Source organism: Podarcis tiliguerta, assembly GCF_965153285.1.
Source record: "Podarcis tiliguerta genome assembly, chromosome: 4".
In the NCBI taxonomy this organism is placed as follows: Eukaryota; Metazoa; Chordata; class Lepidosauria; order Squamata; family Lacertidae; genus Podarcis; species Podarcis tiliguerta.
Window position 1 is genome coordinate 62,625,288 of NC_139537.1, and position 228,968 is coordinate 62,854,255.

At 41.7% G+C, this 228,968-nt stretch overlaps 4 protein-coding genes and 1 long non-coding RNA gene across 12 annotated transcripts; 4 read left to right on the forward strand and 1 right to left on the reverse strand.

The window, feature by feature from the left end:
* Positions 1-45,070: 45,070 nt before the first annotated feature.
* Positions 45,071-89,038, forward strand: ADGRG2 (adhesion G protein-coupled receptor G2). 2 transcript variants are annotated; one of them, XM_083439379.1, is made up of 27 exons: positions 45,071-45,207; positions 59,097-59,215; positions 60,833-61,450; positions 67,700-67,753; positions 69,505-69,536; positions 69,852-69,906; positions 70,159-70,200; positions 71,220-71,290; positions 72,307-72,374; positions 73,327-73,366; positions 73,470-73,502; positions 74,107-74,203; positions 75,590-75,662; positions 76,108-76,571; positions 76,963-77,143; positions 77,922-78,078; positions 80,042-80,185; positions 80,283-80,405; positions 80,734-80,776; positions 80,998-81,101; positions 81,851-81,978; positions 83,354-83,622; positions 85,078-85,177; positions 85,800-86,083; positions 86,628-86,729; positions 87,769-87,921; positions 88,015-89,038. In XM_083439379.1, exons 2-27 carry the CDS (start codon positions 59,098-59,100, stop codon positions 88,197-88,199), a joined length of 3,738 nt encoding a protein of 1,245 aa, XP_083295505.1. In that variant the 5' UTR covers positions 45,071-45,207; position 59,097; the 3' UTR covers positions 88,200-89,038. The 2 variants fall into 2 exon arrangements, with proteins under 2 accessions (XP_083295505.1, XP_083295506.1); XM_083439380.1 differs by lacking the exon at positions 69,852-69,906 and having other exon boundaries at positions 69,505-69,537; positions 73,470-73,510; positions 74,106-74,203.
* LOC310676562 lies at positions 49,791-51,014 on the forward strand. Its single transcript, XR_014510618.1, has 3 exons — positions 49,791-49,938; positions 50,271-50,519; positions 50,744-51,014. It is a non-coding gene; the product is annotated as an uncharacterized lncRNA (long non-coding RNA).
* A 3,083-nt stretch (positions 89,039-92,121) lies between the features above and the next one.
* On the forward strand, positions 92,122-143,655 carry PHKA2 (phosphorylase kinase regulatory subunit alpha 2). Of its 3 annotated transcripts, XM_083439381.1 has the most exons (34): positions 92,177-92,685; positions 95,552-95,746; positions 102,973-103,131; positions 104,242-104,289; positions 105,492-105,660; positions 106,687-106,769; positions 107,423-107,503; positions 108,566-108,664; positions 109,099-109,245; positions 109,423-109,476; positions 110,123-110,245; positions 111,015-111,110; positions 111,332-111,439; positions 111,821-111,899; positions 113,818-113,952; positions 115,903-116,012; positions 116,425-116,569; positions 117,611-117,689; positions 118,945-119,108; positions 120,407-120,580; positions 121,719-121,807; positions 123,437-123,570; positions 124,932-125,088; positions 126,348-126,427; positions 126,996-127,074; positions 127,205-127,334; positions 129,034-129,135; positions 129,248-129,366; positions 130,030-130,059; positions 133,095-133,148; positions 135,854-136,027; positions 137,473-137,526; positions 142,218-142,418; positions 143,466-143,655. In XM_083439381.1, exons 2-34 carry the CDS (start codon positions 95,669-95,671, stop codon positions 143,637-143,639), a joined length of 3,708 nt encoding a protein of 1,235 aa, XP_083295507.1. In that variant the 5' UTR covers positions 92,177-92,685; positions 95,552-95,668; the 3' UTR covers positions 143,640-143,655. The 3 variants fall into 3 exon arrangements, with proteins under 3 accessions (XP_083295508.1, XP_083295507.1, XP_083295509.1); XM_083439382.1 differs by lacking the exon at positions 130,030-130,059 and having other exon boundaries at positions 92,122-92,685; XM_083439383.1 differs by lacking the exons at positions 130,030-130,059; positions 133,095-133,148.
* A 636-nt stretch (positions 143,656-144,291) lies between these two features.
* Positions 144,292-184,704, reverse strand: PPEF1 (protein phosphatase with EF-hand domain 1). 3 transcript variants are annotated; one of them, XM_083439430.1, is made up of 19 exons: positions 184,246-184,704; positions 180,452-180,674; positions 177,328-177,455; positions 176,740-176,800; positions 172,088-172,245; positions 169,526-169,640; positions 166,364-166,410; positions 163,819-163,985; positions 162,922-162,958; positions 161,936-162,085; positions 160,668-160,997; positions 159,172-159,357; positions 157,525-157,667; positions 156,953-157,059; positions 153,907-154,070; positions 153,629-153,713; positions 151,868-152,634; positions 148,038-151,500; positions 144,292-147,573 (listed from the first exon to the last, which is right to left on the reverse strand). In XM_083439430.1, exons 2-17 carry the CDS (start codon positions 180,501-180,503, stop codon positions 152,441-152,443), a joined length of 2,124 nt encoding a protein of 707 aa, XP_083295556.1. In that variant the 5' UTR covers positions 180,504-180,674; positions 184,246-184,704; the 3' UTR covers positions 144,292-147,573; positions 148,038-151,500; positions 151,868-152,440. The 3 variants fall into 3 exon arrangements, with proteins under 3 accessions (XP_083295556.1, XP_083295555.1, XP_083295557.1); XM_083439429.1 differs by having other exon boundaries at positions 144,292-151,500; XM_083439431.1 differs by lacking the exons at positions 180,452-180,674; positions 184,246-184,704 and adding an exon at positions 177,797-178,318 and having other exon boundaries at positions 144,292-151,500.
* RS1 (retinoschisin 1) lies at positions 182,479-222,163 on the forward strand. Of its 3 annotated transcripts, none has more exons than XM_083439482.1 (7): positions 182,479-182,618; positions 200,301-200,410; positions 213,264-213,289; positions 215,286-215,391; positions 217,414-217,555; positions 218,835-219,030; positions 220,558-222,163. In XM_083439482.1, exons 2-7 carry the CDS (start codon positions 200,359-200,361, stop codon positions 220,708-220,710), a joined length of 675 nt encoding a protein of 224 aa, XP_083295608.1. In that variant the 5' UTR covers positions 182,479-182,618; positions 200,301-200,358; the 3' UTR covers positions 220,711-222,163. The 3 variants fall into 3 exon arrangements, with proteins under 3 accessions (XP_083295608.1, XP_083295607.1, XP_083295609.1); XM_083439481.1 differs by lacking the exon at positions 182,479-182,618 and adding an exon at positions 183,276-183,385; XM_083439483.1 differs by lacking the exons at positions 182,479-182,618; positions 200,301-200,410 and adding an exon at positions 211,622-211,734.
* Positions 222,164-228,968: the final 6,805 nt, after the last annotated feature.

A 228,968-nucleotide genomic window follows, 5' to 3' on the forward strand; every position in this document is an offset into this window, starting at 1 on the left:
CTGTGTGAAGGGTGGCTCAGCTGGCTAAAATGAGCTAGACATAGGGCAAAGGTCTGCATTGATACAGCAGTGCAAGTGCTCAGACGCTACACCGCCTTGTTGACTTGGCATTCCAGACCCTGGCTGACGGTGTATTCCAGACACTGAGCATGCATACTGCACATGAACACGATGCGTTTTAGAAGCCCCCAACCTTTTCCCTATGTCAGTATAGGGTAAATATTAAAACGTTTCTTAAGTCAATATTGTGCAAATATTAAAACTGGTGCAGGGTGAAGACAGGGTGGGCCAAGGGAGGAGGAAAGTGTAGAAGCAGGGACTAATCAGTCAGCAATGTGCCAAACTGTCCAGCTGCCTGGAGTACTGGAAAACCCCAAAGGCTGGGGTGTGGCATCTCTAACTGTCATAAACACCTATTGTCTCTTCATTCAGCATCTTGACCTACCCCCCCCCCCATTACACTGTCAAAAATGGACAAAGGGATCTGGGGTTCTGGTCCCTTTCAATTTCACTGCAAAACAGAATTCCTAAAGCAGTCCCAGCTATTTGTCTGGTAGGAGCTTGATGCCAGAACTTTTGCTTCTTTAGAAATTGACATGAGTATATAGAGAAAAATTGATTGTTCAGACATGACAGAAAGCAGCACAGGAGAAAAGGGGGAAAAGGGAAAGACGAGTATGTAACTTGAAGTTATTTCAAATGCCTACACTTCGAAATTATTCATTAAAGGGTTTGCAAAAGCTTAAGAAAAAGGGGGCACAAAATCAAGCTTATATAACCGAATAAGAAAGCATCAATCTTGCAAACATCTAACAATCTTGTTTTATTTGTAAATAGGAGGAGCTGACCATAATAAATTGCTCCAGATGCAGCCTCTCCTGGGCAATGAGTCATTAGTGGTAATAAATTGAATTATACAATTGCTTGCCTCTACTCATCTCACCATTGTGGTCCCTGATACACAACAGTATATTTACAAATATTTACTGTGCATATGTAGGACATGTTTTTTATACCTATGAAGTGGCACTCATTTAACAAAATGTTCAGAATTCCATTAAAAATACATGACAATGACTTAGAACAGGCCTGTCACAATCAAAGGAGTTAAGTTTCAAGATAATTATACCAATGTGGGGCTGAGGGGAGAGACTTTTAACAACTTCTAACAATAAACTTCCTACATTACAATAAATGAATTAAGGGCGGCGCAAAAGGCAGCAAATTCTTCTCCAAGAACCCACACATTCATGCAGGCCTAGTAAGCCATAGTTTGGCTTACCGTGAGGTGAGAGCCAGGTCAGTGATGGGCCCAGAGGTCAACCTGTGAGCATTGTGGCTGAGTGGAGATTTGAATCTGGGTCTCTCCAGACCTCGTTCAGTTCTCTAACCACTGCATCACACCAGCTTTCAATGTACTTCAGTGGGCTGAAGCATGCCTAACTGTGTGAATTATAGTATCAGGTTATTAGTTAACAGAATGAATTGTGTTAAACTGCAAAAAAGTGTAATGTTAATGCCAATTCACATGAACAGTTAGATGTATGGTAGGTACTTGATAATCCACCCTGTGTCAGATTCCTGTGCTGTCTGTGTTGCTAAACAACTGTGTACAACTGCCACCATGTGGAGAATTAAGGTTTTTAGGCACACAGTTGCAAAGATCTTTTGGTAATATTGGTGGTGGCATGCAAAAGATGACTGCAACCCTGTGTATTTCTGTACTTCCACACAAGTTGCTGACAGTCACTCTGTGTCTGAACAATATGTCTATCCATAATTTTCTGAGATTCTCTAGGAGGTGTTTATGTTTTTTAAACTGTGGGATATCACCACTTGACTTCATTTTCTCCTCAGTTATCGGTAGCTACTTCCCTTTTCAATTGGTTCTTCACTGCATTCTACCAGCCAAGCCGTCAGCTCAGCATACCAGAGCAACCAATTCTAACTGCTTATTCTAACTGCTTATTATAGTCCCAGCAGTGCTGGATTTAGGGCAGTGTAGGTGCTGAGCTGAGGGGGTACATAACAACAAACAACAACAACACAACAAAACAAAACAACTATCTTTATACAGATACCTAATCAGTTATTGTGAAAATAAGAAATACATGGGGGGGGGGGTTGTTCTCGCTCAGGGTGCCATATTACCAAAGTCCACCCCTGGTCCCTGGTTGTACCTCTTGGATAAGGCATCTGGAAAGTTCCCACAGGGAATGTGGCCCCTAAGAGGGAAAATATTGCCCCACCACTGTTTAAAAGTGAGGACTACAAAATTAAAATCTATGTGAGGACTGGGGAGGGGTTACACACTCACAGCAACAGAAGTGGAAAGTAACTTTATAGCAAAGGCATTTGGAACATATTGGAGAGATATGTGAGGAAGGAAGTTCATAGTACCAATTATTTTTTCAACTGTTGCATATATAACAAGGACAGACAAACATATTGTATGTTTGGGTGAGTGTGTTTCCATGATATTTGTGCATAACTAGAAGAAAGGAGCTTATTAAATGTTGAGGGGATGGAAAGAGTGGCGTGTGCCAGACCTTAAATCATAAATAAATTACATCTTGCAAATATGGATTTTGCATTATTAGTTGCAGAATACATTCCTTTTTCAGTTTCAGTTAAACCAGTCTAGATATCTTTGAGGGGAATAACCCTACTTTCCTGGAAAGTATTTTCCATGCTATATTCCATCTGCCTTCACTGACTCTTAAAGGTAGTTTGTGACAAATGGATAGTAATTGCAAACTATTTCAATGTTGGTTTCCTTGCAGGAAATCAAAAGGAAAGAGATAGCTGAGTGGGAAGCTTTTATGTTCCAGGCTGACTCTTCACATCTGCGGTAAACTCCCTTGATTGGGGGCTGGGGTGGGAAGGGAGGAAAATGAATATGGAAAGAGAAAGAGAGAAGACTTAAAAGCATTTCCAAATGGTTGAAACAGATGACCAGAGGCAGAATTCACTGGAAACTCCTCATTAAGTATAATGAGGATTGCACATGAACCATTCCTGGTGTTTTGTGGCCAGAGTCATCTGCTTAAAGTGTTACTATACATCCCTGTGATCGCTCCATAAGCCTGGCCAATTAAGTTAATGCTAGAAGTTAAAATCAATCTATGTTGGATTGGGTGTATATTTCAAATATGTAAGGATTCATGTAAAATATGTTCTGTTTCATTATAGTCACTATATGTAAAGAAGGCATAGTAGGTAACAGTAAGCTCAACTTCAGTACCAATACAAAAACAAGGGTTAAATATTCCCTGGCAGTGACGTGAAAAAGAGCCTGTTCTGAAGATCTTAAGACATAGGCAGATTGGCAGAGAGAGAGAGAAGTGCCCTTTCAGGTACAGTGGAAGGTGATGGACTCTCCTTCATAGAAGGCTTTTAAACTGAGATTGGATGACCATCTGTCAGGGACTATTTAGTTGTGATTCCTGCATTGCAGAGGTTTGGACTAGATTACTATTGGGGTCCCTTTCCAACCCTGTAGTTTGATGATGAAGAGGTATCTGTGTTCCAAGCCATTTAAGGCTTTAGAGGTAAGGACCAGTTCCTTAAACTGGCCTCAGAAACAAACAAGCAGCCAGTATAATTCTTTCAGAATTGATGAAGTATGGTTCCACCTGACTCTACTGGTTAAAACGCTGGCAGCTACATTCTGCACCAATTGAAGATTTTGAGTCATCTTCAAGGGCAGCCCCATAGGCAACATATTACAGCACTCTAAGTGAGAGGTTACCATAGCACTGTGGCAAGACATCCCTGTCCAGGAATGGTCATAGCCAGTGCTTTTTTTCTGGGGGGTACGTAGGTATGCATACCTCTAAACATTTTGTGAATTTTTGTACTTTTGTTCATTTACTGTATTTAAAATGGTGATTTTCCTGAGTCAAATGAGAGGACCCCTAAACATTTTTTAAGAAAAGAAGCACTGGTCACAGCTCAAAAACTTAGCAAAGTTGTTTTAAGGCACTATAAATAACTGAGGTACAGTGGTACCTCAGGTTAAGAACTTAATTCGTTCCGGAGGTCCGTTCTTAAACTGAAACTGTTCTTAACCTGAAGCACCACTTTAGCTAATGGGGTCTCCTGCTGCCACTGCACCACTGGAGCACGATTTCTGTTCTCATCCTGAAGCAAAGTTCTTAACCCGAAGTACTATTTCTGGGTTAGCGGAGTCTGTAACCTGAAGTGTCTGTAACCTGAAGCATATGTAACCCGAAGTACTACTGTATATGATTGTCACACTGATAGATAATACAGTTTTGCCTAGAGTGCTTTTGATACAGTATATGACTAGAAAGATACTCAGTTTAAGATTTTTAAATACACAATAATTCCAAAACAAGAGAAGCATAGTATCATCATGTACAACATTGTATTATCATGTACAACATGAAGAATGGAAGGGGGAACAACATAGTGTTTTAGGAATTATAACAGATGTGACAAGCCTAGGACAAATTTTGAGTAATATGAGAATAGTGGGTATAAGTTTTATTATGATCACAGAATTAGTTAGCTGTCAAGGTCAACAGTTGTTTTCATATCCTTAGATTTAGTAATGTTTTTTCCATTTCTGCCTTGATTTATATCATGACTCCTACTAATTTGCTCCTAGGTGCCAAGACTTTCAAGGATTATCTGGATAATACCCCTGTTCTTACTATTTGGCTTCTACCACAGTTGAAAGAATATTTATAAATATGCACATAGCCAGACAGCTTCCAGTTGGATATACAACTGAGAAAATCAAGAGCATAATTTCCTCCTGCAAAGGTCTGGAATATATTAACCAGCCAATTACCTTCTGGTCCACCATTTTTCCCAGACATTAAATTGGGAATAAATTACTCATTTGGTTAATAAAAGAAGAAGAAGGACCAGTTTGTGTCCAAGCCCTGCCCCTTTTGCAACTTGGCCAACAGCCTCAAATACATACAGATGGGAAAACCCTGCAGTAGACCACGGAAGTGATTATTCACTGCTGAGAGCATGACTGTGTTATTTCAGCAGATTTTCATACCAGGGTTGCTAATAAACATTATGCTACACTGGGTTGCCTGGTCCAGACTCTGAGGGCTTTTTCTGCTTTTTGAGGGCTGTATAAAACAGAGGATTTTGTCAGATGTGACTTTTCCCATCATTTGCCACGTTTTCTAATGGGGAACAACTCTAAAAGAATTGCACCTTTGATGCAGCTGTATGAGCATATCCACTGGCTTAAAGGTATTGCCTAGTCTCAGGTAACCTTGGGAAGTGTAGCTCTGCGATTGGGACAAAAGTTCACAGAGAAAGAGAATTGCAAGCATCTTAAACAAATTACAATTATGAGGATTCTTTCAAGGAAACAATTGGGAAGTTGGCTGCCTTTTTAAAGGGAGATGGTCTCTGTCAGAGGTATCTACTATGGCATACTCCAACTTCCACCAGACCTTACCATTGGCCAGGCCAGTTGGGTTTGATGGGAAATGTAGTCCAACAGCCACTGGAGAGGTTGGCTACTCCTGGTCTACAGTATAACAATATAGACTTGGTTTTCAGCCAGTCTGAGTTGTTCATTCTCAAATCCAAACATCTGACACATCTCCACTATCCTTAAATATGTTGATCTTGCATCAAGTCCTCTTAGAAGTAATTCCTTTAACATCCTTTTTGGTCCAAGTGTAGATTTGTGTGCATAAAGCACAGTGAGCCAGAACTTTGAGACAGGATCTACATGTCGGAAAAGGCCACTTAGTTCTCGACACATTTCATTGCTTTCTTCAGCATCATGTAAGACACTTTCATCACACATGTATTTTCTCATATATGGAAGCCAAACTATTGTAACTGAAAACCACAGAAATTGTTTAACAACAGTCCAATACACTGCTGAAAGCTGACCCTCTTCCTCTGGAAGCCTATCTGCATAATCAATTCAAGCCAGAAGTAGGAGCCTGCTGGCGATTCCTCCCCCCCCCCCCCAATAAATATTTCTGATTCAGAATTTTTACCAGCTAATTTTCATTCACTGACAAGCCAACTGCTGCATAAAGCTGAAAGTTATTTGAGAACTGGCTTAGTGAGCAAACAGATGGTAAAACTGTCTTGCTAAGCAAGAAAACATCGCTGTGCCTTTGGGCTTCATCTTCAGCCAGTCCTGGGAAAGAAGCCTACGAAAAGCCACTGGCTGCTAAGGACAGACTGGAGCTTCTAGTCAGTCAGGTTCCTTGGGAACTGAACAGGAACTGAAGAAGAGCACTGCTGGGTCACAAGAAAGGCCATTCAAGTCCAGTATCCCACTTATCACAATGGCCAGTTAGATGCCTCTGGAAGTCCTCTGTGCATTTGCCTCCCACTGATAGTTATTCAGTGGTAAGCTGAACCAATATTTTTGCCTGAGTTTCCCCTTCCAATCATATGTAGGGAGAGAAGTAAAAATGCTCCTCACAATTGGGAGAAATTCAGATTGAGTACTTGATACAATTAAGGGTTGTAGGGGTTTGACTCTTGACATTTTCCTTAATAACTTTAGGAGGTGGCTAAGCGCTGCTCTTCCTTTAAACTCAAGAGAAACAAACCCAGTTGTTGGAGTGAAGTTTGGTGCTGGGTGTTTGTATCTGGAGTTCTCAGATGAAGAAGAAGAGAAGAAGAGTTTGGATTTGATATCCCGCCTTTCACTCCCCTTCAGGAGTCTCAAAGTGGCTAACATTCTCCTTTCCCTTCCTCCCCCACAACAAACACTCTGTGAGGTGAGTGGGGCTGAGAGACTTCAAGGAAGTGTGACTGGCCCAAGGTCACCCAGCAGCTGCATGTGGAGGAGCGGAGACGCGAACCCAGTTCCCCAGGTTACAAGACTACCGCTCTTAACCACTACACCACACTGGCACTTGTTAGGCTCCTAGGCAGAGAAGTGTTAGCAATGGCTTCATGTGGTCCTTTTTTGTGCAAACTTTCTCCCTGTTTTCCATCACCCAAGTTCCCCCATGTAAACCCTAAACACCCACAACATGAGGCCAGAGAGATATAGCCCTATGCGATGCACTCTGTCATTTTAGTTATGGTCTCTTTGAGTTGGGTTTATATATTGGTGGTGGTGTGCTGGGATTAGGTGCACAGTTTGTTTGTTTGTTTGTTTGTTTGTTTGTTTAATAAATTCATATGCCACTCTTCATCTGAAAATCACAGGGAAGTTTACAACGTAAAAACAAAAATACATAACGTACTACTATTACTACTACTACTATACCCCCCACATACATTTAAAAGGCTATATAGATTGTTTAACAGCCAAAGGCCTGGTCAAAGAGGAATGTTTCTGCCTGGCACCTAAAGATATGTAATGAAGGAACCAGGTGAGCTTCCCTGGGGAGAGCATTCCACAAATGGGGAGCCACCACAAAAAAGGGCCAGTCTCATGTTACCACAATCTGAGCCTCTCACGGAGTGGGCACATGAAGTAGGGCCTCAGATGACTGCAGGGTCTGGGACAGTTCAGGTTGCTCCATATTCTGTGGTTTGTTGTGACAACAAGGGTGGGGTGGTTGTCAACATGTGAGCAGCTATTCTGGTGGTTTGGTTCCCTGCTGATGTAAATGGTGCTTCCTGTGTTAGATCTCGGTTGGTATTAAGTAATGCAGTTGATGGGGTGTGTGGCCAAGTACTGAAGAGGTATGGGACATGGTTTGTGTTCCTCTCCTGTGCCACCAACAACCCTATTTCATTTCAGCTGTTCCACTGACTTCTGCCAAATCCTATGGCCCCCCCGAGCTACTGGATCTTGATATGAATGATGCCATATCATGCCCCAACATAATGTTCCCCTGCTGAGTTGTCTTGGTACAGAAATGATTGAGTCACATTATTTTTTTAAAAAAGTTAATTAGCTGGCTAATTGATTATTGCACCCTCAAATGTCAACAAAGTCACAGGGTCCACGAGAAATTCTCTTCAGAGCACTTGTAAAAATAAATTAAATATGTATCCATCCCATTAGTAATGGAAATAAAACTAGTACCAGACTGGCCAACGTTCGGAGAGTTATATTTGGAAATCTAAGTGTTTTTAACAGTGAGACAGACCTGCCAGGGCCTTAAAAGCTCAGTCAGAAATAGTACTGTTGCTGTGTAATTTATGTCTGACTATTAGAGCTCTCATTTAACACTAATTAAGTCTTCCTTGCCTTTGACTGGCAAAGGAGCAAGTGCAGCTTGCCATCTGGTTTTATTTTTGAAGAGTTTTAGCTTCGTTTTATAAAGGAAAATGTGAGGTAAAGTAACATTTAATATTTCACACAGCAACAATTTAGCACAAAATTCTAGTTTAAATAGCATACAGTAATACAAGGAATCCGAGAACCTATCTGATGACTAATTTGTAGAAGGCACTGCAAAATTCCAGCTATAAATACCAAGAAGCCTACTTCTGCTTGTAGATTGCTCTCTCACACACATACACACTTTGTAGCTTTGAAAAATACAGGCACCTTCCCACTCGCATGTGACCAGCAGGCATGCAACTGCTGACACATGCACCATTTTCGGTGCCAAAAGGGGGCGGGGCGGAACAGAGTTGCGTGCATCTTCCTGATGTGCACAGTGGCCGAGAACGGAACCCCCACGTAAGTGGGGATTCCCCTGTACAGAAAAGAAAACTGAGCAGGTCTTCCCTATCCATTGTAGTCCTCATCTTCTGGACCCTCTGTCTTCTGTGCAGACTCAGCCCTCCCATGAGGTGGGGTGAAGCAGCTGCCTTGAGTGGAGGAAGCTCCTGTGGGGGCACCCTTGCAGGTACCCCACCACTGCTGGTGGATAAGTGGCGTTTGCACTGATTTCTGGTGAGATCTTGCAAGATTTCACAGAGTGCATGACATCTCATGAGATTGTGATGAGATCTCACCAGAAATCAATGCTGATCTTGGCGCCACTGGCAGTGGTGACACAGCGGGGGGCAGCAGGGCAGCACTTCCTGTTTTGCCTAAAGTGGCAAAATCTGACAAGCCGCCCCTGCTTCTGTGTGACATATAATGAAAGTAAAAAATATAAACCAGTGTTTTTCCTTAAATAAAGAAATAAAAGAATGGTTATTCTTAATCCCATGGTTTAGGGCTAAACTGTAGTATTTACAGGATAACTGACTTTATTCTGCTCTGTTTGGTTAGGCATTTCCCGCATGACCTATTTTCAAGATTTTAAATATGATCCATTTAGCAGCTTGGATTTAGCCAAACTTTTTTTTCTAGTCAGTCTCCAAAAAGGTGTCTAGTTCCAAGTGCTGAGCTTACTAGATAAAAAAGTAGCACTGCGGAGCTGAGCTGTTGGAAACAAAGCCAATTTGCTTTGCAAAAGTGTACAGTTGTTGTGCAAAATGCCCCTCTTTCCTCTAGCTAGGTATGGAAGAATATTTTGTTTGGTCCACATTTTTAAGCAAACTGACCAAATCTGAACCTCTTGGACTAATACATGGATTGGAATGTAATCACTTATCCTTCATGCTTTTCTGAATTTGGTGCTATAGCTTTTGGCTCAAAAAAACTACTAATGTGTTAAGATACGTTGTGTTTAGAAATGGTACAAAATAATATATACAATTTTATTTAAACACATGTCTTCCTATAGATTCTTTTCAAAATATTGATGTGTAAACAGGACACAATGGACTATGAACGAACACATACAAAATTGGCATGGACTGGGATTAGACTGATGAGCTGTAGCACTGTTACTGAAAATTCTGTGAAGATAATCAAAATGAAACAAAAAGAGCCATGCTCAGAATTCAGGTTTCAAAGCGCTCTGTCCATAAACAGTCTTGGCCATTGCAACTCATTGAATTCAGTATGGTAGTCACTGAGAAACAGACCCAGCCATTTCTGTCTACATAGTCTTCCCACCTTTATCTCCAGAGTCTTGACTCTGGCTTCTGTTTCTTGGTTGCATTAGAGCATTTGATAGACATGAAACTCAGTAACTAGTCCTTATGCATAAACTAACTTATCATTTTGAAACATTTTGGGGAAATTGGGTCATAAAGGCAGCATGAATAGCTTTCATAATTTTCAAACGAGACAAAAATAGAGGATCAACCTTACATTTAGCCATTTTTAATTCCCACCCAAATTAGCACTACCTAATAATTTGTTTCTACAGGAGTGCTTCAGTTTCAGCGAAAGTATTGTCTCATCCGAAGGAATGTATTCCATTACAGTTCTGCTGGCTTGCACCATAGCTGTATGTAGAACCAGTTGGTTACCATGGTGACTGTGACCAATACATGCACACACTCAAATCGGGAACCCTTTCAAGACAAGTCTGAGCACTTTCAATTACCATGCCCAGCATAAGAGCCTTGTTTGTTTTGATCCCACTCCCCCAGAATGGAATGAAGCTCTCTAGTAAAAATAAGCACACCCATCTTCTCTCATCCCTACTCTCCTTCCCCCTGAGGCTATCTCTGTATTTTATTTTAGATGTAGAGATCAGTGTGCACGACAACTATTACTCAAGTTCCCATCCAATTGCTGTTAGTATGTGTAAAATCACAAATACGCCAGGCTCACCGCTGATGTAACAAAGCTGGTCTTAATCTATGTGGGATAGAACATGAAGCGCACACTTTGGGCAGGGATGTGCTCCCCCAAGTGTTCAAGGCCATTTCATTTATTTATTTATCTAGAGCATTTGTACCCTGCTCTTCAGCCAAAAAGACTCCCAGAGTGGTTTACGAGCAATTAATTAAAACAAGACAGTCCCTGCCTGCAAGTTTACAATCTAACATGATTTTTATTCCTAGGAACATAGGAAGCTGCTTATACTGAGTCAGACCATTGGTCCATCTATCTCACAATTGTCTACACTGACTGGCAGCTGCACTCCAGAATCCAAGACAGGAAGTCTCTCCCAGCCTTACCTGGAAACTTGAACCTGGGGCCTTTACACAAAAGGCGAGATGCTCTACTACTGAGCTACATTCCTTCCTTTCCTCTTTAATTTCTGTAAACTAGTGCAAATTTATTACAGAAAGAAAGAAAAACAAGATTGTTAAAAAAATATATACCAAAGAAGAATCAGTTACATATTTAGTCAACTCACTGGTTTTGCACACTAACATTAAAAACAGCTAAATCTACAACCCTATTCACAGTTACCTGGGAACTAGTAATATAGACCATAAGAGGACAGACTTCCTAGTAAATGTTGAAAAGATTGCACTGCACACAGGCTATGCATTTAATAAATAATGCTTCAAAAAAAAAACAAATACTATTTGACCTATATTCCCAACATACCTATACGGTAGTCATTATGAAGTAATTAAAAAACGAGATACACACAGATGATGGTAAAACTCATTTGTGTGTGTCCAAGGGTGTGTTCACTTTGCCACCTTAAAATGCAGTGAAGTTGTGGGGTGGGGGGCATTTCACAGCTCTTTCCCCCCATAGCTTCATTTGTGTCAGATTCATTTCGGTTTGTGTATACACCAGGAGGTATTGATAGGCCTGTACCCTGTGCAAAGGTGTTAAGCCTTTTCTGATTAGTCCAGACAAAGGTTTTAAGGACTCCAGTCAGTGTGAAGCTGGTTTGAGAAACAACACATCAAACAGTAGTATTTTATAGCAAAGTGCAGGACACATTTTGGATAACATGGTGCAAAAACAGATTAAAAACCCAGCACTGGAAACACAATGAGTGTGCATTAAATAGGATTGTGAATACAGCCTAATGCAATCTTGAATATATCTAAGTAACAGCCTTTGAAGTTTTTTGCTTCCTTAATAAAAGATTGTTCCATCCTAAATTGGTATCTAAAATAACTGGGGTATTGAACAATGCAGTAAATTGCAAGTAATTTTAAAATATGACAGTACATGAGCAGTAAGCATGGACACCCCTAAGTGCTTTAAACTCATCCAACTCAGAAATGCCTGTTACTATAGCTCTTAATCTCACACTCGGTGCATATCCTGATCACTTTCATTTCAGAAATTAGGTAGGAACAGTGCTTTTTTCTGGGGGGACGCATGGGGACGCATACCCCTAAACATTTTGTGAATCTAAGTTTGGCCTCATTGAGGGGCAGTATTTCAATATGAGTAGGAAAGTGAGTGTACCCCTAAACATTTTTTTTAGAAAAAAAAGCACTGAGTAGGAAAATCATTGTTTTGACTATCATGCTAGCTACTTTTCCTGAACAATTCAAAAGGTTTCACATACATTACTTCCGTAATCTGCTCAACAACCTGTAACTGAGGACAGTTTGCATATGGAGGACTGCAGCATGAAAAGAGGTTCATGAAAGAGGTTTTTAAAAAGGTAAAGGACCCCTGGACAGTTAAGTCCAGTCAGAGGCGACTATGGGGTTGCGGCACTCATCTCGTTTTTCAGGCTGAGGGAACTGAAGTTTGTCCACAGACAGCTTTCTGGGTCATGTGGCCAGCAGGACTAAACCGCTTCTGGCACAACGGAACACCATGGCAGAAGCCAGAGAGCACAGAAATGCCATTTACATTCCCACTGTAGCCTCTTGGGCTTGCCGATTAGAAGGTTGGCGGTTCAAATCCAAGCAATGGCTTGAGCTCCCGTTGCTCTGTCCCAGCTTCTGCCAACCTAGCAGTTCGAAAGCATACCACTGCAAGTAAATAAATAGGTTCATGAAATAAGTGACATTTGAAATAGGCACTTCTGGTAGGGTTGCCATATTTCAAAAAGTAAAATTCTTGACATCGGCAAAATTCCCCATTTTTACACCCGAAAACCTGATGTATGGCAAGTGTAGCTTCTGGGCTCATAGCTCAATCTCTTACATGCTAACTCTTCAATTTTGTCAAGTCAGTTCTAAATGTATGCACAGCTATAGCTGTCAATGGCATGTCCCAGTGTCATCATAGTGAGCAGACAGGTCTTTCTGAATTCTAGTCTATCAGTGTTGAAACTTGTTTGCATCTGTCTCCAGAGACAATGAAAGAGTGCACTAGCAGGGGTGAAGTCAAACTGCTGGAGAGTAATAGCACCTGCTGTGGCTATAGAAACCAATATGGAAGAGACATGTTTTATTGCAGCTGGGGCAGATGAGGCTGTCTGGTTTCCCTGTTACAGATGCACCATGGTGTTAAAATACTCATCACCATAAAGCAGGTGTATAGTTGTGAAAAGGCGGAACAGGTTGCTCCTCAGAATGCCTTTGGGTAGTTTCTAGATGAATCATCTATGATTCTACTGCAGCCCCCCAAAATCTCTCTTTTCCCCCCTTTGCATAGTGCCACTATCATTTAGCTAGGGATGAAGACTTTTTCTGGCAGAATGATGGCCATTCACACTGCAGCATTCATGATTTCCAACACACCAACAACTGGTTATGACAATATATAATGAGCATCTTTGCAACCCACCAAATTTCAGCTTAGCTGATGTGTTAACCATAGTGAATTTTCTGTAGTGTGTATTTGGCATATTTGAAGCACTGGTTTGTATCAACCATAATTTGTGCTTCCTCATCATCAGTGGACATGACCTAGTTTGGCCTTCTCCAACCCCACCAGGCTGGTGATAGCTGACTAGCTGAAACTTTCCAGAATACGCTACTGATTTAGAAGCTTTAGGAAGCAGGTGAATAACCATGCTTTTTTGCTATTTTAAAGATCTGGTGTTGTTTCTTGCTATTGTTTTGCTTTAATGCTGGTATGCGTCTTGCTGGCCTACTGTTTCAGTTGTTATATTGTTTGGCATATTTGTTTTGGAGTTTTTAATATTTGTAAACTGCCTTGGAAATCTTGACTAAAGAGCAGTATCCAGCATGACTCATCCTGTACAGGCATGATTGTCATCCCATTGTTCTCCTGAAAATGCCTCTGCTAAATAGCATGGGCCTCAAATACGACTAAATGTTTTATAAAATAGAATTAAAATGAGTAGTTGAAGCTAAAACTTTGTTGGCCTTTTATTCTTCAGCACAAGGAATCAAATGTGAATTTGCACTGAATGTGAATGTTCTGTATTTTGCCTTCTAACTTAGGTCTGCTAAACAAATTATTCATTCTTTGCCCTTAGTTTAAGTTCCAGATAGAAGTCCAAAATGTTCCTGGATGGTTTGAGCCTGAAATAACTTGTTTAACATAATACGTAGTTGGGTGATGAAGATGGTGTTGCTCAACTAGTAGGATCAGCAAAGCTGTCTTTCTATAGGCTACTGATGACCTTTGAAAACATCCCGCAAATGCTGTATTTTAAGATGACAGAGCCTCTCCTCCTTACAGAGGGTAGGAGTTGTGAGCAGGAGCCGTTTCCAGCGTTGGCAGGGGGCGTTCCAGCCCCTGCCCAGCTGGCCTGGCTGCCACGCCACGCCCCCAGGTAGCCAAGCAATCAGGTGGAGGCTTGGGGGCAGGGTTTAGCTGCTCAAATGCGGCCGCGGCAGCACTTCCCTTTCATTCCGCTGCTGGTTTTTATTCAGCTGCGGTTAGGCATTGGAATACATTTGTGCATCGGAGGGCAGGGTTTGGCCATTGCCTACCCCTCCACTTCATGGGTATTCCGGTAAAGGAATCCGGCGGTCGTGGATCCTGTCCGATGCCCTTGCTGGTGGCTAGGGCCATGGCACAACCCCCGTGACATCAGGGGGAGCTTTCAGTTGTATTTGCATCATCAGGCTCCTCCCACTGGTGTTTAACCCTTGACAGACTCACCCCTCCCGAGGGGGTGGAGTCACACTCTGTTATTTTATCCAGTGCCTAAGCCAATACCTCTCACATGATGATTGTGGGACAAGAAGCTACAGTTAGAACTGGATATGGAACAACTGATTGGTTCAAAATTGGGAAAGGAGTACGACAAGGCTGTATATTGTCTCCCTGCTTATTTAACTTATATGCAGAGTTCATCATCCATGTGTCTTTCTTATCCCCAAGTGGGTGGCGGGTCCTTGAATCACAAGCAGTTTTTACTCCTACTCTTCAGAACAGGCAGCTAGTTTTGGGGTATATTTAAATATACCATAGATAATGACAGTAAGAAACATTCATACTAATTTATATAATTGATGGGATTGTAGCCAGGAGGGCTTCCCATCTGAGAACTACAACCTATTTGATAAAACACTCATTATTATTTTGACATAGCCTAGCATCTTTGAAGAACATCCTTATTTCTGACCTGGCCTGCTATCAGGACTGTGTGCTATCAGGACTTACCACCAGGTACACCAAGGTTCAGAGCAGGTTGTACAAATGTCTTGATTTCAAGGGTATATACTTGGTGCTAGATATGTGAGACTGAATGCAGTTTCTGGTGGTTTACAGCTTCTCTGTGGTCTAATAGGTTGTTTGACGGAGGCAGGGATGGTTTGGGACTGTTGTTGAGGATCCACAGGTCCGTTGATATGCTGAGGCCTTCCCATTATGTGTGATTTGGGATTTAGTGGCTTTCCATGACAACCAGGGGTCTGTTTCTAATCATATTGGGTCTCACACTCTTGGCAGGTCATATGCGTGACTTGGCAGGTCATATGCGTGATTTGGTTTTTGTGTTTGGCAGAAAGATGCTAATATAAAGGAAAGAAGCTTACTTTAATGCCTTTGTCATTGACATACAATTTCTATTAGGATTTAGGCTTACTGAGTGACCTGTTAAAATGGCAAATCCTAGGGTCTTATACCTTTGGTGAACTTTCTTATTGAATTGCTGGTGGCCTTAGGAAACATAGGGAATCATGGATAATTGACACAATCATTTAGAGACCCCTTGAGTGATGAAAATGCTAAGCTGTTATATTCTGAAATCTCATATTTTATATATGCTTAAAATTCTACAAGGCAGGCTTACGCAGTATGTGGACCGAGAACTCCCAGAAGTGCAAGCTGGATTTAGAAGAGGCAGAGGAACCAGAGACCAAACTGCAAACATGCGCTGGATTATGGAGAAAGCTAGAGAGTTCCAGAAAGACATCTACTTCTGTTTCATTGACTATGCAAAAGCCTTTGACTGTGTCGACCACAGCAAACTATGGCAAGTTCTTAAAGAAATGGGAGTGTCTGATCACCTCATCTGTCTCCTGAGAAATCTCTATGTGGGACAAGAAGCTACAGTTAGAACTGGATATGGAACAACTGATTGGTTCAAAATTGGGAAAGGAGTATGGCAAGGCTGTATATTGTCTCCCTGCTTATTTAACTTATATGCAGAATTCATCATGTGAAAGGCTGGGCTGGATGAATCCCAAACCGGAATTAAGATTGCCGGAAGAAATATCAACAACCTCAGATATGCAGATGACACAACCTTGATGGCAGAAAGTGAGGAGGAATTAAAGAACCTTTTAATGAGGGTGAAAGAGGAGAGCGCAAAATATGGTCTGAAGCTCAACATCAAAAAAACGAAGATCATGGCCACTGGGCCCATCACCTCCTGGCAAATAGAAGGGGAAGAAATGGAGGCAGTGAGAGATTTTACTTTCTTGGGCTCCATGATCACTGCAGATGGTGACAGCAGTCACGAAATTAAAAGATGCCTGCTCCTTGGGAGAAAGGCGATGGCAAACCTAGACAACATCTTAAAAAGCAGAGACATTACCTTGCCAACAAAGGTCCGTATAGTAAAAGCCATGGTTTTCCCAGTAGTGATGTATGGAAGTGAGAGCTGGACCATAAAGAAGGCTGATCGCCGAAGAATTGATGCTTTTGAACTGTGGTGCTGGAGGAGACTCTTGAGAGTCCCGTGGACTGCAAGAAGATCAAACGTATCCATTCTTAAGGAAATCAGCCCTGAGTGCTCACTGGAAGGACAGATCGTGAAGCTGAGGCTCCAATACTTTGGCCACCTCATGAGAAGAGAAGACTCCCTGGAAAAGACCCTGATGTTGAGAAAGATTGAGGGCACAAGAAGAAGGGGACGACAGAGGACAAGATGGTTGGACAGTGTTCTCGAAGCTACAAACATGAGTCTGAACAAACTGCGGGAGGCAGTGGAAGATAGGAGTGCCTGGCGTGCTCTGGTCCATGGGGTCATGAAGAGTCGGACACGACTAAACGACTAAACAACAACAACAAAATTAAAATGTTAATTTAATGAATGAAACATTTGGACCTTAAATCAGGTAAATGTAGAGTTGTTATAATCCCATAAGGAACTGTGGCTAAATATTTATCTAAATCATTTTTATTTTTAAAAATATTCAAGAACTCCATAATACTAGCAATCCAAGACTGATTGATTGAAGGTGAGAGACTTAATCAGCAGATAATGGAACAAAGTCATCACAGCAAGCAATTAATAATTTTCTATAGAAGAGGTTGGAACCTGGGCTTAACACTCAACTGGAATTAATTTGCACTATGGTCACTGAGAAAATATATTTTTCTGCTGCAATAACTGTTACCAAAGAGGACTGCAAATGAAGTCTATGGATTGTTCAGTCAGATTAATCACAAGTCTTTTGCCATTATTTCTTATTTATTCAATTCCTTTATTTAATTTGCTTTCTGCAGTATCTAGATCAGGCATAGGCAAACTCGGCCCTCCAGATGTTTTGGGACTACAGCTTCCATCATCCCTAGCTAACAGAACCAGTTGTCAGGGATGATGGGAACTGTAGTCCCAAAACATCTGGAGGGCCGAGTTTGCCTATGCCTGACCTAGATAACCCATAGAGCTAAGTTCCTAAGAATCTGGAAGGAATGTCCTCTCAATATCCACTGAAAAGCTGATTCAATTCATTCACAAGTACTGCAACACAGGCATAACTTGGACACTATATTTGTTTGCTTACATTCTAAGCAGTGGAGTAGCGTGGGGGGGCACTGCCCTGGGCACATTTTTGAGGGGGCGCCTCCACCACAGTTCCCTCATCGAGGGAAGTTGTACTTTGGGGGCTGGGGCGATGGTGGCAGCATCTCCTTCTCCTTAGGGAGGGAAGGGTGTATCTGCCACTTGGCCACAGGCAGTGGAGAGGTGGCAGCACTCCAATGCTGAGATCACTTGCAGCTTTACCCCCTCCCCCAGTCAAGCCTGATCTGGGGGTGGAATTGGAGAGGTGGCAGTGCCCCTCTCCAATGCTGCAATCTGAGACGCCCCCAGCACGCCAGGCCCACACTTGCCACGGCACCAGCCACCCACCCCGGGCAGTAATTGGGGAGCCAATGTCCCTGATTCTGAGCCTATTGTGGGTGAATCTTTGCTCGCTGTATAGCAAGTTTTGGGATCTCTACCTTTGCTATAACAGTATAATTTTCCTAAGGAAGCATTTATGATGATAGAAGGTCTTATATTTACCATGTAGCAATGGACACTGAGGAAAATTGAGAAGGTGCTAAATGCTGGAAAGGAGTTACATTTTTCTCTCTGGGCTGCCTTTTCCCCCAGTTCCATTTTCTTTCCTCTCTCCTTTTGTTAGGGAAGCCAGAATTTTCCAAGCTAGAGTTGTAACTAATCCAAGACATGTTTTCAGCCACACACACTTCTGTACTCAGTTCCAAAAGTGGTCTTCTGAGCCAGCATTTGTCTCATGAGAGCATGATGAACACTTTCCTCCTTTCTTGTTGCAATGTACTTTCACTAAGAGTCCATAATTTCTTAAATCTACCCATTTAGATTCTTCGTTGGAACTGTCAAAACATGTTTCTGAAATCAAAAGGTACAGATTTTGAAAATAAGGCTTGATGAGTCCATTGACAGTCAACAAATAAAACGAAGTCATGGGGGTCACCAAACCTTTTGGGTATGTGGGCACATCTGGAATTTGGAGAAAGTGCTCTGGATGCCAGTCACAAAACATCTGGTGAGGGTGTGTGGCATAACACAAAATTGCTGATATATGGCACAGAATAACAAAAAATGGCTGCCATTTCTAAAAGTGCAGAAAGAGACAGCTCCCACGTTGCTTCCTGCAACTATCTCTGTGATGGCTCCATCTAGAATTTTGTTGGGTCGAAGACTAATGAGGACAAAGAAGAAAATGACTATTACTCATACTTAACTAAGCACAACTACAAGGGTAAGTGATTAGGTGTTTAGCTATGCGATGCTGAATGTTATGAGTTAATTCTGTTCTATCCTGTTTCCCCTTTGTTTTTGTTTAAATTAATCCACAAACCAAGAACCAAGAATATGTTGTAGATATTTCTGCAAATTTGCTGTTTTTTTGTGATAAGCTGTTGACATGAGAAGACTTGGTCTACCTATATGTATCATTTCTATGATCCTTATTTATGCAAATTTTATGTGTGTGTGTGCGCGCGCACATGCATGCACGCATGCACACACACACACACACACACACACACTGTGTTAATATTCCAGAAAACATGAGAGTGTGAAATAAGCTTTTGAAAAGCATAAAAGCCTCAACCCTGACTTGTTGCAATCGAGGAGATGAAAACATGGACCATTTCCCTAAACTTCCTCAGAGAAAATCAGAATGAGAAGAAATAATAAGAGGGGAACACATGTTTGTGCCATGTCATCTCATTAAATAATGTGCAGCCCTTGGTTTCTTTCTTCCCTGCAGTAATGGTGAAACAAAGTGTCTCTGATCATGTGCCATTGGCTGTTTACATATGACAAGAATAGGATTGTGAAGAGCCCCATAACCCAGGCTTTCTATACCTTATCCTGGGAACAGTAAAGCTGCCTTTCAGCAAAACAATGCACTGTACACACCTGAAAGCATTAGACTGGAAGAGGGTTGTCAAATCACTGGAAAGGGATTTCTGTGCTTGAAACACGAGCTTTGCTCAAAAACCAGGGAAGGGAAGAGAGACAGAAAAAATGTCAAGGTCATAGTCAATTGCTTTGATAAGCAATAAAAAGGGGACATGAGAATGAGCTAATGGCAGGGGGACATTAAAAATTAAAAAGGATGTATTGATTTAAGAGGTGCTATCTCAAAGGCTAAGTAGCACCAACTATTGACAAAAAGGGGGATTGTGCGTTTCAGACAATGCATGCAGTAGCCCGCTGGTGTTTATCAGGCTTTCCCAGTTGTCTTGTAAATGTTGCCAATTCTATATTTTAGCAGGGCAGTTTGCATCTAGTTTTTAAAAACATCATAAATAAATGATAAAATGGACATGTCAGCATTTTCAGAAGTCACTGCAAATGCTAACTAAGCATCTTCTTTCAAAAACAAAAAAGTCAAGAAAGTGGAAGGGAAATGAAGAAATTATTTTGGAAATATCCCTTCTTTAAATAACCCATGCCAAAAAGAAAGGCTTTTTAAAAAATCAAATATTTATTGGCATTTCAATAAATTGGGTGACCTCCTGCCTCTTTAACAGTTGTGTAGGAAACAGGATTCTGGCAGGCCCAGCTCACTATGTTGCAGGGAGAAAAAATGTGTTTGCTGAATTTACTACCTTTTCACATAAGGTTTAGGAATCTCATTCGCCGTTGCATCAGAATCCATTCAGCATAGAATGGCAGTCAGAAGAATGGCGGTCAGGTACACAAGAGGGAGTGAGATTTGCTTCCAAGGGTCTGATTATGTGTGGAACAGCACAAAAAACCTGGTATATGTTTCTTTCCCTTATGTTGTGGACAAGTATTAACTTCCTAAAACAGATACGCCTGGATTAAGAAGTCTGCACATGGGGAACGTGTGTACGTGTGTGTTTCCCCCTCAAGTTAAACTGAAGTACTTGCAGCCTTCTTAGTGACATGTTTTATTATCAAACCTTAGTTGAAGCAATTTAAAAATGCTGGTTTCTTAAAGCTTTAGCAAAAACTGGCAAACATAATAGTTTGGGACTCGGAGATTATTCCTTTGCCTTTAAATTCATGGTTGAATCATGAGATGAGGATAATGGTAGCATCTTTTGTCTGTTGTTTTTTCTGATGTTCCATCTACAGTACCACCACTCTATTTATGACTCTACTTTGTGGTATATCTCATGTTCTGTTCTTTAGCATAGGCAGAGGTGTAGGGTTACAGGAGAGAAACAGTGCTTGCATCGTCTCCCAGTTCAACTGTAACTGTAAATGTAACTCAAGGGCAGCAGTTCTAAGGCAAATACATAAAGCCCAATAGTAAATGTGCTTCAGGCCCAAGCGAATCTTGATCTCCTGAAACTGTACAAACAGTGGAGCAAGCATATTTCATATCTGTCAGCTGTCTTAGAGAAAATCTGATATCCCTATAATAAACTATTTTTATAGTAAGTTTTGAGTGTTTATTGCAAAGTTCCCCGCTGAGGACATGAAATGCTTGCATAAATCAAACAGAACTTTAGTAGTAGAATGTTGATGCATTTCAGTGAAAATTAAATGCATGAGTCATGAGAAAATGTATCTGATTTCCAGAGGGGTGTGTCTTTGTGTGCATTTAAATAGGGATGGGGTGAAATCAGATTATTTGCATGTAAATGCACAGCTCCCTAACAGGTACTTTCCAAATGTATATGAACCAAAACACAGCCACCCCTTGAAATGTGTATGTGCAGTGCCTTTTTTTCCTTTAAAAAATGTTTAGGAGTACTCTCATTTTCCTACTCATATTGAAATACTGCCCCTCAATGAGGCCAAACTCAGAGTCACAAAATGTTTAGGAGTATGCGTACCCCTGCGTACCACCAGGGGGAAAAGCACTGGTAATGTGTATGAACAATGCATATATTACAGTACAGTGTGTGTGTGTGTGTGTGTGTGTGTTTCATATGTATACTTCATGTATGAAAATTCAGTTGCAGTTATGTACGGTACATCAGGCAAAACTGTATACAAAAATGTGTATATTAACTGTTGACATTTGTTATAGTAATATACTATATCTTTCCCCCTTTTTTCCTTTTCCTTTTTTCCTCTTCACTTAAAAACACAACAATTTCTAAGTGTTGTATTTAAATGTAAACATGCCCACCCCCACCCCCAAATGTGTATGTTAGGAGAAATTTGCTAATGGATTTTCATAAGGACTTTTAAAAAATTGTAAAGTGATATGAAAAGGTGGAGGGTGGTAAAACATACTACTTTCCAGTGGTGTGGAAAAGAACTTGGGTTGTGGTGCCCATGGAATTTCCCATCAATTGGAGAAGTTGGGAGCATATAACACAGGTTGGTCCAACTTTTCATACCAAGTGGACTGCAAGAGTACTTTGACATGGAACTTGCAGGCCGCACACTGCCTTGTTGCTGCTGGTGGTGGTAAGCAAGCTCAAAATTTGACAACAACACGCCCTCCAGCCTTCGCGCTATGGGAGGTGGTGCATATCTTTTATCCTTAAAATGGCCTTAATAAATGGCCTTTATTATGGCTTTCCTTCCTGCCTACCACCAACTCCCTGGTGGTGGTGGTGGGGAATAGAAAGTACAACAGAAATTTACTCAGGATTAGTATATGTATGTAACACTTTGTAAGGACTAATTCCAGAAAGAACTCCCTTGCCTATATTTCTTTAGCTGTGCTTGCCCTAAGCTGCACAGCAATAGAAATACTTCCACTGATCTGAATGAATGTGGAAGCTCTGTGCCTGCCCTAAAGCACAATCCTTTCTACCATCTTTTAGTTTCTTTTTCCGGGTTTGTTCAAGTTAATGACTGACAACTCCTTAAGCAGTTCCCAATAACATGACCATAGACAGATTAATGCAAGGCAGGAATATATTAATGCCATTTTTAAAAGTGTAAACAGTAGGTAGCAAACACCCATTGACAAGCAAATTCAGATAGCATTGACAAATTCAGATTTTATTAAGCAACTTATTTTTATGCAAAAGGGAACTGACATTGAAAGGAGAACTGTAAGCTGTGAGAAGCTGTGGTTAGAAAAAGTGGAAGCAATAGCTATGGTTACAAAAAACGGAGGCAAACATTTCTTTGTGGCTGTTCTGGAAGAGGAAAAGTGTGTGTGTGTGTGTGTGCATGCAAGCCCAATGATTGGTGCAACTAGTTCTTATCAAATTAAACTCTGATTTGGAGCAATGCCTGAACCAGACCAGAGTATGAATACATGTGATTTAGCCACCCTTGATCTAAAGATACATGATCTCCCCCAGTGGTTTTTTTTCTAAAACAATGTTAAGGGTACTCTAAGTTTCCTACTCATATCGAAATACTGCCACTCAATGAGGCCAAACTTAGAATCACGAAATGTTTAGGGGTATGTGTACCCCTGCGTCATCCCCCCCCCCCAGAAAAAAGCACTGATCTTCCCAAAGCTGAAGCAATTGTGGATAAGTGCAACGTGGCAGACTTTTGGTGGATAGATATGATGTAGTTGCAGCACCATGATTATATATGTCAAGTTAGACCATTGGTCCATCTAGATCAGTATTCCCTACACTGACTGGCAGCAGCTCTTCTGGCTTTCAGACAAAGATCTCTCCCATCCCTATCCGGAGATGCTGAGTATGGAACCTGGGACCTTCTCAATCTTATTTTCCCCTCTTCATAATATTGTATTCTTCAGAATAGAGTCTTGTATACTCATCCCTTCTCGGCTGTTTAATAGTTTCTTCCAAGAAGGGTTCTTTGTTTTTTTGTTTAGGTTTCCTTTGTGGAAACAGACAGCTTGCTGAGCTATAATACATAGCTGCTGATAGGATTAAAGTTAAGCACAAAAGAGATCTTAGTGAATTCTGGTAAATTTACTAATCTTGGTAGCAGATGGTTCAGATCATCTCTTTGTTCTGTGGTTACATGATTATAGTAAGCAAAGGAAACTTTCAAATACTGAGATTTGTTTTGAGTTTATTTTTTTGTGTGTGTGTACAGTGTCAGCATCTCATACTTTAAAACTGGAAAACACTAAACTGAAAGAACACAGAAAGTTTTTATTTCATCAGTAAACCAAGCTAAAGGAAGTGAAATAAATGCTAGAACATTGATTCATCAAGTATTTCATTGTCCTTTAGACAAAAATTAAAAATGTTTGTATTGGAATGTGTTTTTAAACTGGGTTGCATTGATTTTTTAAAATTGTATTCCCTTCTTAGTTATTATGTTTTGTGATTATTGTATTGTACTTTCATTGATATAAACTCTTCTGAGTGCTCTATGAAAAGAGTGGTATTAAATATACTGCAGATAAATAACTTTTCTAGTCCAATCCTATGCATGTCTACTCAATTAAAACCTATTTAGTTCAAAGGACTTTATGAGAGTGTGTACAGTATAGGATTGGATAAGCTGTCACCTATTTTACTTCCTTATTTTTCCCTTGAATTAGCTTTCCCCAGGTCCCTGCCAGCAGATCTATGCAAGGCCTTCAGGCTTCAAGCCCTGTAGAAAGCCCTGAAGATATACATCTTCCAACTGGCTAAATCATGACTGATGTTTTACGGCCAGAATTGTGACTTGTTATTGTTCTGGAAAGGGTTTTCACTGGCAGACTGACAAGGGGTGGGATATAGTTGCCATATAATTATTTTGTAATTCTCATTGTTGCAAGCCCGTTTGTATATTTTTGTGTTGATTCCAGTACAGTGGTACCTCGGGTTAAGTACTTAATTCGTTCCGGAGGTCTGTTCTTAACCTGAAACTGTTCTTAACCTGAAGCACCACTTTAGCTAATGGGGCCTTCTGCTGCCGCTGCGCCGCCAGAGACCGATTTCTGTTCTCAACCTGAAGCAAAGTTCTTAACCTGAAGCACTATATCTGGGTTAGTGGAGTCTGTAACCTGAAGCGTATGTAACCTGAAGTGTATGTAACCTGAGGTACCCAGCTTTGCTATGCTGTTTGCATACTGAAATAGGGGTCATTTTGACAACTGGAGCGAAAGGTCAAAAGAGCAGCAATATGAAATGGATTTCCTTTTTCTTCCCATTTTAAATGAGTTTTGCAATATGTTACAAAATATAAACATTGTTATACATGCTGTATAATACCACTCAATACACATAGGCTTTCAAAGAGAGGGAGAGATAGAAGCTGAAACTACGGTTGGAGGTTATTTATTTAAATTACCCTGATTAATATATAATCATATTAAGCTTATAATTAGTAGCTATGTAATGAATCAAACTATATTCCAGCGGAGTTGCCTACCTATAGTAATAACTCTGCCTTGTACAAAGATGTCCCTACTATCAAAAATTTGTAAACCATAAACTCAAAACCCATTAGGGTTTACTGCTGAATGTATTGTCGTGAGTTTGGGAGATTCCACTATTGAAGAAGACAGGGAAGTTTCTTGGTGAGTTAAAGGCCCTAAATACAGGTCATTAGTATAAGAACGGAAGAATAGGTGGGACCTCTTAGTCACCTGGCTGGTATTGAGAAAGACAAAAGCCAGAAATGTGTGTGTGTGTGTGTGTGTGTGTGTGTGTGTGTGTGTAGGCTCAGGTTGCATTTTTGTGTAAATAAACCATATATCATAAAGACATCGGTCTCTACTGTTCCTCATTCTAAGGAAACCAAACCCTGGGTAAGGTAAAGGTAAAGGGTCCCCTGACCATTAGGTCCAGTCGTGGCCGACTCTGGGGTTGCAGCGCTCATCTCACATTATTGGCCAAGGGAGCCGGCGTACAGCTTCCGGGTCATGTGGCCAACGTGACTAAGCCGCTTCTGGCGAACCAGAGCACTGCACGGAAACGCCGTTTACCTTCCTGCTGCAGCAGTACCTATTTATCTACTTGCACTTTGACGTGCTTTTGAACTGCTAGGTGGGCAGGAGCTGGGACTGAGCAATGGGAGCTCACCCCATCACCGGGATTCGAACCGCCGACCTTCTGATCAGCAAGTCCTAGGCTCAGCAGCCACCCGTGTCTCCTAAACCCTGGGTAAGTGCGAGGAAACCCTGGAATCTCACACTGCTTGAAGATTGGATGGCATGCAGCAGTATTTTTTTACTTTATTTAATAAAATCAATCCAATTTGCCATAAAGTTACGTTATCATTGTTTTTCTTCCCTGAATCTATCTGTTAACTTGGCCATGAAGCCAAACTCCAATACTTTTTTAAGCCATTCTGTTTGCAGATGGTACAGCCAAAACTCTCCATTTCTCCCTACATAACCTTCTAGCTGCTGACAGTCTGTAAGATCTCAAACCTTTATGCTGCTACTTCACCAGACCTTCCATGTAGTTAACGAGAAAGCAAACACAGGATCCATCATTAAAGTAAACTCTCTATGGGCACTGGTGGGTGCTATTATTCTTGGCACAAGATCAGAGCTAAGGCAGCAAGCATTGTTTTCATTCTGGTTTTGGTCCAGGGCAATTGTCCCCATTCACCCCACCCTCTGTAAAAGCATCCCTGCCAGCCACACACCACTGGTACAGCCCAGATATAACTTTACTGTTTTATTCTATTGGTGGATTCAGTTTCCAAGCATAACAATGTCCCTCTCTCCAGTCCCTCCCCACCTGTACTCTGAACTGAGATTATTCAAGGGGATGGTTTTTTTAAAGGGACAACCCACCCATGAGGCTTCAGGTGGCAGGATTCACAGGGGCAGCAAATCCTGATGTAGATCTTTATTCCTCTCTTGTTCCTGATGTAGATCATCACTCAACCCTTCTTCCCTGGAAGGAGTGTGGCACCATTTGGAGGTTTGCCTCAGGTGCCAAAATGTCTTAGGCCACCCCTGCTCTGCTGACTGAAGTGTGGCAGGTATCTATAAAACCTAGAATCTTCTTTGTCATGGCCCCTCAGCTATGCAAGTGCCAAGTATGGTTTGTTTTGTGGATTTTTTGGCTCTGGGAAATGTTATTAACATTTTAGTCACATTCAAATCAATACAAAAAGCTAACTTTTGTGCCATTACCTTAATTTAAAATGCAGCCCATTATACTGTGTGGTTAGAGAGCTTTGCTGTGTGCAATATAAATTTAGAAATGATTTACAAAATATACATAATCCAAGATCACTTGCATTTCTGTTGAGGGTGACTTATGTAGTTAGACTGGGAATAAAACATGGAAGCATAGTCAATTAGTAATGGAGATCAGTTGAAATGAGGGAAATTATTTTGACTGGAGAACGATGAAATTGTACACTGACTAATGCATAATTACCAGAAAGTAATAAGCAATGCACAAAGAAATGTTTAAAATATCACTGAACATATTTTGTGTTCAAGCAGATGTTGTAAATGGGAAATACTTTTTAGTAATCAAGCAAATATAGTTTAAAAAACAAAGTAGTCTTGCCTGCTGCAGTTAAATGCAGCTCTTCAAGTCTTCAAGCAGATCCTGTCCAGTCATGTTTGGGTGTTCCTTGTTCTGTCTGAACATCTTGCTAATGTCAGTTACATAATTAGAATTTGTGGCATTGATGGATGCAGGTGTTGAAGCTACGTCACTGCACATGAAGAATGTCGAAAAATATGCAATCTGTGGCTAAGATTAAACTATAAATTATACTTAAGAAAATCTTGATGAAGTGTTGCTTTATCACACTTGGTAACAAAAGAGCACAGGGCTTGCAATTGTCCATGTACATAATTGCAAACTAAATAAAAACTTGCTAGAATCTTTGGTTCGTTGTATATCTGGGCTTTAAGGGTGAGGCCTATACATACCACTTTTCCCTACTTCTGATTCCTCCCTCCTTACAAGGGTAAGTTTGTTTGAGAAAGTAGTAAACAAGCAAGAAGGGCCTGCAGAATGCTCCCCTGGATAAACCAATTTGGTGGCTTCTTTCCTGCTTTTTGAAATTCCATATGTCATTGGCAGTATTTCACACAGAAATAGCTGAAATTGTTGTTCTATTATATCTATATATTGCTCACGGCTTTGTGGGGTCAGTATAGGAATAAATTTAGCTGGAAAATGGTACAGAAAAATGAAAACTGCACAATCCTATACATGTTTACCCAGAAGCAAGTTTTGCTGAGTTCTGTGCCGTGTCCCTCAACTGTCCTGATTCAATCAGGACACCCCATTTTGGGGTGGGTATGGGATTTCGGTCTTTCACATACTAAACTCTTATTTACAATTTCACTAATGCAAATCTCAACTGTCTCTTCTATAAATCATGCTGTTAAAAATCTAGCTGCCCAAATATGATGCAACAAACCATTGCAGATTGAGGGCTTGAGGGATGGACACATCCTATATTTCGGTACTTACTCAGGTAGACCCACCTTCCTAGTCAAGGTTTACAGTACCTTAAGGCCAGAAGATCACACATGCACCTTGCCTCCGTCCCGGGCAATAGAATTATAATAAAAGTAAATTAAACAACTAACAACTTGCTGCCATTTCATCACACCCAAACCAGCTGCCTGACGTGATTGCCTAATAAAAACCTGTACTCAGCCATGAGTGACTATTGATTTTTTTTAACAAAATGTATACTTCCCATCCATCCTCTAAAAATACTTTTTAAAACCATGCCACAAATACTGCACAGGAGCTTTGACAATTAAATGGATCGTTTCCAATAATATATACATTATGCTATTTTTTCACTTTATCATGTTTATCTGGATCACAGGCAAAATGTACTGTTTCAATAAAACAAAATGTTTTGTCACAACACTACAGCTACTATAAGAATTCCTAAGTGTTTCATATTGTCACTGCTACTTTAAAGCTAACTTGTGTACATTGAAGAGCTGGTGATCATATACACTGTGCAATGCCAGCTCAGCTGACAGGTGATGATACTGAAAACCAGTGTTTTTCCCCTTAAAAAAATGTTTAGGGGTACTCTCATTTTCCTGCTCATATTGAAATACTGCCCCTCAATGAGGCCAAACTTAGATTCACAAAATTTTTAGGGGTATGCGTACCCCTGCGTGCCCCCCCCCCGAAAAAAAGCACTGCTGAAAACAAACAAATAAGTCCTTGACATATTGAAAGCAGTGAGATTATTAAAATATTGTCTTCTAGGCCCACTTACGTAGGCCTGCCTGCCCACAACCAGCCAAACTGGCCTTGGCTGATATTTATAAAAGTGAAATAAGAAAATAAAAAAGAGGACATTTATATTGGGGACTTTCATAATTGTTCGCTTGTATTCTTTTAAAAAAGTGCGCTTTCCAGATAGGATGTGCATTAGTTCTGACTTCTTCTTTAACTGTATGTTTTAAAATTATTCTAGGAGAAATGGTGTTAAGAAGGCAGGCATTAATTTTATGGTTCTTGTTGTGCCTGTAATTGCACAGCTGAATATATTGTGCCTGTATTTTACACTTCTGTATTTTTTTCAGGGCTGTTTAGAAGATACAGCTTAGATTGTCAGTCTTTCATGCTAAGCCTTTCCCAAAAAATGTACAGTGCCTGTGTCAGGGAAGAGTGCAGGAGTTGCCACCCCAGCACCTATGGGTGCCATGATGCCCACAAAGGCCTTCACTGGTACCCCTAGCAGGAGCCCCAGACTCTGAGCTTTCATTTTAAAAAAAGTCTTTAATCCTCCTAGATAGAAAGAAACATTTGGAGGGCATCAGGTTGGGCAAGACATTATTAGATGGTCTAAACCCCTCACCCAACTCAATGATTTTAACTCTGGATGGGGGGGGGCGTGGTGTTGTATGATTACTCAGAAAGGCACTTGTCATGAGTAAGTGTGGCAGAATTGGTGTTCAGAAATACTGCAACACAAAATAAGAACAGTGTGGTATATTGACTGGTGTAGCAAAACAGTGTGTTGTATTTTCAGATAAGGATGGGCATGATATATGTGTAAAAGATTATGCACCATACTAGATCTTGGCATCATGCAATGAAGCGGAATGTTGGAAGATTCAGGGCAGAGAGAGAGAAAGCACTTTTTTTGTACAACACCATAGTTAAACTATGGAATTTTCTCTCACTAGATGTAGTGATGGCCACCAGCTTAGATGACCTTAGAAGAGGTTTAGGCATGGAGAATAGCTATTGATGGCTACTAGTCATGTTGGCCATGTTATTCTTCCATTGTTGGAAGCAGATTTCCGGGAATCACACATGAAGGGAGTGCTGTTGCATTCAGGCCCTGCTTGGGGGCTTCCCATGGGCATTTGGCTGGTTGGCCACAGTGAAAACAGGATTCTGGACTCGATGCATATTTCGCTTAATTCACCAGGGCTGTTTTTATGAGTAGCAAAGGAAGGAAGAAAAAACCCACTAGTTCATGTTTGTACCTAAATGTAAATAAACTGTGTGATATCCTTTGGTCAAACTTGGGTCCTTGTCCAACTATGACAAACTATAAATGTCTTCATCAGTTGTCTCTTGGCATGAATTTACACTTAATACCAAATCTTGTTGTTCTCCCTGGAATTATTACTGGCAAAACAAAATCTGCTTTAGATTTGCAGACAATGGATCCCCTGACTTAATCAGAACAAAATCTCAGCAGGAAGCCCATCGTGATAAAAAAAAAACAACTCTTCCAAGTACATAGAGACAAGTTGCTTCCACAGACTAGCAACAACCAGATTTCTGTGGCTGTAGCAGCACCATATTGCCTGAAGTGGTAGCACCTTAAAACACCATTAGTAATTAGTTTTAGTGTTATAAAGAGCAACAGTCTGGAACAGAACAGGCTAGGAGGCAATGTTCAAAAGGACACAGCTCATAAACCATATTTCTAATATCTGAGTGGTTGTATCATTTTTGCACTACACAGCATCTTTTTCCACACATAGTAATTACCAAGTTTTGATAGCAAAATATTACAGTTAAATGGTTGATCCAAGTACCCAAACTTCAGTAGCAAACTTGGCCATGTTAAATGTTGCACAAGTTATGAAGAGCTACAGGTTGAAGTTGTTAGTAAGAGCATGGGAACTCTTTTTTAAAGTACACACACAAACACACACACACACACACACACACACACACACACACACTGCGTTCTCTCCCACTCAGTGACCTTGCACACAATGCGGTGTAAGCTTAGAAGTACACATAAAATAGCAGGAGCTAGTAAATATGGAAGAGACAAATGGGCTTGTAAACAGAATGACAAATAAATATCTATAGTGACGGTGCTACCAACAGAAACTAGGGCTTTTCAGAGTATTGAGGAACAGCAGCATAATGTGACATGTCAGTGCAATACCATCATGTGAGAACTGGCACCTTGTAACACCACCACTTCCCTAAACTGTTGAAAGGATAAAATCCTTGCCCTTTTTGATATATGCATCTGGTTCTATCATCTGGCATAGAAAGTTAGAAACGGCTTTGAGTGTGCTGAAGACAGGCTTGAGTCTCAGTGACTCAAGGCCAAAAGTGAACACACACATGAACACACCACAAAGAGAAGAAAAATGTTAAACTCTGAGAAATTTGGAATCTAGTCCTGATCATTTCATTTTATCCAAAAAACTGTAGTCTCTCTACTGTTTATAGCTCTCACTGGCATAATTTATCATGTCTTCAATTATAAAAAAAAAAACCAGGTTTCCTTACACTGAGTCATTTATACTGAGGAAAACATTCAATGGTTTTTAAATAAAGAGTTTTAATAAAAGAATAATAATTTTATTAATGTTTAATTTTTAATATAAAACTTATTTTATAAATTAATGATATCCATTTCACAGATGAATATTGCTACTGACAAGCTGTGGCATACATGAAGTTAGGCATTTCTTAAGTTGTTCATAGCGTATCAGACTCTGACAAACCTTATAATAAGAGCCTAACCTGGGTTTGAGGTTGCTAGAACTGATAGCTGCACACCAATTCAAACTAGAATTGAGGGTTAAAGGTAAAGGTACCCCTGCCCGTACGGGCCAGTCTTGACAGACTCTAGGGTTGTGCGCCCATCTCACTCAAGAGGCCGGGGGCCAGCGCTGTCCGGAGACACTTCCAGGTCACGTGGCCAGCATGACATCACTGCTCTGGCGAGTCAGAGCCGCACACGGAAACGCCGTTTACCTTCCCACTAGTAAGCGGTCCCTATTTATCTACTTGCACCCGGGAGTGCTTTCGAACTGCTAGGTTGGCAGGCACTGGGACCGAAAAACGGGAGCGCACCCCGCCGCGGGGATTCGAACCGCCGACCTTACGATCGGCAAGCCCTAGGCGCTGAGGCTTTTACCCACAGCGCCACCCGCAATAAATTAATATAAAGCATGTGATTTTACATCACTATGGATTGCAGTGAATCTTTTCCCCACCGCTGCTGGTTGCCCCCAAAGTAGAAGACTCTAGCTGCTTTTTCCCCTAGTGAGAATTAAGTCTACTTGGGAAGAGGGAACAGCCAGATGCAGTGCTTTGCAGGCAAAACGTGTGACTTTAGGTCCTATTGATTTGTGCCAAAATATGAAGAGTGACAATAACTTAGGCATGACTCAATTTTGCCATGTCTAATTTGACCTTCTGTATTAATTCACAGCACCATTTCTAATGTATAGAAGCCAATACATGTGAAGTTTTGTTTGTACAGACTTGGCTGGCTGAGCTGTTTAATGGATGTACACAATGTCACTCAGCATAGCTTGGCACAACCCACACTGTTCCATAAGTTTTCAGCACTCCCAATTTGAACTTGTGCCTCCTCCCTCATGTTAATTCCAGTTTTAAGACGTGAAGCCAACACATGATCTAATACAAGAAATTCAGCATATAGCTTTTTTAAAAAAAAAAATCACAAATTGTTTCCAGATTAATAAGAGCATTTTTTGTTGTATTCTTTGGCTTACTGTCTTTTGACCCAAATCTTCAAGAGTCTTCTGTGTCTCCAAATTTCTTGCTAATACCAGTTTAGCAATAGCCGACTAATTGCTCGCTATACATTGTCATTTTAAAATCTGAATATTAGTTTGAAATTATCTCAGTTGAATTGCCCTTAGTCTAGCTTATCTCCTGCATGCAAATGGTTCCAGTCTGTTATATTTTGGTTTACAAGATCACCAAAGATCTCTATCTGCTACAGTCCAAATCCACATTCCATTTGCATTGGAAGGAAAGTACCTCCTTGCACCAAATGGGTGCTTTTCTCCCAATGCAAATAGCAGCAAGTTATGTGTGATCGGGACTGGGCCATAGGAGGGGCTTTCAGTAAAGCTTCTATTTAGTTTGGCCCTCAGTGCCAGAGTTTTCACTGCAAAATGATTTTTTAAAACCCTTGCAATTATTATGAGTGATATCAAATTAAGTCATGCCCAGGTCTCCTCTGAGTATGACTAATGTTGGATACCCTCTATGTTAATGTCATATGTAGTTGGGACCTGACTGCTGAAGAAGCGTGGTGCCATGAAAAGTTCAGCTGGCCTGGCCAATGAAGAGCTTTCAGTCCAAATTTTGTGAAGGATATTGTCAGCTGTGTGAGAAAAAAAATTGGAACACACAACAAGGATAAAGACTGGGAAGAGGTCGTGGGGCATCGGGAAGGACATACAGAGCCAAAGGAGCTAAAGGAAGGATGCAGAAAAGATAACAGACCAAGAAAGGAGAACCTAAAGCCTAAAGATGGATCATGTACTACAACTTGCAGGAGCCCCAGCCAGCGTGGCCAATGATTTGGGATGATTCAAGCTGTGGTCCAATATCTGGAGAGCCACATGGAGGTAGAGATGATGTTTAAGAAAAAAGGGGGAAATTTAATGAAGGCTGGTTCCCTTTGAACAATCTCACAGCACTTCATGTCAGAGGAGCAGTATTTTTGGGGGCAGCGGGGAAAGCTAGGATGTGCTAGGCAGGTCCACTGAAAATTGAGGTCATGGCAATGCCATGTGTTTAAAGTGCATTTAACACATTTAAAGCACACGGCTTCCACCAAACAACAGTTCCTAGAGTTCTTTGGGTAGGGTAAGCTACGTGCATTAAATGTGAGTGAAATGTTTTAAATGTATGGTGTGGATGTGCCCTATGTGGTGAAAGGAAATGGTTTGAAAAGGAATAGACAATGGGGAATAAATGTGCAAGTGAATGGAGGAGTTAAGGTAAAAAACAGATCAGGGCTCTGACTACTGGAAAGGAGTGAGCAGGCAAGAAAGGTTGGCAGGATATTTTTTTTTAGCAGGGGTTGGGAGTGAACTGGAGTAACTGTCACACATGGAGAGAGAAGGCCAGATAAAAAAAATGACAAAACAGAACTCTAGCTGTGTTCACAGTCCCATTTACTCTGCACCCAGGTGCTCCCACTGTTGGTTTGGAAAGCAGCATACGTAGCCAAAATCTGTATCCATCCTGTTATTTCTTATAATAATAATAATAATAATTTATTATTTATACCCCGCCCATCTGGCTGGGTTTCCCCAGCCACTCTGGGCGGCTTCCAAAAGAATATTAAAATATTGTGATACATCAAACATTAAAAGCTTCCCTAAACAGGGCTGCCTTCAGATGTCTTCTAAAAGTCTGGTAGTTGTTGTTCTCTTTGACATCTGGTGGGAGGGCGTTCCACAGGGAGGGCGCCACTACCGAGAAGGCCCTCTGCCTGGTTCCCTGTAACTTGGCTTCTCGCAGTGAGGGAACCGCCAGAAGGCCCTCGGTGCTGGACCTCAGTGTCCGGGTAGAGCGATGGGGGTGGAGACGCTCCTTCAGGTATACTGGACCGAGGCCGTTTAGGGCTTTAAAGGTCAGCACCAACACTTTGAATTGTGCTCGGAAACGTACTGGGAGCCAATGTAGGTCTTTCAAGACCGGTGTTATATGGTCTCGGCGGCTGCTCCCAGTCACCAGTCTGGCCGCTGCATTCTGGATTAGTTGTAGTTTCCGGGTCACCTTCAAAGGTAGCCCCACGTAGAGCGCATTGCAGTAGTCCAAGCGGGAGATAGCCAGAGCATGCACCACTCTGGCAAGGCAGTTCTTGACAATGTAGTATTGATGCATTTCCCCCCAGCCACCTTTGATCTGAATTGAGACAAAGGACCACCTAGCTGTGTTTTAAGCTGGTAATGTGTACACATTCTCTGCTTCAAACTATGTTGGAAAATGTTATTTTTCTTTCCAAAGCAGTGATACTGTCCACTGAAAATGAAATCACAGGACCAGAAGTAATTACAGTACAGTACAGGTTTTAGCTTCATCCTGTGCATTTACTGGGCTACTGACTTCACACTGGAGGGATCTACTCTAAAACTCACTCAAAGAGGCTTTGGGGTTGTTGTCATGCCAAGTGGATAATCTCTTCTGTGACTGAGTGAAGATTCAAAGGCAGTTTGTGATGTGGCATGGGGTGGCTTCTGCTGTTCAAAGGAAAACAGTTTTAAAAATCCCTTTGACATGTTTAAGTTCTTGGATACACTCTTGGATCCTGGCTATTATCTCTATGAAGCATTGTGTTAGAATTTGCCATTAACAGATAAATGACAGATACTATGCACAGATGTAAAATATTTTTTCCCTTTAAAATTTCAGAAGGAAAACCATATTAGTTGGGTTTTTGCGTGTGCCTGAAATGATCTTCCAGAGCCTTCCCTAACCTGGTGCCCACCTGGTGTTGTTTGACTACAACTTCCATTAGCCTCAGCCAACATGATCATTAGTCAGTGATGGTGATGGCAGTTGTGGTCTAAAACACCTGCAGGGCACCAGTTGAGGCAGTTGGTCCAGCACAGTGGTTCTCAAAGTAGGTGGTGGGATTACCTAGGGGTTTGCTAAGAGACAAGAGGATGCTGAACGTGTCAATGACTATCAGATTTTGAAAAGCTAGTATCACTTGATGAAGTTCACCCATTTAGCTGTATTAGTTAATGTAACAACATCATAGCAAGTGTATCGCCTGCCTCAAAGCTCTTTTGGACCATTGTGGCAACAAAATGATGGATATTATTTGGGCTTTGGACATACACATACACATCAAGAAGAGGTCCACCACTGAAATTGCTGTCCATCTACAGGCAGAGACAGTTCTGTCTGTTTGTGGATTTTGTAGATGTGCTACAGAAGTGACAGCATTACTTGTGGGGTGGTCACCATGGGTCTTGCAACATGCTGTGGATCTGGCTTCTAATATTAAGATAAAAGCCCCCGTTAGAGCAAAACAGCTTTTTTGAGTTATTATAGCTGGATTGCTTGCAACTTGGATCTTAAAAAATTGAATTTGCAGAATGCTAAGTGTTCCAGGATGAAAACACATTGCCAAGTTCCACCCAGAACAAACTTTTATGGCCAAGCTACAACTCCTTGAAAATATGTTTGCAAAATGCTGACAATTTTTTATAAAGGACTATTACTATAACTAGGAGCTTTACTCAGGTACTATCTTCAGAGCTCCTAGGCTTTGGCAACTTTCTTTCCCACCCCTTTCAATCTTGTTTGTACCATCCACTGGAATCTGGATGATGTCAGCCTTTCAGCACCTTGGCGTCTGTGTTAGAAACGTTGCAGTCTGTTTGGCCCTGGCCTGATAGAAGCTCCTTTATTTTTAGGGCTGTCACCTCTCTTGGATACCAAACAAAAGGGAGGCTGTCAATTTGCATAGTTAATTTAAAACATGGGACTTGCAAATTGCCTGTTGCTTGGCATTAAGGATACGCTTTAAAAGCCAGAGGTAATAAACTTGTAAAGAATGAGAGGTTGTTTTGACATTCACCACGGGTTCATCTCTACTTACTTTACAAGAAAAGTGGGAATTATGGGGACAATTCTCAACCTATTGGGTTATTACCCAAAACGTTGTACCCCTTGAAGAAACTGCACAGTGCTACTTCATTTGAGTACCAACTGCTGTTGCCACAAACTGCAGACTTATCATGATGTTGAAAGGAAATTCACAGCAGAAGTGAGCCAGAGCCAGACTGAATTCCAGTTTGCTGGAGAATAAAACTGAGAACTGCAAGTCCCCTAGCCTATATTAGGTTCCCAAGGAATATTCATCAAATGCCAATCTGTTCCAATGAATTGTTCCTCCTGTCCAATAGAAATGTAACAAGAGACAGGCAAGTCATATTATTGATACATATGAAAGTGGAGAACCCAGATAAGTTAACTCAGTGTTCCCCAACTTTGTAGTCCAAAAACAGCTAGAGACCCAACTCCCATCACCCTAGCAGGCAAGACTAGTGGTCAGGGATGATGGGAATTGTAGCCCAAAAACAGCTGGAAACCCAAGGCTGGGAAACACTGAGTTAACTGAATCTCAGGTGTCTGGGTGTTGGTTTTACATCTGTTTCAGCTATCTGGTCAGCAAATGTCATTCATTTAAAAGGGGAGGTGCCTGGTTTTAGGATCATGGAAGTTTCTTTTTTTTTCTTTTCTTAGTAGAAGCTGCTCCTCAATCATGATACTGTAGCTACCAGTCTGATGAAGAAAGATACCACAAACGTACTTAGATCTATTTATGACTTCAGGTATTAAGCATAAGAAGAACCCTGCTGGATTGGGCAAAGACCCACCTATTTCAGTATCCTGTGCTCACAGTGACCAACCAGATGTGCAACGGAGGGCTGCAAGCTGGACATGAGCACAATGGTATTCTCCCCACCTGCGATTCCAAGCAACTGATATTCAGAGGCATACTGCCTCCAACAGTGGAGTCAGAAAATAGCCATCATGGCTAGCATAAATTGATTACAAGGCAGCAGAAATTCCCTCCTCTGATGAACCTCTCTTGCTCAGATGAAGTCCTGAGTACATTGTCAACCACAGATTTTCTTTTTTCATGCAACAACCTTCCAGTTGCTAGAAGAATGTATCTATCAATAAAGTAAAGCTAAAGGGACTCCTGACCATTAGGTCCAGTCATGGCCGACTCTGGGGTTGCGGCACTCATCTCGCTTTATAGGCCGAGGGAGCCGGCGTACAGCTTCTGGATCATGTGGCCAGCATGACTAAGCCGCTTCTGGCGAACCACAGCAGCACGGAAATGCCGTATACCTTCCCGCCGGACAGGTACCTATTTATCTACTTTCACTTGGACGTGCTTTCGAACTGCTAGGTTGGCAGGAGCAGGGACTGAGCAATGGGAGCTCACCCCGTCATGGGGATTCAAATCGCCAACCTTCTGATCAGCAAGTCCTAGGCTCCGTGGTTTATCCCACAGCGCCACCCGTGTCCCAATAGTTGCCTTAAATTTCATTATTTGTTCATTACCATCACTGAATCATTAGGGAAGGGATGTCTGTCTGACTCTAAATTCTATAACTATGAGGAAAGAGACCAAAGCAGTTTCCTACCTCCATATTAAATTCAGATATAAATATGGGGCCTGCAAAAAGAAACGGGAATTGGAGGGTGATGACAACAAAAGCTGAAGAAATAAAAAGGCAGATTAAAGTCCTGCCAATATAGGGTGTGATGCAAAGCCCCTAAGCTTTCAGCATGCCTTCCAAAACAAGCAAATAGTTCAGACAATTTTTTTTTGTTTTTAAAAATCACATATAATTCATTTCCCCTTCTCTTTTAGGAAAGTGGATATATTTTTGAGTTGGTAAACTTCAAGAACACTTAGCTGTGTCAGCATTATATAACAATTTGTCCTACAAAGGCTACAAGCTGTTGAAATTATACGCAATTATTTATAATATTAGCTATTAACCTGTTACAGCCTATTTGTCAAAACTTTCTCACTTTGTCATGAATTGCACGGTTAACTAGGCAGTCCCAAGTGTTTCTCCACTGGTTACAGTTTGTTCCCAGTCTATAATATTTGATTTGAAGCTGAATCAATAGGGCTCTCCTGTTTTGCACCAGCGGCAGAATGTTCCTGGGTGGAGCCAGATTCTTTTCAGGAGTCATATCAGATAATTACTCAACAGTCAGACACAAATGAGGGATGTGATAAGCCTATGATGTGGTAAGTTAAGTTATCACTAATATGATGACCTACTTAAACTGAAGTTGTGAACTTACTCAAAATCCCTCACTCCTGTGAGATCTTAGGGTGGGGTGGGTGACCAAGCTTGCTGGCAATCATATAATCTCAAACGGGAACAGTTTCCTCAAAAATCACATTATAGTGACATGTTGCTGGCTGCCCATTGATGAAGGGAAAGTGAACTCTACATATTCAGAAGTACTTGGGGGTGGTAGCCAGTTCTTCTCTCCTTCCCTTGCAAGTCTATTCCCTACCCCCTACCCTAGTCCAAGGGTTGGGTCTTGTCTTCCCACCTTAGAATCTCTGCAATCTTGGCCCACCCCATTTTCATTCTTGCTGGAATCCGCTTTCCTACTGCTTCCCTCGTGCATAACACTGGTGAACCAGACCTCCACAGTCAACAGGATTTCAGCGGAGGGTTCAGTCCTGTTCAGATTGATTACATGTGTGTGCTCCTCTGCGGGGAACAGGCACATGCAGCCAAAGCACAGTGTAGGGCTGTGCCACTCCTCCTTCCTGTGCAATGCTCTGCCCCCAGCAGCTGTCTCAACGTGATTTGGATGAAACATAGATCTGCCCAGTTTGGCCTGATCTGGTTCGGGCTTTGAACTTTGGCTGTATCCTATGCACAGTCCTATTTCTTTCTTTTCAAATTTCATTAAAAGCACTGCAGTTTGGAACAGTTTTGTGCACCATCTTGATTCAAAATATCATCTGATAGCATCCAACCACAGGCCAAAAGCCCACTTTTCCGTCATGCCCAAGTGTCTAAATCAGCACATTTTGAAACCGTAATGCCAAACTGGGTGAAGATATCTTCAGTGACTTCCAGTTTTGAACATTTTGGTCTGCCAACATGATTCAAAATGGCACCCATATTAAAAAAATAGATAAAAACTGCCTCCTCTGTTTTGAGAACCACCATGCTAAGTTTGGTGACAATATCTCAAGAGGCGTCTGAATGCATAGAGAACAGGTTGATATTTTCCCAAACACACACACATGAAGGAAGACTTAGCGATTTTCATAGCACAGAAATATCAGTTCATTCTACTTGTGCCGGTTCAGTCTTTGCAGCAGTCACTGCAGCAACCCCTCCGAAACATTAATTTGCTATTTAACGTAAGAACTGAAACAGAGTGCTTCTTTGCAGTACTAATTACACATCAGACTGCATATATCATCTACTTTAAAATGCAAACAATTATAAATTTGACTATTAATCAATAGGTTTGGGACTGTAATTTTACTGTGCTTTACTGTATAGATTATAGAGAGAAAATATTTAGATGGTTGTAAACCACACTGTGCTTTCCATGGCCAATGTTCTGATAATTTTTTGGATGTTTTCTAGAAAATGTTAGAAACCTAATATGATGTCATTTCTTATTTACACAGTCTGTTTCAGACAAAATGCACACACTATATTTTTAGATAAAAGTTAAATGGCATTCAGTTTCAGGTTCTGATTTAGATATGAACTACTGTTTCTAGATCTGCTTCACTTGCGGAGAGATCATGTACTGAAGTACTGTCATTCCAAAACCTGGAATCTGATGACAAACCATGCCTGGTTTCACTCCAATAATTCCACTGGACACCGCCCAGTTCTAAAGATTTACTCTACTGCAGCCAAGAGAAATTACTAGACTTTTGTCTTGGAAAGTGTGGATTTCTCCCACATTTGACAACTAGCTTTAATGCAGGATATTTTGTTAGTCTGAAGGTTAGTTGCTTAAAGTTTTCCTCCTTTTTATGACTCATCAAGACTCCACTGGACACTAGTTTCTCTCTTTGTGGATTTTTACATGACATCAATAAAGTTTATGCTATGAGAGGGACTGTATTATAAGAATTCTGTTCTGTGACATGGGCAGCCAGCTTGTGCCACAGGCAACAGGGATTTATGGTACAGGTGGACAGGTCAAAGAGATGGTGGTGGTGATGATGATGATAATTAACAAATTTATACCCCCGCCCATCTGGGTTTCCCATTATATTAGCTATGCTAGGGTCAGGCCTCTTACCTACTTCTCCTGATGCTCTCCTGATGCCTTCTTTCCTAGCTCAGTAGACTAGAGACAAAACTACAGCTATGAAACTAGTGGATTCATATCTACACACGTGGTACATATATACATAGAACATGGCAATTGAAGCAAAACCTTCTCTTGATCATGTGTTGGCCAGGAGATGTGGCTGGCATTTGTGTCAGCATCTAGGGGAAGGAACTAGCCTGCACATTCTCAATAACCCCTTTTTGTGTTTGGCATCCATGGGGACTGAAAGGCTGAAGAGGACTTCAAAATCAATCAAAAGAGAATGATGGGCTGCTGTTGTTTTGTATCTTGGGGCTGATTCAGTTCAAGTTAGTTGCCTCAGTTTTTTAAAACCCAACCAGTTTTCATCACAGCACCCTGAAATGTCCACAGCAACTCACAACTTTACCAAACTTTTCTTAATCATTCTACAAAATGATAGGCTATGGATAACTCCTATTTTACATTTTTAAGTTCTTTACATAGGACATACACTTGGCTAAGTTTTCTGGTGCTCAATGTCTCAAGAGGGGTATGTGTGTGAGGTTTGGAGACTTTGGAGACTTTCTTGGGCATGACTAGTTGTGACATTGGTGGCCTTTTCTCATACTTTGGACTTGTGCCATGCTTACAACAATTCTACTTGATTAATCCTTCTTGTTTAACACACAGTGCTGCTTGTCAGAGAATAACAGTTGCCCTTCTACATAGTTCAGGTGTTGCTTTCACTTCTGCCCATTCAGAACTTGGGGTTGTGTGGGGACCCCATGGAATATTCATCTAAGCCTTGAGCAGCAGGATGGTTGAAAAAGCATGAAAGGATCCTGTCTCTATAACTGCAATCTGAATACAGTATAAACATATAGTGTATCAGCAAAAATAAGTATTTTTGAATTTGCAGGAACCAGAATTTAAACTTCTGTCCAGAAGGACAAGATTTAGCTTCACACTTTGTAAGAAAGAACAAGAATGGAAAGAAATTTTCCTGGAAGAAACAATGCTGTGTCACTTTAACCCTAATTAAAATAGTCCCTCACATGGTGCTCTTAGTCTACTGACCTGCTGAATCCATAGCATCACAGCTCCTGAATGTTTCACAAAATACTAAGTGTGGTACACCAAGAAACCCCGACCATCCTTAGCTAAATAGCAAGTAGCACTGTGGATGTGTTGTGACACAATTAGTGATTATGTAGAAGTTTTTTTTTCTTTAGAACTGCTATAACTTTCAGGTTATCAGGAACACTTCCTAAGAAAGCAGAACAGCTCAATTGCTCTGTGAATTACATATTTCTTTTTCTTTTGCAAAACAAAAGGTTAAATATTACACCCAAACTGGACCAATGGGTTTATTATAATGTCTTTGAAAATCTATGAAACACAGGTTGAACAACAAAGAGGTCACAGTATGCATAAAAGTGTTTTTTTTTTTAAGGAACTTAAGTGATTTTTAAAAGCAACAACACAAAAACCACATTGTGACCAATATGCAAAAAGTAGTGATGTGAATTGCCTTTGATCTTGAGGTTTGTGTACATCTGTACACAGGAAACATGCAAAGCATTATGTTTATATGCCATTGTGACTTGAAATGCACTTAATGTAGAATGTCTGCATATAAACTGCTTATTGGGTGATACTTAATTATGTTTTACACCGAGTGGACCCATTGGCATTAAGGAACATGACTAATTCAATAGGTCTACACTGAGTAAAACTTACTTGGATTGTTGAATTGTGTTGTTAATCTGCTTTATATACAAATTTTCTGGTTTATGTGAATTGCAGCTCACACTAATAATGTTCTTTGCCTCTAGTCATCAGTGTAAGATATTACTCTTACCATACACATCCCCAGATAGGTTTACAATATCACCTTATTATCTTTGGGTTAGTCACTGCAGCACTAGCACATTGGTTCCAGGGCAGTTTTAGGATCACCAGGACTAAACTGGTCATTTGAAGATGATCATTAGGCCATTCTCCTTGAAGTGCCTACTCTGCAGAGTACTCTACTCTGAAGTGACTACTCTGCAGAGTACTCTACGGAGCTCTCTTGGGCAAACTTGTTTGATTATTGTTGCTTCATATTTGAGAGGGAGCAGGGTTTACAGTGAGTACTAAAATGATCCTTTTCTCCTCACTTTGAAACAGGGGTGCCAACTTGAATAAATATGGGGGGCAGGTAAGCTCTTCCCCACAATCACAAGACGTGGTGTGTGCACACTATTTGAATGGCAATGCCTATCAACTTTTGGGGGTGCTTTGCCCCCTCAAATATTTTATTGGTGGGGCCGAAGGGACCTCAGACTCTAGGAGTTGGCTTCTATGTTTTGAAATGTATTATTATTTAACAAACTTTCTTTGCTTGTATCTTCATAACATACCAAAATGAGTTTTCACAGTTGAAATGTGTGAAACAGTACAATCCAATATATATAGCAGATCCCACTGTGTTCAACTGGACTTACTCCCAGGTAAATATGCATGCGATTGCAACTTGGTTCCACTATTCTTTGACTGAACTCTCACAACAATAAATTACATATATCAGAGAAACCAATGGCACAGATTACAAAACTAAAATGAGTGGTGTAGATTCCCACCACACATGACAACACACATGCATGTGATTGCACAGAGCTGTCTTTAAGAAAATTTTAAGGCACTTTGCACTTTGACGTGCTTTCGAACTGCTAGGTTGGCAGGAACTGGGACCAGGAGCTCACCCCATGGTCAGGATCTGAACCGCCGACCTTCTGATCAGCAAGCCCTAGGCTCTGTGGTTTATCCCACAGTGCCCCCCGCGTCCCTGTGTGTGTAACAGGACAGGCCTAATGTGATAATCTAAAATAAGAGCAGCAAGTGTGTGTCTATAAAACAAAGGGGGCAGTTGAATAGGACATAGCATGCTGTAGGGGAGGGATATATTGTTCAACTGAAGGGCAACAGTCCCTCTGGCACAACCTTTGGGGCCAGGGGGCATGTGGCAGTGATGGGTGGGGCCAGAGGCAAAAGTTGGTGGAGTGATGAATGCAAATTTTACCTTTGTAGGACACTGCTCTCTATCCTCCATCCAGGGAAGCATCATCAGGATTGAAGGATGCATTCCAGGCAGACAAAAATGCTCAGGGAGAGCTTGAAGCATGGCTAGTAGTGGCTGTGTAGCTGGAGAAGAGTTCTGAGAGAGCTAGGGAGATTGGCCCGGAGGGCTGCATTTGGCCCCTGGGGCTGAACTTTCCCGACACTGCTGTATGTCAGAAGATTGTGATGTGAAATAAGTGGGTTACTTACTTTTTTCATTGCAAAACTGCTGCCACCTGGAATGAAGCAAAAGTCACCTAAAAGGAAAAGAAAATAATTAAGGTTAATCAGAAAAGGCTCTCTGAGTAGCTTCCAGATCACAAAACTTAACAGTCCCTGCCCTCAGGCCTACACTCTTAAAAAGACATGACACAAAGAAAATTAATTGGGAGGAGGAAATACAAAAAAAGATTCAAACTGGAGAGGAGGAGACGGATGTGGCAAGTGACAGAGAGATATAGCTCCTCCACTCCACATTAATTCTCCTTTGCTTGCTCAAAGCTTATGCAGTGGCTAGACTATGTCTGCTTTTTATTGAACATTCGTTCTGATTTGTTTACGAGCATTCATTCTGCACTTACCCTGATCTCCTTATTGTCAGGGTATTTGCATGTTTTCCCATTCATCATCTGTCCTTCCCAAACTTTTCAATGCATTTCCTCCTCATGGTCCAAACGGCGAGAAGCCCATACATTTTTAAGAAGTGGATTTGCTGCACTAGGCCCACAGAGCGCTTTAATCCACCTTAATACTGCAAAACCTAAAGTTCCAGCACGCACGTGAATCCTTTATTTAAAACACTGATGGTCAAGGGGCTCCCATAGTTCTCCATGGAAGCACTTATAGGCACCCCCAGCTCTTTCCCTGTACAAGTGGCCGTATAACAGCCATTCCCTAGTGGCACCATGCAGTTGACATCATTTCCACTGTGTTCCTCCGCAGTTTAGTATGGGAAGCTGTGGTGCACCTAAATCAAGCCACTAAGAGGCCTGTGGTATGTAAAACTATGTGCTGAAGTTTTCAGCTTAGTGGTGCAGTCTCCTCGACTTGTACCTCCACTTGGCAAAGGTAGCAGCAGCAGGTGGCTTGGAAGGAAGACTTCTCTCTGGCTGGGACCCCGAAGAGCTGCTGCCAGTCAGAGTGGGCAACACGGGGTGGGGGGCAGATGGTCAAGCCGGGCAGCATCCTCCTCTCTGCTTCATTCTGACTAGTTTTGTCGGTTTAGAAGTTCGAGGAGGGAAAGACGTGCGCCCACCACCACCAGCACCCCGACACGAACACCCACCCCGTCCTGACGGCTAGGACTGCCCCGCGTCGTCTCCGGCTCTCCAGTTTCCTCCTCCCGCCCGCGCCTCCCCTCCTTCCCCTCCCCTCCTCCCCGCGCTGCCGCTTCCACTGCTGCGCCGCGCCTTTTCGCCTCCACTTCAAAGCGCCCGGGTGCCTCCACACCACAGAGCGGCGAGGGGCGAAGAAGGAGAGAGAAGGACCAAGTTTCTGCTCAGGGCGCTGGAGCCGGGCAGACGCAGGTGCGTGTCTGCGTCTTGAAAGGGGTCGCGCGCAGGGCGGGGTGGCGGTGGGGAGAGACTGCTAGGCGCCCAAACAGAGGGGAGAGGCGGCGAGGGAAGCTCCCGCCTCAAGCAGACGCCTCGTTGGGACCCCGAGGCGAGCGACGGTCAGGGCAAGTTGCTGGAGCGACTGAGGTGAGAGAAGGGGCACTCGCTGCTTTGTCGTCCTCCAGACGTCGCCAGCTGCCGTCGGGGCAAGGAGGTGGGTCAGGGAGGCACCGTAGGCAAAAAGAGCGAGTTGCTCATACAAGTTTGCCATCTGTGCGGGGGGAGGAGTCTTGTCTTTTTTCTTTTTTTAAAAAAGAGCGTATTATTTGGGCTGCGTAATTAGACAAAGGATGAATGGAGCGGGGGAAGCTCCCCCAGAGGAGTAGCAATGGTTTCAACCGCTGAAGGGTTCAAGGACTGGCTCATATGAGGAAGATGCTTGTGTTGGGGAGGCAGAGGGAAATTCTCTATTCAGTTTTTCCGTCAGTCAAGCTCCAGAGAAAGACGAAGGGAAGTCAAGCCAGGAATCAAAGAGCCAAAGACACATGACACGTTTTCTTTTTTTTTAAAGAAAAGGCAAAGTAGTTTCAAGATTCCTCACAAGTTTAGTTTATTGGATTAGAAGCGAAATGTGCTTTTTGCTGTGGTCATGGAATGATCAACAGGTGTAAGGTTTGTCTACACAATGCTAAATCTGTAACGATGTTTCATGAACTTAATATGAACTGAACATTCTAGGCAGAAACAAAACATCCCATCAGGAATTGGCAGGCAAGAAGTCGGAAGCAAAGAAGTGGATACCCAAGTGGAAAGGATAGCTATTCCATCTCCTAACACCCACTTAATTCTTGTCACACCTGCTCCTAAGAGGTGTTTGAAAGTTTTTTGGAGAGAGGAGGTAAAAGTACCGGCTTTCCCACTCTTCCGGAATTGTTGAATGGATCTGGGAATTCAATCTGTGTTATTGATTTTTTTTATTTGAGATAAAATAACAAAGGAAAAAGAACCCGGTAGCATAGATTGTAACAACAGCCCCACAGTATGCCTTGTAAGAACAAGAAGAGATGTGTCTTTTACCTCTGTTCAATTAATCTAATCTTGCAAATATAAAGTGTGTTATGGTGTAACTAATTTACCTGAGGTAACTGTGGAGGTGTCTTTTACTGTGGACTGTAATAGGTCACCTTGTACCCATTAGTCATATGCATTAGCACAATGCAAAGTTAAAGCATTTTTCAGGCCCATTAATTTCAGTGGGACAGAATTAAACATGTTAAGGCGGCATTTCTAAACTTCCCCTGCTAGGAAATGAGTCCACTGAATTAATCAATAGGACTTTTTTCTGGGTCAGTATATATAAAACAATCCTTGCTTGAAGTGCTTAACTTCAGCTACTAGATGCTATCTAGAACAAACTTAGTTGGTCTCTAAGGGGCTACTGAACAATTTTTTTATTTTTAAAATATATTTCTAACCAAACTTGGACACTTTTAAGCCCTGTTCATTTCTTTGGGAGAGTTGAGACAAGCGTAACTCTCCAATTTAAATCAGCGGAACCAATCCTTTGTATGTTTATTCAAGAGTTAATCCCACCTTATCCAAGGCTTCTTGCTTGCAGATACCTGTGGTTACTCAGTGGCAGTGTGTTCCCATGTTCAACCCTTGTCGTCTCCATGTCAGTCAGGATGAGTGCATTGTGTCAAACCTTGGAGAACTACTGCAGTCAGTGTAAACCAGGGGTTGCTAACCTTTTTAGTCTGTGGGCAAATTGAGATTTTTGAGGTTGTCCCGTGGGTAATACTCTGCTGGTTGCTTCTTTCCCACCTCCCCTGAATCAGCCCCCTCCTTGACATACAGAAAGAATGAGTGTATGCACACACCCATACTTTCCAAAGGGATATTGGGGGAAAGTCAAGTTCGGTAGAGTTAATGTGAGCCTTGAAAAGCACATAGAGCTGGAAGAGTGGTGCTCTTTTCCAATCTGAAAGAAGAGCTGAAAGAAGTGGGGAACAGTACCACTCTTCCAGCTTCCTCCCTTAGCTCTATACAGTGGTACCTCGGGTTAAGTACTTAATTCGTTCTGGAGGTCCGTTCTTAACCTGAAGCACCACTTTAGCTAATGGGGCCTCCTGCTGCCGCCGCGCCGCCGGAGCACAATTTCTGTTCTCATCCTGAAGCAAAGTTCTTAACCTGAAGCACTATTTCTAGGTTAATGGAGTCTGTAACCTGAAGCGTATGTAACCCGAGGTACTTGACAAGAAAAAGGTATCATCCTCACCACCTCCAGACAAAGAAGACAGTGAGGGGCTTGGAGGCTTTGTGTGTCCACAGGAACCACATTCATGACTTCCTGTGTAGAAAATACTGGGCTGGGTGGACCAATATTCTAACTAAGACATCTTTATTCCTGTAGAATTGCAAACTTCAGCACTTTTACCATCGCATGGCACATATTTTTTTATTCTTTGTAATACCAAACTGGAGCAAGAAAAAGAAGGAAATGTATTGCTAAGTGCATGTAAAGAGCATTTCATGTTTGCTTTTTTATTTTTTTAAAAAAAGTCAAGTTATGCCCTGTTTTTCTTTACAAAGAAGAACACCCAGAGCTGTTTAAATGTAATTTCTATGGGATGTCTGATGAACAGCACTTAAAAGGGCCTGTAATGCTTGTCTTTTACATTTCTGACAGCACATTGCCCAATCTCAATACATTTGTTTTAAAATAATGAAGATTAGGTTGCAAATAATATAGAAGGCATGGCTGGCTGAACAGGTTTTTCAGTATGTTTAGGGATAAGGTGAAAGAGTTCCTCAGTTTAATGAAATGTAATACAAGTTCAATCCTTTATGAAAGAAAAAAAACCGAATGATTTACTAGCAGAATCAATCTGGGTGAAATGCACCCAGCGAACACTTCAAAATCAGGTATTTTTAAGCACATGCTTAACTTTCCCATTGAAACCAGTGACATATTGAAATTAACTTTGGCTGGGACATGACTTTCATCCTGTCACCTTTCACCCTTTTATGATTTTGGGGAGGAATTAATGTTACTTTTCACTCTTAAATATTTTTTATTGAAAAGTGCTCAGCACCATGCTCTAATTTGCCAGGTTGTGTCAGATGTTGTACACTGCATTGTTCTAATGGCAGGTGTGTTTCACACTGGTATTAAAATGGTCTCTTCTGTGGTTTTGGGTTTCATTATTTACTCTCAGTGCACTTACCTTAAATCATCCTCCCTTTCCATTTTTTTCCTCCTGTCTAATGCAGATTTTTTTGTTCGCTGGGCATGTGTTCAGTTCTGTTGTTGTACATCTGGGACTAGGGTCACTGGATGCAGGTGAAGACTTCACTATTGGGCATACTCACAGTTTTGGATCTTTGTGATGGTAGTTTATCAAACAAGCAAGAGTGGGGATAGTATATGGCAGTGCTGCAAACCAGGAAAAAGAAATGGACCTGATATATCATATTACTATTTTTATGGCAGGTTTTAGGAATTGTGAGATTTCTCTTGCTCATATTTGTGGAATATTTTGATGTTTAAAACAAACAAAAAAGGCTACGTGTCCTATTGCTTGGTTTGCTTGGCTGTATGTTGCTTTGTGTTGCCCTGGGCTAGATAAAACAACTAACAAATTTAAATAATCATAATCATAATCATAATATTGCTTGCGGATCTTCTTGGTGCCTTCATGCTCATGGACAAGAACACTGGAAGTTTATTTGTTTATTTAATAATAAACAAATAAATTGTTTATTTAATGAGCAATTAGGTAGAATCTGCTTGCATACTTTATATTTTTGCAGAGTAAAATGTTACAGGCTTTTAAATACCCAGAGCTTCAAATTAAGGGAGTTTTATTCAGTTTCCCCCTTTCCACCATTGCTACAGCCCTGGCTCCTTAACTATTATTAATTATTTGAGAAGCAGGTTAAACTTGTGTAAAGTTTGCTTATATACCCTGCACTTTTTCTGCAAATAAGTGCCTATTATTATACTTAGGCTTAGTTACATTGGGGTATGTGAGCTAAAGGGTTCTGCCAAACTCAGTGGAAAAAGTGTGTAAGGGAGAAGAGAGAGTTGATGGAAGGAGTGGCACCATGCAACTTGCAAGGAGGCAATTCCAAGCATAAGAGTCAGCAAGAGAGAAGAGGTGGAGTTGTCTGAAGAAGCAGGAAACCTTTGAATGGTTGATGGCGATGGAGCTGGAGGAGTGAAAGTCACGATCATGAATGCAGTGGAGGCTGGTCCATTAAGGCTAATGGGACACTGCCCACTAATTTCAGTCTGCCCTCAGCCCGGCCCCCACCTGTCTGCCTTCTTACTGCCATCAGTCCAGGCTATAGCACTGCATGTCAGCTCCCTCAGCAATCTTAGTGTTACCCTTGTAGAACTCAACAGGGAGGAGCATGGGGACAAGATTAGAATTTGTTGGCTGTGCCTGTTGTTGGCTCTGGTTCCACCTACTGCTGGCCTCCCTGCCTTCCACCCTTCCAGTCCCAATGGTCACCAGCAACTAATGCATTGCAGTATGAGAGTAGAAAAAGAAGTGGCATGGGGGAGTTTGAAAGTAAGGATGAAGGGTCTGATTATCACACAGTCAAGCTGTGTGATAGAGTTCTGGATAGAAGTAAAGGATGTTTTGCTGAGCAATGGCAACCAAAGACCAGAGAGCAAAGGTTATAGTAGTAGCTAAGGTGTGAGCATGGACGCGGGTGGCGCTGTGGTTAAAAGCCTCAGTGCTTAGGGCTTGCTGATCGAAAGGTCAGTGGTTCGAATCCCCGCGGCGGGGTGCGCTCCTGTTGTTCGGTCCAGCGCCTGCCAACCTAGCAGTTCGAAAGCACCCCCGGGTGCAAGTAGATAAATAGGGACCGCTTACTAGCGGGAAGGTAAACAGCGTTTCCGTGTGCGGCTCTGGCTCGCCAGAGCAGCGCTGGCCCCTGGCCTCTTCAGTGAGATGGGCGCACAACCCTAGAGTCTGTCAAGACTGGCCTGTACGGGCAGGGGTACCTTTACCTTTACCTTTAAGGTGAGAGCATGAACCTCAGTTTTTGCCAATAGGAAAGCCTGCCTTTTCTCAGTGTTGTAAAGAGAGAAGCATCAGGCTTTGCTGGCTGACTGGATATAGGAAGAAAATAAAATAAAATTCCTTCCTGTAGCACCTTAGAGACCAACTAAGTTAGTTATTGGTACGAGCTTTCATGTGCATGCACACTTCTTCAGATACACTGAAACAGAAGTCACCAGACCCTTATATATAGTGAGAGGGTGGGAAGGGGTATTACCGGTACTCAGAAGGGTGGTGGGAATGGGTGATTGGCTGATAGGTGTGGTAAACCTGTTGACGACTGTTAACGACTGCAGTTGGTCTTACAGGAAAAAGCAAGGGCTGAGATAGCTAAAAATAGCTTGGATTCTTATCTCATTATACATGATAAAGCTATTTTTAGCTATCTCAGCCCTTGCTTTTTCCTGTAAGACCAATTGCAGTCGTTAGAGTAGTCAACAGGTTTACCACACCTATCAGCCAATCACCCATTCCCACCACCCTACTGAGTAATACCCCTCCCCACCCACTCACTATATATAAGGGTCTGGTGACCCTTTTGTTTCGACTACGGCAGACTAACATAGCTACCTACCTGTAACTGGATATAGGAAGTGAAGAAAAGGGAGAGCTATCAAAGCTTTATCCCTGCAAGGATGGCGACATCATGGAGTGTGAAAAAGGAAAGAAGGGCTTTGGAGGAAAGATAAGCAAGTCTTAATACAAGGATGATGATGATGAAGAAGAGTTTGGATTTGATATCCCGCTTTATCACTACCCAAAGGAGTCTCAAAGGCTAACATTCTCCTTTCCCTTCCTCCCCCACAACAAACACTCTGTGAGGTGAGTGGGGCTGAGAGACTTCAGAGAAGTGTGACTAGCCCAAGGTCACCCAGCAGCTGCACGTGGAGGAGCGGAGACGCGAACCCGGTTCACCAGATTATGAGTCCACCACTCTTAACCACTACACCACACTGGATGAAACATAAAAGTGGAAATATCAGACACGGGGACATTTAAAAACTGCCATATACTGAGTCAGAGCATTGGTTTAACTTGCTCAGTAATGTCTACACTGACTGGCTGTGGTTTCAGACAGGTGTCTCTTTCAGCCCTACCTGGAGATGCCAAGGATTGAACCTGGAGGAGGGAGAAAGTTCTATAGTGGAGCTAAGTGTCATCTGCATAAAGGTGCAAGAGCAGTTCCTCGATGAACCCCATTGAGGAGACAGAAAGAGAAGGAAAGCTTCTCCTTGTGGAAACACAGGAAGACTGTTTATGCAAATATGGTGGAACAAGCTGAGGACAAAATCACAGAAACATAGAGCATAGAGCAAGAAAGAGTGATCAACTGTATTTAAGGAAGACACTGGAGACATGGATAGTAGACAGGTCAAAACGGATAAGGCACAGACTTTTTGAGAGAAGAGGAGCAAGCAGAGAGGAGATTTTACATAACTTGACTGTAGGTTAGGGTCTGCCCTGGCTTGCATCAGCAGCAAGACGCAGGCAAGATGGGTCAACTTGGAGGAATTGTTTTGTCTTAGCTGTGTCTACCTGGTTTCTCAATGTATCTGTATTATTTCAAGTATTGCACTTGGGCAAAAAAAATGAGAGGCACAAATACAAGATGGATGACACCTGGCTTGAGAGCAGCACGTGTGAAAAGGATCTAGGAGTCTTGGTTGACCACAAACTTGACATGAGCCAATAGTGTGACGCGGCAGCTAAAAAAGCCAATGCAATTCTGGGCTGTATCAATAGGAGTATAGCATCTAGATCAAGGGAAGTAATAGTGCCACTGTATTCTGCTCTGGTCAGACCTCACCTGGAGTACTGTGTCCAGTTCTGGGCACCGCAGTTCAAGAAGGACACTGACAAACTGGAACGTGTCCAGAGGAGGACAACCAAAATGGTCAAAGGCCTGGAAATGATGCCTTATGAGGAACGGCTAAGGGAGCTGGGCATGTTTAGCCTGGAGAAGAGGAGGTTAAGAGGTGATATGATAGCCATGTTCAAATATATAAAAGGATGTCACATAGAGGAAGGAGAAAGGTTGTTTTCTGCTGCTCCAGGGAAGCGGACATGGAGCAATGGATCCAAACTACAAGAAAGAAGATTCCACCTAAACATTAGGAAGAACTTCCTGACAGTAAGAGCTGTTCGACAGTGGAATTTGCTGCCAAGGAGTGTGGTGGAGTCTCCTTCTTTGGAGGTCTTTAAGCAGAGGCTTGACAATCATATGTCAGGAGTGCTCTGATGGTGTTTCCTTCTTGGCAGGGGGTTGGACTCGATGACCCTTGTGGTCTCTTCCAACTCTATGATTCTATGATTCTAGGATTCTATGACCTGGTATTTTTATCTGGATGGGAAGCTGGTGATTTCATTGTGGGGAATATTCTTGCCACAGTTAGATTCTGCAGAAGTTTAATAAGAATTAAAACTAGAATAGGATGGCAGTCATAGTCACAAATCACTATTACCATGGATAAGGGCTTCCAACTCTTTTAAGCAATATATGAGTGAGGCTTCTTGCATTGATTTCAGTGGGATTTCTGCATATACATATTTGGGACTGCAGTTCACAGCAACCTGTATTCTAGATACCTAGCATATATGTTGTACCTACAGAGCAAAGCATCATAATTGCTTTATCTGATTGCACTGGGATTTCCATCCCTGTTTTTGGTGTTTGTTCCCAACACCTTCCTCCAATTGTACGTCTCTGCATGGGCTGGTTTGCATGAAACAGCAAGCCAAAATATGGCTTACTGGGGCAACACAACACAAATGTGCAGACTCCTAGAGAGAAGCTTGCAGCAGCTTTGCTCCCCTCTGGTCTCTTTCGCTGTTGTGATGGCTTGGCAAAGGGTCTGAACTGGGATTTGTGGTTAAGCTTTCTCCTTACTAGCCATGAGCTGTAAGAGTTACAGAGTACTGATTTAAGCTAAGATTTCACTACCCATGTCATGTGAACCATATGTCAACCTTCCCTCTACCTCTCTGACAACACATCTTCCTCTTAAATTTCGAATTCATTTGAATACAAGTAAAAACAAGAAAGCTAGTGTACTGCCTGCACTGCTTCCATGTGCAAGGTGCCTGCTTGTGTGGTGAATGGTTGCTTGCTGGCTCCTTCATCTTAAATTACCCGTGCTAGAGTAAAGAGGTAAGATGCTAAATGCGGCTGCACACAAATATGCCTTTAAAGCACATTTGAGGCACAACACAGGGGCCTGGTTCGCATGACATGGTAAGCCAAACTATGGTTTACAGAGACTGTGTGGCTTCCCGGTGAGTAACTTTCAGCTGCTTTGCTCCTCTATGCTTTTTGATACTGTGCTTAGTTAAGCCAAAGTTTATTTTAACTATCCCTGTAGCATCAACTAACTAGATGAAGGTGTTTCATAGCTGCTTGTAAAGTGCAGGATTTAGTAGACAGGGAGATTTAGAATGCAGTTTACCAGTGTTCCAGATACAGCATAACTCCCATAAAAAACAACAGCAAATAAACAAAAATCCTTTCAGTGATCCCTCTTTAAAGTCACCTACCTCCACCAGCGGGTGGCGCTGTGGGTTAAACCACAGAGCCTAGGACTTGCCGATCAGAAGGTCGGCAGTTCGAATCCCCGCATCGGGGTGAGCTCCCATTGCTCAGTCCCTGCTCCTGCCAACCTAGCAGTTCAAAAGCACGTCAAAGTGCAAGTAGATAAATAGGTACCGCTCCGGCAGGAAGGTAAACGGCATTTCCATGCGCTGCTCTGGTTCACCAGAAGCGGCTTAGTCATGCTGGCCACATGACCTGGAAGCTGTACGCCGGCTCCCTCGGCCAATAAAGCGAGATGAGCTCCGCAACCCCAGAGTCAGCCACGACTGGACCTAATGGTCAGGGGGTCCCTTTACCTTTACCTACCTCCACCAGCAAATTTTACATGATGGAATCTTAACACTCTTTTTTTTATTTATTATTTTTTAAGGTGCCAGAAAGTTTCTGTGCAATACCATGAAACTTCAAAAAAGGAACACCATATTTTTTCTTCCATTTGCTACAAATATATTTGATATATTGCCAGTAAGCCAGTAAAGGACTTCAAGAAAGCCACTTCATTAGTGCATGGGAACAGCTCTCTTGACTTCAGTGTGATGTGGCTTGCTTCCTTAGTGCCTCCTGGAAAAACCTACAGAAAAAAAGGATATTTTATAAAGAAGTTGCTTCTATTAAACCAGTTGCTAGTTTTCACAGTGACATAAAACTTTCCAGTGTTTATACCTTCCCCATTACATATACTTTCTTGTGCCAAGCTTTTTTTTAAAAAAATATTTTTACTATTTTTGTATGCCAATCTGGACACACACAAGCAGATTCACATTCTAATAACCACAGCAAGTAATGGGAGGAACAGGCAGGGAGCCATGTAATGGAGTACTAATTGTTGGATGAGTCCTTGTGGTTTTTGTCCATGTATTGACTTAGATTTGAACAGAGAACGACTGCTACAACACAGTGTGGGCAAACAGACATCACTGTGCTAATACTGCTATCTTCATGGGAGAAAATTAATGTTAACAATGCTGTTAAAATACTCAAGAGATATAAAGAGAACCTTTCTACAACAGAACATTTGCAGATTGTGCTGGAATTATTTTTAATTAACTGCTATCAAAAGATTCTGCTTTGTTTAAAATCATATAACTCTATCATATTGCATTTTCACTCAGACTTGACATTAAAATTACAAGAATTGCCTGAATTCCTGATGCTTTGGTACCAACAACATAGGGAGGCTATTGCCTTATAGCAGGTATAAAAAATCTTTGGGCCGCTAGTTGTTGCTGAACTACAACTCCTGTCATTTATTTATTTTTTGTCTTTGGCCATGCTTGCTGGGGCTGATGGGAGTTGTAGTTCAGTAACATCTGGAGGGCTGAAGGTTCCCCAGACCTGGTTAGTTCTGCTTATGGGTTTCCCACTTGGCATCAGCTGGACAGTACTCTTGGAAATGGAATTTTGGAATTGGTGGACCTTGATAGGATCCAATTGGGTGCTTCTTAAACATAAATTAATTTTAAAAAAGCAAACTAGCAGAATAACCAAAACGATAGAACTATGAGCACCTTGCATACATTAAACCTTACTGTTACACAATTAAACCAAGTACAAATATTCAGACTTTGTGAAGGTGCCAGCTCTCAACCTTAGGGCTTGACCTTTCTTTAGTTGCTCTGAAGAAGGAAGACAGTCAATGACATTATGGTGCTGCTGTCACAACAAGACCCTTCTCTCTGCCTTACTGATGTGGTCTAAAGGAAAGCAGAGCAATACATTTGGCACCAGCTTGGCTGCAGGAGTTGCTGGAAGGAGACATACATATAACAATTTTAAGGACTCCATTTGGGATCTGTGTAGGGTTTACTTTTTAGCCTTTTCTTCTCCCAAAGATGACCTGCAAGGCAAGTGTGTACAGATGTTTCCTCGGTTTACTCCTGAAGTCTTTCTCTTGAATGAGTATCTGGAAGGCAGCAGAGGTTTAGGAATTGAGTTTTCCTTCTCCTAGATGGACTATCTTCCTAGGTTGACGAGTCCCATCTGTCACTCACCAAGCAAGACAGAAAAAGCATTTGGAAGTAAGCTTTCAATGCTCTTGTTTTTGGGTTATTCCAAGTGTGCAGAATCACAAATTTTCACATTCCACAATGGTTGCTTGGTTTACATACCTACTAATCCATTTGTAGCATAAAAATATAGTTTTCCTCCTTCTGTAATTGTTCATGATCATCCTCAACCTACTTTCAATCTAGATTGATTCTAGATCCTGTCATCCACCAGGGTTGGTGTGGTTACTTGGTACGTGTTTGAAAACTCTCATCTTGGTTCAGTCATCCACACCTTTTCCTCCCTGCATGTGCCCCAGGGGTATTTAGAATATAGTGATGATTATGATCTTGGTATGCATCCAAGCACAATCTCATTTGGCAGGTGTATAATCCTCACCCCCATTGCCTACATCTGTTTTCATTTGTTTTCAAATGGACACACTGTGGTGTAATGCAGAATCAAGCTGCAATCAGCTTTTGTTTTCAGATGAAACCTGGTTCTCAAAAAGTGCTTTTCAGGGGCAATAAAATATTCAATAACTCTAGATTGTTTGTGGACTAGAAAAAACTAGCACTCAGTGTCCATTGACTCTAGAATGAAATGTTGTATGTATCCAACTTAAACAACGAAGAACATGACTGGGGTTTCATTATTGGTAGGATAACTTAGACACAGCAATGTTGGAAGCTGCCTGTCATCAGACTGTTTGTTCATCTTGGATGTTATTGGGGAGGGGTTTGCTGGTATTTATTTTTTAACATTGATATGGATGCTCTCCAATGATCTTGGATGCTTTTATGAGCTTCTGAATGGGGTCCTGAATGGGGTAACTGTGCCCCTGAAGGACCAGGTGCGCAGCCTGGGAGTCATTCTGGACTCACAGCTGTCCATGGAGGCACAGGTCATTTCTGTGTCCAGGGCAGCTGTTTATCAGCTCCATCTGGTACACAGGCTAAGACCCTACCTGCCCGCGGACTGTCTCGCCAGAGTGGTGCATGCTCTGGCTATCTCTCACTTGGACAACTGGAATGCGCTCTATTTGGGCTACCTTTGAAGGTGACCCAGAAACTACAATTAATCCAGAATGCTGCAGCTAGACTGGTGACTGGGAGCAGCTGCTGAGACCATATAACACCGGTCTTGAAAGACCTACACTGGCTCCCAGTACGTTTCCGAGCACAATTCAAAGTGTTGGTGCTGACCTTTAAAGCCCTAAACGGCCTTGGTCCAGTATACCTGAAGGAGCGTCTCCACCTCCATTGTTCTGCCCGGGCACTGAGGTCCAGCGCCGAGGGCCTTCTGGTGGTTCCCTCGCTGCGAGAAGCCAAGTTACAGGGAACTAGGCAGAGGGCCTTCTCGGTAGTGGCACCCGCCCTGTGGAGCGCCCTCCCACCAGATGTCAAAGAGAAAAATAACTACTAAACTTTTAGAAGACATCTAAAGGCAGCCCTGCTTATGGAAGCTTTTAATGTTTAATAGGTTATTGTATTTTAGTGTTTTGTTGGAAGCCACCCAGAGTGGCTGGGGAGACCCAGCCAGATGGGCGGGATATAAATAATAAATTATTATTATTATTATTATTATTATTATTATTATTACTTATTTGCAGGCTCAATATTTTCTTATTAAATGATCTATTAAGAGTACTATACTACATTAAACTTAAGGGAGGGGCTATTGCTTAGGGGGCAGGTTGTTTTGTATGTGAGAAGTACAATCCCTGGCGTATGATGTGAAAGACCTCTGCCTCAAACCACAGAGAACTGCTGCTGGTCAGAACTGACACACTTGGCTAGATGGCCCTCCAAAGGTTGTTAGACTACAACTCCCATTATCCTTGACCATTTGCTGATGGGAACTAGAGTCCAACAACATCTGCAAGGACACAGGCTGATGTTAGTCTAGTGTATGCTACCATTTATTATTAATATTAACAAATCATAATAAATTATTAAGCTTTGTGTTAATTCTGGGCTCTACAGCTTATGCAAAGAATTTGCTTAACTGGTTTTGATTTCCAGGAAGCTCTGGAATGCTCTGTGCTATAAAGTGATTTTGTATCAGATATATGTGGTTTTTAAGTGGAAACATGACCTACCTTTAAATATCATATACTGTAAATCAGTCTGTACTAGAACTGCAATCTCATAGGAAGAAAAATTCATAGTGCACAAATTAGCATTGCTTATATAGCAGTAACTGTGAGCTAAAATTGAAACCTAATGGGTGCAAAAAATATCAATTTCTTATCAAACGGATGAGGCATTTTCTTGATATTCCTGTCTCCTAGTCTGGTGAATAAAACTGATCCCCATTTTCCATCCTTGCCATATACAGCAAACTTCCAATAATTTTTAAGACAAACTGTGTGCAAGTTCTTTTACAGTCATCTAAATAAAATAGTTGTAGGAGAAAAAATATTGCTTCTTGGTAATCTTGGTAATGAAATGTATCTGTGAATACACAAATTGTGTTCTGCTATTTTCAGTTGTGATGTAGTTAGTTTAACCGCCTTCTAGACAAATACTTTGCTTTCATACTTTTATCTTCGGAAACTCTTTCCACAGCTGTTGAGAATCCCCATGTTCCGTCATGGAAACCCAGCACACTGCAGAAATTGTGGGCATTAACATTAGTTAGAGTGGGTTGGCAAACTCAGGTAGCTGATCTTGGGCAGGAAATTATTAGTCATTTACTGTATTATTATATTTTGCTGCCAGGGAAGGGAATAGGCACAGGAGAGAGTTTTTTTTGTACCAGGTGTTAAAATAAGTTGGCCAGCTTTGAGTACTGTTACCATGCCCCTTTAGTGGTTGCTTCTCTGCCTCAGTCATCAATGTGTCTTGGGTTGGTACAGATTAAGACAGACCTGTTGTGCTTCACTGGTGCCCTCTATGAACTGAGACCATGAGCTATAATGTTGCAAGTGAAAATAACGACAGCCTATTTATCGAGGAAGCGGGCCCAGTGTTACAGAGATGCTTTGAAGAAACTCATGGGAACCCCAAAACAAAGTTTGAGAAACACAGACATAAGTGAAGGGGGCAAATCTTTCTCATGTAGGATAATTAATATTTAGAGCCATACCTGACTAAACCATACTCAGAGCATATGTAAGTTCCGTGGTCCTACTCTGAGTATGACTTAGTTAGGTACTAAGTATTTGGCACCAAGTATTTAGTAATTTTCAGATGTTTTCTTCTGCATTCTAGGATGATTGTCCATGGAGTATATCGTAACTGCGCTACAGGATTTCATGAAATCTTACTAAAATGTAAGGTTTCTCTCTCTCTCTTTTTCCTGCATTTGTTTCTGGCTTATTCTGGCAAAGGTAAGATTTTATTTTCCATTATTTTTCCCTGGAAAAAATGTCAGTTATATTTTCTTTTACAATAGTCTTGAATGAATTGTATCTTGACAGAAGTCAACCAGTGAAATGGATATACAGTGGTACCTCAGGTTAAGTACTTAATTCGTTCCGGAGGTCCGTACTTAACCTGAAACTGTTCTTAACCTGAAGCACCACTTTAGCTAATGGGGCCTCCCATTGCCGCCGTGCCGCCGGAGCACAATTTCTGTTCTCATCCTGAAGCAAAGTTCTTAACCTGAAGCACTATTTCTGGGTTAGCGGAGTCTGTAACCTGAAGCATATGTAACCTAAAGCATATGTAACCTGAGGTACCACTGTATGTAATAATTCAATCCAAACATTTCTATAGCGCTTTTCAAAGTATGCTGTCTGTCATACCATGACCATATGCAGTAAGATAAATCAGGATCGTGGCTTGCCCAAGATTATGAAGTGAACTTCATTTGCACCAATAATAAAGGAACTGAACAAAAATTATTTTAGATGTTTAAATTCAGTTTAATTAAACTACTTACGGTTTCAATATACAACGTGAAACTATTCTTTTCTCGTTGGCTAGAACACTGTGCCTGATCTATCCTAAATACCAGGTATATTTGTATCCATAACTGGAGAGGCAGCTAGATCAGGGAAATATGATAACAGATAACTCCAACATTTTGCCAAGTGGGTCATATGTTGCTTTCTGTCTGGCAGAAATGGGGTGAAGTGAAGAGGACAGGCTATGACTGAGGCTTGCTAGTTCTCATTCCAGATACACAAAGTAATGTCTGTCCAGTCTCTTAAACACATTTGAATTGTGTTCTTATATAAGCAGTGTAACTCAGTCACAAAATGGTTCTAATTATGCTTCAGCCATGAGTGTTGCACTTGGATGTAATTTACATGCACTTAATCATGCTTGAAAACATGACAGTTAATCTGTCTAATCCATTTCTTTGCTTCAGTAGATCACTATTTAGCATATTTCAAATTATTAAAAATATATGCATATTGGGAATGCAGATAGGGGTTAGTGGCAGGGTTTATGTTTGCCTCTAGGGTGTCCTGGGCTTTGTACATGAGAGAGCCCAAAATCCCTGGGAGAAGTCTACACTGTAACTCCTTCCCATGCCAGTGTGAATGTAATTTTCTAAGGGTTAATGATGATGTGCAAAGGAAATGCAGCTGAGGTTCTATCCATGTGGTATCTGCAATGCTTTTTTTCTATTAAAAAATGTTTAGGGGTATTCTCATTTTCCTACTCATGTTGAAATACTGCTCCTCAATGAGGCCAAACTTAGATTCACGACATGTTTACGGGTATGTGTATCCCTGCGTCCTCCCAGAAAAAAGCACTGCCTATCTGTATGGAAAGGGATGGTGCTATGCTCCCATGTCAGCCAGATAGCATAAGAAATCAGAAGGTGATGTGTATGCTAGGAATGCCCAGATGATATGAGGAAATCTGTGAATTTGAACCATAGTGCTACTTTGTCATAAGATTTCAGAAAGTCAGATACAGGAAGTCATAAAAGTGCTGCAGAAACTAATCATTTTTGTACAAAATGATTTTAAAAGTTTGTTTTCTTCTTGCAGCTGAGAATAATTTCTTAGGAAATTACAGAGCTGTGTTTAATACCTCATGTGAAGAAGTATGGACTTTGTCACCTGCAACGTCTGTGCCTGCTCTTATGAACTTCACATTCTGCATTCATCTTAAACTATATGACCCAAAAAACGATTGGACGGCATTCGTCTACAAAAAGGAACCAGACTGCGATCTGCCAGCATCAGATTGTTATGAAATTGGGCTTACAGGAGGACAAGGCAAATTGACTGTTTGGCTATTTGGTGAAAATATAACCTGGGAAGAGAAACTGGATGAGGACACCTGGTACCAGGTATGCACAGGATGGCGAAGTGAACCGCAGCAAGTGAATATATATGTAAATGGTACAGAAAAAATAAATGAAAAAATTAATATAACTCGGCCACTTGCTGCAGGTGGGCAGCTTTTACTTGGTTGCTCACAGAACCCTGGCACACTCTCAAATTCTTCAAGTGGAATGGTTGGTGAACTGTATTTGTTCAGAATGTGGCCTAAAGGAGAAGTATTCCGTACTCAAAATTGCCAAGATGGCGCCACTGTTCGCTGGAGGAAGGATCACTGGGTCTATAATAAGACAGCACTGTACAGCAACTCTTTGCCATGTGGTAAGTAATACTGTGCTCTTTTTTCTGTTTACGGGGATGCCTTGTCTTACTGTAAGGGGCAGCTCATCCACTTGAGGCAAAATGGGAAGCACTGCCTGTCCCTGCCCTGTTGTTCCCAAACTGTTGCCGCTGCTTGTCCGCTTGCCCTGCTGCATCCGCCTCTGGTGGAGGAGCAGCACCAGCATCAGTGCCAATTTCAGGCAATATCTTGCCCGATTTGGACAAGTTGTTGCCAAAAGATCTTGCATGATTTCGGACATGATTTCAGCTGAAATCAGCACCAAAACTGGCGGTGAAGGCAGCAGGGCAGGTGGCACACCCATAGGGCTGCTTGACTCAGTATATAACAATGGGTAACTGGGTAGACTATGGGCAGGGAGAAGGAGGGAACGGTCTTAAATTGTTTGGCGCTGAATTATCTCAGTACCATCTCACTGTGTTTTCATGTGCTGTTGTGTATTGGAAAGAATACACCTTTTCTCTGAAAGGCAGCTGTAGATGGGATAAGGGGTATGGCAGATGCTCAACAAGGCATGCACACTTTGCAAGCTGATTCACTAATTGGGAGGGAATGTGTATTCTCTCTTTGCAAGTGATATTCAGAGTCTAGAGGTGCTGCAGAGGCTCAGAAGGATGTAGGTGCTTTGGAAAACACACAATGGAAGGAGATACATGTGCAGGATAATGTAATGGATTGGACCTAAATAAAACATGCTGTCTCTGCACAATACAGCCTTGCTATCAAATCTCTTCAGATGTTTACTACATTTTTGTAGTTCTGTTCACCTGTGCAGTATCAACAGAGATACTGTACAAAGTACAAAGGTACTTATTTTTTTCAGTTGAGATTGCTAAAATGACAAGAGAAGAGGTACGGATAAATGATAGGCATCAGGGCTGTATATTTCGGGAAGAGTGCCAGGAAGTTATGAAGGCATGGTATGTAACCACGTGAGACTCAGACATACCTCTCCCTATGAGCCCTATACCCGTTTATAGACCCAGACTTCCTGTTTCCAAAAATATCTTTCTGCAGCTAAATACTTTGATAAAAGAAACAATGCTGAGATTATCAGAATTCTGTGCTGCCCTTATAGCCTGCCAGTGCCTTTCCTCATATTATGCTTACAGTTAAATGTGCATGATGCAATTGCAGCTGTAAATCAAAAAATGGAAGCTTTAAACTAATGCACAAAATGCGGTGGTATTCTATCATATTGTTACACGCCACCCCAATTTCCAAGTGGTGTGAGATTCTAGGGGTTCCAGGCACCTACTCAGGGTTCACGTTTCCTTTGGAATGAGGTACAGCAGAGATTGTGGTGTCTTTATGATCTATGGTTTCTTTATACATATATACAACCTGATCCTACAATGGAGGGGTTCACAGCATTAACACCTTGCTTCTCCCTTAGCTGCAGCCTTGGATTCGAACAAAGATCAAACATCTCTTGCTTCCCAGCCTGCAGCTTTTCTTCCAGCTTCTAGCTTCTAGCTAACACCACTCAATTCTCAACTTTGTCTTTCTAACTGCCAGTCTGGTACAGATCCTCTTTCTTTGTTCCCTTAATGACCCATCACCAAGAAGCTAGCCTGGCCATTCTGGGAATTTGAATCATTGATTAGATTTTAACACTTAGGGGCATCCCCTTCCCCCAAACTCAAAACAATGTTATAGAATCATAGAATCGTAGAGTTAGAAGGGACCCCTGGGATCAACTAGTCCAACCTGCTGCAATGCAGAAATCTCAACTGAAGCATCCGTGGCAGATGGTAATAGGAGATGCAACAGGTAAGGTAAAGGTAAAGGATGGTTAAGTCCAGTCAAAGGCCACTATGGGGTACGGTGCTCATCTTTCTTTAGGCTGAGGGAGCCAGTGTTTGTCCACAGACAGCTTTCCAGGTCATGTGGTCAGCATGACTAAACCGCTACTGGCACCCAGAGGACCATGACGAGTGCCAGAGTGCACAGAAATGCTGTTTACCTTCCTGCCGCAGCCGTACCTATTTATCTACTTGCACTGGTGTGCCTTCGAGCTGCTAGGTTGGTGGAAGCTGGGATAGAACAACGGGAGCTCGTTGTGGGGATTCAAACTGCCGACCTACCAATCAGCAAGCCCAAGAGGCTCAGTGGTTTAGACCACAGTGCCACCTGCTCCCCTGATGCAGCAGGTATAGTACCACTGAGTGGGTAAGATTGAGGATGAAGGTCTGAGACACCAGAGTAATAAGTAATGACACCTTTGGGCACCAGGGACAAAAGACAGTGAAACCCCAAAGCTCTGAACCCACTTATTGAGTAAGGCTAGACTGAAGGGTGTTAAATTGCATTGTTGGTTGCTTTGTGTCCCATTTGATGCTGCATGCAGAGTTGTAAAATGATTCTGCCCAGAATATGACAAAAGGGGAGAAATGAAAGTAAGAGTCGTGACTGTCATCTGTCTATGGTAAATTATTCCTTTTTTTATCTAGTACAAGCAGCTGTGTAGCAAGTGCACCACAATGAAAGTGCTCTGTACTGTTTTCCTGTCCCTTCGCCTGGATTTAGAAATTAAGAAATATATATATATATATATATATCTCAGAAGAATGACTAATCACAGGAAGAATGCTGCAGCTCTAGAAACCGTACCTGCTGATTCACATACCTACTTCTATCTGCATGTTATCATAAGAAAGAGCTCTGATCATTTAACCTTTTTCTTTTTCCTTGTTTGTATTTTTCATACTGAAGTTACTGCCTAGAAATCACTCTGCTGGAGAGCACAATGTAATTTCAAGCACCTCACCCTCTTGTCTTTGTGGAACATGTAAATGGGTCTTGTGCAGTGTTTACCTCATCCATGCATAGTCAATACCTTTATGCTACAAAAAGGTGTATGGATGTCTTGTTTAAGTAAGTAAGAGCTGTTCGACAGTGGAATTTGCTGCCAAGGAGTGTGGTGGAGTCTCCTTCTTTGGAGGTCTTTAAGCAGAGGCTTGACAACCATATGTCAGGAGTGCTCTGATGGTGTTTCCTGCTTGGCAGGGGGTTGGACTCGATGGCCCTTGTGGTCTCTTCCAACTCTATGATTCTATGATTCTATGATTCTAAGTATTCAAACCAGATTTTTCACTCAAGTTACCTTTGACTAATTTCTGTCCAAACTAATACAAGAAAGTGAGAAACTTTGATTCTGTTCCTGTTGAGTTTTAACTACAAGTTGAACAACATATGGCAGACTCTGACTGCATTAGCTTCATGAGGATGTTCTTGTGTGACCCTCAAGTTTGCATGCCCCCTCCCCTCAAGTGTGGAAGTAATAAGCAGTTTGGAAGTGTTTTAGATTAGCTGCAGTTTGCCGTGTCATATGAACAGACAAACCATGGTTCATCTTAACTATGCTTAATGGAAACAAGCCAACTTCTAACCATAGTTTATAAAGCTTGCTTATCTTCATTAATCATGGTTAAATCAGCTACAGTTTTGGTTTGAAATGACACCCTAAACTACAGTTAATTTTTAAAAGGAGCAGTCTGTTCCTCACAGCCATGTTGGAGGGAAAATATTAGAGAGAGGTTAGGCTCTTTCTGTCGAAAATGTCATGTTCCTTGCTAGTATAACAGATCTGAACAAATTTTTTTGCCCCTTAATTAATTTGTATTGCATTATTTATTTATTATATATGTTATTATATATAATAATAACATATAATAATAACTAATAATAATAATAATAATAATAATAACAACAACAACAACATATTACTTTGGCCACCTCATGAGAAGAGAAGACTCACTGGAAAAGACCCTGATGTTGGGAAAGATGGAGGGCACAAGGAGAAGGGGACGACAGGATGAGATGGTTAGACAGTGTACTCGAAGCTACAAACTTGAATCTGACCAAACTGCGGGTGGCAGTGGAAGACAGGAGTGCCTGGCGTGCTCTGGTCCATGGGGTCACGAAGAGTCGGACACGACTGAACGACTAAACAACAACAACATGTTATTAATTTAGTGAATTTATATCCCACCCTCCCAAAGGAGCCTAGGGTGGCAAACAACAAGTGATAAAACAATGAAAGCATCTTAAAAACAATTCCAAAACAGAAAGTCTTGCTGGAAGAGGAAGGTCGTCAGAAGGTGCTGAAAAGACAATAGAGGTGGTATCTGTCTAATATTTAAGGGGAGAAAATTCCAATGGGCATGTCTCACAGCACCTTACGTTGTGCAGTACAGACTTTCTGAAAAGATGGCATCTGCAGGAAGCCCTCATATATAGAACACATTGATTGGCTGGATATTTAAGGCGTGAGATGAATATTTCAAGTTTCCTGGTCCCAAGCTGTATAGGGCTTTATTATACACCAAAACAAGCACCTTGAACTTACCTCTGTAGCTAATTGGCAGTCAGTGCAATTTTTGCAATGATTAAGTTGTGGAATGCTCCCCCCAGGGAGGCCTGCATAGCACAAATGTTAATGTCTTCTTGGAGCCAGGTTAAGACCTTTTTATTTGCCTGGCCTTTTAAGGTTAATTTTAGACCAGTTTTAAATGCTGGTGTTTTAGGTTTTTTAAATGTGCTGATGTTGTTGTTTTTAAATGATTAATGAGGTTGTTTTTTTTTTTAAACTTTAAGCCACACTGAATGCCCTTGGACTACAGATGATGATAATAAATATATATGAGCGCACAACTAATATGCTGAAATATGGTCATACTTTGGTTGCCAAATGCCTTGGAACTCATACATTTAGGCTCCCAAAAGATCAAAAATTGGAAGTGAGTGTTCCGGTTTTTGAACGATTTTCAGAAGCCAAACATCCGGCACGACTTCGGCAGCTTCCGATTGGCTGCAGGACACTCCTGCAGCCAATTGGAAGCCACATCTAGGTTTTTGAATGGTTCCGGGAGTCAAACGGACTCCCAGAACGCGTTCTGTTCGAGAACCAAGGTACGACTGTGCTGAGATTGTGCAGGCATCACCATAGGGGACGTAGGGAAGGATTTTTTAAAAAATTCCATCCCTGTGTTTGATGGACCCATGTGGTTACTTGACAAGGGGAAGCCTTTATTATACTTATACCCAGATCCTGAATTGCACTTTGTGTTTTCGCCAAACTTTTCTTTTTTCCTCCCTCTTGCATTGAATTATCAGGAACATCTAATTACCAAGAGATGATTGTGGGGGGGGGGGGTTAGAACCGTAGGCATAAAAGTGTGCCTGTCTTCAGGTTTGAGAGAAGTATGGAGGTTTTGCATTCCTCTCTTTCTTTGGGTTTTAAAAAAAGACTCTGCATGTTTGGCTGGCAGCAGTGAGAATAGGTTGCTGGACTAGGTGGGTCATTGGCCTGATTCATCAGGACTTTTTTTTTTTTACTGTAGTGATTAAGTATATAGCAAAAGTGCTATTTTTGTAACATCCATGTATGCAAAGTAGTCAGTGGCCTCGTTCAGAGGTAAGACTAAACCATATTTTAGCACTACAGTGAGATTTGGTCCTATGCATTCTTTTATCCCTTCTCTTCCCCTGGTAATGGCTGAAAGTAGAATGGAAACATTTGATTACTAATTAAAACTAATTATGGTCTATTGTTATGTCCAAACTGGGAACTATACTTAAGTTTTAATAGGTTTATTCAAACAAGTTAGAATTATAAACCATGGTTTGAAGGTGGATGAGTCCGACAAATCAGAGTTGGCTGAAATATGTGAGCCCAAGGCTTATTCAGGCCTAGTCGTCTAGCACTAAACTATCCTGTAAAGTTACGTCCAAACAAGACCAGAATGTTTTAGGTTTTGGTAGGTGATTTTTATTTTTATTTTGAAATCAACTCCTTTGTTTGGAGCGAACAAATGATACATATGTCACTCCATTTTATGAATTTCTGCATATGAAAGAATAATTGTTTGGAAATGTTTTATATTTAATGTATAAAAGTTAAACAATTTTTGTGTGTTTCTTCAATATCACCTTGCCTTTAAACACACAACCTAATTTTGGGTTGCTATGTATTAGTCCATGATATGTACCTGAACTGTTCTCTCTGTGTGAGGGTTGGGGTGGTTTTTTTTGGGGGGGGGGGAGTGTTTGTTGTACCTGTCAAACTTGAACAGAAATTCATTAGTTACAATATGGTTAAATAGTTTCATATTGCCATCTTGTGGTCAATAGTGGTAGCTGAACAATAATGGTATTCTGTTTTGTTTTAAAGGGCAAACAAAACTTTTATTTAGCCTAACGAATGTATTAAACTGTCTCCCACTCAGGCAATGCTGGCCGTATCTCACCAAAATTTGGAAACGCTCCAGGAAGTACACCAGGTATGTCTATTTTTGTTTTTAAAACTTTACTTCAAGAAAAGTATTATAAAATATAACACACCATAATGAAGATGAAAGATGCAACTGACGTCCCATTGGTTTACAACAGATTACAAACAGTATCTGGTGTCAGCCTTTTAAAAAATCTGCTCCTATACATGGACATGGACATTCCTCATTTTATTATACAACTAGATAAATTATTTCCATACTTAGGTGCTAAATGTGTGCTGCTTTTACTCAAGGATTTACAAAGAGGAAGGATCTATGGTTATGAAAGAAGTTAGTATATCATAATTAGGTTTAGCAAGAATTTCTCCTTCAGATGATTTAATTTCTAAGGCATTTCATGAATATTGGTGAATATAAATCATTTTTAGTCATGTTACCTATCTTGCATGTTATTTTGTCTTGTTCTGTTAAAAGCAATAACTTTGGAAAGAAAAACACCTCCAAGCTACACACAATAATCACAGCTTCTCAGCGTTATAATCAGTATGAATATTTTATGTAGATTACAAGGGCATCTTTGCAAGTGATAAAGAAACACTGACAGCCGACACAAGAGTAAGGCTCCATCTCTAGAGGCATGACCCCTAGCACTGTTGCCTTTTCAGTGGTATCTTGTTTTAAGAACAGCTTAGTTTATGAACAATTTGGATTAAGAACGCTGCAAACCCAGAAGTAGATGTTTTGGGTTTGGTGTAGTTGTGAACTTTGCCTTGGAAGCAGAACATGTTCCATTTCCTGTTGAGTGTGTTCCATTTGTAAATTAAGTCCCCCGCTGCTATGGAAAAGCACGGCTTAGTTTAAGAATGCTTTGGTTTGAAAACGGACTTCCGGAACGGATTAAGTTTGTAAACCAAGGTACCACTGTATATTGCAACTGGCTTTCCACACTAATGAGTATTTTGTTTCTTTGTGTATATATCCCACTAAGCTCTGTCCGCACCTGTGGGCATGACATAACTGTTGTGAGTAGGGCCATGTGCAACTCAGCACACATTTACTATAATAACCCTAGTGGTGGGTGTCATTTTATTTCCCTGTTTTTGTTGCTAAAACACTTTTCCATTAATATTTTTTTTTAAATAAAGGTGTAGGGCAATCAAAACGTGAGATTGCATTTCAGGGTGAGATGAAACCAAAAGAGTGTTAATAAATTTTTTACTAATTGTTGTGCTAGCCCAACAAGGCTTCTACTGCTAGAAGATCCAAAGAACTGTTTAAGCTTATACAAGACACTGCAATTGCTTGTCAGAAGTTTTGACATCTTTGAAAAGCAGACCCCTGTGTCTTACTACAGACTGCTCTGAAACTCCCCCCACAGCTGCAAAAGCAGCTTGTCATACTGCTAGGCATTTTTAGGAAAGCAAGTCTAAAATTCCCTCCTGCTCACAGAACTGCTTTCACATTTCTTTCGATCTTGGTCATAGGGAACAAACTTCCGTCTTATAGCATACACATAGTAGACAAAGTTATACCCAAAGCATAATTTAATCCATTCATTTCTAGGTTTATAAATGAAAGGTAAACTATTTAAAAAATATTTGTGCTTCTCTATATTTTCAATTTTAATTCAAAAAATTCTTTATTTGCAGCAGACTCATCCATTGTCACTTTTGTCACCTACCCTAACAGTGCCACAGGCAAGATTTCATTCATATTTTTGACATAGAGTAGGCTTGCCTTCTTTAACTTTTCCTCTTTAATTTTGCAGTTTGTATTGATTTTGTGTTTTATATTCTTAGATGTATCTTCAGAGGAAGCTCTGAATACTGAAGGTAAGAATTGCTTGCACAGAGAATGTACGTAAACTGTAGCTAACTTTTTATAGTGCTTTTAGTTTGACTAGAAATAGGCCTTGCCTCTTGCTAAAAGCTAAAATACTGTCACAGTGATATTTTGATGTAGAATGAGCATCTTTCTCTTTGTTAAAGCCAGCAATGGGATTTGGGAGTGTGTGGGGTACAATTCCCTTACAATTATTATTTTATACTAAATTGCTAAAATCAAAATAATAATGATGTGTGGAGTGTGTGCAGAGGAAGGATCTGCATATAGCTGTCTATTAAGAACACGAATTTCCCTAGATGTGGACAGAACAATATACACTGGAAACACAGCTATGTCAACTTCTACAACTGTGGTTGGTAAGGTATCAAAATTAGAACCTATTACATATTAGTGTCACATTGTTCTGTCTTCGCTATGTGTTCTGTCCCCACATTTATTCTACTAAATGTAGGCCTCGTTCAGTTTCTAAAGACAGAAATATAACACTCCCATTTTGATTCCATGCTAGGAGCTGCATTAGAAATAGGTAGGATAATGAGTGAAAGTTATTGTAAACTTATTTTATAATGTTCAAATTAAACTTTTTATTCCCTTTTTAAAAATTCTAGACAATCATGCATGCAACTTATCATCTATCTGCCAAGACTCAGGTTAGTGACCTTCTCTTACCTCCATTTTAGATTAGCTTTTTTCAGCTGAAATTGTAGAGTTTAACTGTGTTTAGTTCTGAAGTTGAAACAGAAGCTTTTCGTGTTGTCCTCTCACATGTGGAAGAAATGGAAAGGAGCGTTTTGTCACCCCCAAGGCTGACGCAGGCTCATTTTCATAATTTATTCATAGATAGATAGATAGATAGATAGATATAGATATAGATATATAGATATATCCTACCATTCTAATGCAAATACATTACTCTGGATGGCATACGGCAATTAAAAATATTGCTGCTTTTTGAAGCAATAGTAAAACGAGACAGGGCAAGAAGACAGATAAAACAAGATCATAAAAGCATGGTGATTATTCCCAAACACTTGCCAGAATTAGCAACAACCTTCAACAACCAGCAAAAAACAGTGAAAGCTAGAGCCAGGTGTTCCCTAATCTGGGTGTGGTCATAACTAGGTATCTCTAGTCCTACCTATTAAGTAGTGGGTTGACATAGCAGACAACACAGAGATTTCTCCAAGTAGTTATTTATAAGTAAGCTGGAACTGAACTGAACTGAACAGAACTGAACAGAACAGAACAACTCAGCTGGCCTGCTTTTAGAGGCAGCCGGCTGTCAACACTGTAACAACAACACCCCAGGGTTTCCCGCCTAAATTAACTGATGTGGACCTGAGTGAAAACTATATACACAATACCCCTGGTGGCCAGGGTGAGAATTTCAATACATAACAGTACCCAATTCTGCTTCAGCAAGGTGGGGCATGGAGAAGGGCCACTCACTCAGCTCTTATATAGCAGGCAGATTCATATAGGATGGCTTGAGGTGTAGCCAAAGACTGGGTGGAATAGACATCCAAATTTTGCATCTGTGCAAAAGAACAGAGGGTCAAATGATTTTTGCACAAGGAAGCTTAAAAGTACAAGCAGAGGTAGTATGTGTTTTCACTTGTCAAAATTATTCTAAACCAAGCTATTAATGATGACAACATTTACTTTTCAGTCTTCTACATGGGCACTATGAAATTTCAGTCCAGTGGAAACAGCTCTAATGCTTTCTATAACTTAACACTCGTAAGTCTCTTCATTTTGATGAATTGCCATTCCGTGATCCAATTTTGGTTGCAATCTTGATATTATAATTATATCCTGTGATGGTATTAAGAAAATTATATGCTTGTATCAGGAAAGAGCCACCAGGAGGGTCCCCTAGAAAAAGCTTGTGTGATTGATGCGGTAACTTTTGATATTAAGTGGGCAGGTACAGGGTCGGATTTAGGTTTCATGAGGCCCTAAGCTACTGAAGGTAATGGGGCCCTTTGTCAACAACAAATTGACACTGTTTTTTGTATTGAATATATGCTATATAGTAATTTATGGACCTAATAGGTCCATACACAACACACAACACTGTTGCTTATGTAGGTTTTATTTTATTTGTTTTTTATCTTATATTTTGGAAATGTATATCCAGTTTCTTTCCTTTAATTTTTTAGGGGGCCCCCAAGAGAGTGGGGTTCTAAACTATAGCTTGTTTAGCTTATACATAAATCCGGCACTGGGCAGGTATGACGTAGGCAGTGAATGGGAAGGAACATTAACCTAGGCTGCAGGAAATTCTTGCTTGCTACCAATAAAGTTGATCATTAAGAGATGGACATAATGAAAAACCTTTTTATGATTGATATTAATTGACTTATTTGGCAGGGAGTCATCCAATCAGATAGAATCTTGGAACTTGCCAGGTCCAACACATTATTCATCGATGTGAATACTTAGGCCCCTTGCTTTGTCAGTGGAAGTAGCTTTAGAAGGTGAAAACCTGAGGAAATGTACCCGCTCCCCCAGCAGCTTTTGTCAGATACTCCCAGTGTGTTGTGGTAAAAGCTTCAGTGTCAACTTGTTTCGCTCTCTTCAAGATAATGAAAGTAGGGTTTCTGGGTAGGGATAGGGGTTTTTTAAGCAACATACCTCCTGGGTGAAGGGCCACGTCCCCTACATTGTTATTATATCTGTCCTGTGCTCTTTAATGAGACCCTAGCCATGTACACAAGGCTGTGCTTTGTTAATGTTTTCTTTTTCTTCTCTAGCAATATCCTGGGGACAGCACCAGTCAGTACCAATTGCAAGATACTTCACCAGTACTAAAAGTACCAAAGTAAGCATTCCATAGTTCTTTATTAGGTTTTTGTCCCTTACATCATACTGAATGTTTGGTCATTTTCATTTTGAGTATTCTCACATAGCAGTGGCTGCATTCGCCCATCATTCTAAACCATGGTTTAATGCAACATCAGAGTACTTAGTCTCCCAGGTTTGCATTTTTTACAGATCTATCTTCTCTTCCCACACTACTTGTAGGATGGCAGAAGCTCTTACACTTAGTTTCCCCTTAAGCTTGGTCTGTTATGTGTGAAACAGGGGACATGATACATCTCTATGAGCCATTTCGAAACAAGCCAACTTCAAACCATGGCTTGTTGAAACTAACCATAGTTAGTGAAACTATGGTACCAGGTTTGGAGGCAAATACAATTTGAGTTAAGGAAAGATGTGGGGAACCTTTGGCTCTCCAGATGTTGCTGAACTACAACTTCCATAATTTCTGACCATTGGCCATGCTTGCTGGCGCTGATGGGAGCTGTAGTTCAGCAACAAAGGCTTCCAAAGGCTTGCACAGCTGTTTGTTGTAGCAGCCCTGGCTATAAGTTCCGCAGGCAAATGGTGCCTCTGGGAGACACCTCTCTGTGGGGTGAGGGGGATCTCAGAGACCAGGGATGGCGGCAGCAGTTGCCTGGAGGCCCCCCAGGGAGAGGGGAGAGGAGAGGAAGCTGAAGGAACACTCCACAAAGGATATTGTTTGAAAAAGGGTGAGAGGCTAGCAACTCTGCAGGAAAGTGGTGACATAACTGGGCTCCTGAGCCCCACAGGGGTGCCATAGAAAGAATGTAGTTGGTCTAGGGAACCGTAGATTCAGAAAGGTTGAAAGCCTCTGTTGTAGGCATAGGATATGATGGGAGCTGCTGGAAACTAAAGTGGCTCAGGGATAATTTACTAGTAAAAATCAAATATAGCATTTCTGACTAAGCTGGTAAAAACTTTCCTTTTAGCATTTCAGATTTCAACCAAACCCTTCAGAGCATAAGTGAGGTAAGTACGCATTCAGTTATTCCTATAGATATCTATTTGTGGACGCTTGTGTAATTTTGAACTTGATGATCAAGTAATTTATTTTAAATTTGTTCTTTTATAGTCATCCATCATACAGTGTCATGAAGTAATCCAAATCCAAAGGTTTGTCATATTCCTAGTGATTCTTTTATTGGCCACACATATATTAAAAAGTGGAAAGACTGGCACTTCAATGCTTTACTAGACATTTTATAGTGCTATCCAACTCAGAAGTAAGTGCTATTGGCTTCAGCAAGACTTGCTCCCAGAAAAGTGCCTAAAGGGGTGCAACTTAAGGGTCTATACCCAGAATAACTTTTCTAAACAGCAAAGCCACTTCTGACGAAATGTTTGAGGAAGGGAGTGCCATCTCCGTCTTCTAACCTCTCAAGTGGAAAGCCTTGAATTATTATTTTTTAAACCCACCTTCAAATCCCCATAGATACTGAAAATATTGGAAAAATTAAACTCTTATTGATGTTTGTTGTTCCTACAAATAGGGTTTTGCTTTGTTTTCAAATTAGTTTAATTAGCTCCAATAAGTAATAACAGACGTTTGGTCCTCATTTGTCTAACAGGACAAGCCAAATAATGGTGCACACTTGTATAGTTTAGAATAACGTGATTTAACTAATTAAGCAGGAACACTGCTTTAAATAATTCATATGCTGGCATTCAATCTAGTAGCATTTACTAGATTTTTTTCTCCACATTGTAGCAGATCAGAGTGCAGTTTCACAATAAAGGTGAAGAAAAACATGGATATAAGCAGCATATTGTCAAAATTGGAAGGAAAAGCAGAACTTAGCCTAATAGGTAAGTAGCCAATAGTCTCTTGTTCTAGAGGTCTGAGATGACCAATGGCACAGGTCTCATCTAAATTCCAGAATTTAAGCCTTTTGCAAGGAGGGGGTTTAAAAAAGTATCTGAGAACTGTTAGTAAAACTGGGCTAAGGAGAAACAGTGTTTGACAACCCAAAAATCAAAAAGTCTACTTCTGGTTTGTATGTTAACCACTTTCTCACCTCAATCCTTTTATCTATGGATGATAATAGGATGAGATCATAAATGGATGAGAATGTGCAAGCTGTCTCTGTTTTATATCAGTACCAATATTCAGTGTGGAATGATATCTGATTTGAAGGGCCTTCAACACAAGAAGTGGTGCATTTGGGATGGGTGGGGTCTGTACTCCCTGGTCACTTATGGATTCAATGAAAGGAGCTCATGTTCCTACTAGGATGCACAGCTAAGTAAGGGAAATTGTTTGGGTCTGCATATAATGTAGATACCACAACAGAATTTCCAGTGGCTAGTAGATTATACCCAATGCAGGCCATTCATGACATCAGTTTGCAGTATTATTATTATTATTATTAAATTTACATCCCACCTATGTTGCTGGGTTTCCCCAACCACTCTGGGCAGCTTACAACATATACACAAACACAACAAAGCATGAAACATTAAAAAACAGTAGGCAATATTGAACACTCTCTTGACTCTTCTTTTGTACTCACACAACTTCTCTACTGATCATCGTTTAGGTATAGCCAGCAAGAAGTGTTTTGCATTTCCCCCAAGCCTCTTCACACAACTAAATAATTAATCTATTTTTTCATTTATTAATATGTATTAATCAATTTCCACTCAACCCTTCAAGCAAGTTCTCAGAACAGCTAATTTTTTAACTTCTTTGGAAAGTGGAATGACAGAGTGATTGTATTGCATTTTTTATGTTCAAAATACTCTTATGTTGGGGTTGGGCAAAAGGTTGATTTGATAGTAGACCATTGGATGATCGGTAGTTGACCTGTAAGGATTTCTGATCCCCAATTTTTTAAAAAGACCAACAGAGTCTCCTGCAAGTGAAAAATTAATTGAAAGTTTAGGGGAAAGCAAATATTTGTGCAGATGAGTGTAAACACAGTTCTGTTTCTGAAAACAAGTTCTTGAGCTGAACACAGAGGCATGTTATGTCTTTTGTTCTATGTGTGTTGCTGCCCCCAGTCACTATTTTGCCTCTGGTTGCTGTACCTTGGAGTTCTTTTAATAAACACGATAGGTATCATAAGCCTGAAATCTGCCCACCTGCTCTGTCTGACAAAAGTAGTTGAAGTTATAGAAGATTTAGTTGCTTTCATAATAATATCTAACTGGCAAATTAAAATGCTAATTGTTCTTAATTTTTTGTTATTCTAGAGTTGTGCTGTTGTTCAGCTTTTTGGCCTGACTCTTGTCCCTCAACTGTTGAAGAGCTAAAACAACTGCAATGGTAAATGTGCTATAAAACAAGGCTTAGTCCAGGTTCTGCCTGTATTTGCAACCATGTGCATGCTCCATGGAAGTGAAAGAGCATTGTTCTGTTGTTCACCTTTCTGTTTACTTTGCCTATGAACCACTGTGTCCGTGTTAGGAAGGACTGTCTGCTAAATGGCTGTGGAATAAGCTTGATATCACATTTAGCACCTTTTTTAGTGCAGAATACGAAAACCCTTAACAAACCTGAGTTATGATTGTGGCTGATAAAGAAATCCTCTGGACTCATGAAACACCTTAAGAATATTAGCAAAACCAAATCTGTTCTTATGTGTTTTTAAATCCATCCATATAATAATTACTGCGTTTCTTTGGAACCTTGCATATCTCTGTCCGAGTGCAAGTTGCTGTTAAACTGATATCAATACCTGTGCATAATTTTATCTGTGTTCTTCCTGTAGTGGTATTTATGGAGCACTTCCTTGCACAAGCCCTAGATCTCCTGACACATCCGTTTTACCTGTTACTCCTTCCACTATGCCTTCTGATGTTGTGACTCTGCATGGGTATCCTTCCACTGAATCAACCACTGCTTCACCTCCACCTTTGACTAAGCCAACCATTGTTTCACCTCCACCTTTGACTGAGTTTACAACAAATGACCTTGCTACAAATACGGTTCTTCCTCTCACTGAACAAAACAGCGTTGTGCTTCCTTCTACAACTCCTACCAGTGCAGTTCTTCCTCCTTTTGAAACAACTAATCCAGTCTTTACATCAGTGCATTCCACAATGGATGCAGTACCTCAGACTACTTCCAAACCAACAGTAGCAGTTTCCCAAGCCACCTCAACTGCCATGACCACTACTTTGGATATTCTTTCCACTACTGAAACAGAGGGAAGTCCGAGAACAGTCAGCAAAGGTAAGCCTTATTTTTAAACGCATAATGAAGTTCTGTTGTTACTAGACATGGGTTACTGTTATGTACTGAGTTGAGCAGGATCCAAACTGCAGCAGTCTGATTGGTCCTAGAACAATAGGATTCAGAATGCAGCAGTCTGATTGGTCCTAGAACAATGCAGCACTATGATTGGTTGGCAGGAACCATCCAATCATGCTCCAGATATAAGTGAATCCACAACCTGATTGGCTTACAGTAGAATTCCAGAATTAGCCAATCAGGTGCAGCCCATTGTGTAAATAATGTATATAAAGCAGATAATGCTGAAACCTGGAAAATGTTTGCAAATGTAAGCTTTAAAGAACTGGATGCACTTGTTCAGCCATTCTAATTCTTTTTCCATCTCTTGCAGAACCAGTGTCCCACAACAAGACCAACATTGCTAACAGTAGCAATTTCGAGAACATAGTTTCTGAACTGGAGCACAATTTGACTGCACAAACAATATCACCGGTGCTTGCAAAAGCAATGCTAAACACTGTTGATTTTCTTCTAAACATTTCCGCAAAACATATATCTCCATTGTCTAAAAGGTAAGTGTCCTGTACATTTTTCTTATTTTGATAAGGCTTGTCTGTTGTGTGTGATTCTAATATAATCAGCCGTGTGTGTGTGTGTATCTCACATACAAGGGGCTGTTGCCCCTGTTTGCTTCTCTCACCCACCACACCCACAGAAATCACCCCCTTCCCCTTAGAGTTTGCCCAGGCTACCCATCCTTCCCCTGCTTTTACATCTCGCTGCTGCTGATGGGGAGAGAAGGGTCACATACCAAGTGAGATCATTTGTCCATCTTGCTCAAAAGTGTCTACACTGATTGACACTGGCTCTTCAGGATGTGAGACTAGAGATACACTCCGCCCTACTTTGAGTTGCTAGAGATTGAACCTCAGACCTTCTGCATACAAAGCCAATGGTCTACCACTGAGTTACAGCCCTTCCATGCACAAACACATGTGGCCACTATGTGGCCATGGATGTCTCTTTAGATGCCTAAAATTCCCCAAAAGCTCAGTTATCTGATTATAGGATTCGAGAGGTTGATACTTACCTGGGCCTTCTGAGATGAGATGGATAGATAGATAGATAGATAGATAGATAGATAGATAGATAGATAGATAGATACTACTACTTTTTCACTCAAAAATTGAACTTGTCCATGACTTCTCAGTTTTAGTGATACCTTTTCAAAGCATTTCTATATTTTCAAGTTATTCAAGTGAAGTTACTTTTCATTAAATGCTTATAATATTTTTCAAACCTATTACATAAGGAACATCATCATGTCATCTCCTGTTTTTACTTTAATAGAATAATAAAAATAGTGGATGGAATTGGCTTAAAATTGAGCTTCCCGGCAGAATCCATTAATTTAAGCTTCCCTTCTCTGGCTCTGGCTGTGCAGAAAGTCAACAGCACCTCATTTAATGGAGTCTCTTTCGCTGTTGAAGATTCCCCACACCTTCAGGTAAGCTACCCCTCCCCTTTTTGCTTCGGTAAACCTGAAAGGGAAAGAGAACCTGGGCATATAGCTTGAGTTTGGGAGTTTTGTTAAGGGTTGTTAGAGTTGTTCGGAGACCCCTATTGCTCCGACAAACCTACAGTTCCCAGAGTGGTTATCAATCAATCTCTCTTCCCAGGGAATTCTGAAAACTGTAGCTCTGTGAAGAGAATAAGGATCTTCTAACAAGGACATGTTAAAAACAGCCACGACTGTGACACAATACTCCTTTAAATGTATAATGCAGTTGGAGCCATTGTTTGATGGAACTTACCGGTACATGCAGAAATTCAGATTGCAGCCAGGGCATTGAACGCCAGATGGGCAGGATATAAATAATAAATTGTTGTTGTTGTTATTATTATTATTATTATTATTATATTTTATTTATCGCTTACTTCTAAGAAGGCATGTATAGGATTGCAGTGTAGTCTTCAGCATTTAAATGAAAAAACAGGCTGTATTGGCCAGTAGATTTCAGGGTTCAATGGGCTGTATCCAGTGCTTTTTTTCTGGGGGGACGCATACCCCTAAACATTTTGAGATTCTAAATTTGGCCTCATTGAGGGGCATAATTTCAATATGAGTAGGAAAATGAGAGTGCCCCTAAACATTTTTTAGGGGGGGGGGGGGAAGCACTGGTTTTATCCAATAGTAGCTTTGTTTTAGTATAGAGTGCTTCTGCTTGCACAAGCTGGAGCAGCTAATTTTTACTGAACAACCCCCCCCCCCCGGCTTCCACCACCCTTAAGTCCTTCTGCCCCATACAAAAGCTGCTTCTAAGAGTTGGCAGACCCTTTAGAATGGATTTTGACATGGAGGACTGCAGGAGCTTATTTTTAAAATATGATTTTAAACAATGTGACATGAGTCCTGTAGTGATTTCATGCTCTTTATTGCAGCTTGTAAAACAGTGATTGAATTTCCCCCCAAACCTCAAGCTTTTATATACATTACTTACACAATGAGTCCCGTCAGATTGGCTGATTCTGCTTCCCTCCTGGAGCCTGATTGGTCTTCTCCTGCAGGCCAATCAGCGGTTGCATTCTACGATCCTACCAGCCTAATAGGCTGATTAACTTCCTCCTGGAGCCTGATTGGTCTTTTCCTGCAAGCCAATCAGTTGTTGCATTCTAGGATCCTACTTGCCTATTGTTATGGGATCCAAGCTTAGTACATAACACCATGATTACAAAGAGTTCCTGATCTGATGAAGGCTGACAGAATTGCTTCTTTTCTCTTGCAGTTGGCTCTGGTGTTTCTTTCTGCCATGTGTTTGCCTTGTCACAAGCATTCTAGAGGAGATCGTAGAATATATTTGATGCTTATGCCCTCTGTGAACACTAGAAATAAGATGAAATAATAATGAAACCTAAAAATCCTTCGTAATTGTTTTAAACTAGGAAAAACAAATATATAGGAAGCTGCCTTATATTGAGTGAGACAAATTTATATTGTCTACAGTGGCTGGCAGCAGCTTCCCAGAGATTCAGGCAAGGAGCATCTCCCAGCCTTACCAGGAGATGCTGAAACCTTTTGAATGCAAAGCCGCTGTTCTGCACTTTGTGCACAATTTTAGCTAGCCATTCTTAATAATGTAATTTTATGTTACCTATATGTGAGTCATTAGGAGCTGAAAGAAGAGGACTTGCAGCACACACAAATCCATCTGTTCACCAATTAGACTGAATGGGCTTGAAGAGGGAAATGCTTCCCCTGCCCCACAGCTGATGCTTCTCTTTGTTGGTTGAAGTTCATAATTAGGGGAGTCAGATTGGGGTAGATAGATCAATTTGATATAGTCAATGCCAGTAATGCTCTTCACTAAGCACAGCTCCAGACTAGGCTAAATCTAACACAAAGCACAGGGTCCAATTGCCTCTCTATTTTGTATGCATAATAATATATTTTCTCTCTCTCTCTTTTTAAGGTTGCTCTTGGATCTGAAGTGCCTACAAAAAGTGCTGGATCCATTACACTTCCATCATCAGTCATGACAAATTTGTCACCAGAAGCTCAGCATCAGGCTTCTAGAATTACCTTCAACTTTTTTGAGAAGACAACTCTTTTCCAGGTATGCCAAACATCTTCAGACTTTAGCTTTAGTGTATTGTGGCTATAAATACATTTTAATACAAATAATATGAGGGTGTTTTTTTCTCTCTCCCCAGGATCCCTCGCTGGACAATTTGTCCCTGATCAGTCATGTTATATCATCAAGCGTTGCTAACCTCACAATTAGCGACTTGAAGACAAATGTTACTGTCACACTACAAAATGCCAGCCCTACTCAGGTACAAATGCAATTTGACCCGTTAACAAGCTTCTATTGCTACAGAACACAGAAATGAAATGGTCTCGTCACAAAAAGGGTCTAATTTACATTAGGCAGACAAGAAAAAATAGCCACATGGGACAGCTAAGATATGATTTGATGGTGGTAAAGGAGCAAGAAAGGAAAAAATCTTGGGTGTGTGTGTGCACATTTATCTATAAATGAGAAATATTTGTAAACAGAAAGATGATTTTCTCTTTTCTTTTTTTTGTATTGTTCATTGTACATGGTTTAATTTCAAGGTGTCTTGGAGATAAATAATCTTTTGTCCCCCTCTCTCCAAACAGGGGAATTTTGTCAGATGTGCCTTCTGGGACTTCAGTAAAAATGGTATGCCTGTGTGGTTCTGTCTTTTCAATTTTATTAATTCAATCAGTTTATATACTACAACAACAACAACATAACTCTTACATCTGTCCAGTATATGGAAGACTACTACAAAACAAAACAATCCAACAGTAGCAACTACTAGTTTAACTTGCATTAACTTTGCAGTAGTTTAAAACTCTACCAGTTATATATTAACAATGGAACCTTTTAATTCCTGGCAGGTGGCAAAGGAGGCTGGGCCTATGATGGCTGTGTAGTTAAAGAGAGAAGAACAAATGCAACCGTCTGCAGCTGCAACCATCTCACAAGCTTTGGAGTGTTACTGGTAATTCCTGTAGTATATAACCAAAAGCTGCAAAGCGGTTCCTTATGCCACTAGGTCTTAAAAGTGGCTTGCCTTGTGGTATAGAAAGGTGGGGAAAATATACGGGAATATACCTGATTGCAAAGTCCTTTGGATTGTTGGTTAAAGTACCTGGATTGTGGTAATAAAATAAACTAATATGTGCTTAAAAACTAGTATGTGCTAAAGCACACGATCCTAGGTTCATGCATGGCAGAAAGAAAGACAGAGGTTCAGTTCAGGTGTACATATATCAGTTTATTAAGCTGAGACATGAACAAGCTTTGTCCCCATATACTCCACCCGTTTGCTGCTACTTACTTTCTTTTCCAAGTGTTCTATGGAAGACTTCTTTCCCAATTAGGATTTGACTGGAAATTATGGTTAATTTACTTAGGAAGTCTTCAGATTCTGGTACGCTGAGAAGATGAAGGTGTGGCCTAAGGACAGAGCATACGGGCGCATGGCTTGTGTAATCTCAGTTTGGTAAAACCAGATATTTATGCCTGAATTGAGCAAGAGAGATTAAGGTAGATTTAAGTTGGATTTTATAATCTCTTTGTAAAAATATGGATAGCACGTAGCATTTTTAAAAGAAAAGATTTATCTAGAGACGCCTTACCGTAGAAATCCAGGCACTGGTTGTTCCGGCAGTGAATAACCAGAACGTGGCTTGTAAATGAAATTTGTTCTCATGCTTCAAAAGAAAACATTTATTATTTCCTTTGCAGGATTTATCAAGAAACACCACTACTATATCTCCCACACAAAGGCTGATTCTAACATTCATCACGTACATAGGCTGTGGCCTTTCAGCCATTTTTCTTTCTGTTACCCTTGTTACATACATTGCATTTGAGTAAGTACCTGCTCAATTCTAATCATATCATAATGACGGTTATTATTTGCTGCATCTATTATTTATTTATTCAAGGTATTTATATATCAGTTTTCAGGTAGACCTCACAGAATACCTTTCATAAGTGATAAGTGCTGATTTAAAAAAAAAAAAAGTTACAGGAAAAGACAACTTGTTTGTTTGGAAGAAGCTGTTGCGGCTCCTTCTCATTCCCCTCAGGGCAAGATGGCGCTGCAGAAGCCCCTGTGTGGCAGGCAGACGAGGGAAGAGCCTCTTTAATGTGGCTTAAATATAGATGTAATCACACTGAAGGATATCATACTATATTGAAGGACATTGATATTTTGCTATAGCTGAGAGCAAATTTCAGAAAAGAAACAGCTAAAATTTAAAACAACCTTGGATTATAATAAAGTTTTGTTTATGTGAAGTCAGGGATAGAAATTGCCTTATACTGAATAAAACAATATACATATTTTTTAAAGCATCGTCTTGTCTTTGCAATTGACATTGATACAAAGAAATTCATTGAACAAATTTTGCAGCACGTGGCATGCCTTAGTGGACTGGTTAGACTCCAAAAATATTGCTCTCGAGAAGAATTGATATGACCTGGAAGTGTCATGCAAAAACATAACTAACCCTACAACCCACCTTTTGTGTTCTAACCTGTGTTGTTGTTGTTTCTTCCCACACCTGTTTGAAAAAAGAAGAGTGTATATTCAGTAATTTCACAATTTCACTGTAAGAACAGGGACATAAATGATTCAATTATTAGATGCCACTTTTCTTTGGAATAGTGATGTATCAGCCCAAAAGACAGTGTATCTGTTTTTCAAAACATTTTTGTTCTAATTTAGTTATAACAAAAATTATAAACTATTCCATTTGCGTTACTATCTATCTATCTGTTATAGATAATTAGCTTTATCCAGACTTGTTCTTTTGCAAATGAAAATAATCATTCTGTTTCCAGAAGAGGTAAGAGTCACATGAGGGTTTTGCTGAAAGAAGCAGAATTGGTGAATATTGCCTGCCCGCTTCCTCCAGGAAAAATTAGGGACCATGCTAATTTTAAAAAAATTATAATAAAAATAAAATCACATCTTAATAAATTACTGATCAAACATGTTTTTAAACTGCACTTTTTACACTTGTCTTTCACATGATTTTAGAATTTCAAGATACCTTGGAATGTATTAATTTCTGTTGCAGCTAAAAATTAGTAAAATTTCATCTGCACATATGGTCTTTGAACTGCAGTTGGAAAAGGTTATTTGTGTCTCAGATGGCATTAAGACCATTAAGACTGTCACTTTTCTTGAATATTGTGATTGATATTGATGCAGGCGATGTTCATTACTTGTTTTTATAGGAAAATCCGAAGAGATTATCCTTCTAAAATCCTCATTCAGTTGTGTGTTGCTTTGCTTCTTCTGAACCTGGTTTTTCTCCTGAACTCCTGGATTGCTTTGTATAAGAACGAAGGCCTGTGCATCTCAGTTGCTGTATTTCTTCATTATTTCCTTTTGGTTTCTTTCACTTGGATGGGCCTCGAAGCCTTTCACATGTATCTGGCCCTTGTCAAAGTGTTCAATACTTACGTTAGGAAATACATCCTAAAGTTCTGCATTGTTGGCTGGGGTAAGTATTTCTTTCTGGATTTATATTTGAAATGAGAATATATATGTCCTTCTAACTTGTTTAGAAGGATGGAATCCCATACTCACCTGAGAGTACAGCAATTGAACGCAGTGGGCTTTTACCTCTCAATAGCCATATATAGGATTGCACTGTTAGTTGCTAAAGGGAGATCTATACACAGAGCCAATGTGCTGCAGTAGACAGTGTGATAGAATTATACTAGGATTTAGATTTCCATGAGACGTTAAACTCAGCTACATTAGTCAAATTACATTATAAATGCATTATAACACTGTGACACCAGATGGTGCTGTAGAGCTGAAATTGCAATTCGGTGATATTTTCCATTGTGAGCTTTACAAAGGTTTTTCCCCCAGAGCATTTTCAGAGCGTTTTTTTATAGCTGTGTAGATCTAGCCATAGATTCAAACCACCTTCAGCTGTGAGATGCATCTACTCTTAGGCAAATCACTATCTCTCTACTTAGCTTACTACACAGTAGCTTTTTTTATTAAGAATTTAATTGATTCAGTTTAACTGAAATGAAACAACAATAGAAGTCAGTGTTGTTGCAAGGATAAAGTAATATATCATGTATGCTTAGTGAATTTTAAAATAATAGGATCATTATACAATTTTTTGCAGCTCATAATACTTGTCTTTTTTTTTATAAAAAAAAGTCAGGCACAATTTCTTGGAAACTTATTCAGCAATTAATATTCAGAGGGAACCAGGATGTTATGGCTTGTAATAGTGAACAAGAGCATTGCATAGGTACAAATGCAATGTGTTGCTTCCTAGCATCGCTTCCTTCAGTTTCCAAGCAGCATTGCAATAGCATACCTGCCCCTGGCTGAAATGATAGCAATGGGGGCTCTAGGCCTACCTGAAGAGGGCATTCCAAAGACAAGGAGTGCTGCTGAAACAGATCAGTCTGAGCTCTCAGAAAAAAAGATTTGTTTATACATATACGTAGTCATGTGTTTTTCTTCTGACAGTGATGTCAGCAGACTGCTTTCGAGTATGCTAGTCTGTGGGATTTCAACTCCTTCTAGGAAACCTGCTATACTACATAGTGCGGTTGTAAAGATTATAAATGTATAAGTATTGCTCTGAATATCTGTAATATCAAGTAGTGCCCATCCACCAGCACGATGTGTCTGGCCCCCTGGATCCCTGCATCCCTCACTGCACGTCCCCAAAATCTGCTCTGGTAGGTCAGAGCATCATCTAGAGTAGATTTGAGGAGCGGCATGCAGGGCTGTGCAGGGGAAGAGAGGAAGAAACCATTCCGGTCCTTTGTGCAAGCAGAGTCTGCTCCCACGACATTGTATTTCATCCTAAATACATGTTTTGCTGTTGTTTCTATACAGTGGTTCTCATTGCCAGCTCTCCAACAACCTAAGTATGTTTTTGCTATATTTTCCATATACCTCATGCCTTTTTATCTTTCAGGGGTACCAGCAATTGTAGTCGCCATTGTACTGATAATATCTCGAGATAACTATGGACTTGGCTTTTATGGAAAGTTTCCCAACAACTCAAATGATGAATTGTAAGTCAGCAACAACCACCATATGCTGAAAGTATGAAGTTGCTTAAGTAAAAATCATACAGGGATGATTTTTGCCCCTCTTAATAATCATTCTCAAGGTCCTATGTCATATGTGTGACTGAGTTAGTACCATACTTATCTCTGGAATGATGGAAGAAAAAGAAATGATATAAAATACGGATGTAAAATTAAAAACATAAATTTAAAACATGCCCTGAATATAAAGAAACAAGATATACCATTGTGTTACTTTAGGTATGATACATCCTTTTGAATGTACTTGATTGCAGTGATGAAAAAAGTTAAAAATTTAAACCAAGTGAAAATCTGATTAAATAGATATATATTTAATCTGTAAAGACAGTTTGTGGCCTAGTTACTAACTTCAATTGCAAGTAAGGTAGATGTGTAGCGGTCTCATCAAAACAGCAGACTACAAGGCCAATTTTTTTTATTGTGTTGCATGATGGGATGCTGTTCTGCCGGGGGGGGCGGGGCGGGGAGAAAGGGCTTTACTGTACATGGAACTAGTCACGTGACTTTCTGAGTTTAGAGCTTTTCATTTTCAAAATGTTTATGGAACTGACTGTCACTTTTCATGTCCCGTTTTGTATTTTTTTAGTTGCTGGATTAAAAATGATATTGTGTTTTACATCACGGTTGTGGGATACTTCTGCACAATATTCTTGTTGAATATCAGCATGTTCATAGTAGTGCTGATTCAGCTTTGCAGAATCAAAAAGAAGAAGCAACTTGGTGCCCAGCGAAAAACCAGCATCCAAGATCTCAGGAGTGTTGCTGGCCTCACGTTCCTACTGGGAATTACTTGGGGATTTGCCTTTTTTGCATGGGGTCCTGTAAATCTTGCATTTATGTATCTCTTTGCCATCTTTAACACCTTGCAAGGTATGTTCTTGGTTGTTTTTTTAAAAGTAGATCGTATTAAGACATAATTAACAGAATACTTATAGCACTCAGTACAATGCACACAAAGCACTATCTGGATGCAATCCTTTGGTCCCACCGAGGGCCTTCTGGCGGTTCCCTCATTGCGAGAAGTGAGGCTACAGGGAACCAGACAGAGGGCCTTCTTGGTAGTGGCGCCCGCCCTGTGGAACGCCCTCCCATCAGAGGTCAAAGAGATAAACAACTACCTGACCTTCGGAAGACATCTTAAGGCAGCCCTGTTCAGGGAAGTTTTTAATATGTAATGCTGTACTGTTTTTAACACTTGATTGGGAGCCGCCCAGAGTGGCTGGGGAAACTCAGCCAGATGGGCGGGGTATAAATAAATTATTATTATTATTATTATTATTATTATTATTATTATTGCAATCGGATCAGTTGAATCCTGCTCTTTGATGATCTAGCAGTTTTAAAAATAATTAAAAAAAACAGGTAAATCCAGTGCATCCCTTAAACTTTAACACATTCTTTTTTTTTTTTGCAGGGTTTTTCATTTTTATTTTCTACTGTGTAGCGAAGGAGAATGTCCGCAAGCAGTGGAGAAGGTATCTGTGTTGTGGAAAGTACAGACTGGCTGAAAATTCTGGTAAATATGTTTTTTTTAAAAAATGTTAAAATTAAAATGTGTGTAGTCGCAGTGAGCTGAATCCAAAGGTGCTGGGGTAGCTCAGTTGGTAGAGCATGAGGCCCTTAATCTCAGGGTCCTGGGTTCACATGGGGCGAAAGATTCCTGCACTACCAGGGGTTGGACTAGATGACCCCCAACTCTACCGTTCTCCGATTCTATAATTCTATGTATCTTTGTAAGCAGAAAATGCTTACAAAGCAGATCCCGCACTGTTACAAATGGTCCCCCTGGGACGGTGCTGTGCAGAGGAGGGACTGGGAAGGACACACTTGCATGAACTCTGAGCTTGGGTAAGGCTTCTTTGACTGCATCTAGAATTTACATTTTTCACTGTGGCCAAATAAATTTACCAATGTCAAACAAACCATTTTCAGACCATATACAGTGGTAACTCAGGTTAAGTACTTAATTCGTTCCGGAGGTCTGTTTTAACCTGAAACTGTTCTTAACCTGAAGCACCACTTTAGCTAATGGGGCCTCCTCCTCCTGCTGCGCTGCTGCCGCACGATTTCTGTTCTCATCCTGAAGCAAAGTTCTTAACCCGAGGTACTATTTCTGGGTTAACGGAGTCTGTAACCTGAAGCATATGTAACCCGAGGTACCACTGTATTGGTTTGTTAGTGTAATTAATCTACTGTTTCTAACTCTGTAATTACGCAATCAGCAGAAACTGTTCTGCAGTGTTTATCAAAGCGCAAGCTGGCATGCTATGTGAAGCAGATTAAAAATCAATTTTATGAAACTGAGTTTTTGTTATTAGTGAAATTAGAGAACTTTGGTATTAAGAGAATTTGGATAGTAAACATTTTCTAAATTTCCAAGGATAAAACAACAATTTAAAAAATGTAAAGTATTGGCGAAATCTATAGTTATAAAATGATTGGGGGGGGGAATAGGGGCTTTATAGATATGAGGTTTAAATTACCTTATTAATAGTACTTTTGAATGGGGCTTTAACATACATAATCATTCTTTTGTAATCCTTATTTTGCTGTAGATTGGAGTAGAACTGCTACAAATGGATTAAAGAAGCAGAACGTTAACCAGGCAGTATCCACTTCCTCCCATTCTTTGCAATCAAACAGTAACTCCACTAATTCCACCTCAATGCTCATGAATAATGATTACTCAGCTCAAGCAAATGGGAATGGTATGTATACAGTACTAAGATACTCAGCTTCTATACTGAACCAGTCAACTGGCTCGAGTTCTAACAATTAATTTTTTTTAATAAACATTTCAGGCAATGTCTCCAGTGAGAGGAACGGCGTTTCTTTCAACGTGCAGAATGGCGATGTCCGACTTCCTGACTTTTCAGGGAAACAGCTCATATTTCAAGAGAACCATGACACAGGCCCTAAGAAATCTTGCATTTCACTTCGAAGGACTTCAAAGAGAGGGAGCCTGCACTTTATTGAACCGATGTGACATTATTAAAAGTTGCTATTGTTTCACACAGTGACATATAGGTTTATTTTAACCGTTTTACATAATGTGAGAAGACTACCCCCCCCGCCCCAGAAAAGGACATTATTTAATATATAATAGCAAAGCTTCAAGGCAGCCTCCGATGATCAAAAGCGTTTGTATTGTTTTTTTCTTTTAACGTCAGTGAAATTAATTGACAAGGTACGTTAGACATAGCATCGTGACTGGAAAACACGGCCGGCTAAATTGTGTGGGGGGGGGGTTAACAGTGGATGTTACAAGTTCCTTTTACAAGTTCAACTTTCAGTTATGAATAACTCGAAACATTGTACAGTAATGTTGTATTACTATAGATAATTAGATGCGAAACTGAAAAAGATGCTTAACAGCGAGATCCTTTACATGTCTGTTCAGAAATAAGTTCCAAGGAACTTACTCCTAGATGTGTGTGTAGGTTTGCCTACATAGTAATATGTGATGTCTACATCTTTTAATAGGATGTAGTCACAGATATAGTATTGTATATAGACAAAACAACAACTACCTTTGATTATCCTTTATATTTATTTCTTGTAAATTAAGTTTAATATTCCTTTGTATAGAAAAAAAAATAGTTGTGCAGAGTTTGAAGCCTTATTGTAATTATAAATTTATATGAAGTGAATTATTTCGGTTTTCCTTGAATACTTGTGTAAGTATGTACAAAAATGTGTCTGTGAAATAATTTAAAATGGTCATATACAAGTTGGTAAGACATTAGATTGCAAGTATGACTTCTGTTGGTGAGCTTGCTCATCACAGTTTAAGAACACATGAAAGCCTATTGGGATTTTTATTTTTTAATCTACAATTTAAAGATGGTTAGAGGACAATCTACCACTTTTTCTCCCCAGAATGGTGGTGTCATGTTAAAAGAAAACTACTCACAGGTGTTTGGGCTTCAAATAAATTATTCAAGCATTGGTGAAGCCATGTCATTTACCAGGGTAGTAGTAATAATAATAATAATAATAATAAATAAATAAATAATAATAATTTATTATTTATACCCCGCCCATCTGGGTGGGTTTCCCCAGCCACTCTGGGTGGCTTCCAACAAAGATTAAATAATCTATTAAACATTGAAAGCTTCCCTAAACAGGGCTGCCTTCATATGTCTTCTAAAAGTCTGGTAATTGTTTTTCTCTTTGACATCTGGTGGGAGAGCGTTCCACAGGGTGGGTGCCACTACCAAGAAGGCCCTCTGCCCGGTTCCCTGTAACTTGGCTTCTCGCAGCAAGGGAACCGCCAGAAGGCGCTCGGCATTGGAGACGCTCCTTCAGGTATACTGGGCTGAGGCCGTTTAGGGCTTTAAAGGTCAGCATCATATATATATATATATATATATATATATATATATATATATACATACATATATATATATATGTTTGTAATATATATATATATATTACATACATACATATATATATATATATATATATATATATATATATATTACAGTGGTACCTCGCAAGACGAATGCCTCGGAAGATGAAAAACTCGCAAGACGAAAGAGTTTTTCGTTTTCTGAGCTGCTTCGCAAGACGGATTTCCCTATGGGATTGCTTCGCATGATGGAAATGTCTTGCGCCTTTTTTTTAAAACCGCCAATGCATTCCTATGGAAAACTGTCAATGCACTGTGGTGCTTCGCAAGACGAAAAAATTCACAAGACGAAAAAACTCGCAGAACGAATTAATTTCGTCTTGCGAAGCACCACTAGCGGAAATCCTTCTCCTGAAGGACTGCTTGAGAGGGGAAGGGAAGGGATAATCTTCCTGTTACCCCTAAAGCATCGGGGAGGAATTTGTAGTTCCTTTATATCATCGCAAGTCCTTTAGCAAACACTATTTACTCTTCATCCCTGCTTAGGGCTAACAGTTATGCATATCCACTTCTGCCAGGGATGTTTTCCAGCAGCAGATATATGTGTACACAAACCATTAATGATTGGAATCAGTTTGGGGAATCAAGGGACACGGGGGGTCATTTTGACGAGCAGTCTTTCACAAGTGGGCTATACGAGTCCTGAATGCTCTTAATACATCTCTGTAAAGTGCAGTTTAGCACACACATAGCTTTCGTCAAAGTCAAAAGTGACCAAGTGCCTTGGAGATCTGATGATCAAAAAGGCAGTTCTCTTTTGCAACCTCCTCAGATATGTTAACTGGCAGGTGATGGTCATGGAGCTTGGAGCCAGTGGTCAGGGATGCTCCAAAAGGTGCATCCTCATTTTACTGCGCTAACAATATCACTCATGAACAATTAGCATAGCGTCACAGGCCTCTCCTTTAACCTTCTAAACTGAATGCTGATTTTATGCTTAGAACACTTTCATTAGGAGTAACAGAACTGTTTATCCTTAGTTGAAAATTCTTGACAGATGCATTCTTGACACGTAACCTGTACAAAGCTAATGAAACCAGCAAATGTCTTGTAATTTCATCTTTTTAGTAAATAATTCTGTTAGCTGGCTAGTAGATTTTGCTGGGTTGTTTTTTTTAAAATGAAATTTTGCTTACACTTTTAATTTTTAATCTTCAGTGGCAGGAGAGAAATAAACAAATACGTATTTCTGCCAGTTATGTCTAGCCTAAGAAACATTATGCCATAATCATAATTATAGCATTATAAGGCTGTTAGTCTTTAAGGCGCCACATGGCTATTTCTTTTTGCAACAACTAACACATTATCCCCAATAAGCAAGTGACATTCACCCACCCCATGCTTTCCTTTTGGACTTATTTAAATGTGTGTAAATACTGGCATACTAGGTGATGCAGGTTCCACAAAATGCCGCAGTACAGTGTCTGGAAGACCCTTCCAAAAATCAGTTTTATACCTTTTACGTGTATTTAAATTGTACAATTTGGAAGTAACATTGAGAATTGCTCTGGAAGTAAACTACTTGTTGCACAGGTGGTCTCATCAGGAAAGGTTCTGCTGAAGACAACTGGGATTCCAGATGACATTAACAGATTGGAGAACCGAGCCCCAACCAACAAAATGAATTTCAGTAGGGGCAATGTAAGGTTCTATATTTAGGAAGGAAGAACCAGATGTGCAAATCTAAGATGGGGGGACGGGGACGGATGACACCTGTGAAAAGGATCCAGGAGTCTTGGTGGACTACGAGCTTAACATGAGTACAAGGCAATGCAGCAGCAAAAAAGGCTAATGCTATTCTAGGCTGCATCAGCAGAAGCATAGTGTCGTGATCAAGGGAAGTCATAGCATCACTCTATTCTGCCCTGTGCAGAAGGATATTAGCAAGCAGGAATATGCAGAGGAGGGGGACCAAGATGATAAAGGGTCTTGAAAATAAGCCTTACGAGGAACAGTTTGGGTGTGTTTAGCCTGTGAAATAGGAGGCTGAGAGATATGATAGCCATCTTCAAATATCTAGGGGCTGCCATATGGAAGATGGGAGCAAACTTGTTTTCTGGAGGGTAGAATCCGAACCAATGGATTCAAGTTACAAGAAAGGAGATTGACGGAACATCAGTAAGAGCTTCGACGGTAGAACGGTCTCCCTTCGGAGGTTGTGGAGCTTTTTAAGCAGAGGTTGGATGGCTTCCGCTGAGATTCCTGCATTGCAGGGTACTGGACTAGATGACCCTCCGAGGGGGTCACCCTCGCTGTCACTTCCAACTGTACCATTATACAATTTATTAGCAGTCCAGGAACTTCTAATGCAGCAAGGCTGAACATCTTAGCTGAGCGCGTGCAGAAAAGCTCAGCCCAGCTCTGCCCCGCGTCAGGCTCCCCTGCGCAACAGCAAAACAGCTTGCGAGAAAGTCCTGACAGGCTTACAAAGAGGCTTCATTTAAAAGCCAAACAGAACGGGCAGAATCCGCCCACTGTGTTACATAACACGCAGGCGCAAAATGAAACCCTCCTCCTCCCTCTCGTATCCCCCCCCCCACCCCCTTTACCGGAAGAGCAATGTAAATTTTTTTTTTTGTGGTTCACGTCTTTGCTGTCACATATATCTATCTATCTTCGCAGACCTGCTTGCAACAAGAGGCGGGTTGTCTTCGGGATTTCGCCGGCCCCGTAACCAGTCTAATAAAGAGGAGGAACTATTTCTCGGGCCCGGGCGGCGCGTGCCTGGCTGCAACCTGACCCCGGGAGCTGACCGCTGCGGGAGCTGCAGGAGCCTCAGCCTCGCCGAGGGAGGCGCTCCCGGGGGACTGACGAGGCTCCCGGAAGAAGAGCCGCGTCCCGAAAGCGACCCTGAGCTTCCATTCCGGGGCGGTGGGGTGCCTGGGGGGGCGAGGGCGACAACTCTGCCAGGTCGGGCAAGCGAGCTTGGGCAGCTGGGCAAGGAATGGGGCTTCCCTGCTGAGGGGCGAGAGCTGCCCGCCCGCTCCTTTTTGGAGAGCTCGCAGGAAGAAATAGCACCGCGCCATCCCGGAGAATGGGAATCGGGGGAGATCCTTGGCAGGTAAGGGCATCTCCGTTTGTGGCGCACTTGTATGATGCGAGTTAAGTGGAAGGGGGGTGGGGGCTGCCCGATGCTTTAGAATCGGAGGACCTTGTAGCCCTCCCCCCAAGACTTTCGGTTGTATAGGACGCTTCATCTTAGGAAAACGCACCTTTTGTTTTGTCAGTTGTTTTATTTATTTATATACCGCTCGCTTGCAGTAGTTAAACCTCAGTTAAAAGTATTCAAAGAAGCAATAGGAGCCGTTAAACAGGGTCAAAAGCATCTGTATATATTTAAGATTAACAGTAAAAAGAGATTTTAAAAATATCAGCCTCTGTGCGTCTGGATAGTCTTGTCCAAAGAGAAATGTTTTAAGCAAAGTGCCAAAAAGTGAAGGCGCCTGCCTGGTATCAATAAGCGGGGAGTTTCAAAATGTAGGTGCCATTGCACTAAAACTGCAGAAGGACGTGCTGCTTGCAGTACCCACAGATTGAAAAAGTCAGGGGGGCACGTATTGGGTAAGGTGGTCTTGCAAGTAAACCTGTGAGGGCTTTATATACAGTACCAGTACTAACCCCTAGAACTTGGCTGATCTAGGAACAGCCATAACTGTTGTAACAGGTGCAGCTGGTTAAAGGCACGTCTAGTCACTAAGTCTACCTGGGCCTCCAGCAATGTGCTCCTTTAGAGGAAGTTCAACCCTGTCCAGGGCAGGCAATTGAGCAATTTCCCCGACATGGGAACCACTCACCCACAGTGTCTCCGTTATGTCAGGATTCAAGTTCAGCTTATCTTCCCTCATCCACCCACCGTTTGGGCCCTGGTCCAGGACCCACATGGCCTCCTGATTCAGATGTTATGGAGAAACATAGCTGAGTGTCATTAGGGTACTGAAGGCATCTTGCCCTGAAACTCCTAATAACTGCTCCCAGCGGCTTCATAACTGCCAGGGGCTGAGAAGCATTCTTCCAATGCCTCTCTCTGGACTCTCTCCCATAGGTAGGACCAGAACCTCTGTGGTATAATGCCCTCAATTCCTATTCCATGGAGCTTGTCCAGGAGGGTACTATGGTGGGTGGTATCAAAAGCCATGGAGAGATCAAGAAGCAGGAGCAAGGTTGCACTCCCCTTGTCCGGCTTGCTGTGAAGGTCATCCAAGGACAGTTGTTCAAGGACAGAGCACATTGTTTATGTTCTAAAGAAGACAATTCCAAAGAGTAGCCCTCATTTATAATAAAAAGCATCTAGCAACTTTCAGATATAAGCAGTTGAGGAGGACACCTGCTTTTAAAAAAGTAAAATAGTTATGCTAAAGTAATACCACAAATAGCAAATCACTGTAATACTCCAGGGCCTTTTTTTTTTTTTTTTGCTAGCATAGTCAAATTATCATTTTGTCCCCTCCCTTCTGTTTGTTTTCTGTCCTCAGTGGTGTAACACTGTCATGTTACATCAATAGTACATCAAATGATAAAAGTTGACCTGGTTACCATGGGTGTACACGGGTGGCGGCGGGGGCAGATGCCCCCCTAAATCAAGTAAATAAAAATACTTAACTGTCCAATTGCATCACAAATAACTGAGTTCTGCCCCCCCCCCCTTGTTACATAAAGCTTGCCCCATAAAATAAATCCTGGCTATGCCCATGCTGGTTACTATTTTTATTTTCATTTTTAATTTCCCTAGCACTACTATTGTGCTTCACATTACTTAACCAGAACTAAATGCTACCCCGCCCCCTGCAAATTATTGGCCACTATTGCTAATTACAGTACTGGCCACTATTGCTAATTTAGGGTAAATATGCTTACTTACCTTTGAACTCAATGTAAGCCCCTTTGAACTCAGTGTAAATGCATTGAGCAAAATGGGCAGACAGTAGCTCCCTCCAGGGCATTTCCTTCTCTGAGGTAGACAACTCTGGGATTCGGACACCTCAGACTTAGCTTGCATGTATGGCAAGGTCCTTCCTGAAGCCACATTTTGCTGTGCTGATTTCAAGATCCATTTATTTGGGTTGAGAAATAGAGATGGTGGTGGTTGCAGGGGAGACTTCCATAGTTTTAAATGCTTTGGTAACTGTTAATTTGAAAGAACGCAGCAGCATTTCTGCACATTTGGTTGCATGCTTGATTCGGCAAGTTTGTTCCTACTTTGGGACGCGGGTGGCGCTGTGGTCGAAACCACTGAGCCTCTTGGGCTTGCTGATTGGAAGGTTGGCGGTTCGAATCCCCGCGACGGGGTGAGCTCCCGTTGCTCTGCCCCAGCTCCTGCCAACCTGGCAGTTCAAAAGCATGCCAGTGCAATTGGATAAATAGGAACCGCTGCGGCGGGAAGGTAAACGACATTTCTGTGCGCTCTGGCAGTCGTCACGGTCCTCCGTGCGCCGGAAGCGGTTTAGTCATGCTGGCCACATGACCCAGAAAACTGTCTGTGGGCAAACGCCGGCTCCCTCGGCCTGAAAGCGAGATGAGCGCCGCAACCCCATAGTCGCCTTTACCTTTACCTTACCTTTTACCTTTTATGTTTCTCAGGGTTTTATGAGGGCAATTGTTATCCATGTACAATGGTTCTTGGTTTTGTTATATACACAGCTAGATGTCTAACGTGGACATAAGATATTGTTGATGACCTTTAGCACAGAAAATGGAATTGGAATGAGGGTGGAATCTGGATTGTACGTGCCTATGGAGTATGGATATCATTTCAAGGGTACAGTAATATACTGAACAGCTAATATGAGAAGTAGTGAGTTTGCTTCCATGTAACTGTGCATAGGGTTGCTGCTTCAAGAGTATAGTTGAGACGGTGAATTATATGTAGGCAAAAGGGGAAACTCCCTGGCTATTTTGTTGACAACTACTCTGTTTATTTTGGAACAAAGATGCCTGCTACCATCAAGACCTACAATTCAGCCTGCTGATGGATGAGTGAGCTATTAGTGCTAAAAGCTGCTAGAAAGACATTGGCGCCTCCAGCCACCCAGCCTTTCTCTTGAAAAATGAGGAGCAGAAGCAACTCTGGAGTCCGTTTAGATGGCTACGCCCGGCTTGTTCAACAGACCATTTTGAGTTATCAGGTCAGTGCCACTACTTACAGGTGAAAGGGTTGTTTCTGTTTTTAACAAACCTCTGTTTTCATATTTATTTTTAGCAATCATTGTTTGCTTGCATATCAAAGCATTTGCTCTGACCTGTAAGATGTTTGCTTTAGCTAGATGTGAAGAGAATATTTTGGATCATAGATTCATGGAATTGCGGAGTTTGAAGGGATCCCGAGGGTCATTCAATCCTGCACCCTGCAATGCAGGAATCTCAAGCAGATCATACATGTTGGATGGCCAACCCCTGCTTAAAAACCTCCAAAAAAGGAGAGTCCACCACCACTTGTGGGAGTCTGTGCCACTGTTGAACAGCTCTTACCAGCAGAAAGTTTTTTTTTCTGATGTTTAGTTGGAATCTCCTTTCTTGTAACTTGAATACATTGGTTTCCTATCCTCCAGAGCAGAAGAAAATAAGGTTGCTCCATCTTCCACGTGAGAGCCCTTTTGATATTTGAAGATGGCTGTCATTCTCCCCTCAGTGTCCTCTTTTCCAGACTGAACATACCTAAGTCCCTCAATCATAAGGCATGGTTTCCAGACCGTTTATCATCTTGGTCATCCTCCTCTGCAATCATTCAAGCATGTCAATATCCTTCTCAAATTGTGGTGCCCAGAATTGGAGACAGTACTTGGGTGTGGTCTGCCCAAGGCAGAGTGGGACTAAAGTCTAGATGTTTGATTTCCATGAGTACATTATTTCTGGGTGAGTGGTAACAAATAACCAAGAAACGTTGGTGAGGCAGTCTGCAATAACTCACTTTTATGTGAGTTACCTTCGATAAAGTCCCAAGCATAGACATCATAATGGGCATCTTATTAGATGCCTATGTAATTCTACCGCTCCCTTCCAAAGTTCTTTGAGCAGGCTGAGAAGGCTTTAAATAGTTTTAAATGACTGGCAGATTCCAGTGATCAGAAGGACATATTGCCCCCTTTTTAAGGAAATGCAGAATGTGGGCAGGGGTCTCTCTCATTCTCAGGCCTCCACATGTCTATCTCTGGTGACAAAGTCATTGGCTTCTGCTGCTTTGGGATTTTGCTTACCAGCCGAGCTTGTATCCCCCATGCTCCTTCCTATCAAATTTTAGCTGAGTTGAGCAGCTGATAATAAAATGTATGGAGTGTTTTTACCCTTGACAGATGCTTCAAGGGAATTTCCTAGCTCACAGGCTTCCCCCAGAGCCTACTTTCTCCGTCCCAGCTTGTCTGCCACATCTCTGCCTACTCCTCACCTTAGAAGTCTGATACATGGTTAAGATGTGACATTTATCAGCCCAGAGTAGGGAACGTTTGGCCTTTTGCAGACTGTGTGGAGTGATGCTTTGCTGTAGTTGCTGCTGCTGTTTTTTCAGCACATGTAAAGTTTTCTTTAAGATCATCTGTGCATCTCTCTGAAGTTTCTGAGTCCTGACATGTTAATCCTCCTCTCCATTTCCAACATTCATGCTGTGAGTGCCAATTCATACATAACACCCACCCATAAGAAGGCTTGGGGGAACCCCAAGGTTTGCAAGCGTGTAAAGAAATCTTATGGGGGGGAACTGAAGGGAATCCCCTAAATAGCCCAATAAGGGTTGAGCTTGCATGAAATATGGAGGTAACATCCATTTAAAGGATTCTTTAACTGTCATGGCTTCCTCCCAAGAATTCTGGGAACAAATTTGTTAAGGTGGCTGTGAGTTGTAGCTCTGCGAGAAATAAACTACAGTTCCCAGGATTCTTTGGGGGAATCCATCTTTGTTTAAAGTGGCATAAGACCACTATAAATGCATGATGTGGATGCGCATAACTGTTGGGAGGAAAACCAGGAAGAGGACTGGAATAGAATCCTGAACAGTAGCACTTGATCCAGTGAAACATTTTGCTGCAGGTCCCATGTGCATTATTCCATTTCCCCCACTTCATATCACTTACATATTGTGCTGTTAGAGCTGCTTGTACATTTATTCTTATTTTAACAAAATTTATATGCCGCTTACTCAGACAAAGAACCTCAAAGTGGTTTACAAAAGACAATAAAATATTCATTAAAAATACCAATAAAAGCAAACATTAAAAACCAGGTAGTTTATATATAGATATAGTCAGTTATTTTAAAACAATTATTCCTAAATCACTGATTCTTAAATCACTGTTTAAATTCTTAATATTGCATGCTAAAATTACATGCCTTGTTAGGCTTGCTGAAGCAAATAAAGTTTTTAGCAATATAGCACAAAATTGGCACCATCGGTTTCCATGTGTAGGTGCCATTATCAGTAATACTAATTTGGCTAACAAGTACCTGTGTCTTTTAACCACACATATATTTGTTAAATGGATAATGGTACATTTGTCATGTTTGGATACATTCTGCTGCATGGAAATGATACAGGTACAGGAGAATAGTCTCTGTGACTCTCAGGATAGATGTGCCTATAATTGTAGGCACGTGGTTGGCTGCTAGTATTTATTATGTTGTGGCTAAGAAATAAACCATGAGCATTGCAAAAATCTTAGGTAAAGAATAACTAGAGCCATTGGATACATTTGGGCCCCTGGATAAGAATAACAAAATGCTCAAATTCTCCAGTTTGTTGAGCTGAAGGCACCCTACGAGAGAAAGCAGCAGTGTCTTTTGAGGGAGCCTTCAGTTAAAATACTTTAATCTGCAGTGATGAAAGCAGGATTTTTTCCATGAGTCACTTTCCAAATATACTTCTCACATAGAAGTGTATGCTGGAATAAAGGGCATGATGCAAATTGCAGACCCTAAAGGTCATTGACAACTTTGACACCAGACTATGTCAGGAGCAGACTCTACAGATAACAGATGACAATTAGTATTGTATTTAATATTGTCTGCTGGAATAAGACATCACAATACCAGGCAAACCTCAATAGAAAACTGAGGAAGATGTGCCACAACAAGTCCAGTGCAACTCGAAAAAACTGAGTCACGTTTTACTTAACTTGAGGGAAACCTTGAAATACAGAATTAGGAAGGCTCCACGCTGTACGTGCCAGAGATCCACTGTGGTGTGTGTATGTGCGTTTATGAAATTCTTCTGAAGTCAATAGAACCTCTTTAAGATGAGACATGGTGGGTACAAATCTATTTTTGAGAGTGGCATCTTTCTTTTCTTCCTCCCTCCATCCCACTCTTCTTAAAACTCTTTTCACACAGTAAATGCCTTGTTTTCCTACTTTCATCTCTTTAGCCTGTGCATGCATCCAGCGCAACAGGATTCTGGGATGGAATGGGCCATCTGTGGGCTCCTCTCTGGTCCCCATCTAAGTCCCATTATGCTGCCTTCATGTATACATAGGTAGTGCGGGAGAGGGAGATAGGGCTCCAATTAGTTTTTTTAGCTAAACCAAACCATGGTGTAGTGTGAAAGACCAAACTTTCCCAGAGCAAAGTTCGTGGCTGCAGTCTCTTTCCCCAGTTCTGCTGTTGTTCTGCCACCTGTGGATAAGCTGTTATTTGGCTTAATGTTGCACCCGAACCTGGACTTGTAGCTTTTGTGGCTCCATACCAAAAGCTATAATCAAGCTTTGTTATTGGTTTACTGCTTTTGGTTTGCTTGGGGGGGGACATACTATGACCCTGGGTTTGGGTGTAACACAAAGCCAAATCGTGCGGAAGCGGCAGGAGGGCTGGATGAGGAGTCCTGTTGCCACAGCCTTTGCTCTGGGAACCCACATGTATGCTCATTTGCACTAAGACATGGTTTGTGTGTGACCTGGGTTGTGCAAGCAATGTGCCTGCAACACAAGTGGATCAAACTCTGCTTGTGTGTGCGTTTTAACCAAACATTCACTGTTTGTCTGTTTGTTTTTAACAAGGCATGCTATCTGCATTCTGATTCTTATGAGAAAACCACACAGTTTTATTTCACCACTGAGATGGCTCTAGCATCACTGCACAGCTACAGCGAATCTGATGTTATGTAAGCTGTCGTGTTTACCAGAACTGCACTGTGGGCTAGACTCTGATTCCTGCTTAAATGGGTTTCTTAAATTGTTAATTGTTCTAACAAAGACATTAGAGCTGCAGAATGGTTACCCCAGTGTAGCTGAGGATCAAATTTCTTCTTCTTCTTCTTTGGTATTATGCACATAGTTTGAATATCATCATACAGAAAAAAGATAACATATTTGCAGGTTTGTACAACCTTACGATTCTGCATGTTATCTGCAAGTATGATGGTAGATACACAGCTTTGGTAAACTGTGTTAGTACAGTCTCAGCCAAATCCTCGTCTCAGGTGAATCCCTAGTGATTTCACTAAGATTCCCTTGCAACAAAATCCGTTCATGCAGAGTTATTTTCAGTGCCAGAACCATGGCACATTAGTTTTGTAATCACAGTCTGATCATGTAATGGCTGCATTCATTCATAAGCCAAGAACCTTGGCTTAATAAACTATTCTGTGCATGCATTCTGGTGCTTGACTCTTGCTTTGCTCATCACCTCAGCCTTCCCCTGGCATGAAGGGGCAAGTGAGCCAGTGTAGCATGAAATCGAAACCCAGAATCTTGGTTTGTTTCTGTCCCACCTGCCAAGTCACTGGCCAGGGTTCAGTTAAGGTTTGCTGTTGGCTTATAAATCCTGACTTGTTAGGGACGAACAAACCACAGACCAGCATTTGGATGTCACCCCAAGCTGTTTTGTGTACCTGCCCATGCCAGGTGGAGAGTGAGGTGGAAGGAATCAGTATTGTGCACAGTATAATTTGTTAAGCCAAGGTTTCTTGGCTTATCGTTACATGTGAACGTGGCACTGGGTCAGTAAGGCATATCAGTAAGTGGAGATTTCTGAGCCAGAGAGCAGCTTTGCACCCACCTGCTCCACGCTTACCACAGTAATAGTGCCTTCTGCCTGCTCTCCGTCATTCCCGTTTGCTGCAATATTTCAGACTCCAGTTCCTTATCATAGCTACTGAGGGTTGGCACTCACCCAGCAAACAGCATTAACACGATGGCACATAAGGAACTTTCCATCCATCAGTAAGATACTAATGGGACCAGAGACTTACCTTCTTTTGGACTTGCCAACTTCACTTAGCAGCTGTCCAAAATAGAAAATGATTGAACGATAGGATTCTGAACAGTTTGAGCTCTACAAACCTTGAGAACAACCAGTTGGGTGTTTGTTTTTGGAGTCCTGAGACAGAGTACCGAAAAAGCATCCTGAAAAGATGCACTATGTCCTTCCAACTTTGCTTTGATCTGTGCCTTTTGCACAGGAGTGTGGCAGCACCGATCCTTTGGGACTCCCTGCCTATTGATATCAGGCAGGCACCTCCACTGTATACCTTTTGGTGCCTGCTGAAGGCATTCTTATATAGACAAGTCTATATATTAAAACTTCGTATGAGTTTTAATTTGTTTTAGTCTATTGTATTGTGGTTTTACCTTTCTGTATGGTTGTAAATTTTTAGTGATAATTTCATTGCTTTATCTTTTCTGTTGAGTTTTCCCCAACAATCAAGCGGTATATACATTTTATGAAATAAACAAATAGAATACAATGATATTTCACCAATGTACTTACCATGAAGGTTCCTATCTATGTGCTTTAAGCAGGCCGGTGCAGAGATTGTATGAGGCCTGTGCAGGAATCTTATTCTTTGCTTGATAGTGTAAAGCTGTCAGGCTCCTGGCAGAGGCCCCAGGCCAGCTCAGCCCCCAGAGGCCTGGGGCAAGGCTACCCATCCCCCCTGCATGTGCCTGGCTCTAAGTACCATGGATGGGAGTTGTAGAATACTTTTCTTTGCATGCACAACATCATGCTATTGCAGCCAGTGGAAACCAGCAGTGCAAAAGCACAGAGTGACTTCTGAGCTCAGTTCCTTTCTCACCACACCCTTCTCACTTGTTACCCCTTGTCCCTCTGGCACCAAGACATAATTTGGGTAGTATGATTAGTTATGAGTCGGTGTCTTCCACAAGCACATGGGCAGTCTTTATGTTCACATGCTGTTTATTTATTTTTGTATCTTACAGCACAGCCCTAACAATGTCTTACTCAGATGTAAACCCTACGGAATTCTGTGGGGCTTACTCCCAGATGTGTGGGGGGGCTGGGATTAAAGCCTTAGATAATTAATTACCACGCAAGAGCAAATTCCAATTCCAAATCCAATTCAAAAATAAGCTGTGCGAACTCCTGTATATCTTCATTTAAAATGTAAGAAATGTTTTTAAATGCCATGGTTTTGCCCCAGGTAAGCAAACCCCCCTAACCCCTTAATTTATACTGTATTTTGCTAAGACTTTATTCCCTCAAAAGTTTAATAATTAATAGGTTTAGGGATAAAAATAGTCCACACACAACCCGGCTCTCCCTGTGACCTTGAAGCATAAGGACAGTTGATAACAGCCGTTGTGGCTCTGTAATATTTCACAACGTTTCAAAACCTAAAGATCATTCTCTGTTCCTGTGCACAGTCGGTTCCCCAGAAACCTCCTCCTTAGAATGTTCCATTACTCCTCTGGCTCTGAGCCCAGAATCAAGCTGCTAAAACACACGCCCTCCTTCTTTTTCTTCCCATAGCACAGAAATGAGTGCTGTAATTGACCTACGTCTAACATGCAATATTAGACAAAACTACAGGTTCCATACAGACATGTGAACCCGTGTGTGTGTTTGCCCCCCTTTAAAAAAACCCTGAATGTAGCTTCCAATACTGCAAATTTCAGTGTAGAAGCGGCAGGAATGAAAAGCCTGCTCAGCCAATATTTCTCTGACTATTTCTCTTCTCAAAAAGCCACACACACCCCAGCTGATTTTTAGCTTACAGGAAAAAAAGATAAGGCTGTGTTTCCTTACGAGGTGAAAAGCAATGGAGTTGTTTTGAGGGGGGCGAGGGGAACATCCCAGATGGAAAAGTTTAAAAGAGCTCCTTTTGCTCTGGCCTGGCATATGGCTTCTTCAGGCAGCTGTAGGGGCCTCATTGTTTTGCAATCCAGGCCCAACCATAGTTTTCATTGGACCGCTGGCGATGTAGCGGCCAAATGCAGGAAGAACACCCATGAGAAATGGGTGAATCTACCTCATTCATACTTTCTGAAACAGTACCTGAACCTATGATTCTATGGTTTCCCCAGTGAAATTCGCACTTCTACCAAGTAATGTGTACAAAAATGCACACGCTAGGGTAAGGTGTGCTTAGAAGTGCTCAGGCTGTTTAACCTTAAAAAAAAACTTCTTTCAGAACCCTGTTACAGGACTGCTCTCCGCCAGTACTGAGCAAAAGGATGCTTGGGTACGAGATAATATTTATAGCATTTTGGCTGTGTGGGGCCTGGGGATGGCCTACAGGAAGAATGCAGATCGGGATGAAGATAAAGCCAAAGCATATGAATTGGAGCAGGTATGTCTTTGGATCACTATTTACTCTCTGTTATGATATGTAAAGATGAATTTATTTATTACTTACTCTACAAGTGAATAAACATACTGTCATTTTCAGTGCATAGTGAATCCTGCTTAATTTATGGGTGGTGTTAAAAAATTGGAAAGTGGTAAGATCAAAGCAATGGATGAGATTTGGGGGAAGCAGCCGTTTGATGATTGACTTCATAAATCCATTACCCACGTTTGAAGGACAATTAAGGGTCCCCCTTTGTAGAGTTATGATATGTGAGCTTCTATAGCTCCATTCACAGGCTCACCTGAAACAAGCTCAGTTCCTAGCAGGCTCAAATTTTGACATTTTGGGTGCATTTCAAGCTTCATGGAAGCCAGATTCCCTCACAAGGGAATGCCCGCTTCTCAAATCTCATCTGACTTTTATAGCAGCAGTGGCAATCTTTCTTTCTTTCTTTCTTTCTTTCTTTCTTTCTTGTCTTATTCTTTGCTATGGCCTCAGAAACTCAGGAAATCTTTATGTCTTAGGAGGTGCTGCGAAGCATAATGAATGCTGTTGCTGTTGTTTTTATTGTTACTGCCACCACCACCAGCTGGTAAGCTTCAGTGGCAAAAAGGAAGAGGGTGACTGAAATGGCAGAGGGAGCTAATGCTAGGCCTGGTGCAGAGCTAATCATGATCTGAATCCAAACCAGAAATATTTGGGATTTGCCTTTTAATTGAATGAGGAAAGCTCATGCTTCAAATTCCCCAACTTTGAACTACAGCAGCACAACTCCATGCACCAACATTTGCCTGCTGTGTGTCAGGGAGTCCTGACACTGTGTCCCTGAGGAAAACTCTGAGCTTCTATTTATAGCATAGGAATGATTATTTTAAAAAGTTCTTTTGGTTCTGTGACCATCCAATCACTTTAGCCGTGACATAAAGCAATTGCTTACTGTTCTAGCTTGTAACTTTGTAATAAAATCAGGTTACGCAGCTGAGCAAATTGTTTTCTTAAATGTATAGGATGGTTTTGTAAATGTTCTCTTTTTTTTTACATGAGCATTAATCATTAGTTATTAAGACCCAAAATAATGTTTGCATGCTTTCTTTAATTATATTCCTGCAGAACGTTGTGAAACTGATGCGGGGACTTCTGCAATGTATGATGAGACAGGTAATGATAAACTGAACGACTTGTGTTCTGTTATTTTCAGTGGCATGACCAGATTTAATGATACCAATGCAATTTTAGGTGTGACGAATGGGATACACTGCGGAAGGCAGGTTCAAACAAAGTAGTACTTTCGGCGTACTGAAAGTAGTACCTAGCTGTTCCTCTGAAACCATTTCCACTCGTGGGAGGGAAAATGCATTTTGGACTTTGCAAGCTAAAATGAGTCCAATTAAAATGAATTTAAGGGCAGCCTGCCATGAAATGGATATTACATATAAAACTATTTTAAGTGCATGTTCTATTTATACAGCATACCTCTCTAGTATAAATGAAACAATCCTCCTTCTTGGAATTGCAATACGCTAGTGGCCTGAAGGAACAGTGGGAGTTATTGTCCCATGCAAATTGCAGGTGTGAGAAGACCCTCACTCTGTTTATTGCACGAGAGTGCAAATGACTGAAGACCTTCAAGCACCCCCCATGCCTAGGTTCTGGCAAATATCACCCTCTTCCCACACTGGCTGTTTCTGCAAGAAATATTTTGCACTTGAGAGCAAATGGTGTGATTAACATTTTGCATAGTTGGGCACTTCAAGTGGTTAAAATAAAAAACGCATAGTCTCCCTGTTTCCGTCTCCCTAGCAATTTCACTATAGGTACACATGTGAACTTACTGTACACGATCAGCGACTGAGAGATTGTGTTCAATGTTTTTACTTTGACATTTTTATCCTTGGGCTAGAATCCATAACATTTTAGCCCCAGTGCAATGTTCTTGAAATACTTTCATATTCTTGTGTGGTTGCTGAGAACTGAAAACACTACCTAATTCTGCCAGGTCCAAATATTGGCTAGGATGATGTCCATTTGGATATTTCCTTCCTTTATATAAGTCCAGTGTTGTATAATGTTGTGTAAAAGATGCCTGATTTCTTTTTAGCGGCTCTGTTTCCCAGTTAGAAGCTTTTATCTGTGTGTCAGTCTTCGAAACAATCTAAGAGGCAGACCAATGTGACTGGCTGTTTACAGTAAATTTCCTCAGCTCTATTCAAGATACTTCATTGCTTTGTTGAAGCAATTTGTTTTAAGAACCTCCCCCCTTTAAATTATACTGTACCAAAATCTAGGCTGAGGCAGAATTATTATTTTGAAAATGTTTATGACTAAAGAACTACTTTCAGAATATTGCTTGTTTTTCTTAGGTAGATAAGGTTGAGAAGTTCAAGCACACACAGAGTACCAAGGACTGCCTGCATGCCAAATATAATACAGCCACTTGTGGTACAGTAGTTGGAGACAATGAGTGGGGACATCTACAAGTAGATGCAACTTCCCTTTACCTTCTCTTCTTGGCTCAGATGACAGCATCAGGTAAGCTACGTTGGAACTCATAGTTATTTTCTAACCAAGGACAGTTATAACCAGCAAGGAACATTTCACCCCTCAAAAAAAAAAACCAACACATTTAGTATCAGACTTGCCTTTTAATATAGTCCATATGTCTGCTTAGTTACAGATTAGAGTGGACAAGTTGCCTTCCAGATCTCCTGTAGTTGTTTGAATGGCTTGACCTTCTGTGGAATGACAATGACTAGCTATTGTGTTCCATTTTTATTTGGTTTGGAATCTGAACACTGTAAAATGGTTTTGTCAAGTTGTTCTTGGTTGATTGTTTTGCAAGGGACATTTTTCAACAGGGATGAGGAATCAGTAGCCCTCAAAATGCTGTTGGACTTCAGTTCCCATCAGCCCAATCTAGCGTGGCCAATAATTAGGCATGAAGGGGAGTTGTGGTCCAACAACTTCTGGGTGACTACCTCTGCCTTCAACGAAAGCATCTACTCATTCATGAATCCTTTTCATTTTTGTGCATGGGTACATGGCAATGCATATTTGCAATGTGTTACCAAGGTCACTCATCCTATAGATGACTGACAGACAGCCCACCAACAGATGGTTGTTTCAGTACTTAACAATCTGTACTTTAAATGCTACTTATTGCCGAAGAATTATTTTGCTTTAGTTAAGCGTTTAAATCACAGGCATGATGTATGGCACTTATGGGAGTCTGAGATTATGGAATAAGGTTATCACTGGAAAAGCCCATCTCCATTTAAGAACTGAGCATGCATTTTATTTTGGACGATATCCTTCACAGAATTAAAAGCTACTTTAAACATTGTCTTGTGTAGTTTGTTACACCTTTCATTGTTTAGGCCATTGTTCTATGGGGTGGAGCAAATGGGTCCTCAATGAGCAGTTGTCTATAGTGTAACACACAATTTACATGCAGAAGGTTTTCTCAGTGCTCTACCAGGATCATAAGAACCCCCAAATGGAACTATTGACTGGAGTTAAGGTAATATGTATCCCTAATGGTGGTTCTTTCTTCTTTAGGATTGCGTATTATATTTACCCTTGATGAAGTTGCCTTTGTACAGAATCTTGTGTTTTACATAGAGGCTGCCTACAAAGTTGCTGTAAGTATGCTCAAGGTCATTTTATTTATTTATTTCAAATAAAATTGAAATAATGTATTGGAACAAACCAGGATCTTAAACCAACTTCCAACCATTGTTTAAGAATGAATGAATGAATCTTTATTTGCGTCAGCGATCGGCCATAGCAATAAAACAACAATACAGTATACAAAGAATAGAGAGAAAAAGTCAATTATATAAAATACATTTTAGGGTTTTGAATCAATAGTCAAATAGTGCATCTTATTCTGATTGCCCCAGCTAAAAACCTTGCAACCTTTGCTGTCACCTGCTTATCTTGATCTGCCAAGAGAAAGCACACTGTGGCAGTGGTTTAAGATTCTGACTTTTTATTTTAGTGGTAACCATAGTTTCCTGGTTTGGCTATAACAGGAAACTGTGATTAAGTAATCCAGCAAGTATTAAATTGTGGTGTGCCAAGATGAAGGATGGAAGAAGGGGTAGAAGGAGCATGCAGGCACAAGCCTTGTGCATATGTCAGCTTAATAATGTGTGATCCAAACCTACTGAGTAGTGTTGCTGTAGTTCTCTCTTAGTCACAATAGTGTATGCACAGTCCACATCTACATACGTGTATCTCTGGATCTGAGAAGTTGCTTTTTAATTCTGCTTTCCTCTTTCTTTCGTTTCAGGATTATGGCATGTGGGAACGTGGTGATAAGACGAACCAGGGCATTCCTGAACTGAATGCAAGCTCTGTAGGAATGGCCAAGGTGAGATGGTTGTTGCTTTTGTTGTTGTTTTTTACTGTAAACTAACAACGGTATGCTATAATGATAAATACAATACTTCTACTCGTTGATTTTTGTGAAACTTACTTCCAGATCAGTGTTGCAATCCAGGACTATTGCAATAAATAGAAGGTTTGCTATTGATTTCTGATGGGTCTTGATTGTACTTTTCCCAACAGTAAAGAGCCACTTTGCTGTTGTTCAATGGATAGAATATTTTGAATTTGAACTAAGAGATGGTAATTCACATTCCTGATTTAAACCACACACAGTGGCCAGTGTGGTGTAGTGGTTAGAGCTCACCCCATTGTGCGGATTTGAACCGCCGACCTTCTCATTGGCAAGCCCAAGAGGCTCAGTGGTTTAGACCACAGTGCCACTTGTGGACTTTACCTTAAGTGGTTAGAGTGTTGGACTAGGACCTGGGTGGCCAGGCTTCAAGTCTCTTCTCAGCCATGAAGCTCACTATATGACCTTTGGCCAGTCACTACCTTTCAGCCCAGCCAGCCTCACAGGGTTCTTGTGGGGAGAACCATGTCTGCCACTTTGAGCTCGTTAGAGAAGAGGTGAGCTACACATTCAAAAGTAAATAGTGCCACAATTTCCTGGAAGTTGCTGGTGCTGGTATGGCGGTTTGCTGTGTGATATTCTGCTATATGTACTGAGCTCCTTCCATTCAGCGCAGCTGCTTTGGCAAACTTCTATAAGGTGGGAGTGATTTTCAGCCTACACCACCCAAGTAAAGTTAAAAGCAGGCTTAATTCAGTGATCTTGAGAAATATGCAGCACTTTGAAGCCATTCTTAACTGTTTCTTCTTCCAAGTGAATTTGGTTGGAGCAGGCTATTAAAGTCCACTGTCAATCTGCAATAGGGAAATATTGCAATCTCTCTTAAGGGATTCTTATTCTTTTGTGCCATTTTGCTATATGTACATACACACGTGCGTGTGGTTGTGTGATTGTTTTAATAGTTATTCAATTGCCATCTCATTCATTACCAATAATACTTGAAAACTTACTGAGCACACACATATGTTTCTGAAGGCCGCACTGGAAGCAATTGATGAATTGGACCTTTTTGGAGCTGGAGGAGGACACAAGTCAGTTATTCATGTCCTTCCAGATGAAGTTGAGCATTGTCAGGTAAATCCAATTCTCCTTTCTATCTCAAATAAAGTACAGCAAAACACCCACCCCCTTATAAGCTCTGACTAGCCCCCTCCCCTAGAAATAGAAATCAAATTATGGTTGTACCACCAAATTCAACTTGGTACTATTTTCAGCTATGGAAGCTGAAGATCTGGGAATACCAGCATTTCATAACTGATGGGAAATTTCTACTGGTTCTCACAGTTTTGCATGATAGCAGCCTAATTCTGTTGCCAGATGGGCCAGCCAGCGCAGCAAATTCCCCTCCCGTGTGAATTAGTTTATTAGAAAATAGCTTGTAACATTTTATTTCACAAGTGACCAGGGTGCTCTTTGTACGTCTGATAAAACACTTTGGCATGAAACTAAATGTTTTTATTTTGTCTTTGTCTTGTCTTTCGCTGGTGCTCTGTGTATATTCCACTCAGTCTATCCTGTACTCCATGCTGCCAAGGGCCTCCACCTCAAAAGAGATTGATGCTGGACTTTTGTCCATTATTTCTTACCCAGCCTTTGCTGTAGAGGATATGAATGTTGTGAATGCAACGAAAAACGAAATTATCACCAAGCTGCAGGTAAGAGTTTCATTTTGGCTTCTGAACAAATCTTCCATTCATTTATCTATAGATGATAAACTTGGCCACATTTGTTATTAACAGAAGAAGAAAGCATGTTCTGTTTGACTAAGAACAAAAGATGCTTATATAAAATAAAGCAATGCTTTTATACTACAACTAATTTGTTTTTTACAGGGACGGTATGGCTGCTGCCGTTTTATTCGAGATGGCTACAAAACACCGAGAGAAGTACTGTTTCTGAAACTGTCACTCGTTTTTATTTGCATGCCACTTTTCCATGGTGAACGTCCAATATCAGAATTGTTTTAAAAATAGCAACCCTGTGGGGGGGGGGACCTCATTAGGACTGGAATGTGCAAGGAGATAAGCATAACCCTTTCCATCCCTGCTGTGGTCCCAAGAAAAGTTGCTTTACCTTCCTATTCACACACACAGCAAGGTTGATGTTGGCCCTGGAAGTTATGCTTCCATTGGCATCAGTGAGAGCTTTCCACTTGGGGTTAACTTCAGCTGGCGGAAGATTTTTGTCAGAACTGTAGCATGGGGAGAAAGAGTAAACTGACCACCCTGAGACATCTGTTCTCATTCTGATTTAATTTTTTAAAGTTTCACATTAATTGTGATCATTCAATTGATATGACATCTAGATTGGCCCTCAGTGCCAATCTGGTATATCTGTACTTCTAAGCTAATTTCAGGTTGTGAAACTGGCACAGTCCTTTAGAAAGCTAAGTGCTGTGTGTAACAAAATGGAACAGAGAGGGGAATGCTTCTGCTAGATGAAACTCCTTGGAGATTTGGCAGAATACAAGCATAATACATTGTGAAATAGCACTGTAATAATAAAGCATGACATGAGCAATTACATTTCTAGGATCCGAATAGATTACACTACGATCCTGCTGAGCTCAAGTTATTTGAGAACATAGAATGTGAGTGGCCTGTATTCTGGACCTATTTCCTAATTGATGGAGTGTTTAATGGAGACAGAATTCAGGTAAGGCACATGATAAGTTGAAACTGTAATAATTATTGTAGCAGGTATTTTATGAATCAGCTAAGCTCCAGTAGTTGGGTAGAAGAGGATAGGCAATCTGATCATTCTCCCTACCTGCAGCTTTTGCACTTACCGTGAGGCATCCTAGACATCTCTGTTTAAAGGAATTAATGTCCTTGTGCTGAGGGGACGAGTAATCTCTGCTTAAAATTTTAGAGAGCTGCCACCAAACTGGACTAAATGATGACCTCACTCAGTATAATACAGCTTCATAGGTTCCCTTTCAGCAGGCTTATATCATGGCACCAACTGTGATATCTGTGTGGCCAGAAAGGGAGAGAAAGACTAGAATGCTTTCCCCCCATTTGCTCCAGTTACCAGCATTATAAGCTATGGGGATGTGCTGCTCTCCTCACACAGTGCTGCCTCGCCTCTCACCTGCAAGGTCTCCTGCACAGCAGCACTTCACATTAACTCAGTAGCAGTGCGTGTGGCACCAGAGATGGGAGCTCTAAACTCAACCCTGTGGCCTTAAAATTGTAGCATCAGGTGCTTCACTCATTGAAGGGGACGAGAGAAGGCCTGGTCTTTGTATACAAGGGATGTTGGGCTCTTCTTATGTTCTTTTGTCCATGGGGTCTCTGACACAGACACTTTTCACAAAGAGGATGTTTCCAGGGTTCCCAGCACCGCATAGGTACTCTTCCAGTTGTTAAAAAACCAAAACCCATGAACTTCAGTTCCTTGGTCCTTGTCTTGCACTTTGTAGGTACAAGAGTACAGAGATGCTTTGGAGGGGATACTCATTAGGAAAAAGAATGGGATTCTTCTGATGCCAGAATTATATGCTGTTCCTCCAGATAAGGTAAGACAATTTGGAACATGCCTGGTTTTGTAAATTATCGACCTCTGACATACTGTGTGTTTCGCCCAATTATGTATGAATGTTGTGTCGTCCATTTTCTGTGATATATTTTAACTGTTGGGATTGTATTCAGCTTTAGATTTTAACAGGTGCTACACCCTCGTAAATCCTCGGTACGTGTGATGTGTGAACCTGTTCGCATTCTTTGTTTCATTTGCCAGGTGAATGAAGAGTATGAGAATCCTCACACAGTGGACCGTGTCCCAGCTGGAAAGCTTCCTCATCTGTGGGGCCAGTCATTGTACATTCTCAGCGCCCTCCTAGCAGAGGTAACTAGGTTTGACACAGCTTTGACAATTATGACAGGTTCCTTTGACCTTGTCGTCCCCTTTTCTAGTTGCATTAGAGATCAGATTTCTTTCAGCAGTGGCTGGAAATAATATTCAAACTGGAAAATTATCGGAGCCAACTCTGCCCACTTGGACCAGCCTTCTTCTTAACTTTGGGACTCCAGCTGTTGTTGGATGCCAACTCCCACCAGCCCTAAGCGGTGCAACCAATTGTGAGGGATGTGTGGTCCAACAACATCTTGGCACACAAGGCTGTCCAAGACCTCAATGGTTTTGCACTATCATGAAGCCTCCCTCTTCTGTGCCATTGTCCAGGAATGCGCTCGCTTAAATATGTTATTATTTTCCTCACCTTTGCAGGGATTTCTGGCTACTGGTGAAATTGATCCATTAAACAGAAGGTTTTCAACCGCTTTTAAGCCCGATGTTGTTGTTCAAGGTTGGTGGTTATTGTTACACATTTTTTACTTAACCCCAGCACAAATTAAAGGAAATAAAAATGATGTGCCGACCTCTCCATCGAGCAGATTTCACACTTGTCAGTGTTCTAATACAGCGAGAAAGTTTGCTAGGAAAAACTACTGGAGGTCACTGCATGGGGGAAATCGCTGTCCTTACTTTTCAGCGCTGGTAAGCAGTAGTGGAATTGCTGAGTGTTGCAGCTAGCACTGTGCAAAGCATATGCTGTTGTGTGGATACTTTCTCAGGCTGATGTCATGCAGTTACCTGTTTTTGTTGGAAGGTCAGCAGTTTCACATTTGAGTTGCATCAAGAGCTATCAGGAGGGTACTATCGAAGCGCAGCAATTTCTTGATTTCTTTAATTTGTCAGGAAGCCATCTTCGTTGTGTGCCTTACTTCTTTAGGTTCCCTTCTTCAGAATGTCAGTTCAGACATGGCTACCTGCCCTGTGTCTTTTGCAGTGGAAATAGATCTTTGGCTTAATTAAGCAATCTATGGCCTTTTAAACTTGACTGCAAATGAAATGTTTTAAGTGCAATATACAATGTGACACTACATGACGATGGTGAGCCTTATGGAAAATTCAATGTATTTTTAAAAATGCTTTTAAAAAAACATTTTCTGAATATTTTTTACATGTGTGTAGATTCCACCTCTCTCTCTCTCTCTCTCTCTGTGTGTGTGTGTGTGTGTGTGTGTGTTTGTTACTATGATGTGTATTTTTTGTGTTTTATATTGTAAACCACCCTGTGGTCTTTGGATGAAGGGCAGTAAAAATTCTCAATAACTAATAAAAATAATAAAACTAAAAGCTGCAGGGAATTCATCTCTGCAATCTCCTTGGCACACCTTTTAACTTTCCTGTTGTCTAATGCTCCAACCACTTCCCTAACTGGTTCCCTGCTTCTGAAGTAGTCAAATGGTATTATTGTCGCTATCATTATTATTGTTGTTTCTTTTAGTGATATGCTTCTGAACTCCTTTACTTTCTTTTCAGTTTTTTCTTGTCCCCTTGCATTTTAGTTTCCAAGTTTATTTCCCTTTTTGTTCTTTTCACTTGGGCAAGTCTTCCATTTTCTGAAGGAAACCTTCATTGATTCTGCTTGTTAACTACCGTACTTTTCTGTCTATAAGACGCCCCCTTGTATAAGACCCCCCCCCCCATTTTGGGGGACTAAATTTTAAGAAAATGAGGGGAGATGGCCCAACATTGTTGAGCCTCCCCTCCCCACAGCTGCGGGCAGGAAACACTCCCTAGATCGTTTCCCGTGCGCAGTGGCATCGGGGGAATTTGCTCCTGCCAAAGAGCTGGCTGGTGGGACGCAGCTTCTCCTCCCAGCCCCCACGCAGCTGTGGGCAGGAAACACCCCCCAGATCGCTGCCCTCTCACTGTGACATCTGGGGAAGCCGCGCTTCCGCCAACCGAATGGCTGGTGGCACTGCGCTTCTTTCCCCACGCCATGCTACTATCTGTGTATTGGACGACCCCAGTTTTTGGACGTGATTTTTGAGTCAAAAAAACCTCGTCCAATACACGGAAAAATACAGTAAGTTGCTGTCGTCTTAGACTCAATGGTAGCTTTCTTGGTCAGTTTGGCATCCATTCTAAGCTGAGCTTCTATTATTGTAGTTTTAGATAAACTCCAGTATGTCCAAACGTGTCTTTTTTATGTTCCCAAGTCTCAGGAAAGGAAACACCCATGTACGATAGCTATATAACAACTTTCATCCTTCCTTGATTATCTTAGGCAGTTAGGTACAATGGAAAAAAAATGTCGCTTATATCGTTCCTGAAGATTTGTGTATCTATAGTATAGTATTTCCTGAAGACTTTCTTTTTTTTGGCTTCAGATATTGAAGTGTTGCTCTTTATTATAATTTTTTTCTCTTGTGCAGTAAATGTCATAGCAGAGACAAATGAAATTAAGAAGCTGTTGAGACACCATGGAATCCATGTTCAGAGCATTGCTGACATTAACCCGACCAGAGTTCAGCCAGCACGGATTCTGAGCAATCTGTATGCCAAGCTTGGTAGGTGATGTAACACAGGGATTGTGAAACCTTATCATTTGCTTACCCATCTTTGCTGCTCAATTCCCATGTCATTTTCTTGTTTGGAATGCAAGTTTAAAATCACATGTCATTCTGAACTGAAATTGTGGGGAAGTACAGTGGTACCTTGGGTTACATACGCTTCAGGTTACATACACTTACGGTTACATATGCTTCAGGTTACATACACTTCAGGTTACATATGCTTCAGGTTACAGACTCTGCTAACCCAGAAATAGTACCTCGGGTTAAGAACTTTGCTTCAGGATGAGAGCAGAAATCGTGCTCTGGCGGCACAGCAGCAGCGGGAGGCTCCATTAGCTAAAGTGGTGCTTCAGGTTAAGAAAAGTTTCAGGTTAAGAACGGACCTCTGGAACAAATTAAGTACTTAACCTGAGGTACCACTGTATATGTATATGCCCATTTTAATTCTGAAATGTTAGCACAGTCCGAAGTTCTGTAGCTCACCAAATCACCATTGCCACATTCTCTGTGACGCATAATGTGCCCCTTATATGCTTTGTTGGAAACTCAGTTTCATTGCCTCCTGAATTTCCTTTTGTAAGGCACACCATATGATTTAAAGGGGAATGGAAGCATGCCTCTGGCTTCTCCACCAATGTTGGCTCCTTTTCCTCCAGCCTCTGTATGTTGAACAAGACTTGAAGAGGGAGCTGATGTAATTTTTTTTATTAAAAAAATGCTCCTTCATGCAGTTAAGCAATTCCATTCTGCGGGAACCTGATGCCATAGGAGCCTCCACGAGCACAGCCACTTCTCCTTTCAGACTTTCATTCACTGTGTGGAAGTCAGGTTGGAGCCGGGAAAATGGGCACAAACGCTGGCAGTGAGACATCTGTGTGGTCCCACCCCCTGTCAATCTCATCAAGCCCCTTCCTGTGCACACAGGAAGCTCCCCCTGTAGTTCTGAGCCCAGGCCTGAACACCAGTGTGCTGGATTATAGCAATTGCTTTAAAAAAAAAAAAAAACCAACACAAATCTTTGCAACAGTAAAGACTTCTATAGTAGATATGCTTTCATAAGCTTTTCTGTTACCATTTAATGATAAGCAGATAACAAAGCAGTTCAGTGTTGGCCAAGAAAACTCTAGCCATAGAGATTTTAACCATTCTTCTTAAACTTATCTAAATAAAGCCAGAAGAAAATATCAAAACACTATTTATGTAAAATGTTTTTGGCCACGAAATAAGCAGAGCACAGCTTTCATTGATCTGACAAGAAATTGTAACGGAATTGGGCAAAAATGTTCTAGTTGGGACTGTGTTGTGTGTGCAAAGTGTTAGAAAAATAATTGGTATTAGAAGAACCAGGGAGAGGCTTGCAAATTTTATACACCTCTTCTCTATGCCTACATATAGGCTCGTGTTACAATATTTTTATTTAAACGTAGGATCGATACAATGCTTTTCTAATGTTAGTAACATTGGCCTACTTGCTAATTCCACTCAAAAGGGTACAACAGTGGTACCTCGAGTTACAAACGCCTCAGGTTACAAACTCCGCTAACCTGGAACAGTTACCTCAAGATGAGAACGTTGCCCCAGGATGAGAACGGAAATTGTATGCCGGCGGCGCAGCGGCAGCAAGAGGCCCCATTAGCAAAAGCACGCCTCTAGTTAAGAACAGTTTCAGGTTAAGAACGGACCTCCGGAATGAATTAAGTACGTAACTAGAGGTACCACTGTACTGATTTCATGAATTAGGCAGTGCCTTTCCATGAAATTTCATGCTGAAGCAGTGCACTATTTGCTTTGCAAAAGAACAAGCCTTAAAGCCTTTTGGAATATAAGGAAAATGTTCATGATTTTTATATCTTGCTTCTGGCAGCAAACTGTTTAAGACTAATTTGTGTTGTATACGGTATAAGAGCAGAAGTAAATGTTAGCTGTATTCTTTTGTTCTTCCAGGCCGCAACAAGAGCATGAAGCTGAGTGGAAGGCCTTACCGCCATATCGGTGTCCTGGGAACATCTAAGCTCTATGTTATAAGAAATCAAATATTTACTTTTACCCCACAGGTGAGCTTGGAAAGCTTCCTGTTTCCCAATTGCTGGTGAAACACTTTGCTTATTGGCATATCCCTTCTTGACGTTATGTAGGCTGAACTGATGAAACTTGTACCAAATTCATTCCAGCCATTTACGCACGGAAATGAAATAAAATAGGAATACTGATAAGCTCATCAGCTTTCCAAAAAGAGAAAACTAGTCTTGCTAATTACACATGCCAGAAGTGAGCACATAGGGATGGGGATCTTCCTGAGGTAGCTAGAGAACATCTCCCCATCAAGGATGGGGGAGAGCTGCAGGTGAAGTCATGGGCTCCCTTATCCCTGGGTTGTGATGAGCTTCCATAGAACTAATGCTAACAAAGCTTTTTGCCGAGAAAGAAATCTATAAGCACTTGTCTTCAATTTGTTTTTCCTTCCAGTTTATAGATCAGCATCACTTCTATTTGGCTTTAGACAATCGGATGATTGTGGAGATGCTACGAACAGAGTTGGCTTATCTCACTTCGTGTTGGAGGATTACAGGAAGACCAACCCTCACTTTCCCAATAACCAATACAATGCTCAGTCAGTAACATGTGACCTTTATCATATGACCTTGCATATTATGGTTGGACCCAGCTTTTTCTGAATGTTCATGCCATTTGCAATAGAAGCTTTTTTGTTATTTGTTTATTTTACATTCCATACTGGATGATAAATAAGAGGCAGGAATAGATTCTGTCCAATAGAGAAACAAATGACTTTCAGAATATGCAAGACCACTTTTCAGGATAAAATTTTACATTAATCTGGCTTTTTTAAAAAATAAAACATGGGGGCAATTTGAAGCTGTGGAGTGTGTATTTAAGTTCCAAAATTAGAATTATTATTATTATTTTGTTTCACTCTAAAGTGCTTTCCTCTCATCCATGACCTTAGATTTGACGCTGCAAACAGCAGCAGCCTCTTTGAGCTGGAGTTCCCTAGCAACCGTGTTCCCCACTTATGGAAATAGATACTGAGACATCTTTGTGTATCCTTACCCTGCTCTTCATAGGGGTACACCAGATTAGAGTGAAGATAAAAATATACAGTTCATGTAGTGAACAAGTACTCTGTGAGCATAGCACCAAAATGGGAGACCATCTCCTTTATAGAACCAAAATGGGAGACCACCTCCTTTATATGCAAGAGGTTCTAGGTTCAACCCTCACATTGCCAGGTGGGTCTGGAAAAATACGGCTTTCTGAAACCCACTACTTGTCTGTGTAGAATGATGCCTGGCTAGATGGTCCACTGGTCTGGTATAAGTCAGCTTCCTTTGTTCCCAAACAGATTTAATAAGTGAAGTGATAGTAAAACAGAATGCCAGTATATGGTCACACTGGAACTCAGTAGGACTGAGTTAAAATGCCTATAGTCGAAATTTCTCCCCCTCTCCATCTTACGAAAGGGAAACTCAAACCAGTCAGCAATACACTTTAGGAATTGCTAGGTTTTTTCCATTTTTTCCCGGTTATTTTATTTTTTAAAAGTATTCCACATTGGATATGCTAACTTATTTTGAAAATGAGTTGATAAAGGAACCTATTGCCAAGATGCATGTTTTGTTTTCCTCCTTTTTAGCCAATGATGGGTCTGACATTGATCCAGCAATTCTTGCCACAGTAAGAAAACTTGGGGATGGCTACTTTGGAGGGGCCAGGTAGGTGCCACAATCCCGTTGACGCCTGAGGATATTCCTCTTTCTCTGGCTTTGATGAAAACATGTCATCAGACTATTGTGTTCTCTGTCTAGTGTTTCATAGGTTTGCCCCCCCCCCCCCAGTCTCTTTTGAGCTGGAGGTAGTCGCCGTACTTCTTGAGTCATTTGTCATTGTAGAGTTGTGTGTTAATCATGTTTGTTTTGTATGCTTTTCTGAGGGCAGGAAAAGTAGCAGGCACATTAAAGGTAAAGGGACCCCTGACCATTAGGTCCAGTCATGACCGACTCTGGGGTTGCAGTGCTCATCTCGCTTTATTGGCCGAGGGAGCCGGCATACAGCTTCCAGGTCATGTGGCCAGCACGACTAGGCCGCTTCTGGCAAACCAGAGCAGCGCATGGAAACGCCGTTTACCTTCCCGCTGGAGTGGTACTTATTTATCTACTTGCACTTTGACGTGCTTTCGAACTGCTAGGTTGGCAGGAGCAGGGACTGAGCAACGAGAGCTCACCCCGTCGTGGGGATTCGAACTGCTGACCTTCTGATCGGCAAGTCCTAGGCTCAGTGGTTTAGACCACAGCACCACCCGCGTCCCAGGCATGCATTACCAGAGAGCAAATTGCATTAATGGAATTTAATTTTGTATAAATGCATATAAGTTTGTGGCATGGGAGTTACTAAAAAAAGAACAAAAAACTTGGCAGGTTGCACATCTATTCAATGGAAGTTGCTCTCAATTAAGCGTGTACAGGCAAATGCTGTATTGCATACATTCAAAGAACACACAACTGTGCACACGTGGGCCTTTCTTCAGAACTGGAAGAGGTTGCAACAGGGGAAAGGTGGGCTTATGCATACTCTACTGACATGCACAATGACCTGGAATGCAAGTCCCATGCAAATTGGGGGGTTGCCTGTATGGGATTGCAGGCTTAGCCCAGTGTGTTGTCTCTAAGTGGGCAGTTAGATACCTTGGAGTAGCTCTCAAGCAGGGTGTGGTCTTGATGGCTATTCCTGTTGTTTCCCATAGCATCTAGTAATAGCATCTAGTAATCAAAGAAAGAGTGTCTGCCAGTATGGAGACCATTTAGCTATGATTGTATAGAGCTGTGCTTCCCTCTTCTGCACAGTGCCAACAATAGTCAAAAATATAGCAAATGCTGATTATAGTGGGAAAACGTTTATATCTAGTGCAATAAGCATTCATATAAAATGATGTTCTTTTCTCCTTTGGCTGCTTTGATGTTTGTTCTTCAGGGTGAAGCTGGGCAAGTTTTCAGACTTCCTGACCACTTCATTCTATACAAACCTCAGCTTTCTGGACCCTGATTCTGATGGGAAGCTCTTTGATGATGACAATGAAGGTTATTCCAGCCCTGAAAGTGGATATGAACTAGATTATGCAGACTTCGGCAGCAAAGGTAATACTGGTTTTGGTTTTTTAATGTTTCAAATTATACACACACTTGCCAAAGTAAACACATCTCAAAGCCAATGCCAGAGGAATATATTTTAAATTGGATCATAAAGGAATCGTTGGCTTTCTGGAGAGGTTGTTTTGCCCATGCTGTTCTTGAAATTTGTATTTGGGGGATATCTAACAGCATGTTTAAAATGAAATGTACAGATAGCTGAACGTAACTATGAGTCATTCTTCATGGTCTCAGACAGAACTCTATCCCAGTTCTCTGGGCTCTGTGTTTGAGGACCCTCTTCAAATACAGCCTGACAAAAGCTGGCTGAGTATTTTTGGTGGCATTTTTCTTGACTGAGGACAGTACCGTTCATGTTTCATCTAACTAACAGTGGACATTTTAAAAAAATATCAAACACTGTTATTTAAATGTTTGCATATTTTCAAGCTGCCTGGGATAAGTTTTGCATATAGAATATGTCTTCTATATTCATGTATTGTTGAATTGTATTTATTACTGAATTTGCTATAAATGTTGTTCTGTACTGTTGCGGGGGAAACTGTTACCTTGCAGCCTTCTGATGAGGCTCATGGTATGCTGCTATTTCCTTATATCCTAGTCTCATTGTAGGATCTCTCTTGTCTCTGAGGACCTTCCCCCCCCCCCGCCCCTTCCTCTGTGTGTGATTAGAGAGAGGTGTAGCAACACAGTAGGGCCAGAGTGATGGAGGAATCACCCTGATAGAAGTGGAAGAGAAGAGACCAGGAGTTGCAGAAGGCCACAGGGAGGAAGAAATGAGACTGAGCAGAGATGGGGATCCGAGGGAGAAAAGGAGAAGCCTGGGATTTGTGTTGGATTCATTGCCCTGGCCCTAATTCCTTCACAGAGGAAGGGCTGGGAAGTTAACCTCTTCCTGAACAATAGAAGATGATACTGTGAGCATCTGTAGCAGCTACAGATGAGCAGGGTGCATGTGAATGGTGTGTGAGATTGGTGCACAACTACCAACAGGAGGGCCATTTTCGGCCCGGGGGGGGGGGTGAGTGGATTTACATGCGCTCACCGACATGCATGAAGATCCAGAATGCAACCCCTGTGCAAATGGGGAGTTCCTTGCATTGCCTTGCCATGGCCTGAAACATTTAATCATTGTATCTTTTTCTTTAACAAATGACTTAGTGACTATTTACTATTATTGTTTTACCTGTATTGTTTTTCCGATGCCAAAAGGTGATGTCAGTCAGAAGGAAGTAAAGTTCCAGTGTCTCTTTCAAACTTATTTCCTTTTGAACCTGTTTTGACAGAATCCCAGGACGAACTGGACCAGTATATAAACACAATGTTACAGAGCACTACTCTTAAATCACACTTGCCTCCGATATCAAAAACATCTGGTTCAAGCTATGTGTTTAGTGCTGCTCATTCTACCAGAGAAATACTGTCAATCATGGCCAAGACGAAGGGTCTGGATGTTCCCAGTAAGTTTTTACAGCATTTTGAGTTTTATAACCTTTCACAGAAGAAATGCCTGTAAATGCTAAATTGATGCTAAAGCTAAGAATAGTGTTAAAACGGTTAGTCCACGCTAATTTTAGTTACCAATAAATATTCCTTATAGCACAATTCCTTTGAAATAATGTTTCATTTTCTGTGTAACGGACAATTAGCTTGTCATCACTGAAGCTCCAAAGTTGAAGTGGGCATTATGATGGCATGTACAAATGGGACAATTTGCAGCCAATTTCTGTTGTCAAAAGTTCTCAGTAATAAGCATCACATTGTGACCACATGTGTAAAGTCAGGAATAAAAATTGAAAGCTACAGAGAACTCTGTAGTCCACTGAGCTGATGAATAAATGAGACAAGTGCATAATCAGATTGTAAATGATGAAAAAACACACTTACAAATCTGAAGGAGGGAATATGTCGTGAAATATTTGTTAAAATCATCATTACTGTTGCCAAGGGACATCATGGGTCAATAGGTGCTGTACGTCATTTGCGAGGTGCTAAAACCTAGAAATACAGTGAAAATTGGGACAGAACTTGATAATTAACTGCAAATTGCACAGAGTATTAGTTGGATATACTATGGAGAAAAAGTGTAATTTTCTGCAATGTGAACATGCCTTTAAAGGGTATACACACTTAATGCTTAGCATTCTGTCCAGTGTTGAACCAAAGCATGCTGACATTAACTTCTGCATTTTAAGATACTATCTATCTCCAGACATGAAAACATGTTAGCATATTACAGTGATTGCTGATTTCAGGTGGGAGAAACAGAGAGATTAACTGGAAGTTACATATTTTTTTCTTCCTACTTGGGAAGGAAGTGAGTTGGAGAAGAGGAGGGGAAAGGATACTTAACCCTTTCCCTACTTCCTGCTCAAGCACTGCTGCCCTGGACTCTTTTGGGATAAAGGGCAGGGTATAAATTTAATGAAATAAATCAACATTCTGAATTGCCCGCCTCAAAACATATTTCTCTGTGCCAGTATTTTCTTGTACTGCACGACTAGGTCCTTAATATAATGTTTTAGTATCCGAAACACTGTGGGCTCTTACAATAGCACTTCTGTGTACTTAGAATGACCTGGTTTGTTTGCTTCCCAGATGTTTCGATGTCTTTGCCTACAAAGGTTTTGAACACCCACCGGAAATCTCTGAACCTTGTTGACTCACCACATTCACTGGTGGACGAAGTAAGCCATTGCAATGTTCACATTTGGAAAGCATAAGGACCTACCTCTTTGTTTACCGTTTTAATCAATAGAAGTAGCTGAAAAACAAATATATCATGTTTCACTTGTGCATCATTGAAACAGTTTATTTTATTTAAAACATTTGTACTCCACCTTAAGGAGTCCAAGGTGGCTGACAGCAAAAATAAAGCCCTAATTTAACAATGCAACATATTGGTTCCAGAAACATTAGAACATTAAAATATGGCGGCAGCAATCAAAGTTATTGGGTTGCATCCAATGGTGTCCATGCACAATGGGATTTCTTCCTCTGCTCATTCTTCTTCCAGAGCAGACTTGGGGGTGGGGTGTGCATGAGGGACTGTACAGGGGAGGAGAGGAAGGGGAAGTACCCATTGTGTTATTGGAACTCTGCTCACACAACATGGGAACCCATTCCAATCCATTGAAATCAGCAGATTAAATCCAATACACTAGAATAACTATCTACAAACCAGAAGGTTTCTTCATAGGGAAGATTATTACTAGCTTCCGGAAGGCTTTTCAATAGTTATGGAACTGAAATTGTTCCTGCAAAAAAGGAGTATTAAAAAAGTGCACGAGTGACTGAAAAAAGGTGGAATCACATTAGTATGGTGTGGGAAGTAAGTGGAAATATTGCAGCGTTGTAATCTATTGCTCGGATGTTAATTCAGTGGTCAGTTCAAGAAGCAGAGGCAGCCTTCAGAAGGCTTGTTCCTTGCTTCATGACGAAAGAGCTGTTAGTTCCTTGCTTTCAGACCACACCAGGACTAATGATACATAATTGAATCTTCGTAACTGCAACGAATGCAGGCTGGATTCCCTGAGACCAGGAAGACTGCATTCTAGCTCCTGCAGAATTGCTCAGCGCACAGGTCATTTATTTGGGGCGTGCAAAACAGCAGACACATAGCTTGAGTACACATTGCAACCCTTTATTTTTGGAATAAGAGACTCCCTCCCCTTTTGATTTTCACTTCTCTTCTGCTTCAAAGCAAGGAGGTCACCCTACACATGTACAGCCCAGCCTGCTTACTGTTTGAAGGCCCATGGGTATTAAATGCAAATATTATTTTAAAAGACAAAACTAATATTGCTTGAATCTCTTTTTTATTTAGTTACCCAGTGGTGGTTTTATTTTAAAGCACACACTTTAGAACTTCCAGCCAACTCCCTTTTCATCCATATACCTAGAATAAAGTTAGTTAAACAAAATGTAAAAAGTGTTCAGAAACACTATGTCTCAATTCTGTACAGTGGTACCTCGGGTTAAGAACTTAATTCATTCTGGAGGTCCGTTCTTAACCTGAATCTGTTCTTAACCTGAAGCACCACTTTAGCTAATGGGGCCTCCTGCTGCCGCCTCCATATCGCCGCCGCACAATTTCTGTTCTCATCCTGAAGCAAAGTTCTTAACCCTTGGTACTATTCCTGGGTTAGCGGAGTCTGTAACCCGAAGCATCTGTAACCCAAGGTACCACTGTAATTGCATTTATGTGCCCCTCACGTTTCCCAGGGAGTAATGATAGCTAATGAGTTACAGAGCAACCTTTCATGTTCAGGCCTTTTTTGACTTTTGGTCATTTAAATTTTGTCTTTGATTAATAGGAGCCGGAGGCTGTTCTTCAATTGCCAAAAGATGCTCACGGCGATTTGGACTGTGTGAAATTAGTAGAGCAGTTAAAGGAATGTCCCACTTTACATGACCAGGCAGATATATTGTACATTCTGTATCTAATAAAGTAAGTTTCCTAGTATCTTTGTCGCAAATTTTGTTTATTTTTAAATGGTGGCATTTCTAGGAAGTAAAAGCACCCAGCTGTACTAATGTTATGTGGGATTATTGTTGTTCATGACCCTGATAGTTGTGACCTCCCTTATGGCAGGCATGGGGAAAGTGGCCCTCCAGATGGATGATTCCAACATCTGTCAGTCCCAGCCAGCATGGCCAATGGTCAAGGATTATGGGAGCTGGACTCCAACATCTGGAGTGCCACAGGGTTCCAGCTTCTGACATGGGCTTCAGCGTTCAGATTACTGTTATGTATTCCTAATGTTTTATTACAAGGTTTTCATTTCCCATTCTGTTGCCTTTTAGCACACCCACAAAATTGTCTGAAGTGCTGTCTAGTTTCTAGCCAGATCTTCTGTATTAATGTTTGCAGAGCCGACCATTCCACTAGTCACAGTGCAAGATGCAGTAGGACGTCTGCCTCTTGTTTTCGTATCTGGCTATTTTAGGGCTTGATGCTACATTCATGCAAAGTTATTTTGAGCGGTAAATGGGGGGAACTTCGGGATGGAACTTCCCACAATCACTGTCAATGGGATTTTATTTTGCAATAAACTAAAAAATACAGGCTACCAAAAAACACACACATAACAAAAGTACTTTAAGGAACTTGATGATTACTCTCGTTAACATATCTTGCATATGTTTGTAGGATGACTTAAATAGCATAGTCAGGAAAAGTATAGGCTTCTGTACTTGCTTGGAATTTGATCAGAAGCTTGAAGGGCATCTTTGTATTAATAAGTGGGAGTCATGATGCCATAATATCTATTTTTAATTTTTGCTTCATTGCTTGCTAGCTGGCTGAATAATCATTGGTATGTTATCACATTCTCTCGATTTTTATTATTCTGCTGCTGTGGAGTTCCAGTTATATGCTGTACATGGCTTGACTGCTATATATTTCTGCTTAAGAAAGTTATGAAGGCACATGAGGCTACTATGTTGCTGAAGCTATGCAGGTCTGAGTTTGGCAGTGTCTGGGTGGGAGATCGCTTGGGGACCAAGAATATGCCACCTTTGATTCCATGAAGGAAGTAAGGAGAGACACAAATGTAATAAAATTAAACAATGTCTTACATTTATGTTTTTCCCATCATGGAGGGATCCAGGATCATTAGATTCAAAATGATGAAGCATCACTTTAGAACTCCAGTCTAATACAGAGTTCTTGCAAGTTCTACACACTTTCAGCTATTTCCCTTATTTCTGCAATGAAAATGTCCTCTCTCTCTCTCTCTCTGTATGTGTGTGTAATAGCTATGTATTAGTTTATAAGTACATCTAACCATTTCTGTTTTGTATTTTAAGAGGCCTTGACTGGGAAACATGTCTCTATGGCCAGTGTGGAATCACAGTTCATTGTCTTCTCAATGAGCTCTACAGCAAAGCAGGCCTGAACCAAGAATGGGGGCTGATCCGCTATATCTCTGGCATACTGCAAAAAAGAGTGGAAGTCCTAGCTGAGGTGCGGAACAAGTATATATCATTTATTTGTTTACTAAATTTGTATGCTGCCCTTCATCCAAAGATCACAGGGCATAAAAAATACATGAAATGAGAATACAAAATACATAATAGAACAAAAACAAACAAATACCCCATCTCCCACAAACACATTTAAAAGGCCATAAAATGTTAATCAACCCAAGGCCTTACCTGTTCCATTTGCTCTTCTTTTTGTCTTTGGGTGTGGGGATACGCATGCTTTTGCTGCTAGAAGAATGTGCCTGCAATACATTTTGCAACTCATTGCTAGGTTTTATTTATTCTAAAAAAGATGGGTTGTGTCCAACTAAGTAACACTCAGAGTAGACCCACTGAAATCAATGAACTAGGCTACTAACTTAAGTACATTTATTTCACTTAGCCTATTGTGTGCGTGACTTAGTTGGGAGCAACTCATTTGTTTTACTATTACAGTGGACTCCCAGCAGTTTCCCATCCAGGTTCATACACTCAGTTTAACTGTAGCAAGGATGGGGAGCCAGTGCCCCCCCACACACACTCCTGCGCTCCAACTCCCATCAGCCTCAACCAGCCAGTGGTCAGGAACTCTAGTCCAGTATCATCTGCAGGGCCACAGATCTATATCCCTGACTTACGTGTGTGTCCCCGCATCTCTGAGCTATAGGAAGCTTGCACTTCAGCTCCTAAAGCCAGATCTTTTTAGATATGTACACTTTTAATCCACTGAATTTTAGATCTGCTTTTTGTGAAGCTGTGCATCTGATTGCACTGTTGCTGCTGAATTTCTCCTACTGCTTTTATGCTGGCAATTATTGTTACTATAAGGAGATAAATTGACCCATGGAATAAAGGCTGTCATAACAGTTTTAAGTGCGGGTGGAAATTATATATAGACACACACCCTGCATCTTGAGAGACATTTGCTTTTAGAGCTGTACACATGTGCACTGAAACACCTTAAAATGTCCTCACCGGGCACTACATCTTTCCTGACTGACAGCAAGCAGGATGATTGATCAGTCACCTTGCTATAGTTTCTCTGTCCTTGTTACAGGTACAATAAATGGTGCTTCCTCTTCTTTATCTAATTAGTGCTACAGAATGGGCAAAGCAATGTTTCTGCATCTAAAAGAAGACTGTGCTGGTTGCTGCATATATGGGTTCCTGCAATATCTTTGAATTTAAAATAAGACAGTGTTGGTTGTTGCGTAATTAAGAGATCAGTCTCACCACTTCTCTCCTTTTATCCTGTGCTAGGCATGCACAGACCTCCTGTCACACCAGAAGCAACTTACAGTAGGCCTGCCACCTGAGCCACGTGAAAAAACAATAACAGCGTAAGCATTCATCACCTTTATAGCCTTACTTATCACACTTTCTGTGTCTTCTCTAATTGTCGTCTTCTTGTATATTGTGAAATAATATATTTAGAATGAATAACGCAGCCTTTATTTACTGGGTATTTTTAATGTGTGTTTTTTAAGTTGTAAATTGTACAGGATTTTGAGAAACAACAAATAGAAATGTAGTTAAATAATTATAAAAGAGACATTGGTCCTCTTTGGCAAGGCTGGACCTGAACAATATGTTATGCAGGACCTTAGCAAGTTTGCTAGCAATCTTTAGCTGTAGGAATGGTGCAGTGGGAATCTAAGAGTAAAGGCAATCAGGGGGAATAGGATCAGCAGCAAGGTTGTGACTAGATGATCAAGGAACAACCCGCATGAAGAGGACCCCCATTTTTCTCCATGTGGATGTATCTGTGGAGTCACCACAACATTCTCATGAGCCACTGGGTAGTTTTCCTGGGAGAATGGCACATATACACACATAAACACCACAGAGGATTGTTGGTGGCAAATATAGCATCCTCGCAGTCTTTAATCAATGGTCCATTTTCTTTAGGCCCTTGCCACCTGAGGAACTAAGCAAACTCATATATGAAGCCAGTGGTCAAGACATCAGCATTGCGGTTCTTACGCAGGTAATGCAAAAGGAAGCCTTGAAGAAACAGCTTTGTTTCTCTCACCGTGTTGCAGTTTTCATAAACGTGATGAAGGCCTCTAAAACCAATGCTCTTTTTTTCCTTCCTCTGTCCTCCTCCCCCATAACAGGAAATCATGGTATACTTGGCTATGTATGTCCGGTCACAGCCCAGTCTATTTGCAGAGATGCTCAGGCTCCGCATTGGACTCATCATTCAAGTGATGGCCACAGAACTTGCTCGCAGCTTGAATTGTTCAGGTGAGACCAGTTTTGTTATCACAAGCCAATAGTAGAACAGTAGCCAATGAGTGATGCCCCACTTACAGTGGATGAATCCAAAGCAGGATGACTGTAGGTGTGATTGATACCATATTGGCCCGAATATAAGCCGCACCTGAATATTAAAATTCCACAGGCACTCACACCCGTTCCATTTTACCGTATGTCTGTTTCAGCAGCGATATCATAAAAGCCTATTTTTGTAAGGTTGCGAATTTAAGCCGCACTTTAACTTTTCACGGTTGGAATTTGGGGGGAAAGTGAGGCTTATATTCAGGCCAATACGGTACAGTGGTGCCTCGCAAGACGAAAAGAATCCGTTCCGCGAGTCTTTTCGTCTTGCGGTTTTTTCGTCTTGCGAAGCAAGCCCATTAGCGGATTAGCGCTATTAGCGCTATTGGCAGTTTAAGGGCTAAAAACGGCTTTTTAAGGCTTAAGGGATTAGTGGTTTTGCTGCTAAAATGCTTTTAGCAGCTTAGCGCTTCAGAAAAAGGGGTTTTGGAGCGAAAAAACCCCTCAAAAATTTTCGTCAATTTTCGTCTTGCGAAGCAAGCCCATAGGGAAATTCGTCTTGCGAAGCGCCTCTGCAAACGGAAAACCCTTTCGTCTTGCGGGTTTTCTGTCTTGCGAGGCATTTGTCTTGCGGGGCACCACTGTATGTAGAGAGTTTGTGTGTGCGCTTCTGAAAAGGAATTGGGGGTGATGGTAGAGAGAGAGAGGGAGGATGGAATTCAATGCTGTGCAGGTGACAAGTCTTCAAAATTGGCTCTGGAGGGCTAAGGGACCCTCTGGAGCAGATTTGATTCAGAGCGCTGCTGGAAGACAGTGCACAGTAGCTAGAGATGGTATTATTAATGCCATGTTCATTAATAAATGTACAAAATAGTAATAATATATAATAAGCTGCTACAGTTTTAAGATCTTCTACCAGCAGAATATCTGTAGGATTGTTTCAATAGAAATCAGGATGAATTTGCAGCATAATCTAGAGTTAAATGTTGCAATCTGATCCATGTTTACTCAGAAGTTTTCCCCAGGCAACTATGCATAGAATTGTAGCCCAAGTTACTTTGCCTTTGTTTTGTGTCTGTGAATTGGGCAGGTATCATTTTCTTAAAAAGCACCCGCAGGGATTTGCTGTTCATTTCTGCATTCCTTCCGCATGCTCAACAAAGTCTGCTCCAGATGCTATGCGTTTTTATTCTTTAAGTATGAAAAGCCCCAGGAAAACAATCATGTTAAACTGCATTTAGCTGATTGACAGCAAGGGCTCATTGTCTGCCATCCCACTTTCAGGAGCTGGGAAAGAAGATATTTTAAGATAGATGATTATCTTCACTGTGGTTCTGTATATGAACTTGAGACCTGTGACTCAGAAGTGAGAATGCTGCAGCGATATACATAGCGGAGAAAGGGTGCTATTTATCCCCTTCGGTGTAAAACAAAGCCTTTTTGTACTAATGCAATTTATGTGGGCTTGTCAGAGGGGAGAAAGCCAGAAAAAGATCACACCAGCTACTTACCTTTCATTAAGTGATATGGGCTGAAGGCAGAGCTTGCCATTAATTTGGTAAGCTGAGAAATAATAATGGAGCCGTTCATTAAGAGATCTGTGCTATTGACAACTTGCTCTCCTGCAACAGCAAATGCATTGTCCTTATTGCTTTCCCTTATATAGGTGAAGAAGCCTCTGAAAGCTTAATGAATCTAAGCCCCTTCGATATGAAAAATCTCCTCCATCATATTCTCAGTGGGAAAGAATTTGGAGTCGAAAGGAGCAGTAATACACTTTTCTTCTAAGTGCCATTTTAAAAAATTACTCTTGTTCGTGTTTCATTTTTTGGTAACACAAAATGTTTTTTTCCTTCTTCCTTCCCCTCCCTCTCCCTAAGTGCGTCCCCTCGATTCTTCAACATCAAGCCCTGCTATATCTATCCATGAAGTGGGTCATACGGGAGCAACGAAAACGGAACGAAGTGGCATCACTAGGCTGAAGAGCGAGATGAAGCAGGTGAGCTCCCGTCTCTGCATTTCCTTCCAGGCACCTTTAGGGACTGGCTCGTGAGAGCTCATTTCTCTCTGGTGGCTACAGCGAACCACTCACTTTGATCTACCTCTTCTTAATCTGAGAGCATATCCTGCGAGGGTCCAAAGGGGCTGTGCGAGAGCTTCCACAGCCAACCCAAGATATTTCAGCCTGTCATGACTGCTAGAAAGCCGCTCCTTAATAAAAATAAAAATAAAGCAGGGAATAGCCACTCCCCTGTTCCTGAGGGGTATTGTGAGGATCACATGGGGAATTAGAGAACCACGTGCAGCACCTTGAGCTTGAATAAGAAAGGAAAGAGAAGGAGAAGAAAGGGTGGCCTGTCACTTAATGCATTTGAGGTATGTTCAAAAGACACTTGTCAAGTCCTCTATCCTTAAAATACACATAAAGCCCAGCCGGCCCCATCTCATATTTCTTACAAATCATTTGAAAAAGGAAGGCACTAGTGGTGGTTTTATGTCTTAGTTGGGAGGTAGTAGCTCACATCTTCCATCCATAGGAGACCTTAATTGCTGGTATTGAGCAGCGAAAACATTTCACATTATTTTGTGTCTGCTTGTGTTGCTTGTTTGCAGCATCTGCTTTCACCATTTACAGTTTTGTTTGTTTCGTTTTTCATTCTAGAGACATTGGAGGCTAAGTAGTAGCGAACAGGTGAAATGAAAGTGACACGTGTGTGCATATCAAGTTGCTAAATTTGCATGCTGGAAGTGCATATATGCATTTTGAGACGGGTGCACGGATAGGCGTTAGAACACATATTTAAACCGTCAAGTTGAAAATGACTAATGTGCTTGTGTGAAAGATTTGTTGGCTCACTCTCTCCGTAGCATGAGTTCCAGGGTGGTTTCCAAGGTTACTAAAGCAAGACTGCTATCCTGAATCAATAATCATGTGTAGCTCCCCCTAAACCCCAGCAGCACACTCCGCCCCCAGAAAGCAAAAACAAAACACTACCATAGCATCACCATCTTAACATAGCAGTGACATCCTTGGGGCCGTGTCACACTTTTTGTTTTTAAGTGCTCGCTTAGAAAGCGTAATACGCAGTGCTATTTTTCTAGAAGTGCTGGAACTCACCATGAACACCTCCCTCGTTCTCTCTCAATGGCAATGGCGCCCACTTGAAAGCTGCAGGAACTGAGTTCCAGTGAGTTCCAGCTGAAAAAAGCCTTTGTAATATGTGGTAGGGCTGTAACGTGCTTTAAAACAGTAGCATCATTCAGATGAACTTAACAGAGAGCCAGGATTCATGGCAGTTGTAGTGCATGTTCACTCAGTGTCAAACTTGGGTTCAAATGTACCAAATAGCTCATAGTTACTATGTGCTTGCTGCGATTTTTGACTACTTCTGTGCTGATCTGTAAGTGTTTACAACATTGGGGGAAACTCCCAAGAGTTTATGGAGGTGTTCTAAAGATGTCCGCTATGGAGTAAGGCCCATTAAACACAGTGAGATATAGGAAGACTGCCTTCTACTGAGCAAGACTATGGGCCACCCTAGTTCTCTACACTAGTGGGTATCCAAGGCTCTTTCCCAACCCTACCAGGAAATGTCAGGACTTAAACCTGAGACTGTCTGCATGTGCTCCATCACTGTGCTAGTGGCAGAGCCTAAACATGTGCAAGATTGTTCTGTAAGGCATGTTTTATTCACTTAGGCAATGCTATATCTTAGATTTGCCCCAGCCAAGCCTTGAAGCATTTTATATGATTATATAGAAAGCCTGTGTGTTAAATTAATTTTGCTATGAAACTGTTATGCCTTTGCAACTCTATACCCTCAGCTCATTGCTTTCAGGGTGCACATTATGTGTCTTTCTTTTTGTATATTCAAGTGCCCACTAGAGGTCAGCATTAATACAATTTCATAATAGATGCATTGCACTACAAAATTTATCAGAGGGGTGTGGTTGTAAATATAGAAACATTCAAAACTCATTAAATTTGGGTATACTCATATAGATAGCTAGGCTTAGAAACCTAACAGCGAATTTATTTCATGTATTGCATTCGTCTCCTCTTTTAAAAATGTAGCAAATGGTGCAGAATCCCAGAATAATCTAAATTATATTTGAGTGTTTTAATCACATAAGGGATTGAATACCAACATGGATTCTTGTTAAGCTGTATAAGGCTACGCACCAACCTAGAAGTACCCAACAGCCCTTCATCCTGGCATTTCTCTAAACCCAAATGACTTGTGTCTCTGGATATTTTTAAGGGCTTAGTTTAGCATATGTTTGCCTAGCAACAAATCCTCCATTGTCTTCTTCATAGGGCAGGCAGCTGAGCCATAGATTAAGCTGTGGCTATTTATTTGATTTGGTTCTTGTCTTTCCTCCAGGGGACTCAGAGCAGTGTTTTAGTGTCACAATACCCCGTGAGCCACATTAAGTGAAAGGTCATCTGGTGGCCTTTGTAGCTCAGTGGGGATTTGAACGGGGGCTTCCCCCCACATCAAAGCTCGGCATTTGGGCCACTGCACTATTCAGGTGTTGCTGCAGTTGCACTCAGCATCCTGGCAAAGTGAATATAGGCCACAAAGGTAGAGAGGACATCCTTACTTTAACTAAGCCTTGTTCTTGAAACATAAAGGGAAATTGCCACTGTCTGTGGCTGTTTGAAATGCATGCTGAAAAGCATTTGCTGAATTCTGGAGAAGGGCAGGGGACAAGAGGGCACCTTCTGGGTTTTCCAACTCATGGCTACCAAAATGGAGACTGTAAAATGAAGCATGGTGTGTACACATGATCTTGTAAATGCCACCTTGATAGATGGAGTCATTTTGTGCCCTGTTCTGTTAAGTGTGGATCTTTACATAGCCAAAATGGTACCATCCAAACACAAGAGGGAGGAATCAGCAGGCTTTGGGAAAACACAAAGGTTTATGGAAAAAATCTTAAGTGTGGGGGAGCCATCTCAAACAGTTGTGAGCATGCTATGTGGGCACAGACTATTGACTCTGTGTGTGCGTGTGTGCATACGTTAAATAGAAAATAGACGAAGAATGGAATGGAGTATCGTGTGAAAGAGCATAGCTGTCTGGCTGGAACCCTGAACAGGAGCACACCACCATAGTTTCAGTGTTCTACCTGATTTAATACTCAATAGCTAGAATATATTCTCCTGCATTTTTGACCATTTGGTCAATTTCAAAGCTAAACCAAGACATCATGATTAAAGCTGAAAGGAAAGCAGTTCAGAAACATTGTTCTTGATACTGGGATGGTGTATTGGTTGTTTTGCTTTCCATTGCTTAGTTTGTTTGGCATCTTGCTTGCATGCAGCTGCATGGAATGGGGCTGATGCAATGGCGCTCATTGCATAGGAAATGTAATCTTAACAATAGCTCAAACATGCTTCATGTGTTTGAAAAGCTCCTCTTACTTCATTGTTGCTGCTATCTGAAGGTCAGCACTTCAAGTAACAACACTGGGTGCAAAATTTCCCCAAACTACTGTCTAGATGGTTTCTTATTTAGGCACAGATTGGGGACTGGTGCAAATTATCCTTGTTTTCTTTGATGCCAGAAAAGTTACAGCAATGACCTTCATTGCAGATTTCAACACATGAGAGCATGGAGACATTTACAGCTTGCTGCTCATACCTATATCATTTCGTTTGTTTTCCACGTGGTGTTGTTTTTACTCATTTCCCCCCTCCTTTCTTTTTCATTTATTTTGTAGTTCTTCTATGGGGGCCATTCCACATCCAGCAGCATGCATTCTTCCAGGTCCATGGTAATCTATCATTCAGTAACTTAAAATCACTTCCTCTTTGTAGGGACAGAAACATGTCTAAGTTTACGTCGCTTTTGTCTCTCATTTATTACAGAACTTGGTTTTTTCAGTTGTCTTTTACAATATAAGGCATACAAAAATTTATAAACATGTATTTTATATTTAAAATTGTGGCTGTGTGTATGTGTGTATACATATATATACAGTGGTACCTCTGATTGCAGACGGGATCCGTTCCAGAGCTCCAGTCAGATCCTGAGGTTTCTGCAACTGGAGGGACCACTTCTGCGCATACGTACGCAGTGAAACACTTCCAGGTTTGCCGCTTTCGCAACCTGAAGTTTACGTTACCCTCAGTAAACGTAAGCCAAGGTGCTACTGTACATATATATGTACATATATGCATACATACACACACACAAACCACAAACATTGCTTTATTAAAAGACTATGGGTTGTATCCAACGTCATTGCTTAGGTGATGGCAATGCTTCTGTCAGCAGAACAGGAAAGCAAGCTATTTTCAGCAATTTCCCTGTCAGTTTACTGTCAGCTGAAAGACACTGTTGGATACAACCCTATAGAATTATTCCATGTCCTTACATTGTCAGTATATTCATTTGTTTGTAGCTTTGTGTCCAGTGTGTTGATAAACCTATGAATGAAATGTCCAATTATAGCAATTAAATGTAGATGTTGCAAAAGGTAAATGTAACTGTGAATCCCATACTGAGCATAAGAAAAGTCCTGATGGATCCAGTCAGGAGGCTGGCTAGTCTAGCATCTTGTTTTGAGTGAGTGGCCAGCTGTATCTGGGAAGCCCATATTAGAGTATGAAGGCAGCAGCTCTTCCTTGCCATGTGCCTCTCAGCAACTGGTATTCAGAGGCGTTCTTGGTCCTGAACCTGGTGTTTACCATTTAACCATCAAGGCAAATGCCCATTGATGGAACTGTCATCCAGGCATTTTGTTGATCCTTTATTAAAAAGCTATCCAAGTCTATGGTCATTTAGCACCACATTTCCGTATCATTGGATTCCATATGGTTAATTGTGTGCTGTGCAAACAAATACCTTATTGGGTCTGTTCCGCATCTTCCACCCATTAATTTTACCGGGTAATCCTGAGTTCTGATATTACGGGAGAGGAAGACGTTTTTTCTCTATTTTTCCACAACACTCCTTCCCCACCCAAAAGTGACTTGACAGGACACATTTTCAGGCAGGAACCAATCTCAGGAAAAGCCTGAGGGGCGTCTCTGGAAGACTAAATGGCTGGAAAAAATGGATAGGCCAACACACCTAGTACCGAAGGAGACAAGAGTAGCTACTAAGACGCAGCCAGGAACAGCAGTGGCTTATGGCAATCCAGTTGAGGAGCCGAGATGCCTGAAGGTGAGAAGTCAGTTTAGACTCCCATCACCAAGCAATACAGGTTCTGCTTTGTCATTTGGTGGTTGAAACCCGCCAGTACCTTTTTAAGCTATCTGAAGCCTACCCCAACAAATCTATTTTTAGTTACAAAGCCTTGAAGAGAAATTGATAACTCATTTTTAGGATTTGTTAGGGCTAAGGGAAGCCACTTAAGAATGTGCTCTGGTCCATTTATTTTGACACTATAGCACTCCTGCTTCCCCCTGTTAAATGGCTGTGTGAAGGACCATGCTACTTTATACTCTTTGCAGTTTATACACTATGGTGCTTTATACACTTTGCAGGCTAGCTATCAGGACCCACAAGTCATTTGCAAGTGATTTATTAGCGGAAGGGATCTTATCATTGTGGGCACAGGTGACAAAACCACCACAGTACAGATACACTAATTGCCCAAGCATTGACATTTCCACTGAACCATGGTGTGGTTAATGTCAGCTCTGCTGAATGGGTTACAGCCTGACTCATTCAATTTCCAGAACCTCTGCATTGCAAATGAACCTTAATATAGCAAAGGGGGAAATTTCCTTAACATACATTTAATGGAAATAGACCAATAAAACGGTTTTAAAGCATTATACACAAACACACATCTGATTTTCCTGCCAGATGTCTATCACATGGTGTTTATAGATTTCAAAGTGGCTGGCCTTTGAAAAGTATCTGAGGGGAAAGCGAGATGTGCCAGTGCAATGCAATCTTCACTAAGTATTCTGGTTGAGAAAAGCTATGTAAGCTACATTTCACAAATGACTGTCACAATTATCCACGTTGGATTCATGGCTTCTACTTGTGTAGAAGAGATTTTTTCAGCTGGTGTAGCTTGCGAGAAAACTGCAGGCATCTCGACTGCCTCTACTATGCAAGGTTAAGGAGCTCCACCACCTTTGCTCACTGGGACCCCCTAAGGCAGAAAGAACCCCATTAAGACGTTTATGACATCTCTGGAATAAAGAATTTTGGAAGTTGTGCAAATGAACTAGGCTCTAATCTTGAATACACCAGGGAGTAAGAGCCATTGAATAAAGTTTGATGGGTCTTGCTTCTGGTAGAACAAAGACAGGGTTGTGCTGCTTCTGTTGGAAAACAATCTGCTCTCTTATTGTAGGGATTGGATACCCACACCAATATATATAGCGAAATTGTTATGTATAATAAGCAGTAACCTGTTGAAGGACAGGTGGGCAGCTTGCAACCCTTTACCTTAATCAGTCTTTCTCCGGTGGGGATTGAAACTTCTGAAACTTTTGGTGAAATTTGTCCTTTTTTCAGAGATGCAGTAGCCCATCGTCCCCTACTAGCACATCATCCTTGACAGGGCCTGGTGGGCACTGTATCAGCTGGGGTGACCGACAAGGGCAGTGGCTTCGCAGGAGGAGGCTGGATGGTGCCATTAACAGAGTCCCCGTGGGTTTCTATCCTAAAGTGTGGAAGATCCTTCAAAAGGTACATTTGGAAGCAACAGAAGGGGGAGGGAAATGCCATGCGTTGTCTGATTAGGTTAACTTTTAGAGTACACTGTGTTGCTTTGGATTATATCTAGAAACAGTTGTTGAATTTCTGGCTCATAGGTGTTCCGTTCAAATCTTCTGAAATAACAGTGAGTGGTAGACCAGCACACTTGTTCCTATAGTGCAAGGATTTCCATTTGTGCAGGAGAATTCACCTCCTTCCTTCCTCATGTGCACCCTGCATTCTCCCCAAATCTGCTCCTGAGCATTGGGAGAAGGGATTTAGGAGGTGCATGGGGGAAAGAAGGGGAGGGGGGCCATTTTGTAGCTAAAAAATCCTTCCAGAACTTACAGAACAAAATTGCCCAACATGTTTCTCCAGAGCTAAAGTAGTCAGGGGTGACTTACTGAAAGGAGAGCATGGTGGGAAGACTGTCCAATATAAAAAGTAAGAATATGACTAAAAGCAGAATTAAAACCCTAAAAGCAGCAGAATACAATAATGCTATTAAAGAGAGCACCAGTAATACTCAAAACTCAATGAAACATTGTGACTGAAAAGACTCCATAGCAGAGACAGGACTATGAGCAGGGCTGACGTGTCTTACAATTCAAAGCTTGCCTAAAAAGAATCAACTTTTTCAGGAATGGCACCATAGTGTACGAAATGAAATGACATGAATCATTTTCTGCCTAGAAATTAAACTGCCCAGGCTCAATTCAATATAAGATTGCTTAGATTATTTAATAGAATCAACTGAATCTACTATTCTATGCTTACAATTTGAACCATAAAAGACAATATGCTGCCTCATTTCCCCTTAGAAGCAACAATTCCATCTAGATCCCTCTGTTGTTTGTTGCTTGTTACTTTCTCCAAATGTCCACTTTTTATCACCCTTCGATTACAAATTTGATGGGGCCACCAAGGAGCAGATAAACTTTGTTTCCAATGCAAAAATATGGCAAGTTAAGGGTTTATTAGCCTTCTGTATCACACGTCACACGTGAAGCTCCACGTGTCCTTGAGTCACTGCGCCAGAATAAGCATAATTACATTTCTGAATCCATACCTCTGAATTTCCTGCAAGTGTTCCACATTCATGACTAATATGCAGCCAGATTTATCCTGTATTTTGATCTCACACAAGTAATTCCGTGCTGGTGAAGGATGTTTTTTGGAGAGTAGCATAATTAGACCGTCATCTGTTCTTACTATAGAATGATAACCTTTTCTTTGGCAGATGTACTGAAATAATTTTACAGTTGCTGGCTTGTTTATTTTTAAAACCTGCCATATATCATAAAAACAATTCCCGGAAGAACTTGTTTAAAAGCCAGCCACCTTCCAACAAATCCACAAAATTTCCTTAAATGTTGATTCATTTAATTCTTACTATCCACCATGTTTTAATATTGAAATGTTCGTATACATTGCAGTGTCACGGTCTCTCCATTGATGGCTATGTCCTTCCTTCTTCAACGACAAGAGAGGTAAGACTTGAAGAAGCTCTTAAGTTTTAACATAATTCCTTAGTACAAAGAGTTGCAGCTTAGTTCAAGATAAGGTTAAATATTGTACGTATGCTCAGCCATGTCTGTTCAATACTAGCACGTTGTGGAACATTGCAAATATAATGCTCCTGAGTGCAAATAATTAACTCACAGTAGAGATTGATAACTGGGGGTGGTGGTAAGATTGGGGCGAAAAGAGGTTTCTTAAAATGCCCACATTATTTTTCTTTTAAAAACTGTGTGTGTGTAAAAATGGGGCGTGTTCCCCTTCCGCAAATTTTCCACTTTGTCCCAGTCTTTCACATCTCTACCTTAAAGCCAGCCATCGTGTTTTTCTTGTATTAGGAGAACAGGTCAGAAAAGTATACGGTTCCAGGTATGCTTGAACTATAATGCTACTTCTTTGAAGACATTAACATTTGGAATCGTTCCTGTCTATGTAGCCCAAAATGAGATACACTGGAAGGAAGCTGTTGGGGCAAGAAGAAGAAGGCATATCTGAGCCATTATAATCCATGTTGTCATTGACTTTAGCTATGGGTGGACTAAATGTAGATTTAATGAGATGGAGCCTTTTTATTTGGGCTAATTTTAGAAAATGCAAGCCTTTTATAGAGTCACATAACACTCTTCTATGGGCAGAAAATAATGATGTGTTGTGAATAAAAAATATCTTACAATCCTATTCTAATCCTGCATGTTTACTTTGAAATTCTTACTCCCACATACGTATGCCTAAGGTTGCAGCCTTCGTTTGCACATCGTGACCAAACATATTTCTTTTCTTAATTAGCTTCCTAGGGGTTTGCAGCTCACATTACAGAACATTCTGCATTTCATCTTGCCTTGCAAGGTGAAAAATAATAATCTTGCTTTGAATCCAGCTATAATACCCATTGATTTTGAAGAGCTTTTATTGCCTACTTTGGGTTCCAAGGTCGTCATCTTGCAGGCCTTTACCATTCCTGACAAACAATTGGTCTTCAGAGTTCAATATGAGGTATCATTGCTGCAAATGTTCATCTTCTCATATGTTGACTAATTTATCCTGAAGGATATCCAATGCTGCATAGAACAGCTTTTGATATTCTTGAAGCACCCACTCTCACAAGGGAAGCAATCTCCACCAATTTCCCCTTCACTCTTCACCGAGGCAGACTCCAGAAAAGCACGGAAGGGGTTGCAATTTGTAAAAGGGAACTGATGGAAACAGTGCCTTTTTAAACATTAATGACAGTTACAGTAGGATTTCTTACATGTGGGTATTTAGAACAAAAACTAACGCTGGGTCCTTGTTCAAAGCCACAGCTCGTTTTTTGTGTGGCATAGTATCAAATAGCCCTTTTGGCACTGGTTCCTTCTATGTGCTGTTTCCAGAGTACAATGGAAAGGGGCTGGGGGGGGGGGGAGGAATCTATTATTAGCAATAGGCACCAAGTGCGTTATCAGCTCTGTACTTGCCAAGTGCTCATAATTACTGCTTAATGGGGCATTCTAATTTTAGAGGCAAGGTCTATTTTTCCAGTTTTTGTTGCATGGAAGATGGAAATGGGGTTATTGGCTTCCAGAGCATTGGAACCACCTGGCTATTCAGGGCATTTTATTTTTTTAATGGAAACAAACCAGTGGTGCCAGGGCAGTGATTATTTCTGCAATTGGTGCATCCTCTCGATCACTGACAGGATAAGCTTTCAATTGACACCAAGGAGACAAGAGCCTTCAGGCCATCCTGTCCTGTTCAAAATTCATTTAGTGAATTCTCCTATGCTAGACTTAAATTCTGCATTTGTAATTTTCCAGACAGTGACAACTTACTCAGAGGTCCTTTCAGTAAATGCTTTGAATTAGCTTTTGGATTTATTTTTGAGGCCTCTTTTGCAAACTTGAGTTCATCAGAGTTAAACTTTGTGTTTCCTAGAAGGATCTGTTTATGGTCAGGCGGATGGAGGACAACTTTGGAAGCTCAATGTGGAGTTTGCCCCTAGGATGTGTCAAGGAAAGGGTTAAAATGGGTGTGATGTGATTGGCCAGTGAGAATGCAAGGGGAGAGTAAAAGATAGAGTGGGTGGTTTTAAAAAGACAGTTGAGGTTTGGGAGTTGGGAGTTGAAGTTTGTCAGTTGGGAGTTGATGCTTGGGTGTTGGAGAAGGAAGAGGGAGGCTTAGGTGTGGGTTGGTAGAGTTGTATTGTGAGAGAGTGAGAGGAATTGTTAGCAGTTAGATAGATAGTTGGGAATAATTCAGTTTGAAGTTGTTAGGAACTAAGTTTAGGAAACTGACAAGAGAAAAATAAACTGCAACCATACACTTATTCCTGCACTTAAAAATAAACTTGATTATTCCTTTAAGTTAACAACTGTCTGGACTCCGTGTGTCCCCGTGAAAAGCGGGGTGGTGGCAGCGAAGAGAGCAGCCGTTTTGGAAGAATAATTTCTGGCTGTAGTTTAATTTAGCTATGCCCAATAATATGGTATCTTATGTTGGTACTATCCTCAGTGCAGCTGAGGATAGATCCAGGGTTACAATGTAATCTGGTTAACATTTCCTGTGTAGGTGCCAAGTATTTTCCTCTTATTATTTAGTGGAATCCAAAGTTTTAAGGTGAGTTTTCACCTTACCTTACTCAGAAGATAATTGTCTCCACAAGTTCTTCACTTCCTCCAAGGACAAGAAAGCTACAAGTTTTGTTGGCAACCCTCAAAAGTTACAGGAAAGGACACATCTTTCAATACTCATTCTTCTTACTGATTGGGCAGCAAAGTCTTGTACATCATCCTGAGAAGCTCACAAACCTATGAAGACAAGAGTTGTCTCATTGTTGTTGTGTTGACAACTCACAAGTATCAGTCATAGACAGTTGGTCGCTGCTAGAGTTTGTCTTCATGGCACTGGGCTTAGAGAAGCACTCAGGTGGTTTAGTCTCATGAGAAGACTCTCCCACATATTCCCATAAATGTCTGAGTAAGTTGTTATGCTTGTGAAATTGTTTGTAGGACTGTCTCATGATATGTTCTGGAGTTGTACCGCAGAAGCTTCCATATGACAAACATAATGTGAGAAGAGGGCTTAAATCATACTGAGAATTGCTCTTAAGTGTGAGCTGATTACTGTAATTGGTGGCATTGACTGGAAATTCCTGGATTTATTTATTGGTTGCGGAGGGGAGAGTGGTTTTGTTTTTCGCCTTGAGCCAACAAAAATCAGCTTTTTTTGTCCTTACTTATAGTATCTAATTCTTTCCCCTGTCTATTTTATCCTCACAAGAAAGGAGGTTAGGGTGTGAGTGTATGACTGACCCATGGTCACCCAGTGAGCATCATGGCTGGGGATTTGTACTCTAGTCTCCACAGTTGTTGCCAGTTTCCAGCACTCAAACACTAGACTGAAAGTTCAGTGTATACACGTTTTGACTAAGCTGCTCCACTCCAATCATCCTCTTGAGAGGGTACCAGCTAGGAGAGAGAATGTGCTCTGGCATCTTTTCTGTCTGTGTAATGTAATTTATGGGGAGATGATAAATTATCTTCACTATCAAGAGAGATTTATAAAAACTCGAATCCTTTTAACAGGCCTGTCAGAACTTGGCAACATCCAATTTTGTTGCTTAACAGGAATCAAAAGTAATAAGCGCCAGATCTCCTGAGGCTAAGTGATTCCATGTGACATCTGAGCATTTTTGCCAGTGCAAATTAGGTTGCTCAGCTTGTGCTTGCAATAACGAGGTGGTTCTTTGGGGAGCATCGCATCTCCCACATCACTGGTAGCAAGTGGCTTAAAAAAAAAAAATTCTCTGTAGTATTATGTTTTCATGTAGTATTACAATTCCTACCTCCAGCATAAGGCCAGCAACTGATTGTAATCATAAGGCCAGCAAAGCCATTTCAGAACTATTCTTAAATATTTGTGTTTTCCCACATCTATATTATCTGCAGCTCGCCTACCTGCCCACTTATAGCCAGTGTTACTGTGTACATCTTTCCCACACTGTTGTGGTAATTTGAGACAGCTATGCTGAACCATTCCAGTGTAGTCATCAGTTGCAGAACAGTCTTCCTGTGTAAAGTGCTGGGCCTTCTCACCTTACCCTGGGACTGCAGGAAGCTTCTGTGCCTCGTTGGGTCCCTGCATGCAAGCGTAGCCTAGAGTGGCCTTGAACCTACGAAAGCCCGTCAAAAGTCAGGAGAGGGCAGTAACGTTTCCCCTTGCGAAAGTCGTTGCATCCAAGCCTCGAATTCTACCTGAATCTGCACTCCATGAATCACCATATCCTCTTAGAACACCTTTTCTGACAACAGATTTGTGAGCCCCTTAGTGCCCGCCTACCTCACCCAAAATACATATACACACTTGCTCTAACAGCTGGACGTACCTCACTGAAAGGCATCCTTAGCTTGCTGCCTGTGTGGAGTGTGGGTTTAAGGTACTGTGGGTGGATGAACTACAATACCTAGAAGCTTGGACGCTTCCATCAGGATGTACGTAGGAGAGTGTGACATCTGTCAACCGCTTCGTTTTTACAGAAGTCTCCTGCACTGCAGCTGTTTGTTTAAGTGAGATTACACAGCATTCAGCTTGGATTGCAAGAGGTCTCACTGCCTTCAAAAATGCGCCCAACTTGGAATGCAGTAAACCTTATGCTTCTTTCTTTTCGTTTCCCTTTTTTCTCTTCAAGATGACAGCTTGTGAGATCAAGTTCGCTGTCCACGTGGAGTCGGTGCTGAACCATGTACCCCAGCCTGAATATAGGCAACTGCTGGTGGAGGCCATTCTTGTACTTACCCTGTTATCTGAAATAGAGGTGAACAGCATTGGAGGCATCATTCATGTGGACCGGATAGTACACATAGCAAATGACCTCTTTCTTCAGGAACAGGTATGCATGGTGGATTTTCTTCTAAAAAGGCAAGCAACAAATCCTCAACACAGTTCCAAGTGACTGTGAAGAGTTGGAAACATATGCAATAGCAGGCAGGTGGCTGGAGGGCCAAGCAGTGTTAGAAACTGAGATATGAAAACTAGGAGCTAAATGGCACCTTAAACCTAGGTTATGGGCATAACAACAGAAGTCTAGGCACGCTTTTTTTTAATAACAAGAATACAAAGCTGAAAATGGATGAACTGCAGCTAAAATATTGTGTTCATTTTTCACGTGGTCTAGTAGTCCTTCCCCTGCTCATTCCTCTAATATTCTTAAGAGGGTCTCTTCTCCAGCCTTCAGAGAGTAGCTGGAAGTGGGGAGGCAGAAAAAGGTCCTCTTTTCCTTCCATTCTGCAGTTTTAATCTGAAATCTTAGGTGCAGTACTGTGCCCAGAGCTCAGAAACTGCTGGTGCTAATGAAATTCTCTATTGCAAAATGCGCCTAGAACAATGGGGGTTTTGAACACTGGGGCCAAGCAAGAATGTGCCCAGTAGAAGGGGGGTAGCCAATGTGGAGCCTTTGGGGGGGGGGGTTAGGGCTACAATTCCCATATTGCCTGATCATTGGTCCCATTAGTTACTGTAGATAGGAGTAGTAGCTGCAACATCTGGAGGGCACAACACTGGGTATCCTTGCAGTAGAAAGTCACATACCGTAATAATTGAAACAACAATCTCTAATAGAATTTAAGCAATGTAAAAATAATAATTAAAATACAGTTCAGACAAAGGAGCAGCAGAAAGTCAACGTTAAGCACTAGGAATAAAGCACTATGCAAGCATATAGAATCATAGAATTGGAAGGGACCCCATAGGGAATGTTTGTCTGGATAGTCACCCAGCTGATATTAGCAGCCCAAAGCTGCCTGCTTGCAGGTGCTGACTGAGAAACTCCCTACTCCACCACCATCTCAGGCCTACTTAAAAATAAGTAGAGAACCCCACCCCAATTTGCACTATACAAGTTTAAACATTTGCTCCCCCCCATCCTCGTATTTTCCAGAAATCTCTTGGAGCAACTGATGTCATGTTGGAACAAGACCAAGCCACAGGGATCTGCTGCTTCTTCTACGACAGTGCCCCAAGTGGAGCTTATGGGACAATGACTTACCTGACAAAAGCAGTAACGAGCTACCTTCAGGAATTTCTTCCAAGCACAGGCTGCCTGATGCAATAAATGGTTTAAAACACCAGGATCAGTTTTAAAAACCTTCTTCTCCACCCTCCCTCCCTTGAACCTCTCCCTTAGTGACCCGATTGCTCGCTTCACTCTACCTCAAGACTTCGTGCATCATTTAGCCATTTAGAAAGGACACTGCCATAGGCATTTGGGTGAGCATCACTACTGTATGGTAATCTACATTTGCTCAGACGTGGGTCCATGAAATTAAATAATGCGTATCAGTGCGAAATTGACTATAACCTTTTGTACATCCTTAAATGCCAGAGATGAAGGAACTTCTTTAGCACAAACACTCAGATATATTCTGTTCACATTTCACACCATGCATATGAGGTCAACACATTTTGTAATAGGTTGAATATGATTATTCTCTTGCACCAAGAATGGGGAACCTGTGGTCCTCCAGATGTTGGACTGTACTTCCTATCATCTCTGACCACTGGCTGTAGGAGCTGGGGCTGATAGGCCCCCCGAGTCCAGCAAACATCTGTATGGCCACAGGTTCCCTATCCCTGTCCTACACAGAGGACCAGAGGTACTACAGCAAAACAAATGAGATATCTCAACTACTGCAGTTTTAACTGGAAATCTGTCATAGAGAAGGTGGCTACCAACTTAGAAACAAGAAGGTGAGGAAACAGAAACGAAGATTTCTTTTAAAATCTCTAAAGCAATAAAATCCAGAAGACACACATTGTGGGAGGAAATACATCAGCGTAGAAAAGGTAAATATAAACATTTTAAGTACATATCTAATGATGTTTTTTCTCTCACTATAATGCATTGTCAGTGGCTAATCACAGTAAGAGGTGTACAGTGGGTGAAAACCTACATATAAGATTGTTTGACTTGAAGAGCTACATTCTGCTTTCATGTTGCACTGCCTAGAGATTTTGTAAATGTGTGAAGTAATCCCAGTGTCAGAATGCAGGTTGAAGTTTGCATGTTTAAATGTTGCCTGCAGGCAAATTCTCAGCCTCTTCAAAGGTAGCACATCTGCTATAAGGTGCATGTGAAATGGGGCAGCAATTGTCTCTCTCTAACTTCTTGCCAAGGTTGTTCATATTTAATAGCTCTCACTTCTTCCTGAGTCTCTGTTCCTATCATTTTAATTATTGCAAACAACATGGCTGTGTGAGACTGCTGCCACTGCCTACTTAGCAATGTCTACCTGGCAGTAGAGAAAAATTTCCCAAGGGCTAAACTTGCCTCCGGTGGTTTCTAGAGACAAACTGTTTTGAAATTGGGTCTTTAGCCAATGTCCAAGCACAAGGAGAGTGGACTTCCATTCATGCAATAGGACTCCACCTTCCTCTCCTCTCCTTGCAGCTCCTCCCCCCCCCCCCATTTTTATTTTTATTTTGCTCCAGGGCGCTAGGGGACTCTGGAGAATATTTTGGAACTGGGGGGGAGGGGGAGAAGGATGAGGAAGGTGAAGTCCTAATCTTCAAAAAGAAGGCCACTCAACACTGGTTTCCACGGATAGTAATATTTTGGTTTTAAGCTTATATTGCTTCATAGTGCTTTTAACATATTTTATGTAGTAGTAAGTGCTGACTCCATGAAGTTTGGAGCATACTAACTTCCTAATCAAAAGTGACTGTTAAGAATAGTGCCCTTGGCTAAAGTACTAACGCAAAAATGTTTGGGGTTTTTTTAATTGTTCTGTTAAGATTGACTTCCGATAGCAGCTCCCTGAAAATAGTTATCACTGGAACATGAAGCTGTAACAAGCGTATCCCAATACTACATGAGCAATTGTAAGATTAAGAGTGATGTTTTTTCTTTCTTCCTGCATAGCACTTGCATGTAGGTGCTGACTTCAGGGTCAAATACATTGCAGACTAGATAGGACACATGGGGCTTTGTAAGTAAATCTTTATATTTATAGTTTATAAAATTATATACAACTCTGATAATTCAGAGAATATATAACCAGAGGAAACTAAAACAATATTTCCTGTTTCCTCATCCTGCCATAGAGGACGCAATCCAAGAAAAGAGAATGCTTAAACCTCACACCTCTGGCATCTACAAAAAACCAGAAGGGGCCCCAGCTGTTTTTTCCCCTGCAGGGAAAAAGGCAAGGATAAATTTATTTCTACAGAACTCTGGGACCTGACCAACTCAGCAAGATGTAAAGCTGTTTTCATATCACAAATGTAAAAAAAAATATATATTTTCATCTTCGAACTATTTTAGAGCTTCCAAATAAGCCACCTTCAAGGATAACAAGGAGAAATAGCAAGTTTCCAGAGGAGTAGCAGCGTTAGTTTCTCCTACAGCCGAAACTTAAAGACTTTGGCACCACAGAGTCTTAACTAATGTTGTACGGCACCTGACGAAATGGGCTTGAGTCCAGAAAAAAACTTATACCATAATAAATCCACAGCAAAGTTTTCCACACAAAATGTTGCCAGTTAGGCTAGTACTCTGTATTTTTAGTCTGTTTGCGGCAACTGACTCCTCAGCTTGTCAGACACCTGCATGGACTCAAAAACGAGTGGAGATGTTCAGTGTTGAATGACTACCTTGGAGAGTCATTTAGAGAGCAGAGCTTTCAGGCACATTAAGCATCTTAGAAATAGAGCGCCTGTGCGAATGAAAATAGAACCAACCAAGATTTACAGGCTCACTTTGTCAAGCAAGGCGGCTGTGCTGCTAGGAAGGAACCACCTACGCTGCTCTTTTGACAAGCCAGACATGTCTAGAAAAGGAAAATTGGTTTGGTTCTAACCAGGATAATAAAATCTTACAAGCCAAGCACTGTCACTCGTCCTAGCTTTTAAATATATATTCCATATTATAGATCTGGAATTAGTATTGAGATACTTGTGCGGCAATGGATAAATGCAACACTGACACACAACCCCTTTTTTTATTCTATGTGCATTTTAGAAGCGTTTCTTAAGCTTTTAAATGCTGAATAAAATTGGAAAATATGACTGCGAACTCTCCCACTCACCCCCGTCCCCTAAACCCCCAAAACATTGTGGTTGCAAAAGGGATGGATATACCTAGTGGGGTTTTTTATCTATATTTTTAAATGGCACACATACTCCTTTGCTGTATCATAAAGGGGTTTTGAAATTCAGCTCCATTTCAGAAGTGTTTACCATATGGTTCTTCTTGGTAGGGAAATTCATACACACAGCGCTCTCTTTTGTATGTGAAACTCATGACAGTTACTTGTAATTTTCCATTTCTGGCAAAAGGTAGTTTAGACTGTAATCCTAAACACAGTTACTGTACTAGGAAGTAAGCCTCTTGGGACACAGGGGAATTTACGTCCAAGTGAACCTGCACAATATTGCACTGTTAGTAACCTTAACAGGATATGTTCTTAATTTGATGGTACAGGTCCTTGTTCCTAGCCCTCTTGGAAAATAAGAAAGCCATTCCCATCGGCCATTTGGTGACATGAAGGGTATAGTGTCTGTGCCTCTGCCCATCCTGAGTAACTAGCAGGAATGGTTCCAGTTTTCTGATGCTGTCCAATCAAGAGAGAACCACACACAATCAAGAGAGAGCCAGTGTAGTGTAGTGGTTAAGAGCGGTAGACTCCTAATCTGGGGAACCAGGTTCGTGTCTCCGCTCCTCCACATGCAGCTGCTGGGTGACCTTGGACCAGTCACACTTCTCTGAAGTCTCTCAGCCCCACTCACCTCACAGAGTGTTTGTTGTGGGGGAGGAAGGGAAAGAAGAATGTTAGCCGCTTTGAGACTCCTTAGGGTAGTAATAAAGCGGGATATCAAATCCAAACTCTTCTTCTACACCTTGGTAAATATTTGTGCAGACAGCTATTAAAGCAGGTAGATAGTTGGAAGACTGTTTCTTCACAGGACTATGTGGCTTAGGTATCACCCAATATTTATATTAACCAGCAACTTTTAATCATCCTTGGCCTGTTCACTAGGAAGGATGGGACCTGGCAGGAAATAACTTCCAAGTAAGCCAGCAATATGCTAAAATTTTACCTAGCTATGAAAAACAACGAGCTCCGGGGAGTTGAACATGTTGCAGTGCTTGTTTTTGTCACTGGGTAGATTCCCTGGACCTCTGGAATGTGTTGTTTTATGTTTTGGGTAAGAAAATTGGAGGAGCAGATTGCTTTACAGAGGAAGAGAGAAAATTGGGACTTGGAAAGGCCATATTAGGAAGAGGCGTAAAATACTGTCTTACTCAACTAAATGTGGGCAGGGTATCCATTCATAAATTGCCTACTGCAACACAGGCCACAAGCACAATCAGAGCACAGGTTCCTGCATTTATGGTTTCAGGTATTGTGTGTTGTTTTGACAGTTTTATTTTTATTTTGTGGGGTTCATAATATTTAAAAATATTGTTAAAGGTTTTGCCCATTGCCCTGAATTTCTTGTAAAAAATTTGAACTGATCTAAAGGTTGATCTGCAAGATCCTATATGATTCTGTGAGTTAGCAGGGCTTTTACTTAATTGCTCTCTGTACTGTCACATACTGGGAACTGTTCCCTGTCTGGAACTGTAATGAAGCCACAGACAAGAACCACGAGCTATGACATCAATGGATTTGGCTTATATATTTATGCACTTGGCTTCATTAATTTATTCGTGACACTTACTCACTGCTGTCAACAGGATCCACCCTTTCATTCTTACCAATCTGCCCATGTCTATTTCCTTTCGATGATCCGTACTTTTATTGGGAAAGAAAGCAGATACATATTTTAGGAACAAATGAAACTTGTGTGTTTGTTTAAGATTGTGTGCCCAGACTAAGTAAGAATCAAGCAGTAGGTGCCTGTCCTACATCCATTCATAGCCCTGTGAACTTGTTTCTTCCCAGCGCACACAATGAAGGGCCAAATGAAGTGAGTCCGATCCGGAACTGCACTTTCAGCCATGCAAGAAAGCACATGTTTCCCTTTGACTTCAGTTCATACAAAATGCCATTGCTTTAACTGGCTAGTGGCTGCAGTCTATTATTTGCAATATTGAGCAAATGGGTCAATGTTTCCAGATGTCTTAACGAGATCTCAACTGCTGCAGTGTAAATTCAGAGTATAAACTGCAGGAAGCTTGGATTTCTTCCAAACAGGCATCAGATGCTCAGCCATGTGGAGCCTCCCACTTACTCAACCATCCCACTCCTCTTTCAGTTCATCAGACTTGCTTTTTGAGTGCTTAGGTGGTGTTTGTAGACTGCCTAGTTTCCCCACTAGGCCTCTGAATATTTTATTAATCTTATTTTGGTACAAACTATTTTTTTCTCACATACCTGTGGATGGACACTTTATAGCTCTATGTTAGAAATGTTTTATTTTCAGCACGCCAGCAAGCAACTGCAATATATAACACAGCACACAGGGCACAAAATTGCATGTTATATACATTCACAGCACGTGGTGTCCTGCGTGCTATTGCCCAATAGTTAGATGTCTGGGCATTCACTTTTTAATGCTGTATTGAATTATGTATCACATACATGAATAATTGAATGGCTTTGTTATATTCCTTTTAAATATCTGTGTGGAGAGAGATATAAAAAAAGAAGCTTCCTTCGCTAACAAAGTTTGTCCTGATTTGAGGTACTAAGTTCTAGAAGTGCTGAGATGGGGAGCAATCCCTAATATCTCATACCAGCATGTGTTTATAATGTGTACAGTGGTACCTCAGTTCTCAAACATCTCAGTTGACGAACGTTTCAGAACCCAAACGCCGAAAACCCGGAAGTAAATGCTTCCATTTTCAAATGCGACTCGGAAGTCGAATGGCTTCCGCTGCGTGTTTTTCAATTTTCTCAATTGAATTTGCAAACAGCCCTTTGTGTCTTGGTTTTCAAACATTTTGGAACTCAAATGGTCTTCCGGAACAGATTACGATCGAGAACTGAGGTACCACTGTATCAGCAAATGGGGGAGGTGGGGGGCAAAATGATTGTGTGAATGGGCCACTTGTAGGAAAGATACCTCTAAGGCAGGCTTCCTCAAACTCGGCCCTCCAGATGTTTTTGGCCTACAACTCCCATGATCCCTAGCTAGCAGGACCAGTGATCAGGGATGATGGGAATTGTAGTCTCAAAACATCTGGAGGGCCGAGTTTGAGGAAGCCTGCTCTAAGGTAAATACAGACACACATCCCTCCCCTTGTATGTATGCCTGGGTATCAAGATTGTCCCTAAGCCTTCATGAGTAGGATTTGCTTCTTGAGCCAGACATCTTCCTCCTCATTTGTCATCCTTGCTTAAAGATCCAGTATCTTTAAATGGGCACAGTTCAACTATTCACCTACAAGTTGTAGGCCTGGTTTGCACAGCGCTTTAAATCATAGTTTAACTAAACTGCGGTTTAAATGTGTACGTGCCTGGGTTTGGACATAATGATAAGCCATACCATGGCTTAGCTCATGGCAACACAACAGTAGGAGGAGCATGGGAGAAGCAAACGGCCCATTATTTCACTGGCTTGTACCAGAGTGCTGCATGGTCTCATTTAAACCATATTTTAGCTTAACTATGGATTCAAGTTATATCCAAGTTACATGAGCCCATTAATTCCATACATGTGTGAATCAGCTGTCAGTACCATTGGTTGTGGTAGAATTCTTACCCATGCAGAAATCCAGTCTCTAATTCAGGCTACACTAAAAGAAAAATATCCACAGCACTGCAAATGAGATAGCAATCCGGCCAGAGAGACTTATTCAAATGTTCAGATTCAGGTTGCTGCCGCCGCCAAAGATATTACAGGCCTTGAGCTTGTGTTACCAGGTCTAATGGACAGATAGACACTTTATGTTACTAGAAGCAAATATTACAGGTCCATTGCACTGGGATGTTATATTGGTATGAAGCCTATGTATGGGAGAGAAACTGTGAAGCAATAAAATCCAGACATTTGGATGAAGAACTCAAACTCGGGTTTCTGTCCAAATCTTTAATGCATAAATATGAGCAGTACATAGGCAAGGCAGGGGTTAAAGGCACAGAAGGTGAATTACATGGCTACATACAAGCTGAGACACTGATTCAACAAGCAACACACACCCTGTCTCTTCCTTTCGAAAAGCAGGTTAGGGACACAAACACATGCGCAAAGTGTACAGTGCTGCACAGTGCAAGTTCTAGAGTGCCCAGACGCCACAAGCTGCCCTTACCTTAAGGCCTCGAAGTGTGCAAAAAGTTTGTTTCGGGACAGCGTCAAGTTTGGACAGGTGCACAAACCGGACACTCTGGGGTGGGAATAAACAGGGTTAAGTGTCAAGTATGGATTGATGTTTGTGTATTTCTTTTCTTTTCTAATTATGTAACTCCTTTCTTCCATCAGGGAACTCAAGGTGGTGCTCATATAGGGGGTTTTGGCTGTCTTTTTCCAGGCACTAACCAGGTCTAAATGTGTTTCACTTCAGAAAGGAAGCATGCCCTGGGATTTAACTGGAAGATGATTCTATGACTGTTCTTAGCTACATCAGATATACAAATACAGTTAAAAATAAACAGATATCTATTTGGACGTTGAATCTGTTTTGGTTTTTTTAAGATTTAAGAGGAAAACAGTGCCTTCTTTTACAAAATCTCTACAAAGATATTGATACCCTTTGGTAAACTGAGCTACATTTGGGTGAATTGGTTTCAAGAATTAGAGGCACAACACAGTGGGAACTTCTAGCCTTCCAGTCGCTTGATTCAACATTACATAACATTCCCAAATCAGAATGAATACTCAGTAAATAGCCAATGTCATATGACCTCCCTGCAGCCTTTGTGCAAACAAATCAGGATGAACGATCAATATATACGCCATCTGGAAGTGGCCTCCTTATCAGCAAACTATCATTCACCTGGATCGAATTGCAACAGGCAACCTGTGCATGAAAACTCATTGGTGAATAAAGGTAAAGGTACCCCTGCCCGTACGGGCCAGTCGTGTCCGACTCTAGGATTGTGCGCCCATCTCACTTAAGAGGCCGGGGGCCAGTGCTGTCCGGAGACACTTCCGGGTCACGTGGCCAGCGTGATGAAGCTGCTCTGGCGAGCCAGCCCCAGCGCAGCACACGGAAACGCCGTTTACCTTCCCGCTATAAAGCGGTACCTATTTATCTACTTGCACTTAAGGGTGCTTTCGAACTGCTAGGTGGGCAGGAGCTGGGACCGAACGACGGGAGCTCACCCCGCTGCGGGGATTCGAACCGCCGACCATACGATCAGCAAGTCCTAGGCACTGAGGTTTTACCCACAGCGCCACCCGCCTCCCTCATTGGTGAATAGGGATCATCTTTTATGGATAGCTCTGGGAATGACCTAGAGATCTGGGTGCTCCACCACTGGCTGCACACCAGTTTTGTCCCATTCTGACCCTGAAAAGGAAGCAGGCCAGACTCAGCTGCATCTGTGGATGTCTGGACTGCAGTGACAGTTTTCCCCACTGGAAAAAAATATTAACAAACATGACTGGATTTAAATTTTTTTGTCTGACACAACTGTATGTTTCACAAGAGAGAAAACACTGCATATGAAAAAGCCATCTAAAGGAACCATTATTAGAGTAACCCTGAGATTATTAATATGGCACTACAGCAGTTACTGTGGACAGCGTAGTTTATATGTGTTTTTAACCATATTTTCCCCATCTACCTATACATCTCATTAGCAGCATTCTGCCAAATAGCTACGCTTACATATCATACAGTAGTGCTTTCCCCAGCCAGTTTGTTTTCTAGGAATGCTGTTCAATCAAACTTAACAGTATTAAGGCAGCAATTTATTTTAAGCAAATGTGCAGTGCGGGGGGAAGGGGATTGTCAGGAATTCAGCTTCTTTAGTGATTGTACTTATTCCCAAATTTATGGACCACATTAAAAGCTTCCAGGAATTCATTGAAGTCAATGCTACCGTCTTTGTTGAAATCAATGCTACGGGCTAAGCTGTCAATGGATTCATCATCCACATTGATTCTTAGATGCAAATTGAAGAGCTTCCATGTCTGACGGAACTCATCAACAGAGATAAGACCTAAAAAGAATTGGAAGGAAGGGGTATGTCACTGAAAGTACTGCACGCACACACAAACATGAACACACACATTATCTGTTGGAGAGTTAAAGAAATTTGGAAATGTAAGATGCCTCTAGACTTGAATTTAGGGCACCTAGGCATCTTATAACAAGCCTTGCTGCAATTTTTTTGGATAATAAACAGACTACTTCAATTAACTGTTGTGTAGATGTGCCCAAAAATGTTCACATCGCTGTCCAAACCAAATCATTGTACAGGCTAAGACCAGGAAATGGGAGAGTGTGTGTGTGTACTTAGCTATACCAATCTCAATGGTCAGTACAACCATGAACCAGCCCTCAGAGTACAGAACCAACATGGGGACATGAGAAGAAGCAAAGCCATAGTCACTTATGGTCTGAAATACTGGAAGAACCACCCACTCCCTGGCTAAATGGTATCCCTGCCTTCTATCTAGAACATGGGTAGGCAACCTAAGGCCTGGGGGTCGGATGTGGCCCAATCGCCTTCTCAACCCGGCCCACGGATGGTCTGGGAATCGGCATGCTTTCACATGAGAAGAGTGTGTCCTTTTATTTAAAATGCATCTCTGGGTTATTTGTGGGGCCTGCCTTGTGTTTTTACATGAGTAGAATGTGTGCTTTTATTTAAAATGCATCTCTGAGTTATTTGTGGGGCATAGGAATTCGTTCATTTTTTCCCTTCAAAATATAGTCCAGTCCCCCACAAGGTCTGAGGGACAGTGGACTGGTCCCCTGCTGAAAAAGCTTGCTGAACACTGATCTAGAGGGACAAATCAGTACGTTGGTACACAATACCTAGCCAGGGAGGACAACAAATGTCTCTAGTTTTCAGTCGCCTTGTTCCACACATATCCACTGTTTTCAATACTGATGAAAATCAAGCGGCTTCTACAAATATCCCTCAAATTCCCCCCCTTATCTATGTTAACTTCCAATGCACCACTTTGAGGAACTGGATTTTAACATACCTGAATGATCTTTGTCAATCATATTAAAGATAATCTCCAGATCAGCTTTGTATCTACACAGGGTTTCCACCAAAAATGGCTGGACCTGAAAAATGTTTTATCAGAAATCAGAATACAGTGGTACCTCGGGTTACAGATGCTTCAGGTTACAGACTTCACTAACGCAGAAGTAGTACCTCGGGTTAAGAATCTAAATAGAATTAAGTGCTATTACAAGATCTTATTGTAAAACATCTTAACAAGGCTGTGAAGGTCAGCTGTTTCCTAAACTATCTCACCTCTTTGATGGGTAGCTGGATTTCAAAATTGTCAAAAGATGAAAGGTATTCAACTCTACCATCCTGGTCCAGGTAAACCAGCCGTGAACGCAATGTTCTCCAGGGAAGATCGAGACATAAGACAGACTCCACTGCTGAAGCCCACTCACCAGGAGAAATCTTTCCTGTCAAAAATAAACAAACAAAGAGCATTTTATGGTCAAAAGGAAGCAGGTGAGACAATGCATTTCTTATTGAGTCACTACACTGAAAATAGATTATATGTTTGCAGGAGAAGTTCTGGAGTTCTGCACACTGAAATAACAACGTTAAAACTGTTAATTTAAAATAAATTGCAAAACTCAGTGGCTTGGATCCTAACAAGGTAAGGCACAGAAGGCAATTTTTATGTCCTGGTTCACCACACCATCTCCCTGAGAACCTTCTCTGGAGCCATATGGGTCTCGCTGAACCACATGGAATGGGACATGGGTGGAGAGAAAAGGCTGCAAACTCTCCTGCCATGAACATCCTTAACCTACCATCTTTGAATCCCAGCCTAATTTTGGCTGTTCCCGCACATATCCCCATCCCATGTTGCTCCCCACCACTGCCCAGAGAGACTTTCTTGGGATACTTTCCTTTTGTGAAGATCTGCAAGTTAACTTCTTTTAAAAGATGCAAGACAAGAAATATCTTATCCATCTGAAATGCAAGCTGAGGAATTGCAACAGAATTCATTCCATCTGATATGCCTAGATGAACATGATTTGAGATCAAAGCAATCACTTATTTTAAGGACATCAGATTGGAGCCTGCCAGGGGGACAGTTCATAATATTATCTATCTTTTTTACATCAGAGATGCATAAGATATTAACGAGAAACTTGCTCACTTCAAAAGATCGCACTGCAAACTGAAAAATTAATTCTCTAATAAAAAAAATTTCTTGCATATGTGTACTGCAAAACACATGTGGGGGGGAGGAGCTCTGATGCCTTTAAGAATTGCCACCTCACTCAAGAGGGTAGCTTAATATCCAATTTTTTTCTTGTGTACATGAAAGGGTTCCATTCATGTACACAAGCTGAACATCCTGCAGCTCCCAGGATTAGCAGAGTGGATTCTGGATCTGGCTATGATTGTCCATGTAATTAGACTAAATTGCATATAGAGGGCACCAATCCCTCAGCCGATGGACAGACTTTATTTCACTGATGCCATCTGTGCAATTTCCAGTACTTATCTAAAAGATACCGGTCCCAGAGATTTTTTTCTTTTAAAGATGCTTATCTGGAAACTCCAATCAAAATTACAAAACCTCTACTATCAGATACTACTTCCCTTATTTTCTGGCAGCAGATGTTAAAAGTTGGCTACCTGCTAAGAAAAAGTGTGTAGCCAATCAAAAAAAGTGTGTAGCCTTCAAATATATGTCCAAATGTTTCCCACCGACCTTTTTGAACTCCAGTGTGCATCATTTCCCACTTATTAAACCCCATTTGCTATTTTCTTGCCTGATTAAAAACCTTTAGGAGTTGCTTGGGTTTTCATCATCAGGGCTAGCCCTGACACAACCTTCTTCAGATAGCATTACAGGGCGAGGGGGAATAGATGAAGGCAGAAATTGGTGTAAATGAATAGTGTTGGCTTTCAGTGCAGGGGTGGTGGTGTTGAGCATTGTTGGGCTGTACTTCAGGTGGCAGAATGTCTTGGGCAGCATTGTCCATTGTCATACATCCTTTGATGTAACCCACCATTCTCAGCTACCTAATTGTCAGTATTGCTGAAATGCAAATCTTTGGATGGCTGACAATAACATCTCTCCGACCCACACGAGGTAATTAGGAGGCTGTGATGGGAGTAAATAGCAGGGGGGGGGGGCTGCCCTTGCCTGCTGTGCCCTATACCACCCCCGAATTTGTGGGGATGGGGGCACTAGGCAGAAAGCACTCCTGTGGATCGCGGCGCTCCTGGACGCTGTCTCTGGTCCGCGCCCCTAGCTGCAGTAACTTCAAAAGAAACAATTAGGAGGAAGCGAATGCACATATTTCAAGGAAGGAGGGGGAGTAAAGACTGCTAACTGAAGAGATCTCTGATAAACAAGACGGGTCGGAGGAACAAGAATAAATCATGAGAAGATAACCAAGGTTCGGTATGGCAAAGGGACTGGATGGGGGAGGGGGGAAAAAACTTTCCTTTCTTTCCTCTATGTGATTAACCAAGAATCCCCCCCCCCCCAAGTCAGAAATGCTGTTTTAATGACTTAAGCTGTGGATTTATGACTGTGTGGAGATAATTTCCTAACCAAAGCATGTTTCAAGAAGATCGTGGAAAGTATAAGAGCTTTGGAATGATGCAGTTAAAAATACCGTTGCCATGTTGGCAAGTTCTGTTGGAAGACTTAAGTCTGGGAGGAGGAATAGAGCTGTTTTTATATTGTGGGTGAGACTTCTCAGAGGGACTTAAGAGCGACAGATTTGTAAGATTAATGATAGAAAGAGCAATGTTATTTATGAAAGCGATGATATATGGAAACCATCTTGATATGAGGATTGGACGAACGGAAAAATTCACACAGGATTATAATTGGTGTTTATCTGCTTAAGGAGATTATCAGAAGAGATCATAAAGAAAAAATAAAAAATATATACGAATAAGATGAGATGTGGAAACAGCAAGATAAGACTGGATAGAATTATGAACTTTATTTGGACTGATTTGGATATTAATGCAGTAGCAAGAAGATGATCGGAATCCCCCTTCGGAACTTGAAATAGCCCCTCAACAAAAATTTAAAATTCGGCTTTGTAATTTGGAATTTATGTGATGTGATTTTATTTGATTTGATTGGTCGGTTGATAAAAATTATTAAAAAAAAGAAAGAAATGCAAATCTGGGGGGGGGCTGCCGCTTATGTCCTTCTCTTACAAACTCTATGCATCTGCTTCCAACCTCTGCTTTCTGTTGATTTGCCTTCTATTTCCCACTGATCCATCATAAATACAGTCATTTACATTACATTGAAATGGAGCAACTGCGAAGTGCTGCTTTCAAATTGTGTTACCTGTATAATTTGGATCGTACTGTCTAAAAGCAGCAATCAGTTCCGATTTGTGTGTGTAAAGTTTCTCTCGCAAGCACCTCAAAGCAGACAGCTCAATTGCAGTCACCCTACAAGGGAAGAAAGTGATTAGAATGGACAGTTAAAGAATCAAAAAATCTCTCCTGAGCTGTTTAACAGCAACTCAGCATTTACTAACTTCTTCTGTCAACTTTCTTTACTTTGGAAGAGTAGCTCCCAAACCATGAACTACTTTAAAGCTGCTGAGGGTCTTGGCAGACCATTTAATGATTTTTCTGCCCATTGTATAAATTGCAATTCCATAGAATTCAGATTGTAATGCAAAAAATGCAAAAACTAAATAAAAGAAGCACTAACCATACAGTTAAAAATAAATTTGACTATTTAATATGATGGATGTGCTGTCTCCCATCTTCAACCACAAATCCACACCAGCTGCCATGAATGAAGCTCAGTGACCACTGGTGGTGGACCAGAGCCTTGGGGACAGTTTTGCATTTTCAGTTCTGTTCATAAATCTTTAAAAACTAATATGTGTGTCCTCCTTATCCTACCTCTGATGAAGAGTCTCTTTGCGTGTAGATTTGCTGACTTGATACTGAACAAAACGAGGGATCAGATCTGGGTTTAGTTTGATGTAAGCACCGCGATTACTTCCCTCTGCATAGTAGTTTGAAGCAGAAAAAATAGTGATAACCTGGTTTTTTAAAAAGAAACAAAAATGCAGTTTAAGTAATGAGGATTTCAAGCTTGATCTGGCAAGATTTAAAACAAGTTGTAGGCTGAACGAAGCAATATGTGTAAGTATGACAAAGGCTAATATTGTGAATGAAAGCACCCTTTCCACGGCTGATACTAGGAAACTGAAATGTTCTTTGTATTCGAGATTACATCCAGGGTCATGAGCCTCTTTGTGCAACAGGCTTTAACAAAACAAAACAAAACAAAGCAAAACAAAACAAAACCTTAATTCAAGTACTGGGCACATTGTCTTTCTCTAGGACACTGAAGAAAACAGTTCAGCAGAAACTCCGTGATAAACATGCACAGCTCTTCTACTGAGTTCAAGGGCAAGTTCCACACCTACATTTGTCCTGAACAAATTATTTTATTTATTTGTTGTTGTTGTTTAGTCGTGTATGACACTTCATGACCCCATGGACCAGAGCACGCCAGGCACTCCTGTCTTCCACTGCACCCCGCAGTTTGGTGAAACTCATGTTAGTAGCTTCGAGAACACTGTCCAACCATCTCGTCCTCTGTCGTCCCCTTCTCCTTGTGTCCTCCATCTTTCCCAACATCAGGGTCTTTTCCAGGGAGTCTTCTCTTCTCATGAGGTGGCCAAAGTATTGGAGCCTCAGCTTCAGGATCTGTCCTTCCAGTGAGCACTCAGGGATGATTTCCTTCAGAATGGATAGGTTTGATCTTCTTGCAGTCCATGGGACTCCCAAGAGTCCAGCATCATAATTCAAAAGCATCAATTCTTTGGCGATCAGCCTTCTTTGTGTTCCAAGTACTTTATTTATTTATACAGATATTAATATACCACAATATCATAAAAAATATCAAAGAGGTTGACAGTAAGATCTATATATAATAAAAATTCAAATCAGATTATTATCATCTATTTTGGAAATATGCATACTGTATTGCCTGCATAAGCCTAATGGGGTAGGAAAGTTCTCAGCTTGCATTTAAAGGCTGAAACACCTGCTGAATCTCTACTGGCCGAGTAGTGCACAAGGCTGGACCAATGACAATGAAGGGTCTATTATTTCGTGGTGATGCCAAATAAGCCTCACCAACTCAGGGGACAACCAATGACACTCCTGCAGATGATCTCCCAAGCCATTTAAGGAAGTATGGATTGGTGGCCCATGATTGAGCCATGAAATGGAAAATAAGGAGGGAGAGGTGAAGACAAAAATTAGGAGTGGCTGGCAACTCTCAGCACCCTTAAACTACAGTTCCCAGGATTATTTATGGGGAAGTCAAAGTGGTATAAGACTGCCTTCAATGTATACTGCAGATGGGGCCTAGTAGACGACAAAGACTCTGTGCTGATCACAAGTACCACACAAATATGGTTAGTGACTTGTATCTGGCAGACAGAAGCTCCTGCCTTACTCAGAAAAGCCGAGAGACTTACAATAAATGAAGCTGTGAAGACTCTGAAATTTAATCTGTAAATTTCTGGTTACCTTTCCATTATGACTGATCTCATACCCATCCTGCTTGCATTCGTGAGACCGGATGAGCATTTTCAAATTATAACGTCTTAGCAACCTGGCAGTAACATCTGGTCCGAAGTAACAACCTCCTCCTCGAAATTTGTTTGGTGTGCATCCATTCTGATGTTTCGGGTCACTCCAGAGAATATCCACCACCTTTCAATAGCAATTAAACAAAATGCTAGTGACCATCCATCGCTGGAGCAACGTAAATAATAAAAAGCAGAGTTTGGCGGGTATCTACAAGGTCATCCCATCACAGCATGTAATGGGACTCCCTCCCCGTCCTCTCCCTATACTCTCCCTAAATCTACTCCAGAGGCTTGGGGGGACTCCTAAGACTGGAAAGTCGCATTGCCCTATTGGAAACCCTTGCTGTGACAGCACTATGTTGAATAAAACCCTTAGAAAGAAATATGAATCATCGGGATGTGAGCATCCTAACTGGGTTTAGTTCAAAACAATATAATGTTATTGTACTAGTGGTGGTAAAACCTTATGACACTGAATAGGTAAGTTGGTATGGTGGCACAGAATGTTGGCTCACATAAGGAATGTTTGCAGTTCAGTCTCTCTGAGGGAAAGGAAAAGATATCTGTTTGGCTGCAGTTAAACCTCACAAAGTCTTTGGATTTGGGGGAGGTTGCCTGAGGGGGGCATCAAGACAAACCTGTTTGCTGAGCATATGTCCTAATTTGTTCATAGGAAGATTAGGCAACACTGGAAATTTAATAAACATTTGTTCTAGTTTCTATGTGGGGAGATTAGATGACCTTACATCAAAACAAGGGCCTTTCCCACTACAGTATTTTCCTTATTGCAAAAATTCTGATCTCTTGGGGAAGGCAGTTTGTTGTGCAGCCTGAATTTGCCAACATGTGACTGGATCTCAACAGTGATGGTCAGGAAGTGCCTTGGTATCTGAGAAGGGATTCCAGGTGGCAAGGAAACTAAAGTGCAAGGAGCCCTGAGGCAAGGGAGCTAAAGGAAGTATTCAAATAGGCATTGTATTGCAAAAAGGCAAAGGTAGATGAAAGAGGATTGAGGGTGAGGGCAGGGGGAATACTAAACTCAGACTGTGTTTTATATAAGGGGTGTTCAAACAATCACCCCTCACATGATGAGAGAGGGGGAGCACACCTATAGAGTATACCATCGGAGAACCCATTCTGTGAAGGAACTCGGACCCTTATACCCTTTTGATTCAGCCCAACATCATCCTCAAAGCACGAATGGGTGTTCATTTAAGCGCTCACATACTGACTTGACAAACCAGCCATTTTGTTTTGTCTGCAAGCTTCTAGCAACTATAATTTGATACTAAAGTAATTAGCATGCCCATTACATTATCTCAAAAGCTTGTTTCCGAGTTGGTTTGTTTTTAAAATTATTTCTCAAATGTTAACATTTTAATAGCCAATATTTGTGGAGGAGGGGAAAGACTCTTATATACAGCTTTGGCATACTTGCTTCCACTCCTTTGTTGTTAATTCTGAGGATGTGTGCGGTGTGGTAACACTGCCAGGCTTAAGATATTGCACCTCTGGAAGAAGACTAGAACTGCCTCTGCCAGGGAGGTTGCCAAGATGCTCTTTGCCATCAGACACATCCCTACTGTATCGCCTTCTCTTGCTAGGTGCTGATGTGGACCTCGTGGCCTCTTTGAGAGAGATGTCCTGCCCGGAAAGGGACTTCGTGGCCTCCGTCCGGTGGGAACAGGTTTCTACAAGGCTAGCTCCACGTGGCTTACAGACTGTCTCTGCATTTGACTTCACTGGCCTCAGCACAGACTTCAGCTGAAAAGACAAAATGAATGATCACCATTTATTGGTCTAGATCAGCACAGGCGTATTGCTGAATTCTGACCATGAAAGTGAAAATATAGTAGCTGATCTACCAGGTATAGGTGAGAAGCAATTCATAAACAAGTGTTGACCACAATGGAGATCTGCACAAAAGTAAATTACCTTAGCCCTGAAAGTGTGTTATCTTTAATGAACTTTGGCCAATGGTCAAGGAGTGGAGCAGCTCACCCGGTGAGGCAGCAATAGTCTCCTGGCAGGGGCACCACTCCCAGTTACTGGAAGGAGGGACGCAGCAGTGAGACCAGGGTTGCGGGGACAACGATATGAGCACTGGATTTTCTCTGCTGATGCAGCCCAGACCTCCTCTTCACCTTGCCACTTTTCCGCACCTCCCCAGTAAGTGATAGCAATCTCATTGCTGGGAGGCTATTGCTGCAGCACTGCCTCTCCCCCCAGGCAGTGCCAGTCCTTGGGGCTTCAGAGGTGAAGCACCACTGCCCTCCCAGTTTCCAAATACATTATGTTGCTGATGTGTACTGGAAGGAGAGCGATAAGGCATGGAGAACTAGGCGCTGTACAGTGCAGCATGATGGAGCCAAACCACAGCTCTTGCCATTATGTGCCTGGACTAAAAATCACGATTAACCCCTTGAAATATTGTTAAGGTGACTATTAGCCTTAAGGTATGGTCTAGAGAAAGTATGTACTAGGGCCACATAATGCAACAAACTAAGGCATTTTTTTTTAATCCGTTAAAGGTTTACTCCTTTAAATTTTCAAAATGCTAATGGCATGTTTACATAAAAGAGTTAAGATACACAAGGTTAATTCTCATTGATTTCAATAGCATTTGTGTGTTGGTGAGATGGATTGGAGCCAAAAAGAGCAGAACTAAAGAAAAAGAGTGTCTTGCGAGTTTAACACCTTACCTTGTTTCTCTGAAATAAATTAAGGAAATTCAAATCAGTAGTGTCCGATATCCCTCCGTGTAAAATAAGAACTTTGCTGTCAATTATAGTTGCAAGAGGAAGCCAGCTATAGACATCTTCCAGAAGATGTAAAATTGCTGTTCCATAGCACTATGAAGTGAAAATAAAGGTAACAATCAGAAGGTCCCTGAAATAATAGCAAATTGATGTGCTTCGTGGGTGGTTTCTCAAAGCCATAAAATAATGAAGTGAAAACTATTTGTAAATCTATGTATGCTTGCCCCATCTCCGAGTCGCCTTGGCCCGCCCCCCCCCCCCCCCCAGGTACCCAAGCGGCTAGCTACACTGCTGAGCACATGGGGGGAAATAAAGGGGTTCTTGTGAGCAGGGATTAATGAATCTACCACTTTTGGTTTCTCTCTATTTCTGACTTTTCCATTCTTAAGCTCAATACTCCACATTTCCACATTCATTTTTTAAAGTGCTCATGAAAATTCATCATTTTAGTGCAATTTTTTACACATTTGTATGCAATTTTGCATAATATACATATTTTACTTGATATACAAATTTCCCTGTTTTTTTTTTGCATGTTATATTCACTAATATATGCATGTACACACACACACACACACACACTTTACACTAGTATATGCATTTTTGTACACATTACTTGGCTGGACAACTGTATAGCAAAAGTCAAGAACATGTGAATTTTGAAGGATCGCTGAGTTTCAGTTCACATATCGTTTCAGAAAATGTAAATTGGGTAAGTTCACCATTAAATGCAAACTGAATTCAGTTTACTCCCCATACTTACTCATGGGTAACGCTTAAAACATCTCTGAGTTCAATATTCTTTACAGAACTAAGGTCCATAAAATTAGGTTAGGGCTTTGAAATGCAAGGAATGCAGTCTGTATCACTTAGCTAAAAGATGAGGTTGCTAACCTGATGCCACTACCAAAAGACAGCCAAATATTTACCTGGTACTTCTTCATAACTTCTTTTGTGAAACCATATCTGAAACAAGTTAAAGGTCATTTCAATAGTGGATCGCACTCTCTATGTACCTATATGTAAGAGATAATTCTTTCTTCTATATTATAGGTTTATAACAGAGGGGAGATCCATTACCAGAGTATAGCAAGACAACAGAAATCAGATTTGAATTGTAGGATATTTCTGTTGCATATTTCTGTATCTGCACCCCATATACAGATTTCCCACTTATTTTATCAGTATGCATCAAGGAACTTTTCCACACTCTGGTACAGTTTTTGTCCAGTGCATGGTCTGAAACAGGGGTGAGCAGATTTCAGGCTTGTGGGATCTACTTTCAGCAGTATAAGACAGAGCCAGGGATGTGGTGGGCGGATTAATTTTGTTGTTGCCATAGTAAATTAACTTAGAGTCCTTGCTGAAATGCTACAGAGATCTACCATTATGTTCCAAACTCCTTCCTTCCCACCTCTTATCTAAAGCAAAAGAAATAAAAAATAAGGTTTTCTTTTCCAGCATTTCTGTATATTGAAATGCTGAACCATAAAATAACACAATGCTTCTGCCTTAACCTAAAGATAATGTTGCCACAACCTTCAGATGCCAAGACCATTTCTAAAGAGTAAACGGAGTCCAAATTCTAACCAAAATGCACAATAATTTGATTCTTACTTTCCTTTATACTAAGCTACAGTAACATGTGTAGAGGGAGCTCATAGACAGTATCTACTGATCTGAAATCTGAGCAAAAATTACAAGTTAATTAAAAATTACAGTTATCAGATCAACTGTTTCAACTGGAGGCTTCGGGAAGACAACATATGTAGATTAGGCGAATGAAAGGTAATATATCTAGCTAGCTAGCTGAACAATGGCGATACCTAAGATTCATGATATGGTCCTCATGGTTTCCTCGGTTCAAGTGCAAGTGGTTAGGGTAGACGAGTAGAAAGGCAAACAGGATTATGAGTATTTCTATGGAATTTTTCCCTCTGTCCACAAAATCCCCATTAAAAATGTAGGGGTTTTCCTCTGAAGGAAGTCCATTCTGTAGAAGAAGAAAAACGACAACAACATGTGCAAGTACAACAGATATTAATTATCGCAAAACAAGAGTCGGCCGGTCAACAGGGCAATGCAGAGCTGTAGGTGGCCTCACCTCCTCACTGATGTCAACATCTCTTTTGTAGTACTGCCATATCACATTAGTAGCTGCACCTGTGCCCAGGTGAGCATCAGGTCCTTGGTGACAGACGGAGGACACCAGGGATGGTTTTACTTATGTTCACCTTGAGCTGCCATGTCCGCACAGTTCATAAAACTATTCATTTTATATTACTTTTATATGAACCATTTAGGAATTCTTTATTATGCTTGTCCTAACCAATTGTGGAAAACAATGGTTAGGTGTGCATCTACCCTATGACCAAGGAGTTCAAGTCAGCATACGTTCTTCTTCCCTGTGTCCCCCAATTTTATCACCACAAGATCCATAGGAGGTAGGTTAAGCTAAGAGGATGAATGGCTGGTACACGGTCGTCCACCCAGTGAGCTGTGCAACTGTGTGGGCATTTAAACCCTGGTCCAATACTCTAACCAAGCAGTGATGAACCTTTTTGGGTTATACCTCCAGGGCCTGTAGGCCCAGGGGTGGTCTGACAAAAAGTGTATGTAGCCACCCCACACACTCCTGCACACACACACACACACACACAGTCATCAACACACACACAGGGGAGCCTCCCTTCCTCAGCTGATCTGATTTTTCTCCCCCACTCATAAAGTAATCGATCTGATGGCTGGGGAGGGAAGGATTTTGTGTCCACATTTTTTGTGGGAGGGAGGATGTTCTCCTGCTGCCAAAATTAGTAGGAGAAGCTGGAAACATTTGCTTTGCAGGGGGGCGGGTTACATCTCTCAGGCCCCTGGGCTTGGACGTAGCCACCCTGCTCAAACCACTACACCGCAATGGTTCTTTGGGCTCCTCTTCCAATCTCCCATAATGATCATAGACAAATCTGAGGCTGAAAGGAAGGGAATGTTGATGAAGCTGAGCCCTAGTCATGCAACGTATCTAACTCTGTTCCAATTGCTCTGCCCCCTGCCTAGACGTCATATATATCATAAGCCGCCCAGAAGTCCAAGGAGGAGCAGTAGAATGAAATTTTGTCGAATGAATTTTAGCAGGTTCTCAAAATGCCTGCAATCAACGTTTATGGAACCTGAAAAGCTTTTTTTTTTTTTGCAGCGCCAGCTCTTAATACACCTTTACATTTGACATTGCATTTACATTTCAAATGTGAAAATCCAATTTACTTTAAAATACAATATATTATGCAGCATGCTTGCTTCCCCTTGCTTTCCTCGAACACTTCCCTGGCTTTTGCTAATGCCCTTTTCGAGGCTGGGGATGAAATGAAAATCCATAGCAGCAGGCAACGAGAGTGAAGACAGCTTTCCAATGGTGAGTGGAATAGGGGGTTGCTGCTGCCACTGCCTCATTAGAGTGCCTTCTGGGTTTGCGCTTAATTAGCTCCCTTTGTCAATCTGCCTTTTAATTCCGCTCCAGGATGTCTATATGCATAGAATCAATTTAACACAGGCTAATTTAGCAACTGGCAATTTAAAATATTACGGGTTTGGGGTTCTTTTTTGAGGAACATGATGGGAAACGGCATCATTTAACAATGATTAGTGCAGTGAATGGAAGTGTCTCCAAACTTGCACACTTTAATTAAGCCAAGGTGTTATTCTTAAGAGAAGCCATTAAAAAGAATTAAAGGCATGTTATCTAGTTTAACTGGCTTCAGACAATGTTAGGGTCATCACTTACGGCCTTTAGCTGTTTCCCATCCACCCACCCTTCCCCATCCCCTCCAAAGGCTTGTACATGGTGCAATTTGAGGAAGCAAAATGAAAGAAATACAAGCCACACTGTAATCTGAATCTGGGACTATAAACTTTAGTGGGCAGTCCATCAATGCACCATGCTTAGAGGGCAGTAGCAATATGATACATATGTCATTATCAGAGAGTTAGGGGAAGTTGTCCTCCCTGAAAGCTCCCAATGGAGATCATGCTACACAGCATGGATAAGGTTAAGCTTCTGTCCCTCATGGACAGTTTGAACAACAGATCACCTGAGGCTTTGGGAGATTCTCACCTCCCCCCTTTGTTTATACTTCACAAAAATCGCAAGGAGTATCGTCGTTGAGGTTCGATACCCTCCAGTCCCCTGCAGATTTTGCCCTTCAGTCGACATTCAGTCCTGATTAACTGAGTGTGGAGAACGGAAAGATGGCCATGGGCCAAAAATTGATACCACAAAGTGCTGGTGATCTCTCTCTCTATATATACACACAGTTGCTAATGGAATCCAGTAGCGTTGAGGCACCATTAGGAAACAGCAAAGCCAAATTTACTTACTTTGTAGAAAATCAGCAAAAGGTCATCCAGCTTTCCATGAAGATCGCCTAGAAAGAACACAAACGTTCACAGTCGGGCCATGGGACCACCAATTGGGCAGGTAGAATACGCAAGACTGGAAGCAAACAGTGATTATTGTTTCCTAGAGCTCATGCATGTTTAGAAGGGTTGTAAAGCAATGGTATGAAGCACTAACTGCATGGTGGTCAACTCCTGAATCCAATTCCTCAGGGGAGCACTTTGCATTCCCTGTGGACCAACTGCTTACAGTAGACATTTTGTGAAACTATGCACACATATGTATGAAACCATAATATGAAACACAGCAGGTGCAACTGCTTAACTGCCCACCCACTACCAAAAAGCATTGGGAAGCTGTGTTGGAAGCAACAGGGAATGTATGAGGAAGCAGCCGAGGCTTAATGGTCCCTTTCAAACTGCTATTTGAAGAACAAGATTACAGTGGTACCTCGGGTTACATACGCTTCAGGTTACATACACTCCACTAACCCAGAAATAGTGCTTCAGGTTAAGAACTTTGCTTCAGGATAAGAATAGAAATTGGGCAGCAGGAGGCCCCATTAGCTAAAGTGGTGCTTCAGGTTAAGAACAGTTTCAGGTTAAGAACTGACACCCGGAACGAATTAAGTACTTAACCCGAGGTACCACTGTATAAAATCCTTTTCACCCTGAGGGCTACATTCCTTGGTGGGCAACCTTTCGAGTGCCACATGGAAATGGTGGTCAGGGTCAGAGGCAAAAATGAGGAGAACAACAAATGTAATTTTTAAAAATTTTGTTTAGTATACTAGTTAACACTGACACTTGAGTTGTTGGTGACGATGCAAGTGAATCCTAAACACTACACTGCTCTTTTCTAGGCAAATATGACCAGGGTGAGAAAGCTCTCAAGAGGGAGGGGGGTCATATTGAAAATGGAAAGGAGTCTTAATGGAATTTAAAATGGGAAGAAGCTATTTTAGGACTTTAAAATAGAAAGGGGGGGGACATTAGCTTCGTAATATGGAACATATTAAGCCCAACCCAACAAATATTACTATGAAATAATAAATTGGATTTGGATTTAGTGGGGTTTAAATGATGCTCATTAAAGGAACTCTCACATATGCTACACATGAACCAGATGAATATTTAATGCCTGTTTCAATGTAGAAAGTTAAAAAGGATTTGACGGAAGTGACATAGATCTCGTTTTGTGGCAATCATCATTTTGGCTCAAACTTCAGTAAAAAAATACACTTTCATCTGTCATTAAGGATGTTTTGAGCATGAAGACTATTATTTGCTTGAAGGACACATCAAAAAAATCTCTCAGATGCTCATTCAATTGTGCAAATGAGGACACCCATTGGAGGATGTATGTACATTGATTATCAAGGCCACACATACACACACATACGTGTGTGTGTGTAGAAGTCTAAGGATATTTTGTTCTTGCTTACTAAAGCTCATTCAATGGTATAAACCTGTAAATAAAAGATATCTTATCTATTACTGCATTGAATGCTTGAAGCATCTTTTATTAAAATTTGGTTTCTCTCTGCACCTGCAGCAGTATAATTAATTTATTTTGTGTGCGCGTCTTCTCTTGATTTGAAGAGAGAGACTAATTATTACTAGTAACCATTTAGTGCTGTCTTGCAAGTGGGTCTCCTCAAGCAAATCCAGGAAGTCCAATCCCATCCATTCACCCCTGTATGGCAGTGTAATCAAGGCCAGATGACTGAGAGGCACTTAAATGTTGCCATCTTTAGCTGACTCTTTATGCAGGTGGCCAATTGGTGATCCATGGCCACAAAGCAATTTTATTTGGGCTCCAAATGGATCCCCAAAGCTCAGGACAAAACATTTTGCCTCCAGTTTCACTCTGTGGTTTTTCTTCTTAAGAAAAGGAAGATTGCTTATAATACATATACCCATATACTAGACAACCACATATGAATTTGTAGTTGTTTGCATATATTAGTGATACATACTTTACTTTCTCTTTTTATGCACCTTTTCTTTTTCTTTTCTTTTGTTCAACTGAAATACTTTCAATCAAACATTAAATAAAAAAGAAGATTGCTTTCTGAATTTCTGCATGAGAGAAAGAACATGCACTTTAATGTTCGGCCTCTCTCTCTCTCTCTAAATATACACCCCCTCAGAACAAAGACTGCATAACATTTCCCCACTGAGACATCCATATATGGGGGGGGGGGAGGGATAGAGAGAGAGAGAGAGAGAGAGAGAGAGAGAGAGAGAGAGAATGCATCATTGGTTTGCTCATTTTCATCACAGTGTGGATATGTGTGTGTGTGTGTCCCCAGAAGAAGTATCAATGAACTGGGATTTTCTTCTATCATGATCATGTTCGCGAACCGTTTGTTGAAGCACTTGCGGGAAGGCAAGAGGTGAAAGAAATTATTTACCACACAAAGTAGCATTTTACAGATGGAAAAGCAGCTCTTTTCTTAAAAGTTTGCCAGATTTAGTCACTGACTCACCCAGCAACATCTGACAGGGGGAAAAAATGGGAGGAAGTGTTCGGCTTACTTTAAAAATGCCAGGCGATGAGTCATCAGCCTTCCACCCCCCCCCCAATAATAAAGGGAAGACAGGAAGGATTTGTACTGCGAGGGGGTTGGGGAAGTGTAACATTCCAATGGCAGCTATAAAGACCACTTACCGCTGGCTGGTGGGGAGTGGGAGTTGTGGTCTGGCCTGGCCAAGGTGGGTTAAGGCTTACTTTAGGCATAGCTGGGGGAGGGGTTCATTTCTGTCCGGATGCACAGACAGGGGCTGATGGGCCATAGCACCCTCAAAATGGTGGTTGCAGGGAGGGGGTTCACCCCAATTTGATGTATGCCATAGGGCGACCCTTAACCTTGGTTATCCCTGCCAAAAATCAACCAGTAGGCAGGCTGGTTGAGTCAGGATACACACCCAATGCCTACGCCCAAACCTGCTGACACCTGTAATCAATAAAGCTGTGGCCTGCTTAAATCTCCTTTTGGTTGTCCTGTGTTTATTGCACCTACATATTGCCTTGGCCCTACAGCGTCTGGGCCTGCAACCACAAATGCTAGACAGTCCTACAGATTCACAATATACTTTAGATATCAACCCGGTGCCACATTTCTCTTAAGGAGAACTCACCACAGATGGTTATTTCCTTGGTATAAGAGGTGGAGAGGTGTGTGATGTTTGGCATCTGCTGAAGGACCTTCCTGGTCTCATGGAGCAGCTGGAGAACATATCGGGCGTGGAGGTGCTGTACGGAGTCATGCAAGAAGAAGAAGAAGAAGAAGAAGAAGAAGAAGAAGAAGAAGAGGAAGAGTAGTTTGGATTTGATATCCCGCTTTATCAGTACCCGAAGGAGTCTCAAAGCGGCTAACATTCTCCTTTCCCTTCCTCCCCCACAACAAAACTCTGTGAGGTGAGTGGGGCTGAGAGACTTCAAAGAAGTGTGACTGGCCCAAGGTCACCCAGCAGCTGCATGTGGAGGAGCGGAGACGCGAACCCAGTTCCCCAGATTACGAGACTACCGCTCTTAACCACTGCACCACACTGGCTCTAAATGATATATTAACAGAGAGTCGTTGGAAGAACTCCATCACCAAAACCCAGTGAGCTTTGTGCTTGCACACAGTTCTTGTCAGCGTGACAAACATTTTCCAGTCATGACTGCAGACTTGGGGGATCGTCACTGCACAGATGAGCATGGAGATGGGGGACATCTCTAATGCAGTAGCAGCGTTGGTGCCCATACTATATTAAGAATCATAATTTTATTTGTATGCCACCTTTCACCAGGTAAAACCATGCTCAAGGTGGCTTACAACATGAAAAGATTTACATGACTTCACATATAACAAAAGTAGCTTAAACATGGAATAAAACACATCAAAAAGCACATAACCGAATTGAACAAATGCCACATAAATCATAATATCTAAAACAAAGATACAAAAAATTGATATCAATAACAGAAACCCCTAAGCAAAACTCAGCCTCAGCTTTCATAGCTGGAGTCAGTCAGTCAGGCCACTGCCTTCCTCAGCCAGGCAAGGGGACAGGGAGCCAGCAAGGCAAGGAGCAGGCCTTCCAGGACTCACAGCCAAGATGGCCTCTGGCCTCTACAGCAGCCTCAGCTTTTGTAGCTGGAGTCAGTCCAGGCCCCACCCTCCCAGGTCAGGTGGAAAAAGGCAAGCAAGGCAGGGATCATACTTTCAATATTGGGTTGTAAGTCTGTGTAAGGGATGTAGCTCTGTGGTACAGCATCCACTTTGCTTGCAAAAGATCCCAGGTTCAACTCCCAGCATCCCCAAGTAGAGCTGGGAATATCCCCCATTTGAAACCCTAGAGAGCTGCTGCCAGTCAGTGTATACACTGAGCTAGATGGACCACTGGTCTGGCTCAACATAAGCCAACTTCCTATGTTCAGTAATGTATCCCGCTGGCCCTATTGTTTTAATGCGCTTCTTGATATTGCCAGAACAGCAGTAGGTATACCCAGAGACTGCGGAGTTCAGTTTTAGTGGCCAACAGATCAAAGGAAGCAGAAATGCCATGGGATGGGATATCCAGCTTTACAATGTCCGTTCTTTCAAATTAAACCATATCCCATTATAGCTAAAGAAATGGAAAGCATAGGGCTGTGTGAGTCTCCTGCGCCAAATGCTCTCAAGAGCAGCAAGTGCCAAGAATGACTAAGCAATTGCTAAAAAAGCGTGGCAGTGGAAAGAATTATGTTTTCTTCTCTGATGAATGTATTGGGGTGAATAAACAGCCTTTCAACAGGAACAGGGCTGGCAGAGCAACCTTTTCGTAAAGCTGTCAGTTGAGGCCTGTTCTGTTTAAGAGGATCACAGAATTGTAGAGTTGGAAGCGACCCTGAGAATCATCTAGGCCAACCCCTTGCAATGCAGGAATATGCAGGTGTTCCATACAATGTTTGAACCTGCAACCTTGGCGTTATCAGCACCATACTCTAACTCAATGAGCTATCCAGGCAGAATACATACATACATAATTTTATCTATATGCCACCTTTCCATGATTAAAGCCAGGCATCCCCAAACTCGGCCCTTCAGCTGTTTTGAGACTACAATTCCTATCATCCCTGATCACTGGTCCTGATAGCTAGGGATGATGGGAGTTGTAGTCCCAAAACATCTGGACGGCCGAGTTTGGGGATGCCTGATTAAAACCATGCTCAAGGCAGCTACATGAAAAAACTACATAATTACAAACCTAGCAAAAGTAGTAATAAATAATAAGTAAAACATCAAAAAGTGCACAATCAAATTAAACAATGCCCACATAAATCATAATAAGAACTAAAAGAAAGATACAAAAAATTAGTATCAAAAATAGCAACAACCCCCTAACAAAAGACCCCTCATCTCCACTCCTCAGTTTTGCTTCTGCTATTACATGTGCTTTCTTGTAATTGTTTTCAATGTAAGCTCCTTTGAACATTTGGAAAACTGGCATACCATTATTTTGGTAAATAACTAAATGCACCATTGTTCATCTCTTTCAATATGCGCATATGAAGTGCTTACAAATTCCTTTCCCCCCACCATGATGCACATTAGCCTTCCACGCCCTGCTGTCTTAATGGTGTCTAAGATGCCCTTACGATTATCAGCTGAGACTTTTAGAGAGACCATAAAAATAAAAGGGAAATCCATTTAACCATTGGTCTGAGCTTGCCTGTCGGTGCTTGAAAGCCTGAAGAAGAACATCAGTGTCAGCAACAGTGAGGGGGAAACACAGGTGGGGCCCATAGTAGGAGGCAGGGACCTCAATGGTCTGTTCATATTCTCTCATTGTATAATCACTGGTGGTGGAGAAAAAGTTAGAGCTGACATCTATAAAGGAAGCAGAAAAGTAACTTACAAAATTTTAGTTAGTTGACAACAAATGTGCCTTTGGATAACGAGTTCATGAACATTTGTTTAAATTGATGATATATTCAGCATAATGCCGACATATATAACAGACACTAAAATCCAAAGAACCTTTTGGGCATTTGTAAGAACAAGGAAGAGCTTTGTCATGCTCAGTTTTGCGGGCCCAGTTTTGGCATTGAAACCTCCTTGGTTGCCCTTTCCTTTATCAGGAAAGTGACAACTTTTTATTAAAGTTTTTCACAATGCAGTACGAAGAAAGGTACAAAAAATACAAACAGATCCTGTAAAATATGGAGTCTTCTCCTAAAGGCAATTCTCAGTCCCCACCACCCACAGAAGGTAGCAGCCCTTCCAGCTCTCACCTTCCTTTCTCCTTCCAGCCTCTTGCCTTTGGAGACCAACATTTCCTTGTCTCCCACCCAGGGCTCTCCATCAAACATCTACCACCCACATGAGTACACAATCCCAAACATATGGCTCCCAAAAAGAGGAGGCAGAGAGAGAGAGAGAGAGAGAGAGAGAGAGAGAGAGAGAGAGAGGAACAAGAAAGGAGAGACAAGAGAAAGAGTGAAAAGTAAAAAGATAAAAGGGGAAGAAACATTAGAGAAAAGTAAATGTTCCATCTGCCAGTCACATTTTTTAAAAGAAAGATTATTTAAGACATTCAGTCCACGATCTTCTCCACTTTCTGTTAAACAATATTTATTTTAAGTCAAAGTGTCTCAGAGTCATTCATTTCTTTTCCCCAAAAAAAGTCCAAGAGGGGATCCCAAACTATTATTATTATTGGTAAATGTCTGCCATGTTTCCCCCCCTTTACCTCCATTAATTGCCGATTCTCCCTACTGAGTGTCAATTCTTCCATCTATGTCTATGTTAAAATCTCTTGACAGGAGAATTTTAAATTGCTGCTGAAATCTTATTGTTTTGCTGTACAGATGTTTCGGCGATAAACCTCCCACCCACAACCACAGGGCTTCTGATTGTGATGAGGTCCAATTCGTGTTCAAGAAAACACAAGTTGATCTTCCTCTTCAGACCTTCTCTGCTCAAGAAGGGAAGGCTCATAACTGAGGAAGTGGGAGACACTCGGCTGGAGCCAGTGTGCTTGACTCCATGCCTCCTACTCATGCTAATATTTCCTACTGAGGGCTCTTTTGTCATCCACAGGACTAAAGAATAATGTTTCACCTATGCTTTGTGTATGATATGTGCAATTCCCACAGGGGAAAAGCTTCGACAAGTATGGCTTAAAAGAAAGCTATCAACCAACCTTGGCATTTATTGGAGGACATGCCAGCTTGTGCAGGGAAAACCACTAATTACTTATAAAGGAACAAGGACTATGGCAAACAGACTGAGTCACAGCAGCCTACATTAAAATCACAATTATAAAATATTGTCAGGAACAAATATTGCCCCAAGAGGCATTTTCTGCGTAAGAGCACGCTGTAATTGAAATGTGCTAAGTGTGATAAGAATTTGGAGTGCTTCTTAAAAGTAAACATTATTTCGAGTTATTTATTGGCTTCCTTGCTAACAACCCCAAACAAGAGCCGCAGTCCCTGGTTTCTCAGCATCAGTCACTGCAAATGTGCACTCCCTGCTATTTGAAAAATGGGATTGTTAGTCTTTTAAAAATATATATTATTTACTTTGAAATATTGGCATTACAGAACACGAAAGCAAAACTTTCCCACATACCTTCACACATACAAACATATGCATAATATATACATAACATTTACATATACCAATATATAAGAGGCATTCTAAAAGCCAATTTCATATATACCATGTAATTTAAACTCTTAATGGCAGCATATAATTTGATTCTTTTTCTATTATGCCCAGTTCTTTTTCAATATATGTTTCTACTGGGACCAGTTTGGCCATTTCTTCTCTAATAATTTTATAGTGATACATCATCAGTTAATTCTTTGTCTCTGAAATGTTTCCATCATAATTCCCACCACCATTTGCCAATACGACTGCTTTCAAAAAAAAAACCAAAAACCATGACATATGGTGAAAAATCACCTTTTACTTATGGATGAATCCAGGACTTACTTTCTTCTGGCTTACTGATCATTTTACTTTTCAATGAAGTCCAACACCTTCTTAAAGCAAATTTATTTATGGATCATAGCTGTCGAGAAATTTGAACCCTTTTCAAACAGACATTGCCATGCCTCTCTTGGGATTTCTCTATTCATATGTTTATTCCATCTCAGCATATAGTTATAGACTATTTTCTTACATTTTAAAATATAAACTGTTTCAAATTCAGGACTCAGCTATACAGCTGCAAATAAAACGTTTTGAAAGTGTTGTAAAGTGCAATATACAATTTTGACACTAGATGGTAACTGAGCTATAGCAAATTCAATGCATTTTTCAAAACGATTTTTTAAAAAGCATTTTCACAATGTATTTAACATGTGTGTAGATTCCACCTAAGTCTTATCTCTCTAAATCTCCTGGCTTCTGATCAGTCCATTTCATAAAGTCCCGATGTGTGGATACTGATATCTAGGTGGAGCCATCTTCACTTTAGTCTTTGCTTGTTCAACGGTCTGTATATTTTTCCAATCCTGGTATGTCTCTAGTCTGTTTTCTTTCCATTAAAAAAAAAATCCTAATTGCCCCTTCAGACTAAACCATGAATCTTCCACTAGAGATGCCAATGGAAAAGTTTTAGATGGGGGGGCCACTAGGGGCGCATTGGAAGATGGCCGACAATACCATCTCTCCGACCCACACGGGGTAATTAAGAGGCTATTATGGGAGTAGGCAGCCTCCCTTGTTGCCCCAAGGAAATGGGGAACACTGCCCTTGCCTGCTGTGCCCATAAATCACCCCCTAATTCGAAAGAAGGGGGTGAGGGTCCTAGGCAGAATGCCCCCGTGTGGACCTCAGCTCTCCTGGACACTGTCTCTGATTGTGCACTAGCTGCAGCAATTTGGAATAATTAATTACAAAAGAAGCAAATACACATATTTCAAGTGAAGAAGGAGAGTGAAGTCTGCTAATTTAATTGACCTCTGCGAAAGAAGACGACGGGTTGGAGAAACAGGAATATTTTACGATGAAGATACACCAAAGGCTGGGTACATTGACAACGGGACTGAATGGGGGGGGGGGACCTTTTTTACTTTCCTTCTATGTGATTTACAAGAACCCCTCCTCATTACAATCGTCGGTTGAACTGACCCAAGCAGGATGATTAAGGCCTGTGTGGAGATAAACTTTAACCAAAAGTATGCTTTATGGAGTATGCTTTATGGAGAAGCAATAAGAGCTTTTGGAATGGCACAGCAATTAATTCGGAGTCGCCATCTTGCCAAAGGATTTATAGCCGGGAGGAAGAATGGACTTGTTTTCAGACTGCATTCCTGGTGAATCTCCTCAGAGGTTTTGAGAAAGGAGGCAGATTGGTGAAGATTAATGACACTAAGACTGTTTTGATGTATGGAAGTGATGTTATATGGAAAACGTCTGGATATGGCTACTGGATAAAAAAAATAATATCCACGCAGGATTACAAACTGTTCTAACCAGCTTGCGGAGACTATCAGAGGTCACAAAGAGAAAGGAAAAATATATGAAAATAACAACAAGAGATGTGGAAAAACAAGAAGAAAGGACTGGATAGTACTGTGAATATCATAAGGTTAGATTTGTGGACATTAAAACAGCAGTAAGAAGCAAGAAGTGATTGGATCCCCTTCGGAACTTGAAATATGGGTACCCCCAACAAAAATTTAAAATTCGGCTGTGTAATTTGGAATTTATGTAATTTGGTTTGATTTGATGTGATTGGTAGGTTAATAAAAAAATATTCTTTAAAAAAAAGGGGGAAAGTTTTAGATGGAGAGAAATAATTGTTTATATCAGGCATAGTCAATCTTTTTATACCTACCGCCCACTAATGCATTTTTCTTGATGGGGAAATTTCCTTACTGCCCACCAGTGCTGCAGTAATATGTGTCGTAGAAGCCCCTACCGCCCACCTGAACCACCCACTAGTGGGCAGTAGGGACCAGGTGGACTACCCCTGGTTTATATTGATCCCGGATTCCTGAGCAAACATTAATTGCATAGGACCCCCCTTCCGAAACTGTTTTCCTAGTCTTTCTACTTATCCATAACTAGTTCGAAATGCTTTTCTTTTCTTTTACATCGTATCCTGGCATTGTCCACGCCACTTCTGCTGCATCTGCACAGTCATATTGACCATTTGACTGCTATTGCATTTGCTACACAGATGCAGGTTTTTCTGATTTGAGAAACATACAGTTCCTCAACTAGCTACAGGTACATGTGCAAAGATAAGTAGTTCCACACATATATGCTCTTGGCTGCACTGGCACACACACACATACACATGCCATTTTTTTTACAAGATACGCACGTGTAACTGCTCTGAAAACGTATTCAGTCAATCCTTACCTGGATCAGTTTCATTGGCCTTAGTAAAATGGTCCAGCATGAATGTGAAAAACTTAGATAGCTGAATAAGAAAAGACATCGGTTAGTTTACAAGCAGAAATGATTATATTACTTTGTCTTCCCCTTATTTGAAATAAGCACGCTGGCTCCATCTACATGGTAACAACCCTGGCAAAATCTCAAGCCTCTTATATCTCCATTGATAGGGACAGTGACACAGTTGAGCAAAGCCGGCTCTAAATTTAAGGATCTTACCAGTGGTGTGTGTGTGTGTCTTTAGATGATAACGTGCATTACTTTGCTTGTGTCACAATTCAAAATTAGCTTTTTTTTATTTTATTAAAAAAGGCCTGATATAAATGAAAATAATGTTTCGCAGTTTGTAGATGTGCCTGATACTAACCAGCTTCAAAAAATGAATGGCATGGTACTAATTATATTATATTATCTTCTTAAAACTTAAGCATCAACCGTGAGAGGGAATAAAAATTTACAAGCTACATTATCCGTGATGAATATAATCTGAAAAGCCGGCATGTTCTACCTCACTAACAGTTTGCGTCAAAGAAAAATCCACAGAGTACAAACCTGTAGCTGTGCTTGTTCTTCTGCATATTCAATTGACTGAAAGATACTCAGGGCATATCTCCGCCTCATCTCCAGCCGGGCCATGTAAGAGCGATACCACCTTTGAATCAGGACAGCTGCTTTAATGGCTGCCAAGACATGAAGGGGCCAGAAAGAGAAGATTAACTAGTTATGCAGATCTCTGGATCTTTGGTTCTAAAATGCTGTGTGTGAATCCTGCTCTAAAACGCAGAAGGCTAATCATGGCTCCCCTTTTAACCCTACCAGCACTCCTGCATTTTAAGTTTGAGATAAGCTCATGGCAGAGACACCTTCTGCAGCCTGGTGCTCTCCATGTGTCCCAGCCAGGTCAGGAGAGTGCTGATGTGCCCATGCTCTGCTTACAAGCTTTCCACAGTCACCCGGTTGGCCACCATGGGAACAGCATGATGGACCATACCACTCTTGGTTTAGGCAGGTTTCTTCTTACTTTCCTGGGAGTCCTCTTCTCTGAAGGGCTGTCTGGTCCAGTTTAAGGCAAAAGAAGGGAGAGCTGAAGTTGTTCATCAGCTGTTAGCACCTGGAGAGCAGATGGTCAGGCACACAGGGCCACCTGGGAAGTTTTTTTCTCACTGTGTGTTTCTATTTCAATTGAAGTAATTATTTCTAAATTTGTATCCAGATGTCTAAATTAACGCACGCTCCTCCTCCCTTAATACACCTGAGATGGGGCAATACTGGGAAGGTTTAGGAGGGGATACAAAGCTAGGATTGTCTTTGGAAGCATTAATGTACAGCTCAAAAACATTGCCAGCTGTACAATAAATTCCAAAGCTTCTGAGGCCAAGAGGCCTATGAAAGTCACATGGGTCAATATCTTAAACACATTTTTCAAGCTCGCACACACAAAATATCATTTGATATAAACAAATGTACGGTAGGTTAAAGTCTCAGGTGATGCACAGCAGCTCAAAATCTGTTTCAGTGTGTGCCCCGGAGTACCAGTTTTGCTAAATCCCAAGTATTTTGGTCATAGCAACTTGCATGAAACAATGGGAAGGGCATTATGAGGTCATAAAGCAAATAGTGCTTGCATTATTATTTACTAATGCAAGTTTTTTACAATAAAAAAATGAATTTTATTATACAGTAGGCACACAGTTGTAAAATACTATTTTATGCAGAAGCTTCTGAGTACAATTTGTCAAAAAAATTGTTGTAGATAATTATTTTGGGGTTTTTCAAAATTTAAAACATTTGTTTACCTATAAAATAAGCATTGATAGTATTTTAATAGCACCACCATATTAGTGCCTAAGAACTGCACATCAGTTAGACTCAGCTCCAGGCAAACTGTGTGCAAGTGATTGCTATATGGTCCAAAAAAAGGTACTGAGAGATTCATAGATCATATGATATTAAACAAGTAGTAGCCTGCCTTTACGATGTGAGTCCTGGCACAGGAACATCACACTGATCACAGCTCCTGATTTGATTATTGCAATTCTCACTCAGGTAGAAGTGTTGCTTTGTTATTAAGACAATTAATTGAAACTCTAGAGACTTAGAATCAATGACATCAGTCAAGGCTATTCCCGAAAGGAACAGTCAATATTTCCAGAATCTATTTGCTATGGCAGAAGAAGCAAATAGATGTTGCAGAAGAGATACAGGAAAGTGTATGAGAGAGATGGCATTGCTGAACTGAAACAGGACTGATATAAATGACTGATGTTGACTTGACGTAAACCATGATAAGTTGCGAGTGAGGTTCCAATCCATCTGATGGCTGAGAAACGGAATTGAAATCTGTGTTTGTCACTTCAGGCCTAGCTGAGTCTAAGACAGGCCCTGAAATCCAATTCTATGCATCACTTTGTCTTCCTTCCACAAAGACTTGCTTTTGTGTTCTACACAAGGTACAAATATCTGTCTCCTGGTGAGATTTTAAGCAACGGTATCCAGAGGGGGGCAACCAAAACAATAGATGCTGATGGCAGACTAGAATAAAACCTATGAGTAATGGCATGGAGTTCTCAGCCAAGGTCAATTTCACAGTGGAGAATTTTCCTTTCCTTTTTACTTCTCATCCCGAATTCAACCCAGACTTTCTCAAACATAAATGGTAAATGGAAAGATACACCAACCTTTTCTCAATGACTATTGATGATGGGACATTATAGGTTTAAAACAAACAAAACCACAAGCTTTTGTTTTGCTGCCCTTGCATGTGGTGGCAGTTTTCCTAGGTTCCATCCCCACCCCCAACAATAGCTCATTGGAAATGATGCTTCTAAAAGGCACTCTATCATTTTTGCACCCTGAAATTGGTAAGTGGTTGCTTTTCTTGTCCTCTTTTCGTGAACCCCCGTTGAGTCTAATTTAGAGGGAGATAATTGCCCCAAAGATATTCAGATCCTGGCTAGTAGTCAGATGCCCAAACAACTTGTTGGGTATTCCTGAATGCCCTTACAGTAATTGCAAGAATTCCAGGCTTTATATGCATTGGACTGGCAGTTGAGAAGGAGTTCTAGGAGAATGAGTTCCATACACTAAGAAAAGCATTGAAAATATAAAACTACAGCTTGCTGGTTTCTTAAACCTTCAAGTCTTCTCAAACCTCCCCTGCATGTCACAACAGAGCCCATTTTAACACTGGAAACGTACCATGTCTGTGAAGTTTCTCTTAATCAAACCTTTCTTGTCAAGATAGTAAGAAACACCCTGGCCAAACATTTGGGAGAGCACTAAGAGATGTTAATATACATTGTGCCCTTTTGCACCAAGACTCTCAAAATAGGCACCAAGGTTTGATGCTTTAAAGCCGCCTGGTCCCATATGGTTTTGACTAAACTCTCATCAGTTCCAGCAAGTAGATATATGCTGGCAGAGGTTGAAAGGAATTGCAGTTAAAACCATATGGAGGGGAATCAGGTAGGCAGAGGTTCTTTAAACAGAGAACTGATGGCTATATTATCTCTACACCTTCTTGACTCTTCTTCATAGTGTGTCCTCTAGCCTACCAGTCCAGCAGAACCACCTGGGATGGTCCAATCTACAATCAGTATCTTCCAAATTAATGCAGATAATAAGTTTGTTTAAGTATCACATCAGAGAATGGAAAGACCACACACGGGTTATTTACCTCTTTCTGATTTGTTCACCCGCCTCGTCGTAATAGAAGTGCCACATCCCATGACTTCAGTTGAGACTGGGGTGCTGATTTAATATTTCCTCATGGGCGATGGTTTTCTTCAAGCCATCGGTGTTGCCAACCATACCATCTTTATATTCATCTCAATATGCAACAGTAAACGACGATTCCCGGAGAAAACTACACCTGCCATTGGCCCTAATAACAGAGAAGACTGCATGACAATAATAGATACCATATTGTTAGCCACTAAAGTGCTGAGCAGCAGAAATAATTAACCAGGTTATCTATGCACCGGTGAAGGCAGTGCAGAGATCTGCCAGTAAACACTAAGCACACCATTCCAGCTTTTGGTACTGTTGGCCAAGCACTCCTGACTGGGGATCCTGCATTATGGGGTGGGGCAGTAAGGAAGGAGATCCAAAGGGGCCTAATCCAGCATAAGCAGCCACATTATAGTGGAAAACATTGGGCACAATTGCAAATCACACTTGAGGATATTTGTGGAAACCTCTATCATTGTATCAATGTACCCATCTTGTGAGATTTGATGGAGCCAATCAGAAGCCATGTTAGAACACTCAACATTCTGAACAGTGAGCTGCTGGCCTGGGTGCTTCTCTAGAACAAAGGGAGTGGGCTTGTGCAGTTACACCTGGACTTGTAGAAACAGAGAGACTGGTGCTTCCCCAATGTGTCACATGCCACATCAAGAACTACCAGACCCAGAGTTGTTGAAGCATAGGCAGAAAGGCGAGAGGCATCTGCGGGGAAACCTAAAGCACCATAATACATCAGGAACATTGATCTTGGGGACAGGGTGACAAAGTGCTGCTGATTTACATGTAAGTAAATGTTGAGCACAAACACACATATCATACTGCCATGTCCAGCTATAAATCATGTAGCCAGAAACATAAGGATGTTAAACAAAGGGAATGAGAAGAAGCAAAAGGATGCCAATTAAACCTTTGTTTGTTTGTTTGTTTTTCAAAATGCACAAAGCCTTTCTGCAGTCTGGCTCAGGCACTACAATTACTAGGCAAGCAGACGGCCAAAAGCAAGATGAAAATGATTTCAAGATAGGGATGGTGTCTGTGGCAACAGACGGAGGGGGGGGGGGAGCTTCTAGATGTATTATGCAAGTCTATTCTAAAGCTTTTAAGTAATACAACCATCAGCACTGCAACACTAAGAAGGAGAAGGAAGGAAGAGAGAGAGAAGTCCAATTTAGGCATTCAATGTGGGTGCATTTAAAGTGGGGACATTAGGGGCATGTACTCAAAGTCTACACAAAGATCTGAAGTGTGTGTTAGGTGGAGGTATTTAGAATCATTACCACAATTGGGAACCCTGAAAATGCAGGGAGCAATCTGAAGCAGAAGAGATCAGCTGACAATCAAAGCATGCAGGGAAGAACAAGCAGAAGATGGTGGCTCCTAGCTTCAGTATTTGTCTCTCATTGGCATACAAATGTATTCTCTCTCTAAATATATAGGTACTTATTTAATTGTCATGGTTGATAAGAAAGGCTTTCATAGGCGAATCTGAGACAAAACAGGAGGTAGGAGCTAAGCTAAGGTGTTGTCTCACCAGGTGGGGCAGTGACAAGCCCGTTCCTTGGTCCAGAACTAAGTCCATATTTCTCAAAAGACATTTTTCTGGCCAAGAGTACTTCCTTTTTCTCACCCCATCTAGAAAAGGGTCATTTTTTTCTGGTCACGCATACACACACATATCCAGGGATTGATCACAACACACCTGGCACTGTGGAAGATGCAAAATGGTAGTCAGGTTGCCAACACAGGTATTACTGCTGCCACTTGCAGTGGTGGTGGGGAAAACAACTTTAGGGCAAAAGAAAGACGCTGACCTACTAACACTGCTAATTAGTTAACCTTACTATTAGAGAATTTCTCTTTTCCCTGGGAAAAGTTAGTCCCCTCCCACCATTTCTCTTTCCACAAATAGGGTGGGGAAATCTGAAAGACATTTGTGCCCAGCCCTCGTTTGTACTTACAAACTGCCTTGTCTTGAACCTATTTTGAATGTTATATTCATTCCTTGAATATTACTGAAGAGACAGCAACAGAGCATGTGCAGTTTCTCACCTACTGGTCACTACAGGATTCAGTACATAGAATCGTGGAGTTGGAAGGTACAAGGGTCATCTAGTCGAACCCCCTACAATACAGGAAAATTTGCCCAACATGGGGCTCAAACCCACGACTCTGAAATTCAGAGTCTCGTGCCTTACCAACTGAGCTATCCTAGGTAGCTAGAAGAAATTTTTAAAGCAAAGGAAGTCTGATTTTCAGGCAAGCTTGATTCCCAACTTTACTCATTTTAGACATGAAAAATATTCAGTGCTAAAGTTGTGTGTGTGTGTGTGTAATGTAACAAAGGGAAGTGTAATAGGAAAACAAACGAAACACAAAGCTGGTAGCTTTAGTGTCATGTTTAGGAAGTTATACTCAAGGCTGGGAATGGGGAAGAGATTCAATTTGGTTCACAATTTAAAGGAAACTTTCTTAACTTGTACTTCCCTAAACAATATGCAAACAAATACAGCTATATTTCAAAAAGTGCAGTTCCCCCAATGTTGTGTTGCAGTTTTCAAACCAGAACAAGTGTACAAAAAGTGTATTAGTGAAAATGGCACACAAAATGTGCTACATTAGGAAACTTTGCTTGCAAAAATATGCATAATGGGAGGTGTACACAATAAAATGCTGATGAATTTCTACGAGGATTTTAAAATAAATAAATAAATAAATAAATCACAAACTGATGCAGCAATGTGGTGAGCTGAACTTAAAAAACAAGAAACTGAAATAAGATTTACCCATCCTTACTCAAGACCAAGTCTATGCTGAAACTGAAGAATTAAAAAGATGCCTCTGGTTTTTAGGGGATGACTAAAAAGTAAGTAATTTCCTAAGGGGCTATGATTTTCCCACTCTACCCTGATAGAAAATGAAGAAGGAGAAAAATAATTCCATGTTTGCAGAAGGGTTGTTAGAAAATAAATAAATTGTGCAGACGGAAATCAGTTAATATGCATTACATGAAAGAACTATGCATTGCTTAGGAAATATGTGAATACCCCATATCTGGATCCAAGACTACATTTAACACAATTCTGGAGACTGGAGTGCTGGGATTTCAAATTCTTTTTAAGGGAAATTGTAGTTTTATTTTGCAACACCAACACTCTGTGAGAAGGGTGATCAGATGTAGCAGATAAGAGGGATCACGTATCTTTAACACGTGTACAGAAGAGGAAATTCAAAGGAGTGTAGCATCCCTCAGCACCTTGGTGTGGTGTCACGACAAATTTTACCTGCCACAACTCCTTCTTCTGCAGAGTTTTTAAATGTGCAGGAGTTCTGTCCTCTAGCCACCCAATATCTCTGGACATGAGCAGGCAGAAAGAAATGTGTGGGCAGCTAAATATTTATTCTACCCCAACATAAAATGGAGTTTACAAAACCCTAACAAACTAAAGGCAATCAATATGTCACTCTGGAGTCTGTGATCTTAGAAAAGGCTGAAAAGAAATAAAATCAAGGCTCAAACTATGGATCATAAATGATTGTATTTAGAAATAAATTTTATTTAGATGTAACTAAATTTTATTTAGATGGGCTTAATTGCAAAGAAGCGTGTCGGCTGTGGCAATCTGTCTTACATCATGCACTGCTTCTCTCCACCAACATTGATTTAAAAATAAAAACAAATGGTTGAAATATATCTACCAAAACAAAGGTACACAAAGAAATTACCTTATGTCTTCCATTGCATCAGCAAAGAGGTTTACTAGGTGTTGTAAACAAGCTTTCTTCCTGGGCAGAGGGTACAGGACGCGATATAAAATCAATTGTCATTCCAGCTTCCTTCTCATTTGTGCTCCTCTTACATTTATGCAGATAGAAGATTTATCAAGGAACAGCTCCTGTCTCCTTCTAGCCAGAAATAAGAGCTGTGTTCTGCAGCTACGAACAGCAGTGCAGGCACAATGATGTATTGGAGAAACCTATGTTGTTACCAGGCTCTCTGAATCTCAGGCAGACAAGTGGATGGCTAAAGTTATCTGCTTCATATTGGAAACTGCTTCTCAGCAACAGCCATTATAGTAATAATGAACCACAAACTAGCATTATGGCATAAGATAAAGTGTTTGGTGAAGCATGGGAAGAGGCACTACAATTATAAAAAAAAAAGGGGGGGGGACAGAGACAATGCAGGTCATACTCCAAGTTAATAAAATTTTCAGAGACCATTTAATACTCAGTACCCGGGCAGCCTGGCCATTTCCACAGCATCTTCTCTATGAGCTTGTGAAGACCATTAGAAGGGAAAATACAATGAGGGAAGAAAAAGAACTTTGCAAGTTTCTCACTCTGTAACACAATACCACATCATAAAGCCTTCAGTTTCCAAAAGCAAAGCAACAGAATGATATATATCATCAACACAATTTTTAAAAGTCCATATGGCTTAAAGGGCCAGTTCTATTTGAATCAACAGTGAATGCAACTTAGGAAGTTTCCCTGAGTCAAAAATCTATTACTTGACTGTTTGGACTAATCTATACATGTCAGTCTACCTTTGTGGTAGATAATGAGAACAAGAAAAAGGTGAAGACTTGCGCTACATCTCAGGTTGCCTACAAAGGGGATCATGATAACATGAAACCTGAGGAAACAGCAGTGAATTTAGTTTCCTCTCTCTCCGTTTCCAGAGTGGTAGTCATGCCAGTCTGATGCAGCAACAGGCCTTAGCTGACATCAAACATACCTACTTTATGAGATGGAGCAAGCAGCCCACACCAACGAATCATATGCATATTCCTAACGTACCTATGCTTTTAACACAGTGAGTGCAAAATATACAGACTGGTAATAGATGCCAGTCATTGGGAACAAAATGTACATTGAAACAAGAAAAAGCTAATGCTTATTCAGCTTTAGACATATGTTTTCTACACATTGGCCAAATGAATGCACATTACAGATTCTAAAACATTAACTTTTATTAAATGGAATACCACTCACGCACATCATACAAAGTTCTGCCCTGTGGTCCAAGAGACAGTTGACCCAATATGGTAACCGGACAAAGCAAGTTACATTGGGCTTAACACACCTGTTAGCAAAAGCTTTGTGCCATTAACATCTGCATGGCAGACAGAGGTCCACAGGTGGGCTTTCCACCAGCTTGGTGATGTAGTGATGGAAGAAGGCATAGTACTGGTGTCTACTCATCCTGCAGCTGTTAAACAGAGAATCCCTGCTTATTAAAAAGATTATCAGTGCTGTTTGGGGTGTGAAATATTGCTGCAGATCATGAGCATGTTTCTCCTTGAGTAGAAATGGTTTCTACATCATTTGAACAAATTCAAAACCTTTTATACTATTTGCTAAACCTGAAATTCATAAGCTACATTGCAGCATTCTTCTTTCAGGGTCATCAGTTTAGTAAGTGCAGAAAGTGCTTTTTAAAAGCAATGACAGGATAGGAGAGAATAAACAACAACAACAAAAAAAGAGTAATACTATGTTTGTACAGCTATTCTTTTTATCTCTCCTGAAGAATTTCATGATTCATGATAATGTTTTGGTTTTGTTTTTTTAAAAAACTATTCACTCCCTGAGGACTGAACAGCAGCAGTCTTCAAGAAAAAAAGAAAGGAAAGAAAGAAAGAAGATCATTTTGATGGGCAGCAATTTGGAAGCTTCTTGTCATCAAGACAGCATGAAAAATGAACCAGGCAAAGGCAAAAAGGGGACTGGCAAACTGTAGCAGCTGTCAGATACCAACCATAAAGGACAAGGCTTAGAACTGAGCAATTTGTAAGCCGTTGAAGGAATATAAGAAGCTTCCTTGTTAGACCGCTGGTCCATCAGGGTTCTCTATGCTGATGGGCAGTGGCTTCCCAATATATCAAGCACGTATAGTATGTTTCCCAATCCCAGGGATTGAACCTACGATCTTCTGCATGCAAAGCAGATGCTCTACCACTGAGCCATGCCGCTGCCATTACTCCCAATATGGCTGCAATTATGGCAGGCCTCCGTTATTCCTCCTGCCTCTGAGCCCTGGAAAGTCTGTTTAATTCTTCATGCATGCACAAACATAACCAGCTCCACTACCCCACACCTTTAGTTGACATACAGCAGTCATATATATACACACACACACACAGGACAGTGCAGGAAGAGTCTCATATACCTCAAAAATCTCCACCTTATTTAGAGAAAGGTGAGCACGCTCTCCACTCTCAACGAGGATTGACAGCCCTCTGCTGACAGAACACCATAATCTACTTCGAAGGTAAACTGGAGCAAAAGAGTATCTCAACAGATCTCATCCTTCGGGTTATTGCGTTTTATGTTGTTGCATTCCAACAGTATCTGCTATTCAGCATTTATTGCTCCTGAGGGTTTTATAGCACTTTTATCCACAAATGTGGATAGCATGGAGATGATTGTTAAATCATTGTAACTAATGCTTCTCATTTCAGTTCCTTAGCTTGACTAAAGTTATTGTTATTGGTTAACAGTAGGAAGAGTTGTTGTTTAGTCGTTTAGTCGTGTCCGACTCTTCGTGACCCCATGGACCAAAGCACGCCAGGCACTCCTGTCTTCCACTGCCTCCCGCAGTTTGGTCAAACTTATGTTCGTAGCTTCAAGAACACCGTCCAACCATCTCGTCCTCTGTCGTCCCCTTCTCCTTATGCCTTCAATCATTCCCAGCATCAGGGTCTTTTCCAGGGAGTCTTCTCTTCTCATGAGGTGGCCAAAGTATTGGAGCCTCAGCTTCAGGATCTGTCCTTCCAGTGAGCACTCAGGGCTGATTTCCTTAAGAATGGATAGGTTTGATCTTCTTGCAGTCCATGGGATGATCAGTCCAGTAGGAAGAGCAATTAGACAGAAATCTAGTCTGAATACTGTAGGGTCTGTTGGGGTACATTTCCCATTCTCCTTTATATTTTATTCCAGATCAGAATTATATTTTTATTTTATTTTATTTTTGCAAATTTACCATAACTTTAGTACATATATTGTATGCAAGTTATATGGTAGCACTGGGTTCAATGTTATAAAGTTCTAGGGGGGTTAAGAGTGACAGACCCCCAATTCATATTATGTTTGTTTCATTCTAGTCAAGTAGTTTTAAACAGATGTGGCAGAGGTATTATAAATATATGTACACCTACATCTCTCCTCTTCCTCAGTGGGCCTTTACATGAATGTATAACTGGTAATAAAAGCATGTGGCATTTCACGAATGGGCAACCTAAACTGCACCTGCATCCCAGGTTTTTCTATATGGGTCAAACAGAAAGATTACTCCTTCTGTGAAGCAGCTGAACTGATACTCTCCATTCCACTAGATCAGAGCTTTCCAAACTATGTGTTGTGACACGTTAAGTGTGTCACGTGAACGCTCCCCGCGCCCCTCCCAGGGCTGGAAATGTTACAAACTTCTGGTTTGCTAGTAAAACCGAATTACTGTGTCACAAAATGATGCATGTCTAAAAAGTGTGTCAACAGCATGAAAAGCTCTGCACTAGATGGCAAAGCCCCTTCAGAGTCAGTAGGGCAGCCCCACTTCCTAATGGTTAGTAGCTTATAAAAGATTCAGGATCCTTTCTTGTTCAAAAGATCCTGCACCTTTAAGAGCTGAAAGCTAGTGCAGAATTCAACAGGTGCCAATACCTCAAGAACCTCTTCTCATATGAATTGACCTGGACCCTGAAATCACCTTCTGAGGCTTCTTCATGCGCCCACTCCACAAGACATATGGAGGGTGGCAACACAAAAATGGCCTTTTCTGCAGTGGCTCCGTTTGTGGAACGCTTTCCCCAGGGACGCTTGTCTGGTGTCTTCATTAAATTTCTTTAGGCACCAGGTGAAAAACATTCCTTTTCAACCAAGCCTTTGGCTAATTAAACATTCTATGCTATGTTAAAGGTGTTATGGGGGCAGTTAATGGTTTTGTATCGTATTTTGTGTTCTCATTTTGTATTTTTATGTAGAGACCCACCCTCTGATCTTCAATTAAGGACAGTATATTTATTTATTTATTTTATAATAATAATAGTAATAATAATAATGTATTCTTTCTAAAGCTGAAGCGAAGGACTCTCTTTTATCACCAGTTTTCAAATGAGTTTATGCCACTCCTTTCTACAAAAGTTCCAAAATCAGCACAGTGCAGAAAAAGAAAAATAATACAACCTAATAACAATACTGGCTAGAAATAAACCCAAGAGCAGTTCAAGAGAGAAGCTTATATAGATTGCATTGCATTGATACACACCCTTGGCCCTTTTCTTCTTTTTCCAAATTGTGAAATGCAAGCAGTGGCTAATTTGCTAAATGACTCCCAAAACCATACTTGCGTTGGACAGGCTGCAATCAGGAAGGAAAGTGCAATTAGTTTTGTTTTTGACTCAAACCAAACATAATGAAGGCTGCAGCCCATATCGTTTACCTGGGAGTAAGCCCCATTAACGTCCAGGGGACTTACTTCCGAGTAGACCCGGTTAGCCTTGCTCTGCTAAATAACATTGCTATTCGGATACCAATACCGGTCGACCTGCACGCCCGTCCGTGACTTTTTAAATTTTTTTAATCTATCCCCAATAATCACGGGAATCATCCCTGGGACCCTGAGCAACAATCGTAATTCTTTCCTTGATTTATTTTGGCAGCGGCGTAAGGAAAGGAAACAAACATTTCATACGTGGAAGCAACTTAAGGCAAACCCTGTTTTTTCCCCCTTCTCTGCATTGCCGCGGAAACGCAGCCCCGCCTCTTCCTCCTGGCGCGTCTCCTCTTGCACTGGGCGAAGCCAATGACAGAGCAGGAAACGGCCGACACCACGAAGAAGGAGATTGGCGGAAAAGGGAGCCGTCGTGATGGTTCCATAGTGTAGTGGTTATCACGTCTGCTTTACACGCAGAAGGTCCTGGGTTCGAGCCCCAGTGGAACCACTGAGTTGTTTTTTCTTTCTCTCCCCCCACCCCCGCGCCTCCTTCTTCGTCCTAACCGCGGGAGTTGCAGAAATCTCACCTCATTCCTCCAATCCCCTCTGGGTAAACTAATGGCAAAGGAAGGAGGGGAGGGGAGAGAGAAGGATACCCAATGCCGCTTTATGATGGCTGAGTTCCGGACAATTTTGCTGCCCGTTAGTTATTTGCATTCCAAAAAGGTGAATGGGTTGCTCAGCTGGGCGAAGCTCCGGGAGCCTCCGTCCCACCCTCTCCTTAATCTGAATCTCCCCGGGAGAATGCACCCAGGCGTGGGCTGCGCTTATTAAGAGTGGCGCTGGGAAGGCCCTCTGCACGCGCTCAGGGGCACCCTTGATCAACACTACTTCTTCAGCCAAGGCAGCTGATGTTCAACAAAGGCTGGTTAGGGGGCCCAAACGCTCAATCGCAGGAAAATTCTTCCTTACGCCGCCAGAAACCAAAAGAAGAGGCCGCGTTTATCATTGCGCCGGCAGCCTCCCACCCGTCCCAGGTGCCGTCGAAAGGGGGAGAACTAAGAGAGTGCGTGGGAGGGAAGAGAAGCAGCTTCTGCACTAGACGGCGACACCCCTCGATCGCCCTCCCCCGCGGCAGGATTCCGCCCTCGGGTGGACACGCAACTGTAACGTGTGGAAACGCAAACACGCTTCGTGCTGCTACTCTCTTTCCTCCTGGTTTCCTAATCCCACCGGCTGCCATCCATGTAGGCTGCACGAGCACTGCGCCCACATTACACCCATGCAAAGGGGGGTTCGGAAAATAAAGAGAGGCTGATGAGTTGGCTTGCAGGCAAAAGCTGGCGCACGCCGCGATCCCTAGCCTTCCCGGGCCGCGTGTTCCTCTGGGTTGCCAAGGGAATCGCACCTCGAAAAGGAACTAGCGGGAGGCGGCCGAAAGCAATGTAGTTCTGCTCGCGCCTGCCATCATTGCATGGCTGTTGCAGCCGCCCACGCTTCGGCTCTGTGCGGCAGAAATGCAGAGCAGCCTCGACTAGGATGCGGGGGAGGCGAGGAAGCTCGCAGGAGGCGCGTCCCACGCGGATGCGACAAAGAGAGGCTGCTCTGGGTGTTCCCTGTTTCATAAGATCACGTATTCCTGGGAAGAAGAGGGAGGAAGCGGGGGGGGGGACGACGACGGGGGACGGACAGGTTGATTGAAAACTATACTGCTGCACCAGGCTCTGCATTTTAAGATCAGCGAGGCTGCAGCCCTAAACACGGTTTTATAAAGGGAGCAAGGCCTATATGGTACATGATTTTGAGGAAACGCACAACACGCGTTCGCTCAGCGTCCCTTCACATGACATCACGCCCTTTGCTCTCTGGCTTTTTTTTTAGATTTGTATTTTTCTCACTGTATTGGTGCTTCAAGTGTTCTTCTTGAAAGAACAGCACTGCTAGAACTGAAGGTGGCAAGGCTGCGTTTTTTCCTCTGGTCTTTAGGGATTCTTTGTGAATGGGCCTGAAGGATGAAATTTTCCTAAATCAGGTTAGCTCAGAGTCGTGTGCCTGTTTTTACATTTACGCAAGGCACCAGTGCGCGAAATGCAGTTGTGATCTGTTTTCACGACGATACAGAGGTTTAAAAATAGATTGGAGAAAGGAGGCTGGATTGCAGGGAGGGTCAAGCTGTGTGGCATGGATGAAGGGATCGTTTTTCACCTGGGGCTGTTTTGTGACAAAATGGCACATTGTGGTCATATGTGATCATACTATACTGTATATGCTGAAAAGAACGACAGGCAAGTCTACACAGTTGCTACTGAATTAAGAGCCTTACTGAAGTAAGGCAGGTATCTCTGCCTTTGGAATGAAGAACAATTATACAAGGATCACAACCAAAATGCAAAATAATCTTTAATCAAAATTATTATTTTTAAAAAAATAATAATTCAGACAATCCTACCCATGGCTGATCTGTTTTTGTAGATCCGAGTCTTGGCAAACTTAAGCAAAGTGGAAATGTATGTACTTATTACTGTGTATATAAATTGAATAAATGATAATACTTATTTCTGTGTATTATATTTATAACTTTCGTTCTCCAAGTTGCTCTGAGTAGTCTACATGGTGTCTCCTCCTCCTGCAACCTTCTTAGGCAGCATAGGGCTGTTGATACAACCAATCCAGTATCTAACTTTAACACTTTGAGGATAAAGTCGCTCGGCTCCACAGCAAGGCTGATGCTGCTGTTGTGACAGCCAAGGTGTCCAACTCAGCCTTTAATCCAGAGTTGTGGTTCGAGGACCCCCAACCCCCGTGAGGTGGAAATAAACACACAAGGACGCGTGGTATAAGGTTTATGGGCATGGAAAAGGCCACAACTTTGTTGGTTACTGCAATGCAAAGGTATTGGCTTAGGCATTGGATGACCACAGCAGAGGGGTTGAATCATCAGTAGGGTAGGCGGAGCCAGTTGATGCCTATCCAACTATAGGCTCACCCCTGATGTCACCGGGGTCGTGCCATGGCCTCCAGCCAAGCAGGCATCGGACAGAATACACGACCGCCGGATTCCTTTAACGGAATACCCAAATCGAAGGCGTAGGCGATGGCCACACCTAGCCTTCCCACACAGCATAACACCCAAATCCAATGCCTAACCTACCCACCAATACCACAAAAGTTGTGACGATTGCTACGAGGTAGGCGAAAAAACCTATAGGCCTAATGCCAACAGGAAAAACTCCTACCAGGCCCCCAGACAACCGGGCGACCAACCTAAGGTCCATAGCAAGGCCAGAAGAAAACTTGAGCCCTGAGCTAGAGGGAGTGGAGGGTGGGTGACTCTCGAAGCAGCGACGTAGAAAGAGGCTGAGGAGGGGGCCGGCCCCAGCATATATACTAAGGTCAAGCCCTCCCCCTCTACGGGCGGCTCCAGGTGGGAGCCGCCTCCTGGGCGTGAGGCACCGGCCAGGTGAGCCGGAAGAAGCAGGGGCTCCCGCCCCTGCGTGGGCGGGGTTGGGGCTCCCGTCCACAACCACTCCCCTCCCTTCTGGGAGGAGAGTCTTTGTGGTTCGAGGACCCCCAACCCCCGTGAGGTGGAAATAAACACACAAGGACGCGTGGTATAAGGTTTATGGGCATGGAAAAGGCCACAACTTTATTGGTTACTGCAATGCAAAGGTATTGGCTTAGGCATTGGATGACCACAGCAGAGGGGTTGAATCATCAGTAGGGTAGGCGGAGCCAGTTGATGCCTATCCAACTATAGGCTCACCCCTGATGTCACCGGGGTCGTGCCATGGCCTCCAGCCAAGCAGGCATCGGACAGAATACACGACCGCCGGATTCCTTTAACGGAATACCCAAATCGAAGGCGTAGGCGATGGCCACACCTAGCCTTCCCACACAGCATAACACCCAAATCCAATGCCTAACCGCCACCCGAGCCGAAAAGGCTCGCCGCCAATACCCTCAAAGCCGTAACCAATCCCTAACACTCCTGATTACGCTGTCCAACCATAAGTCATTCCCCTTATCCGTGAGGTGAACCCCGTCATCCCGGTATAAGGCGCCATCGCCAATCCGGATGCGGTCATGACTGATAACTTGGCCATACAAAAAGCGCACCCAGCGGGACACGGCCCGGTTCAGGACTTTCAATGGCCATACAATTCTGCGCACCGCGCCAAACAGTTCTTTTCAGGAGGGATGACCAAAACAACGTCGTTCTGGGGCACAAAGCCGCAATTTCATCGATATCAGTCCTTATGGCCCAAGATAAGTCCACGCTTTTCCTGCTCACAAGATCATTCTCGCCCAACTGAATGATCAGAATGTCGGGGGGCCCGAATGCTGCCACCTTCGCCCTCAGCAAGGGCATAAGCTCCTGCCAGAGCATGCCTCTTCTGGCGTACCAATATACACGTACTCCTGGATGCAAGCCCAGGTTGGCGGTGAGGCCCCGGCTGACAGCCCTCTTGTGGGCCCAGTGGACAATACTGTGGCCACAAATCCACACGGTCTTCCTGAAAGCCACTATGAAAATGAAGGAGAGAGAAAAAGGGTAAGCGGGGGGTCTGGAAGTAGACGCGATTTAACGTATATAAGTTTTATAAGCATTAGACTTCCAACGGCCCATCTCCTTAATCCTATCAGCTGGTAGGCCCAAGCAGGTGGCTGTTGTGGCGGCGCCGATCCTGAACGAATGCGCCGCGTAATCCCGTGAGGGTAAACCGCAAGCGTCAATGGCCTTGCGGAGCACCCTTGAAAACTGGTGTCTTAACAGAGGAGATCCGTCCTCGTGGACTAGAAGTGGACCGGGACCGGGAGGGCGCAGGCGGAGGAAAACGCCTGGTATCCTTGACCGGGCATGGCCCGGGCTCCGCTGATGCTGTAAGCTTTATTAGGACCCCCCCTGCCAGCCTGATCCGTCTTTGACTGACGTATCCGGACTGTCATGCCTGCCTCAGACAAGTGGACGTCCTCCATCAGGAGCCCGCGCATAGACCCATTTCCAGCTGCCTCAACCACCCCCTCGCCCACCCGGAGGGCGCCGAAAAAGGCGATGGCAAAGGCCGCTGAAAAGAGTCTGGCCTCGAACTTGGACCAACAAACCGACCTTAGCTTTTCCGTATCTGGCAGAGCAGCCCATATGAGATTGGTTTGCGGCCCCTAGCTCTGGACGGTTGCGATCAACCCCATCCCTCTATTGCTCTACGAACTAGAAAGTCACAGCAAGGGTCAGAGGCCAATGTCGCTTTGGCGAAAAAACTGATGGCGGCCGTATGTATTTTAAAGGTTTTAGATGCTCGCCCCAAGTCGTCCAGGTGGGCTAAGTATTCTAAGACGTCATCAGTGGTGGGTGGCACGCTAGCAGGTTGCCCGGATACCCTGACCCTAAAGCCCAGGAAATCACACCAGGCCTTCTTGCAGGACCTAAGAGTGGAAGGCACGATAGACGCTAATACTCCCTTGATCACTTTGCGTCTCCAACGCTCCACAGGTGCTCCGGAAAGGGTTTGGGCAACAGTTGAGCTCCAGGTGCTAGCGACCAGAAGTGGGACATCTGAAATCGAGATAAAGCATCAGCAATGTTATTATCTACTCCGGGTACAAATTTGGCTGAAAAGACTATATTATACTCAAGACACCGGAGGACGAAAGATCGCAGGAGGGCGGAAACCCTTGCCGTTTTTGATGATTCCCTCGCCAAGATTTTTACCACTGCCTGATTGTCAGATCTGAAGCAAACCCGGCGATTTCGGAACTCCTCTGTCCAGATGTGTACCGCTACTGCTATAGGGAAGAACTCGAGAAAAGTAAGGTCACGAGTGATGGCGGTACCCTGCCAGCTCGCCGGCCACTGCTGAGCGCACCAACGACCCCTGAAATACATGCCGAAGCCTAAGGATCCTGCTGCGTCGGATTGGACCTGGAAGTCTGAGGACAGATTAATAACATCCTGCCACAAGGAGACCCCATTGTAGCGCTCCAGAAACATAGCCCAAACCTCCAAGTCTGACTTGATTGACTTGGGAAGTCGGACCCTCTGATGCGGGTACTTGAGGCCCGCTGATAGTCTGGCCAGCCGGGCGCAGAAGGGGCGCCCTGGGGAAAACCACCCTACAGGTCCTGCACCAAGGCCGAAAAGGCCTCCAGCAGTGAGGCGCATTCCCCGGAGCCGGACCTCCCCACGAAGAGAAAGTCGTCCAAATAGTGCGTAACCCCAATGGAATTTGTTTTAAATCTTAAGGCCCAATCCAAAAAGGTGCTAAATGTTTCGAAAGCCGAACAGGCTACAGAGCAGCCCATTGGCATGGCCTTATCCACATAATATTTACCTTGAAATATGCACCGGCAAAAGGCGGAAAGCCGATTCAATATCACACTGCGCCAAAAGCGCCCCTTGACCAAAACTCCCGATCAATTTAACCGTGTGATCGAAGGTGGCATACTTCACCGAGCATAACTCTGGTGGAATGGCGTCATTTACTAAGCCGCCCTTCGGATAGGATAAATTGTGAATGAGCCGAAATTCCCCGGGATTCTTCTTCGGCACGTTGCCCAAGGTTTATATGCAGGTTTGGGAAGGGTTTTTGTTGTTGTTGTTGTTGCTGTTGCTGTTGTTGTTGTTGTTGTTGTTGTTGTTTTGATACTGTAAATGTCAGGTTTCAGTTTCACTCTAGCTAGAAATAACTGCTACATATGCAACATGTTCTAGAAGATTGCCAAAGGTGAGCTCTTAGCCAAAGCGTTATCCACTTCAGTGTTATTTCTCACAAAACTAGCAATTTGTTTACTAACTATACATGTTCCCTAATATGGTTAACGGACTGAAATAATGCGTTTCCGACTGTTGGGCTTAAAGGCTTACTAGATTCTAGGACTGAGGACTAAATCATTATTGTACTTCTTTGCAATTTTGCCCACAGCTGCCCTGCTTATTGGGAGAACAGGGAATGGATCTGGAACACTTCAAAGCAGTACCATTGCTCCCATGTGTCTTTCTGTTTGGGCTGTCATTTTGTTAAAGCTGTGGTCCTGCTCTTGTAGTTGATCTGGGCGAAAAGGCAGGTTTCCCAGGAAAAAATAATTCCTGTATGAGGTGTTATGGAATGATACATTTGGTAGCCTAATAATCTCAAAAGGGGGGTGGGTCTGGGAAGGGATGTCTCTGTCTGGAGACCAAGCAGGGGCTAAGTGGTGGCCCTGTTGGGTTCATCCCATAGTGTATGCCATAGTGTGACTCCAGAGGCGGAGGTAGCTGCTCTGGCACCCAGAGTGGCACACATGGTGGGGTGGGGCTAGCTACCCATGGGGCGGGGCGAGCGTCCTTTCCCTTACTGACTTCTGATTAGTAGAGTCCTTCACGGTTAAGGAGCCAACTACTAGGATTCTAACCCTCTGAGAAACCCTTCCAAAGATAGGATGCTGCACTTCCGTCCGGATGGATAGACAAGTGGTTGAGGAGAGGAGAAAGCTGAATTTGAGAAAATGCTAGACCCAGAAGGACTTTATCGATGGTTCCCTGCTGCGGGGGTTCATCTGGAACTAGAGTGGTGAGAGCCCCGACCTCCCCGAAAGAGCCGCTTCCCTTTGTAACACACTGTGGCTGGGTGAGCCCCTGCACATTGGCATTGCCCTTTATTGAATTACCTGCACACCTTACGTTTTAAATCCTTCTAAGGTCCAGCTTTCCAGTGCGATACACCTCTGATGGCTTCTTCTCGACATGAAGGGCGTAAGCCATTCTGACTTGTCATCACCGGCTGATGAGGTGCCTGATTCTGGAAGCTAGACCCTGGGCTGCTTATTCTGCAAAGAACTAGAAGAACTGGAAGCCACCGGGTTATTGATACGGGCCGGCAGCCACCACACAGGCGCCCTGATGCGGTTCTGAAAGTCGTCACCGAGCAAGCCCGAGACCTAGTTTGCACAGCCGCCGTTCCTGACTGAGGGCTTGGGCCTGCACCTGGGTTGTTTAAAGGCTGGAACTGGTTTGCGAAACAAGGAAGTAAGAAACGCAAGGCAAATAGAACTAAAGAATAGCTAAGAGAAAGCGCTGCTCATAGTCAACAATGAATGATCTGAAGGCATTGAGGAAATGCGAAATGGGTTTCGGTTTTATTATTATGACGGTCGCCAGCAGCAGTGTGTGCTGGTGCTGCACCCGTGCGCTTCTTCTTGGGCGCCATGAGCTGCTCTGTGCACTAGCAAAATGCTATTTATTTTGTCACTAATTACTTTATTTTATTTTAAATTTAATTTTCATTTATTTATTTATTTAATATTATTATTTATTTATTTATTATTATTATTATTATTATTATTATTATTGTTGTTATTGTTATTATTATTATATTTATATTTATATTATTTATATTTATATTTATTTATTATTATTATTTATTTTTCAAATTTATTTTATTTATTATTTTATTTTATTATTGTTGTTATTTTTTTAATTAGTATTAATATCACCAATCAATTAATAACTTGACTGTAAATAAATGTTAGTAAACAATTATTGTGCATCAATAAAGTTCGGAGCACGGTTGATGAATTAACTATTAATGAATAGTATCTCAATTAATAGCCAATGGATTTATAGCTATGAGTAGGAATTACTATTATCAATTGCTCCGCGTAAATGCTGACAAAATGAACAATAACCAGCAACCTTGGCATTATCAGCATTATGCTTCAACCAGTTGAGCTATCCAGGCTCTTAAGTTGCCCCTTTCAAATGATAGGCAAATCTAGGCGCAAAGCAATGCCAAGTAATCAAACAGAATTGAAAATAACTGCTCACAAGGAGATGCTCAAAAGCTGCAGCCAAAATAAGACAAAGGAAATCAATAAGATTCCACACCAGCGGCCATGCTGGAGAAACTTTATCAAACAAAGGAAACTTTGCCCAACAAAGAAAAGTAAATCTTTGCCCACAAGGTGGCTCGAGACCAGTTGAGGGAAATAAGGGTGCTTAAACAGACAAAAGACTGTAATTGGTCAAACTGCTGGTTAGTTAAACTGACAATGCAACTAGAGCTGCTGAACTGCCAGGTGCATAAAGACAATGCCTCCCAAAATGCTGGTCACTCAGAGAGCAATCAAGCCTGCCCCAGCAGTTGAAAAACCTGTCTGGCAACTGTGATTACTCAGGCAAGAAGCAGAGGAAAGTCCAAAGACCAATGTATCTCCTGCAAGGGGAGGGGTGTAGGGAGGGAGGAGGGGTGGAGGGCAGAGAAGGAAAGTGGGGGGGGGGGAGAGTTGGGAGGGAGGAGGGGTGGAGGGAAAATGAACATGCCGGGCAAGGAAAATTTTTTTGAAGAAAAGGAAAAATAGCTATCCTGTACAGTGAGCCAAAATGAGTGGAAATATAAACAGTGTATTAACCTGGACTTTTCATTAAGGTACCATAAGCCGTAACCTTTGTTGTTGTTGTTGTTGTTTAAAAGTGGTTTTCTTTAGGGAGCCTGTACTGGCAAGTGAAGCCAATGACAAGAACCAGGCAAAGGCACACCTTCAAAGGTTCTAAACGTATGAACGTGCAGTGCTGAGGAATGGTTCCCCGATCAGAAACCCTGAATTGTCCACCCCAAGCCCTGCCTTATTTCTATCCCCCAAACATCAAGCGAAGGGGGGGGTGGCTTAGAGAAACCAAGAGGGGTGAGGTTTAAGCGCACAGTCTTTCCCAAGCCCCGGCCGCCTTTAAAATTTACAGGGGGCTCCCGATTTAAGTGGTACCAATGGAAGGGATGGCAGGGTAAATTAATTAAACCCACGCTAGAAGAGTAATAAATCAATAAACGGCAGGCACCAACACACGCTGCAAGCACACACACACAACTTAAAATTAGAGAGGAACAGGAAAAGGAACCCTGAGGATCATCTAGTCCAACCCAGGCAATGCAGAAATATTCAGCTGTCCCATACAGGGATCAAACTTGCAACCTTGGCATTATCAGCCCCATGCAGTCACCCGGACCAGCCATGCGATTGGACAGGCAAGGGCAATAGAGGGGAAATGTACAAGCACCCTGGCCAAAAATTAAAATAAGACGCACAGCTCAGCTACCAAGCAGAGGCAGGGAAGACAAGCGAGGAGACAAGGGAGAAAGAAAGATGGAGCCACACTCACACTCAGACCTCACCGGGGGCATGTGCTGGGCAAGGGAGCAAGCTGCAGCTTAAGAAAGGTAATTCGCACTTAGACCGCACAAACAAATCAAGGAGAGGGGGGAAATGGAAGGTTAAAAGTAGGTTTTTACATGGAAAAAAGGAGGACACAGCAAGGCAAACCTGGATTTTTAAAAGCAGTAAAGCAATGAGCGCACGCAAGCCTCCTAAAGTTAAAAGGCAAGCCTCCACACACACAGACCCCCCAACTCCAAACCTCGTGGCTCTTCCCTGTGATGGCTGTGATGACTCCTAGCTGATGACTCTCGAAGCAGCGACGTAGAAAGAGGCTGAGGAGGGGGCCGGCCCCAGCATATATACTAAGGTCAAGCCCTCCCCCTCTACGGGCGGCTCCAGGTGGGAGCCGCCTCCTGGGCGTGAGGCACCGGCCAGGTGAGCCGGAAGAAGCAGGGGCTCCCGCCCCTGCGTGGGCGGGGTTGGGGCTCCCGTCCACAACCACTCCCCTCCCTTCTGGGAGGAGAGTCTTTATGGGATCGGTTCCTGTTAATGCAGTCTGTCAATGTGGAGACAGGATACTTTGTGGTGCATCTGACCACCTGCTTGTTAGAGGCTTCTCCATCATGGCTTATTAAAGCTAACCTAGAGTACAAGGGAAGTCCACCCCCTTTTGCCTCCTGGGGGTGGGGGGCATTATGTTCTAATCTGTAAAACACATTCTAAACTGTTTCCATTCAAATGGCAAGTTATTTTATGTGGGCCCATTAAATTTCTTAAGCGGATGCATATTTCAGCTGTTGTGTGTATCATCTCCAGAGCAGTGTGTGTTTGTTAAGGGAAAACCTTAAAGAAAGATAAAAATCCTAGACCTTTCACATTATCCACATGTCAAGGACCTGTCAGACCCAGAAGATTTAACCATGTTTTGTGTGTTTGAATCCCCTAATTCCTGTTCCATCAGTATATATCCTTTTATATTTTTTAATGAATTTTTATTTTTTTTAAATTGAATACCACTTTGAAAATTTAAAAATATCAAGTGGTTGGTAACCGTTTCTAAAGAAATAAATGTTTTGTGATGCCTAGAAGAACCATTACCCTTGATATTTCCTTCAAAGCTGATTGTAGCTTACTGTAGTGAATTAGTGTGTCTTGGGTAAACCCCCTAAGAGCTAAAAGAGGAAGATGCTTAACGAGACTATGCTTAACTTAATCTCAGCAGAGAAAGCTGTGCCACACAATAAGCAGCCATAGCTGAAAGGTGAAAGAAAATAAAGATGCATTTCAAGATAAGAAGTGTGGTTCTGTGTCTTCTTTTCTGGTATAAAGGTAAGCACCAATCGTGCCTGTCGGGCATTTAAATTGGTATAATTTGTGAAGATTCTTGTTGAAATTCAAAGGGTGAATTTTATTTTCTAGATAAATGCTGGCGTTTGTAGTTGCCCTGCACCAGAGGAAGGGGTGCTGATCTTCTAGTGTGTTTTATCAAATAGCTGTGTGCAAATGCCAAACAGCCATTTTAAAAGTTGCGGAATAAGAGGGAAAGGCCAGAATGTTGCTGGAAGGGGCTATGATCCAAAGGACTTCACGGTGCATTTTTTACAAGTTTATTTTATTGGAATAGCTATATCCTATGCTATCTCACAAACTGATTTATGAAACTCCTTTTGTCATGTGCCATGAGGGCTGTTGTTCCAAGAAAGTAAGCATAATGTTCCTTGGGATCACGGAACATGTTACACGGTTCTTTGGATCCTAGCCAAAGCCTAAGAAAAGGATTACTGTTATGATGATCTGCTGAACTGCAAGAATGATTTTTAGCTTATCATTAACCAAAGGTTGGCTGTGTGCCTCCTGTTAGCAACTGTACTCTTTTCCATGCCATTTCTAGATGATCCCCCCTACCCCCCAATCTCTCCACAGCCTGTTTGAAAATAATAAAAGGCTTTGGTAAAGCCAATCATATGAACTATTGGGGGTAGAATGAGCTGTAGACAGTGCAGCGATTAACAGCACAATCCTAAATGTATATATACTTAGAAGTGCCCCGTTAAGTCCAATGGAATTTGTCCCTAGAGAAGTATCTGATTGCATTCTAAAATAGTCACTAACTTCAATATTTGCAGATGTGAAAATAAATGGATTTGGGGTCCTTCCTGACCTTAATTCACCTGCTTGTGCCAGATAAAAGCAGTGCTGGCTCTTAGTACAGATGTTATAGATCTTGGCTGCTGTCCTAAATGTACATAAGTTGGCATAGAATCATCTTCTTCTTATGTCCTGAGCCAGCACAAGTGCACTGGAGATCATAGTCCAGCCTTTGAATAGCTAGATGATAAAATCTCTGATTTTCTTAGTACGTTTAAACTAACTAAAGTGTTATAATGGTTAGATTAGTATGCATAAACATCTATTGTACCTCTGTGGCTCTGAACATTGTATTCCTTCAGTTATTTGATATCTTTATATTCTTTATTTTGTTTCATTTATTAAGGAAACTCTGTGAACAAATGTTATAGTCTGTCAAAGTATTTGGAGGTGGAGTTGTTTTTCCTGTGTTTTTACTCCGATACTTTCTCTGTGTTTGGGGCAAGCAGAAGGTAGAACTGACTATGCTGGTGGGGTTTGCAGTAGATCGACAAGTTTCTGACTCTGAGGTTTAAATAGTAGTGACAGTTTAGCTGCTTTTAAAAAATAGGCTGCTTTGACAACAAAACACTCAGGTTTTGAAACTTCTGCGTGTGAAAGAACTGAGTTCAGTTCTGGTAATGAGAATGTTACTGGGCTGCGCATATTCTCAGAGGCACCCTGGTCCAAAATTGTAAGTGAACAGGAGCCTTCCTGCAGTCACAATTTTAAAAATAAAGTAGATCTGCCCAGCTTGAAGTCTGCTCACCTCTTCTCTATACTGCTGTGATTTCAACATTACTGCATTTGCTTATCCACATTTTAACGTGTTTGGATGGATGCATCAATGACTATCACGATTAAGTACCATACATTCATATACCAGACTATCATTTTTGACTGAATTACCTGTGGTATCATATGCTTTTCTTAACATTCAAATCCAAAGATTCAACATTCTTTTAGAATTCCCAGCAGTTCCTTTATGTAAAGATAATCACTTTAACTCAGCATCCCAAGAGGTACTGCCAGGTCATTCACATAAGCTGGGAGCAATTATCTTGTTCTTTGTAGTAACCTGCTTATGAGTTCTTTTCCATTTGGCACGCAGCTCAGAGAGGAAACCATCTTCTGCTTTCCTCCTCAGATTAATTCTTTTCTGGTGTGTTACTGTACCATGCACGAAATAGCTTTGTGTGCTACACAAGGGAGGTTTCTGCTACAAGCAGTATCTAAGCAAACTTTAACCTGAACGCTAATTGAGTGCAAGGGCCAAATTATCTTGTTGGTTGAGACTATGGTAGCATAGGGCCTAAGGACAGCACATTATATATTGTCTAACAAAATACGCTGTGGTTGGTGGAAGACTTAAGACAGCAATCTTACACACACTTTACTTGAAAGTAAGCCCCATGTACACAGTGGGACTTAACTTCTATGAATGCATGCACAGAACTGCACTGTAAATTCTACTGCAAGATAAACCGAAAAACAATTTGGGTTGATTTCATCAAATTTCCTACTTCTATCCTTAAGTCCAGGCTATTGTCTGGATCCTGCCACCACAATCATTTCCAAGTAAGTAGATGGCAGAAGGCGATTATATGTGAGGAGTTTGCAGCCAAAATGTGTTGGCTGATGCAGTTGTGGGTTTACCTAAAGGTCTAATGGACTTGGGTAAAGAACAACAATGGATGAGAAGGATGAGAAAACAGAAATGCCTGCTTCTTGCACCAAGCAACTGCAATGAATTACAGGGCTCTTGGAGCCAGGCTCTCTGAGATGGGACTGATTTTCTGCATCCATTTCAGGCCCAGTTTGAGCACTGAAACTGCTGTTGTTACATCATACCTTTGTTGAGAAAGATACAGGGTGTGTGTGTGAGACCCTGTTGTTGTTCTTGATCTCATACAAGTTTTCAATATTTCTAGCATCCTTCTAGAACATCTGAGTTGGGAGTGGGCAGTAATGTCTTGGTTCCAGTCCTGCTTGGTTGAGGGAATTCCAGAAGGTGGTTCCTGTTTGGTCCCTTAGAGCCTGCAGTCTAGCGTTCCACAGTGTTCAATCTTATTCTCCAGCTATTCAATATCTACATGAAACTGCTGAGTGGGGTCAATAGGGGTGGGAAAGAATTTAGATTCAGTTTGCATTTAAAGATGAACCTGAACTTAATATTGGAGAAATGAGAAATGGGCAGGGAGGGGGACAAAACTGATAGATTCGGCTATCCCTAGTAATCTAAATTTTTGGAGTACTGTATGTTGCCATCAGTATGCTGATGACATGCCCATTTGTTCATCCTTTTCTTCTCAAGGAGGTGTAGGGGTAGATGTGCTGAACTGGGGGTTGACCATGGTAATCAACTGGATGAGACCCAGCAAACTGAGGCTTAATCTAAATAAGACAGTGAAACAGGTTAGTAGGTGGTTCTTTGGTCAGGATAGTTTGGTGTGCAAGTGGTTCTGCATGGGGCTGGATGGGTTATAGCTGTATGAATTTTATACTGTAAAGCATTTTGAGATTCTTTGGTAGAAAGCAATTAACAAAATAAACAAAAACTAGGAACACTAGGCTAAGTTTTATTCAGAGTAAACCCATTGAAATTAATAATGACAAAGTTAGGTAGTTCTATTCTGAGTAGAACGTAACTGAATGCCACCCACTGACCTGAGTATTGCCCGTTTGTTTAAAAGGCTTCTATATAATATGGTAGTCAATGAACAGAAGTATTACAAAACCTTTCGACGCTCTGCCCCCCCCCCCATCTAAAAAAATAAATGCCAATAATTGCAACATTCAGGGTGGAGGGAAACACATTTTTAAATAGGAGTGCCTACTCCCCCCCCCCCCAGTATTTGATGATACAAGTATGCTTTTAACACACTTCACAGCAATGTAAAGTGCTTAAAAATATATATCTACAGGGTGTTTTAGTAAATTTGTATACCACATCCCCAATATTCCCAAGGTGAATACGTTGAGAAATGGGGGGGGGGGGGACACACATGAAGAGACAGTGCGCTTTGCCTTTTTTTGTGTGCAAAATGGAAAGAGCAAACGAAAGATCAAATTTAAACCTCCTGTCCTAACAAGCTTTGCCAAGGCAATTGGGGACTAAGTATGGCAAAATTATAATCTGTCAACTCATCTGCCTTTCAACGGGGGTTGGTTGACAGAGTAAAATGTTGCCTAAGTACCATACATCCCAGCCTGATGCATTCCATCTTTTCAGCACTGTTTGAGAAGTGCTGACACTGCTGAGGAAGCTGGAAGGTGAGTGGGAAGCAAAAGGAAAAGATTGTCGCTTCTTTCCTTCAACTCATTATATATGAAAATTGCATTATACACAAGGACCCGGCTAAATGTAATCATATCAGCAGCCCCATTGAGTCAGATGAGGCTTTTCATTTGCTTTGTGCAAGCGCTTTATTGAATCAAAGTAGTATACTGCATACATTCTAAAGATTAATTATTGAGGAACATTTATGTAATGGAGGGTTTTTTTAAATAAAAAAGAAAAAAATGATGACAACCAGATATTTTGTAGAGGCAGTTATTTGGATATTTTTGTTTCTATTTCCAAACATCACCAACACCATTGTAAAGTGTACAGTGCTGGCCAGAGAAAGGGGCTTGTAGAGTTGGAAAGGGTTCCGAAAAGGTCAACCAAAATGATCGAGGGGGTGGAGGAAAGGTTACATTCGGGTGCTTTCAAATTATGCATGGAGAAAGGGAATAGAGGGGGGGGGGAATTCCCCTCTCATGACAGTGGACATAAATTGAAGCTGAATTTTGGAAGAGTCAGGACAGATAAAAGAAAGAATTCCACACAGTGCATACTTAAACTACAGAATTATCTTCTAAAAGAATGATTGGTGACAACCAACTTTGATTAGACAAATTCATGGAGGATAAAGTCTATAAATGGTGCTGGAGGAGACTCTTGAGAGTCCCATGGACTGCAAGAAGATCAAACCTATCCATTCTTAAGGAAATCAGCCCTGAGTGCTCACTGGAAGGACAGGTGCTGAAGCTGAGGCTCCAATACCTCATGAGAAGAGAAGACTCTCTGGGAAAGACCCTGATGCTGGGAAAGATGGAGGGCACAAGGAGAAGGGGACGACAGAGGACGAGATGGTTGGATAGTGTTCTCGAAGCTACGAACATGAGTTTGACCAAACTGTGGGAGGCAGTGGAAGACAGGAGTGCCTGGCGTGCTCTGGTCCATGGGGTCACGAAGAGTCAGACATGACTAAACAACTAAATAACAACAAAGGCTATCAATGGCTACTAGCTGAAATGTCTTTGTTCTGTTCTCACTGCTGGAGGCAGTATGCCTCTGGAGGCAAGTTCCTGGGATTCCCAAGTCACGTGACTACGGTTGCCCCTCACGTCTTGCTTTTAGGCTTCCCACAGGCATCTGCATGCCACTGTGAGAACTGGACGTTGGGCTACATGGATCATTGGCCTGATCACACAGGCTCTTCTAATCCAGCAGGTTCTTAAAAGCTATTTACAATGTACATCTGATTATGTTAGACAGAAATTAGTCACTGTGTTGTTCTATGGTCAGTTACTGTGGCCACTTTCTATATCGGTCTGATTAAGCGCAGGGACTTGGGAAGTAAGTAGCACCCAAAAATTGGCACGCTCTGTGTCCTCTTTCTATAGTGTTTCGCTTTTTTAAAAAACCATACTATAAAACCTGCTTCCTGCCTGCAAATCCATCTCCTCTGCATTTCACTGACTATGGCAAAGGCCCAAATTGCTCATTCGTTTAAAGGCTTTGATTTCTATGACATACACTGAGGGTTAGCGGGAGGGATGAAACTCTCACTGCAAGAAATCAAGTCTGGTTTTGATTCATCAGTTGTGCTTTGGAGGCTGCCTTTAAAAGCCCTGTGTGGCACAATCACTTAAGGGGCATCATGGTCATATGCTTGGGTGAATTTGACTATGCCTTCCAAAATCCAGATTTGCTGAAGAGGGCTAAAATTGGTCTTGTCATGTAGCTGGAAACTATGGATGACTGACTCACCAAGATTACTGAAGCTTCCACAGGGTATATGGTTAGCATGCTGGGTTGTTAAATTCCTAGCTTATCCTTTAACTCATTGGTTGCCTTTAAACATCAACATGCCACATTTGTCCCTATTTAGCATGGGCACTCCTTAATTATCAGTCCCCTGTCCCTGCTAAATGTTCCATTCCTATTTTTGGTTTTGAGGGATACCATGTGTTCCCTGTCCATGGCGTGTTGCGTGAGCAGGGCTGAAGAATTTAGCATGTACGAAACTTGGACACTAACACTTGTTGGGCATGTGAAGCCATACAGGCAGTCTGTAGACTCTGGCTTCACCACCCCCTGTCCTTGAAGCCCTTGCACATAGACAGCAGGGGCGCTGGCCTGGAATGGCCAGAGGTGAATGCTCTGCTGTGTAGCAATGGGCTTGACCTTTAAAGCACTAAATGGACTCGGCCCAGTACACCTGAAGAAGCGTCTCCACACCCATCGTTCAGCCCGGACACTGAGGTCCAGCTCTGAGGGCCTTCTGGTGGTTCCCTCCCTGCGAGGTGTGAGGTTACAGGGAACCAGACAGAGAGCCTTCTCAGTAGTGGCTCCTGCCCTGTGGAATACCCTCCCATCAGATGTCAAGGAAATAAACAACTCTCTGACTTTTAGAAGACATTTGAAGGCAGCCCTGTTTAGGGACGTTTTTAATCAAATGGTTTTTAGTCCTCTGTTGGGAGCCACCCAGAGTGGCTGGGGAAACCCAGCCAGATGGGTGGTGTATAAATAAAACAACAACAACAACAATAACAACAACAACAACAACAATAATAATAACAATAGGCTCAGGCTGGCAGTGTGCTCTTTCGTGCCACATGCAGCATTTGAAGAGGGGGAAGAAACGAGCATGGACAAACATCAGATGTGCTCCCTGAGAGATCATGCGCCCTCTCTGCCTCCACTGCTTGGTCTAGGTCACCTGTTTCAGGAAGCTTTTCATCTGCCTTCTGCTTGAATTTTTTTTTTTTTTTTTTGTTGGTATCCTCCTGTTGGCTGTGTTATTTCTTCCAGTTTCTGTTTTTTTTATATAATTGTTCTATGGTTTTTACTGTTTACATTAGGAGCCTTGAACACTTCATTTGAATTGGACAGGTGGGATATTGGACATTTCGAAATAGATTAAAGGTTGCTTGTGATTTTGTGAAGTTAAATTTGAACCCTTGCTGGCAAGCAACAGTTATTTCCCTGCTGCTCTTTGCGCTGCAATTTTCCTGGAATCTAAAGTTGGAATCCTATATCCATTCACCCAGGAATAACCCCATTGAACTCAATGGGACTTTCTTCAGAGTAAACTTGCATGAGATTACTCTATAAATCATTGTCGCAGATTGTGCATGGCATTAAAAAAATTACACACACATACCACTCTGCAAAAGGTCATTAGCTAAGAAGTGCTGTGTGATATTTTAATAGGTTGTGATTACTTCCAAGCACACACACACACACACATACACACACACACAGAGAGAGAGAGAGAGAGAGAGAGAGAGAGAGAGCACTTTCAACTAAAAACTACCAAGTTAGACATAGGAAATTTTGAACTGAATTAAGGAGTCTCCATAAGTCAGGCTACAAACATGACTTTGTCCTTATATCTCTAGATCTGTAAGGAAACATCTGTACCAGCTGTTTTTCTCTGGATATGTTCCAGAAACAGCTGGTACAGTCTGCGCCAGACATTCAGGGCCACATTTCACAGTCATTACTGGGAAGAGAATTCTTCGGTGAACATGAACATCTCTGAAATTGTCCTATGAACATTCTTCAGCGAGAGCTTTTGTTGAGAGTTTGAATTTATCTCCATAGCTGCTGAAATGTCCATTGCATGCAATATTATTTTATTAGCAATACTTGTAATTTCTTAAATTTATAATTACGTAAATATCCGAATATACATCAGATTAAGAGAATGAAGACTGAGACAGTATACGGAGTCATCAAAATGATAGAAAAGTGATTGTTGGTCATGGAATACTGGAGTGATGTTTAATGCAATGTCAAGTGAAGTTTTATTCAATCTAGTTTGCTGGAGTATAATATGCTTTGCAAGTATATTGAACTGTACACCCCCCTTACTTATTTACTAATGGCATAGTTGGTGACCTGTTGATAATCACAGCAGCGGCCGTGACTCTTGCTTGCAACTTAAGTAAGCATCAGATTTCCACAGCATTTGGATTTCAAGGCATGTCTATTTTGTAGGTAATTGATGCCAGGGCAAGCGGTCCAGAGGTCAGAAGACGGAGGGTGTTTAAGACCAACTGCCTGCAGGGCTGTACTGTACTATGGAGGCAATTATAAATTACCCAGGCTCACATCTGACCTATATTTCATAATCTAATTGAGACATGTCCTCTAGATTTTAAACTGACGATGCTGTCGCTGCTAAGCACATGACCTTACATCACCAAATTAGCCACTCTTCAGGTCCTGACCCCCTTTTATCAGACTGTGGTAATTTTAGCATTTATTCTGGCAGGATGTACGTGTGTGTGTGTGTGCGCGCGCGCTTTTTCCATGAAAAAGCAGCCAGCGAAAGAAAAAGAAAACCTCATCGACTGAGAAAATGTTCATTAGCCTGAGGTCTGCTTCCCTTGGTTAATTAATGTGACTTGTGATTGGAACGTGTATTGGGTGCAGCTAATTTATCACTGAGCTACGATTGACTGCTTTTGAACAGAGAAAAAGGTATAACATTTATTTGCTGAAGCAATTTTTACCACACAAGAATGTTCGTCTGAACATTCCAGGTTGTGCTTTTAAAAAAATAAACCATAAAGTTATAAATGATACAACAATAAAATGAATGAAGTCAGCTTAAAAAAAAAAAGTCTCTGAATACGAGCTGCTGGGAATTACAAACTGTTGTGTTCAGGGGCTTCTTAGGGGCTTCTCATTTGGCCTAGGGTTGACTACAGTAATAACAGGATGATGGAATCAAAGAGCCTTTGGCTTCCTCCAGCAGAGCTCTTCTGAGGTGCTTCGGTTCCCAACAGAGCAAGTCAAACAATCACCAGACTTAAAAGTGTTTAATAGCTTTAAAAATATATTTAGGGGGTGTCAAATTGAGACCCCCTTCTCTCGTGTGTCTCCATCTCCAATAAGACTTTCTGGGATACCAGCCTGAGCCCCACAATGGAAGAAGTGCAAGATATGCATATGCATCTTCTTTTAAAAACTTTTCCCGCTCAACTTCTTTCCCTCTTTCACCCCCAATTCCTTATTTACTTCATTTTCACCTACATAATGTTCCATTCGGAATTGGATAGCCGCTGATGGACTGAATGGTGGTGCCAGGTTTCCTGCCTCTGCAGAACCACAGGGTGGGAATAGAAATGGCAAGCTTTCTTATTTAAGCTGTGAGGAGAACTCCACCTCACAATTTACACTTAACTCTTACTGAGAGTACAAAATTGCCCTTGGGTAACACACACCACTGAGTCAATTCATCCTCCCGCTGTAATCTCTGAAGCTGCAAACGGAGAGGCCCAGACTGTTATCTAAGGTCACATTCGTGAGGATGTGCATTGCCTAAATCCAGCTCTTCCTCACCGGAGGCTCAAGGGAAGTGAGAGCCAAGATTTTATTACACCAGGAGAAAGTGCAGAAGTACAGACCTCGGTCTCCATGGCTTTTGGTGGGCTTAGAAGGCAGAACTAATGGATAAACATCCTAACCCTGTGGGCACTATGATGCTCAGACACCACTCTTATCAACTGTAAGGCTTCCAGCCCCACCATTAAAAAATGTATATATATTTAAAGCACAGTCTTTTGAAGAACATTTGTTGTTCTTGCTTGTATCATACTATGTAGAAGAGGTATCCAACCTTTGTAGCCCACAGGAAAACTGGACCGTCTATCATGAGCAACACATGCACAGCAGCTAAGCACACAACACAACTTATTGCAATGGCTACATTGCAATAGGTGGGGGGGGAGGGTAGCAGGAAAGGAGACTCCGTGGGTACCTGGAAGCCCATGTTGATGACCTCTGAACATATTTAGTTTATGACGGGAACCCTTAGGTTATTGTTATCAACTAGGCAACAATTTGACGTATCTTAAGTCTGATTTGTATCTTGTAGTCCTTTGCTGCTGCTGAGCACCTTGTGTCACTACAGTTGTAAATGCTGTGCTAGCCGCTGACCTCCACTTCTTGAATATCGTGGAAAAAAATAACTCCACCTGACAAGGTGGATTGGAGTTGCATTGGAGACACCAGAAACACGATCTCTGGCAGTTCATGTCCTCCCGGCTTTCACATCAATATTCAGCACAATGACACAGGTGTGTGAGAGTGTGTGTAGAAAAAACAACAGTCCAACTTGTATTACGTAAATATATTTATAGCTCATGAACAGAAGGGGGGAGTCCATTAAAACTATATTTAATTATATTATTTTTCTCAACAATCCTACAATCTATTCTGATTTGTAAGATACCAGCAAAATTCAGGCCATACAAGGACATTGTCGACAGCTTCCTATTTGATTCCAAAAATATCCCTTGAACTCTCTGGAAACTCCTGGTTTCTGCTTGTGAATGTGTGCCTTCATTGATCTTTCATATGGCCTTCATTGATCTCAGAATAGGAAAAGTACTTCTAGTGCTCATTAAAATTCCATTAACGGAATCTCCTGCACACACAAATCAGGCATTAATAGGATCCTAGCAACAGGGATAAACACTCTCTTCTCCCCACTCCTCAGCCATTCATAGTGAGGAAAGGTCTGACTGCCGATATGGGAACATGGTATTTGCCATGTGATTCCTGATTGACTGGAGTCACCTGATGAAGAAAAATGCTGTGGGGGTGGAAAAAGACTTGGTGCTGAAGCACTAACAAATGAAATTGAAGATATGTACTTGTTTAAGGGTAGCTGTTTCCCCTAGAACACTTAGGGAGCCTGAAAGATAACAACCCAAATTATAACTAAAAAGAAATTAGAGGTCACTGTGGAATTGTTGTTTGTCTGAATCCACTTTTTGTTATACTGGGATTTTGTATTATTCAATCTATGTTGGGTTCAGACAGATGTGAACCAATTGTTATGATAAAACCCAGCAGGTTTGATTACAAAGGGAATAAAATGGGTGTGAGGATTTGAAGAGAATATGTGGTAGATTTTCTGGGGCTGGGACGAGGGTGAGACTTTGAGCTTAGGGGATCTATTTTGTTTTTATCCTAAAACCCCAAGATTCACCAACCAGATCCTGGTGCAAAAGGTGGAAGAAAAGAATTCTGAGCCCATAGATGTAGGGTTGGTTCCCAGAACTGAACAGACCTCAGTCCTCCCACAAACACACCTTCCTGGTTAATTGGGGGTGTGAATAGTTATTTTGTTGCTGCTGTTGTTAAACAGATGAGTCTCAGAAATCTGTGCTGATCTACTGCAAACAACACAGAGATACCTGTGTAGATTCAGATCTACCTTCTCTCCACTCTTAAAAAGGTAAAGGTAAAGGGACCCCTGACAATTAAGTCCAGTTGTGAACAACTCTGGGGTTGCGGCGCTCATCTCGCTTTACAGGCCGAGGGAGCTGGCATTTGTCTGCTTCCACAAACAGTTTTTCTGGGTCATGTGGCCAGCATGACTAAGCCGCTTCTGGAGCAGCGCACGGAAACGCCGTTTACCTTCTCGCTGGAGCGGTAGCTATTTATCTACTTGCACTTTTTGCCATGCTTTCGAACTGCTAGGTTGGCAGGAGCTGGGACCGAACTGCTAGGTTGGCAGGAGCTGGGACCGAACAATGGGAGCTCACCCCGTCGCAGGGATTCGAACCACCAACCTTTCGATCGGCAAGCCCAAGCGGCACAGTGGTTTAACCCACAGCACCACCCGCATCCCTATCTGTCCACTCTTATGTTAGAGGAAAACATAGTCAAGTTTTGAGTTGGCAGAGAGGGCAGACAGGATAGATCACCCATCTAGATCTACGTGTTGCCTAAACCATCACGTTTTAGGTATTTGCACAATTTTCCATGCTATGTAAACATATCACCAGTGAACACTAGCTGCATGGCACCTGTGGTCTCTGGATTTCCTTGATATGGAGCTATGCAGCTTCTACTGTTGCCTCTTTAGTTTTCTTGATTTTCTTATCTCCCTTTAAACTACCTTGTGCCAAAGTGAGCAGTAACCCATGAAACCTCCATCAATTTGTCAGTCTTTAAGCTGCTGCAGGATTCTTGGTCTTCAAAAAATAAAGATCAAAATGCTCTGGACTAGAATTCCTTATGTACTCTGATTGCCCCCGCAGAGTTTTCCCTACAAGCAGGATCGCACCTTTATATGGTCGTCTTTGTGTAGATGGAGATACACTATACACTATACATTGATGGAGATACACTATACATATGAATGGGGAAACCTTTCCAATCAAGGAAACTCTGTGTGCATATCAGATCCCTACTGTCCAGAACAGGTATGGGGAATCTCCAGATGTTGCTGAACTTGCTCTTGGCCATGCTTGCTGGAGCTGATGTTCAGTAACATCTGGAGAACCAAATGTGCCTGACACCTGGTTTAGAAGGAATTGTTGATTTGAGGCAGGTGCCATCTTGGGACCTTCCAGCTGAGGCTGAGAGTTGTAGTCCAAAACATCTGGAGGGCCCTGGGTTGGCTAAGGCAGCTCTTCATAGTGTGGAAAGAGAGAGGTAAGAAACTAAGTTAAGAAACTTCAGGTAGGAAAACACATCCAACCAGATTTGATTAACATTAGGGAGTTTTGAGTGCACTTCTTCCTTGGGCTCTGGCTAATTCATAACAAACAGCTTATGCAAAGTACAATTTTCTCCATTTTTGCTTCTGTCCACAGTTTGTCATCCATTGCAATGTAGTACTTCATGATGCGTGAGCAACCATGTGATTCATTTCCATACCTTTTCCCATTCATTTCAGTACCTCATGAGTTATCGCTATGCTTTTAACTGTCGTTTTCTTGTCGTTTCCCACCATGCTGCATTATCTCTGCTGTACAGCCATGCTGGCATTGTCACCAGCAGAGGTAGGTCCTTTAAACTTCTTTGTATAATATCCAAATATTTTTGGAGCTTTATCCAGACCTGTGCTGACCGTTCCAGCACTCACTGATTGGAGTATAGTATTGGTATTTATGTTTTCAGGTCATTTAGACCTTGGATGATTTCTGGCAAATATTTAATAGAACACCCCTCCAGTGTTTGCATAGTACCAGAATACATCTTTCCACCGCAGAAGCAATATTGTGAACTTGCTTTAAACAAACTCATATTTGATGCCATGTCAATAGATTGTGCAACTGGACAGAGACTCTGTACCAAATGGATCTTTCGTTATTGCTTTTGTTGTTTTTATTAGTCCATTTCTATCCCGTTCCTTGAAGGAGCTCAAGGTGACATGCATGCTCTCCCCCACTCTCCATCTTACTTCCATAAACACCTTGTGAGGTCAGTTAGGCTGAGAGATGGTGACTGTCCCAAGGTCATCTAGTGAATTTTGTAGCAGAATGGAGATTTATTCAACAGTTTGGGCCATGACCTAGAGTGACATACCTTACCTACCTACTCCCATAGGCACACATGCATATATATTTTTTATCAGCTTGCCTTACAAAGGCGCCCCTGCAGAACAACCACTTTTAGGACTGGGGTGCACACCACTGGATTCGTACCTTGGATTGTATCCTACCTATGGAAATGTCAACAGTGTGCATATTCATATGCTTGCAACAACCAAATCGTTATATCATTCTGATTTTTTTGTTTCCTTCTGACTCGCTCAGCCTCTTGAAAACATCTTTGCTTTTATGATACCATAAAAACTTGAAATGCTTTCCTACGCAAGTAGTTTGCAGAGTGCTTGGCCCTTTCCCCACAAGGTACCACAGCTAAGCTGCTGCACGTTGCCGTATACTGCAATGCAACATCACACATCTATCTGCCTGCTTCCCTTTCCTGCCTGCAATGATTAAATGATAATTCCTTGGCCATGAGGGCAAGTTGTATGGCCTGCTGCCCATTCTCTACCATGCTTTGTTATGATGCCATCAGGGTGCACTTGCTATCTTAGTAATGCCAATTTCTTTAAATGTACATGATTAATTTCACATCTTGTTCTTCCCCTTGCTTTTAGAAGCTGTGTTTTTTTATTATTATTTAAACTGAGAGCTGCACACCTGCCCACACAAACTGCAGTGTTTCACATTAGCTTTGGTAGTTATTTAAGCAAGAAGAGAGGAGGGATTTTGGGTGGGCAGGGAGGAGAGAAGCAAAGACTGATAATGACTGCCATGGTGTCTAGCAACACAGGAAGCTGCCTTAAACTCTGAGTCTGACCATTGTCTCACCTACCTCATCTAGCAACTAACCGGCAGTGACTCTCTGGAATTCCATTCTGGTGATGCCAGGCTTGAACCTAGGGATTTCTGCATGCAAAGCAGTTGCTCTATCATGGAGCTATTGCTACCTCAAGCTGTTATTGCTTAAACAAACATTATAAAAAATCATCAAAAGTAATACAAAAGAGTCATCTGCAACTTGCTACATGAAATTAAATGTAGGGAACTGGTCAATTTATACAGTCAGTCCGATTAATATGCAAATAGGTCTCTGCTCAGTATTTTGGCTTCTCTAGCAAATAGAGCAAAACAGATTTCTGATGAATTGCATTGTTTCCCAACTTTCTCTTGGCCACTGCAGAGAATCTGCCCGATATTTCTAAAATAAAAGCTCCCTTTGAATTTGTACTCAAATTGAGAAACCTAGTAAGTAACAACAGATATTCTTCACAGAAGATTAGTTCTGAGACTCCTCTACATAAAAGCATAGTGCCCCTTAGGAACTTATATTCAGGTATATAGCAGTCATTGGCATTCACCATCCTACACTTAGAGCTGTCCTTTGTTTCTATGTCAAAATGGCGGCGATTTGGACTTGCTGTGTTGGCCAGTGGAAATGGCAGGGATTAAGAGAACAGGGTTTACACCAGTTTGCTTCTTTCCTTCTTCTTTTCTGCTGTGTTAGGATGACAGACTGGAACACTGGCACAGTAAAGCCTGCAAATGTGATTGTCAGGGAAGTCCAAATTCCGTATGGTCCTCGGGGACAAACAATCTGGAATGCATGCCAGGTAAGAACTTTTGACTGATCATGGCTTCTAGCACAGGCCTATGTTTACTTAACCTGTGAGTAAGGCCTCCATCGCAGCCACCCAAAGCCAGTTTTAATTTAAAATAAATAAATCTTTAGCACCTTTTCAGGAGAAGGCTTGGGCTTTGCCACACCCAGGGGAACAGAATCCCAATGTTGATGGAAAGTCACTGAGGACACCACTACCTATGAGGGAACTGGAGAACTGGTCACCCTCCAGATTCCAACTCTCATCAGCCCCAGGCAGCATGGCCCATGGGAGTTGTAGTTCAGCAACATCTGGAAGGAGGTTTAACCCTTCCCCAGCTGTGAGCACCTTCCCGCCCCACAATATGACAATTACAAAGAAAAGCTCCTAAGTTTAAATTGCTGCTTAGAAGCAGATTTCCATTGGGATGGTAGCTGGGAAATGATGACACCTTATTACCCCATGCACTGTGGTCCTGATAAAAGCTGTATCACCTACACTTAGCATTTAAGATGGGGAAGGTGCAGATGAAGCTTTATGTTACGTATTTAATGCAACCCTTAAATGATAATGTGTCATTCCCTCTCTCTCACCCCCTCCCCAAATCTAATGATAGTAATTTGATTCTTGTCTTTGCAAAATTTACTTGTGTTAAATTTTGCAGGATTCTTTAAAAAATAAATGCAACCCTGTAATTTTCCACCATCTTCATTATAACTAAAACCACATAGTAGTATTAGCTGAGAAAGAGTTTCACCTTCAAATGCCATATTACGGAGAAAAGATATACGGTGGTAGAAACTAGGCAGGGATGCCATTCTAATGCACAGCACACAGAGAGACTTCTAAGGTCAATGGTAACAGCATTAAATAATTTAACTGACTTGGTCCATCAGTCCCAGGCATCTGTCTGGTAATTTCTTTCTCCACGACGGTTTTCTAGAACAGAAGGTTACCTCCTAAGTATATTATGATTGTGTTAGCTAGAGATTAGTGCTACTAAAAATAATACTCTCGTTTCTTGTAAACATTGCAGGCAATTCAGCCCAGTTTTACTTCACATAGTTTGCAAGACTTCAACACATACCGTCACTGTGATTTCCATGGTGATGGAGACTACAAAATATGCCCTCATTACAGGGAGTTCATAGGTAGTATCGAAATGAAAGTGGTGATTAAGCAGGGGTAAGAAATTGGATTCAGTTTGTATTTAAAGGCAATCCTATCTCATTCACACTTCTCAGAATTTTGCAATGCGCTTCTCCAGCCAAGCAATACATACATAAACTCCTATACCAGAGTAAATTGTGCAAAATAAAAAATAAAAATGCATCCAGCCATAAACATAGCATTCCAAAATGCATTGTATTAGGGAAAATGGGTTTGCAAAAGTTATTTGGCAAAATCACATACAAATATGAAATTTGCACCAATATGCTGATGAGTTTTCATGAGGTTTTTTTTTTTAAAAAAATTGCCAACTGATGCGAAAATGTGGAGAACTGAAAATAAGAAACAGTGTGAAAACAATATTGGGTTTCCTCCATCCCTAGTGGCAATTCATACAAAAGGGCAACTCCATGCAGGTCCAACACAGCCACAAGTCTGACAGTGGCCTCCCACAATCCCAAGGCAATTTTGTGTACCTTGTTTGGCTGGTGAAAGTATGCAGACATCATACTTTCCGTGGGCTAGGAAAGCAATGTTACGGACTCAGAAATCAACAAAAGGAATAGAGGAAACAAAGCAACCCAACTTCTACTCTTTCTAAATGCTTCAGTCTACTAGTAAAACAAAGTATGCATCTCACCCTCTGTAACAGAGCCTTAGGGCTAGGGAATCCATGGCCTCTCTGATGCTATTGAACTCCAACTCCTATCAGCCCCAGCCTGTGTGGCCAGTGATCAGGGATGATCGGAGTTGATATCCATCTACATCTGAAGGGCCAGACGTTTCCCAGCCCTGAGATAGAGAAGGAGCTTTTTGTACCTGTGTGCACACTCTCTTTTGAAAATGTTTGTTGTTCGCTTACAGAATGTCCCTATCACAAGCCACTTGGTTTTGAGTCAGGAGCTGTTACTCCAGACCAGATAAGCTGCTCCAGTCCAGAGCAGTACACTGGATGGTACACTTCATGGATTGCAAACAAGGCCCGGCTTAATGGGCAAGGTTTTGGGTAAGCAGCACATCTTCCTCCTAATGTTTTGACCAGTAAAGAGTCAGCCAGACACTATGTAAAACCCTCCCTCCCTCCCTCCCTCCCTTCCTTCCTTTTTCTCTCTTTCTAGAAGTCTGCTCAACTACCTCTGCTCTTTGTCTCACCTACTTTTTGATGTTGTGCTGATCCATTTCCTCCTGGTTTTTGTTCCCCCAGCTGTCTCTTCCTGCCAACCACTGTGTCAACAAGTTATTCTTCCTGCTGGCTGTATTAATACAGTTTGATACGGCTCCTCTAAATTACCTATTTCTTCAGCATGTGCTCTAATTTGCTTGTGCAAAGTTTATGCAGAGGTTAGATTATAGCTAGTTTTTATGGAGCATTCCTTCTCACTTGTTTGCAGGGAGATTATATGACAATGAGCATCCGCCCTGCATTCCTCTTGGTTTGCTTGCAGGTTGTGTATATAATGTGCCAGAAAGGCATATAGTGTACATTTCCTTGGCATTTTCCTGCGTGCAAAATGTCTGAATGATATGCAACCAACCAAATAGTTGTGCTAGTGCAAGGATTAGTGCTAGTGCAACAGGATTGCCTTTCCTTTCCTTCCCCCCACATGCCCTGTGCCATCCCGAAATATGCTCCAGAGAATGAAGGGAACCCCAAGAACAGATTTAGGGGGAGAACACTCCGTTGTGCAAGGAGAAATTCCTTAATGCTACTTTGAATACAACAGGCCGTTTCTAGAGTTTTTGCCACACTAGGGTGATGGGGCATCTTAATCCACTTTAATTGTACAATTCTAAATTCCATAGTATGTTCTTGAACTCTTCCCTCAAAGCAGGCCCTATGCAGAGGGAGGTGCGGAAGAGGCACAGCCAGGTACACTTGCTCTGGGCTGGCCAGTTGGCTCCACCAGGGACCAGTTGCTTTTTTTGTCTGAGTTTCTAACTTTATTCTAAGAACACTCCCTTCTCAGGCCTCAGGGCACTGCACAGGCCTGCTTCAAACTCCTGGCAGTCTGGAGGTGCCTTTCATTCCACCTACATTGACTCACCGAGGGTATTACACATAAATCAAAATGGCAAAATGTGGAGTTAAGAGGCACAGGCGCAACTGCAGCAAACGAGTCTGAGCGCTGCTGCCAAATTGTCCCAGAGAAGTTACTTCTAGCATGCCGGTGTCAGCTGTAATTGCATACCCCTCCGACCTCAGAGAACACATCTCATTCACTGGCAAGTGTTTCTTTTAGTAGAGGACATAACCTTCTATGTCTTTCTCCCGCAACTCTTAACAGGTGTGCCTGGCTCTCCAAATACCAAGACACAAACCAGTGGCTGCAGATTGACCTGAAGGAAATCAAAGTGATTTCAGGAATAATCACACAAGGACGGTGTGATGCAGACGAATGGATGACGAAATACAGTGTGCAGTACAGGACTGATGAGAACCTGAACTGGGTCTATTACAAGGATCAGACAGGAAACAACAGGGTCAGTATGAGATGCATTTTCTGAAAGATGCATTTTCTGAAGATGTCCCCACATTGGCATTTGTTCAGAACAGAGTGTGTTGAGATAAATAATCCCATTCAAATAAAAATGAATCCGAGTATTCATTGACTTTCAGTAATTGACAATCAAATTTGAGTCCAAGGCTGAGATTCTAAACCCACTTATCTGGGGTTACTTCTTAGTGGTTAAAATCATTTTGTTAAACTCATGTGCCCCGATAAAGTGAGGGACAAGGAATATTCCCTCTTAAAAAAATTATTCACCATACTTCAGTTGATCACCCAGTAAATAAATAGATAAGGAAATAAATCGGAAGGCTAAATGTGTGTGGCCAGCCATCACAACACTCATCTAGGAAGGTTGCCATTGAACTGGCTGCATGTGTTTTGACAGATATGGAAATGTCCAGAGGAACCAGTTGCTACATGCAACAACTTGCCTACCTCTAGAACTGATTAGAGGGTTGAGTTTCCCTGATACTGTTGATAGGGAATCTAGTGGGAGGTAAGCAGTGCCACATTTATTTAGAAAAACGGTGTTTCTGTAATGTGAAATATACTGTAGAAAGAAGCAGAACCTTTAAAGTGTTACGGCACTGTAAATATATTATTTTCTCCTGAGTAAATTTACAGCAAAGGCTGTAAAGAGCACTGCTATGTATAATGAGTGTGATATTTTTAAGCAGATAGATTCTCATACAATCTGCTATTTGTTATAGCTGCTTTCCAAGATGGCAAAGTCCACACTGAATACCATATTCTACCACCTCTTTAGCATTGTCAGTTTGCTGCACTCTAGTTCAGAATTGGGGAATTCAGAGTACAAGCTTTCACAACCTGGAGCTTCTGAGCTAATTGCCAGTCGACCCCAAATCTCCCTGAAGTTTGGACTTGCCATGCCTACAGCCGATAGCCAAAAGGAAAAAAGAATCTGAATAAAATTCTGTATTAATAGACAACATTTGAATAAAGAATTTGAACAGGAAAGGATGAGAAAAAGAATCTGCATTAGCCTTGATTTCATTACATTGGAGCAAAATCTGCATTTGTTCTAAATTGAGAAAACTGACAAGAATTACAAGTGGAAACATTTCAGTCATAAACATTTTTACGCTACGTAGAGCCAATACATTTATGACACTTACTCCTCATTTATACTAGTGGGTTCTTCATGGATTTGACTAGCCATGCTACATGCCAGGATGAAACTACATGCCCTGGAAAGCCTACTATTGTATAAACATAATTTAGCTGTGGAGAGGTTGGTTTATCTCCCCAAGCAGAATTTGGCAACATGCACCATGTAATTGCAAGTAATTTGCTTCTAGTGACAGAAAGCAGCAGCAGTATTGCTTGGTAAATTAGTGACACGAAATAATTTAAGTCGCTAAATATGTTTCCAACTTACTGAACGCAGAATTAAAGGAAGTTAAGGCCTCAATCCTGTCTTCTGTGAAATGAACTCTGTCCCCCCCCCAACTTTCTTTTTTCTTTTTGTCTTCTGTAGGTTTTCTATGGAAATTCAGACAGATCATCTTCTGTGCAGAACCTTCTGCGCCCACCCATTGTCTCGCGCTACATTCGCTTGATACCACTTGGCTGGCATGTGCGCATTGCCATCAGGATGGAGCTGCTTGTATGCATGAATAAGTGTGCTTGATGCTAAACTTCAGCACCACATGACATTGCAAGGGAAAGAGATGGGAGGCATTAGCAAGATATAGAAGTACAATGAATAGAATGAGTAGGTTCCTCATGTATCTCAGTGTACTATAAATGTAGGCATTATCCCTTTTGCTGTGACTTGCACCTTCCACAACTATGGAAGCTTTAACTGAAGTCTAAATCAGGCGTCCTCAACTTTGGCCCTCCAGATGGTTTGAGGCTACAATTCCCATCATCCCTGACCACTGGTCCTGCTAGCTAGGGATCATGGGAGTTGTAGGCCAAAAACATCTGGAGGGTTGAGCTTGAGGAAGCCTGGTCTAAACCAATAGAACCCAAGAGCCCAATTTTGAGATGAAATTAATATCCACATATCCATGATCCCATGTTGCATTAAATTTCCTGTTTCAGCTCCAGGGGTGGGAGGAGTTGGTGGTGAGAGAGAAAGGCTTTGACTTGATTTTTGTGAAGCTCTCATGAAAGTACAGACTGGCCTATGCAAAAAAAGGAGGAATTTATACACACACACACACACACACACACACACACACACACACACACGTTTCTTATTGCACCCAGTGTTAAGCTTTGCTGATGCTAGCATACTTAATTAGACTTAAGGCAGGTCTTAATGGATGAGCCAATCACAAGTCCTTAGAGTAAGGTTAAACTACATGTTCCCAAGAGTTTTGGTTTGTTGCTGTTGTTGTTCAAAGGAAACTGCTGAGCCGTCTCTCTCCCTGTCCCTGCTGAGCATTATTTATTTATTTGTTGTTTGGGAATGGTTTGAGGGCAGGTAGCAAAAATTTCATTATTAACACAATTACAATATACATTAAAATAGTAAAATAAAACTAGAAGGCAAGTAGCGACAAAGCAACAAAACAGCTGCGTTGAACGGGCAAAGCCAGGAGGAGAGAAGGCGTCTACGCAACAAAAGATCTGGATAAAAAAGGGGCGTCCGTTGTTGACAAAACATACAGTGATGGCACAAGACATACCTCGGAGGGGAGGTCCTAGCATTTGCAATATCAAATCTTTGTTGCTTCCCCTAAATTATGATGATTTTTAAGCATTAATAACAGCAGCAAACAAACCATGTATTTCACCATATGTACAAAATGACACAAATCAGTGCATGTGGATGAATTGTGTCCTGGAAGGCTGAAAATGTTAACCAGATTTAATCTGCATCATCCTATCCTCTCAGGTTTGAATCTAGCATGTTCATTTCAACATGATAGTATCCCAGATGCTATGCAACCTGTCCAGCTCAGATGGGGCCATGGGTTTCTTCCAGCTGCAGGCAATAAACACCTTGACTGCGACTGATAATTTGACTCTGCTTGCCATTCAGCTCAGTCACCCCCATAGGTAAAGATAAAGGGACTCCTGACCGTTAAGTCCAGTCGCGGATGACTCTGGGGTTGTGACGCTCATCTCGCTTTACTGGCCGAGTAGACAGCTGTCCGCAGACAGCTTCCTTGTCATGTGGCCAGCATGACTAAGCCACTTCTGGGGAACCAGAGCAGCGCACAAAAATGCCGTTTACCTTCCCACCTGAGCAGTACCTATTTATCTACTTGCACTTTGATGTGCTTTCAAACTGCTAGGTTGGCAGGAGCAGGGAACAAGCAACAGCAGCTCACCCTGGGAATTCAAACCGCCAACCTTCTGATCGGCAAGCCCTGGGCTCTGTGGTTTAGACCACAGTGCTACCAGCATCACCCCCATATAGATACTTAATTTAAGAGGTGCTAGGATGTTCTGATCTATCTTTTTTATAGGTTTAAAGTCACTCCCATTTTATAAATTAAAAAATAGAAATCTTAATTTGTGTTTATTTATCTGTTTATATACCGTTTGATTGTAATAAAACCTCTCCGTGGTTTACAAAACCAGTTACACAACGGTTCAATGTGTGTCACTGTCAGCATATAGAAAATTTCCATTGTATCTTGACTTAAATTTGTTTGTGATGTAAACATGTAGAATTGTGTGTACATAATTATATTCCTTCCTTATGTGCATGTGTTAAATGTAAGGGCTTTCAAAATAAATTTAAATCTACACTCAAAAATAAAGCCAAAACTATTTTGATGATTCACTCAGTTCTCCTTCTTCGAGTTGATTCGCCACTGTGAACCTGTGCTTTTCTCAGAACTCTCCAGGGGCCACAATTCAACAGAGTTAAATGCACGTTATACCAATTACTTCTGTGTTGGGTTGGGGCCTATAGCCTTGATTAACTTACAAAATAAGCTTTCATGTGATTAGTAAATAACTATGTGCTTTGACTTTGGTAACAACCCTATTGGCTGTGATCTTCGTTTTGGACTTTGATATAGGCCAGCTGGGTACAGATGTAATCCTGGCTCTGCAGTTGCACTGGTGGCTGGGTCTGTTGCCTGTTGAACCTTGATTGCTCAGTGCAGGTGCTGGTATTAAACAGGGATGTATGCAGCTCCCTGGCCAGGCTTTTAACTAGGGAAGGAGCATAAATTCTGTTCAACTCATATTTAAATGTGAATCTTCCTGGTTCACACCTTCCAAAACAATACATTAAACCTGCAACTTACACAGGGGTTGCGTTTTGTAGGGTGGCATAGCTTTTACTCACCCACTCTACCCATAGGTGACAGGACAAACTATAGTGTGTCTTATCAGGACTTTTCCTTTTCTTTTTTCCCCAAGCTGTAAAATAAGAGAGCAGCTTTTCTTTTGGAACTTGGAATTTGAAAAATACTTCACAATGCAAAGAGCTAAAGTTCAGATTTGGGGTGGAAAACCAGATTATTATGTTGGTACAGTTTAGATTTCCCAGATAGCATTCCCCACAGTGCTGACATTTCTATATTCGGGGTTGTATCTTGCTCTTATTATGCAATATGGGGATTAAAACAGTGAAAAATATGCATGCATTTCACTTTTAATGGAGGTGGCTGAAGCAAAATATTTGAAGGCTAGGCTCTTGGGCATCAACGGTAATGAATAATGAATTTGATTCATGGATTGGAAAAGCACTAATTCTTTAAGCTCCAGTTATCGCAGCTTCCCTTAATAGGCTGCTTGAATCCATTGAACATTGTACTCATAGTTATCCCTTCTCACTATGCAGTTGCTGCTTTAATGTGTTCATATTCAGCATCCCATGGAAGTTTTTTTTTAAAACTGAAATAATCACTACTTACTTTTACAGCTAAGATTTGATATTGGGAATTGGAGCCATCCTGAATTTATCCATCTCATTGGTTTGAAGTGACAGCTTGCTTTTGTCTTTTGCCAAGACTGTGCCCTCCCATTGCTGGACCAGAACTCCCATCATCCATGAACGTTGGCCATGCTGATGGGAGTTGGAGTCCACAACGTCTGGAAGACACCATCTTAGCAACCCCTGGCCTAGCACATTGCAACCATGGGTATGTTGTTGTTGTGGCAGTTCTTGGGCTATTTTAAATAGCCCAGTTAAAACGTACCCACACAGTGGAATGGCTTCAAATGTAAAACCAAGCCTTTCCCCACTATTCATGTAAATAACAGCAGGACAACAGCAGTGCACTTTCCTGGGCTATGAGTCGTTGAATCCTAGAATTGTAGAACTGGAAGGGACCCCAAGAGTCAACTGGTCCAACTCCCTGCAATACAGAATCCTTTGAATGCTAATACTCTGAACCTGAGCCATGTGTCTTGGTTTAAATGGAATGACGACACTGGCAACCTTCTTTTACCTGACTCACACCATGTTCAAATTAGGCCTAAATGTCAATTAATCATTGTTTAACATTGCTTTATATACAATATACAAACTACTTTTGTATAACAGAATGTGTTCTTTGAACAGCTCGTAAGATAAAAGACAATACTGAGAAAGACAAAGGACTATAATTACTGGACAGCCAGTGTGGTATAATGATGGTACTTTGGATGAGGACCTGGGAGACCAGGGTTCAGTGTCCTGCCTCCTTTGGTCATGAAGCTCACTAGGTGATCTTAGACTAAAAAGGCACTCATCTCACTCTATAGGCTGAGGGAGCTGGCGTTTGTCCTCAGACAGCTTCCGGGCCATGTGGCCAGCATGACTTAAGCCACTTCTGGTGAAACCAGAGCAGCACACAGAAACGCCGTTTATCTTCCCGCCGGAGTGGTACTTATTTATCTACTTGCACTTTGACATCCTTTTGAACTGCTAGGTGGGCAGGAGCTGGGACCAAACAACGGGAGCTCACCCCGTCACAGGGATTCGAACCGCCGACCTTCTGATCGGCAAGCCCTGCCTAACCTACCTCCAGGGTTGTTGGGGGGATTAATTGAGCGAGAAAAGAAGCACATCTGCTGCCTCGAGCTCCTTGAAACAAGGAAATACAGTACATGTCCATTTGCCTGCCCCTGCTAGCAGCTCCCAGGTGGCTCGGAAGTTGGCCACCTAGTGACACAGTTTTCATAAAATCCACTTGTACACATACAGGGAGCTTTCCCCCCTCAGAATAAAATCCTAAAAAGGCTACTGAGAAGTTACTCCCATGTAAGGGCTATAGAATTGCAGGTTAAATCATCTATGGCTGATGTAGAGAGGGAGGAAGAGAGAGGTAACATAGAGCAATAAAAGCAGCGGCTGTGGGTTTCTAAAGATAGGTATCTGAGGGGGGAAATATATAAACTTATATGACACAGACCTTTCCCCCCAATAGCATTGGGATTATGGCACCCAAATATAGAAAGTAAGTTGCTGTAGGTAACCAATCATGTTTTATTCATCTGAGCCAGCACTAGATATTAGACAGAAATTCATTTCGATTCACATTTAAAGGTAAACTTACCATATTTGCACATTCCAAAACAATGTGTGAACTGGAAAAGAGCCAACCTTTCTGAAGTTTGCAATTCAGTTCTCCATTCATGCAGTGCAAACAAAAAAAAAGCATATATTGTGCATAATTTATCATTGTTTTTCTCCCAATGTATTCAGGTGTCTGCAGGAAGAGCTGGTGGTATACATGATACTGTGCACTACAGATAATGGCAGTCTACCTCATATGCTTATTGGCTCAAAATGGGCACTCATTTCAAAGTAGCAACTACCTTCCCACAGACTTGTGCTTGCCAAGACCACATAACATTCTCATCTTCTAAGCACCTAGAAGCCTCAGTTCTTTTCTTGATACAAGAGCAAATGCATTATGGAGAAAGAGATTAAAATAGCCTATAAAGCACCAAAACAGCATATGTGTGAGGAAATCTAGGAAAGGAACACAGCTTGCAGAAAATGTCAAAAAGTGGGGCTGGAAAGTTGAAGCTGAACTGCATTTTCATGTTAGTGTCAAGAAGTATTAGCTCCAGTGAAATGCCATACAGAACATATTTATCATCTACCATTGAGACTGATTAAAAAGTGCTGTGACAGTCATCTCAGGAAAAGTGTAGGAAGAAGCTTGAAATAAGCACATAGCCATACCTGCAGAAGATTTTGCATATAAAGCTTCCAGAAAAGATGGAAGCTTATTTGCTATGATTAAAGGGCTCATCTTAATAGGCTTCCCCATAAAGCATAAGCAATGTGGAGATAAAAATACAACCAGTTATTCAATCTGAATATATAGGGAATAATAGCTGTTGTTTTAAAATGAAGAAACATATAACCAGTGCTTTTTTCTTGGGGGGGGGTACGCAGGGGTATGCATACCCCTAAATATTTTTTGAATCTAAGTTTGGCCTTATTGAGGGGTGGTATTTCAATATGAGTAAGAAAATGAGAGTACCCCTAAACTTTTTTTAAGAAAAAAGGCACTGCATATAACTAGAAAGTTTCACAATAGTGGGAGAAACTAGCTCAAAACATGCCAGACATAGATGGATTCCAAAATCCACAGGCAATACTTTCTTTTATTAGGACTAACCAAAATGTCAGAAAAGAGTGATCAAGCTTTCTCCAGAACTCATCAGGATGGACGTTAAGTGAAGTGGTCTCAGGGGCAGGGAGAAGGGGAGGAAGAAGGAGGAGGAGAGTTTGGATTTGATATCCCGTTTTATCACTCCCCGAAGGAGTCTCAAAGCGGCTAACATTCTCCTTTCCCTTCCTCCCCCACAACAAACACTCTGTGAGGTGAGTGGGGCTGAGAGACTTCAGAGAAGTGTGACTAGCCCAAGGTCACCCAGCAGTTGCATGTGGAGGAGCGGAGACGCGAACCCGGGTTCCCAGATTACAAATCTACTGCTCTTAACCACTACACCACACTGGCTGTCACAGGCAGGCAGGCAGGCAGGCAGGCAGAGGGAGGGTGTGAAGCCAGTATGCAGCTCAACTGACTAGCAGTTGAATATTACTTCAACACTGGCAATGGAATAGCATCCTCTTCAGCATTGAAAGGCAGCAGGCAAGTTTAGGGAGAGACTGACAGGTTGTGTAGGACACACAGCTCTGATCTTCCACAGAAAGGAATGGCCACGAGGCTCAGGAGTGCTGCCACTGCTACCTACCCCCTCAGTACTCTGTCTAATGAATATCCATGAGACCAGTGCATTTCTATGGGCATCAATAGAATCCTAGTTCCTATCACAATTCACATTCTGATAGGGTGACCTAAGTGCAGTGGTGGAACTCATGCTTTACATGCAGAAGGTCTCAGGTTCAGTTCCCAACATCTCCAGTGAAAAGGGAACTCTGGTTGCAGACTTGGGGAAGCCCAATGTTCCTAGAGAGCGGATTATCAGGCACCAACTCATATTTGCCTCCTTCCGGTTTTCACAGATACATTGAGATCTCACTCTTCTTGTTACTGAAAAGGTCAACACAGAAGCTCCAAATTCTATCTCTCTCACACAGCTGCTCCTAGGATAGACTTGGCTTTTCGGTGTGTGCTCATACCATCCATTTATTTTATCGTCTTCAGTAACAGGGCAGTTTCTGGCAGCCAAGTAGATGTGTGGAGTCAAATTAGAAAGCAAGAAATCTTTATGGAACAGAAGCATCTGCATCCAATGCCATTTATAGAGGACAAAAGGTGGGTATTTCTTTCCATAAGACATTTGCAAAGGAGGAATTATCTAAATGCTGTACTGGAAATTTGTCACTCCAGGCTAATGCATTTTATTAAACTCACCAAAATCCCAAAAAAGTGATGGCAACAAGCAATAGAGATACCTAAAGGAAATGGAAAGCTTCAAACATACTGTATATCCAAATGACTGAAATGATGTGGAACACAAACTGCTGACCATGATTATACCATTTGGAATGGCAGTTATCAAGATTTTGATGAACTAGATGGTTTAATATGCAACACAGCATCGCTGCCACAAGTAACTGGCTCATCTGTTAGAAACACAGAATCAGTGAGCATACATCAGCTGACAAACATTTCCAAACCAATATTGAGAGCAATAGTTGTTTCTCAATGAAGCAGAGGATGACAAAGGGATGAAGAAAATATTGAGAACAAAAGGCTCTCCCAGATACAGAAAAGGAATTGTGAACATTAAGCCCAAGTCTGGACTAGTGTTTGACAGTCCTCTGATTTTTCCTACACAACCATCTTTGAAGCTGGGCAGTAAGTTAAGCTGTGTTTACATATGCTTCACACTAATGTGTGGAGGGAAACAGGAACATACCCCGCTCCTGATGTTGTCCTGGTGATGGTCCCATCTTGGATGGCTGTAAGAGTAAATGAATTCCTGGAAGAGGAGGCTATCAGTGGCTATGTCCTATCTCCACTATGGGAGGTAGTAGGTCTTTGAATATCCACTGCTGGGAACTGCCAGTAGTGAGTGCTGTTGTGCTCAGGTTCCGATTGTAGCCTTCCTCTGGGAAACTAGTTCACCACCGTAAGAACAGGATACTGGACTAGACAGGCCACTAGCCAGCTCCAGCAGGCTCTTAGGTTCTTATCCACATGTGGAATGAAAAAATGTACCCATGGAAATACAACTGTACACATATAGGTGCTCCTTTTTGAACACCTTGCTCAACGTATGGACACTGGCTATGGCTGGGCTAATGGGACACACACAGACCCCCTGTACCTGTGTGAATAGGCCTACTGTGACATCTGAGATTCATGGTCAACTTTAGCCTTGCCATACGTAAACCAAAGAAGTCAGTTTAATTAAGAAGAACACTAGTATTCTGATGCTGACATGTATCTGTATACTTCTTGCTGTTCTCTTGGCAATTTTTCTGCTTGGGGAAATTATAAGATCATAGTAATAAAGTAGATGAAACACTTGTGGGCTGCTCTGGAATGAAGCAGAGAGAAAAAT

Excerpts from the sequence above, each read along its gene's own strand:
- ADGRG2 (XM_083439379.1), top strand. The coding sequence starts at position 59,098 with ATGATTGTCCATGGAGTATATCGTAACTGCGCTACAGGATTTCATGAA. Across the intron at positions 69,907-70,158 it reads AACTTCTACAACTGTGGTTG|ACAATCATGCATGCAACTTA; the intron begins GTAAGGTATCAA and ends TAAAAATTCTAG. Across the intron at positions 80,777-80,997 it reads CTGGGACTTCAGTAAAAATG|GTGGCAAAGGAGGCTGGGCC; the intron begins GTATGCCTGTGT and ends AATTCCTGGCAG.
- PHKA2 (XM_083439381.1), top strand. The coding sequence starts at position 95,669 with ATGAGGAGCAGAAGCAACTCTGGAGTCCGTTTAGATGGCTACGCCCGG. Across the intron at positions 123,571-124,931 it reads TACATTCTGTATCTAATAAA|AGGCCTTGACTGGGAAACAT; the intron begins GTAAGTTTCCTA and ends TTGTATTTTAAG. Across the intron at positions 130,060-133,094 it reads GGCTAAGTAGTAGCGAACAG|TTCTTCTATGGGGGCCATTC; the intron begins GTGAAATGAAAG and ends TTTATTTTGTAG.
- PPEF1 (XM_083439430.1), bottom strand. The coding sequence starts at position 180,503 with ATGGGATGTGGCACTTCTATTACGACGAGGCGGGTGAACAAATCAGAA. Across the intron at positions 169,641-172,087 it reads AGGCTTTCAAGCACCGACAG|CACCTCCACGCCCGATATGT; the intron begins GCAAGCTCAGAC and ends GACTCCGTACAG. Across the intron at positions 157,668-159,171 it reads AGATCAGTCATAATGGAAAG|GTTATCACTATTTTTTCTGC; the intron begins GTAACCAGAAAT and ends TTAAAAAACCAG.
- RS1 (XM_083439482.1), top strand. The coding sequence starts at position 200,359 with ATGCATTTCAAGATAAGAAGTGTGGTTCTGTGTCTTCTTTTCTGGTAT. Across the intron at positions 200,411-213,263 it reads TCTTCTTTTCTGGTATAAAG|CCATGCTGGCATTGTCACCA; the intron begins GTAAGCACCAAT and ends TCTGCTGTACAG. Across the intron at positions 215,392-217,413 it reads CAATCTGGAATGCATGCCAG|AATGTCCCTATCACAAGCCA; the intron begins GTAAGAACTTTT and ends GTTCGCTTACAG.